This window comes from Colletotrichum scovillei, assembly GCF_011075155.1.
Source record: "Colletotrichum scovillei strain TJNH1 chromosome Unknown Contig00010, whole genome shotgun sequence".
NCBI lineage: Eukaryota > Fungi > Ascomycota > Sordariomycetes > Glomerellales > Glomerellaceae > Colletotrichum > Colletotrichum scovillei.
In genome coordinates this window covers 2,859,462-3,098,820 of record NW_023336268.1, presented here as the reverse complement: position 1 = coordinate 3,098,820, position 239,359 = coordinate 2,859,462, and the positions used below count along the sequence as shown (strand labels likewise).

Below are 239,359 nucleotides of genomic sequence, written 5' to 3'. Positions count from 1 at the left end.
ATCCTGATCCCAGAGCTGCAAGATGGAAACGACTGTTTTTGGAGAGCGAGCCGAGTTGTCAGACTTTAGAAAGCTGCTCTAGTCTCACGAAACCACGCGCTATTCTCGGCCTGTGGCCATCGTGTAACCCCAATTGGCTTGACGAGATTGGCTGATTGAGAGAAATCTTCGTCCCTTGACGCGAAGGGTTGACACGCCAAGAAAGAGGCACCCACGCACCGTCGCAATGCCGATTCGCGGCGAAGGGGCAAAAGCTGGAGACGTTTAAGCGATCCGCCGAAGAATGTTCGTCATGCAGGCAGGCCATGGAGTTGCGGAGTACGAACAGGTTGCGCTTTGACACGTTGACTTGACGTCGGAGGTGAAGAAGGGTCGTGAGGGTCTTCTTGACGAACGCCGACTGGCACGACGGCAAGGAAACTGATGACATGGAAGCGTCTGTCGGTGTGTTTTAGGTTTTGTCAGTTTAGCGCGAACATCAATCAGGACGGGGGCCGCCAGTGTTGGAGATTGAGTCGCTAGAAGGCGGGCTTGGATGCGAGTGGGAATGGGGCCGAGCCCGCTTACTCGAAGGGGGAACTGTTGGTCAGTGAAGCAGGGAGATGGTCGTGTACCGCAAATGTACAGATTGTAAGCAAAGCCGTTGGAATGTCATTGGAAGTGACTGGCGATCACGCGGGGAGATGCAGCTTGCGGTGGTGTGGTGGACTGGTCATGGTGGTGGCCGGGACACCTTCTCCCGTCGAACTCCTTGCCTGCTTATACACTAAGCCATCGACGCCCGTACGAAGGCGGTGTGTTGCAGCCTCTGTTGTAGTGCAAAGTTTCTGGAAATCCAATGGTTCTTGGGCGAAGCGATTGGTAGAGCGCGAGACCTCCATTACTGAGCCAGGTCGTCAGCAACGCGTCGGTGTCGACTCCGCCGTCAAAAGGGGTGGTGTCACAGACCTGCAGGTCCAAACACGGACAATTAATGACCATCGCTAATAAGACGTCGGCATTTGGGGGCCAAGCATATCTCTAAGATGAGAGAGTGCCTCACTGCCTGGTCTCACATTCGAGTCTCTAGAGAGAAATGGCAATGAGTGCCACTGTCGCGGTGATCTGTCGCATTGCTCGAGTGGAATATGAGGGTCCTGGGTGCCCGGGGCTCCTGGAATCATGATTTTGACATGAACATCTTTTCCAAAGAAGGGCGCAAACACCGTAGATGACTTGGTAGCGAAGGGGGGATGGGCTGTCAATATCATAGGCCTCATGGTGCTCAACGGTCCCTCGCATAGCAGGCCCGCGAGACCTAGACACACAGACTATGTTCCATCCCGCCGTCCTGTAATCCCACGATGAACACTGGCTCCGCTCGCAGGCCGTCAGGTGTGGGAGCCTGGGACTCGGGAGGGGAGAGGCTTTAGTGGTATGAACCACTGGCAGGAGGGTGTTGAGGCAGGCGAATAAACGATGGGCACGAGGTGGCGGAAAAGGTGGCGCAATCCAGCGTATGGCACGGGCCTCTGGATGCTAAAAGTTGGTGTCTGCATCGATTCAGGGGAAGTCCATGGGTATCTGCATGTGCTTTCAAGTGGGCGCAAATGAGTGGGCGTATTCGCAGCGTGAGAATGGATACGATTGGATCGAGGGCGGCCGAGGTAGCGGATGTGTGGGCGGGAAGAAAGGCAAAAGTCGAGCTCGCGACAATAATAGCCACGATAAGACGATTCGGCGAATGGGATATGCCATGTTCGTTGTGGAAGGGAAGCTGACGGATTACCGGATAATCGTCTTTGAGATGGTGAAAGTTGCAATCGCGTTCGGTTCTGACGTTGAGATGTGTGTGAGTGTGCTCGTGTTGTTGGTCTAGTTGATCCACCATCCAGCTTTTGCTGGTCACTGCTTTTCCTTTTTCTAGGATGGACAGCTTTCCTTCTCGGAACGCGGAGGTGTCAAAGTATCCGCATCGTGAGGTGGGATTGTCGTCAAGGAACGGCCCCGAGAAAGACGAATTGGTAGAGACCCAGGCGGCATCCGTGGATGTTCGTTTTGATAGACAAACATTGTCGGGTCCGCAGTGCGTTGAAGTCGTATCGGTAATGAGCATCCGGCATGAGCAATGCCAGCCAGCCAGCGATTTGGATGATGGCGGACGCTGTGCCGCGTCTTGTTCCCCATTGACGGTTGACCAAGCCATTAGCCAACAGCCCCTGGCGATGGCTTCACAAAGGCCGACGGTGGTGTCTGGGATCCCCTTGGGATTGGCTTCTCCTTTGGGACAAGAGCAGTGGTGGGATGGATGCATCTTGCATTACCCCTGCAGCCCTGTCTCCTCTTGTCCCTTTTTTCTGGACACTTCTGGTCTATGTGGTGGAAGAATGTAAGGAAGGATTGGAGGGGACAATGCAGGGTGGTGCCCGTCAGAACAGGAGACTAGTCAAAGGCGGCAAGCCTGCCGTCGGTCGCGGTGTCAAGGTGTCTGGCGCTTGTGATGTCTCGTGTCTCGCAGGCCGGCTGCGTTTTGGGGTGCCACGACGGCGTCCAGATCCTACACTGCCGTGGCGTAGATAGGTTCTCCCAGTCTATTGTGTAAGGATCAACGGCAGCAGGTTCATATCGATGATGATTGTGGCAGATTGTTTCTTTTGCATTGCTCATCTGGCTCGGTTTCCATCATCCATGGCGCGAAAGCGAAGCGAAGCGGTTGTCTTTCAAAGGACCCAATGGCGTTTAGGAAATGAGGATGGCAACGATTGGTGGGTTTGAGGGCGGCTGGAGAGAACAGGACGTGCTCTGCAGAGAGAGATTGAGATGAAGCGGTTATTTCTTTGTTCTTTGCGGGCGGTCAAGATGACGAAGGCGAGTGAGCATACTTGATCAAAAGTATCGGTAAGCCGGGAAAGTGATAGACTACTCCGTAGATAGTAAAGAAAGAGTGACGGAATATGGAGAAAAAAGGCGATAAAACAATACTACCAAAAACAAAAGAAGAAAGGAGGGGTTCACTGCTAAATGGGGGTACTCCGTAGAGGAAAATGGGAAAAGCAGTGAAAAGGGGAAACCTTGCAGTTGCAGCAGACGTGGAGTGGACTCTCTCTCTTTGCCCATTCGGGCCAGTTTGGTTGTGTGCTTTCCTCATGTTCCCCAGCAGCAGCCAAGGGCAACGGCGAGAAATGACATGGAAGGTGCGTCCTGACGAGTCCGGGACCACATCAAGCACATGTCGCAAGGCCCGTGACATCTCTCAACTTTCCATTTTTCTGTGGGTTTCTACCAAACCTAGGTAAGGCACTTTGGGTACCTCGTCTTGCGAGGGAGTCTCCGTTCGTTGGCTCTTTCCTCCCGTCGTTTCTCACGGTTGCGGATACGTACATACTTGTAATGTGGTGGATGAGGCAAGTGCAGCTCGAAATTTAAGATACCTTAGTGGAGGAGAGAAGGCACTGGTGGGCGTGGCAGGTGCGGAGGGACATGGGATGCCATAAAAAAACATGGAAGGAAACTCCATTCGTCTGGTGTTTCTCCCGGTATTTCTGCATCTGTTGGATGTTTCTTCAACCTGCTTCGTCAACCATACGGGGCACGACTGCCTAGGTACCTAGTAAGCAATACTTGCCCGTACATATATCGACTAATAAGGCAAAGTCAGACGAATATATGGTTGTCGTCGTCGTCGTCGTCGTCCTTATTCAGCATCGGATATGATGATGTGGAATATTGATGTCCGTGCTTCCTATTGCTCTTTCCCTTGCATATTGATATTAATGTTGTTATCGTCTCGTCTGGTGTTTCTCTTGCCTGGGCCCCGACTTTTTGACAGGGACAGGGACGCTCCGCAACACCGACCGAGAAGAGACGCCAGCATGAACGTCGATGGACCAGCGCATTCAAACCCCCGTATCACTTGTATCCTCTTACAGAAAACTCCGTACTCCGTACTCTGCATCCATCCGGAGGAAGGAATAGGGAGTACATACAAAAGCATCTTGGTTCATGTCGTGTCGCATGCGCCGTGTAATTACAATGCCCTGCCAATATGCAGGTCCGCACAGAGATACACAAGAGAGAGTCAAGACATGCAGCATCATCAGCAGCAACACAGACGCTACGTCTAATTACCTGACAGACTATGGATCCGTTCTTGACTTTGTTACGGATACCATGATCCGAAATTCTGCAGACCTTCAACGTAGATACCAGCCGAAAAAGACAAAAGGTCTCAGGTTCCATCCATGTCCCGTCGGGAGGACCACAGTAATACTTGCCTGAGATATTGTCCGTTGTTCATTTTCTAGCTTGATTGACCAGGTTCCTATTCGTAGCAGTCCCGGATCTCATCCCCATCTGTGTTCCGTGACTGTCAAGTATGGATATCCTAACCCCTGCCCGGTCTTTCTTCTAGTGTAGGCTGCCCATCAACGAAATTCCTTGTCATGCCTTGCTTGACCCTAATTACGCCGTACCTTCCTGGTGGTACCTTAATTACCTCGACTCGGAGCTGGTGTTTGCAGGTACCTATCCGTACCTTACCACGTATCCAAGGTAGTGAATTGCTTGTCGCCATTCCTCCTCTGCCCTTCTGCTTCTTTTCCTTCTTTGCACTTTTCCCACGTGTGTTTCGTGGCTAGTTGTTCATCAATAATACCTTATTACCAAACCGACAAATCGGACCTCCCAGATACCTTGCAAAACTTTCTTCCGCACTTTAGGTAAGTAAGCCAAAAGTCAACAAACCCATCCATCATCCATCATCCATCCACCCGTCTCGCCGTCTCCCTTCTCTAACTGCTTGTGCTTCAAGCAACCAAGCAACCGACCACCCACCACCCCCTAGTGCCCTGGCACCGCAAAACATCCGAACTGTGACGAATGCACACCTGCATCTACCGTCCCTTACCGCACCCCATCCAACCTTGCCAGACGCATACCTACTCCGTACGGATACACCACGCTTCGCCTACCTCTTCCACTTGGACTTGGTACACTCCAGTCTCCGCATACAGAATACTTCCAGCTATATCCATGTCTACCACGCAGTCCATACTCTGACGATCCAATTCGAACTAATAATACTTCTTAACCCTGCGCTCGCCCACTGCCAACACAACCTCGACCTGTGTTGCGCGCATCTGCGGATACCTCCTAAGCTAGCAGTCGCACCGTCGCCGTTTTCTCGTCGCTAGCACAAGACACAAGTGAACCACTTCACACACCACCACACCCTCACCCTCGTCCACGTCCTCGCTCTCGTCCTCCACCCCTCGCCCGTCGACGGCCGATCACCGCCATCCATCCGGGGCCTAGCAAGTCCTAGGTCAGGGGAAGATTGAGGGTAGCATCCATCGCCTCTTTCGGAGCATCGTACCAACTTTCAAGGCCCGTCACTCTACCCCCCCAACATTCGCCTACTCTATACCCGGTCTCAATACTACCACTACTAGTACGAATACACGCTACCGACGACGGATACTAATACATAATCAAACCTTCCCGCGCACATTTTCCCGTTCCTCGTGGCACTCTTGGCCCTTGAATGCCCACCCGCCCATGCCAAACGGGGGAAAACGGCAAAAGCACCACCAGAGAAAAAAGCAACCTGAACAGCTGCCCACTTCAGAAAAGAAACATTGCTGCAACGTCGTCCGCTAACACCTGACACCACCCCCCAAAAGACCCAAAGAAAGGGTCCAAAAGGGGACTCGCTCGAGTCTTCATTTCGGCCACTCATTACTCGGTTGGGACTCGTTCACCCCCGGGAGACAAAGCCGACCCGCGACACCGAAGTTCGAACCCGGCCTTGTGGACATTGCGACGCCTGAGAAGCCCACTTTGACCGTCAGTCTGCCTGTTCAAGCCTGCCCGCCGCCTGCTGTTCAAACTTCAAGGCCCTCCCTCCAGGCTTTGAATCCTGTGAGCCCGCCGGCGGACATCGACTGATTCTTACGGCGCTGCCATCGCCGTCGGATTGGATCGCTTGACCTACTGGCGTCGCATTGGATCAACCGCGTTGGACAATATTGGGGCGCGTCCCGACTCTTGTTCAGCGGCCGCACCTTGGCATCTATTTGGCGCCGGCCTGCTTGCTGCTACTACTGGCGACTACTACGGCACCTTACTGCATATGCGCCTTGCGCTTGCGCTTGATCGGATTGGATCTGGAAATGACTTGAAAACCCTTTTCGACCCCCACGATACCCTTCCGCCCCCCTCTCCTTCATCATGTACGCCGACACCCCGAGACGTTCCAGTCGTCGCCGTCCCGACCTCAACATCAACACCTCTCCTCCGCCCGCCGCCTACTCGAACAGGCCTGCCGCCGTTGTCGCGTCACGGGGAGAACCTACAACTGCGCCGCCAGTCCCTCAAACACCACCACCAAGTAATAGGAACAGGCCGCCGCCGCCGCCGCCTACTTCGTCCTCGTCCGTCGCCAAGGGCAAATCCAACAGTTCTCGGGCACTACGAGGCCCTGCCCTCTCTCGCCATGCCGACGACTCTTTCTTGGTAGACACTCCCGATTCGCCTGACAGCTTCGACATGTCCTCGAATAAAGAAAACGATAATCCCGACCAATCTCGCCCCCGCGACTCCCACGATCTTTCATTGTCCCCGCGAAACGTTACGCGCGACTCCCTCATGGCCAACATGCTCATGTCTCTCGACCAATTCTCCATGGGTGGCCCAGTCGGTGGCCCCTTTGGCAGTAGCCCGCCAAACATGCATGACGAGCCTTCCCAGCAGTACCAATACGATACCGACGGAGACGGTTTCTCTAGATCAGTGCGAGGTGGCCGCGCCGGACACACATACTCCTACAGCTCCGACTTTGACGCCGACGATGCGAGCAGAATATCCTCACGGGGTAGGAGGAGCAACAGTAGTTCCAACTTCCAACCTGGTCTGCACCGCATCAGCAGTATGCGGGAACCGCTGCGAAGCACTGCCAATTCCCAACGCCACATGCACTCTCGAGGTGGGAAGGGAAGCACAAAGAGTAGCAGCTCCAACAGCATTGATGCCGGCTATGCTCAAGTTCTCAGTAGCACAAGGTGGGCTTCCGGCTTCGGTGGCAGATCCTCGAGCTTCGACTATGGTCACCGCCCGCCAGCCCTGCAGGCCACACAACATCAAGCTCAAGCGAACGGAGCTCCATGGCACATTGAATTCTCCAACACCTTTTTCACCGACGATTACGATGCCGCGCCGACGCCCACGGTGCCTGGCGGGCCCCGACGCATGATGCCGCCCGTGACCCCCCCTGCTGCGACCATTCCACAACAGCCCATGGCCGCATCCACGTCCGCAGCCGCACATGCACCATCGACTGTGGCTGTGGAGCCAGCCGAACCGCCGCCCATTGTCCTCGAACGCAAACGGTCGAGTCGGTCCGCTAAAAGCACGTCGACATCCCGCCGAGCGGACAACAACAACAAGTCCAGCACTCCACGAGAAGAAGTGCCCCCAATGCCTTCATCTGTTCCGGTATCTTCAGCTGCGCCAATATCGTCGCCAGCAACCGCACCCGTCACGGCATTCGAGTCTGAGTCGGCACCCGCGCCACACGTGGGCTACGGCAAGACAAAAGAGCCCGTGCACGCAGCTACAATTCCGACACAAGCACCGTCGCAGCAAACAAAAGAAAAACCGGGGTTTTTCAGGCGAGTCTTCGGCTCGTCTAGAAGCAATGCCTCCAACAACCCGCCCGAGACGCAAAATTCCACAGGCATAACGTCGTCAACATCTGTGGATTCTGTTGATCAGAGGTCCGGGAACCGATCTCTACACGTTGCCAACCAGATGAAGCCATCCGCCCCCGCCCCGCCCTCGAGGGATACATCTTCGTCCCATTCTCATCATCACGTGCTGCAAAAGAAACCGAGCTCCTTCTTTCGTCGCAGAAAGAAGTCTGTGTCCGCCGATGAGGTCCCTCCTGTGCCCGTTGCTGCAACTCTCGAACCGCCAATGCCCCCTCTAGTGGCCCCGATCCAGTTGCCCATCACCAAAGACAAGCTTTCTGCGAAACCAGAGCCCAGCCCAATCAGCAGTCTGCGCAGGGTTATGAACCCGTACCTTAAAGGCAGCCCGGTGACGCCAAATACGCCCTTGACACCCCAACCTGCCCCCGTGCAACCTGCCTACTCCGAAATGACCTCCGATCCCGCTCCTGCTTCAAACGGCGAGAGGGCCGAAGAACAACCACGATCCTTCTCCCCCGAGTACGACCCGAGTCCTAATGCACGGATAAGAGAGGTCCGCTCAGGATCTCGTGATGATGACGATGACTATCATCCAGAGCATGAGCGCCGGACCGATACGCCCACTAGACCGCCCCCGGAGCCTCCCATATCGTCCGAAAAGCGAAACAATTCCTTCCTCGATATCGATGGCAGTGACAATGAGGCAGACACCGAGTCGAAGCGAGGCAAGACAAAGAGGGATAGGAGCCACAAATCTGGCAAGACGAGCAAAGAGCCGTCCCCGTCCCGCAAGGGGACCTCAGACCGAAAGGATGATACCATTAGAGGCAGGAAGAACAACAGACTCGCGGTCGCCCCAGCAGACTCGGATGATGAAGGCAATAAATCAACACTAATTTTGCCAATGGAGGGTACTAGGTCTGCCAGCCGAGCTTCAGGGTCCACCACCACCGAGTACAAGTCTGCCATGAGCGGCACCCCTAGCGTCCGAGTCGAAACCACAGAGAATAGCCCCAAGGTCCTTGGCACATTTGAGGCTATGAGCACCAAGCCTCTGGATGAGCCCGACTTCGTCGTTGGAGACCCAACAGAAGACGACCGCCAAAAGGCCCAAAAGATCTATGATGGTAACGAGGACTTCATTCAGAAGGAGAAGGCCGCTGCATGGATGGGTGAAGAAGGCCCCGTCCGGCAGAGGACTTTGCAAGCGTACATGGATCTGTATGACTTTGCCGACAAGAGCATTCTCCAGAGTCTCCGCTTGATCTGCGAGCGCCTCGTCTTTAGAGCAGAGACACAGCAGGTTGATCGTATCTTGGTTGCCTTTTCCAAGCGTTGGTGTGATTGCAACACCAACCACGGATTCAAGGCATCCGGTATGTTGCTACTTTCGCCTCCAAATCATCAAGAACACAAACTAACGTTATATAGACGTCATTCACACAATCTGCTACTCAATCATGCTGCTCAACACTGATTTGCACCTGGCTGACATCGAGCACAAGATGACGCGGAGTCAGTTCGTCAAGAATACCATGACTACAATCACTCAGGCGGTGATTGAGGCGGCCCCTGATGCGTTTGAGCGGCCGACCATTTTACCGGGTAAATCCAACAGCGCTCTTGGAGGCGACGATTCCAGACCGTCGATCGAAGAGCGGTTCGTTTCGCGCCGACTGTCGTTCCGACCGCCGCCGAGAAACGAGGGAGACGGGTCCGGAGACCACTGCCACGACGAATGCGGGCCCTTGGTCAAGTCACCATTCGACGGTTCGATGCGAGCCTGGGAAAGCCAGGTCGAAGTGGTCCTCAAGGACATTTACGCCTCGATCCGCGACGAACGATTGCCTCTCTTCGGTGCCGATCCGTCCAAGAATCTGGCGCCCAACACCCAGAGCGGTCTCTCTGTTATTGGTATGCTGAAGCGAACGCCTAGCGTTCTGAGTAAGGCCCCGTCTGAGAGTCAGGCATCTATGCGTGGGCGCATAGCTGAAAATGGCCGTGCCAATTCTTCCAGATGGAATTCGAAGAGCAGGTCACGACCTCGTATGGGCAATCCGGGCTTCTCTTCGTCGCGAACGAGCTTCGAGGACGGAAATTCCATTTGGAGCCCTACAATATCATCGGCAACGTGGAGTAAGCTCTCGCTGGGCCGAACGCAAACATCGATGTCTGTGGATTCGCTCAGCTCGTCATTCCGTGGAGGCGACTATCAACAGTCCATCGGATTTGCCAACGCCCTTAGCCAGGCCGTCATCCGTGACGATGAATCCTGTCTCGGGAAGGAGCCGTCCATCATGAGTGACGAACTCAAACCCGCGCAACTCCTCGACGACGAATCGCTCGAGCTCGCCGGTCCTCCGTGGGTAAAGGAAGGCATGGTCATCCATAAGCACCATCTTGACGGCATTGAGAAAAAGGCCAAGGACCGTCACTGGAACGAGGTCTTTGCCGTCATCCAAAGAGGCCAAATGAGTATCTTTTCCTTTGGCACTAACAAGACAGGACGCAAGGGCCGCAGTCGCAATGCAACAAAGGGCCCGGCCATTGTGGGAGGCGGCAACTGGCAGGAAAATGCCACTAACCTGGGCACCTTCAGCCTCCGACAGACTCTAGCATCTACTCTGCCACCGCCTGGTTACTCGAGAGCTCGCCCTCACGTTTGGGCCCTCAGCTTGCCCACGGGCGCTGTTCACCTATTCCAAGTCGGAACCCCCGAGATTAGCAAAGAATTCGTCACTACAGCCAACTACTGGAGCGCGCGCTTGAGCACACACCCTCTAGTCGGCGGCATCAGCAACATCGAGTATGGCTGGAGCGACGCCATCATTAACAACGCACTGGTGACGGCTATCAACGAACAAACCGTGGGACCGGCGACTGGGCGCCAGCGCTCTAACTCAAGGCCCGGAAGCAGCGCCGCCGGAAACCCTCGACCTAGTATGTCGAGCTTCCGCTCAGCTGCTTCACTCGACCACGGCTCCGGAGGCCCTTATAGCTCAGCCAGCCGCGGTAATAAGCTGCCTGGTGACAGGATCCATGTCGCCGAGTGGGCGCCACCAACACAGAGCATGCGGCCCAGCAACCTACCAGAAGAGGAGCAGCTCGAAAGTCTCCTTGCCTACGTCAAGGGCATCGAAGATGAACTTCAGACGCACAATCAGCTTCGCAGCCCGATGCTGCTCGCCTTCACACCCCGTGGCAACAACGCCGTTCGCGCCATGACAAACTGGGAGCGCAAGAGTGCCTACCTCCTACGGGAGATTGTCAAGTTCAGGACATATGTCGACTGCTTGCAACAGGCTGAAACGCGCAAGACTGAAATCTACGGAGAGAGAGATTTGGCTCGCAGAGCCGCGAGGGGAGAGTTGGATGAGGGAGAGATTGAATTCGACGTCGAACGAGACACGCCAATCAGGACTTAGATGGACTTGGTGCATACACTATGCTACGGAGAACGAGGACGGGGGTGTTTGGCAGGGAAAACATGAGCGGTTCACGCGCGCGCAGAGAGCCGAGCCCACGACGATATGACCACATTGGACTCTAGGAGTTTGAGTTTGGGTGGGCGTGTTTTGGGTGTTGGTTTTGGCACACACATCATCTTTTGTTTTGTCTTGTCTTTTTTGTTCACTTCTTTTTATTTGTACAAACACAGTTTGATACCCAGACTTTTGTCAACGAGCCCGCTCCCACGAGGTTGTCTACCGTTCGACGGCAGGGAGCCGCGGGGAGAGGGGTCATTTTTTCTACTTCACAGTGGCTTCGGGTGTTTCTCTCATTCCGTCTGGTGGGAGATGTGCCTTGCCTTTATAATAGATAGGGAGGGGTTTCATCATGACACGGAGGTCCGGCGGTCTCGCTGAGCGAGGGAGTTTTGCAAACACAACACGGCACAACACGGCCTTGCTCGCATTGGGAGGAATTGGCTCGTCTCTGATTAATGAGGTGTAAATAGTAATACGGAGCAGAAGGATAAGAAAAAAAGATACAATGGGGAAACAACTTTGGTTCAACATGCTCTTCTTCGCCTTGGTCTGATGTATGTGTCCGTGAAGTTGGGAGCCGGGAGTTTCTGGTCGAAGGGACGTGGATGGTCTACGACGGCTTCTGACTTCGGCTCTTTGGCAACCGTTAACGCATTGAAAGTGTTTACGGAGTGATGCTATCTCATTGTCTGTTCCTCTCATCATCTTTGCGACGACGATTAGATCAGCGTTCACCTCCTGGAGTTCATCCTATGTCAAATGAGTTACGTCCAATTGGTTGGGGTGTTCCTCCGCTATCCCCCGCTGGGGGTGTGTGCGTGGGGCTCCCGGGGATGAGTGAACTGCTTGCTTGCTATTCTTTCACGTCATCCATCCACTCGGCATTCGGTATTTTTTACCCCACCATTTTGTCAACCTCCAGCTCACAGCTCTCTGATCTTCGACTACCCTACCTACAGTAGGTTTCCATCTGAATTGCCAACCCAATTGATTACTCGAAATATTCACCGCGGTTTTGAAGACACTCTATTAAATCTGTATTGATTCCTTTCACAAGGTAAGCTGGGTCATTGTTCAAGCAAACGGACACCCCCCCCCCCCCCGGCAGCGAAGACTCGCGGTCCTTTCACGTGTCAACACACACAGCGAAACTGACAAACTTCCTCTCCAGGCAACACGCACATTTATCCTCTAGGACTCGGTAATTTCAAAACCCATGGATCCTTCACCAAGCGCCAACTCCCTCCCGCCGGAAGCAATCGCTCTCGCGGGACGAATGTACGACGCCGCGCGGAAAGGGGACCTCGCCATCTTCCAGCAGGCGTTGCCGGCTGGGTTGCCGGCGAATATGACGAATGAGAAGGGTGATACATTGGTATGTACTTTATACTTAGCCTGGATTCCGAACCACGAAAGAAGAAGAAAAGAAGATGGAGAAGAATGCCTTTCTTTGATCATGTTTAAAAACAAAAGACTCGTGCTAATGTATCTTCTTCTTAACGTTGTGTGTAGCTCATGCTCGCCGCATACCACGGGCACGCGGACCTGGTGAAGTTGCTCATCCAGCACGGGGCCGATGCGAATCGGTTGAATGATCGGGGGCAGAGTCCGCTTGCTGGGGCGGTGTTTAAGCAAGAAGACAAAGTTATCGAGGTTCGTTCCATATCATCTTGCCGCTTTGCCCTACTGAAAGTCCGCCGATAACGAGATGCCCGGGGCGGACGGCGTTCTTATTTCCCGGTTCTCGCCTAAGTCATGGTGTTCTGACACGTTCGCAAATAGGTTCTACTCGAGGGCGGCGCGGACCCTGATTTTGGTGCTCCGAGCGCACTGCAGTGTGTTGCTATGTTTAAGCAGGAGGAGAAGTGGCAGGCTGAATTTGAATCTGCGCCAGGTCGGGGAAAGGCTGTTCCGGAATCATGAAATGAGACGTCACGCAGGAAACAGAAAAGTTGGCGGTATTATGTCCTCTGCCAGACACGTTCCATAAAGCCGCAGGAACCCCATTTGTAGTCGAATCTCGGTAGAGATGGGCTCACCTAACATAATTTACTAACGAAGATGATAACTACCCATCTTTATGGAGAAACCGTGCACTCGATTGATGCAGTAGGCTATTTGGCACTTTAAATAGAATTGGATGACTTGGCAGGTCTTGAATATGGATTGCGGAAGTCTGTAATCCTTTGGTTGCAACTGCGTCTACCTTCCATCAACCAAAGCTTTGCCATAGTTTCTGTCATACTGGCGGCGGCACTCCTCCATTGTTTCCCTCCTCTTCGAAGGGCTTCTGAGCGTAAACAACGTGGCTATCAGACATGTCAGCCTCAACATCGGTTTGAGCTCACGAAAAGAAAAGAGGGGGGAAAAGCAATCAACGTACTGATCAAAAATGGCATGGCAAGCGCCCTCCTTCAACTCCTTGCGAACTCTTGCGAGCAACACCATGACTTCCTCTTTGGTCTGTCCTAAGAACCCGCAAAAGATTTTCAGCGTGAAGCCCTCCAAACCTTCGAGCAGCTGGACCAGGTTCAACATGCCGACGTCGGCGTAGTACTCGTCCTTTGCCCAGGGTCCGATGGGGACCTTGAACCGCTGGTGCGTGATGTTTTGGAATCCGGCGTCCCGGACCCAGCCTTCGAGTTGGGGGCCTGGGCGGGCGGTGCGGCCCATGGCCTCGCAGGCGTCAATGTACTGCCTGTTCCACTGGCGCGTGGCGTGGTCTTCCGTGTAGGTGCCGTCGTCTGAGTAGTAGAGCCCATCCATATCCTGGAATTCGACCCATCCGCCTGGGTTGACGTTGCTAAAGCAGCTCATGATTAGTAGGTGTAAATCTACCAAGAAGAATTGTAGACACTGCACCACATCTCGGGCTACTTACTCATACATGTTTCTGATAAGCCTAGGCCAGTCTTGAATTGAGATGAGCATGTATCGACAAAAGATGTAGTCGTATTTATGCTCGTTGATCCAAGGGCTCTCGACATCGTCAATTTCGAACCTTACGTTCGCCGGGACCCTTGCCAAGTCAATAAGTAAGTTTCTTCCACGCAAATTCGGACATTTCCTACCATCCAGGCTGAATGGGACTCAAGTCGTTTCCGGTAATCTGTTCGCTCACTTAGCATCACTTCGCGGCTCGACCCGCTTGAAGACACTAACCTCCGCGTTTTCGAAAATATCGCCCATTTCCACCGACCCTACATTGAGTCCAAGTCAGCATCATCTTTCATCAAAGAGCGACGGATTACGTCGTTGTTTGCTTCTTCTCACAAATTCCAGTGCCTGTCCCAATGTCCAAGACTCGATGAAGAGTCTCCGCCCTAAGGGGCGCCAGGAACAGCCTGTTGCCAATTGATCTGACCATGAGTGCGTGGGCAATGTCCAAGCGTTCCATTTCGCGCTGCATGGCTTTTAGAGTCTTTCAGGTTTCAAAAATTGGTTTCTGGATTTCTAACAGACCTCATCGTTTGGGAAGGAGTAGGCTAAAGGCGCCATGTGAATTAGACCAAGCAGTAAAGAGTGATGCACCGAAAATACACTCACATCCTGGCCGGAAAGCGTGATATCTTCGTCCATATTCGACCGGATAGTCGACAACACTCGAAGTTAGGGACGCGGAGTAGTTAGTTCTGTGTGAATCTTTATCAGCTTTAAACAGCACAAAGGATGGGAAGTGGCACATACATCCTTTCATCAATGGTAGACCCGTCAGTCTAGGAGAGCCATTAGTTCACTGTAGTTTTGTCCCGATGAAAGGTAAATGAACAAACGCTAGCTCCATCATCACTCGCTTCGATAAGGCCAGGAGTATTGGGTGTTGGCGTTGCTGCTGTCTCTGGTGGCGAGTTTTGGACTGCCAAGGGACTTGTTGGCGTGGGTGTTGCAACCGGCTCGGACGTTGCGGTTGGTTCAGACGTCGCTATCAGTTCAGACGTTGCGGTCGGTTCAGACGTCTCGGCTGGTTCTGATGAGACGGCCACTCTAGGCGTCGCGGCCGGTTCAGATGTGACTGCTGGTGAAGAGGCCGCGGCTGGGGGAGATGCAACAGTTTGAACAGGTGCATCGACACCAGCCACATTGGCCAGAGGAGTCGTGGGTCGAGGTGAAGGTGAACCCGCCATCTCTTGTGTCTCAGTCACACAAACTGGGCCTGTGTCGCGGCTGAGATAGATGTCACCCGTTGTATAGAGACAAAGTAAGTGAACAAAAGAAACCAGTCAGTCGACCCAAGTGGTTTGCTTCCTCTTTTGAAGGAAGATTGAACTGGTTGGGAGCATCTGACGGACAGGGATCTCGTTTCGATGTCCCACTTGTTGGTGCAAGCAGGATGATGCCCAGCCGTACGGATGCAGGAAAAGTGTCTCCATTCGGTCTAGAGTATCCCCGGGCTTGCATCACCTCAAGGATCTAGATAGACTTCCTCACCAATCGATCGCTACCGCTTCTACTATCCCCATAGCCCGGCCACTCGGAAGTTGGAACTGCATACGCAACCCACGTCCGCCGCATCATCGACCAAGCGATGCCTTTTACCCCTCTCCGCCAAAGTGGGCGGGCAAACGCGTCTTGCGGTAAAAGATGATACAAGAAGAAAGGCAGAAGGGCAGAAGATGGACCGATGGTTGAGCATTCGCTTTATTTCCAACGAACTCGCGAGGAGAGAATTTCAAAAAGAATGATGTGACCTCAATCACCGTAGATATTGCAACCGAGTTTTCTCATCTTGTAATACAAGGAGAGGTGGAGAGAACTTCTCTTCCGTCGTATCACTGTTCCGCAGACTTCTCCAGCCGTCATGTCTACTTGTTTCCAGTTCTTGCAAAGAAGAGCGGGGTTACTACTTCATCGGAGGAAGCTGCCGCCTCCGCGAAACGGGGGTGTCGCAGGTCAAATCACGCCTTGGCCTCTCATTTGTTCTGTTGTCTCGAAACGATCGAGTCAAAAGGTTTACCAAAGACACAGCATCATAATATCAAATTTCAACATCTCCCAAAGGCAAGATGCCTGTTAAGGACTTTCTGAGCCGTAGCCCGCGCAATAATCGACCACATTCCATGAACGGGGCCTCGATCTGTCAATGCTCTTTTTGTTCGGTACGTTTTATTGACAGCTGTCAGAGTTGGATTGAAATTGTCGCTCGGAACCGAATGTCTTGCAACTTCCGTACGTTTCTGGTTCAGATGAAAGTATATGAATCATTTGGTTGGGGAGTATCTTGAATTTGTTTCCACAGACTGAGTTACAGGTAAGATAGTAACCTAGTTCCTCGTGTCTTGGCGCAAAATTTCCAATCTTGGATCGTATTGTTTTATATCCCATTCATGGCTTGAGATTGTATATTACTAGAAAGACCATATCACCAGTTTTATCACCTTACAGCTGAACATATTGTAGACGGAAGGAAATCATAGGCAATGCGTCTGGGCTCTCTATGTTTTCTCATTTCTGACTCAATGGGTCTATTTGTGTTCTAATAAAAATAGAAGGAATCATCGAGGCCTCTGGATAAATCATATCTACGATAAGCAGCTGGTCGTGGGGTGGTTTCTAGTGATGAGCCTTGCGTCTCAAATCGCCATCTTCCGCAAACAAATCTATCCATATATTTCAAGCGCAGCTGGCGAGGGAAATGACGATCTAGGGAAATCAACGTTGTCACCCAAGACTCACCAAGCCACCTTCATAATATCTCCTTGACATCTACTATGGAATCAATCAGCTCTCAATTCGCACCCACCTTGGTATTTTGATCAAAATCACCTCTAAAGTCAAGATATGAAAGAGTCGCAAGCCGCGATGATCGACACGGGGCGCTGCACTGCCTGTCAAAAGAAATGCCCTAGCTAATCAGAAGAGCCACAAGCATCCGTAGTATTGCGGTGCAAAGTCAAATGGGTAGATCCAGCGGCGTACGCGTGACGTTGGGCTTGGCTTTCCACGAATCAAACATCTTGGCATGGTGGCTTAAAAGGTTATTTTCCTAACGTCACCTAGAACTTCACTGCCCTCTTCGAACGTAATCTTGTTTTATCACTCTGAAAGAGTCACTAGGAATAGTGAGACATGCATTCAAGTTGTTTCTACTCATGGATGTAATGTGGCACAGCTCTGTGCGGATGCCCTGAAGACTCCTCAGTCGATGCTCATAATTAGGTTTCTATTTTGATCAAATCGTCTGAAAGTCGTCTGGAGATCAGTATACAGTTCTTAGGTATCTCTCTAGCACCCAAGAGGTCGGCGACTCAACCCTCACTCTAGCTTCCACGTCATCCCTGTATTATCAAACCATTCTTCAATGGCTGTTATTGCTTCTTTGTACTCAACCATGACTGTTTCCTTGGGCGCGAATGGCGGAGGTTTATCCCAGGCGTGCTTCTCAGCCTCGACAACACGTGTGCTGACCCGGCGACCGCGAGATCTTACTCTTTCCGCAAAGGCCTTTCCCTCCAATAGCAACATGTCATGCTCGCACATGCACAGGTGTACAGGTGGCAGGCGATCTATCATCTCATCTGTCATGAGACCGGGCGAGAGACGCGGATCGCCACGTTCGGACCTTGGTCTCGGGGGATATATGTACGACGCATCGAAAAGGTCAGTCATGCCCTTGGGAAGAGTCATTTCTGGCTTTCCACATGTCTTGCGCTTCTGGGGCCTAGTCATGGTCCAATCCAAGAGCGGGTAGAACAGGACTATGCCGGAGATGTCGGGAACAGGTAGTTTAAATTTGTATCCCCACCGATCAGGGTCCTGGAGAATGTTCCAACTGGCAAGGGCCAGTGTGCCTCCAGCCGAGAAACCCGACAGCACGACCTTGTTTATGTCGATGCGGAATTCTTCGGCACGTGCGACGATCTGAAGAATAGAGTCGGCGGAGTCCTCCACCGGTGTGGGGAAAGGGTACCCCGGGGCCAGACGGTAGCTCACGGAGAAGACGACGGCATTAAGGGCCGTGGCTACGGCGCCAGCCCAGCGGGCATCGTCAGTGCCCTGTCCGAGGATGAAGCCCCCGCCGTGAAAGTTGATTACCGCAGGGATCTTGCCGGTGGGTTTGCTGGAGGAGGTGGTGGGAGGAAGATAAACATCGACCCTGATCTTTTCTTTGCCGGCCCACTCTGAGAGGGTAGAGTCTAGCCAGATGACTCTATTCGCAGCCGGTGGGACGGGAGCGGACAGGTTCTGCAGGCCGAAGGCAAAAGCGGCCCCCGAGCGCAGGGCAACGGCATTGGCCGTCAAGCGCCATCGCGCGATATTCTCGAGTGGGTTGTCGTACTCATCGTCGGAAGCGCCGGCTATGCTACTGGCGACGCTATTGGCCTTGCTCGCGGCCTTACTCTCAGCCTTTCGTTCTTTCCTACTGGCTCTACTCTCTTTGGAGACGTTGGAGATGTTGGAAATGGTGCGAGTAAGCTTGCTCTGTAGCATCGGGAACGCGGACTGCGCGGAGCGCGTGCGGGAGTCAGGAGGATTAAGCTAGTGGGTATTGGTAAGGCTGGCAGGCAGCGAGGGGCGATCGGACATTCAAACGGACAATGAATCAAATGTCTCAAAGGTTGCGAGCGGTGAGAGGGTCAGGTAAACAGTGGTGTACCGGGTGTGTCGGAACGGGTTCGATTGATAATAGGTCGAGGGGACGAGAGAGAGGGACGGGAGAGATGGGAGGATGGGAGAGAATGTGACAAATCAAGGGTGCGCAAGGAATCTTCGGGATGTGTCGTTGGGCAAAAAGGCTGTAGTCTGTACGCAGTAGAGGGCTAGAGGCTGCAAAGGAACGGCAAAGGTGTTCCGCTGGCGGGAAGCTAAGGATCCCGGGCGGGTTGGAGGAAAAGCATCAGGTGTCGTTGACGTTGAGGGAGGGTTTTCTTGGCAGCGGTGCCTTGCCTTGCCTGGCTTGGCTTGGTGTGACTGATGCAATGTACGGATACGTAGTAAGGTATGTACTGTGTAGATGTGGCCGGTGTGGCTCAGGTAAAGATCAATAGGTAGCTGTGGCTGAGTTTGACGTCGTGGTGATGAAGCATGTTGGTCGGACAAGGCGAATAACAAGGCAGTGTAGTGTCTCTGTACGCGTGTTTAGGGGGTTTGGAAGACATGCAAACCTGAGACGAAAGCAAATAATCACAAAGCAATAACATCAGCCGAGGCGGCAGGCTTGGTGTGCAATTCCAAGGCAGGGAAGGAGGGCATCGAAATGGGATGTCATAATGAGAATGACACCACCAAAAACGAGTAAATGGCAGCTGCGCTTGCGGCACAAGTGTGTGTGAGGTGAGGTCAAGGTGAGGTTGAATGAAGGACGGGAGGGACTGCCACGGTGGCTAGTGAGGCGGCGACGTTCACCAGGGAGGTGTGCCGAGGTACCTTGACGTCATTTTTGGGCCGTTTTTAGGCCATTTTGGTGCGGGTGTGGGGCCGTCGTTTCCGGGATGCCGGAGCCAACACACCCATACTCTACACAGTACACTACACTTGAATCCCTATCACCTTTTGTCTTGCTGTCTTGTTTCCAGATGGTGCTAGAAGCCTGACCAATAGGACCATCTTTTACGCAGTAGACAATGTTTTACATCCTGGTCCGGCACTGCTTCCATGAGTCGATATTGCGATGGTGACCCCGACAAGCAGCCAAGCACCCTTGTAGGCGGGAAGGAGCGGACCTGCTTCTGGGACGATCCCCGGAGCAAACGGTCCACGAGTGACCATAATATCTTTGAGGGTAAGGTACATGAGTACCTCCTACCTTACCTTAAGGTGAGAAATGAAAGGAGTGTGTCAGCCGCGCAGAATTTCGGAGCCGATGTCCGTGACCTTGCCGGCTTCCATTCCATTTCCAACCAGACGTTCTTTCCTTTTCCCCAAGCTCCCTTCCTCAACATGCCTTAAATTCATGAGGTATCCGGTACCTTACTCTGCACCTTCCATGCCTCGAAAGACCAACAATACGTACCTTGGGTATCCTGTGGCCCCACAGCCAATGACGTCCCGCTGACACCACACGGCCGGAGCTTCCTCGAGGAAAGAGAGGAAACTTTGACGGGGATTGGAGCTCTAAAGAATGGAAAGAGACGGGACGATTCCACTCAGTCTCGACCCACGGCCGCTCTTGGGCCGCTCTTGTCCGATGCGATGCGATGCGATGCGATCGATGGCCTTGTATCTCCACCTTACCTGCACTTGCACTTGCACTCGCACCTGCACTTACAGCGTCAGGCGTCATGGTTTCGGCAAACTTTTCTTTCTCTCTCTTTCTGTTCGTGGACCCTCGTGCTCACTCGTAGTCTACTTTCTTGCTCGACCTCCTATGTTCTCCAAGTGGAGGCTAGCATCAGAGGCAAGCACACAAGGTACCAAGCGGTACTCGAGACAATGGCCTCTCACCCAGTACAGAATACAGGGTGAAGCCTTTCTTGTCGTGGTATTTCCCCCCCTGCCTGACAGCCCAGACGCAATGTCACTTGGTCTGCATCATCCACGCCCTGCCACGATGCCGTGTAAGCGTCTTGGGTCACCTATTGCGCGGTCGGTCGGTACCCTACCTCACCTTATAGGAGCCAAGCCAAGTCGTAGGGCAGCTCCGTGCATCTCCCGTGGCTCGGCCTCCCTCCCTGCTCATTGCCTCTGCCAAGTACCGGGTACACGTCGCCCAAAGTCTATCAAGTACACACGAGAACCAACCTCGTGCCCATGCGGAGCTTGAACGCTCGACGGCCGCGATGAACCATGACGGAGTCCGACTGTTGTGTCATTATCAATCTTTTTGCCCTTTCTTCTTTTCGTTCGGTCCCGTAGGCTAGTCCCGGTCACGTTCACACCCTCGCAAACCTCCGCCCTTCCGCTTCCCGTCTGCATTGTCTTATACCTTGCCTCCCGCGCTCTAGCTACCCTGACATCTCTTTCCTGTCTCCAGTATAAGCTATCTAGGCCATTCGACTCACTCTGTCTGCCGTGACTGAAACAGAAAGCCTTGTTGTTACTCACACCTGCAAGTAAATCTACTCGCACATAGACGCCACCTCATCCAAACTTCGTCTCGAGGACGACAGAGCAAACACCATGACGGAACACGAAGTTCCACGGCGGTCGTCGAGCACGCTCTCCCGCATAGCTCAGAGGTTCTCATTCTCTACCAAGACATCGCCCTCCCCGACACCGACCCAGACCAAAACAACTTTATTCGAGAAGACTCGGGCATCGAGTTCTACTAGTCAATCAAGCAACTCTAGCAAATCGAGCACCGGACGGAGCCCAGCACGAAGCGGTGAGCTGAGGCGTCAACAAAGGGGCGAAAAGCTTCTTCGTCAAGAGGAAGAGAAGCGCGAATTGGAAGAGCGCCGTAGGATCGAATACGAACAAGCCCGCAGTGCCGAGGATGAAGAAACTCGAGCACGGTACGGCGAAGGCGACGAGGGAGACTACCCGACCGAGCTCACGACCATCGGCGAGGCAGTCAAGCTGGATATCAACACCAAGGTGACCTTTCGAGCGAGGATCCACACCCAGCGGAACATCTCGAAACATCTAGACTTCATTCTCTTCCGCGATCAAACCGACACGATCCAAGGCGTATTGGCACACACGACGCCAAACATGGTAAAATGGGTTCAGAGGTTGCATCCCGAATCCATCGTTCAGGTATCTGGCACTTTGAAGAAGCCCGTCCAGGAAGTAAAGTCCGCACACCACCACCACGTTGAAGTAGACGTCTACTCCATCCATCTTCTCAACCCAGCCAAGGCACCTCCTTTCACAAACTACCAACCACCAGAGAGCATGAACTTCAGGTTGAACAACCGCATTCTCGACTTGAGACACCCCAGCAACCAAGCACTCTTCCGCGTGAGGGCCATGATCACACGCAAGTTTCGTGAAACACTGGACAACGGCGGCTTCATCGAGATTCAAACTCCTAAACTACAGCCAGCAGCCACCGAGAGCGGCGCCGAGGTGTTCAAACTGAACTACTTTGGACGGCGCGCATTCTTGGCGCAGAGCCCTCAGTTGGCAAAGCAGATGGCCATCTCTGCAGACTTTGGCAAGGTGTACGAAGTAAGTGATTCGACCCTGGCCACACTTTTGACATGTACTTACACATCTAGGTCGGTCCCGTCTTCCGAGCCGAAAACTCCAACACGCATCGCCATCTGACCGAATATACCGGACTCGACATCGAGATGAAGATCCACAAGCATTATCACGAGCTCATCAGAGTCATTGACCAAGTGCTCAAGAACATCTTCACAGCCGTGCAGGCGATGCCTGAACTAAAGATCATTCGTGAGCGGTTCCCCAGCGAAGACCTCGTATGGTTGGACAAAACCCCCATCATTCCGTTCCCCGAAGGATTGCAGATGCTTCGTGATGATGGACGTGATGTGGCCGAAGAAGATCTGTCTACGCCGGATGAGATTCGGCTGGGTGAACTGGTCAAGCAGAAGTACGGAACCGACTACTACATCCTTGACAAGTTCCCCGCCAATGCCCGCCCATTCTACACACACAAGGCAGGCGACCCATTCTGGACTAATTCCTTTGATATCTTCATCCGCGGGCAAGAGATTTGTACTGGAGGCCAACGCATCAACGATCCCACGGAGCTGCGCAAAAATATGGCCGACAAGGGTATTTCGGAGGACGAGATGGCCGAATATTTGGAAGCGTTCGACCTTGGCGCTCCCCCGCATGGTGGTGCCGGCCTCGGTTTGGATCGTGTTGTGTTCCTCCTCCTGAACCTAGGAGATGTACGATATGGCACTCTCTTTTATCGCGACCCAAAGTCGTTGCCCCAGCGGGCGTTCGCTCTGCCGCACCCGAATGCCGACACCACCAAGGCTTGGGCAGGCAAGGAGATGCCACCACTGGAAGACCTCATTGCCAACTACGGCGATGCCAGCAATACTTCATGGCTTGACGAACGATTCGAACTCTGGCGACACAGCAGCGGTGCCGCGGTCGGTTACGTCAAGCGCGGCAAGTTTGCGATGATTACTGGAGACCCTCTCTGCGACCGTGGTCAATACGAAGAGGTTATTCCAGCTTTCATTGACTTTGTCAAAAACGAGCTCAAGTTGACGCCCGTGTGGATGTTGGTTTCCAACAAAGTTCAGGAAATTCTGGGGCGCCGCATCGGCTGGCGAACCATGAGCTGCACCGTAGAGCAGCGGGCCGACGCTGATCAGCACACCACACCCGACGGTCGCGCCGCTCGCCGCGTCAAGAAAGAAGGTATCAAGGTCCATGAGCTCAAGCCTGACGAAGATTTCATGAGGCGTGCCGATCAGTCCATCGAGGCATGGAAGGAGAAGCGCAAGGGGAAGACCCAAGTCCATCTCACTGAGATCCGTCCCTGGATTGACCAAGCTCATCGCCGCTACTTCGCCGCCGAAAAGGACGGCAAGGTTCTATGCATGGTCGTTCTCGCGCAGCTGTCGCCCCGGTACGGATGGCAGGTCAAGTGGGCGCTCGATTTCCCCGACGCTCCCAATGGAACGATCGAAGTCCTTGTCGAGCACGCGCTCTCGTCCATCTCCGGCCCCGTCACCTTTGGTGCCGGTGTAAGCGAGAAATTCATTCCCGGCGAGCACCTGCACGGTGTCAGGGCTAAGTTCCTCAGTAAGACCTATGCCGGCATCGTCAAGAGTCTGGGTCTCGGCAAGAAGGCCGAGTTCAGAGACAAGTTTGGAGTATTGGGCGAGCAAGTGTACCTCTGCTACCCGCGCCGCGGCGTCAGCCTTTTCGATCTCAAGCAGGTTGTCAAGTTTTTCATGGATGAAGACGAGGCCAAGGTTTGAGCCAGTTGGCACCATTGACGACAGTGGGAGCGAGAAGCATGGAGTTGAATTCGCGACATTGCAAGCACGGCGTTTGGCTTTTCTCTTTTCTTTTGCTGCATAACCATTACGATACCTTTTGCGTCTGCGCCGTTTTTGGATTATCTTCTCTCTCTTTCTGTTCAGAGTCCTTCCTTTCGATACCAGCATAGACTCGCATTCAGTGTTTCTCGCATGTCATAGCACCCCCATTGGAGACGTTCAAGGCCAGGAAAACGGTTTCACAGCACTATGTCCAGATAGCATTATCCCGTAGTACCATTAGAGAAACCCACAGACGTATTTATACCTCTAAAACGATCTTTTCTGTTGTGAGAGTTGCATAAAAAAGTCAAAGTCCGACGTCGGAGGAGCCGGAAGCGTTGGGAAGTTGGCACTCGACTATGGACATGCGCACGTTTGAAGCGATGGTCACTGTGGCGTCCCTTTTGAATCCGTCTCACATGCTGCGTTTGCATCGCATGGTATCCCACCGGCAGGCAAAGTGTGGTACAGTCTTGTTAAGCAATTGTGGCAGGCGACAACGGTGGAAAACTTTTACCTCAATTGACTACTTTGGTAATGTAGCAATCTGTCAAAACGCCTCGACTGCCGAGGGACGCGGGATGTACCTATCTCGGGAGGCTATGATGTCACATCTCTGGTGGTTAATGCCTGCCATCATGGTCTCTCAGATCAAGGGGGGAATTGCGGACGCAAAAGTGAGTGACAGAATCAAGATGAGCATTGATACACGACGACGATAATAGTTCATGAGTTCGTGTTTAGTTGTTTATAGCAGTACAATTGGGATATCGTACAATACATCTACATCCACTCGCCATTCATCATCATCGAAAGAGCAACATCGGAACAAGCAGAACCCTCTCAAAGGAAGGATTGCAGACCAAAATTCCAGACGTGACCGGCATAAGAAAAAAACGTGACTAGCTAGCCAGATGCCCCGAAAACTCCTGGGAATCAGTTTATCCTGGGCCCATTACTCTCTCATTCTCATTCTCTCCACCTGCGAAGCTGCGGGCTAAGGATTGGCGAAATTGCTTAAACAATAGATTCTGACAAGAGGGGGCTGGGAATCTCAATGAGTGACTGATTCATGCTGTGATTCCCGTCTGGAAAGACAAGGCCCGCGTGTCATGGAAATTGGCACGTGAATGATGGGTGTCTAGTTCGCAGACGGGGGGTTGAGGTTTCTCAGCGCGTCCATGGACGACATGGACACCTCCTTCTCGAGCTTGTCCCAGCATTCAGGATGTCCAAGGGCCGAGATCCAGTAGTTGCCCTGGAGATCCTTACCGAGGATGGTAAACACATTGCGAGAAAGGATGCTGCGCGTCCTGGCCAGAGAGTGGTGATAAGCAATCTTTCCGGGAGGAGGGCGGTTGAGCACTTCCGTGACGGTGGCATTGGCGGCGGTCTTCTCTGGGTCGCTGCCAGTAGTGTGTCCATTGGTTTGAATATCACCGTTGACCGTGACTGGTTCAGAAATGCGCGGTATCACGGCAGGAGAAAAGTCGATGCAGTCAAAGAACTTGCAACGCGCCCAGTTGGTAAAAATGATGAGCATACTGTTTGGATCTCCATAGATCGGCTGTGAACTGCACCGGCCTCCAGCACGGAGACGGCGCATGAAAGCCATGATCTGAGAAGGCGTGGTTTGAGTCTGAATGTCGTGGCGGAAGCAGCGAGCAACGTATCCGAGAGGGGCTTTGAGGACTTCGGCAGAGCTAAGGAGGGTCCAGGTTCCGAGGGCAAAGTTCTGAACGTACAGCTTTCCGGGGGCGAAGACAGACTTGAGACGGCCAGTGATATCCACAGCGTTGAGAACAGTAACAGGTCGGTTAGATCCACGAGCGAGGCAGACAAGGCGGGTCCACCATGCCGTGAGTACGTCGCCTTCACTGACGAAAGGCGCCTCTTCAGTTCCTAACCCCTTCTCGTCCATGGCGTGCAGGTCTGCCATAGCGCGAGCGCGAAGGCCGGCGACAAAGTCGGCCGGCAGGCAGAGGACTTTGGACTCGATTTCCGGACGACGATACATATCCCAGAGGAACCGCAAGCTGAACCTGAAGTGGCGGAAACCCTTGAGTTGTCGCTGGTCAAGCAAGTACGCCTCCTTTTCAGGATCAGTATCCACGCCGACGTCGTCGAGAATGTCCTTATGAGCACCGTGTATAACAGGGACTTCTGCCTCACGGCCGGCAAGGACTTGCGACCAGGCCTGCACCAAGGCTTGCATGCCCGCGGCGCCAAACATGACGTGTGAAAAGAGGAGACCGACGAGGGTTGCATCGTTGAAAGAGACGACATGGAGAGCGATCTGAGGTTCATCGGAGCACATGAGGTCTTCGAGAGTCTTGGGAGCGTCTTGACGGGCGCCGAGGTTGTAGAAGTTGATGACACCAGGCTGGATAGACGGTGTAGAGGTGGTAGTGGGGAGGTGCTTGGCAACATTGTGTTCTTTGATGCTGAAGTCGTGCACATCGTGGGAAAAGCGAATGGCAGGGCGAGCAGGTGTGAACTGCTTCGGGACATGAAGCTCAAGTTGGTTGTCGGGCTTGATGGTTTCCCGGGTTAGCAAGACCCCTTTCCAGAGCGTTGTTTAGGCGACTTCTCCACACAAGGGGATACTTACTGTCATCCTCATGCGACCGCCAAGCTTCCTCCAGTCGCCAATCTCGATCAAACGAGAAAGAGAAAGATTGAGCTTCTCTGCGTCGAGGACATCGTCGAAGCGAAGCGTCCAATTCAGAAGCATCTCCCGAAAAGGCTTCGTATCGTCAAAGAAGTGAACCGGGTAGACGTCGTCCGTAGCTACCGTTGGCAGCTGGGTACGCTTGGGCTTACGGCCGACGAAAGAACGCATGTAATCCATGATGATTAGAGAAAGAAGAAGATGAGCGGTGTCGTTGTTGGCTGCCGAGAGCTCTGACAAGACTTCCAGCCGCAGACCAAGACAAGACCAGGCAAAGGCGAATCAATCCAAACGTTGAACAGAAATCCAAATGACTGGCGTCACAGGCCTGCGAGCCAAGTTGTAGGACGCCGGGTTATATGGCATAAGAGATGCCATCCGTCTTGGCCGGAAATTTTGGGCCCAAGTCCATGGCAGCTTCCAAGGCGTCTCTGCATGTGTACGGAGGTTTCCCGTAGGTTTGAAGCAGGGTCTGAGCAGACCGTTGGTCAAATGGTTCATTGCGTTGTGCAGATGCTGCAGCACCGAGAAACAGGCTTTGTCGAGAGAGTGTGTGCGTTTCGTACAGAAGCCGAGCGAGATCGTGCCCCCTTGAAGTATAACACTTGCAGCCGTTCCACCTTCAAGGCTGGGCTATGTCAACTATTACCCCATCCGTTCTCTGCTTGGCGGGGGAGACCAAAGCTAGCGAAACTGTTGGCCCTAGCCTCTAAGCTTGTTGTGATCTTGCATTTTGATGGGGATCCCTGTCTGTGGTTTGCATCGCGTGTTACGAAATAGGTTGACAAAGTGAACCAACCCCGGAAAGTAAGGTGAATAGAAAGACTCTGTTATCGCGGCCGAGGATGGATGCCCAGAGTGGAGCATAGTAGCACGGAGCCGGCCGGAGTTGGCTATCGATGCATCCCGCATAGTTCCCCGCAGTTGGATTTAAAGGCAGATGGATTGCTTACCACCCCAATAAAAGGTAAATGGCACGCCGCGGGCGTCCTTTCCTTGCGAGGTGGCTTTTTGAACCGACGAAACTCTGAGTGACAGCCGCACAAGAGACAAGATGACAGGACAGCCATACAACCTCTGGGTGGGAGGCCAGGAGAAGCCTGGTCATGCAGATCAGTTCGTGACCTTTTCTTCCCTTTCTTCACCTTTCGAAGCTTCGCAGTACCCCGCGCGAGGGGCTGCAGGGCGCTTATCGGTGCTCGAGCTCATGCTCATGCTCATGCTCATACTCACACTTGTGCTGATGCTCGACTCTCACACGCCAACAGGATCCCGGTCGAAGACCCCGCGACAGGTGAGATCTTTGCCAAGTAAGTTCTCAGCCCTCAGCCTCAACTTCGATGCCCCGTCCGCAATTATTTCCCACACGGGTGAGACTGACTGGCATCCGAATGCGTGCAGCTGTCACGCAGCGTCCCTGGAAGACGTTGAAGAAACGATTCGTCTGGCGCACGAAACCTTCAAGGCCGGAACGTGGTCTAGAGCGCCCCGTCATGTTCGCGCCGATGTTCTCGACAAGACGGCTGAGCTGCTCACCGCAGACCTGCCCTCGCTGATTCCTCTCGAGGTGCGCCAAACCGGACGCGCGATACGCGAGATGCGCGCTCAGGTGCCCACGTTGGTCAAGTGGTTTAAATACTATGCCGCCCTACTACGCACTGAAGAGCGTGCGGTACTGCCAACTGTGGGCAAGCTGCACAACTGGATTGACCGTGTGCCGCTGGGTGTTGTGGTACAGATCACGCCTTTTAACCACCCACTCCTGATTGCTGTCAAGAAGATAGCGCCCGCCCTTGCAGCGGGAAATAGCGTTGTGGTGAAGCCGAGTGAACTGACACCGCTCACGACGCTGCTGTTGGGCAAGATCTTGCAGAAAGCTGGTGTGCCCGACGGAGTGTTCCACGTGCTTCCTGGATACGGCGCAACAACTGGCAAGGCCCTCGTCGAACATCGGCTTGTTCGCAAAGTCGACGTCACTGGCGGAACTGTGGCTGGGAGAGCCATTGGCTCGATTGTCGGCGGCAATCTGGCGCGGTACACGGCGGAACTGGGAGGTAAAGCGCCGCTGATCGTCTTCGAACAGGCCGATGTGGATGTTGCAGTCAATGGCATCGCATTCGGGTCCTTCATTGCTAGCGGACAAACATGCGTCGCCAGTACCAGAATTCTTGTCCAGGAAGGGATCATGCAGTCAGTGTTGGAGAAGCTGAAAGCCAAGGCCGAATCTATTGTCCGGCGGATGGGCTCACCGAGCAATCAGGAATCCATGATGGGCCCGCTGGTGTCGGCGAAGCAATTGTCAAACGTAGAGGCGCTTGTGAATGAAGCGCTTGCTGCAGAAGGCGCAGCCTTCACTGGCGGTCGTCGCATGTCTGGAACCAGTAGCCTGGATGGAATCGACTTTGCCAAGGGATACTACTTTGAACCGACAGTGCTGGTGTCTCGTGCCGAGGGCGACATCCTCAAGTCACGCATCTGGCGGGAGGAAGCGTTTGGGCCGGTGGTTGTGGTGGCGCCGTTCAAGACGGAATCAGAGGCCATCGCACTCGCCAATGACAGTGAATTCGGGTTAGGAGCGGGCATCTGGACGCGGGACGTGGCGCAAGCGTTTCGAGTGTCTGAAGAAATCGACGCAGGCATCGTGTGGGTGAATACGCACCATCGAAACGACCCCAGCAGTCCGTGGGGTGGCGCAACGAGCGCGAGCGGTGTTGGCAGTGAGAACGGTATCGATGCATACCAGGCCTACACGACGACCAAGAGCACAATCATCAGCTATGCAAGCCCAGAGGAGGCGCTGGCGGCAGACGACTGGTTCCGTGAGGGCGCTGGTGACGTGCGATACGGATAGACGGACCCTCGATAAGCAGACCCTCAATAGACGAAGTATCGCCCATGGTTCAATTGACCAATGTCAGCTCTTGAGTTGCGAATAAGAGAGGGAGAGAGAGAAAGAACGAGAGAGAGAATGATGTTCCTCTCATGTTCGGGGATGAAGTGCTCGTTTCAAAAGTCGAGAACCCGTCAGTGCGTGGTCGCTTGTCATGATCCCGCGGCATGCAGGCCGAAAAGCCGTCATTTGCGTCTCGGACCGCAGGCGCAAGCGAATTGTTTGAACCGAGTCAACGAAGCAGACTGTCCCGCTCGGATGGAATCCAGCGTGAGGTGATTGGAAGCATATGATGTAAAAAGAGGATTCTATCGTCGATTGGGATATTTCTGAGGATCGGCAAAAGAGATGAGGTCCATCCAGGATTCGAACCTGGGCCTACGGAAGGTTCTGAAAGTCAGAATCCGACGTCCTAACCAACTAGACTAATAGACCTGTTGCTGGGAATTTCTCGCTGCTGTCTCGTATGTACAGGCTACGATTTGCTTGTAGTCAGTGCCGTCTGGTGGCGGCTGGCGGTGGCTGGCGCTTCGCGAGCCCTGCGTCGACGTCGCTGTGTCGCTTCTCCAAGAAGCCATCCATTGTGCGGCTCAAAGTCGCGAAAGAGACGGATGAGCCCCGAGATAAGGTGATTGTTGATTGGGTGTCTTGGATTGGATCGACTTTGACGCAAGGTATCCAAAGTCTCGTCACAAAAGTCTGATGATTGATGGGATCTTCCATGCCGTTACCCGTGCCGCTACCCACGGCTAGGAGCATCGCACCGAAACGGGGCGGTCGTAAAGAGTGATTGGCTCTTCTTCTTGACTTCGACATTGGCAAGCTTCGTCAACGGCCGTCCAAGTGTTGGTTCTGTGGCCGTTTCTGTCTCGTCGTGGGTAGTCATGTCGTTCTGGAATGTTTGATACTTGTTCGGCTGGTCCTGTAGATGGGAGAAGAGGAGAGGAAGGCTTCGTCCCAGTCTTTTGGTAGTTACCTCGTCCTGCTCCTTCTCCCTGGCTTAGCTTAGGTAAGGCAATTGCTCTGCACTTATCCTGTGCCTTCCTACCCGACCTTACTTAGATGCTTCGTACTTGCCTCGATAGGTAATTAGATTTCGCATGACATCATCCGAACGCCATCCACTCCATTGTCTTTTGTACCACCACTAAGCGCAGGAAAAGTGTGGACCAGAGCTTATTCACAAAAAGGAAAGCACCCATATCAGACCATTCGGAAAGGAAGGAACCTTACATTCTCACCTTCCCTGCTTCAATTGGACGAGAACAGCTTGCTTCCTGTCGCGAACTCTCTTTCCCCGACGTTTACCCCATTGAGACATCCACTTGTAGCCGCATTGGCTTCAGCATCGACGTCTAACGCTTCTACCATCCGCTTTACACATCTCACCTTGCCTCAGCTTGTGTCTTGCTCAAAGCAAGGAGCACCTTGGAGTCAGCCCTGTTTTCAGCATTGAAAACCATTGCTCCAAGCTCCAGTTTACGTCGTCGGTCGCCGGCCGAGTCTCCCAGACATTCCAATCTTAGCGGCATTGAATCAGTCCCACGTTAAAACATGTCGCGACCGAAACAGCACATCGTCTTTCTGACGGGGCCTACGGGCACTGGCAAGACGACGATAGCAAAGTATCTGACAGATTCGCTACGCATGACCTTTATCGAAGGCGACGACGTCTGTGCCCCTTCTCCCTCCATCCTCCCCCAGATGAACCGCCAACTCTATGTCTGCCAATAACCGCACTGACACTGACACATATTTCCGGCCTGGCCAACAGTACCACCCAAAGGAGAACGTAGAAAAGATGCACAGAGGTGAAGCTCTCACCGACGACGATCGCTGGGGCTGGCTCGACGCTCTGCGTGACGAGGCCCTCAAGGAACTGGAGCGGGACCACCAGGGTGTCATCGTCACCTGTTCCGCTCTCAAGCGCACCTATCGTGACGTCCTACGCGGTGCATCGCACCCGGAGAAGGACATATTTGTCCATTTCGTCACACTGCACGCGCCCGAAGAGGTGCTCTTCGAGCGTGTCAAGAACAGGCACGGCCATTTTGCTGGATCCAACCTGGTGCACAGCCAATTCCAGAGCTTGGACCCGCCGCAGGCGGACGAGCCGGACATCGTTGGCGTTGATGTGCAGCCGCCTGTGGACGAGGTGAAGAGGGATGCGCTAGAGAAGTTGAAGGGTCTGCTGAGTAGATGAGGATGGTTGTCACTACATGGCGAGCACAACGCAGGAAATCGAGCAGTCACTGTGAAGTACTGATTTGTATATATATAGTACTTGGAAAGTCGACCGCCTCAGAAGCTGGCTGATCTCGTCTAGATAACATAGCTCAGGAATGAATGTCCAAAAGACTCGCGAATAGCCTGGATCCACATTACTCCGTTTCCATGCAGCAAATCCTCCGACTTAGCCCAACAAACATGCGGCTAATAATCCGAAGCAGAAGCGCTCCCATCGGTTGCAAGTTCGATCAAGAGAGAGGCCGTTATAACCCCAACATGACCTTCAAGCGGGTCAGATGGGAGTGTTCAAGAGCCCGGTATAAGTCTGCTGGAATTGCTCTTGAACCTCCTGTAGCTCCCCAGTCTCTCCAGGTTGACGCTCAGAAACGGGTGGCAAGCGATAGGACTGCATCGCAGGCCGAATCGCAAGGTTATCTAAGTTCAAACGAGGCTGAAGCACAGGCCGAGGAGCCGGCAACCCTCCATAGTCCTGCTCCCCCGCCGGAACGAGAGGACCGTGATACGCCAGCCCCGGCCGCAAAGATGCCTTCCCGCCGTGGCGGTGCTGGTCCTGGACGAGGTTGGGGATAGCGTCGTCGGCACTACGTTTGGGCAATGGTATTAAGGGGCATCGAGCCTCTTGCTCGCGAATGTATTCCCGAGCTTGCGCATACCGCAGGTTGACGTCGTGCGCGAACGGGGTGTGCTCGTCGATCCGGCGGCGTGCCCAGGGAGGGCCAAAGTTGTAGTCGACTAGGTGGAGGAGATCACGGGCTCGCAACGGAGCTCGCTCTGGCGAGTGGGGGGATTCCCATTCCAAGACAGGGGCTGGGCCGGGACGGAGGCGGGGGAGATGGATTCCGTCGCTGGCGAGGGCGTTCTCGTGTCTGTGGTGCGAGGCTGATGTCGCTTCTGGAAAGAAGAAGGTCCTGGGACCTGTTGCCTCGTTGATATGGACTGGCGGTGGGGATCGAGCTACGAGGACGACATCTTCCTCCTCGGGTGTGTCTTCCTCATATTGGCCATCCTCGTGATGGCCTGGTTGCTGGTATTCCCAGCCGCCGGCGACATATGGTCGTGGCTGTGGATATGTGATTTCGCCCTCGGCGGCGGGACGTGTAGTGCGGTTCTCCATTGTCTTGGAAGAAACAGGTGATTCTTGTGGTATTCGCCGATAAATAAGAAAGATCAAGGCAAGGGAACGAGATGAGGAAGGAGGAATAATCGCTGTGATATCTAACTTGCTATCGATCCAACTGGGTTGACGATATGTTCAAGTAGCAAATCTTTCCACTATCGCCAAAGGTGAAAATAAATCCAGAGCAACTGCTTAACCAAGGTACATAAACACTTTGAATCTTTTTCACAAAAAAAAAGAGTGGGTTTAGGGAGCGGTCCAAACAACCTGAACGGTTCTTCCAAACCCGTTTCCTCCCGCAGGATCGTGAACCCACATCTATCATACAGCAAAGCCAGGTTTGCAAAGTTTCCCAAGACGAAGCTTAGCCCAGCCCAGCCATCCATACGTCGGCCGGCCATGATCCAAAAGAGTCCTAGAACTTTAACGGCTTAAACACGGCACATTCATGGATTGAAACCTCCCATTCCAAGTACCTTGTTATCGAAAGGACTAGATGCTTTGGTAAACCTCCCATCCGGGTTGGGTACTCGCCTACCACGACCCACTCCGCGATAGCCTCACACAACCCACTTTTGGTTCCGGCAAGGTGCTCTAGCCGAGCGTCTATCTAGGTTTGAACTGGCAAGGTATAAGAAGACCCCATCGATCTCCATCTCTACCATCCCGTCTCCAAAGGGTTGAACGTAAGAGTCCTAGACATATAAACGAGTCCAAAGGGGTTCGAAGCCCGAGACGTGTAGGTATAAGCTTCCCCCATGGCCCGAATTTGATTCTCCGGGTTCCAAGATACGTGGAGTAGTTATCGTGACAGCTTTAGAGTATGTACACGTGATTCCCGTTAGTTCACAAGAGATTTTGCTTGATGCTGTCCGACCTTGGGCATAGGTGAAAAAGGTCGTGTAAGTGGCGGGCAGCTGTGCCACGTTGTCCGACATAGAAACATGTAAGTAGCCGACGTCCGCCAAGGTTTTTTCTCCATACATCAGCACGGAGTATAGAAACTGAACGAGAAAGAGTGTAGTCAAAGTGGTATTATTAGTAGAGCAATCTATAAGCAAGCCTGGCTTCCGATGCCAATACGCCCCTGTCCCTTTTCATTATACATAATTACATACATACACGCCCGCCTTCCGAAACATATGCACAGATGGAAGACGCAGGCAAAGCTGACCGATCGTGATTGCGATCCGATTACAGCATCATGGCAGCGAACAAGGCCGCGATACCAGCAACGAAGAAGCTGCTCTTCAGAGTGGACGCAGCAGCGGGCGCCGGTGCGCTTGTTCGAGCGGGAGTGCCGCTAGTTGTGGAGGGAAGAGTTGTCTGGGCGTTGACAGATCCGGTGGGAGATCCAGAGGTAGAGACCAGTCTCGTCAGGGTCGATGACGTGCCGTTAGCATGAGTGGTCGTGGTGTTGGCGGCGACAGTCAAGGACGCGACCGGGGCGCTGGTGGTGGGAGTCTGGACGACGGTGGTGGTGTTCTTAGCACTCTGTGTCGGGGCATCGGACTGCTGGGCCTTGTTCTTGTCGTCCTTGTCGCTGGACTTTTCCGGCTTGGGGCTGGCGACATTGCCGACACTGCCAGGGCTGCCGCTCTTCTCGCCGGCGCCGATGATCTGGATGCTCTGCCACTTGCCGTCGGAGCCCTTGGAATACTCGTACTGCTTGGCACCAGCCTTGTCACCACCAGCGTAGTCCCAGACCTTGAGGGAGCGGTAGTGACCGGCAAAGGGAGCCTGATCCCATTGGGCGAGACCACCAGCCCAGTCGATGGTGCCCTGAGCAGTGCCCTTTCCACCCACCCAGGTTCCGAGCTTCAGCTGCATAGGAGTTTGCGGGTAGTTGCCCTCGGCGGGGGTGGCGGTGCGGTAGACCTTTCCGTCAATGGAGAAGACGATGGACTCCTTGGTCCACTCAATGGTGTAGGTGTGGAAGCTGGTCATTGGGTTGAAGGGGACCTCGTAGTAGCGAGCGCGGGTGTAGTCGTTGACGCCGAGGGCGTAGAAGTTGGTCTGGACGTGGGTCTGGTCGGCGCCAACAAACTCCCAATCGATCTCGTCCAGGGCGTCAGACTGCAGGACAATGCTAGTGACAATGCCGCGACCGGGAGCGGCCTGCAGTTCGACCTCGACCTTGCCGAAGAAGAGGTAGTTCTTTGAGGTGAGGGTCGGGGCGTTGCTCTCCTCGAAGATGGTCATCTCGCAGCCCGTGTCGGCGGAGAATGACAGGACTTTGGGGTTGTACTTGATGCCGCCGTCGACGATGAAGAAGGACTCGAGGTCATTCATGTTCTTGGAGGTGCGGAAGTCATAGCTGGCTTCGCCGCCAAAAGCGGTGTTGGCAGGGCATGCTGAAGGTTATGTTAGCATCGTCATTCACGATTTGGTGTAAGTGAGTGAAGGGAACATACTGTCGCCCTTGACGGGGTTGCAAGCGGAAAAGGTCTGGGCAGAAGCCAGGCCAGCAGCGGCCAGGGTCAGAGCTGCGTAGCGCATCATCTTGAGTTGCGATTATGGAAGAGATGTGAGAAGGAGGAGGAGGGCGATGGCGAGGGTGAGGCTGTGAGTGATTGTCGTTGAAGTCAAACTTGCTGCAGAAAAAGAGCGGGAGCAAGGGTAGATATCGACGTTGAGAAGTAAGGTAAGGTTGAGGTAACACAAGACGAGTAAACAACCACGGACGGTGATCCGAGGAAGATGTCCCAAATATAGAAATTAGGGAAAGGCTAGAGGGATGGAAGAAAGAAACTAGCGCACTGGGCAAGTGGGAGGCCAAGGAAGCAGAAAATGGTGAAAGGACGGCACCGGACGCTGTGTCTCTAAGTTTAGGTCGAAGCCGCCGCTTGGGAAACAGTAAACGGGAGGCTGGCGGATTCTAGGCGACCGAAAGTGAAGAAAGTGAATCACGAATGTACAAAGTACCCTGATGTGGGGTGTAAGTGTAAGTGGAAGTGGGTGAGGATGAACACGAGCAGAGATGAAAGCAGGCGGGCAACGGTGAAGCCGGGCACCGAGGAGAGAGACATTTCCCACCTCACCTCAGTCATTGGGAGAAGTAAGACCACTGGGCCATAGAGTTACAGTCAGGTACTTCCAGGTTTACAACCAAGACAGAGACGAGAGAGGCTGTGTTTCTTTCCTGCTGCATTAGGGCCAGTAAGCGTGGGATGACACGAAGAATCGCTGCTTAGTCTGCTTCCATTTCTGGGCGCCTTCCTTTTCGTTTGAACGAATCCGCGCTTGCCAGGCGCACCGCCTTCCTCACCTATTGGTCATTTAGCGGGAAAGAGTGCAACAGATGGGAGGCTGGGGACCTTCCTAGTGATGAGCTAATGCAGGGTCCAAGTACCTTGACTGCGAAAGATGCGTGGAGAGATACATGCAGTGGTGTGCACCCTCGTCTTCTCCCCAGCCAGCTGGTTTGGCTTCCATGAGGGACCCTCAGTGGCTGCCGCAAGCGGGGACTTTAACATCGATTACCTCAGCTTCCTCCCTCTTTCCCATCTTTGCACCTCCCTTCAGTCAGTGAACCTGCCCAGAGTCGAGACGGACACGGAGTACGTACCGCGTTCTTGCCGTTCAGCTCGTGTCCGGTCGCGCCGTTGCTGCCATGCCAAACCCTCTGCATCCAGCTGGGTTCCTGCCCATCTCGTGTTTGAATCATCAGATGGGCGCCGTTTCCGTCCCAAATCACCCTCGTCATGTTGTTTCCTCTCCAGCACAACTCTAAAATCTCCCAACCTCTTCATTCCTCGCAAACCACATCACCGGTTCATCTCCTGACAGCTTCGATCTGCCAGTGGTGCGCCCATGACGCCGTCGCCACTCGACTGCAGACGTCCATCACCCCTACAACATCCACAATGTCCCATTCCCAGCCCTCGCTCAATATCTTTCCCCCGTCAACAATGTCTTACGCTTAAACCGACATGGAAGTCTGAAGATGATCTTTACCCACGCACACAGACCCTCTCGGCAATCTTGAGCGCAAGCAAGCGAGGTCACTTCAATTTCCAGTCGAGTAGCCACATTTGCAAGCAGCCACACAGCCCTGGATCTCAGGGGATTGTGGCCATCTACGCCAGCCGAGGCGCCAAGATGTTTGGTCGTCTCGTATCTTGGGAATAGGATGCGTCCGTTCGAGTTGCAACATCAAAATTGCCTCGCGCATATGCTACAGGCGTCAAGTCAGTAGAACAACGACCGATTGCATCAAAGTCCCCAAAGGTGATTCACTTGGCTTCTCCGGCTCATCCTTGTTCATTGTGTTTAATCTGCTTTTTGCATTTCTTTTGGATGTTCCGTCCTAGCGGGACTAAAGACCAACTAACATAGAGCAGCCTGCATCTTTTGTCCCCCTTTGCACGGCCTGAGAAAACACATTCTGCAACAATGGACTTGTCCCGTCGCCCCTTGCATCAATCTGGTCAATCCATCATAAGTCGTCTCGTAATTGGCGCCAAGCGAACCTGTCCCTCGACCATCCACCAGCACATCCTCTGCGTCTTTGTGTGTCCATGCCCTCCCGACGGTCTCGAATCAATGCGGTCCCCTTGGGAAGAAAATTTGGAATGGTGAGAAGTGAAAATTGTATAGACAAAACACCCAATCGTGTCCTAGTTGCTGACGATCATCAGATCCGAAACAGAAACACTTGGACACGACACGCTAAAGAAATCCAATCGCTCTCGTCAACATCATCCGAACCTTGCTCCGCTTAGCAGGTGTTGAGCATGGAGGTGAGGGCGGTCTTCTCGGCAGAGGTGACGGTGAGGGCCCAGTAGCTCTTGACCGCGACCCAGGAGCGGGCGTAGGTGCAGTAGAAGCTGGTCAGAGGGGGCTTCCAGGAGTCGGGGCTCTTGTCGCTCTTGGACTGGTTGACCTCATCCGTGACAGCCCACAGCTGGGGGCGGGTGAGATCGTTGGCAAACGACTCACGCTTGGCAGTGGTCCATGATGCGGCACCAGACTGTCGTCCCATGTTAGCATGCACCTTTAATTCCAGTATTGCGCACAGAGCAGACTTACGATCCAAGCGTTCTTCAAGGGGACCATGTGGTCAATGTCAACATCGCTAGCGGCGGTCCAGGTGGCACCGTCGTAAGGGCTCTTCCAGGTACCGCTGGTCGCGGAGCAGGCAGAGTTGACAACAACGTTGGTGCCATCACGCTGAAGCACAGTCTCGCGGGTGTTGCAGGTGCCGGAGATGGTGTCCCAGGTGGGGAACAGGTCACGGTCGTAGGTGCCGGTGTTGGTCCAGGCGGCAACGGTCAGAGCAGCGAGCTGGGTCTTGGCCGAAGCGGCAGTGGGGATGCCAGGCTGTATGCAACATGTCAGAAACGGCTTCGGCAACGGCCAGCCACGAAGAACTCGGACTTACGGGAGTGGGCATCGGCAGAGGCTCGGCGACGGGGTTCGGGGCCGGGACGGGAGAGGCGACGGCCGCGCCGGCGATCATGAACAAAGCAGCAGTGACCTTCATGGTGACGGTGGCGAAAGGGCGGATAGATGAGACCGGGTGAGAAGACAAGACTGGGATGGAGGCTGGAGTGATGTGGTGAACGGGTGGCTTGGCACTGACGATGAAGCAGAAACAACAAACTGAGAGCGGGAGATCTGCCGTGATTTATATCCTCCGTCGACGTCCTTGCGGTTTATCTCGTTTGTCGTCAAAAGGACTCCCTCCTCGGCGGGTCGCGAGAGTTCCCAAGTCTGCGTTTCCCTCGCTTGTACAACGTCGAACCCCACCTTCATGTCGTTTGCAGCTCCGTCGAGCCAGTCACCACGCCGTCCGACCCCACGATTGTCTACCTGATGTCTTAATCTCCAGCCTGACCCTCCAGGAACCCGCCGACGATGCGGCATTGAGTCGATGAAACGGCGCGCTGTTCTGAAAAGGGGCACTCTGTCCGGCCACAGTACGACCCAAAGCGACCGTCTCATAGGGCTTTCGCAGGGGGGACCACAGGGTTCTGTGGGCGAGCTGACAGCTCCGTGTGCCTTTATCTCTCGTGTTATTGGCGGGGTAATCTAAACCTTTGGTCAACTTCCCAGTCTCTGAGTGCCGATGCACGGCGCGCTACGGCTCCCGCTCTCTCGTCAACCTTAAGCCTGGTCCGTCCCAAGTTTCCCAACCTTAACGCCAAGCTCACGAGAGTCGAGGACCAGCCACTCACGTCTCCCGGCACCGGCACGTTATCTTATCGGTCCCTGTCAATCACCTGCGAAAAGCGACATGGCTTGGCTGCGAAATCCTGGTCGTTCTGTCAATCTGTCTTCCATCTTGGTCCTGTCCGCTGCACGTCAACCCCTCCATGTCCCGGCTCCTTCAACAATAGCGCACGGGGTCTTTCACGAACCTTCCTGATTGGGGGCCAGCTGCCGATGATGCGTGGTCAAGACTTCATGAGGAAGCCTGCCCTTGGAGGTGACGCTCGTGATAGCAACCTCTCAGGGTCTCGAGAATCGAAACGAGGCAACCCACGGGCTGCAGGCTCACAGACGTGCAGCACACAAACAACGAAGCCTAATGTCTCACGCCAGACGAATAGAGGCAGGTCGACGGGAGGGTAGATCCGGATCACCACTCGACACCGCAACGCCGCAAACCTGGAGAAGCCATCTCGACCGCTGGTTGGATTACATTTACGACAGCCAAGCAGGCCTGCGCAAGCGCTGATAGCGATCGTCATCCCAAAGCGGTGTACAACATGGGCTCGGATTCGCTGCTTGGCCATTAAACATAGTTTCCCGCCATACCTCGAAGTAGCGTTGCCCGTCCCCATAGGCTGGCGTTCTCAAAATCCCATTACTCGTGCGAGGCGGACCTCCCCAGGATGGCAAGACGCAGAAGAGCCCACATCCCGACCTCCGATCGGACCTTGCATCTGAATAAGCTTAAGCGGCCCCGAGTTGCAACTTCACACACACGCCACTCATTATCATGGAGAATATCTCGGCCGACTACTATCCACCGCCTAGCCTCTGTGTCTTATCGACAACCAGACTGTTTGATTGTCTCTCAGAAGTCAAATCCGTCTTCGCCCATACCTGTACATCCGGCCTTTCCGCCAAACCAGGCACTCTGTCGCCGCCACTCGGATATCAGTCAAGATTCTGGGCAACTTCAAGCCTCGGCAGCGATAAGAAGATTGCAGGGGAGGGAGATATCCCGCGGAACGTAATAAGCTTGACCAAACGAAGAAGGACCACTCACCCCGACACACCCTGCCGAGCACATGCCCAGCAGCTCGGAGCCGCAACCAGTAGCTCCTCCACACGTTCCCGTTGCGCAGCTGCCTACAGCTCCGGGGCCCATGTTCGCGAGGCCTGGCCCAGCGGGATACATGGCGCTCGTCGTCACGGCGGCCAAGACCGATGCCCAAGGTCCGTCCACGGCGATATCTTTCCCCCAGAATGACATCTTATCTTCACCGCGAGGTCCCATGCGCTTGCCAGAGTCCACCTTGAAAGTCTCGCTTGCCCTCTTGCGCGCCTTGGAATGCGTTTCTTCCAGTCTATTCCTGAACTCAGAACGCAACGGACGTGTCGCTGTCCGCTGCGCTGTCGTCTCGTTGGTGTGCACCGCCGGATGCGACGAGACATGCGCAGACTCGGCGGCTGGCGGCATGGGCACATTGTTGGCCTTGGAGGCTGCATGCCATGTTTCGAGAACTAAGGTACATGTACGCTCAGCAGGGGGTTGGTAAGTAAGTGTGGCTGATTCTAAAAGTAACACAGGCACACATGGGGGCGCGGGGAAGTGTAGTGGTTGCAAGATGCCTTACGCTTTTCCTCCTTGCCTATTCCGAACATCTTGGTCGTGGGCAAGGCCATCACCCTGACGGCTATAGATAACACATCTGCAGTCAGTAATCACGACCAATTTCATTGTAGCTATCACCATCGGAGTGCGCCGAGCAGCGAGACCATGCGATATCACGACATCCGGCTCGGGCTGGAGAGATCAAGATGACAGTGCTCTGGGGTGGTGGTACTGATAGGGACACTCACTTTCGCAGTACCAGCATTTGCACTGCGAGTAGATCTCGCCGTACTTTTCCTGGTACGTCTTACTTGTCCACTCAAAAGCTGTGCTTAGTCGATCCTCGTCAACTTTGTCATTGTGATCTACAAAGGCCCCCGTCTTTGCGAGTGTGAAGACGAAATAGGACTGAGGAGAGAGCTGGTGCGTGTGCCACGCGAGGTCGACGTCGAGTGTCGGGACGGCAACTTTGTCCTCTGTAGACGAGGCAATAGCGATGATCTCGACGAATCGGTCGTACTTTTCTAAAAGTCCTGTCATGATGTCTCGCGCTGTAGGAAAGTGCAACCAGTTGAGCTGCCAAGATCAGTCACCTGGCCAGCACAGTATGTGAAGAGAGGAAACCCTCACCTTGCACATCTTTTCAGTAAAGGTTGCTTGGCGCATCACACATCCTGGGAGGTCAATGGAGAAAGGCGACGAGTTCTCCCAGTAACGCGACATCATCTTTCTCGTCTGCCGTTTAGCGTCTAGACTTAGACGGAAGGCCGTCACATTTTCTTGGCCCGGCCGGCTCATCACCTCACGTAAGTTCTTGGGGTCTGCAAATTTGCCGGTGAAGCTCTCTTCCATGATATCTCGCACGGCCATCATGCTTGGAGCAGTTTTGCTTCCCGGCTTGAACATCTCGAGGATGTGTCTCGAGAGCCCACGACGGGCCAGGCGGGTGGGGAAGAGCCGGTCTGGGCATTCGCCTGATGTATCGTCTGAGCCGTATTGTAAAGGTTTCGGCAGACCTGTGCCGAGGTCGAGGATTGTTCCCGGCATGGCGTGGTTGGATCGTATCGAAGCCTGAATGTCGTCGCGAAATTTTGCTGCCCGGAGAGATTCGTGGGTCATCAGGAGTCCGCACGAGGGGCATGCGTGCGCTAAGCGACCGTCGGCGAGGCCTTGGCCTACGATGTCGAGTTGTCTTTGGAAGTATTGTCAGATCTCTGGAACCCATGATAGCGGGATGCTAATGCTACAAGGTAGACAAGTCTGGAGTGGATTGTTGAGAGGGATGAACTCACTTTGCACCCGAATAATCTCGCGACAGTCCACATGTCGTCCATGGAACGGAGAACAGGGTAGAACACGCCGGGCATGGAACATCTTTGGCGTCAGGATCGTCTTCGTTGTACCAGGCGAGGTTCGTGTTCGCTTCCCAATGTGCTTTACACACGTCCGAGACGACGTATTCAAAACTTGCACTGGTGATGGCGGCGTTGATGATGGACCAAGGGATTCCTGCTGCCCAGAGGGAGCTGTGACCGTAGCGGAGGCAGTCCTTTGAGAGTGTCAGTATTTGGACGATGATTGCGATAGCGACAAGGGGTCTATAGACCTCGAGGTAGAGTCTCGGGTTGAGCATATGTGCGTGCCATACGAGCAGCACATCTAGAGGCGGCAACATCTCCTCGCGCCAGACCATCGGCTTCGAGTCGGGGAACCCTTCATACCGGGCCCGGCTCCGATGCCGTCTACTTTTCCCAGTCTCAGGCTCGGCTTCGTATTGGCCCTTGCCTTGACGCTCGGCTAGATCTCCTCCATTAGACGAGGATGACGACTGACTAGGTTCGGACCCGATGACGAGCATGTCGCTCTCGAGGAGCATGTCTGGGCCGAAACTCCGCCACCATGCTGCGTAGCGGTCTACCGCTCGGCCGAGGTAGATTGCCCACCTCTTTTCGCGGAGTCTGATTAAGATGTCTAGTTCGAGGTCATGTCCGACCTCGGTGTCCGGACCTATTGGTGCTTTCTTGCCGGTCTTGTGATTGTGATTGTCGCTGTTCTTGCCGCTGCCATCAACATTGGGTGTTTCTCTGTGCTTCATGGGAGTGGTGGTATCGGCCCGCGCATCCCAAATATCCCACAGACCATCACGGTACCCCGTTTCCGTCTTGAGGCGGTTGAAGGCTGTTAAGAGGCGAAGGTGCGCTAGACATGCGTCTTGGGTCGGGAAGGATGATGGAGGCGGGGTTTCAGGTGGGAGGACGAGGTTGAGGCCCGCGGCGATGCCGGCTGGGGCGGAGGGGTCCGGGTCGGAGGGATCGGTACCGTGGGACAAGGGAGGGGCCGAGGCGGCAGGTAAAGCGGATCCCGGGCTTGCGGTGACTTCGGATGCGGAAACGGGTGTGGAGCCTAGGCCGTCTTCCGGAGGCGGCGGAGGAGCCGGTTTGCTCTTTCCCTTTCTCTTCCACATTCCGCAATGATAGTACTTCCCCTTGCCTTACGCGGGTTTATTGATTCGAGTCAGATGAGTCGGTCCGGTAGACGTGAGCCTGCTGATTGCTGCGATGTGAAAACTTTCATACGTGGCTGTGATTGACCGTGTCGATGAGAGGTATCGAGGGACGGGAAAGCGGTGTGCGTTTCTTAACCCGCGGATCGTCGGTCCCCTGCCCGGGCGCTAAAGTCTTGCTTTCCTTGCGAATAGGCAGTTGCGAATGTCAAAGTAGATGTTGCGACGCGTCGCTCGTTGTGGTCAGGCGTGCCTTGCGTACCTCCAGGTAGGTTTTGCGAAAGTGGTGAGTGAGATTCAGTGAGGGTAGAAGCGATCGAGATTCTCCCGCTGCGAGATCCAATTGACGTCGAAGTCTCACCGAGATGTCCCAGACGCTGTGTACGCAGTACGAGGAGAATCGGATTGCGATGATGAATTGGAGTAGTTTATGAAATATCCATGATTCATCTCCAGAGCGTACATGCATGTTCTATGGTCGATCAATGATAAAGCGCCGTTCGGTCGAACCTCGATAGGTGTGTGTGGTGTGTCGTTTGGTGTGTTGGCTCCAATGACGAGCAGTGGTTGGCTGTGCATCGGACCCCGCAGGTGGGATTTGTCGCGGGGGAGGATGCCAGTCCGGAAGGATTCGAAAGTTTGCAGCATGGTGACGTTGGAAGCGGATTCTATTTGCCGTGTGTATGTATGAGCTAGAGCGAGTGGTGAACGGTCGGAATGCTTGGCGACGAGGCGTTGTCTTTAACCTATGAAGGTCACGTTAGAGGATGGAACATGCAATTAAGATATTCTTGGTTGTATTGAATTGATTTTGGTATATTGCAGTAAACGTCATAATGTGAGCGGTATACTCCGCTTCCAATGCCTCAACGCCGTGCCATGCAAATTCATTAGATGTAAAGATTAGATCCACCGGCCCTTCATCTTCGCCAACCGTGTTATAGTCGTATCGTGATCGACCTGGTTGGGAATCATAGTCCTCCTCGCATTAGACTCTCTCCTGGTGAGAGGTCCCATCGACGGCGCTCTTGGGCTGCAGGCCTTCTCCCTTCTCACTCTGCACGCCACCGTCGCTGACGCTGGCATCAAGGTCTGTTCCAGCCTTCTGGCGGATGCGGTGCATCTCCTCAGCAGAGGGAGGTACCCATTGGGTGCTCTTCCACGGCTTGACGCCCTCCAAGTACATGGTGTCAATTTCCTCCAAAGTGCGTCCCTGACCCTCGATAACGAAGAAGTAGACAACGAAGCCAGCAACGAGGTTGCATCCGGCAAAGACGTAACCATATCGGAAGTCAATGGCGCCAGTGATGAAGGGAGAGAAGAAGCCGATGAAGAAGTTCCAGATCCAGTTGCTGGCGGTGGAGAGCGACATGGCCTTGGCGCGGTATCTCGAGGGGAAGAGTTCGGCTTGGATGGTCCAGATCTTGAAGAAGTTAGTACACGATTGAGGAGAGAATGGTGCGGACGCTTGACGACTTACCATAGGTCCCCAGGTGGTAGCAAAGCCCAAAATGAAGAGGGAAGCGAAAACGATGAGCACGATGCCGGGGCCGACAGTGTTTTGAGGGTTCTCGCGATCCAAGCTGAAGTGACCGACGGAGGCAAAGATCAAGAAGCAGATAAACATCCAGCCGGAGCCGACCATCAGAGACTTGCGTCTACCGTAGTGTTCAACAATGTAGAGACCAATGAAGGTGGTTCCAAAGTTGATGGCGTTCAGAATAATCTGCGTGATGAACGAGTTGATGTTGACAGACGAGAAGATGGTGGTTCCTGGAGGCGAATTAGAACCCAGTACTCTGGAAATGGTGTGAGCTAAGAGGGCTTACCGTAGTAAAAGAAGTAATTGGCACCGGTTAGTTGCTGGAGCATTTGCAGTCCACAACCCAAGGCAATACGCTGAGCCATCTTTGGAGCTTTGAACATGCCAGAGAACTCCTGGACAGCATTGCCCTTGATCTGCGATTCGGCTCGAAGCTTGCTCTCAATCTCCTCGAGTTGGATGTGGATGCTGTAGTGGTTCTCTGGAGCGCCGTAAACTCGGCAAAGGGTGTTCTTGGCACGCTCAATGTTGCCCATGCGGTAGTCATAACGGGGAGTTTCGGGGAAGGCAAGAATGCCAACGCCGAGGATGATGGTCCAGAGCCAACCAAGACCAATGACAATGCGCCAGGAGCCTGAACTAGTTTCGAGATGCGTGACAGTTCCGTAGTTGCTATATCTCTGTTAGTTGTCTCTATTAAGAATACTACGGTGGATGAGCAGTTACAAGCATGCGGCGAGGAAAATGCCGAGGGTGATGAAAAGCTGGTAGGCGCAAACGAGGGCACCGCGAATCCATGGCGGCGCGGTCTCGGCCTGGAACATGGGAACAATGAGACTGAGAGCACCGACACCGAAACCAGCGACCAAGCGGCCAACCATGATTTGCTCCCATGCTCTTTCAGCGGCAATTTGGATGACGAAACCGATGGAAGTGATGAGGCACCAGAAGGAGATGGAGTACCGGCGACCAAACTTGTCGGCGATGGGGGCAGCGCATAAGGCACCGATCAGGGTGCCGATGGAGAGGAGACCGACGATCAGACCGGAGCGGACGTTGCTGAACTTAATGGAGCCGTCGGCCTTGTGCTCGCCGAAGCGGTCGAGGAAGTCGGGCATCTCCAGAAATCCGGAGATCTGACCCGTGTCATAGCCGAAGACCATGCCACCCATGGAGATGAGGATACCCATGGCCCATGACCGCCCCGAGATGCGCTTCAGCGGGGAGTAGTCGAGGTGGGCGAGGTCCTGACGGGCATCGCTTGCCTTCTCAGAGGCAGGATTGTATTTGTCGAACTCAATCGTCGAGAACCCCATGTTGGGCGACGATTTGTGTATTGTTGTTGGTAGTGATGTTTGGTGAAGTTGATGGAGAGATGTGCCAATGATGGTGTTCGTCCGAGACAGAAAGAGGTGTGTGTGAGGAGGACATGGCGGGCAGCATTATATGAATGTTTCGTCGATCGACAGACGAGACGAGGATTGAGAGCCGCTCGCAAGCGCAGTACGCTTATGCTGCTGAATGGGTGGGCAGAGTTGGGGGCGTCCAGTCTCAGTGGGCTAGGGGCGTGACGTCAAGAGAGGACCGAGGCCTTGGAGTCAGTCAATGTGCGAGAGAGACCACACTCCAAAGACTGCAGAGAGCGTGCCCGATGACTTGGGATGGACGGCGGTGCCACCGTATGCCACCGAGGTGTTGCCGTCCGGGGCCCGGGGTCTCCAGGTTGAAGGAATCGGCCCGTTCCCCATCTTTTCTGGTGTCAGGCAGAGAGAAGAGACTTCAGAGACGAGAAGGAAGCCGAGAGGACGAAGATGGAGATTCGGCGGATGTCATTGGGTGTGTGTGGGCGAACTATGGAGGCCTGGTCCAGTACTTCTGCGTAGTGTCAGTGTACACCAGATTACCAATGCGGCTCTGGGGATGATCATTATTGGATTCTTGGGAATTGTGGAAACAGGCCAGGAAAACCAGTGACAGTGTTGGTCGGGGATAACATGGTCTGTCGATTGTTCCCTGGCACAGCGTGGAAGAAAATCGTGAGATTGAGCAACGGCTGGATGACGTTGGTGGACGAAGTGCGTTTTGTGGGAAAACCAGGGGGGCGTGAGATGATGTAAAGATGCCGGATCCGCCCAAGGCCGTTTTACCATGCAAAGTATCTTTAGCGCATAAACTTGGTGTACGGTACCAAAGAAAGCCGTTTTTGTACAAGTATCGGTACCGGTACACTAAGGTAAGAGAAGGTAAGTAAGGTGCAGGGTGTGCCGGAGGAACCGGGGCCGGGGTACACTACACGAGCGGGTGGTCAAATTCTCTGGCGATTCTTTCACGGCACATTCGGATTGCAGACTTGGGATTTGAGAAGTGAGCAACTTTGTATTTGATAAACTGCGGATGAACATATGGTTAACGACAGACTTCTTCTAGATGGGGCTTAGTGGAATGTCGTGGTGAGGTGAGCAACTCACAACACGCAATACACGTGACTGTTCTCTTCTACCCGAAAGTTCCTTCTCATCCAATTGAAGTACCCAGTACACAAGTAGAAAGAGGGGCGATGAAATGAGGCCATCGTGATATGACACGGAACGTATCGGGCCAGCGAATCTTGTGTGGAAAGATACATAAGGTGAGTCCCTGGACAGGCGACGGAATGGTGCCGCGGCAGAGGGACGGCAGGCGCTGCCGGAATTGCTGCCCACGTCACTGCCAACTGCGCACCAGTGAGAAGGCACGATGACAAGCGGGACGACACGAAATGCAGTCGCGTTGCCAATCATCGCCAAGCTGCTTCCCGACCGGGTGGATCGGATCTCGTGCCAAGGGGCCAGTCATCCCAGGCAGGTTCTCAAGGCAGGTCCCGATCGCTACCTTCTTGCCGAATGCACATGGTCCCTTTGGCCCTTCTTTCCCTGGCAACTCGAACCCGAAATGGTTTACTGCGTATTAATTACAGCTCGCCAAGTGAAGGCACAAATGGAAGCCATGGAAGGGCAGGAGAGCCGCTTCCTCGAGTCTCGGCAAAAGTCTTGGATGATGAGAGACACAGCCAAACAAGCTCTGCCAAACGGGGGCCCAAGAAATCTTGATTGAACCACAGCACTTGCCCGAAGCCACAACCCCTGCCTCACATCCTCCCAACTTCCTTCCTCACACAAATTAGTACGTATTCAATTCAATTCAGCCCCGCCAACACCAAACATCAGATGACGTCGTTATCAATGATACATGGCAAGAAGAAGAAAAAGAAGACGGAAAGAACCATAGACGTTGGAAAAAGATATCGCCGCGACACCTTCACGGCCCACCTCCGGCTTTCCGTTCTTCAGAGCCGTCGTTGCTCTCTTTCGGCCCTTTTCTCCCCTCAACCTCCAGACGTCTCCAAAGTCTCCAGCAAAGCCCCAAATATTCTCCAGAAATCTCCAGTCTTTTGCCCTTTCTGCTGCGTGCGCAGCGTGTCACGGTCTCTCTTTTCTTTCCCCAGCTCCAGAAAACTCAGAGTCTCTTGCCTTATTCTACAGGTCTAACCGGTCTGTCGGTCGCCGTCCGAGGGAGAACCGACGCCAATTCTCCCCATCCTCCATCCCACCCACCCGAACCACGCAACCCACGCCATCTTCCCCTCGGGGCTCCCAGATCTGTGGTGTTCTTTTCTCTCTTCAATGGATCATTCGGGGCCCCTTCCGGGGAACGAGATGCGAATCAAAGGGGCCTCGCACCGTCCCCATTGTTTCGGCCTCCGCCACGACGCCGTCGCCCCCAATGGCCAATCATATCACCATCGAGCCCCGTCTCCCCCCCGTACACCTTTCCGAGTCTCGACTTTACTTTGGTTTCTCTGGTCTCGTAGGAGGAGTCGTAAGAGGAGGTCATGAGGCTCTCATGGGGTTCGGCGATTCCTCAGAAGAAAAGCATCGTGCCTCGGCTTATTCGTCTCCACAGTGATTTTCGTCAGTCACGCACTCACCAGAACCACCACGGACCATACTTCCCAGTACTGTTAACTTCGCGACACATCGACGATACCCAATCTCCACTGTTATCACGCGTCACTTCTTTCCAGAGAACAAACAGCTTTCCAGCCTGTACGAGAAAAAAAATTGGATCTCGATTGGGAATCAAAACTCGACAATCAGGCGACGATCCCTCCGCCCTAAGTGACTGATTGTCGGATCAGCCACGTGCCTAGCCCCAACATTCGCCATTCAGTTGCACCAGTTCATCTCCATTACGATCCATCCGACTGTTACAGCCATACACACATTTCTTGATAATCGCCGCCGTCCACTTTTCTCGGTCGCACTGCGGTATCTCTCTGCATTGCTATGCGCACCTATTATACGGATCTATTATTGCACCTCACGATGGTGCGCACGGTTCCGGCTTCTCCGTAAACCCCCCAGGCGTTACTCTGTCACTGAACTGCCAGGGCGTCCTTGGTTGTGGTCGCGTGAACGCTGGGCCCGCCGTGCTTCCTCCCGCAATAATCATTCTTCCCGTTTCAACTTCCGAGCTCCCATGGCTCTCCCTGCGGTCCCGACCAGTCCCGACGATCCCCGATAAAATTTCAATATCGCCGACATAGCACATCGGCACCTTCAGACGCATCCAAATTGCCGACCCCAAGCGTTACGTGATCTGTGTTCAACGGACCGAATGCTGTTATGCGACCTACCACGTGGACTCTAAGCCATTGACTCCCGTCGGCTTATCAGCCAAAGTGGTGATCCGGAAACCGTGTCGCAGCCCTTCCTGTGGGTTGTGGACGTTGTAGTCCGAGATGGCAGTGTGCGCCGTCACTCTGTTATCCCAGAGAGCGACGGTTCCCTCTTCCCACTTGACGCGGACTTGGAAGTCTTGGCCGTTATTGATATGCTGTTTCTTTTTGTCAGTAGGGATCTGAATCCCGAATGCTGGTATCACAAACCTTGAACAGGAGTTTCAGCAGCGCATCTGACTCCTCATCTCGAAGGCCGACAATCCTCTTTGTGAAGCCTGGGTTGATGAACAGCGCTTTCTGGCCAGTGGCCTGCGACACGAAAGATGTTAGCAGAACGGACTTCATCGCGAGCTACAAGTTATGGCGACATTACATACCGGATGAATCCGAACAATGGGATGCTCCGACTTGACCGGCTCCCTCCGCACAAATTTGCCGTCTCGACGACCATTGTCGGCTTGGGGAAAGCCGCTATGCTCTGCCCTCAACCCTTCGAGAAGGGCTTGTATGGGCCTCGACAATCGCGCATACGCCGCCGTCTGAGAAACCCACGCCGTGTCGCCGCCCGTCTCAGGTACAGAGAGAAGTGCAAGGATCGTAACGCCCGGTGATTGGTGCTCATACGACACGTCTGAGTGGTACCCGATGGTCGAGAGTTTGTTGCTTTTGCTCCGGTTGCGATACTCATTGTCCGGACCCAGGTAGATGTTGTGCAGCTCGAGATGGTCCTTGACATGCGCGCCGACGGGCTGGAAACTTGTCAGCAAACTCTTTGCCGAAATGGCAAAGTGAGATGGCCACGAACGTGGATGTGGAGAGGACCAAAGTATTTCCCGAATTCCTTCTGCTTCTCGATGCTGATGTCCTTGAAGTCTTGGTCTCGGAACACGACGACGCCGCGCTCCGCGATGAGAAGTGCAAGCTCGTCTCTCTGTCTGTCGTTCAGCTGAGATAGTTGCAAGCCTCGAATCTCGGTACCAATGACTGGCGTCAGCTTCGTGGCCTTGATCTCTTTGTTGTCCCTCGGAAGGAGATTTAGCTTCTCCTTGTTCGCTACGAGACCGCGGTCGTTGAACTCGAATGGCTGTAGCGGGGGGAAGGAAGTCTTTTCATCGTACACCGGCAAGTATTGGGCGTACTTGTACTAATGTCATTGTCAATCTTGTTACATTGATATACATCAAGTGATGTATTAATGGCATACCTGATCATGGATCTTGTCGTCGTATGCCAAGGTCAGCTTGACGGGTGCCGTCTCAGCGTGAGTTTCGGTTGTAGTGGTTGTAGACATTGTAAGTGATGGTTCTTTTATTCTTGCTTCTGAGTGATCAAATCGACAATTTCCATCAAATGTTTACTCCGTCGCGTATCATGGCTGGCTCATTGAGCCTGCTTTAATATGGTATGAACCGAGTCTGCCATTCTAACAGTCAATCGCGTCAATCGACGTGATATGGCGATTACTGAAGCCATTCATCCTTTGGCTCGCGCCATTGCGACTTGCATGCGGGGAAGGCAAGATAACAGCATCACTGTGCAGTATCACCATTTTGACTGGACGCGAGATCCGGAGGGGGTTCGGATGTGAAGCTTGCATTCACCGGCATATTCCAACACCACAGTCACTGGGACCTGCACTGCCCAACGAGAACGAGTCGAATGGTCTCGCCCTAGCTGTACCGCTGCTATGTATTGCTGGCAGTGACACTGGCTTCGTCCTGTTGATCCATCGGCATTAGTCGACGTGGTTTACGTGATTTGTGAAGAGGATGGCATCAAGTCCGATAGTGTCCCGATGCCGAAGACGACGCGGGACCGCTTCGGCGAGGGTGGGGTGCCCCGCACCGGCTCCGGATAACGTATCACTATACCGGGAGAGAATCTTAGGCTTTGTATGTCGTCCCAGACAGGGGAACAGTCCTTGACATTGGCATTGAAATCCGGCACTCTGAGGAATTGCATTTCTGGGTCGATCCTATTTTTGAGTTATTGAAGTGCTTAGTTCTTCGGCACCAACACCATGGCACATTTAGAGTATCGAAAAGCCAGCAATTTAGTTTCCAATCAATTTCTTTCTTATGCTCTTGTAACGGTATATAGTAATGTTTTCCTAGAAACGACCTACAATGTCGCAATATTTTAGAACCATCACATCCTCGGATGGGAATGGGTAAATCTACGCCGACAATCCCAATTCTTTATAAAATGGCTCCATACGGACCTCACGACCAAGAAACTCCAACAAGGTCGTCATTTCGGGCTGGCCGCCCCCCTTCTCCAAGACGCCGTATCTATACTTGCGCCCTGCTTCCCCGCTCATGGGGTCCGACTCGAAAATGGTGGAGAAGATATCTTGGGCGTAGACTTTCGAGCTGTTCATCGCAAACACAAGTTCGGTTAGTGAAGACTTTCTTTCATGGTCACCTAAGCCGACGGGAGGACGTCCCCGAAAACCGGGAAAAGAGGGAGAATAGAAAGTGTAGACTCACAAAAAGTACCCATAGAACCCGGCATCGTACTCATCCATCAGGTGTCCGATATTAGTATACCCGTGTCCCCAGTTGGCATCGTCGCCTGGCAGGAAAGGCGGATCGTCCGTCGGGACGATTTCTCGTCGGAGGCTGTTCCAGAGCGTCGTAAAGTCTGCGGCGGCTTCCCCCTCGACGGCACTGGCGGCAGCGTTGGCAGTTGGATCCTCCTGCGTGATGGTGGACGCAGGCAACTGATGCACAGCCATATCGAAAACGCTAATAAAAAGCTGCTGCAGCGTTCCCAGCCCTTGACCGACGTGCTTCGCGGCAACGAGGCCTTCGACGACGGACTCTGGGATTCGTTCCGGGGGCTGGGTCACTCCCTCCCCTGCTTCTCCTTGCACTCCCCTGATAACTTGCTTCTCCCGCCAATCCCGCAGACACTCTTCAGATAGAAACGAGTAATGACGCCCAAGTCCCCTAAGCTGCTCTGCGCTCCAGCACCAGTTCTCGAGCATTTGGGACGGCGCCTCGCCGAAGTCGACGACGGTGCCCATGGGACCGTGGAAGCGCGCGAAGGAGGTGCGGGAGACGAGGTCGTGGATTGCGTGGCCTAGTTCGTGGAAGAGGGTTACCACGTCGGCGTGGCGGAGGAGGGTTGGTGAAGACGCGGAAGAGGGGGTGGGAAAGGAGCAGAGGAGGGCTGTGGAGGGGTATGTGCGGGTTTGATCTGGGTTTGTGAAGCCCTGGGCGATTGTCAGCCATGGTCCTATGGAGTAGAGCTGGAGAACATTGTGAGGATGTCTCTGTGGCGAGGTAGATGAGAGGACTTACGGGTACGAGACTGAAGTTCGCGGGGTTCCCGTATTTCCCATCCCGATGATAGAGATCGAGGTAGAGATATCCCAGGAATCCGCCCCCTTCGTTAGCAGAATCCCACGCGGAGAATAGCCGCACGTCTTCATGCCAGACGATATCTTCCCCCTTTCCCGTACTCGATAATGCATCCCTTGCCTCTCTGCCAGCAATCTCACAAAACTCCATGCCAAACAACCGCTCAAAGATACTCAGCATACCCTCCACAGTCTGCTCGAGCGGGAAATACTCTGCGATCCGCTCCTGATCAACAGCATATCCTTCCTTCAGCAACTGATTCGTGTAGTACGCAGTGTCCCACGTATACAACTTTCCATCATAAATCTCACCCCTCTCCTCCTCGACATCACGCCTCTTGAGCTTCAGGAGGCGTTCCTTCTCCACTTGTCCGCCCTGGACTAGCTTCTCGCGTAGAGAGGAGAGAAAGGACGTGACGTGAGCCGGGGACCCAGCCATTTTCTCCTCCGTGCTGAGGGTCGCGTGGTCCGGATACCCGAGAAGCCGGGCAGCTTCGTGGCGGAGGAGGACGACGCGCCGGAAGATGGCGATGTTTTCGCTGCACCGGATGTCGTACGCCAACCGGGCGCGGCGGCGTGTATTGGGCCGGTGGGCGGTGCGGAGGAGGTGAGAGAGATGGAGCGGGATTTTAATCCGGAATTTTCCTGCCGTCTCGGGGTTGTCGTCGTCCCCTTCTTCGAGACACGCGAGGGCGTCGGGAGGGAAGCCGTCTAGTTCCCGCGGGGTGAACCATACCGAGACATCTGCCTCTGCGAGGTTCTTTGCGAATTCTGCTGTGAGGGAGACGATTTCGGCGCGGATTGCGCGGAAGCGGTCCAGGTCCGGCCCAATGGGAATCCGCAGGCCGTTTTTGACGAATTCTCGATGTTTCTTGTGGAGATAGTTCCTGGCTTCCGGGTTGAGGTAGCGCGTTTCGGCAGAATCATTATAGACTGCGTCGACGAGCTTGAAGAGCGCTTCGTTGTTGGCCCCTTGGAGTTCTGCGTCGCGGAGGAGGGACCGGGCTTGGGAGGAGGCTGTGCGGGTTTCTTGGTCTGGGGAGACTGCGTTGTGGAAGAGGAGGAGGGAAGATTTGGAGTAGAGTGCGTTTTCGGCGTGGGCTAGGGGGAGGAGGGTGTTTGCGTAGGTTGCGTCCTGGGGCGAGATTGTTGATGGGATGGAGGATTGGGCTGCGCGGTGGGTTGAGATGAGGGTGGTGATTGTGGTTAGGATTTGGGAGGGGGAGGTTGTGAAGATGGGGGGTGGTTGTGGGGGGTTGCGAGGAGGGGAGGGGGCCATTGTGGTGATGAGTGAGATTTAGGGAAGGTCTGAATTGAGGATTGAGGTCGGGGAAGCGGTGTGAGGCTTGAGCTGTGGGAAGTTGATGCCAAGAGCGGGATATCGTGATCTTTTGAGTCTGTGGTGTTTAGGCAGCGGTTTTGCTAGTTTGGCGGGGTATCACCCACTTGTTGGTTTCAACTTTTTTTGCGATTTTGTTGGTACAGGGATGATATGAGAGGGGCAGGCGGGTCGCCGGCTGGTCAGCTATCTTCGGCGACGGGACTGTTGGACTCGAGAGGGATCTGACAGAGGAAGTGTTCGTGGATGCCTTCGGCAGAAAACCGATGCCGTTGTGATGTTCACCAGAGATTGGACGAATCTGCGATGGAATGCAGTTTCAAAACACCACCAATCGCTAGGCATCCAGTATTATCGAGGTAGTGACACAATCAGAAACTCGTAGGCAGCACTTTGAAGATAGCGCCCGAGTTAACCGGTGCCTTTGCATGCAGGACTAAGGCGCCTCATGTTGGACTAATCTGCAAGCAGTCAGATCCGGGAAAGGCCCGGATGGAGCCCCCGCCCATTTTCGGCTTGATTGGCCGATGGGCTGTGCCGAGACCCGGCCGGCCGGAGCGGGGGAAAACCGGAGCTTTAGGGGTCGGGCGACGGAGACCGTTTCGGCTATTTGCTTTGAGGACAATGGCTGTCTTCGAAGGATCAATTGATTATTCCACTAGAAACGAGTTTTCCTCCGTGAGGCAATCCGGAATTGAGGGTCCACGCCGTTGTCTGAGTTGTCCAGCTTGTAGTTTGCAAATGACCTTGGCTATAATGGCATATTGAGATTGTACTAAGATTCAGTCCATGGCCTCCATTTAGAAGTGTCAAGGCACTGACGATGTGAATACCTATCATCCAGAAGTGAATTTCGCTCTGCCTCTTGGAAGATTAGGCAGACACTAGAGGGCCGAGTGCAATCCCCAACCAAAGCGCGCCAGCTTTCATGTTCCCCAACAATGTCAGCATCCTCCGCCAAGGATTACAGTGTCTTGGGCCGTCCTACTCGCTTTTGTTCATTACTTGAAGCCTCTCAGTTGGATTCTTACTGACTAATTGCGCCGGTCGGGCTGATGTTCCGGCCACCGACTTTATCTGACATCCTCACGCCACTCCTTCCAACCTACAAACGCAATCGTTGATTCATCTCGTAGAACATAGCATCCACACAAGATTGACTGTATTTTTACTCTCTCATAACACCAGTCCTCAAATTATAGCGGCGTTAAAATGGCCAGCATATCTTCGGGCCTCGCAGTTGTCTACCCAGTGGATGAGGGAAGCGGCAAGCTCGGAATCGCAACACCCTCGCGACGAGGCCCTCTCGACGAGACTCGCCATCAAATCATCTCACCACCGCAAGTCCAGGAGCTCCCCATCTCTACCGGTCGCAGTCCATCAATTCAAAATGAGCATCTCAGCAACGCCCCCGATCCCGACCCGCCTCTCCCCTCCAACCCCGCCACCGCCATCCCAAAACTCTCAGGCACAAGCATAACCCTCACAATGACATCCCTCTGCCTCTCAGCAACCCTCTCCGCCCTCGACATGACAATCGTCACCACCGCCGTCCCCAACATCGTCGCCTCCCTCGACTCCGTCGCCGGCTACATCTGGGTCGGCTCTGCCTTCATCCTCGGCTTCACGGCCGTCACTCCCGTCTGGGGATCCGTCGCCGACCTCTGGGGCCGGAAACCAATTATACTGCTCGCACTGACCATCTTCCTGGCGGGAAGCCTGCTATGCGCGCTGGCGCCGCACATGGATGCGCTGATTGCGGGGCGCGCGGTGCAGGGTGTTGGGGCGTCGGGGATGGGGGTGATGGTGAATACCATCATCTGCGACTTGTTCTCGTTGAGGGATCGGGGGTTGTATCTTGCTATTACGTCCGTTATTTGGGCTGTTGGAAGTGCGGTTGGGCCGGTGCTTGGGGGTGTGTTTACTACGAGATTGAAGTAAGTTCTCCCTGGGTAAGATCCAAGTGTTGACTTCGACTGACTCTTCCACGCCTCTTGTTAGCTGGCGATGGTGTTTCTGGATCAATCGTAAGGACCCCACACAGAAGCTAGAATATCCAACGGAAAACTGACCATGTTCAAGTGCCAATTGGTGGACTAGTCTTCATCGTCCTCATCTTCTTCCTCGACCTCCCATCACCCAACACACCCGTATTAGCAGGCCTCAAAGCCATAGACTGGACAGGAAGCGCCCTCTGCATGGGCGGAGCCCTCATGGTCCTTCTCGCCCTTGACTTCGGCGACGTCGTACACCCCTGGTCCTCCGCGACCGTAATCTGCCTCATCGTCTTCGGCGCTGTCGTCATTGGCATATTCCTCGTAAACGAGTGGAAGTTCGCCGCCAACCCCGTTCTCCCCCTCCGACTGCTCTCGAGCTGGTCGAAAGCGGCAGCGTATAGTGTCTTCGCCTTCAACGCCTACGTCTTTATCGGCATCACGTACTACCTGCCGCTTTACTCCCAGGCCGTGCTGGGCGCGAATGCGTTGACGTCGGGGTTGTATATGCTGCCGCTGATCGTCTCTTGCTCACTCTCTGCAGCGTGTGCCGGGGTGTTCATTCAACGGACGGGACGGTACCGGGTTCTCATGTACGCGGCGCAGGTGCTGCTGATCCTCGGTACGGGTTTACTTATCAACCTCGAGTTCGACAAGAACCTGGCGAAGCTGTTCACGTTCCAGATTCTCACCGGCGTCGGCGTGGGGTTGAACATTGAGGCGCCCGTGCTGGCGGCGCAGGCTGCGACTACGGTGCGTGATACTGCTGCCGTGGTGGCTACCATGGGCTTCCTCAGGTCTATTGCGACGGCCATCTCTGTCGTTGTTGGTGGGGTCGTTTTTCAGAATCAGATGAAGGCTGAGAATCCAGGTTTGGCTGATGTAATTGGCGGTGAGCTGGCTGGTCAGTTTGACGGGGAGAATGCTTCGGCCCATGTTGAGGATATTAGTTTGCTCTCGGCTGGTCAGCAGGTGCCTGTGAGACAGGCCTACTTCAGAGCGCTCAAGACTGTTTGGATCATGGTAAGTGAGAGCTCTCCAAGTCAAAGGATTGCGGCGTGTCGTATACTCGACACCCTCGAGGAGTCGCTCCTCAAGTCTGCGGTTCCTTTGCTAATCATAGCCCGCAGTATGTCGCATTTTCGGGCCTGGCTTTGGTGCTGAACCTCTTCGTGTCAGAACATCATTTGAGTGACGAGAGAAAGGCAGCTGTCCTCGGGGTCGATCGAGGGGACCCGGGCTTATTAGATCAGCGGGTCCAAGGAGAGGAAATACCGCTCGAGACGACTGGCAGGCAGGAAGACAATGTCCATCAACTCAGAAATCGGGCCACATGAGAAAGGAATACAATTCGAGCTCCTCGAGGGGAGTCATCAAAGCAATTAGATTGACAGGTGCCAGCCCTGAAAACACCTTATAGCGTGTGGACTTTATGCCCTGCACTGTCCTCGAATCCGGGACATGATTTTGATACAAAGAAAAGTATTCGAGCTGTGATCAGAACCCCGTTCTACCTTCCCATTCCCCCGCTTCCCGCACGCTGACGGCCGTTATGGTATACAAACTAGAATATGAATAAAGTAATGGCCAGAAGTTTCTTACTGACACGAAAGCCGTGAACACACGTTCTAGAGAGCTCCAACTGTAAGAGCGCAGGTGTCAAGACTTCCCTGCCAACGACGACTCTATAAGCTGCCTCTCCGCCAATCCCCTCTCCCAGAACTCAGAACCTTCGGTCAAATTCCGCCGCAGGGTCTTGGCGCTGAGATGCTTCGTGAAGCGGTCCACAGCCAGGATCACCAAGAGGAGAGCCGCTACGGTAGGCAACGTCGCGCCGCTTTTGAGGTAGGCAAAGATAAACTTCTCGGACCCAGCGCCCGCGGCGATGCCAACGGCGAAGAGAGCGGCTACACCGCGCGTCGCGACGGCGGCCTTGTCAAAGATGTTAAGCGGGCGGTCCTTATGGCGCGTGATGAGGATGAAGACGGCAAAGAAGGCGACGACGAAGAGGAACGAGGACCAGTAGTAAATGTAGACGGTCGAATAGGCCGGGTGCGCGATTTCACCTGGGTCCTCGTCACCATCCGATGTGACGCCGTTGTAGGACTCGAACAAGACGCCGAGGACGCTTTTGGTGAGGCGTTCGAAGCCGGGGGGCACGAAGAGTGAGTCGGTGCCGGTGATGTTGGCCGGCGCGCAGATATTCGTCGTGTTGCCGATTTTGTAGATTTCTTGGTAGACAAAGGGGATGAGGTTGCGGATCTCGGCGCTGTTTGGCATGTTGAGCTTCTCAAAGGCCGTGGAAATCGAAGTTGTCAGGGCCCGGCCGTCTTGGTGCTCGTTCACGCAGGCGTTGCGGACGGAGGAGAAGAAGTCGCTGAAGTAGCTGAGGACCTGCCAGGCGAGGGCGATTTGTTGAGAGCCTTCGACGACGCCGATCATGCCGAGGTGGAAGGGGAAGTGGAGGACGGCCCAGATTTGTTGGCGGACGGTGCCGAATTTGCATTCGGGTGGGTTATCGAAGTAGAGCATCCAATTGAACATCTAGAAATGATTGAGTCAGTTGGTCTATGGGTGGACCATGGTATGGGGGAGTGACATACCAGAATAAAAACGATGCAACCGACGACGAGGCATGCATCGAGCCGGAGGCCGGTGTCACCCATCAGGACGCCGACGACCTTTGTGGCACCAATGGCACCCTCGCCGATGATGACTAGGGTGAAGAGGCCCATTCTCTCCGTCAAGTGGGTGTGCTTAAAGCTGAGGTTCCTCCAGATGGACGACAAGCCGAGAGTGATGGCGACCTCGATCACGAGGATGATGTACCAAACGTAGTAGATGCCCAGGCCGTTGCCGGACTCGGGAGAGAAGGCCGGCGTCATCGAGTAGAAGGCCCCACCGGAGAAGATGAAGAGGACAATGGTGAGAGACAGCGGCCAGTTCAAGGCCTTTGTCTTCTTGCGGACAAAGTGGAGGGCGACGGAGTACTGAGCTACGAGCAGCAGGCGGGTAGCGAAGAGGATGTTACACAGGAGTTGGAAGTTCTACATTGCATCGCTGTCAGTTAAGATACTGTATCAAGATTTCCGAGGCTTCCGTCTCCGTTGTCAAGATCGAGATACCGCAAAGTTGAGAATAGACATACCGCATTGTTGTGCTCTTTCGTACCAGGACTAAAAGACGACCCCACGAGAGCGAATCCGACAAATAGGCAGAATTGCAGGATCTTGCACATTCGCTCGTACCCCGAGTCGATGGAGAAGCGAACATCGTGTAGTGTGATCTGGAACCAGGTGAACCAGATGATGGCGAAGAAACCGAGATAGGCGGCTAAACTGGACAAGTCGGTGATGCTGTGCGTCTGTGTAAACGTCTCGAGGTTGGCGACAAAGAAGAGGTCGGAGAAGAGTTCAATGGTATTTGCATTGTGCCGGACAAAGAGGCGGATCTCGCCCGTGTCTTCATCGGCCGAGGAGACGGGCGACTCGATCCAGGTGAGAGGCGCGATTTTCTCTTCTTGGAGGTAGTCCAGGCCCCTGGACACAGGAAGGATTTTCGTTAGTTTGCTGCATGATGCGGGATGGGGGTTATCGAGATTTGGGCTGTTGGTTTTGGCCGCCCTGTCACTCTCGCTTCCCGCTTTCTTTTCGGCAGAAAGCAATAGGTGAGAGGGCGCGTATTGGATACGACGTATATCGACTTACCAACTTATTGATGAGCTGTCAGAGTCGACCCGACGGACCTGACTGCTCGGGAGCTTCGCCATTGCGTGGGCGGCGAACAATGATGGCGCAGAACGCCTTGTGAAGGTGTGTTTGGATCGCCTTGGTCGCCTTCTTTCTCTCTCTTGCGAGTCCGAGGGGTGGGATAGATGTTGAATTGATGTGTAAGAATGCGAAAGGGAGGGGAGGGGAACAAAGAGTGGTTAACATGGTCTGGAATCACCGGAGAAGAAGGGGCTCCAGGGAGGGGAGGTGGTCTGCCAACGGCCAACCGGCATTGGGAGCACGTCAATCAAGCCTTCAGCCCTGTGGACTTTGTGGTTCCGTTTGTCGTTCCCCGAAGATCCGATCCATATTTTTTGCAACTGTTTAATCATGAATGGTTCTGTCCGTGGTGGAGATCTTGCACCGATACGTGTATCACAGCCCCAGGTCATACACGTATTGGGGATGACCAAACCGCACTAGCGAGTCATCTTCAGTGACAATTGCCGTTTCTCGAAGGGAAACGATGAGATATTGGCTGTGTTTGGTATTTTAAGGTTCTGTCCTTACTTAGCGGTATCCACAAGTGCTGCAAGCTTCGCTCTCGGTCTCGGTCTCGCCCCATTCAGGGGTCGTTGGAGCAAGCTTTGAGTGCCACAGAGGGAAAGGCTTGGTATAATACTAGGTGCTCCCTCTCAATTTCTCAACGTCGGAGCGTATAGACTTTGGCCCCCAGATTGTCGACAACGCCTAGGGACGGATACGAAATCGACGACCCAACTTAGGGACGACATCACGGCGAATGATTACCAAAAACGGATTCTTGCACGCATCGGCAGCAATATGCCAAGTCTCGGGGATTTGAACGTTAAGAGGGAATTGCATTTGCGGAAAAACCATTCACAACAAAAAATTGCCCAGAGCCTCTTGTAGCCAACCCGTGATTGACCTCTCCTACAGGCCGCGCAATTACAAAGCGCAAAAGAATACAGAGCTATTAAGCCGCCATTAATACTATCAGTAACTAAGACCACCAGATTCGGCATGAGCCACTTCGACTCAACTTGCTACACACTGATACAAGACGCCTTCTGCTATGGGGTCAAATATGTATCACAAGTACTCTACCATACCTCCATGCTCGGATTTGTTTTCTCATATCATTCTCGTGAATGAAGTTTCTCAGGTAAGACAGGAATAAATAAGCCCACTTGTGTGTCAACAAAGAAGCAAACCGTCAATCTGATCAATGTATAACGTAACGGGCTGGCTGTCGTAGGAGACTTTAACCGTATCAGTGCGTACCACCAAGCTGCAGGTTAGAAACTGGTGACTATTTCCCAAGGCGACATCCAGTGTTTCTCATGCCATTTGATAAAACGAATTGGCCACGACGGTGCTCTAGGCACGTGAGCTATCACCTTGGTTTTCTTTCCAACGAGCACGTAGAAGCCCTCTCTGCTTCTGCGCTGAAAGTCGGGCGCTAATTGGCTCACATAGTAGTTCTCAATGCACACTCAGCTTACCGAGAGGTCCAATATTGCTAAGCTGTGTAACTCTCGGTGTCTCGAAGTCGAGACCAACATAATGTGGCCGCCGCCTCGTTTTTGCTGATAGTATGCATGTGCTCTATACTCTCACCAGTCAAACGAGGCTTCTCTGCGTCGCCACGTCACATTGCGTGCATGAGATGTAATAAAGGACCTGCAAAAGCCCAACACGATAATTTGGGCAGCTGTGGCTGCATGCTAGAAAGCCGAGGCGGAAAACATCTTACGCAAACCTACCAAATGAACTCCGCCTTGCTGGCGAAATCGCTTCGACCATGAAGATGTTGTTATTTGGAACGGGAGTTCCCATTCCTACTTCTTTCGCTTCGTCCTCCTACTGTCTTTCGGCGAATTGGCTCTCCAACGTCGTTTTCCTCAGCCGCTGGCATAAACTCATGGGAAAGGCAGGAAAGGCTAGGCCAAAAAGTGGAACAGTAAAACATTCCTGAAAAAAGGGAAAACGACAACCACATACTCAGCGCGAGTATACATGGCAGACAGAGACATTGACGAGGAGGGCGAGCCTCCTCGAGCTCTGGTTTCGTGTGCCAAGTCACAATCTCCAACGGAACCTTCATCGAAACCGACCGATCTAGTACATGCACGAAGCGATGAGCCAGCAGCTGAAGCTGCCAGTGAAGAACCTCCCGTTCTGTCACAGCCTATGTCATCGCCCGATGCTACGGTGATGGCTCATGAGTCACAGGAGGATATGACGCAGAGAATACATGAGGCCTACTCAAGCAGCATTTTATACGAGGAGCGCAATCATCTCATTCTCAACATAGCGACATTACAACAAATGCACCTGGAGTATCTAAGACAAGACATTGGAAAGCGCGGATTCAATATCTTCACATCATCCCCAAACAATACTGAGAAATCATGCCGAGCGTTGGGACCCGCGATCAAAGGATACGGTGAGAATACTCAGTCAACGTTTGTGAGCGGCTTCCAGAATGAATAGCTAACATCTAGATAGACATGTAGTCAATGCTCTACGAGATTTTGACTACATGATCAAATCCGGATTGACATCAAATGCTAGCGATCCTTTCATTATTACCACCGAAGTCACCTTAGAACGAAAACTTCTGAAGGAGCTTGCGACCCAATCTCTCCAAAGCCCTTGTCACCTTTCTGGTGCCGCCGAGCGATTGTGCAAACGGCTATCGGATGCAGCAATGTTGCTAGACCCGGACGCAGAGGACTCTACAGAACCGGGGTGCCATTTTCGCCTTTCTGATACCGCCAAGCGTTTGCGTGAACGGTTGTCGGATGCAGGAATATTGGCAGACCCGGACGTAGAGGGTTGTCCAGAAGCGGTGCCGAAAGAGTTGTCCTACCCGATTGATTTGCAAAAGCCGAAGATGCTTGGCGGTAGTCCCAGACTCACCGCCCAAAAACAGGCTTACCTGGCATATGCTCAAAGGATTCTAGCGGGAGCAGTAGGCGGTGGACTCCTTCTTTTTCCAAGTTCGATCATGGCGTTTTATCCGGGGCTCACGACCTCGATGTGGGTGACATCAACTTTTGTAATGCTCTTTGCCAGCTTGGCACCTATCCTTCTCGCGACCCCGAACGAGGTAGTCTCTGCAACTGCTGCATATACAGCAGTTCTCGTAGTTTTCGTTGGCACAAGTTTAGCGAGTGATGGTGGTTTGAGTGTTTGAGAACGAGACAAAGACTTAGCATGCGAGTAGAATACCTTCGGGCCTCAAATTGAACCCCGGCTTCAAGACTTACGGCATTAGATGATACGCTTGACCGCCATATCGCACTGAATGCTTCGGTCGATGTATCTTAATGTTTCCTGGGTGAGGTAATACCATTAGATTTCGACAGCTAATCCTTTTTGTACCACTATCTTTTCCGACAGGGAGATATCAAGTCCGGTCTATCGTTTACGTACACTTTCAGATGTGGTCATTCTCCACCAATGCGATTACTCTGACACCCTGGCTCAATTTTCGCAAGCCGCAGAGAGTAGCTTTGTCTATTTGTTCAGGAGCAGGGGTTGGGCACTTGGTTACGCAGCTCAGTTGGGGTGGCGGGCTCACAATAGCAGCTTGAACTGAACATGCCGTGCCCAATTCCTTTGTTGGGCATTTCTTCAAATAAAATCAATCAGATCCTCAATTTTTGTTTCAATTCTCGATCCGAGCAAAATCGCAGTCTCGACAGACGGACTGTTCGAATTCCAGGTTAGTGTGCCTTACAGCCAGAGCGTTTCATGACGACAACTTATGATTGAACTAGCATGAAAACGTCCACAGCGCTTGCTACCGGATCTCAAACAGACATTAAGGGAGATCCAATTGGATCCTATGACAGCAGTTTTCCTAATGTCGATGTCAATATTGATGCATCTCTTGTCCCTATTGAACAACAAACCGATGACCTCGAGCTCCATTTAACGAACCAGGAGCTGCGAGCTGGCCAAGACTGCAAGTTTCCCATAGATGAAGCGATTGATGGTGGTACGTCATATTCTCGACTGACAACGCGTGTCTCGGATCTCGATTGCTCATTTGGAAATTGTGTCCATTCCAGCTGTACCAGAGGGATTCTCGATCTACTCAGCCGAGCCGTTTGGTAACAGTATGTGGACTGTCACGGGCAAGCTTTCTGCCCGTTCCTCGAACTCTGAGAAAGTATTTTTCGTCAAGACCGCCTATGGAGAAACTGGCAGAGTTATGCTTCACGGGGAATTCGAGTCATCCAAAACCATCTACGAACTGATGCCAGACTTTATCCCGAAGCCTTTTGGGTATGGAAAGTACAAGAAGACAGACACGCCCACGTACTTCTATATGTCCGAGTTTGTTGACTTCGATACCACAACTGCACAAGATCCTTCTTTGTTCTGCGAGCGCCTGGCCGACATGCACCGGAAGAGTCAGATTCTGTCGGAGGAGTTTGGTTTCGGCATCACGACATGTGATGGCGACCGTCCGCATGCTGTAGAATGGGAGTCAGATTGGGCCGTGTTTTTTCGGAAATTGTTCCTTCACACGCTTAGCTTGGACATCAAGGAGAATGACACTTGGCTCGAGTATGAGCGTGCGGCGCACCAGGTAGCCAAGTATGTGATCCCGCGACTACTGGAAAAACTCACATGGAACGGACAACCGATCAAGCCCAGTCTAATTCATGGCGACCTGTGGGAGGGTAACACGGGTATCAACAAAGAGACGAACCTACCGATGTTGTTCGATGCTGGGTCGTACTTTGCCCATAGCGAGATGGAGCTGGGGCACTGGGCTTGCGAGTTCTCGGCAACCTTTGGAAAGAAAGACTACATGAACCGCTACCTTGAATTCTATCCGAAGGCGGAGCCCGCCAGCGAGTTTGAGGACCGAATTCGGCTTTACAGCCTAAAAGGGGGCATGAATTACTCCGCTGGTCATCCGGGCAGCCGACTGAGGAAGTCGTAAGTACTGTCGCCAGTATCAATCGTATAAGGGGTCTTAGAAAATTTGCTGACGGATTGCAGGGCCTACAATAGCATGCTTTACCTTTGCGAGAAATATGCCCCAATCGACGGCATTGGTAACTACAATAAGTCCATTGATCCGATAGAGACAGGAGCTAGGATTGTATCCCATGAAGAGATTAGATGAGTTGACACATGGCTTTTCAAGAGGAGACCCCCCCACCCCCCAAATTATCGCGCATTAAGAATTGCAAAAGACGCTTTTCACGATTCGAATTCAGTACTAGATATAGTTTACGGAAATCAATCCAATGAATGCACTTGATCGTGATTGAGAGATTCTCAAGTATCACGTTCTTGATTCTATTCAAATTCCTTGCGTATATGTGCTCAAAATACTTTCCCAGTCCTTATCACTCCAGATCTGTTGGTCGGCATTTCCATCAGAGAACATGAAATCCGAGAAAGTCAGATCAGTCTCCATTTCCACATTGCCATCAGCCTCCTCGACACTAAATTGCCGCGGTGTTGTCTTTTCCTCTCGTGAGATTCTCTTCACCATTGCCTCAACATCTGAGAGCAAGACATCGTGATCTTTGGCCGCGGGGTTGCCGACGCGAGCCATTTCTCTGAGCAGTGCTCGTGTCCGCGTGTAGAGTGCTACGTCGTCTTCGCTGTTTGGGTTGAAATCTTTACCTTCCTCGATGGAGACTCGGGCGAGGGCGAGGATTGCAAGACCGGAGAATAGGTGGAGAGATTCCCAGTATCCGAATTTGGCTGGGCAGACAACCGTTAGCTCCTCCCTTCTAATAATTTAGGGGCATCACAATGACGCAAATACTTACCAATCTTGTCGTAATTCCAGAGCCCGAGGAGGATCTTGCAATTGTTCCGTGCGGCTTGAAGACACTGTATCTTGACGGCTCTCATCGGATCATCGGTGTCTAGTGGTGTGTCGGACCCGGTGAAATTCGGTGTGTTGTTCAATCGTCGCTTTTGAACGATTGAGGAAAGCTTTTGAAGGTAGAGTGGTCTCAACAATAAGATGAAGCACTGGACTATTGTTAGGGAAGAAGTCGGCGATTGATCCGGGAAGGAACGAAACACGAGCTCACCTGGTGATATCGCATGTAGGTGGATGCAAGGATTCTACCGTGAGGTGCTTCCATCAATCTCGTAGGCAGGCTCTCCTCGAACGTGAAAGCTACTTGTTGCGGCAGACTTGATCTCCACTCCTGCAAAGTGTCGAGACATGGCTTAATAATCTCTAGTCGACGTTCGTCATCAACATCAACGTGTTGAGCCGCCGTTCTTACAACATTGCGCTTGATCTCGCAGAGCTGGGTTTGCATGGTCAAAAGCCCCGGATCAGAAAACTCCTCGAGGTCTTCAGCGTCTAGTCCGGCCGATGACGGGAGTTGCATGCCTTCTGGCACACAAGCCACGGCGGCAGCGACGCCAAGCTCCGTTGATATCATTCTGTCCATGCAGTAGGATGTCCACCAGAGCCTCTTCCTGTGCTCGTTCATAACGCGCACTTGGCGTTGCTGGTCTGGGGCCTTGGGCAGAGGATGTGGCTTGTGAAGATGCAAGAGCTTGGCCAGCGCAACACTTTGGCTGGCGTATGAGTAAGCCGTTTTACGGCGGTTGAGTGAGTAGCAGTAAAACGCCTAGACATGTTGTCAGTGGTTTGGCATTGGTTGATAGGCATAGGTACTCACAATCAAGCAAAGTGCCTCTACATCTTCTGGCACAGGCTCTTCCGCAGACATCTTGAGAAGCATCAACCCTTGTTCGAAGAATTCTGACCCGGGAGGTGGCGGCAGTGTTTGCGACGTTGAGTGAGAATGTGGAGGCAAAGTCAAGGGAACAGCAGCTCCTTTTTGCGGTGGACTGGTCGGATGCTTCCCTGCAATTTCCATGTGGACAGCTGAGGACATTCGAGATCGATTCCAGCTCTCAGCGAGCGCCAAGACAACTGAGACCCTGCACAACCAGTTGCGATCGTGAGATTGCGACTGCGGGTCCGAGTAGGTCAAGAGGATCCTTTCTCGGAACCTCTTGCGGAGGAACCAGTGATATTCACTGAAGCCTTCATCAAAGGCCTGGAGTAGGTGGAACGCATATGGTCGGGGCGGGAGTCGAAATGAGACTTCAGATTCTGTGCATCGCATCAGCAAACGTCTTGTTGGTTGTTGTGAGCAATCGACTTACGTAGAAAATCGAACTTCAGCCGAGAATATGTGTAGCTCTCGGCATTTGTGCCGGTAGACTCCCTAGTCTGTTTGCTGGTCGGATCACCGGATGCTGCTGTCCACGAAAGTTGTCGGAGCCTCTTCACGAAAAACTCTGCACTACAATCTTCCAATTCCTCTTCCTTGATAATCTGACTAGACTTGGGCGAGAGCGGCGTCGCAAACTCGTTTGGATCCGTTCGTACCGACTCTGGCGATGAGATCGGATCTCCCGATCGTTGCGCCACTGCTGGCTGTCTCTCGAGTCTCCGCAAATAACTTTGAGGGACCGTGATGTATTTCTCTCTTACGGGGTAAACGCAGGGCCTCCCCCGGGTTTGACATCGCTCACATGGTGCTCCTTATGGGCATTTCAATTAGCACAAGAAAGAAGTTCGCAACTGGTTACAGCAACGTACCGCCATTGCACTTGAGCTTTTGTGTATGACAGGCCTTGCAGGCTACTGCGCTTCGACCTCTTGGCGTTCTAGTCATCATCACAACTAAGTTCACGATGTCTCAATTGGTCTAAAAATTACAACGGCAAAGGGACATTTGTGCTCCATAAAGAACTGGATTCAACTCAAAAGACTCGTCGGATCGACATGCTCCTTTGCCTAATGTCGTTTGCCGGCGGTATCGGAGGTGGGAAGGTCCAAGACGATGGGCAATACGGGGTAAAGAGGAGGGACCCACGTCGACCACGCGGACGATATCGACGGTGCGGAGGTCTTTACTGATAACGAAAATCCTCCAACCCGTTTAAGTAGTTGGAAGTACTGCGGTATGTTTGCTGGGTCGTACAGAATGATAGCGGCGGGGCGGCATGCATCGGCCCCTGCTAGTTGTCATGTGTAATGGTGCAGAACTGGGATGTGTCAACTGGCGAATTGCTATTGGTGTTGGCTGCCAGGACCAGGCTCTGTTGGATGTTGGTAAGTATGTGGTGGTTTTTTTCCGGCTTTACAGGCGCAAAAGATCGACCTTAACGGGATCACGCTTTCGAGGGAAATCACACGATACGGTACACTTTTTGATTATACAATACGCGCAATGTGCCCCAAGCACGCGCTCAACGCATTCCAAGCTGGACTACGAATCCTGCGTTGCGAATGGGAATAAGGAGGACTGCACCACGTTCAGATACTTTATTTCCGAGAAGACACAAGCAAGTGTCGAGGAGCTCCGCGTCGATAATCCATCCCCAATCTATCAAGTATGCATGTCTCATCAAAAATTGGCATTAAACCAGATATTAGTCTAGAGGCGACTCCATGTCCAAGGGAGTTTGCCATCACCAGCCGCATTCCGGCCTTTCCAGCCTGATAAGTCTGAGATATCGCGGAGCGGCCATGGGTGAGGATCTTGAAAATCATCAGGAACCTTTCCAAACTTCCAAGCCCACAGATCCTGCCATTCCTTACCCAATTTCCCCTCGAGCATGTCAGCGACGTACTTGCCAATGATTGGGAGGAACTTGAATCCGTGATTTGATCCAATCGTAGCGACGAACAAGTTCTGAGTTTCGGGGTAAGGGCAGATTCTGAAGTTGAGATCACCGGCTAGACCGTCCCTGAATTTCGAGTTAGCATGGAGGATTCGGAAGAAATGGAAAAGCCAACAAGATCTCAAGGATGATGTCTCAATACGCACCAGCACATTTTGGAAGAGATGAACGGCCGGTCAGCCAGCTCTGGGATCATCTCTCTAACAAACGTACGCATTTCATCTTCGACTTCCTTAGGGCATCCGTCGTCTGGATAATCGCCTAAAGAGTGGAGGATGGAAGCCCCTGGAACATATCTGTTGCGATAATTTGTGAGACATCTGCAACTGCATAGCTTGATTAAGCCATTCTCATCTGGTGGAAAGATGATGCCTAGATCCCTCGGTTAGTTTGAGTGCGCCATGTCACTCTTCCAAGATCAACTGCCTACGTACCTTGCTCGAAGTCATCGATGATTGGCATATCCTTGTACTTTTCGATCTCGTGCGGCTCCAGCTTCATCACACAGATGACTGATGTTTGTGCCACCACTTCTTTCTTCGCATCAACTAGGGTCGCGGTATTGGCACCTGTGGACAACACAACTATGTCCGCCACGTGCAGTGTCCCGTCTGCGGCTAAGACACCCTCGCACTTCCCGTTGCCGTCTAACACGAGCTTCTTGGCATAACCGGATTCTCCACAGACGTATTTGACCCCCTGTGACTTGGCGGCGTTTGCCATTCTTAACAGCGCTTGTCCGGACGGCACCTATTTTCCCGATCGTGGTCAGTTTGTCATCACTTTACTACGTTGTCGTCCTGTAAGTGATATCGTTTGGCACAATGGAACTTACCCAGCCAGCCGCAGGACTCCACAAGTTGGTCCAGTCCGGGAACTCCCCCGTCAGAGCGGGCCACCTCGTTTTCATCTCCCCGGCCGTCATGAACCGCACCCCCTCGCGACCCGCCTTCTTGGCTGTCTCCATGGCGCTATTGAGCCATCCCCGCGTCAGGCCGTGGCCCGCCATGACCCAGCCGCTCTCGCGATACATCCCTGCGAAGATGGATTTGGGGTTCTTCCACTCCTGCATGCTCTCCATGCCTAGCTTCGCGTATAACGGGTTAGGGTAGTCAGCGCGTACGACCTTGTTCAGGTCGGTGGCCGCAGAGTCTTTGGAGGGTGCGTCGAAGCGATCAAGCACCGTGACGTTTTCATATCCTCTTTGTGAGAGGTGGTAGGCTGTGGAGGTACCAAAGACACCTCCGCCTACAATGAGGATGGATGGCTTGGCCATATTGAAGATGAGGGTATTTTGTGAGTTTGCGGAACGGACGACGTCGAGTATGCGATAATCTGGTCTTTACAGTTTAGTCTACCCTCGATCTGCTACCTTTTCTACCTCGAAACCACCTTTCGGACTCTTATAACCAAGGAGGAGAGTCAAGTTCGGCCGGTGATGCAAAGACCACCGACCAAGATGCCGAAGACGTTTCCTACGGCCGCACGCATGCGGCGCAGCCTTGGGCAGAACATCCGTGCTTCCCCGGGAACCATATCGGTGGGACGGGGCCAACTGAATATTCCCAATCAAATCGCCACAGTGACCGCGCAGCAACCTAGATCCCTTGCCAACTGATGCCTGCCAATTCGTGCCAAGTGCGCCACCCCTCGATTCTACTACAGATTCAACGGACGATAATGCCGTGAGCCATCGGCCTCGAGATCCGCCTCCGCGACGAAATGACGAGAATGTTGGTTTGTGCGTGTGCGCCTATCAGTCGGGTTCGTGGGGCCGAGTCCATCGCCGAGCCAAGCAGGGAATCAATGGTTAACAAGGCTGGGGAGGACTCAGGAGACACAAAGGGGAAGATAAAGAGGGGACGATTGGCACCGCGTCACACTTGGAGTCTTGTGCGACAACCACATCACAATACGCCTTCGGCTTCTCAGCTCTAGTGGCCGAATGATAAAGTGACAGTTTTCTTGTCCCAATTGCTTCTTCATCTCTCCCCCGCAATCTGCGACTCTTAAACTTCCGTCCATGGTCCTTAGCTTCAAAACTACGGCATCCTTGCACTAACAGCCGTTACAAGGTCGATGCTGTTCAGACGACTGACAGCTTGACATTGAGCGGAGACGGTCGCATTTAGCCTGTTTTTCTGAAGGCACCCTCGTCCTTGTCAAAACGGGCACTTATCTTGACAAGAAGATACCGATAACCCGTTATCACGATTAGAGGGGTGACCCGGGCTGAACCTGCCAGAGATCCGATTATTCGACTACCTTAGTCAATAGGTCAATTGTGTACCAATACAGACCTCCTTCTTCAGAAACCGACGGCTTCCTGAGACCGAGGAGCGCAGGTATATATCCGTTCCACTTGTGTCTGTTCTCTATGACGGGAGCTTGAAGAAACGCTACTTCTGTACCCATTTATTTTCATCATACCCCTGGAGTTTCCACTGAGGGGCAGCGACAAAGATGTCGACCGAAACCAAGGAAGTGAAACCTTCTGACTTGCAGAAAGCAGCGATGGACTTGACATCGGACAGCAAGTCCAGTTCCGAGGGGCAGACGACGATATGGCCTGAAAGAGAGTTGCCGGAGCTTCTCAGAGACTTGTCAGAAGAAGAATTGAAGAGTCTTGAGAAGAAGTTGATAAGGAAGGTTGACTTGCGAATGCTGCCTACAATGATTCTGATCTATATCATGAATTACCTCGACAGGTCAGTAAGCTGCGTGCGCTGGATATGTCGACTTTTAGACTAATGATTTCACAGAAATGCCATCGGCTCGGCAAGGCTGGGCGGTTTGGAAAAAGCCTTGGGTCTGACTGGCAATGAATTTCAGGTAAGCCGAAACTCAAACAACTGGTGAACTTCAAACCCAGAGGCTTGTAGCTAATTCGGTAATCACTCTAGACTTGTGTTTCGATTCTTTTTGTGGGGTACATCCTGATGCAGGTACCTTCAAACATGTTCCTGAACAAGATCGGACGCCCTGCGATCTATCTAACGGGATGCATGTGCGTTTGGGTTAGTTTGATTCGAAGTTTCTTCTCTCTTTGTCGCGTTCGGGATCGACCGGTTAGATCTCACTGCCGCGTTGGTTCGCGAACCCATGGCCGCATAGCGTGGGTGTAACGTGACGCATCACTTACAGCACCGCTTGCTGGTATTTCTTCGTTCGGATCTCGGTTTGTGTAACCATCCTTCAACAGAGCATCATGCTGATGATCATACAAACTACCAGGGTGTATTATGTGCCTGCAGCGGCGCAACACACAGCTTTGGCGGCCTGTTGGCAACTCGGTTCTTTCTTGGGTTCGTTGAAGCAGCCTTTTATCCAGGTAAGTCAAGATTGATGACTTGTCCGCATGAAAATACCGCGGAGAGAGAAGATGCTGAGGAACCCGTGACAATAGGCTGCATCGCAACTCTCAGCTCATGGTACGTCCGTAAAGAACTGGGCGTCCGTACCGGACTATTCTACAGCGGCTCCATGCTTTCGGGAGCTTTCTCAGGTCTTATCGCAGCTGGCATCACGAACGGCATGGACGGCGCCCGCGGTCTGCTAGCCTGGCGTTGGCTCTTCATCATCGAGGGATCTCTCACTGTCGCCATTGCCCTCGGCGCGTTCTTCGTGCTGCCAGACTTCCCTGCCAATACCAAGTGGCTGACAGAGCAGGAGCGGCAGTTGGCAATGTGGCGCATGGAAGTTGATGCTGCGGGTGAAGAGGACTGGACGAGTTCTTCGTCCCAACCCATATTTGACGGCTTCAAGATGATTCTGGTCGACCCGATCAACTGGATTCTTGTTGTACTTGTCTATGGTGCCGCATCGTCGATTTCGATCAACAGCTTCTTCCCCACTGTCGTCGCGAGTCTCGGAAAGGATCGCATCACTACGCTGCTCCTTACTTCGCCGCCCTATCTTCTGGCATGTATCGTATGTGCGGCAGTGTCGTGGAACGCCGATCGCATGAACGAGAGGTACTGGCACACCGTCGCCCCGCTGGCTTGCTCGCTCGTCGGATTCATCATCTCCAGCGCCGCGACTGGCATTGGACCCCGATACTTTGGCGCCATGATCATGCTTCCTGGCATCTACACTGGCTTCAATATGTCCATGGTTTGGACCGCTAACACGATCTATCGACCCACGGCGAAGCGTGCCGCTGCGGTGGCATTCAACAATGCGTTTTCCACACTTTCGGGTATCTATGGATCTTACCTGTACCCCAACAACGCGACGCCGAGGTTCGTCTTGGCTTTCAGTGTGAATGCCGCGATGGCGTTGATGGCGATTGTTGCTGCCACTGTGTTGCACTTTATTCTAAAGAGAGAGAACAAGAAGTTGGAGATGAGGGAGCAGGAAGCTGAGGCTGCTGGACAGGCGCAACTGATTGGAAAGGGTTTCAGATACGTCATCTGAAGGCAGAATGCTGGAATGGATCTACCACGGATATTTCTCTGATTCAATACACTCGTACATCTTTGGCCAGCCATTAAATCTTCTCTTTCCTCTTGGTATCCAGCCCGTAGTCTCGCGCAATCTTCTCTGCAGCAAGTTGCCCAATAACATAGGCGACGATCTGAGGATCTAGAAGCACTAGTCAGCAATGAAATACACAAAGCCATTGAACGCGACGTAAAAGGTAAGCTCTTAGTTAACTTACGACCACTGTCGAACTTTTGTTAGCAATTGTCCTGTATCTCTGTAGAGAAGATAAGAAAAGTACCTGGGTAGTATGGTTGTCACACTCAAATCGGCAATCCGCAAGCCGTTCAACCCATGAACTCGAAGGTCGCCGTTGACACAGCTGCCATCTTGCTCATTCTTACCCATCTTCACGCTGCAAGATGGGTGCCATAGTCCAGCCACATTCTCTCGGATGAAGTCCTGGACATGCAATCAGCGTAAGGTCTAGAACGGCGGAACTACATTTAGTTGACGAGATAAGCTTTAAACTCACGTCAATGTCTTTGTCGCTGTCTGACTTTGGGGCAAATAACGGTCTGACAAAGTGGTCCTTCATCGTACTAGTCTTCAAGAGATTCATCCCTTCTCTCAGGGCTTCTCGCAGGTTTACCAAGTCGAATGGGTTGCTGAGATACTTCGGGTCAATCAAAGGGGCGTCCTTGGGGTCCGCTGAAGCCAATTTGATTGTCCCTCGAGAGACGGAGTTCATGTTTGCAACGAAAACCGAAAAGAACCCGTCACTAGACTTTTCGAAGACATGGTCAGGAGGAATCAAGGGTCCAATCTGTAGGTCGACGTTAGTTGAGAGTCATGCTTCTCAGTCCTAGTCAAACTTACGACAAGCTCATAGCTAGGGACACCTTCCTCAAGCAGATAACCTTTCACATCAGCGGGAAGTTTCTTGAATTCAGGCGACTCATAAGCCCGATCATTCTTCAGGAAAGCATGCGGAACAGATGAGAAGTGTCCCAAAAGTGGGCCGTTCCCACTTTCTGCGAGTTGCTTCACGGCCTCCTGGTACTTGCTTGGGTCAGAGAGCCCCATCCTATCAGTGAAGCCTGACTTCATCTGAAAGCAAGTCACAATCATGGGGTGGTCTGTGAAGGACTTCCCTACTCCATCGAGGTTCTTAACCACGGGGATTCCAAGAGCACCCAGGTCTGCTTGAGGTCCGACGCCTGAAAGTAGCAGTAGACGGGGACTGTCAAGGGCGCCGGCCGATAGAATGACTTCGTTCTTCGCTCGAACTGAAGTTCCAAGGGTCAGTGACCCGCCAGATATCAACTGGGCTCTTATGCAAACTTACCCTGCGAACCATCTTCCTTGAGAACACCCACTGCACGATCCTTCTCAAAGATGATTTTGACCACACGACTCTCGGTCAGAACGGTCAAATTTGCGGGCACGTTCTTTTCGAGGAAGGCAGATGCACCAGTTACTCGGACACCGTTGAGGCTGGTTGTCGAGTTCAATGAAAAACCAATTAGGTCACCATCGTTGGGGTCAAGGTTGCGCTTGTGCTGTCATAGGGTCAGCATCACTGTCTACTGCTTTATCCATCCTTGTCTGGTATGCCCAAGAACTCACTCCGAGGTCAACTCCAGCATCGATAAAAGCCTTTGTTTCCCGTTCCACGTGTCCGATAGAGACGTCGATAGGCCTGTTCCGTGTCAGAAAGTTGGGTCACTACAACAAGGTGTGCCATATTACCCAGAGAAACCGTGGTACTTCGGGTCGGGCTTTACATATTCAGCCCATTCCTTAGAAAGATCGTTGAGGTGTAGGTTTTCCAGCTTTGAAATGTCAGTTCAAGAGAAAAATAGGGTGCACTCTTTGTGCAAGTGTAAATTGTCTTGCCTTCTTAACCCTCTCGATAACGGACTCGAATCCCCAAGCATCATCGCCTGCAGCCGCAGCCCAGGCATCAAACTCCGCGCGCGCGCCAAGTGACCAGACCTGGAAGTTGGTAGCACTCGACCCTCCTAGGCCCTTGCCACGAGCTTGCGGCACCTCGCGATTTTTGGCATGCTCCTGCGGCGTCGAGGCATAGCCGTAGTCGAGACCTGGCTGTGCAATTGTGCTGAATCTTTCAGCCGTACGTCTGTACTCGGGTTTGCTGATATCGCCGCCGCCTTCTAACAACGCAACACTGGGCTTCGATGCCGTGTTTGCGAGGCGGGAGGCGAGGAGACACCCCGCTGTGCCGCCTGATCGTCGTTTGTTGTTGTTAGTGCGGTTTCTCCTCTCGTGAGGGGTTCGTTGCGATATCCGAGGATGAATAGGCGTGACCCCTCACGGCAACCTTGTCTCCAGGAACATTGAACTTACCACCTACGACTATGAAGTCGAATTCTTGCGTCATGATTGAGATTTGACGATGAATGAGAAAAGGGTTGATACGAAGTTGGGTTGCGTCGGGCGCTCTTTGAGTCAAGGTTCACATCTGCCAGCTTGCTTTTTTATACTCCAGCGAGCTGAGAAAAGTGTCTCTCGTTTATACACACAAGCCACCTGACCTCCGCACCTAAGACTCTAGGCTGAGAGATCATCTCTCTAGCGGCGAAACTATCGGCAAATGTGCGCGGCATCGCATTGTTTTCCCCTGACTGTCATATAGCCTTACGTGGGGTAGCGGGGCGGTCTGCTGCGCCGTGGGCAGCCCGCGAAGGAAGCTTGAGTTGAATTGGTGATCCTCGCACGTCCAACGCCGTGTTGGCATTTCGCCCGATGCGATGCAACTCTGACACTACGACTGAGAGGTGTGCTGATGTAACTCAAGTTCGCAATATCTAAGAGCTCGTTGGCTAAGGTGAAGGGGTCTACTTTTCCGACATCATTTGGGACTTGTGAGGACGGCGTTCTCCAAATCATCTGTCACTATTTCTTAGGTACCTATGTGGGTTGCATTGCACAATCTCGACCGAACGAAGCGGCTCGACAACCGAGCAGCTTGTCTCATATCGAGCCGCATGGTTTAGCAGGGTGAAATTGAAAAGGACGAATGAGTAGAAGAGTGTATTGACAGTGTCTAAAGCAAAATATTTGATACCCAAAATCTAAACGCCAGTGAGCCAATGTCCTTGGCTATGCAACCCACGCTATGCCCCACCAAATGACTTTCAATGCCCACGCTCAAATGCTAGCTATCAAGCTCCATACAACAATGCATATTTACAATTGCCATCCCAATCACGGCCCATCAATCGTCACGAGTCTAGTTCTGGGGCGCGCCAAAGATCTCGTTGAGGTCGCGCTTCGCGTTGCGCTTGATGCCGCACTTGTTCAAGCAGGCATCGATGCCGAGAGCAATGTTGGCAGGGATGTGCTTGCGGAAGCTCTCAAGGTCGGCACCGTCAATGGTCTGCACGCCGCCAAGGGTAGCAGAGACGACATCCGGGCGGAGGTTGAAGAAGGCCTGAGCAACCTGCTCGACACCGGGGTCGACGTTGTTGAAGCCGGCGACGAAGACGGCATCCTCGCAGTCGGGGTTGAACTCCTGGTGGATCGCGCCCTGGGGGAAGACGGACATTTGATACGTCTCCATGGTGTTGGCGATGGGGTCGAGGCCGTTCTCGACGACGAAGTTGGTGACGAGGCGGCCCTTGACAATCACGTTGAGCTCGGTGGCGCGGTTGTGGACGTGGGCCGTGTTCATGCCGCAGGGGCCGAGGAAGCCGAGGGTCATGGCGGCGCCGTTGCCGATGAGGGCCGGGAAGGTCTTTGCCGTGGCGGAGGTGGAGAAGCCGCCCTTGCCGCGGGACTCGGAGCCCTCGGGGGCGCCGGAGTCGTTGAAGTCGAAGACGAAGTCGCCGGGCTGGTTGAGGAGGCGGACGCGCTCTTGTTGGGTTGGTGCGGTCATGAGCTTTGTGATGAGGTCTGCGTTGCCGGCGCGGGTGTTGACGGGGACGATGGGGGGAAGGACATTGTCGATGGAGCTGGTGTCGGTTTGGGTGGAGATGGTGGCGGAGGAGGAGGGGTGGTTCGGGTTGGTGGTCGGCGCGGCCAGAGCGGCGGCGGAGAAGAGGATGGAAGAGAGAATGGTGGAGGTGTACATCTTGACTACTTTATGTATTTTTTTTGCTGTAGGAATGACAGACAGGATATCCGAGCTGACAAAGGAGACAAGGAAAAGAGAAATAGGAAAGATGAAAACCGGAAAGCGAACTCGTTGCTTGTTGATGCAGTGGTGTGTGTGATGAGGAGAGGAAAGAGAAATGAAGAGGCGTTCGATAAGGCTATTATATAACTTCATCGCGACACAAAAGGATTGCAGTATTGTGGACTTCGTCAAGTGGCCGCAGATGAGCGTCAGCCTCATTCAATCCAACAAGCATACATCTTAGCTCTAGGTTGGTAATTCCCACGATATGGGGCACATCATCCTTCTGCTGATGGCTTTGGAATCATACCGACATAGGCTACAACACGACATCACTCATTGTCCCGATGGGTGCAAAATGTCAGCTAAGGTGTTACCTCATTACTGAATCCGGCCTCATGCTGCTGACCAGCAATCTCAACACCCTAGCCACGAGTCCGGAATATTGCAGTCTTGAGACGGCAGCTGCATGTTTGTGCTGACGGTCATCAGGGCTGACGTCGGCGGTGCACGGTAGGCGTGCCAGTCTCTTGGGTCCCTTCTGGGAAATAAACAGCGAAACATGGTGGGGAGGGACGGGAGTCTGTTCGTCTGGAGGAGTGTTGTCAGCATTTAGTAGTTGGTTGGAGCTGCCAAGTAGGGCTGTGTGATTCGGTCGGTCTATGTTTAACTGTTTGCTTTTTTATCCTCCCGTCCCACGTGGTACTTTTTAGTCAATCTCTTTCTAGTCTTGCAGACTGATCGGTGTTTCTCAGCCATGTTTGGTGGTCACGATAGGTCAAGTACTTGAGAAGTTCCCGATAGTCCATCCCCAAACCAAGTCAGCAAATATTCGCCAGTGCACTTTTACACTGAAATTGCAGTAACGTCCTTTGCCAGCACTACCCGTGGAAATTCGCCTGGCAAGATGCCCAACACAACACGAACGCGAACCGTAGCGCATCGTGGAACCTCGTAGTTCATGGCGAGAATTTTAATCAGTTGCCCGCTACTTTCAGTCATTCAAGAGAAAGTTGAGTCCATCCTGGAGACTGTAAACTGCATGTTGGCGGAGAGAGAATCCTTCCAGGGCTGATGGGCCAATGATCCCAACTCCGAGCCCGCCCACCGCTCGTGGTAGCGCTTACATGATTAGAACAGGCTGCAGAATTTAGCTGTCTGGCGGGGAGGCGAAGCAGCTATCCTAAGCTTAATAACAAGCTGCGCATTCTAATTTCGTCCCAATTTTAACCCTTTGTTTATTCACCGGCTGCGCATGCAGGTCGCGAACTCTTCGCCTAAGACAGCTCCTTAGGCAGCCCTAAACGTGCAGCTCATTTCTAGATGCATGGAGATCCTTATTCATGTGTGCTTGATAAGATATGTCCGAACATGTTGTCATTTATTGCAAGACTAGGGTATCCGGCGCTGGTAATGACACGGGAGGCTTAACGAGGGAGAATATTTTCTGTCTTAGGTTCTTCCGTAGTGGAACATTACTAGAGGGCACAGTTGAATCCTTCCACGGCAATGCACCTAAGAATTTTCCGTAAGATGTGATATTGCAGCTAAGAGTGATACAGGCTTCAGCATGAATAAATGCATCCCTTTCTGTTTCGACTCCTCAGCATAGACACAGTTAATATAGAAAATGTCGTCTCCATACTTACGATCACTCAGCAAAGCATCAATAATGGCTCAGAGATCCTTTATAGGTGCATCCCCTTCAGTCTTGCCAGTGCCATACTTCTTCACCTTGTTTTTGCTGGCATCCTTATCCGCAGCGAAAGCTTCAACCTCTTTGCTATCCATCACCTTGATGACGTTGTCCGCTTGCCACTTCTTGAACGAGAACCCAACGCCCCTAGGATATGTGGTTAGCTTGATAATGGGTTTTACTCATGTTCGTGGTGCGCTTACTCATGGCTGTAGTCCTTGTCATTGGCCTGGTCCTTGTGGTACTTGACCTGAATGAAGTCGCTGTCGACGGTGCCGGGATCCAGGCTCAGGCTGACGAGCGCATTAATTGTCGCAGTCTTTGGGATGAGCTTGAAAGTCCAGCTTTGCTCATTCCTGAACTGGATTAGGTCTCGGTCGTTCTTCACAATCTCGTACCCCTCGTTTACGCTCGCCTTGAAGAGCTTAGGCAAGGCAAACCACTGCCCTGCCATCTTGTACCTATCGTTGGCGTAGACGAATTGGTCGTCGTACACGCAGTCGGCCGTGTATCGCTTCACGCGTTCTACTGTGGGGTTCATTGAGTACAGCGCAATGATGTCGTCGATCAAGCGCTGACGCGCTGGTGAGAGGGGAATTGACTTGGATGGGTTGGGGTGGTAATCCTCAGTGGTTGAGGTCTGGCGGACTTCGAACTCTTCTCCTGGGGTGGCAGAGGTTTTGCCGGGAAAGTTGATGTGTCCGGAGTCTGAAGACATCTTAGTGGTAGTATGCAATGTACGATGAAAGCTTCTGGGGGATTGTGAACAGGGTGTTGCGAAAAGCTGTGTTCTGATAGCAAATCTCGACATTGATGAAGCTCCGTATATGGGCTAAAGAGAACTCATCGCCTGTGCACATTCTCTTATAAACATCTCATAAAAGCTGACTTTCGGGACACACCCCATAGTCATGACGCGCTCAACTTGCCGACAAAGACAGTCTGGGCTCTCTCACTCGTTTTTTCTATGATCATAACCACGTGTAATTCGTAGTCTGACGTTCGGAAAATGTGGCGGTCATGTCGATTATGTAGCGCTGACGTCAACATCTTTGCGTCTTCAGATGGGTCTAACACGGACTGAGACCGCTCTGAAGGGATGATTTAGATCCAAAGAAATATGAAGAACGCTGATAAATGAAAATCATTGAGACTCCAAATATAGAATTCTCATCACAGATTGAAATAAGTATTTGTTTCTTTAATCGAAGGCTACTATACATCCTTCAGGTCCACCACCTCCCCCGCACGCCAGCTCACATTCTGACCAGCATCACTGCCTTCCTTCCACTTCCACCGAACGATATCTTGCTCTCCTTTCTCTACCAAGTCCTTGATCCATCGTCCTACCACCGGAAGCATCTTGAACCCGTGACCCGAGTCGCCTGTTGCCAGATACAGGCCCTTCTTCCCAGGCACAGCATCGATGACATAATCCGAGTCCGCCGTATCGGCGCACCAGCAGATGTGCTGGTCGACAAAAGGCCTACCAGCCAGGCCCGGAAGGGTCTCCTGGAGCAGCTTTCGAATTCGACGCACATCAGCCTCGGGCACGAAGTCATTCTTTTCTGGAGGCGTGGACAGGCCTGTCGTCGTCGAGTAATTGGTGTAGCCTCCACCACTTGGGGAAAGCTTGAGGATCCCCGTGCCAGGTTCTGGCTCAAAGAAGAAACCCAGATCTCGAGCGTATGTGACTGGTGTTCCCTTCAAGCGCGCTGCTTCCTCCGGCTGGAGTTGTATGTGCAGTAGACTCCATGCCTTTGCCGTGACTTGACGGCCGACGGACGGGAGCACGTTTCCGAGCGAAGCCCCGACTGTAAGAATCGTCGTCGCTGCCTTGAACTCTTTGCCGGAAGTCGTGCGGGCGCCTATGCATTTGTCCCCCTCATACGTAAGGCTCGCAACGCTCTCCCCAGTGTGGATCTCGACTCCCCGGGCTTTGACGTATTCATAGACTGCCTTGAGCGCATTCGCGGCATGCGCATAACCCGCGAACTGGTTGAAGTACCCTTCCCACCCTTCCATGGGTCCGTCCAGAGCCGGCGCGGCTTTGGTGATATCCTCCCTGCTCTTAATCGGGTCGATTCTGCCGGCCCAAGCTGGGTGCACCCGGATACTCTCAAGAGATTTAGCCAGGGTCTTTTTCGTCTTTTCAGGCGCCGCTGCTGAGTTGGCTAGGAGGTACCCCGTCTGGTGGTAGTGCGGCGCGAATAGCTCATTATCGGTCCATTCCGACATGGCCTGCAGGGCCAGCTCGGTGTAGAAGGGGTCTTCATACTCTGCACGGACAATCTTATTGACGTCGTTGCCTGCTGAGAGAGATGAGGGAACTGATGTTCCTTTTTCGAGAATCGTGATGGACTTGTATCCGGCCCGAGAGAAGTGGTAGGCTGCTGACAGGCCAAAGGTGCCAGCGCCAACGATCAGTATTGAGTCTTGCAGGTCAGGCATCTTGGCTGTTTCCCTTTGTGGTTTATGGCGAGCAAAGATTCATAGCCAGAGGACTATAGCGGAATGATGTCAATTTTGAGTCCCGCGGGCCAAGTCGAATCCAGCTCCGACAGTCGGATCGAGGGCCGTTCTACCGCGCTGATCGGAGTCAGGCCATCCCACGGCAAAGGTGTCCGAGATAAGAAGTCCACCGCGGGGAAGTGGAAACGGCGACCCCAGCCCGATGCCACGTTGTCGGCGCCCTCACACCGAAGCCGAACCGGAATCCCACCCATGCCTATCGTCGCCTATCTTCACCCACAGCTGGTGTATGTATCTGCGGGGTAGAGTGACTGAGTCGGGCCTCCTCCGCTGAGCCTTGTGAGCCCTTTTTGTAGTTGATATGCTTTCTATTTCGAGGCTCCGAGGCCTTATCTGCAGCACAATACTGAATATGCCATGAACATGCCATAGGTCCGTTGAGTGAGTCGTCACATTCTTGTTCACCCATCTAGAAGACATCTGAAGTATCTATTTGCCGCGCCGTGATACAAGAAATTTTCCGGTCATGGCCGACTCCAAAGCCCCGACGCGTCGGCAGACAAGCGGGGACTCTCGGGTTAGAAGTGGATGCCGCACATGCAGAGGTATGTAAACTTACGAGTAAGTGTAATCACGAAGGATCGGCCAGCTAAGAATGCATGCATCGCAGGACGTCGTGTGAAATGCCCTGGTCCGTCCCCACATCATAGTTCTACGGAGAGCCTAAAATCCGGTGGAATCCTGACCGAGTCTATAGAACAACGTCCGATATGCGATCACTGTCGGCGCTTAGGGCTAGTCTGCCGGTATGAGCTGAAACTTACTTGGCAAGCAGCTCATGGATGCGAGGTGCAGCATCAGAGCTTCTCCAAGAGACGATCACAGACATCAAATTTTGATGAAGACACTGAAGAATGGATGTTTCTGAACAGCCATGTACATGACTTCCAACATGTGCCTCACAGAATTAACATCAACATACCGATGCATCGAACGTCAACCAACAGTGCACGCAAGCTTCTCGGAGACGGTTCCACCGGACTTTCTCTATCACCATCACACTTCGGCTTGTCTTCACTTGGTCTGAGCCAAGACGAGGCTTACTTGTTGCATTACTTTGACAACTTCATAGCTCCGCGATGCGTTGTGAGTTGTGATCAGAATCCGTATCGTCACATCATCCTCCGGATTGCATCATCATCGCCAGATGGCCCGGTCTTGCAAGGTATCTTGGCCGTGTCGGCCCAACAAATGCAGGCACTGGGACATGCGAAAGGTACTTTCCGAATCTGGGATCACAGAAATCGAGCTCTCGAGTTGTTGCGCGGCTACTTGTTTGCTTATGCGGAAGTGGAGGGGAATACGCTTACGAGAAGTATGCTCGCCCAAGAAATCATGGCTTCGACCATGATGATTTGTTTCTTTGAGGTAAGCTTTTTGGGCCTCGCTGTCCGTGACTAATCCATGTGCACACACTAACTGGAATCAGATCTTACATGACTGCTCTGATTCCTGGAAAGTCCATGCCAGTTTTGGTAAATCATTCTTGAGGCATGAGCTGGCATCAAGTCACACCGTGTCATCGGACTGCAAAGAACTCTATGGTTTCGCGGCTGCCTACTTCACGTATCACGACGCGCTTGCATCAACTGCTGGAACTAATTTGGAAATGCAAGACCACAACAGCAGCCTTTGCCATTTCCTTGTTGGCGAGGAACCCGTGCTTGAAAGCCTTTCCGGCTGTTCGAAGCTTCAAATAGCTTTGTTATCCGAAATCTCAGACCTCGCCAGCGAGGCATCTAGCCCAGAAAACATCCTCGAAAGAACAAACTCCTGGGGTCGAAAACGAAATGCCATCGAGAGAAAGCTATACCTAATGAAGGACGCATCAGTTCCAACATCAAGCGAGCTGCCATCTAGGTCTGTAAAGGAGGAGACCCCCTGGCTAGTCTCAGAGTTGAAGAGACTCACATGCCTATTATACTTCTACGCGCGAGTTGACGGATCAAACCCCTCGGATCCACACATAATGAGACTCACAGAAAAGATCTTGGAACTTCTGCCTCATATTTCCCTCCAAACAAACACTGTTCTTTGGCCACTCTTTATAGTTGCAACACTTGGAGTCCGCCCAGGATCTGATGGGGACAGGAAGTTGATACTAGAGCGACTGCACTTACTACAACAAACACGGCAGCTGGGGAACGTCAGGAAGGCGAGGCAAATAATTGAGAATGTCTGGAACGCGCGTGACATAGGCTCTTGTGGTGGGGATCAGGGTTGGGCTGTTCTTGAAGGGCGTCACGACGCCATGAGTCTGGCTTGAATTCAATTGGGATGCTCTTCCTCATGAGTCTTGCTCGATTCTGTTTACTCCACGAACCGCCTTTGCAGATACCGCCGTTTAGCTGGACTATTCAGGTCGTATATCGGAAGTCTTTCTGCTCGTTGTCCGTGATATCGACAAATCCGTCAGCGGTTCCTTCCTGCAGCTCTTGAGGCTTGCCGTACTTCTTATCTCGCCCCTTGTTCTCCCAAGCAGCGACAAGCCAATATGAAAGCATCAGCAACACAGAGACAGCATAGCTCGTGAGCATCGCGATGATGGCTCCTGAATATTTGGGTGCCTGCTCAGCTCGAAACGTTTGCGGTCCGATCAAATTGCCGGCGGCATAGCCGACTTGAACCAGGCTAAAGCATACTGCCTTTTTCGTCTGACCTGCTGTGTTTGCTTGGGGAAGTGAGATCCCGACGACGTAAGGAGCTAGTGTGAGTCCTGTTAGAGGCTGTTCATCCAGATGCTCAGTGATAACTTACGCCAGTAGAAGTACATGAAGTACAGTCCGACCATTTGTGCTGGAATATTCGACCTGGGAAAGCCATGTACGAGTCCAGTTCCCAAGATTGGCAGCATGAGAGCGATACACGCTACCAATGTCCTCCGATTATGCCACCTTGCGGCAAGATAGCTAAAGGCCCAGGCACTAGACGTAGCGAGAACACCGAACGGCATGGTAAGCAAACTCGCCTCGAGCGAAGTGAAGCCAAGGTTGTTGATAATAATGCTTCCAAAATTGACAAGACCGCCATTTGGAATGTTGATGAAGATGTTGAAGACGAAAATGATCCAGATTTTGATGTCCAACAGGGCCTCCCATACTTGGTCCCACTTCCAGACCTTGTTGGAGATGCCGGTGCGATTGGCTGCAAGACGTTTCGTCGCATGGTACTTCTCCTCGTCTGTCAGGAAGCGGGCGTTCATCGGGCTATCTGGCAGCGTGAACCAGATGAAGATTGAGTACAGGACGTTGATTGTTCCGGTGATGAGGTACAGATACTGCCACTTCAGGAGAGGGGCTGAGTCCGGGATTTTGCCCACGAGCCAGGCGAAGAAGCCATTGAAGACCGACGAGAAGTAGGCGAAGATGACTAAAAGAAAACCATTAGTTCATGCTAGAGAATCATTGGATGATGAATCAAGAACCTACTCGCATTCCTCGGAGGCTGCTCCTGTTTCGTGTAGAAGCTGGATACGAGAATAGTAAGAGACGGCGAGATGGCAGCTTCAATGAAGCCCATGAGAAAGCGCAATGCCATGAATCCTGACCAGCTCCTACATGGAGCATGGAGCAAGGTCAAAATAGACCAAAGCAACGATGATCCACAAAGAAACTTTGCGGGTGGAAACTTGAGAACAAGATACGAAGCGACAACATATCCGATCAATTGCTGTTCCGGTCAGCTTAAACACCTTACCTCGAGTCAGTAGAATTTGGTGGCCGATTCACTCACGCCTAAAGGGAGAACGCTTCCAAGCCAGCTGTATTGTTGGCCAACAAAATTGTTGTCTGTCTGGAACCCGTAGAGAGACGCCGTTCCCATTTGGACTTTGTCGACTGCGCCGAGAGTTGCGGTGAAGAGGAGCTGTGAGTTCTCATCATCAGATTGATGTTCTATAGTTGGATAGAGACCTTCAAACCCCTTACTAAGGGAATCATCCAAGCATCGATCTTCTTGACAATCCTTCTTTCCATCTCAGGCGTCATGGGTGGGAATGCATCGGCATTAGCCAGGAATGTGGCTGCCTCGTCGAGGACTCCATCTTGGGGTGACTTGAGGATCTCAGACTGGCCCTGCGTAGTAGAAACGCTGGGTTGGATGCCATTTTCATTGGCATGACCACATGGGTCTTCCTTCTTTTCGACCATGTCGCTGGGGAAAGTAATGCAGGCTACTCAGTGTCTAATAGCTGTGAAGAAAGAAATCTGCCAATGATGGGGGGTTCGGCGGTAGAGCATGAGTCTACATACGACGGATGGTCTTGTGCTCAGGACGTAGCAAATATTATAGATGTCGGAGGACCTATTGAGACTTATCATATGTATCCAGAGTGTAAATGCTGCTTTATCTCGCGTTTGATACACGAAGCCAGCGTCTATGAGCATCCTTAGCCACGGCTATCGCTTCTTGACAAGGCAGTCCTACACCTAACTTGGCCAATCTTGCAGTCAACTCAGGCGTATTGTAGGCATATCAAAAGAAACATCGGAAAATGTTATCATTTAGGTCACCCATGCCCGTACTGCGGCCGCATGCGCGTCTCCACTCTTCGGCCAGCCGTTGATAACATTCGTACACGAGGAAGGCCGAGGCGACGTGCTTGGGGTAGCATTGGAGGATGACTTATCACACCCTTCCAATCTCTCTAACCTCCGAGATGACGTACCCCACTTGTGCCGCTCGGTATGCACAAGCTGCAGATCACCGGCATGCATGCAACGATGTCCGTCAGTGATAGGAGCAAAGCTGCATGACAAGCCGAAACGACGGCCTCAAGTTGGGCGTCGTATCACGCATTATCGGGTATGTAAGTCCGATGGCGATAACGGAAGGGAAGTGTTACATTTGTTAGCAACAGTGAGGCTCTAGTCGAACACGAGAATGGCTTAAAACCAAACTTGAATCTGGCACTTATCGCTCACCTTAGAAAGACTCTCTAGATCATTTGACCTCGACTTGACGACGCAAGCATGGAGAAAGAATCGACGTCAAGTACTATTCAGCCTAGAAGTGTCAAATTCGCGATCGGTATGTTGAGTAGTGAAAGGTAGATGCACTGTTAGAACCGCTTAGCTTACGTTATAAGATCGCGGCGGAACATTCACAGATGTTTGGGCATCGATACCGGGCCAGAGCGATATGGTTCTGAAACTGCTGTCAGTCGACCCGGGCAACTATGGCGACGCACCGGCAGAGGGCATTCGACGTGTCTTGGAAATGGTGTCTGGCACAGCCATCCCTCGGCGGTCTCCTATTCCCAAGGACCTGGTTCGTTCTATTCGAATGGGCACTACTGTGGCTACTAATGGTAAGTGATCTACTCTGAAAGCTCTAGAGACATGTTCCAACACCCCACAAAGCTCTACTTGAGCGGAAAGGAACTCGACATGCATTTGTCGTCAATCAAGGTTTTCGCGATCTCCTCGATATCGGCTATCAGTCCAGGCCGAAACTCTTTGACCTCGGGATCCGCAAGCCAGAACTTCTATACGATGAAGTTGTCGAGATTTCGGAACGCCTGACTGTAGAGGCATACGATGAGGATGCCTTCAAGAGCAGTCGCACTCAGCCCAAAGAGTCCCCCGGCCTTTTTGTCAGGGGTATGACCGGAGACTTGCTCCGCGTAGTCCGACCCCTCGACGAAGACGAAGTTCGTCAGAAACTAATGAACATCAAGTCTAAGGGCATCGAGACATTAGCAATCTGTCTTGCGCATTCCTACATGTACCCAGATCATGAAAACAGAGTTGCCGAGATTGCAAGTGAGCTTGGCTTCAGCCATATCTCAACATCTTCGAGCGTCGGTGCAAACATGATCAAGATGATCTCTCGCGGCAGCTCAGCTTCGGCGGATGCATACCTGACGCCTGAAATCGTACGCTATGTTGAGGGGTTTGCGAAGCAGTTTCAAGATGGTAATCTCGATAACATTTCGTGCGAATTCATGCAGAGTGACGGTGGCCTCGTCAGCCACAAAGCGTTCAGTGGACTTCGCGGTATCCTGAGTGGCCCCGCCGGTGTGTTACCTTGAACCTAATAAGTGCTGATTGATGCTGATCATATGATGCGTTAGGTGGTGTTGTCGGCCATGCTAGAACATCATATGACGGAAAGTCCCCAATTGTGGGCTTCGACATGGGTGGAACATCAACAGATGTCAGTCGGTATGGCGGCTCTTTGGAACATGTCTTTGAGTCTACTACGGCTGGCGTTTCCATCCAAAGTCCACAATTAGACATCAACACTGTAGCCGCCGGTGGTGGAAGCATGCTCTTCTGGCGAGATGGTCTTTTCAAGGTTGGGCCAGAGGTACGTTTGCCCGTTCCTCACGTCGATGAAATTCTTTGTAGACACTAAAATTCGTTGGTAGAGTGCGGGCGCTCACCCCGGCCCTGCTTCATACAGGAAGGGGGGTCTTTTGACAGTGACTGATGCGAACCTATTGTCAGTCTCCCAACAAACTATCTTGGAAATATGTATGCTAACAATGTTCATCACAGTCTCGGTCGGCTCATTCCTAGTTACTTCCCCGCTATCTTCGGCCCGGATGAGAACCTCCCTCTTGATTCGGATATCGTGGCAATGAAACTTGAGGAGCTCACGAAGACGATCAACGCTGACACGGGACGCTCCATGACACCGCACGAAGTCGCGATAGGCTTCATTGAGGTTGCAAACGAGTCCATGTGTCGCCCGATCCGTGCCCTGACTGAAGCTCGCGGGTTCGTGACAGCCGACCACAACCTGGCCACTTTTGGTGGCGCTGGAGGTCAACATGCTTGTGAAATCGCCGAGAAGCTAGGTATCGGACGCATAGTGATCCATAAGTACTCAAGCATCCTGTCGGCGTATGGTATGGCACTTGCTGAGGTCGTGCAAGAGGCTCAAGAGCCCAGCTCTGAGATGCTGTCTGTTGACTCTTTGCCAAGGTTGAACGACAGATTGTCTTTCCTCAAAGAGAAGGCTACCAGTGGTCTTTTGGCACAGAACATCATTCAATCAGCAATCGAACACGAATACTATCTCAACTTGAGATACAATGGTACGGACACTAACTTCATGATTTCGAAGCCAGATGACGGAGACTGGTTGGCGGCACTTGAGCGAGAACACCTACGGGAACTTTCTTTCACATTTCCCAGAACAAAAAAAGTCCACGTTGACGATATCCGCGTCCGTGGAGTCGGAAAGACGGAGGAGTCCAGCAGTGACAATGCCCGTTTGGTTGAAGAGCTCAAGTCGCTCTCTTTCAAGAGTGCCCTGAAGACCGAGGATGGTGTTGTGAGTTCGGCAACCAACAGCAAAACATAGCTTCATTACCCTAGGATGTTCGCTAACGACTACTTAGACTAACGCCTTCTTCACTGCGGGAGGACTTCAATCCACCAAGATCATTCAGCTTAGCAGTCTGCAGCCAGGTGCTGTGATCATGGGGCCAGCGATTGTTATCGATAATACTCAGACCATTGTTGTTGTGCCAGGGGCTGAAGCCAAGATCCTTACTTCGCACGTGGTGATTGATCTCGTCGGAAAGGCTGGCAAGAGCGATGCATTGCAGACCACCGAGCTGGTTGTTGACCCTGTGAAATTGAGTATTTTTGGACATCGCTTCATGAGTATTGCGGAGCAGATGGGCCGCACGCTGCAGAAGACCAGTATCTCGCTCAACATCAAAGAGCGACTAGACTTCTCTTGTGCGATCTTCAGTCCAGTCGGTGACTTGGTCGCGAATGCACCGCATGTACCGGTACATCTGGGCAGCATGAGCTACGCGGTTAAGTATCAGCATGAGCTGCATCGCGGCAGTCTTCGTCCCGGTGATGTCCTGGTTTCAAATCATCCTGAAGCTGGAGGAACCCACCTTCCAGGTTGGTTCCCGAGATATGGCAAGAATGTAACGCTATGATACTGATCGGGACCAGATATCACCGTGATCACACCAGTATTCGACGAGGATGGCAAAACGATCTGTTTTTACACCGCATCCAGAGGTCATCACCTTGACATTGGTGGATCAAAAGGAAACTCAATGCCTCCGTAAGTCCGCTTTCAACCTTACTGAGGTATCGTGGTTGATAGCTAATTCAAGACACAGCGACTCTACAGAGCTTTGGCAAGAGGGTGCAGCCATCAAGTCTTTCTTCTTGATTCGTGACGGAAAGTTTGACGAAGAAGGCATTGTCAAGATCCTCCTCGACCCCGGACTCTTCCCTGGCTGCAGCGGCTCTCGACGACTGCCGGACAACCTTTCTGACCTCAAAGCCCAAGTAGCAGCAAACACAAAGGGTAGCGTTCTCATTAAGGCGCTCATGGACGAGTTCGGAAGGTCCGTTGTGCACTTCTACATGGCAAAAATCCAAGAAAACGCCGAAGTCTCCGTCAGAAGATACCTATCATCGGCATACAAGCGCTTCGGCTCAAAGCCACTGAAGGCTGTGGACTACCTCGACAATGGATCCCGGATGCAAGTCTCCATCACTATTGATGAAGCCGGCTTTGGCACCTTCGACTTCACCGGCACCTCTTGCGAGATGCTCTCTAACATGAATGCGCCGCCTGCAATCACCTACTCCGCCCTGATCTACACTCTTCGTTTGCTGATAGGGTCAGACATACCGTTGAATCAAGGTTGTCTCGCACCAACCAAAGTGATTCTCCCGAAGAACACGTTTCTGAACCCGGGACCTCAGTCCGCCGTCTGCTGCGGCAATACCCTCACTTCGCAACGGCTAGTTGATCTGCTTCTCAAAGCCTTCAGAGCCGCAGCCGGATCTCAAGGCTGCATGAATTGTTTTGGGTTCTTTGGAAACTCCGTTGATCCTGGGGCTTCTTCGGGAGAATCCAAAGATGTCAGCTCCGGAGGCTTTGGTTTCGGCTACGGCGAAACCATTTGTGGCGGTGAAGGCGCTGGTCCGACTTGGCACGGCGCCTCTGGCGTTCAGATCCATATGACCAACACCCGGACGACGGACATTGAGATCATTGAGAAGCGTTACCCGGTCCTCATTCGCGAGTTTTCTATCCGAAAGGGTAGCGGAGGCAATGGAAAGTTCCAAGGAGGCTGCGGGATTGTGCGCGACTTTGAGTGCCGGGCTCCTCTCACGTACGGCATCATCTCGGAGCGTCGCGTGCACCAGCCGTACGGAATGATGGGCGGAGAGAACGGGGAGTCCGGTGCTAATTACTGGGTGCAAAAGACTGATGATGGCGATGAAAGGTGGATCAGCATCGGGCCCAGAGGTCAAGTCGACATGAACACTGGCAATCGATGTGTGATTCATACTCCGGGAGGAGGAGGCTGGGGTATTTCGGATGAGCTGAGTCTCCAGGATGATGAGCGTAATGGGATGGATAGCCTTTGGACAGGTCAGATTGTGTATCCTAGGGCCACAGGCAGTCTTCATGCTTTTACTGCAGCACAAGAGGCTTCGTCTTAGATTTAGTACACGCGAGTATGTAAGGCAAGTCACCATTGTTGAAGATAACACGTTGTTTCATAACAATTATCGCCAAATTGTAAGCTACATACACAAAAAGGGAGGCACACCTATTGGAGAAACTGGTTAGAATCCACATATATCCAAGCGAGAGGCAATTCTAGTTGAGAATCAAATAAGTATTTGACTTTACTGCGTGAAGGATATGGCTGGCGAACAATGAAATGTTTCAAATCCGCGAGAGAAGAAATAAAGACATCAACGCTCGAGAAATCGAGAAGTCGACGTTTTTACCCCGATCAGTTTTGAGAGCTACCATCTGCCATGATTTCACTTTTTTGTGAGGATAAGAATATTCATATGCTAAAGAATACTGCAAGTCTTATACGAAACTTGACAGATCCGTTCATCTAAATAATAGGCACTACTTGGTCCCACAGATCCGTCATTGTATCACTGTCGACAGCCGTCTGAAATAGTAACGCTAATGTCAAACAACGATAAATGATTACATCATGTATATCGTTTTGTTCCCCTCCTTTCTTCCCACGCTCTACCATCTTGTACGTAGCCGCTTTCCTCCCATCTACATCAGTGAATTCCTCCCGTGCTAACGTAAGGTAGTGTATTGCGTCAAGTTCCTCCACTAGCTGGTATAAGTCTCCAATACAATTCTGACTCATGTCAAATCCTGAGATGGTGTATAAGTACGCGCGATACTTTCGGCAATGCGCGTAGAGCTCCACCAGATGAATGTCTTTCGGATCTTCGTCCTTTTCTGCGTCCTCTTGCTCTGTCTTGATTTCTATAGTCAGCATGGAGTACTGGTCGTACTTCTCAGCGATTTTGTGTTTTATGCTTTTGAGGTCTTGAACCACCAAATCCACGTAGTAGAATATGCTGCCGTGTATTGCAGACGCGGATTTGTCATTGCGAGATTCATGATCTTCTCTCGACCATCCATTCTCTTCCATTTCCTGCTGAACTTGTTCTACCCGCCAAAGGATGACAAATCTTCGGTATAGTGTGGCAATACGGGATTCAAGGAAGTCCGATTTGAGTTGTGTGGGGCTCCATTCGTCGGCCAGCTTGGTGTCTTTCCGCGGTTGTGAGGAAATGCCCAGCCATACGTCAATCTCATTCAACTGCTTCATGATGTTCTTCCGGATGTAAACCTGATCTATTTCTAGAAGGCCATCGAACCAAGCTTGGAGTTTCTTGGCATCGTATAGTAACACGGTGCACAGGTGCAATACGTCGAGATAGCCATGAATCCATGAGTTTCCCGGTACACCGTCTCCGTTGACTGCTTCCTCTTCGCATCCAGGCATGCTTCTAATTATTGGTTTGCGTTCTTGTTGCTTCTGATCGGTTTTCTCGTTTTCTTCTTCCGGGGCCACATCACGTGATGTTAACCATTTGAAATGTGGCCACTTCGGGGCGTCCCGTGGATCTATGGCTTGTAATCTGGCCCGTCCTTTGATCTTATTTATCTGTACTGCCGACCAATATTGTCCGAGCAGAGCAAGCATGGACATCGGAAATGTTGTCGTAAAAGCCGATCTAGGGAACAGCAAGGGACAAAGTGCAGGCGTGGCAGCCAAGAATAAGTGTGACATCGGAACAAAATCATTAAAGGCAGCCCCCAGCGTCGAGATAAATGCGTCTGAGAACTGATAGCTTCCTTGTACCTCAAACATCATGAGAGTTTTCGCTTGCTGAAGGTGCGTTGACGAGTCTAAGTCTTGGGTGTCGATGGTACTTAAGGAGCTACCGCAAATTTCCATCGCCTTGAAACTTCCACGGCCATATTTCATGACCATGGCAAGGTGTTCTGGCTTGAACTGAGAATGCTTTCTGCGAGCTGGTTCATAACGTGAGTACACGCCAACGATTCCAAGCAGCGGGTGCTCTCGAAAGTCTAATTGAAAGCCTCTGCCGACGATAAGAGGATATACTGAGTCTGTTGATTTCTTCACGCTCTGTACTTGAACACCTGCCAATGTTGTAGCTGCAACAATAAGGCCGACTTGAGCGTACGCAGGAGCAGCGGGGAGATCATCCGGCAAATAGTCGGCAACCACTCGCCGCAGCCCTTCCTTGTCTTCTTCCCCTGAAAGTTCAGCCTTTCTCAACCCGAGTTCTTCCAGAAAGCGCACCCATGTTGCTGCAGGTCTGTCTTCGATGTTGGGATCAGACTGTGGAGGCGTTACTCGTGGAAGGAACGAATCGGGGATAAGCTTGTATAGAAAAGTTCTTGTTTTTGCCCATAAAGAAAGCTTCTTATCCTCTGCTTGCGAGTTGTCTTTGCCCACGAATAAGTGTACTGTTTTCGCATTCAAGATTGGGGTCCAGGCCGTTGTTTTGTAACTCATTTCAGACCAGATCCACCTGCTTTCAGTCCGGGCAGCCCAGTCACCGATAGCATTGCGATTCGTCTTTCGCCAACCTTTTCCGGCAGCCGCAATAGCTTGCCAAATTGTGACCAGGGCGAATGTGGCTGCAGCAACGCCGAGGAGGGAGGAGAACGCGAAGGAAATAGGATCCCAATTGACTTCTGCATCATCAGCATTGCGCTGGTCGTTCAAGAGTTGAAGTAGATTCCGTAGAAGACAGTCGGTTGAATTATTGTTCTCGGGACAGTCAGAGCCATCAGTAGCCATGATGAACAGATGGTCGAAACAAGATTTTGCGTCAAAATTGGGCAGGAGGTTGTGCCTTGAGATGTGATGCATCGAGCGCAACTGTCTCAAGACTCAGAGGATTCCCATTCTTTTGAAGGTCCTGCTTGCGTCACTGCCAATCGCGGAAAACGCAATGCGGATGGATCTTTCAGCCGCTGCAGCTGGTCAATAGTCTTTTTTTCTTCTCTTCATTCTATCAAATCTCGCAAAGAACCCCCCTTCAAGCATAAGTACGTGCATGTCTCACTGCAAGGCGGGCCTACCCCCTGTCGCCTACCAGGTACCTCTGTGCCTCCTTCCTCGAAAGCAGAAGTAAGTCGTGCCACTTTAGGTAGCTATAAAGACCTGCCACTGCACCCACCGATCTTCCTGGAAAGAGGAAGGAGAGGGTTGGGTGGGGAGAGGGGGCACACAGTTAAGTAAAGCATACCTGCGTCTGAATATAAGCAACTTCCAGGCTTTGGGCAGGAGCGGCCTGGCTCAGAAACACACGTATCAACGCCATGCCTTCACCGCTTTTCCAAACTGAAATTTCCATTCGCTGATTTATATCACTTTTTGTTTTGTACACATATCTCAAAGGCGGACTTCCGCGTTGCATAAGTACCTAGAGTAATAGTAAGTTATTTCTTCCTCGCTCGGTAGACACGCTTCTCCCTTTCCTCAGTCATTCGCCTTATCCAGTTATTTCTCTCGGCAAGATGCACCACAGCAATATTTGCTATCCCAAGAAAGTTTGGGCTGCATTTCCCCGCTCCTTCTTCTCTTCGGTAGGTGCATCCTAGACTTCAATTGCTTTCAACAGATCATCGAAACGCAACTCCCTACCGCATCTCATTGATGCCAATCGCGCCATGTGCCTAGACTTGCATCACGCACACGGCAGAGAGTGAGCATATTGTATGCATATCCCATCGCATATCGACGGCACTACATGTCTGCCTATCCGGGGCAATAGCCAATTATGTGGTGATGTACTCCGACTTTTCGATTGTGCTCGAATTGCAAAAATGCATCAAGAGCAGAGATAGAGAAACCAGGAACAGACATGTGCATGTGCGGATACCAACGCCACCTAGCACCCGATGGAATACATCAATAGCCGCGAACAGGTTGCGACGTGGACCCATCTACGGCTCAAGTTGCGCCATAGGCTAAGGACCTTGCCCGTTATTCCAGGCCCTAGGAGGAGTGGGGGGTAAGAGTACAAGTCCAAAGAGCTGAATCACCAGAGTAGACATGATAATAGCATTGTGAATTGGCGGGTGACTATTCTTGCCTTGCCACATCAGGAGGCAGGACTTTTCGTGCTGTTCCTCAATTCTCATCTCGCCCCAGATCTCTTATTCTTGTTTCCAACTCTCTATGATGCTTAGGTCCGTTGTGTACCAAGTCGTACAAGATGTTCCGTCAACCCAAAAGATTCCCAACCATCTCTCTCTGCCTGATCTCGTAGCCATACGAGTCCTACCATGCCAGCACCATTCGCTCCCACTCCGTCTTTACCCACGAGCCGCCGCGGCACCGCGCATATCCATTCTTCAGCCATGATAACGTTGTAGTCACAACCCATCCCGCAAGCTGTCTGAGTATCTCTGGCTGCTGAGACAAGTCGCTCAAGACTGTGATAGGTCTGCTCAGTGGTCACTGCCTGGGGTAGCCGCAATACAAAGTGTAGATTGGGAACCCCGGGGATGGTTGAGTTGATTTCTGCGGTAAAGGTTTTGTCAGCGTCTGTTTCGATCTAAGAATTTAAGCTCAATTGGTCTCTTACCGTTTTCAGACGTCGCCTTTTGAGGATACAGCGGGAAGTGAGTTGGCTGAGGGAAAATCTGTACATGTTTATGGCCCTGGGATGATCCAGCGTCGACCCCACAGTTGTAAATCATCAGTTGAGGCCCCAGAGTTGGCTTGAGTGCAGCCATCACAGCACGCGCAGCCTCAACGTCAACCAAGTTGAGGTCTTGCGTCTGAGGCTCAAAGAGTCGGGTATATAGGACGAAAGCCGGCCGATACATGCAGCACAGATTGAGCTTGAGTGCATGATGGGATCCTACTTGGGCAACAACGAAGTCGGGATCTGGGTTGAGGAACGGGCCCTTGTCTGCTGTACGTTGGGGATCATCTCGCTCGAGATATGGCTTTCTTTTCAAAGCTAGACTAATTCGAAATTCGAACTGGTTAAGTCTAGTCAGAAGCCTCTTCGGAGACTGGTTACCTTCGTGGTAGAGTTACAGGCTGCCTCGTACCTCAAAGCCGTTGTGGGAGACAATCTCGCCTTTAGATTCGCTGTAGAATAGCTTTCCTCTAGAAACCAAGTCGTCGAACATAAGTAGAGACTTTGAACCCAGGTCTTCTGGCAACGTGATCTTTGCAGTTGCCATGTTGACGGCCCAGCAAAATCAGAAGAGGTTCGAGTTTATTTCCTCCAGTGCCTCGCCCTCGAATTATGGTGAGCTCCGGGTGATGAGTTGGATGAGCGGTCTGGAAGCAAGACATTCTCCCTTCGCTCGACTCGCGTGGGGTTCATCGGGATGTTAGTGTCTACGCTGTATTTTTGTAGGCTGCGCTATCAGAGGGTTCCCCGATGAGCAAGGCGTGTACTCGACATTATGTCACTGATTGTAACCTTATACCGAAGTAGTCTACTCAGTCAGAAATGCCCGGTTATGATCCAATTGAACAGAGTATTATGCAAACGATGATAATCGCTAGTTCCTGTATGCTGGAATGCTTTTCAAACTCCAGGCAAAGTTTTGCTGGTTGGATTCGTTATGCTAGAATCACTGAAGGTCCAATCATTCTGGGTGGGTGGCTTGGCTTAGCGAGAAACGTGCTGGAAAGTTGCGGTTATGTTCCGTGCACGCATTGTGAGACTGGTGAGTTGCGAACGCTAAACGGATTGGAGGTTGTGCGGCTTGATGAGTTCCAGTTCATCCTAGGGGCTTTTTGGTTTCGTGGACTTTACGATGTTCAATTCAAGGTGGAGAACCGATGGTCTGAAGAGGAAACCTTGAGCTCTGTCTTCGATCTCAGTGTCCTGTCACCAACGACTTGCCAGTTGTTATGAACATACCTGCAAATGTCAGAGAAGAATGGGAACAAGTTTCATTCACCTGCCCGTGTAATGATCCGCTAATTTGTGGCCTTTCTAATGGCTGAGGTGATACGTGCTGTCAAGTTTCATATCACCTTGAAGTTGTTAAGTCCGCACAGTTTGGTCGGGCAGTTCTTATTAGCGTCAAAGAAATGTTCGCCATGGTGATGTCGCGCATGCATCCCAGGGCCTGGGTGCGTGAGAAAGTCAGAGGGCCGCAAATTCAAAATTTCAGAGCCTCTGAATGGTGGCAACTCCCTGTATTTACACGTCAATCATCGCCTTCTCCCGGTAACCCTGCAAGATATCGCTGCCTAGTGGTCGTACGTTGGGGCTCGGCTACGTTGCTTAGTGGATATAAATAAGCACGCAGCCTCACTTTGAGTCCTTCACTGGAGATCTCCACATGGCTGGATGACCGAGCCTGATCCTGCAGAACATATTTCGTTTGTGTGGCGACGAGAGTAATCTTAAATCACGACATCGAGTTGAATATCCGATGTGAAAGAGGTTGTTGGCGATGAGACTGCTCGCAACTCAGTATAACAACTTGCGACTAGTATCCAGAGCCGACGATGTATCAACCACTGGATCGCGACACGGCAGACCAGTCACCACTCAACTCCAACAAGACCCAACAGCCCAGCCAAATTCGCCCCATTAGAACAGACAATGGAGGCGCAGGCCACAAACCAAAGAGGCTATCAAAGCCACCGCCGAAACGTCTCAGTCTATTTCTCAAGTCCAGTCTCATCGTCTCGTTGCTCTTTCTCGCGGGCGCCGTCGCCTTCATCTCATGGCTTTGGTGGGCACCCCACCAAGACGTCCGCTGGCGGAAATGGGTCCTCGCCCCGAACCGGCTCCAACTAAGCATAACTCTATCCGCCGTCGTCATCCGAACTGCCATAGGCATACTGGCCACCGCGGCCACGGCCATGATTGCGTCGGTCGCGGTCGAGCGGAGGGGTGTATACCTCCAAGACATCGCTCAAGTTTCCGTCGCGCGCTTCTCCAGCGACGGGCCGCTTTCGCTGAGTCTCCTCGCGCTCACGAGCTCATCGCTGCAGCCGTTGGTTCGTTTGGTGCTTACGCTCTTGGCTATCACGACGATTGCTGCGCAGTTCACGTCCACTCTTCTTGTAGCGGATCTCGAGCAGCGCCGGGTCGTTACGTTTCCTGATTCCGTGTCCAATGCGTATACCTTTATCCCGGGGAACCTCTCGAGCGGCAAGCCGCCGGAAGCTGTCTCCGGGTACGCGCACAACTACTGGATTCAACGACCGCGACTCACAGAGACGTTCGCAGAGTACACAGGTACGCCAGCAGAAGGAGAAGGACTAGATGACACCGGCCCAACAGTCAGAGCCTTTCTCCCCGTAGCATCGCAGCAGGAGCGCGAGTCGCTCCTCGAGTTCCAGGGCATGGCAAGAGTCCTAGACACGCGGTTCATCTGCATGAGGCCGCAGCTCAGCAATGTCCGCCCGTGCAACGGCACAGATGGCGTCGACATTTGCGGATCGATACGGCTCGATCCCACTGTAGACGCGGCGGCTGCGGCGGGGCTGACGTGGACGGATGAGATGAACTTCAACTTCAGCTGCCCTGTTACGGGGTACATGGGAAACCAGTACGACTGGCAGATTTGCGCGTACGAGACGCTGAACTGGACGTCCTTCGATTGGTCTCTTCGGAATACCACGAGGATGACGACGATGAGGATTGTGTGGGATGCGGGAAGAATCCAGGGAAACATGAGCTCTGATAGTTTGAAGTCGACTGTCAAGGTGCTGAGTTCGACTGGCTCGGGCCCGTGGACGAAAGAGTCTCTGCATATCAGACTTGTTGATTCTGACACCGTCGAAAAAGACCAGTACATCAACTTCAACATGACGATGTGTGCACAGTTCTATAAGTGAGTACTTGAATCTTCCAGCGCTTAAGCTGTTCCATCAGGTTCTTCTACGCTGTAATATCTAACAACAAGTTCTTCGTGACAGCTACCCGGACTCGATTCAGTATCTTAACGTCTCCGCAACCAGCTCAAGCAACAGAACAGAGCCAACCTACGAGTGGGATGTAGAGCGAGAGGTCTACGACACGAGCGCGGTCCGCAGACAACTGGGCGCCGTCAAGGACGCCTCATCCCTGTCCCACGAAGACCGCCAAGTCCTATCTATCAGCAAAGATAGCTTAGACTCGGCCGTGACCGACGCTCGCGATGGCTCTAAGTGGCAACAGTATGCCGCCGACCGCAGCCTGGAATGGTTTTTCGACCGCGTCACCTACGCCCGAATGCCCTCCATGCCCATCGCCTTCTGCCACAATTGCGCTCCGAATCTCGACTCCCAGGACGGCACCAGCGATGTGATCTACGAGCGGCTTTTTGGCGATACCATTGACGAGACGGGATCACCAGCTCGCGCGATGCAGGCAGTGTATTTTACCCTTGCGCGACTTGTCTACTATGACTTTCTCAGCGCCTTTTCTCCCAATACTGCCGTCCCTGGGATGGACACCGCGGACATTGTCACGTTTGAGCTGACATCGATACCGTGGCGCTTCAGGGGGTATCTAGCCGTTGTGGGGATACTGGTCGTCTTCTTGGCCTCGTTTGCTGCGGCGGCGGCCTTATTCAGGTCTACGCGATACAGCTTGCCTGAGAATGCATGGCATACTGTTGCGCAGATCTCGGAGAGCCCTGAGCTGGCAGACTTGCTTCACGACGCGAGAGTTGCTACTGATACCGATATTGGACGTCTGGCAAAAGCCTCTAAGTCTCAACGTTTTGTTGTTCGAGATGGTGTCTTCACTCAAGCTTCGGGAGCTGGCCTGGATATGGAGCTGGAGTCGAATCAGTCCCGCCGTCGATTGACAACGCACGAAGCGGTTTCGTAACACACGATGAGAAGTTTTCAGTAGATGGAGGTTCATCACCAGATAGCATAGGAGTAACACTATGAAATAACGAAAGAATGAGTTGAGATTTCTGCGTAGCTTCACAGAGTCTTTGTCGCCTCTGTGGCAGACTTCTTCTGGCTTTCATCTCCATCGTCACTCTGCACATCCACCTTCTCCAACGTAGCAACACTATCCCCAGCCTCCCTCAACGACTTCCAATTGAGCCCAAAGTCAAGAATGTCAGGATACCTCCGCACATACCACAACATCCCAAAAATCGAGGCGATACTCCCAACACTAAACGCCGCCGCCAGCGGGAACCCGATAGGATACCTCGGCGAGTCCGCCGTCCTCCACGCCCGCAGCGGGATAGTAGCATGCCCAACATACACAAGCGTCACCGCGAGTCCAACAATCACCGACCTCGCCTCGGGCTCCTTGCGCAAGATGATAGCAAGCCACGCGAGCAGCGCGTACCCCCACGCCGCAGTCGCAAACGTCAAGAAATAGAATGTCATAATCGTGCCCCTTCCGCCAGGCCAGGCCGCCAGAACAGAGGTTGCCACAAGCTGAAGCAGCGCCGCGCCGATGGCAACCTGCCACCGCCAGTCCTTCCAATCGCTCAGCGCGTTGAGAGAGATATTCGCCACGATGGAGATCGCGTAGCCGCCGAGGGGGATAAGGTTGACGGTGTAGACAGAGTACAGCGCCGTCGTGCCGTCCGCGGCCTTGAGGCCCTTGAGGTAGAGCAAGAAATACGAGTTCGCGCGCTGAGACCATGCGAATTGGAGGTACGCCGCGAGGAAGAGGTACGTAATAGGCGAGGTGAAGAGTTTCCGCACACGAGACCAGAGGGCCTTGCCCTTGATAACCTCCTGCGTCGTCGTCCCTGATTTCCTCATGCGCGAAGCAGCGAGGACGCGTTCGTCTGCGGTGAGCCACAAGGCGCGGGTCGTGGTCGGCGCGTCGGGGATGACGAGGAACCCGTAGAGACCCCAGACAATCGTCATGATGCCCGAGACGACGAAGAGCCACTGCCAGCCTTCGAGGCCGTGTGCGCCGTTGAGGTTCTTGTAGAGCGCGGCCTGGAGGATGCCGAGGAACATGCTCCCCGCCTGGCTGCTCACTCCAAAGATGGCGAGGCGTTTACCGAGTTCGGAGGGGGTGTACCAGTTAAAGATGAGGTTCACGATACCCGGCCACGACGTCGCCTCGAACACACCCAGAAAGAAGCGCAGGACAAACACGGTGCGCGCGTTCTTGGCGGCAAATGTCGCGAGGGTGATGGCGCCCCATACGACTTCGCAGAACGGAAGCCAGAGGGACGGGCGGACGCGGGTTTGGATGAGTTGGGAGGGGACGATGAAGAGGGCGTAGCCGATGGAGAAGTAGGTTGTGAACTCGACGAGTTCGTTGCCGTAGAGGGAGAGGGCTTCTTGCATGCCTGAGACGTAGGCTGCTGTTGTTGCGGACTGGTCCATGTCCTTCATGAGGCCGGCGATGAAGGCCCATGTTAGGAGGAGGATGTCGAGTTTGAGGACGAGGACGTGTTCTGCGTCTTCAAAGTAGGGGTGGACTTTGGCGAGCCATGGGATCGAGGGCTTTGTGAGGTTGGGACTGGCTTCCGCCGAGGCCGATTCGGACTCGGTCTTTGCCATTTTCGATGATGCCTCGTGATGTAAATCAGATAGATGAATATAAGATCCGGAATTTTCCCTCGGGCAGGCTTTCGATGGCCATGCAGCTGTTTAAACAGTGGTCTTGAGGGTCGTATTTGAACTCGATCATTCAACCAACATTCGCCATCACCGTATAGCAATATTTCTCCCTGAAGCGGACAGATGCCGACAAGACGTCGGGAGACACCGACGCTCAAGACAATGCTTCAATAACACTGGGCAAAGAGTCAGATGGCAACATCACCATCTTTCATGATGAAATGGGAAAAACGAAGAAACAGAATCGGGAAAATAACAAAAAGAGTTGGGACGGATCAGCTGCTTTTCTGGCAGAAATTCAGATGAACCGTTAGCCAAAACTCTGTTTCTCGTTGCCGAGTCGTAGCGTTCCATGGGCTATCCCAGCTCCGGGGAAGCGTCCGCCGGCGGCAGGGATACAACGTAAAATGTCGCCATTTCGCCGGCTTATGCCGTGACGCGTCGGTGCCTCGCCGAATGGTGACAGGAGAACCTGTTCTGCGTCTACGATTCGACCGTCCATCTCGCGGTGATTGACAACTGCAAGCACGTTTGTCGGGATGGCGCCGACCGAGTGAGACAGGACCTGACGCGATAATAACTAATTGAGTCTCATTGATATTTCTGAGAGCCGTGTACATATATCGACAGCAGGCGACCAGGAGATTCTACAGCAAAAGATTGCGTGCTTCGCCATTCCCATCATCATTCGCTACACGTACCCAAGTCCAGCCACCATGCCGACTGAACCGCTATACCCAGCCTACCTCCCCACCAGGCCCGACGGCTTCCAGTCGACAATCGACATACCGTTCTTCGAAGCCGAAGAACCCGGTGTCCGAGCCAAAGCGGCCCAATCCGCCTCGTCCCCCTCCTCCATCTTCCGGGACGGCGGCGGCGCTAGAGTGGAGAACATCACACCCCGCGTCGGCGCCGAAGTCCGGGGTATCCAGCTTAGCCAGCTCTCCAAGGCGGGTCTCGACGAGGTTGCGCTATTGGCGGCCGAGAGAGGTGTTTTAGTCTTTGTGAGTTCACATCGTGTAGAGCGGCGGTGCTCTTACTCTGGGTGACCTTTGGTTGGTATGCAGACACTCGGTGTTAATCGGGCACGTCGTTCTAGAGAGACCAAGACTTTGCAGACATTGGCTTTGAAAGGCAAAAGGAGATTGTGAGGCATTATGGTCCTCTGCATAAGGTACGATTGAGAAGGCCTCTATAGTCGGAACGCATTCGCTGATCCCACTGCCCCCTTCTTCCCAGCACCCCACGATGGGATACCCAGAAGGCACAGGTCCAGAATTCCACGTCGTCTACGCAGACGAGAAAGCGTAAGACCCCCCAAAGCCACGTCACATACGATGGATCTATAAGTAAGAAGTAGTCACTCACACTCACCGCAGAGGCAACCTCCGCACCCTCCTCGGTCCCCGCACAACCTACGACCTCTGGCACATAGACCAAACCTTCACCCCAAACACCCCCTCAACAACCTTCTTCTGGGTCCTCGAGACGCCCGCCTCAGGCGGCGGCGACACGGCCTTCACATCCCTAACAGCAGCCTACGCGGCCCTCTCCCCAGCCTACCGCGCCACCCTCCGCGGCCTGCGGTTATTCCACACATCCGCTTCCGTAGGTGAAGTCGCGCGTGTAGGTACAGAGCGCGCCCTCCGCGAGGCCGTATCGACGACGCATCCGCTGGTGATTCGGCACCCTGTGACGGGCGAGCCGAGTCTGTTTGTGAATCCGACGATTGCGAGGCGGGTGGAGGGGTTTTTACCCGAGGAATCGGATGCGCTGTTGGGATTTTTGCATAATCATGTCAAGAGTCTGGATTTTAGTTGCCGGGTGAGGTGGGAGGCTGGGTCGGTTGTTGTGTGGGATCAGAGGAGCGTTGCGCATAGCGCGGTGCCGGATTTCAGGGAGGGGGAGAGGAGGCATATGGTGAGAATCATACCGTATGGATCAAGGCCTGAGCCTGCGTTTCCTGAGGAGCACTGAGCCAGTGAAAAGGATGAGGAGATGTAGTGAATATTGGTCTACCTAGTAGTCTGCAGCTATACGGGAGAACTTGATAGTGACTTTACCATTTGATAGGTCACATAATTCGAGGTATGGGCAAAATGGTATTTCCATACTTCAGGATACGTACGCGCGTTGTCTACGTAGATAGTATACAATCACTTGGCTTGCGAGGGATAGCAAAACCTCAAATCACCGTACCGGGTTTCTTCATCAACCCCGCACTCTCGATTCTTGTGCCCAAAGTTGAGCCTCACAAAAGGCTGACAGGGATCCAGCATGTATGCGATGGGGTGAGCAGAGTGCGATGATCATACGCATCCAGACCGATTTGGAGTGCGACATAAGTGCGATAAGTGCGGTGAAAGTGCGACGGGAATGCCATTCGTCAACCCCACTACTGTCCCGCTCGCGTGCATGAAGGAGTGTGTCGCACTTACAAGTGCGATGGCCAACCCCGGTCTGCATGACAGCCTTACGAGTATCATCGTGAATAAGTGTAAGCCCAGTCCGTTGTCCGAAGCTACTTGGCCTTCAACTAGAACACACTTGTTTTCTAGCCTAACGGGTGGTCAAAGGTTGATCTTCACTAGAGTTTCAATGGCGGTCAACCCGGCTCCCAAAATCGGATCGCCGGTTGGACCATCTGCTGCGCCTTTGCCCTTCAGCTTGCAAACGTCGCAAGATGTAAGCAACATTCAAGAAGAGTCCAACAAACGGAAGAAACCACCAAGAAAACTGGACAGTGAAAAGTGCCAGCTTTGCAGACAACACAAGTTGAAGGTATCTCGGTCCTCTTCCAAGCGCTTACCTTGCCCCGCCTCTACGGCGGAGCGCTTATGGCTTCGGTCAGAAAATTGCTGACAATCGAGCTGCGAAGTGCCTTCCTCAACCTCGAACATGGCCGCAAAAGTGCGATCGCTGTTTGTCGAAAGGCCTAGAGTGTTCACCTGGCGAAGTCAAGAAAAGGACACGAAGACGGGCTCCAGGCGAAGAAGAGCCTGAAAGCATGATGAGTATCGCGAGCGACCGGCGATCCCACGGCCAAGATCATGATGGCTCTAGCACTTCTTGGAACTGCGAAGATCTGTAAGGCCCATGTCAGCTCCTTTATTGAGTAGAGGCTAATCATGTGAGACAGGATGGATATACTTACCGCAGTCCAGCTTCTGAACAGCGTATACGAAGTCCATCATCACCAGAGAACCTCCTTGCTAGATATTCTCGATTTCCAAAAGACTCCCTGCCAAAGCAATGGACCTGGTACTCAGGCACAGCTCGATGTGCCCTACGTCTCGGGCCTCCATCAGACCTTACCACTTCTCAAAGACAGGATATCGATCGCCCTCAAGACAAGACTCGGTCACGGCAAGACTACGTGTCTCGCGGAGAGGATGTTGTTTGAGAATACTCTCACTGAGCTACACAGCAATTTGCCGAAGCGTCCGATTATTGATGGCCCTGTCGAACCCCATAAACTACTCATACGCGAACAGATCTCAGACCTGATGTTTCGGTCCAGGTCAAGCATGTCGGAGATCATTACCTTGAAAGCGATAGTCTCACTATCCACCACACTTTCTTCGAGGCTTCCGATACTTTTGAAGAAGTTTGATCTCTACGACTGGTCTTACGTCGAACAGGGCTTCGGCCCAGAATGGGAGAAGCTGGTCCCGCACGCGGTTGTTGGGTGTCTCCTCTTCGCTCCGGGCGATCTCTACTCAGACTCGCAGCCGTATGCCAAGATCTGGGCCCACGACATTCTGGTAAAAGAGGGCGCGAAATATCCCATACTCGCACGGGACCTCGCACTCATCCCACCCAGGATCAGAAACTGGTCCTTGAAGGAGCTTGCCTTCCTCACCGACCACGTCGGACCGGATCTCAAGGACAATCAAGGGCTGACTCTCGTCCACGCCGCTATCTTGGACCGCAGGCCGGACATTGTGCATCAGCTTCTCGAGCCGGGAGGCGCCAAACCGTGGCATCGAATATTCAGGAGACGATTCTCCCTTTTTCATTTCGCAGCCTCGGTGGGATGCGAGTCGTGCTACGCTGAATTGCGCTGCCATCCAGAGATCCGGCCGGCGGAGGAGACGCGGGACCGGAACGGAATGCTGCCCTTACACGTCGCTGCCCTTCGCGGGCAAGTGAACGTGGTGGAAGCTATTCTCAAGGCGCATTTTGACGGAGCGGAGGGAAATGAGGAGTATGTGAATCGTGAGACGTCAGAAGCTGGGCATACCGCTTTGTATCTCGCGATAGCGCGGGCCGAAGATGATGCCACAGCCAGATTCTTGGCAATGTACCCCGGCGTCGACTTCCTCGTGGATCGTCAGGTACGGCAGACAGCGCTTCATGTTGCGGCGTCTCGCAAACGACACGGTCTATTGCGGTTTCTCCTTTGTCGAGCACCCGAGCATCAGCTTAATGTGCAGAACGAAGACGGTGAGACGGCATTGCATATTATCGCCCGGCATGGTGACCGAGAGACATTGAACGCTGTCTTGGACCTCCCCTCAATTGAGCTTGACGTGACGGCCAACGACGGATCAACACCACTGGTTGATGCTGTGACGAACGGGAACATGGTGGCGATGGAAGCCTTGATCGGCTGCCCGGGTGTGGATATCACGGCGTTACGGCGGCCTTTGGAGCCCTTTGGGTTTTCTGCACTGGAGCATATTTTGCAAGAGGCGAACGGCAACGATGGTTCTGGGGGGTACGTCGATATTTTGGAGTGCTTGCGAGTGCGTTGTCCCGAGCTAGAAGACGATCTTTATGAGGCCTCAATGGCTGAGATGGAGACGGATGACGGTGATATGGAGGTTGAGTAATTGTACGAGGCGGATACCATCCCGAGCAAGGCGGCTCTAGGCTAGCGAGGGATATGCTACGTAGCTTCGCATTGCAACAAGCCATACTTATGACTATTAGCGTACTATCCTCGAGAGAAGTTCGAATCCCGTGAAGTTCATGAGACGCAGCTCATGAGGCCTGTCTTGAAGTCATCGCCAAATTCCGTCATCCGGTCAGCTGGGATGGACAGAGGAGCTTGCTGAAGCCTGATAGGTTGCAGTGCACTGACGACACTGGTTGACCCGACGGCGCAGTTGCAATATCGCTAGAGGGCGAGGTTTTCGCCGGGATGATTGACTCGGAGGGCGGGGATCGAAGCGGACGAACCCCTGGGTGTTGGTCCCACCGATTGCTCATGGGGCGATGTAACGCCGAATGCGAAGGTTCAGGGGAACTGGGTGGCGGAGGGGAGGGGCGGGAGGGGCAGACACGAGAATGATGGTATCATGGTTGACGGTTTTCGGTGTCAAGTTGCTGATGGTTCGGTGCCTTATCTGGATTTGTCGTTCCTGGGACCCTGAGACGTGGTTGGGAGACTGAGATGGTGTGCAGTCTTGATTCTGGTTAAAGTCAGCGAGCACGCAAGCAAGGCGCGGGACACAGGACAAAATTACCCGGACGGAACATCTGGTGCATCACTAACGGCATCGTGGAGCATTCCAGGCCGGATCGACACAGCGGGTCACCGTTTGGGGGCAGCGTTCAATTGGTGAGGTCGAGCTTCGATGGCCCGTCTCGAGTCTCGACTCTGGAGTTTTTCGACGAGCGGTGGATTGTTCGACAACGGGCCGAGACGGACGAACCATCCCAAAGAAAGCAGACGGAGACCCGGAAGTTAATTGTCTAAGCCTCCACCGTCAACGCGTGGTTCAAGTCCTTAGTAAAGGACCGGTCGTGGGAGGCTGACGGTTGTGGCCGAGAGGAAGAAGGAAAAACGTGACACACAGGCGGATTGAAACGGCCTGGTCGACACGAGGCAAACGGCGAGAAAAATCACGACAAAGAAACGACGGCGGAGCTGAAGAAACCAACAAAGTGAAAGTTGCGCGAGCCAAAGTTGGGTAAGCTGGGAACAATGGCCGCAAGTGCAGGAAACTCCACCGGAAGAGGAACGAAACTCGGAGCAGACACCAAGAACGAGAAGCAACGTCCGGGGAGCCATGAAGCTTGGGAAAGAGCAAAGTGGGAAAGGGCAGGAGAGCACATGGCGGGACAGGGAAGGTGTCCCGGCTGGCGCCATATCGTTGGCTGCGATTGCGTGGAGAGTGGATCCTAGTAGAGATGAGGTGGGCCCAAGTGGTGTGGGAACCAATCCCACGCTATTGATGAAAAAGGAAACGATGGGCAGGAACTGGCAGGGAAGAAACGAGGCATGAACCGGTCTATCGGAGGACCCGTCTCTTTTCCATCTTTTCCCATCTTTCCAGCGCTTCTCAGTGGCTGAAAGAATTCTGGACAAGTTTGGGAGCGAGCGTTGGATGCATCCAGGCGCGACGCTGAGGGTGACATTCGATATGCATATCCCAGACCTGCACCTGTCTGCAGTGCACCATACCACCTAGTGCTGCACCTGCGGCTCCAATTGTCAATTGTGCAAACTTTCTTGGATTGGTCCAGAGTGCCCAGCCCAGTGCTTCAGGACAATACTCCCTCCCACGGAATCCACCCCGTCTGTGTTCGTACCGTCCAAGACTCCAAGGCAAGTTCCAGAAGCCCGAGCGCCGTGCCCCACTCCCTCCAGTCCCCATCGCTCCAGAGGAAAGAACTCCTCCTGTTAGCTCTCGTTACACCTGCCACCTGCAGCTTCCTGCGCCTGCTCCTTCCACTGCAAGTTGACACACACCACACCATTCCTTCACGTCGCCTCTCCTTCTTTCCCTCTCGTCTTCCGTGCCTTCCAACAGCCCGTAACAGCATTATCAAGGTTCTCTTCCTGCAGCTGCAACCGTATCTGTGCCTGCCTTTCCCATCTGCTGAATCTGTGATTCGTAGACGGCTCTTTCCCTGCACGAGTCGTTTCTTCCCCTCCTTTTGAAGTACCTCACGAAGTACCTTAGTGTCTCCCCCTTCCCTTCCACTCTGGCAGTTCCCTTCTCGGCCATCCAGTCCTTTCCCTTGCACCTTGTCATTCTCTTCCCTTTCCACCACCACCACACCACACGGCACACACCTCACGCACCTCACACCCGACCACACCTCACCCTCCGGCCCGACCTAAAGGTACCTCTCCTTCAACTCACTTTACCACCTTGGGCCAAGCCGCCGCCGCCGCCATTCTTCCAATCTTTTTCTATCCATCCCGACCAACCCAACCCAACCACTCCAGACCGGATACAACATCTCCCTCACTCGCACACACACACTCCCACCCAGTCCACTCGTTCCAACTCAACTTACCTTAATACACCAAAACCACCCAAGAGGTCTCGAAGCCCGGCGTTTTGACTACCTCTCCTTCCCTCGCTCCTGCACCGACTCCCAACAGAGGTCACAGACACCAAGCTACTATCAGCCACAGAGTGCTGAATTAGGAAAAAAAAAAAGAACAAATCCAACAGCCAAAGCACCCGATCGCGGCACCTCAATCAGACACTTGCTACCAAGCAGTCCTCAAAATACGACAGACATCTTACCGCAAACGCCAGTCGGCAGAAAGGGGGGATTACAACACATCCGAGCCACCAGAGACATCTGTGTCACAAGATTGCGACCTCCATTCCACCCATTCCTACCGCGACCGATAAGCTTTTCGTCTGATCTGTTGCGCCCCTACATTACGACGTGCGTCTGCCACCGTTCACAGACATTGTCTTCCCGTAATACATCTCGTCCCGTCATCTGTACTTGCACAACCATCTCATCCCAAGTCGAGTCAATTGAGTTTGCCTCGTCCCGCCATCAACTTTGAGCAAGATCAATCTCTCCAGCAACCTCAACACAACAAGCTTTCCAAACCTATACCGAACGTCTTCGCTCAAATAACCGTCACAATGGCTCCCGGTATCCTTGAACGTATCCAGCAGAAGATTGAGCTCTTCCGTCTGGAGCAGCGCTACACTCGTCGCCGTCATCGTCGCTCGACTTTCGTTTCCAACGCAGTTTACGTCGACGGCGAGTACGTCTACCAGACTCCCACCTCCACCGGTTCCTCGTCCGCCGGCACGACCACCAGCAAGGAGTCCTCATCTCCACGAGTGAATGCCCTTCACCACGCCGAGCCTGCTTCGCCTACCGTCGCTTCGACACAGACCGAGCCCAGCAAGAAGCGATTGAGCCGCTTCGCCTCCATGCCCGGCTTCGGATCCTCAAAGCAGACTCCCACGAATGACTGGAGGTCAAGCCGCGTCAGCGTCAGCGAGATCCAGCGGTAGAAGCGTCTGGCCTACGCTACTTGAATTGATCAAAGAAGAAAAGCAAAGAAAAAACAGTTCCGAAACGAACGATACATAGATCAGGGCGGCAATCTCACGACGGCAACATGATTACCCTCGGGGCGAGTCTTCGAGGTTCGACGACGACGAGGTTTTGCTCAAAAGCAATTGGCATATTGCACTTTACGACCATCTTCCGTCACGTCTCTTAGCGGCGCACTTGCATGAGCATTGGGGGGCCTGCTCTGGTTCTTTTTTTTTTTCTTTGTCTGCTGGGAGGTTTGCAATGGCCGACATGCCAACTGCACATTTGCACCTGTTGCCCCCAACATGACCAGACGCTGTGTGAGAATCGCACCGGCGCTGGTCCCTGCTTGTCTGGACACATTACACCGACTTGTAATCTTGACTGCTGCTTGGGACAGATACCCATCAGCTTACCGGCGTCGTGCACGCACCTTTTCTCCTGTACATATCCAATGGATTATATGACTACTTCAAACACTCCTGTCTCAGTGCCCCTATTTTGTGATTTTCGCGGATTGCTAAATCAGAGAGGTCATGTTTGATGAGCGCAGGAATTTGGTGAGAGATTGCAAACGCTGGATTCCGTTCCGTGTCTCAGATTCGTGGTGGTACCGGCAGTGATCGGCCGCGGCTCGAACGGCTGCAACTCGAAGGCATGCAGAGAATTCGGACGATCGTCCCGGACACATCGGCGACGCTTGGCTGTCTGACCCGGTATTGCTCGGAGGGGTTGGGCGAGACCCTGAAATCCCAAATCCCCTTTTTGCGGGGTGGATCAGTGGATGGTCCCCAAGCTCCCGACCGGATCCCGCGATTCGATTCTTGGGGTGACCCTTGGGTTTTTTCTTTGAGGAAGATGGTACGAAGTATAATCACATCAAGAACAAGGGTGCCTCCTCAAACAGCTCGTCCCATGACGAAAACTTGCGACCGTGCTTTGCTTCCCCCCGAAGCTTCTCGACAAGGCGAGCACCGTCTATCATGCTTACCGTGCCCAGTTCTTCACCGACCGCTTGCATACCCGAGCACATGAAGTTTGTGGTTTCTTGATCGTGGTAGATGAGGGCGGATTGGATTCCGCCGATGACCATTGGCCAGATGACGAATTTGTGTAACAGCCCCGCGCTGGTTGCGATGGAATTTGGTGGTGTTTTGTTGTTGGTGGCTTGTGAGGGACGTCGCTGGCTTCTTTGGGTGAACAGGACGCGGAGGCTTGAGATGAGTGTGCTATATGCTGTTGATTCTCTTCTTGCGAGATGGGATGAGGCTTCTTGTGACCAGACGGTGCTTGATCTTGGCGCGGCCCCGAGACCGGCGAGGCTGTTGATGGCGTATAAGGCGGCGGCGCTGTGATACGTCGTCATCAGTGCGATCCAGGCGTCTTTTGTCTCCTGGTCCTCGCTTAGTCTGCTCGGTGCCAGCGAGACTTGTGCAGTCGCCGAGATCTCTGCGGCCCATTTCTCGGGCGGCGAGGTATCGAGATGCTCCAGCACAGCAGATAGACCTTCCGGGAGATGCTTCGCCGTCTCTGGGTATAGTGCCCTCCGTGCCCGCAGCCCATTGATACGAATGAGAATCATGGCCAAGTCGTTGGGGACCAGCCTCCACGGATTACCGGCGTCGGTATCAGAGTCTTGGAAGATTGCTTCGTAGGATTCTTGTCTTGCGAGGATCGTGCCTGCTACGGACGATGCGTGGGTGGTGGTGACGTTGATGGCCCCGTGGGTGGACGCGCCGAAGATGTCAAAGATTGCGAATTGCTGGAGGAGGCGGCAGAGTTCTGGGTCTGATTTCGCGACGGCGGCGAAGGGGCCGTGGGTGAGGATTATGCTCCAGGCGCCGGTGATGTGGGATTGCCAGGGGGCATAGGCGGAGAATTGGATCTTGGGGGGATGTCAGTCTTTTGTTAGATGTTGGGTGGATGGTGGGAGGATGAGGATGAGAGAGAGATGGAGTGTACCTGAGATGTGAGCATCACCATGATGCCGAGGAGGATGCTGGGCCCTGGATCTTCGGCGGTGTTTGGTGAGCTGTTCCCTCGAGGGTGGTGATATGCGCAGAGTTCTTGACCTAAGGCCTGTAGGGCGGCTGCTTGGGATGCGAAGTGGACGCTTTTGAAGTCGCCTGCGGCCATGAGCCTTGATAGTTCGGATGTATCGCCTGATGGGGGGGCATGTTGCCTGATAGGAGGGCGGGATGTGGAGGTGGCGAGGGTCTTATTGTCGGTTGATAGTTTGAATAGGATACTTGATGATGAAGTTGAAGTCGATGATGATGATGTCGACGACGACGACGACGGCTGTCCGCTGATGTATCTGTGGAGGGCTGCGATAGAGATATATGTGTTGCGGAGGTAGGAGGCGAGTGATGCTATTTGGTGGGGGGAGATTTGATATGGTGATGTTGAGGTTAAGTAGGGGACTAGGTCGGGTGCTACGTGGTGATTATCTGTGAATAAGTAATTAGTTGGTTGATTGATTGAGCAATGAAGATGAGAATGAGGATGCGGGAGTGAGATTGAAGCACTGAAAAGAGGAATGAGTGAATGGGGTGGTGATGAGTGAGTGAGTGAGTGAGTGGAGATGTATGAGTGAGTGAGGTTTTCGGAGTGAGTGAAAGTGAGGTTCACAATTTGTGTGAACGTAAACCACACGGAAGGTGTTACCCACAATACTCCATGGCATCAGCCGCAATCCTCAACTCCATCACGGATCCGGCCGTTCTCGGCGATCGGCATACGATGCCAAGCACCGACGCCGGTGGGCTGGCGCTGCTGCTACTCCGTGTCTTCTCTCGGCTACGGTCACTGCCACTGTCGCGGCTTTGGCCCTCCGCGTCCGGTTCCCGATCCCGGACCCGGATAACGACGCCCTTTTGCGTTAGGACGAGGGGGTCCCGGAAGGCGATGGGTCGCTTGTCGCCGTAGCCTGGGCATTCTGTGCGTGCGATGATGCATTTACGGCAGGCGGGGACGGAGGAGTCGCATCGGAGGCGCTTTTTGCGGCAGCGCCAGCATTGAGGGCCCAGGGTCATTGTGTCTCTTGATGAGCAGCCTGGTAGTGTCTTCGTAGAGAGAGTGGCGTTGGATGATGGGAGCGGGGCGGAGAGAAAGGCCCTTGGCTGATCGTCTTCAGATTGTATGAGCAGTTGTGCGGAGCTTGGACAAGGCTGTGTTTGTCTTGTGAGATTATCCTATGGTGATGTCTAATAACTTGATATGGATGATAGAGGCGGCAGTGGTCGTGGGGGGGACAAGTTCCCCCACTTTGAATGATTAGTCTTCACGTTTTCGGCATATGGCGACGGTGAGTTTGCGCAGAGCGGCGATGTCGGCCCCCGATTTAGCCCAATCAACGGGCCATGGGTAGCCCGAATCGGAAGCGTGCACGGTATCGGCGCTTTGCCTGAGATGTTGCTGGCTGACACGGCGACACGGAGCTTGTAGCCTTTTCACACGACTTAACTATGATTCGGGCTGTTTCCAATTGACGAGGGCCGATGGCGATGTAATCATTCTGACATGGGGCGACAATGAGGGAGTTGAGGGCCCATTCTGAGTGAACGACGATGTTAGAAATCGACGCGGACGTGAGAAGCTGGCAAGCTGCTATACCAGAGGAACTTGATCCTGGCTCTCATTTGTTGGCATTCTGCGCTGTCATTGCATCTATCTTTCGGAGCCCTATGAAATGGTCGCTGCCGCTTGGATCGTAGCTGAGACAGCCAGCACAGCCTCGTAATCTTGGTTACAGGTCGATCGAGAGAGTTCCCGTCTAATTTGACCCACGGGGGAGATTCGAACTTGATCGACGAAACAATTGGGGACGGCGGCGGGTTTCTGTGGCTCTTGCGCATGCCGTGCTTTCCATGATGGAGTGACGCAATATCAAAGTAAATACAGACTTCGGGATTCCTCGATTCTCTCGTTACTACGTAGGCAGAAGTCCAGCCCTGAAATGTTGATGGAGTCGGATGCTGTGAGTTTCCCGGGGCATGGCGCGGTGGTATCCGCTGGGTGACAATCTTGAGAGCTGACGACCACCCCATTCTTGGCGATCAACTACCCCTGGTATTTGGACCTGGATTTGAAAGATCTCAACAACAAGTGACGGAGGCTGGGTGAGCAATGTGTGATGTGTATCATTTTAAACCGTACGTACTGTTCGAGGTTCTTGTCGCTCATTTACGGAATATCGATCTAAGGAGGCTCTATGACGTTCTTCATGCGACCTTAACTCGAAGACCATGCACGTACAGAATAGCGCTTGACTACATGCTGTTCTAGGCGATGCAAAAACTATGAGTCTGGGAAGATTCGGTTGTTTCGTTCCATCCTCAATTGGTGTAGTAGACGATTCTCACAATTGGGCGTGATTGGATGAGCGAGAGGGAAGGAAAAGTCGCCTGTTGCGGCAAATTTCTGGACCTTCGGAGGAGGCCTACAAAGTCACAGTATCGTGCTGCCAAAGTGTTGCCAAGCTGCCAATTGTCGTGGCACTTTACTCATCTCCAGAAAACCACTCTGGTCTTGGGGCTGTGAGCTTCACAGCCTCAACCCCTTGCGTGAGATTGCAGCATGTGAGATTCAGCGGTTCTCATGTTGTAATCTCATTCTCAGTACGAGTATCGCAGTCTCGTCGCGTCTGCGACTCCAAAGCTGTACCCATCACCGAGTTTCGGTTCCGGGCCTAAGCGGGTTTGGGAGACTGTATGGGTCTAGGATGCATCTTCCAATTATACAGATGTGATGTATGTACTGTATGTAGTATAATTTATGAATAGGAGGGAATAATGAAACTGCAAAATAGTCACCTCACTTCTGAGCACCTCCAAAATGGAGTTCCGTATCAATTGAGATGCAATAAGATTCTCGACCAACATCACAGCATTAGTGTTGGTCTGTTGGCTACGCTATTCTGCACTAACAGTGACCGGTTTTTGGGCCAGGCTCTAGAGACTGCCGCCGTGGCATTCATTGCCCACAACCCGGCCCTGTTCGTATGGACCCTGTTCGTCGGGTTGGTAAAAGACCGGAGCCAATCTCGGCTCGACATTGCCGTATGGTGGTAGTATTGAATCGCTAGATGGTGATTACTGTGCAGATAGCAGCCGTGCATTCTGCTTTTTTTCACGGGGCCACCGCTACCCCTGAGCTATGCATAGAGTTATGCTTGGGAGCGGGGTCGCACATTCTGCCCCGATTCAGACCCCTTGAGTTTTCTATGTATGTCTTTGAGAGGCTAGAGCATGCTGTATCTGTAAGAACATAAAGGAGGATAATAGGGCAGAGGAAGCATTGAGAATACTCGTATAGCCGCCGTGCGTGCCGCCCAACCCAAGACTGATTTGTCCAAGCCGGGCGCTCGCTGTGGGTTCAATTGGGTCTCGTCTCGTTTCAAAGGAGGGTCTTCCGTCTCTAGGCCGCAGGTTCGTCGCACAAAAAAGACGAAAGACAGAGGATCAGTCACCCAGTCCTGGCCTGTCATGCCAGTCTTTAGGCAACCGAATATCACCTTTGGGGGCAGTGCAAGGAAACGAAAACGACCCTTCATTGGAGCGCGGACGGCGCGGACCAACGCTGCTAGAGCTGCCAAAGAGCTGCCAAAGCTGTCAGGGCTGCCAGAGTTGTCACGGACTCACGGTTTGTTCCCCTCTCCCAGAGTGCCATCCCTCCTCAGCTTGACAAGGGGGAAGAGAGGTACCGGCATTGGCTGGTCAGGAACGGCCGGCTTGGGCCGTTCTTGGTGCCATGGCGGCCCATGAGCCCCGTATCCCATACGCAGGTACGGCGGCTGGAATGTGATGGGATTGGATGCGTGATCGCCGTGGGCATTCCCATCTCACATCATCTTCAGGTGGAAGAGCCGCCAAGCTGTCACTGGCCAGTGGTTCTGCAGTGTCGCCTCTTCTGAGTTTCCTCCAAGTGCGGTGCTAAAGTAGAAGCTAACCCCTGGGTTCTGACTGACTCCTATTCCAGTCGCCGTTGAAAGAGGCGTTGTAGGCGCTGGAACATGGACCAGAACCCTAGGGAAAGACATTCTGCTGCCGCTGCAGATTCTCGGGTCTGTCGATTGTTTCCGTACGAGCAAAAGCTCGAGCTTGGCTTGAACTGTTCAGGCCCACAACCAAGCTTGCTTCGCCTCCCCAACTATGCCGATTATGTACAAAGTGCAACGAGGGGGACACGAATAAGGGAGCGGCAATGTCACTGACGGATCGAGGATGTGCACAAACCGAACGGGAAATTGAAGCTTGGCAACAAACCACCCTTTTTTTCGTACCTCTCTGACTCTCGTCGCTAATCTATCGGGTCTCTCTCTCGTCTAATCTATCCGTAGAAGAGCGACCGTGTGCCCTGTCCCCCCCGTCCGAGTCTCTTTCGATCATGCAACGCTGTTTTCTGTCTTTCCTTTAAACAATTTGACGTCGAAGTTCCAGTATAGACAACGAGGAGCTATTCGACGTCGAAGGGGAAGAATCCTCTCACTCGCTTCGCCTCTTCTTCCCCCCTCCCCACCCTGCCCAGTTGCCCCCTTCCACTCTTTCAGGGGACAACCGTGGAACCTTAATTGGACCCTTTTGAGCTCATCGGATGATTCTGCACCGCGTCCAACTATCGTGAGTAGAGACACACTCTCGCATACGCACATACCGAGGGGACACACGAGGAAGAAAGAAAGCTTGAAGCTTCAAACGTCGCCATCGTAGTGTGCTTCCAATCGCAAGCTGACGATGCCTGCGACCAGACACCTTTGACGGGCAATAACATTACAAACACCACACATTCGTTACTACTAAACATAAAGCAATAATCATGAAGCTCACCCAAGTCGCTCCTTTTCTCATCTACACCCTCCTCGCCGCCCTCCTCCCCTCTTCCGCATACGCCGACCGCATCCTCCAGTCCTCGTCTCTCAACAACTGCCAGAAGAAATCCGACTTCTCCGCCAGCTTGTTCAACGTCGTCGTCTCCGCCAACAATGGCTCCGTCATGGCAAACATCGCCGCCGTCGTCTCGGTGGAAGGCAAGGCTGTCTTCGACGTCGCGCTGCGCATCTACGGCTACGACTACCTCAAGATGACGATAGACCCGTGCACCATGGACCTCCAGGGCCTCTGCCCGATGAAGCCCGGCAAGATCGACATGGAGTTCTCGTTCGAAATCGGCGACAAGCTCGACCAGGTGCCCGGTATCGCCTACACCATCCCCGACCTCGACGCCACCATCCGCGCCATCGTCAACCTCACCGAGACGAACACGACCGTCGCCTGCGTCGAAGCAGACTTCTCCAATGGCAAAACCGTCGATCTCGTGGGCGTCAAATGGGCCACCGCCGTCATCGCCGGCCTCGGTCTCGGGTCCGCCGGCATCATCTCCGCCATGGGCCACACTGATGCCGCCGCCCATCTCGCAGCCAACGCCCTGTCTCTGTTCGGATACTTCCAGGCGCAGGCCTTTGTCGGTCTCTCGGGCGTCGATATGCCGCCCATCGTACAGGCGTGGACGCAGAACTTCCAGTGGTCAATGGGTGTCGTCAGGCTGGGCTGGATGCAGACCCTCTGTACGTGGTATCAGCGCTCGACGGGTGGTGAGGCAGCGCGACTGTTCGATTCGTTGAGCGGTATCTCTGTGCAGGTCTCGAAACGCTCGCTCGACATCGTCAACAGCATCGGCCCCGTCAAGCGCGGCATCAACGCCATCGCGAAGCGTGGAAACATCCTCCAGGACAACGGCTCCTACGTCGTCTACGGCATCCAGCGCGTGGCTTTCAAGGCAAAAATCGAATCGACCAACCTGTTCCTCACCGGCCTCATCGTCTACTGCTTCTTCATTATTTTCACCGTCCTCATCATCGCCGCGTTCCGATACGGTACCGAAATCGCCGTGAAGCAGGGGTGGTCCAAGAAGGACCGCTTCGTCGAGTTCCGTCGCGACTGGAAGACTACCCTCAAGGGCGTCCTATTCCGTCTCAACCTCATCGGTTTCCCGCAGATCGCCGTTCTGTGCCTGTGGGAGTTCACCCAGATCGACTCGGCCGCCCTCGTCGTGCTGGCTGTCTTCTTCTTCCTCGGCACCCTCTTCACGCTCATCTGGGCCTCGTGGAAGGTCATTCTCATTGCGAAGCAGTCGATTCTCACCCACCAGAACCCCGCGCACGTTCTTTTCTCGAACCCCCAGATCATCAACAAATGGGGCTTTCTCTATGTCCAGTACCGCGCCTCTGCGTACTACTTCATCATCCCGTTCATCGCCTACATCTTCCTGAAGTCCGCCGTCATCGCGTTCGGTCAAAAGGCCGGCGTCGCCCAGGCCATCGCCCTCATCGTCATCGAGGCTGCCGCCCTGATCGCCGTCAGCGTCCTCAAGCCCTTCATGGACAAGAGCACAAACTCCTTCAACATCTCAATCTACGCCATCAACTTCATCAACTCCGTCTTCCTCCTCATCTTCACCAACGTATTCGACACCCCCGGAATCGTCGTCGGTGTCGTCGGCGTGATCCTCTTCATCGTCAACGTCATCTTCGCCTTTGTTCTCCTCCTCATGGTCCTCATCTCCAGCATCCTTGTCTTCTGGCGCGTGAAGGGCCAGCCGACCGGCACCGGCCCGACACAGCTCAACGACCCCTCCATCCTCGCAAAGGGCGACCGCACCGAGGGCAAGTCGCTCCTCGACCTCGATGAGGACGACAAGGTGAACCCGTACCGCCGCGAGTCGCTGCGCTACGGCGAGGAGAAGGCCACAGAGAGCGGCATGAGTCTGCACGTGTCCACGTCCACATCGAACCTCAACGGCCGAGGCGATACCCACGAGATGTCATATCTGCCCTCGCCGGGCCCCAGGCCCGCCGTGAGCCCGTCGGTGCCCATGTTCCCCGCCGACCGCTCATTACGATCTCAAAGTCCTGCCCCGCCGCGGTCACCAGCGAGCGACTTCCCCCCGCCGAGTCCGTTTGGGAACGGATCTGCACGCAGTATCCACGAGTTTCGATCCCAAAACAACAATAGGTGAGTTCATCCTTTGCTGGAATCAGTCTCTTGCCATCCTTGCTAACCGTCTATGCACAGTCCATGGCAGCGCGGTGCTGGATATGATCATTGAGGATTACAGATAATAAGGGCATATCCGCCAGACGTTCATCTTGTCTCTCTTTCCTTTTTCTTCTCGTTACCGTTTACATCACACTTTTCCGGGGGCGTTATATAGAGTCTCATCTGGAAACCTGCATCAGCAAGCGTGCATAGAAAAGAACACCATCTACTTTGTATAATCGGGCGTACTTGCCGAGGTTTCCCCTGGACAGCCACATCTGGGGAACTGCGCAGGATCCATTCGCCCTTATGCCTAGACTTGAGAAAGCTTATGCTAATCAATCGAAAAGGCCCATGAAACTGTAACATGAGCTTTAATCCCTACTTGTGCCGTGTTATCGTGTGTTCAAGGGCAGGATAGCTCCGACTCCTCATCCTATCTTCACGAGGCACCAACTACGACACCTACCAGTGACGTGAGTAGATGTTAATCGGAAATATCGCGAAGATCACCAGCAATAACGTGTAAGCTTTGGTTACAAACCTCCGTCGCAATTCGGCGCGGCGGAATACGCCCGGTTACAGCCCCAGGAAGCGTGTCATAATGGATTCGTACTACTCGGCTACGTGATGAAGTCGTGTATCATTTCCAATGCAGCTAATGCCCGCTTCAGTCGTGCTGGAGGTAAGGAGACTCTTCTCCGGCTCGATGGAGGTGTGACCCGCAATCTCATCAGTGAAACCCGCCCGAACTGTGATCATTGGCAACTTGAATGCTGTGGTGCAACAGGCGCTCCCGCAAATTTCCACATTTTGACCCAGTGCTTGACGTCACTGAAGACACATTATACACGCCGCGATCGTGACGCTCGATTTACGCAATGCATATAATGATAACATCATATTCGATGGTAGCCGTGGAAATCAAAAGACGAACAATGCATGTATTATCAATCTAATTTAAATACACGTACTATTATCAATACCTCATAATCAAGAGTCAACTTTGTCCTAGCTCTTGACTTCAAGCTCTCGAAATATTCTTTCCATACACATAACCGGAATCTTCCACACACATCTCAACTCGTCGACTTCATTCTTCAAATAGGACGTTCCTACTCCAACATGCCTCAATACCAGCCTCAAGCCGACACCTTTAGTATGTCAAATTTCTGCCATATCCTTCGCGGCCGAGGCCGAATACTGACGATGAACAGAGGACCCTTCCAGCAAGGCCGAGGCCAAGCAGCAGATTGCAGAGCAGCAATATGAGGAGAGGAAAGAGCACTCGAAGAGCGGTGCAAACACGCAGACAGGGCACCATGCAAACATCGTCAAGGAACCTAAGCAAGACTAAGCATCTTTACTTGAGACACATTGGGATAAGTAAAAGCGACAGCATATCTTCTGTTTGACCGTTTATCTTCACTCGGTTCTTGTGCTTCACATCGCTAGGATGTTACGAGGCATGTTTGTCATCATTTTTCATTCAAATCATTGATCAAGTACCGTTTTAAATTTACGATTCACTGATGTAAACGAAAAGTGACTCTCTTCCGAATTCCTCTCGTCTTCGAACCTTTCAAAAGTGCGGCTGTTAAGAGCGATCGGCATCGGATGGGTACCGCCCTCGGAAACTCTTACATCATTGCTTATAGCTTGAACTGAACCTTCATCCGCCTGGGAGCGAGCTTAGTCCGAGGTCCTTCCTGGAACAGCTACGACAATCCTATTCAGTCTTGGCCTTTTCTACCTAGAACTGATACGGCTTGCAGGATTCATCAATGACTGCGTCTTATACGTTGGAGACCAAGCTGTGGTTGTGCCAAGCATAATCCTGCAATCCTTCAAGCGCACCTTCCTGGATTAGACAAGCTTCGGGTAAGACCAAGACTCAGGCTCGGATTGCAACATGTTATAAGTATCTATGCACGAAGAGCTTTCACTCTATGGTTCTTTCATCAACAAAAGTATCGGTCCTCAACTCATCCCCCCGTATTTCACTCACTTCCACAAAATCTCTTGCGGAAATCTATTTAGCCTAGCCTTGGCTTTCGCTTGCCGCCCTTTCTCCAAATTCTGTACTATACACAATCTTGTAAGTGTGGCCTCGAGGTCATCATCAACTTTTCTCCCCGCCTATCACTAACAAATAAGAAAGCTCAACGGTCAATATGGTGAAGATCAGCCTTGCTATTCTTGTAGCTGTGGCATCGGCTGCTTTCGCCGCTCCTGAGGCTATCGGCGCTCGCCAAGCTGCGGGATGTCAGCCTTCCGAGACCGTTTGCCGTGATGGCTGGGCGTGGTGCTGCAGTGGCTCAACTTGCTATGAGTTCGCTCCTCCTACGGCCTGCTAGAAGAATGTGACTACTTTTTGAGATGAGATGGTAAAACCAGATAGGATCAAGCTGGTGTTATTGACTGAGATTTCATCTGTGGATGTCTTTGAGAATGGATGAATTGAGACTTCTACTAAGATCATTTGAGATCGAATATGACCTTCTCGATTACAGCGGTGCACGGGATGCCGAGAGTTCCGAATTTAACCATACGCAAGAGCGAAAAGGATAGCCAGTCAGTCTTCTCCACAACACGACATCTCATTTTCATAGATCATACTAGCTTGCGTCTCAAAACTACACATGACAGACGCTACAAAGCGTGTAAATAATGACATGAGACAAAGGCACATAGGTCGACCAACAAAATTTCCAAGAATTCCTTTTCATACATTTACAACTCACGCCACAGGCTTCTGAGCCATGAAGACGTTCGCTGGGAAAATGCCGCCCTGCTCAGTCATCTCCTTCGTGTATCTCTGCTCAAGGTTGGTATAGATTACAGGATCCATATCAGGAACCAACACTACATTTGGTTAGTGAGGTTCGGGCTTACGGCGGAGACAGCTTGGTACTAGTCAACTCACTCTGGGCGTTCCTGGCGACAAGCGGAATGGTGTGCATGAAGGGCTCGATGGAAGATTTAACAGCGGGCTCGTCGCCATGCACTTTACCAATCCCACACTCCACTCGCTCGACCTTGACGTTCTGGAGGCCGGCCCTCTTCATTGCCTCTGGAATTTTGGACGCGTATTTGCGATCCATTCCCTGCTTCTCAAACATGGTCCCAATGATGTGAATGAGATCCTTTAGTGACTGGGGTTGGTTCGGCTGGTCTGGACTGATGTCCAGCTCCATAATCTGCAGCCAGCCTCCCGGGGCCAACGTATCTTGCATCAGTTAGACTAGAACGCGCGCAATCCATCAAACAGCAGCCAAAACCAACAAATTCAACAACCGGACTTACCGGCGAGGTTTGCGATGGCCTGCTCGATGCCGGACCGGTGGGCGCTGTGGAGAACATTGCGAACGTGGGTCAGATCGAACTGGCCTTTTAGATCCCCGGCCGGTGGATCGCAAACGTCGTGGGTTACGTAGTGGATGTTGCCCTGAGCTGACGTGGGCAGGAAAATGGTTGAAACATCGGCGCCGACCATGTGCGCGGATGGTGGAACCTGTTTCTGCAGGTCCCGTAGTAGTGTTCCTGTGATATCGCGTGTTAGAAGGCCCATTTAACAGTGCAGTCAAAGATTGAGATACCGTCGGCGCAGCCCATGTCGAGAATCCTGAGCTCGTCCTTCGTGGTATCCACTGGCGCGAAAACGATCTTATCTTTGAGGCACATCTGGATCCAACGATGCTGGACTTGAAGGCGCGTCAGCTCGGCTTGGACATCGCCGACCATTGCTAGGCACTGGTTATCGGCTTGGCCATTCTGTTCAATTTGGCTACTCATATTGGAGTTCGTTCTGAACGTTGGTGTATTACAATGCAATGGAGAATTGATTGGGATGCTTTGCACCTTGAAGCCATTGAGAGTTATACGGAGGTCAAGATGCTTAAATGCAATCTCACCGTCCCATCTTCAACCGATCACAAGCTCTCTAGTGTCTACTCAACATACGTGATCGGCAAACACAACAAGCTGGCAAGCTCTTCGTGTAGGCTGAAGTCTAAAGGCTACTGCTATTCTAGAAGGCGTCTGTAAAGGTGGTATAAGATCTTGATTTCGTAGACTTCCGCATTTGGCTCACTCCGAGTTATGCATAATGTCTAGAAGACATGAGCATGAACTCGAGTCACTGGCTGACAGGTCGACTAAGCAACAACTGAACGTTAATTCTCTACTGGCAGGAGGGGAACATAGGAAAATCATAAAGGCCGAATAGGCGAGCCTCGCGTATTTATCGCGTGACGATTGCGATTGCGATAGCGACGTTAGACACGTAAAGTTACGGATATCACGAACACGATGAGCTCCGATAATATCAGTAATACTCAGTCTCCAATGACGAGCGCGGCTGGACGAACTCGTGTGGTTCAAATGTGGCGGCTGATATGTGCATGCAGGGCGGGTGACGGCGTCGATATGTTCTGGAACTTGACGTGAGGGAGGGTAGGGACGGAGTTGCGGGTTCTGGGTGCGGGCCATCGCTCATGTTTGCTTCTCCGAGACAGCACAATTAAACATGTGTCTGCCAGATTGAGCCACGCATCAGACTACAACCAGTCGCAAGTTGTACAGAGGCAAAACGTGGAGAACTGCCGAGGTTTGTTTCTTCTGGTACGAATACGGAGCTGATGCCAGGTGGATGGATCGATGGATGATGGAAGTTTTGTATCCGTAATTGACTTCGGGAATAAAGGCCCGCCCGGCGTGCTCCCACTCGGGATCCCGTCGACCGTCCGGTGTCTCCCGGCGAAGATCAGGAACGAGAACGACTGAAGATTCGGACATATCGATGTCATTCTTCGGGCGATCCAAGTAAAGTAGTTTCTTCAAGGGCCTCTCATGCAACTGAACTCGATGCCGTGCTTTTGGCGGGGGGAAACAGATGGGTTACAACACTGTGTCACATCGGCCGAGCCAAGCGGGCGATCCATGCTCCTGCGCCGTGCGTATCTGCGTATACTTGAAACAGTTAGGCCCAATCTTGAGTTAAATAAGCAAAGTCACGCCATCCCTGGGCAGCGTGCAAAGAGCCCAGGGTTGCAACACCGTAGGCTCCAGTGGGAGATAGGCACATCATTGATGATAGGAAGGGAGGCAGAGCCAAAGAGGCACAGCTGGAGGCCAAGCAAACATTTACTGTAGGGCTGTTTCCATGTCTCTTTTGCAAATCTCTCTGTGCATGGCGAGCTTCCTTAAGCGAGTCAGTCTAGCTGATCCCGCTCACACCTTCCTGCAATGACCGTCCGAAGATCCGAATCTCTCATGCTCATTGGCTCCACTTCAAGACAGTCAAGGTTTGATGATTGATTAAGACTGTCACAATCTTACAGAGTACAGACACAGAACACTCACACAGTCACGTCAGTCCGTGGCTGTTGGTGTGCCGTGCCGTGCCGGGTCTTTTTAATAGGCCTCGGGGACCCCTCATCCGACCATCATCAAAGTGTTTCGAGTTCCTGTGTTCGTGTCCTTCAGTCCCTACGACATCGACGAGAGTGTTCGGTTGAGCTGTCCCGCCTCGCCTTCGAGTTGACCTCGACAAACATACACATTCATTCCTTTTGAAAAGACCGCGAGAACGAGAAGAACTCGTCGCAATATTCCACAGACAAGATGAAGACATCTATCGCTTACATCATCGCCGCGGCCCTCTTCGGAGCTACGCAGGCTGCCATCACCCCGATGAACAACATCATTCGCCACGAGTACAACCTCAACGCCAGAGCCGGTGTACACGGCAACGTTGAGAGAGACGAGCCCGCCGTGGCCCCCGAGGGCGATGTTTTACAGCCCATTGTCTAAAGAATCGGCGCTTCCATTTACACGACGCACCCAAAGACGAACAATTAACGTCGCCCCGTCCTCAATTGTCGGATACGGGTCCGAGACGGTTCACTTTCTACCCCGCGGCTGTGGCCCCCAATCTTTGAGGGCCTTACACCACGATCGACTTTCAACTTCAATTCTACGCATGCTTTCAGACATGCGACCTAGGGTACAGCGATGAGGAGTTTAGGCGGAGACTGAGATAGGAAGTGGGCGTTTGAAGGATTCTTTTTGACGGGTATGGAAAACATTTCGAGGACGAGAGCAAGACCAAGGGATCGGAAGGACTTTCGGTTGGCAAGGATAGTCCAAGGCAAAGCAAGGAGCGCCGGCTTAACGGATTGAAGCCACGATGAATGCAAACTTTTCAAGCCAAACTCCTACTTCTCTGCGCGTGCACATTTTGATGATCCTTTGACTCCACGGGCTCGGTAATGAGGCAGTCGATCACCTGGTGAACTCCCACGTGTAGTTCCACACTTGACGCCCGTCAACGATAAGCTCACAGTCTACCGTCCATCGGCCCTCCTCCGACGTGTCAAACGACACCCGACCAAACTTTGAATTTCCCCACGGGTGCGAATACACAGAGACGTCCGTGTCCTCAATCTGTCTATGGAACCGATCGAAGGGTTCATAGAACTGGTTCAAGGGCGAGGTGGAAAATTCAATCACGGACTTACCACCCTTGTCGCTAGTGGGCGGAAAGATCGTCGTCGCGTGCTCATGCTTGTCCTAGTCAAAGAAGAAGCAAAAAATTAGCTCAAGCAAACTATTGAAATTTTTGGCAGGGTCGATCAAACAGAGACCAACTTACCCCACTCAAGATGATAACTCCGTCCGTTTGTCTCATCATCTCCAAGATCATGTCTCTCTCCCACAGATATCCCGACCAGCTATCGGCCGAATCGGGACCCCTCCAATTTCGCGTGAACGGGACGCTGCTGACCACGACTTTCCACGATTTTTCTGTTTCAAGCCACTCTCGCAGGTCCGCTAGCTGCGCCGCGCCAAGCATCGTCTTTTCAGGCCCGTCCGCCATGTTTTCAGCCGATCGATAGCGCCGCGTGTCTAGGACGAAAAACGAAACGTCGCCACGGCGGAAGGTGTAGTGCGTTTTGCCGATGCCATACTGCGAGGGAGGGTTTGCGTGTCCTTGATAAGACCAATATGGCCTCATGGCGGACTGGTAGAGACCTGTCTCGTTCGCCGCCCAGTCGTTGATGATCTCATGGTCGTCGTAGACGTGCAGCCACGGCACGGAGCGCAGCGCGGGTGACCAGCTGGGCGAGGCATAGACTTGGCGGTATGCCGTGGTGTAGTGATCTGGCGTCCAGCCGAGGGCCACCGGAAGGTCGATGTAGATGAAGTCGCCCAGGAAGAGCATCATGTCTGGCTGGTTCGCCGAGACATGCTGGTCCAAGTATTCCAGTCCTTTGATGCGCAAGCCATGATCCAAGGGGCTGTAGGGGTAGAAAGGCTTGATGCAGCTTGTGGAGATGAGACTCCATCGCTTCGGTAAGACGGCTGCAGTCCTGAAAGATCCGGCATGACTGGCATTCGTGATGTAGGTGTACGGCGTGTCCGGCTCCAGCCCTTCAAGCAAAAACGTCCCCGTATGATCATTGGCATCAGCGATGACGATTGTCTGCGATTTCGCCACCTGGCCATCCTCCTCGGAAGGCGCCCAACTGATCTTGACGTAGTTTGTAGGGAGAGCTGGCGCTCTTACAACGATCCGAGCCGTACTTTCATTCACGTAGCCCATCCGAGAGAAGGATAGATCGTAACTCTGGTGAAGCACACTTCCTCTGTAGATGAAGTCCCATACGGATCCAAGTGAGAGGATGTTCAGTAGAACTGTGGCCAGGGATGTAAATGGCGATGATCGGTCAACCCAACCCAAGAGCAGAAGCAGCCATGGGTGATGTTGCCTAGAGGCCTGCCTCGAATTGGGCAGCAGGAGCCTAGCAACTAGAGAAATTGCATACAACGCGCAACCCCCATAGATTCGATTGAGATATCTCTTTCCGAGGGGATGCTATTTGGTTATGAAAATAAGATTCATCGATTCCTAAGGAGGAAGGGAAAATATGGCGCATGTTAAGACTCACGTATTTTGTAAAAAGGATTGACATCGACCTAAGGCTGAGAGTTGCTACTGCCGTAATGGCGTCCAAGACACGAGTGAGAACCATGTTGAAGTCTTCGCTCTAAGAGAATTGTGAGTTTGCTGGGTTGACGAGACTTGAGATGAGGTGTGTTCCAAGCCTGTCAAAGTCACGAGACCATACACCGAGTTTGAATTGACAATCGACCCCGAATGATGATACAAACGAACGTCCAAGAAATGGCGCTCAAAGATTAAACTTTCCGCATATTCAACCCATGGACTCGGAACCACGGCCACGGTGCTCGAGGTGGATTTGAAGGATGAACACTTTCCCCATCACCACGTCGCGTACTTCCAATTATCAACACACGTGCATTGCCATTGCCATCACTCATGGTCGGAAACAATACACCTAGTCATGGATCCTTTCAGGCCGTTATTCCGAGCCAAGTGCATATTTTCAACCGGGTAATATTCCTTATCACTTCCCGGATGAGCAGAGTCGCCTCCGGGAGCACACCGGTGGGCCGCGGCGTCGGGACCCCACTCCGATGGACGTCTAAGACGATCGCATTCCACCACGTGGGCGTCCGAGGCCCGTGGGATGACAAGTTTTCTCCCCCGAAGGCGGGGATCCACCGAGAGGAAAGCATGACGGCCAAGCTCCGAGCACAAACTTTACAGGCTACTCAAAGCTTGCTCCTACGGCGTTAGGAACGTAGGTAGAGAAATCATCTTGACTAAGGTGAGGAAACTACAACTCGTTCCTTCAGTGAACACCCGGCGGCTCCCGTATCTCGGACATCTTCCGGGTCACTTAGCCTTCGGCCGCGATCTCAACTGCGGTGTTCATGCCGGGGCACGTGGTTGAGATAGCGTATTGAATGGTTGAGGCAACTGCTGCTTTTCTTCTTAATGCCGATAGTTCGGCAAAATACTCTTGGACGAAGGAGAGCCTAGACGAAGGAATGCAATAGCTTGATTCTTCGAGTGGATGGCTTCTTGACCCATACGCGTCCCAAGAATTTGGTTCGAAACAAGGATTCCACGTGGTAGCCTGCGAGACACTCAGAATCGGCGTACATCATGCATTCGCGGTATTTATAACCAGGCAAATCGCACTCAGTGCTTTTGTTGCAGCATACTTCTAAGTCATCGTCGACCACAAAGTCATCCAACATGGAGTCCACGCCAGCCTCGGTATTCGACACAATTGATGATGCAACCAAGAAGGATGTCGGAGTAATGGTATCGTCCGAGAGTGACATGGCGTCATCTCAAGAGCCTACTCCTGCCAGAACCGCCGGGAAGCTCGACGTGCTGGTCCAAGGTGTCGCCTTGTTTTCCGATGGCTACAACATTCAGATCATCGGATACATGAACACCGTTCTGGCTAAGCTGTGAGTCTGCCATATGAACAACAGATTTCTTTCTAAAGACAACGGTGACTGACAAATGTCAACAGTTATCCGAAACAGATGACGAATGCCGTGAAGACAAGGCTTTCTAATTCCATTCTTATTGGCGATATCTTTGGCATGCTCATCTTTGGTCTTTGCATTGACAAGTTTGGTCGGCGAGTTGGAATCATTTTGACTACACTCTTCTTGGTTTTGGTACGTTGACACCTTCGATATGATCGATCAAAGGAGATTTGTCTTATCGAGAGCTGTTACTGACAGCCAGCCAGGGCATCGTCATTGCGACTGCTGCTCATGGAGCCTCCATTGAGGGGATGTTCTGGATGATGGTAATCGGCCGCGGTGTTGCGGGTGTCGGTGCTGGTAAGCAACCTTCGCTGGCCGTAACGGGAGCTTGAAGACTGACAGCAATGCAGGAGGAGAGTACACAGTCTGCACCTCGCAGGCTCTGGAGTGTGCCGACAGCACAGAGGCTATGCGCAGGAGACGCGGAATGCTCGTCGCAGTTTCCACAAACGCCGCAATCATCTCTGGTTTCGTGGGCTCTAGTATCGTCTCTTTGATCGTCATTGCGGCGTATAATGGTCAAGCAAGTGACGGAATTTGGCGCATTTGCTTTGGAATCGGGATATTCGTCCGTCAACCCCTATCGATGAGATATGATGAACGTGGGCTGACAATTATTCTAGCTTCCTTTGGCCATCTTCTTCTTCCGCCTACGGCTCGTCGATTCACAGCAGTACCAGAAGCACGCCATTCAGCGCAACATTCCGTATCGTCTCGCCATCAAGTTCTACTGGAAACCACTCCTTGGATGCTGCAGCGCATGGTTTCTCTACGACGCCGTTGTATACCCCTTCAACCTTCTTGCACCAACTCTTGTCTCCGGCTTCTCCTCCCAGCAGACAATGATCCAGTCAATCGGCTGGTCCGCCCTAATTAATGCATTTGCCCTTCCCGGTGCCTTCATCGGCGCGCTACTGATGGACCGCATTGGTCGCCGTCAGACTTACGCCTTGGGTTGGGCCATCGTCTGCGTCTTCGGATTCGCCATTGGCGGCAGCATGATTCAGCTCAATAACGTATTCCCGCTCTTCGTCACCTTGTACGGCCTCTTCCAGACCTTCTTGTCTGTTGGCCCTGGAGACTGCAACTTTTTGGTCTCGAGCGAGTCCTTCCCTACACCGCTTAGAGGTCACTTCCTCGGATTTGCTGCCGCCGTAGGCAAGGCAGGGGCTGCTATTGGCACGACTGCGTTGAGTGCGGCGCTTGCGAGCTTTGATGAGGAGTTGAAGGGACAGCAAGCGATCTTCCTCATCGGGAGTGGCATTTCGGTCGTGGGTACTCTTTGTGTGTGGTTCCTGATTCCCGACGTAAGTTGCCCTTGGTCTTTAATTTATCTCTTCTGCTGGATCAATCTAATCGTTCGCTAGGCTCCGAAGCATTTGGAAGACGAAGACGTTCGTTTCAAGAAGTATCTTGAAGCCAACGGCTATGACACGAGCCAGATGGGTCTCAAGGCGTAGTATTGGGTTTTGGGTCCGGTGCTTGAGGTATTTTGGAACATAAGAGGTGTCCGTCTTATACCGGAAATGAACTTCTATCTCTCAATTCAGTTTTCTGCGATTGATCTTGCATGTTGGCATTGCGCATTGGTTGACTTGAAGAGAAATACTTAGTGCAAGGCTGGTACTTTGTCGCTACATGTGGGGTCTAAGTTTACATGGCTGATAAACTCCAATTCTATGGCAATGGCGATGAAGCCTCAATTTCAATTGCATTTCGAGCCGTGGGAATCTTCTCATGACATGTCTTTCCTGACATTCACTTGCTGAATTTCCATACATTTCCAACGACAGACTCACTCGGAGGCCTAGAGACGTTGGCAAGCGTCTCTCATGAGTACTTTAGGCATCGAACCCTTGATCTTGGCCACTGCAACTCAGCCAATGACACCACAAGTTTGTGCATATTGGTGGGTAACACCGTTCGATACGATCGGCGCAATGAGGCTAGCCACGGGAATGGCTTCCGTGGTAAGATTAGCGGCGTGGACAAGCGGCATGGGGAAGCTGCATTAGCCTGCGGAGGACCGCCAGCGGCCGCCATCATCTATGGAAGATACAGGGGCAGAGGACCTCAGTAAGCGAGATGGAGATCCGTCAGCATAAAGACCAGAAAACGATGATGCCTCGATTCATCGCGCTCTTGGTTCGCTTCTTCCTTTAGCATTCCACAAAGATGCGTGCTCTGTTGGCGGTAACGAGCTTGGCCATCCTGGCATTGAGCGACAGTTATGCAACTGCATCGTCAACAGTCAGGTGCAATGCCACAGACTTGCACATAGTGTCCACCTCGAACGGACTGATTACCGGTCACCCGGCGTCGAACAGCTCCGATGTTCTCGAGTTTCTCGGGATTCCCTATGCGAAACCTCCAGTCGGCGACCTGCGGTTTGCTCCACCGCAGAGGCTCAGAGGCAATGAGTCGTTTGAAGCATCTCACTTCGGCTTCGACTGCCCACTTTCGCCCTCTCGCCAAGTTGACTACCCGAACATGACAGCCCAAGCGCAGCGCATCATTGGATATTTCGCATCTGCTGCTGGAACGCCTCAAAGCGAGGACTGCTTGACGTTGAACATCTGGACAAAGCCAACAGCCAAAGCTCTCACCGCTACCAAACCAGTCATTGTCTTCTTCTACGGTGGACGTAAGTGACCGAGATCTGTAATGCTTCGAGTCTTGCGTGTCACTAACAGGATGCTCTAGGTTTTGCCATTGGCAACACCAACAGTCCTTTCTACAATGGCAAGTACTTTGCAGATGCCCAAGATGTTGTCGCAGTCACAGTCAACTACCGCATCAACATCTTCGGGTTCCCAGGTGCCCCGGGTCAGCCTCAGAATCTCGGGTTGAGGGACCAACGCGCAGCCGTAGAATGGGTCCGCGACAACATTGCCGGCTTCGGCGGTGATCCAGAAAAAATCACTATCGCGGGCCAGTCCTCAGGCGGTGTCGCCGTTGACTACTGGTCATATGCCTACGTCAAGGACCCCATCGTTAATGGCTTCATCGCACCGTCTGGTAATGCCTTCAGCTTCCCGCTCAACAGCCCAAATGTGACTGTGCGAAACTGGAACACCGTGGTGGCGGCTGTGAATTGCACTCACACCACTGATGCTATGGCATGCATGCGAAGTCGGCGATGGGAGGATATCAAAGCTGCGGCCGCTGCTATCAGGCCGGCATCATCCAGCAGTGTTCTTCGAGGTATTCCGCCATTCTACCCTTCGGTGGACAACAAGACTGTCTTTCCAGACTACGTGTCCTTGACAAAGTCTGGCAAATTTGCGAGGCTGGTGAGTACTCATCCTCTAGCATCTTGCCATTTCATGCGAACCCGGAAGTCAATAACTAATACTCAAGCTACAGCCGATTCTTCTCGGGAACAACCACAACGAAGATGGATACTACAGGATTCCGGCGTACGGCAACGGCGTTATCCCGACTCAGGCGCAAGTCGAATCGTTTCTACTAGAATCCTTCACGTGTCCGAACTCTCATCAGGGCCAGGCCCGTTCAGAGAACGATGTCCCGGCGTGGGTCTACCGCTACTTCGGAGATTGGGATAACACAAGACTCTTCCCGACAAGTGGCGCGTACCATGGCGTCGACTTGCACATGATCTTCGGCGCCTCAGGGGACGTGAGTGGAATTCCGCCGTCCGATCCGCAGAAGGAAACAACTGCACTCATGCAGAGCGCATGGGCGGCCTTTGCCAATGATCCGGCGGATGGGTTGAGTTCGGTCCTCGGGTGGCCGAAGTTTGATCAGAAGGAGGAGTCGCTGATACTACTGGCACTTGAGAACAATCCTGAGCCACAGTTTGTCAAGCCCAGCACGTACGATGCGCCGTGTTCTACAGTTACGTTGGGAGCGCTGGGAACTGCGGCACCCTCTTCATGAGTTTTGGTCACTTGATCTGTAACTCGCTGAGCTGTATTAATGGCACTGGCCGTCGCATGCATATTTCGGCAGCAGTTGCATGCCAGCCTGATGAGATATTGAGATTATGAAAATTGCTACATCTCTAGGTCGATAGGCTTGGGTGTTCCCCGTAGTAATAGTAATTACTTCTGACTTCACGTCTTTCCAAAAAGTTTGTCTCCATCTCTCCAGGTCCGCTTTATCTTGTCTCTCTACTCAGTAGACGTAGAAGTTAGAGGCGTTGGGATCAGCCTCTCTCTTCTTGCGGTTGGTGCGCATCAAAGCCAACTTCATTCCCCAAGCGCAAATGACAACTCCGATAGAGAACCCGATGCTAGCAATCATTGCAGTCAAGAACCGAGGCTTATCAGTGTCTGGCCAGAGATAGGGAGTGTAGATGCTAGCTGCGTTGCCGAGGGTATTGGCCATGGCGATGGCAACCGCCTTCTTTTCGTCGGTTTGACCAAGAGTGGATGAGGTCCACCCGAGAATCAAATTGTTCACCTGTGTCTCGTTTAGTTCCATGTGCAGGAAGGACTGAGCCAATATCAACTTACACCATATGTGGCTCCAACAAACAGCATGATACCTATCGAATAGCATTAGCATCGACAGTGGAGTATTGGTGTCAGGGGAAGAGTCCAGGGCTTCTTACCTGTGTAACGAACTCCCACGTTGAGAGATGAAACGCCCATGACAAAACCAATGCAAACGATGAGCTTGCTGATAGTAATGTGCCACGTGCGCTCGTTGTACTTTCCAGATGACCAAGGGACCAGAACGGAGAAGAAGGCGGAGAAGACGTAGGGCGGGCAGGTCAGCACGAGACTGACGGTGGTGCTGTAACCAAGCGTCTTGACAACCGTCTGCGTGTCAAATATCAGTCTGAGGTTCGGGAAAGTACTAGGCATTTTGGAGAAATGAGGCACATACAGGCAAAAAGTTCTTGAATCCGTTCGCTGAGAGATGGAGGTTGTCCATAAGACAGAAGACCCACGTCCGCCAATCAGTGCAGGCCTCTCGAAGACCCGTCCAGACGCTGGTACCCTCGCGGCGGTCTGTGGTATCGTTGTAGATTCGGGTGTATGCGAGCTGCCGCTCCTCCTCGGTGAGCCAGCGGGTCTTAAGGGGGCTGTCGGGCAAGAGGAAGAAGGCGAAAAAGGCGACGAGGATGGAGACGGCTCCTTGGATGATGAAGAGCCTACATTAGAAAAGGTCAGCCTACTATTCTCCTAAAAACGACTTCCGTTGTTATGAAAAGGAATTGAATGATCAAAAAGAGGCTCACCACTGCCATCCAGCGAGACCCCTTACGCCTTGCATTCCCTTGAAAATGGGAGCTGCAATGAGCCCAGAGAATGCACTTGCGGCCATGTTGCCGGTGTAGAAGATAGCCATGCGGGCTGAGATCTCCTTCCTGGTATAGAACATGCTAAGCATGTAAAGAGCGCCAGGGTAGAACTGTCCTTTGATGTTAGGAAGCAGCTTCATATCGAGGATTTAAGTGGTCTCTTACCGGTGCTTCGGTAATTCCGAGCAGAAAGCGGCAACCCAGCATCGTCCCGAAGTCATGGCACTTGTAGGTCAATAGACTCACAACAGACCAAGCCATCATGAAACCTTGAGGTTGCTCCAGTAAGTAACTGGTCCGCTCGTTGTAAATTGAGCGACTTACCAGCCATGTAATACGAGGGACGAACCCGGTTGAGAACCATGTTGGAAGGGACTTGGCCGACAAGGTATCCGACGAAAAGGATGGAAACGCAGGTATTGTACTGGTTGCCTTTGAGGCCTAGGTGTTTGTCCAAATCATCGAGTTTGCCGTTAATCATCGCATTCCTGTCGAGGAAGTTGAGGAAGTACATCAACCATAGAATAGGCTGTTGATCTTCAGTTAGACTTGTGCCGTCTTAGAGAGGAACGGGTGATGTTCGTGGCATACCAGAATGTACCAGTCAATCTTCTTCACTAGGGCGATCTCTTTCGGGTCTGTCTTTGTGTGGGCACCGAACTCGTCTACCTTCTCAATCACGGGCTGCTTCATAAGAGCAGGGTCGTCGGTAGTCAAGACGTGTTCCATCTGATTGACGGCAACCTTCTCCTGCGGAGAGATAGGCCTCTCGCCATGTGCGTTGTGCGCCATTGTTGTCTTGTTCGTTGAAAATGTACCCGCTCTCGAAGAGGGAAGAGAAAAGTTGCTAAAGAAGCAGTGCGGAGCAGTTGGGGAAAGAATTCGAGGTTGGACAAATTTCCGGCCGGCGATCCTGCTTCAAGGGTTGGATGTGAAGGCTGGCAGTCCTCTGAGTCCACGAGTTGAAAACACAACGATGGATCAAGGTTCGAAGAAGCACAGATATATACTTTCAAACCCCAGCTCTTAATTACGACCTTCGTACGACCGGCGAGCCGTTCGCAGCCATCTCCTCGGGTCAACAAGCGCGGAGCCAGATGAGCATAATCGGTGGAGAAACCATTTGCGTCCCCCATGGGGTAAATGGGGTACGACGGCTTTTCCGCGAAGTGCGAAGTGCGGAGTGCGGGGAAAGGAAAGCAGGCCAAGACTCTGGAAGAGTTGTTCACATCCCGAACCAGGGCTCGCATATTTAGTCTGGAGGCGCCCCTTTCAAGTCTCGGCGGACGGGGACTAAAGTTGATTAGCACCTTGGCCTGCCTCTCAGGCTTCTGGGCTCCCGTAGAGCCAAGGTCAAAAGCCAATGTTGATTCACACGGCCCCGGATGCCTCTCTACGCTTCACGACCATGTGGCTCTCCCTAGATTCTGAATCATTGTACACAGATGTCGTTCAACGCTGTCAGAGAAATGTTTATCTACCAGGAAGTCGAAAACGATCAAGGCTCACCTTCCAGTCAACACGACTACCAGGGTTCTATGGCTGAAGGTCGGTTTCCACTACAAACTGCGCGCGATAACGCGCCCGCCATCGTGGTCCCCTGTTGGGCCCTGCCACCCAACTCACAAAAGCTTGGCGTTGATGGCGTCGAAAGACATGTTTTCCATAGCACCCCCATGCGCCTCTGCCAACAAGCCAAGGCCACCACGGAAAAGCCATGGACGGAAAAGCCACAGGAAGCACGGAAATGGTTCACAAACATCAACTTCGTCGTATGAGGATGTTGGTCGTCAACTATCAGCTTCACGACGCTGGCCAGGCAATCAGCAGATGGAGTTATTCCAATGTTTTTGGTTCCATCGGAAAACCCCACAACGCCGCAGCAGTTGGGATCCGGGAACGAATGGGAACGCACCCATCCGTGGCCCTGACCATGGTGTTCATCCAGAGTCTCAGTCATCTGAGCCCCCGCAGCTCGCCGTGCGGTCGGAATATCTTTACTTGGAGTTGCCATGCAGACGGCTGACCCATGAGCATTGACCCCTCAATGTTCTGCATTCAACAGAGTGATCCTGATTGAGTGCTGAAGTGACAATAGCCGCCCCAGCATACTGCAGCTCTCGTAATCTCATACATCCGTGTCTATTTCCGCACTGCTCCGGATCTTTAAACCTGAAGGCATGCTTTGGATATCGGCCCCGTATTCATGCTATTGGGAGCAGTGTTACATAGACCATGTTTCCAGGGTGTATCGTATGACCCCTGTTCACCGACCACTGAGATTGGGTTACAGCAGGAAGAGACCCAGCATACCAACCCGCATGATCACAGATCCGTAAGAGCTCTGCGTCCCTGTAGCAGATGCTTTTGCCCCTCAGCAAACTTCACATATTTCGCAATAGCTTATATTCGAGAAGAAGAGACCGCTAGTATGCCACTGCTGAGGAGGCATCAAAAAACCGAGGGCATCAGTGTCAGCCAGATACTGGTTGTGGTCGTTCGAGAATTAGCATCACGAAGTCGTAGGCAGGAGGAGGCATGCTCAAACTAATCTGCCACCGTCTATTCTTCACAAAGTCCTGAGACCTACTCGGCAAAGAGCGAACATCAGTTGGCAAATGCCTGGTCAATATGCTTTCTTGTCCATCGGGCTGGCTTGAGGTAGCCTCGATGTCAGGCTCGTGTAGGTAGGTGCAGGATTGGCGCCCGCTAAGCTCCAGACATTCCGGCGGAACATTTTCATACTGACTAACGGTGTGCGTCAAGTACACAAAAATTAGAAGGTGTATGTCGGTTACCGAGCATTTGGAACCGCTAATGTACTGACTTGGCCTTGGAGCCGGGCCACACCATCTCATCCGACGATGTTTCGGAAAAGCACATCACAAGTCTAGCCACCGACAGTAATACTAGTTGCCACGTCCTGAACTTTTCGAAGCTGCCGCAAGCACTCACAAATATTTGGACTGGGTTGCATCAGACTCAAAAGTAATTTGAGCAATACCACAGCCTGATAGAACTGGAGACTGGGATGAAATGTCGATTCCATGAGGGAAAAAGAAATTTGCTGCCCTCAGACTTGTTCACCGAGATACAAGACGAGGGGGGGCTCAACCCCTGGCACCTCTAGGCCATGGTCACAAGACAGCCTTGAAGGCTTCGTGACAAAGTGTCGTCTTTATGGAGGTAATGTTTGCGAAACGAAACATTCACGTTTAGACATTGACACCTTGGCTTCTTTCATCGTCAAGGACAAGAAGAGGTGACGATTCTTTGTTCATTTCTAGCATACTAGTAACAATCTTCTAAGTATTGCTGATCCCCAAAAGATCTCACCCAGACATACTGCCCAGGACTTGTAACCAAGACCGAATTTCTTGGTTAACCCTATCAGGCTGTTCCCGGAACACCCAATGGCCGGCACCTGGAAACGTGACGAGACGGACGCTATTAACGAAAAACTTTGGAATCCCATCCAAAAACTTCGTCGAAAAGTAGGTGTCTGCGAAGCCCCAGATGATGAGCGTGGGCACCTGATACATCATACTAGAAGTATCCACATGCTGGCCGTATGGTGGGCCCGGGTAGTTGAATTTGTAGTAGGCGTACATGCCTTCCATTGGTGACTCGGAGAGATAATCATGCATCTCGCGACGCTGCTCGTCATCTTCGATACCCTCAAGCGCGGCGCCTAAGTTCTTGTCGTCCCCTTTCTGGTACTGAATGTGATGAATAGTATAGGCAGACTGGGCTTGCTGGTCTTTATCAAACTGAATGAGCTCGTGAAAGCGAGGAAGGATGGGAGAATTCATAATTATGAGCCCGGAGACGCGCTCGGGGTGGTGAAGTGCCAGCAATTGAATGGCTCCGCCGCCAAAGTCGTGGCCGCCGACTATTGCCTGAGCGGCGTTGAAGTGGTCAAGAATGGACAAGATGTCTCCAACCACAGTTTGCAAAGAGTAGGCGTCTTGCTCGACGGTGGGAATGTCGCTAGGAGGGTACCCGCGAAGAGTGGGGCACACGACTGTATGTGTCTTCGAGAATTCAGCCACCTGATGGGCCCAAGTCTTTGAGTTGTCGGGAACGCCGTGGAGAAGGACCATTAGGGGGCCTTGTCCAGTCACGTAGAAGTGAATCCGTACGCCTTCATTCATAATGAAGCCCGATCGGGTTGATGCTGAGGCCGCCGAGACCGACATTTTCGCTGACCCTGGATGATCGTCTGATGATGAATTGCAGCTCAGGGGCAGAAGATGATATAGTAGAGATTATTAAAGCAACAATATGAGAGGAGTGGTCAATTGCTCTACTAGGTAAAAGTTGAAGCTTAACACTAGGGGATGATTAAGTAGCTGAGCGAATCTAGTGGTCGACGTTCGCTGACTATTGAGTCTCGGGAAAATTACGTGATCTCGGACAATGAAACCATCATCTTCGTACGCATTGATCAGCGCACAACGCGCTGATCTGTAATCCTGAATATTGTTTTGTCTTGGCGACCAATTCTAGGTCTAAGAAAAAGCTTTGCTTGAGAATACCGGAGGACTTCGTCGAATGTCTACATATTTGTCAGGACATAGGCTTCGTCGACTGTCTCGAGTCGTCCTATCGTTCTGTCATATGCAGTGTGTATCTCTCCTTTGCTCCTCCAAAGACTTTGATGCTTGTCGGCACTGCTTACTTTCTCAGGAGAATCTGATGCTCAATAATTGATCTAACTGTCTAACTTGTTCGAGCCTGCCGAAACGGCCTGTATGACTGACGATGCAGATTTACGTAAGGAGCCTTTGTTTTTGCTGGTGGCCGAGCAAGATCTACTTTGGACCATGAAAGACACTCTTGTACGCAGGAGCGTAGTGAGTGCTATGAAACATCATCAATGGCCTCATGCGAATGTTCGTCGGCCGTGCAATCGCACGCGACCTTGTCGGAGTGGGGGACGCATGGGCTGGTGCTTTCGGCTTCATCTGGAAGTAGGTAAATTGGATGAGCCTTAACAGCACTCAATTCTTATTACTTCAATAACTTGATTGCCTTCGTATCATGCGAGCGAATCTGTGCCAAATACCTGACCTTGCCATTAAATATACTGTATGGAAGGCGCCGTCCTTCGTAAGACTAATCACTGCGTTGCTTCTCTTCCTCACGCCACCCGGAGTTTTGTTGTGGTACAGGCTCGTGTGGCTACTCACCGTTCGGAACTGGACGCCCCTCTTCTCATCAGCTGCACTCATACCATTCACAGTTCTAGGCGCCCTGACGGACATTTTTCCAGCTTGGCTGAGTTCTAGCGCATACTAGCTCGGGACATCTTGGATATCGACGCGTTATGCGTCATTGTCTGGACAGAATTGGCGACGGTGTCAGAAACGCAGTCCTACTGGCCTTAGCTACCCCTTGGCAACAATCTTGATGACATCTTGCTCACTTCATCTTCCTCACTGGCTTTGAAGCCGTTTGGGTAGAGCTGATGAGAAGAACGATCGGGAACGGAGCCGGAGGTTAAGAGCAACAACGCCGAAGAGCAGAAGCCAACATTCTGTTGGTACTATTTTTGGGCAGAAAATTACTCCTGGATTCTCGTAAACTCCGTCTTTCTTGACATACGCTTCGGGCCATGTCCAGTTAAGGGGGTCGATTATGACTGAACATTTATGTGTCTTCTTTCTCGTGTACGTTTCCAATCAGGGTTGAATTAAGTCCCTAAACATTTAGATTCTCCATTATATCATGTAATGAGACCACATAAGCTATGTCTTTGGTGTGGCGGAAAATAATGCCATTAGTTACTAGACAGCGGTTTTCGATTCAGAATTGAAACCTCGTATTGAGGCTTATGGCGCTCCTATCCCATCGGGTGCTGAATGGCGTCAGTATAATACCACTTAGGCAAGTGGGTGAAAAAATCGATGTCCTGCTCTTCATCTTGATAAGCACCCCTTTCACTACTCATATCATAGTTGCTACCTATCTGTGTCAAAGTCCTTCTCACGTATATACGCAGAGAAATACACTCTATTTAATAGATATCAAGGCTAGTAATAATAGCAGTATTAGTAACAATAGCGTCATTAGTGATCATAGCGATGGAACTGCATGTCGAATGTGTCGAGTGGAAATCGATTTTGTCACCCGCTTGTTAGGGTAGTACTGAACCCCGTTTTATTTCTCTATTTTCCGTGTTTATTATCTGAGATCCGAATTATGCATCCAATAACAAGAATCAGAACGGAGTGTGTATTGGAGAAAACCGGGTACCAACGTATTGACGTCGTTCGGCACCCGGTGGGATATGAATCCTCTGATACTCTACTAACTCAACCGCGTAGTGCCTCACATAATGCATGCAACGCGAAAGTCCCACTGAGATGTTCTTGGCATTCAGAACAGCCAATACAGTGCGTTTAAGACCATCAATTCCGTTTGTCACGAGTAGCACCTCGCCGATTGGCACCAGACAAGGTATAAGTATGCAGCATGTGTTTGTGATAGCTTTGATGCATACAATTCTGCCATTTTCAGGTTTGATGTTACACTGGGGCGCACATTGCTGCAATGCAGAGGCGATTGGAGAGGCTATTGATGCAGGCGTTGTGTGGCCTCGCCTAGGAATACGAAGCGATCCATCGGCTGAAAAAGCAACGTGTAACATCGTATTATTATTGATAGGTTCCGGGGAACCATTCGCGCTGACTAGGTATTCTAGGGTATGTATAAAAATCGTCTCGTTTCCGGATCGCGAAATTATCATTTTAGGCACAACGGGAGTTCATTGAAATCGTCTTGCTGCTTGCAAATTGCAAGAACTCACATTCAATTGATACATCTACTGAAACCCAACTACAGTACTTGAAAATGGTCTCTTTCAAAAGTCTGTTGCTGTTGGTCCCCGTCATTCCCCAGCTGGTAGTTGCGACGTCATGCGACTACGGGTCCTGGTACATCGAAATCAACCTTGCAGCAGGCGCTCAAGGCAACCGACGCGGAGACCTTTATGCGGAGCATTCCAAGACCCCAGGCGTGATCAGTCACTCAGTATGGATCTATGACCCCCAGACAGAGTTGACTACCTATACCGCGGAAGATGCGACCTTAAACAACACCCTTATTTCGGTTCTTGGCTTGCAGAGTACGTCTATTACACCAAAAGGTGGCACGAGATGGATTAAAGCTAATGGTCATCACAGATTTTGAGATCGAGCAGACTGTCCTTGGGATCCCGTTGAAGGGATCTGGGCTGATCGACATGTACTTCAGCCCGGCTGCAAATGGCCGCGGCGGCAAGGGCAACACAACGATTATTTCGGAGTTGAACGATTGAATCAGTGTGGCGGTACCACAATTTCATATCGACCCTATGTAGCTTAGATTGCTTCTCAGGTTAGCTCACGATAATTCGGGACATGGGTATGCCAGTCATAGCCTCATAGGTATCCCGAATTCGTCTTTTTGGGCAGCAAGATGCCCTTGACACGCTACATGATGTGTACATATGAGACAAGAACATCCTTTTGGCAAATTTCGCAAGATTTACACTCAAAGAACAGACAGCTTTAGTTCAGAGATTACTCATCTTTTATGGGAAACCTTTCTGCTGTACTTAGTCTAGATTCACGCCCTACGATTGGTGGGGCGCGGCGCAGAACTTGTCTGATGGCAGTTCGAAATTGAGTGAATAGTAATCAGGCCCCCCAACACCCTCGGCAGCGAGAGAAATGACGCTTCCCCCACAAAGTCCCAACCCACGCGTGCAGTTCGTACAACATGTTATGTTGGAGGGTGGACCACGGAGAGTTCCTAAAAGAACGTCGATGGAGCACATGTGTCCCCGTCCGCGATCCTGAACAGTGACAGCATCCTTTCCGTACTTGGCTGGCAATTTCCAATAGTTATGGGCAACCAGAGAGCCAAAGTAGTTTCAAAGAGACGTGGGCGGAAATCGCCAACGTCTGACGACGCCAACGACGATGACGTGCGCAAGGTCAGTATAGCCACCGCCTGCTTTCTGCTCGTAAATTTTTACATTTACTGTCGCACCTCTCCATTGTATCTCAAGCATACTGCAATTGACTACTGACATGTTCAAGATCAGGAGAGAAAGGAATCGCGAGGCACAACAAGTATTTCGAAAACGGCGACAAGCTGCAGATGTAGCACAGAAGGAGCGAATCGAGAGGTTAGAGAACGTTGTAGAGAACATGACGCTCCTCTTCATTGACCTCTTCGACGAGGTCATCGGAAACAAGGGTGTACTGAAAAAGCAGGAGGATCTTCTCGCCCTCTTTCAAGACTCAGCGATGCAGTTGAAGACAATGGTGCAGCCCATCACTGATGACGACGACAACGATGATGGGAACCCGAAGTCTGGGACCACGCGGTCTACCGATGTCCATGAAAGATCTTTTTGTTCTCCGTCGGCCTCATCGAGTCAACAAAGCCCTTGGAGGCAGAACGCCGGCGAGCCCGACCGCTCGAGTCCTTCCAAAGGCAATAACAGCGGCGAAGTCCACGCTTCACCTGCGGAGACAATGCCGGCACCAGCTAATGTAGGACATCTTGAGGCTCTGGACATGCCACATATATTGATCACGAGATCAAATTCTCCTTCCCAAGCATTTTGCCTTCAACTACTAGAAGCGACTCTATCTCAAGCATGCTTGATACTAGCCGGCTGTCTTCCCGTATCACCAGTCGATTTTCAGACCATTTTTGGCATTACATTGCAGTACCGTTCAAGAGAAGAACAGCTAAGTCAAGTGCGCTGCCTGCTGGGCTCGTATACAGCAAAGCGCCTGGCAGCAGGGATGTCTCCAAGGGAGTCTGGCAGCGGCTGGCGGGATCAACATAGCCTACAGCTGGGATTCGGGCTGGTCGCAGAATACGAGGCAGATGTGGTACATGGCAATGACCTCCCACCAGGGTTTCTTACAGCACTTCAAGTTCAGAAGCAATTGCAAAGCCTTGGTGCACGAAAGCGGGGGAGTAACACTCTCGAAGTCAGCATCACTTCGCCGGTGGAGAGTCCTGATGTTACTGCACATGTTGTCGGGTCAACGCTCTACGAACGCACCCCTCAAACCACCGATTTTGGCATCGCCAAAGCCTTGACTTTTCAGCTGAACGTATCATTGCTCATCGCAAATCTTACAAGTTCGGCAAAGTGCTTTTTGACTGGGCCGGCTTACTCTCAACTGGGCTTTTTCAAGGCGGTGGAGGCGTCAATGATATCAGTCAGTGACCCACCAGCCGGCGAATCGATGTTGGATCATCAGCCACTTTGAAGCATTTCTTCTACAATTACTCTGATTTGTGTCTGATATCACTGCGGTAATAAGATTTAGAAATCTACTTGGTATGAAGAATCATTCACATGGCGAAGGACACATGTAGGCGACTTCTGGGGGACAATGTGCAACCCTAAGTCTTCTTCGCCGTAACCATTACTGCATTAATTTCTGTGAATTTGTGAAGATATCGTATGAATATTTAATCTGATCTCTCCAGAGATTAGGTTCCTTCGCGTACGTCTTTGAAGCGGTTCCCAGTCGTGGTTTCCTCCATGATTGGAGCGACAACGTTGTTTGGACCTCATGGCAGTTGTTTCCTGCAGCTGGCAGGACTCCGATGAATTCTCTTTTAGCCCTTCAAGACGGACATAAGAAGTTCTCATTTACCAGGCGTGATTGAGGCTTTCACAGTCACCCCCAGGGTAGGACAATGATTGGTCTAGGCTGCTGAAAAGGAAGGGGGCAGGCAGTGGACCAAAGGCGAACACAGATGAACAAGATGCTCATCGCAAGCAGTCTTTAACGGAACCGTTTGCTTCTATGTTTGTTTGGGCAGACTCACAGGTTTAAATGATGGGATGTTCATGGATAACGAGGAATACCAGAGAGATGGCGTAGAAGCAATGCAGGAGGCTGCAGTAATAACACTCCATAAGACAGGCAGTAAACTCTTTCAGACATCTCAAACAAATGGTCTCCACTGCTCCTCACACCAATCCCAAAACTTCGTAGTGTATCCTAGACCGCCGTCTGCGCTGGTCTTCATCGCATTGATAATGTCCTTCCGCGGGCAGTCCGAGTCTTGACGAATCCGTCCCCAAGGGATCACGTATGCGCCATTATTCTCGAGAGATATCTCTGGTGACAGACCAGCAAACAGCTCGGTATATCCGCCAAACTTGGCTTCGTAGAGCAACGGATTGATGAAGAACATGGCCAAGGCAGGCGTCCCGGCGTATGAGCCAGCCTTGAGGTTCCCAGGATTCTGCGTCACAGAAACGATATCGGGATACCGGGTGGCCATTTCGCGACCTAGCATCCAGTTACCGATCTTCGATACAGCGTAGTTCCGAGTGCGGTCTGAGGTGCCCTTTTCAAGAGTGCTAAAGTCGATGCCGTTGGTGGGCGAGGATGCATCACCCAGGAAGCTTGAGGTCCACACAACGCGCACCGAACCGCGCGGAGCGTTGGTACCAACAGCTGCACGTAGTTGAGGAACCAGGAGTTGCGTGAAGAGCTGCGCTGCGATACAATGCATGCCAACCATAGCTTCGAAGCCCTGTTTTGTTCGCGCGCCGACCTCGACTCCCAGTGCGCCGGTCCCAGCATTATTCCACAGGACGTCTAGTTTCGATTCTTGCTGGGCAAAGGATGCGGCGGCAGCCTTCACACTTTCGAGGTCGTTGAGGTCGAGAAGGAGGATTTTGATATTACCGGGGTTTTCGGGCGCGGCGCTGGTGATTGCTTCGATGGCCTTCTCTGCTCGTTCCTACGTATTCGGCGAACCGGATTGTCAGCGCCGAAGCTAGAAGCAAATGATGGCAATGCTTGTTATGCGGGCCGAGTGAAGATGGATGACCGTGCACCACTCTTGACATGTGGACTATTACAGGCTTAAACTGACTTTGGATCTCGACGCCATATAGATAGTGGCACCGGTAGCGTATAGGATCTTGACAAGCTCGTAGCCCACGCCCGCATTGCCACCCGTGACGATGAAAACGCGGCCAAGTTGTGACGGCAGTGTATGCTCGGTGAAGCTCGGTTTTGGGGGAAACCATTGTGAGCGCATGTTGCGCACAGAAGCAAGCGACATGATTGCGACCGGTGTATGAGAAGATGTGGCTGGCTAGTCGACGTCGCCGTGTGATTGGAATTACATGCCGCAGAAAAGCATAGGCTGGACAATCGAAGGGCTTTACACTCTTTATATCGGAGCGGAATGTCTGTGCCGCAAATGACGAATCTGAACAAACAGGCGTCTCCGTTCTCTGTTGGTTTGCTTCATAACCTTACCTCTCACGAAGTCCGGGCAGTAGATTGGTTGGGAGCGGGAACGGAAAACAACGGATCATGTTTACCCTGCAATTCGTTGTCTCCTGCAGCCATACCACGCATAAGATGAGCTTGGTGTCACACCAACCCCTCCGCTCGGAGCGGACTTTGGGCGGACTTCTCACCAAGTACTGGGCGTCGTCTATCATTCAGGGTTTGTTTCCCGTTTGTTTCAACCTGTGCTTTTCTTCAGTCCTTTGAGATCCGCGCGGGCGAGGAAGGCTCTGTCGCGGCACAAAAATTGTAATCAATTCTTATGACTGTGCACAAGGCAGGTAAGTGATTCGTATGCCTACATTTTGCGCTTATTCTCTCCTATGCCTGTCTTCCCTTTGCATTTTCGATTATGCAAGACGGCACAACCTTTCTCGACTGTGACGACATTATCCAGACTTTCCCTGCAGACCTCAGCAGCTATTAGGAAATTCCTACGAGGGCATTCAAACGTCCCGTATTTTTCCAAAAACTAATCACCAGGTCGAGTTCCAGGGAAGCAACGTGCAAGCTTCACTCTGTCGAGGGAACAAGGGGCCAATGCCAAGAGAAGATTGGTTACAAGAGACGAAGCATGTCTATCATGAAAGAGACGCAGCATGGACGTCTTTGATTCAGATGCTGCCGCAAAAACGACGCCGTTGATTATTACAGGCAGTATCCAAGGCCATGTATACCCTACGACAATTGCAAACAACAATGTATATGTGATACGATATTCCGGATTTTCTACAGAATCCACCTCTTCTTCATTCAGAGCCAGTTGCAGTCTGTGTCGATTTTGTTGGTGCAGTTTCGGCGCTTTAGCTCTCTGCCCCAGTAAGTTGCCTTGCACTTGCAGTTCCAGCAGCTGTGGTAATAGCAGACGTCGTCGCCATAGTAACAACTCATTCCGTTTTCGACCCAACAAACTTTCTGGTCTATTATTAGAATTGCCTATTCCGATACTTGTGGGGAGACGCCTACTCTTGCAAAGATCTCGTTACGTGGCTTGAGGGACACATTTTCCTCGGATTGGAATGGGGCGGCCATGGTGAAGCTGGTCGCTCTAAGGGCAAGAAGGGCGACTGAAAATTTCATCCTGGCGTCGGTAGTATGTAGTACGCGAGAGAGAAGGTGAATCGATGTATTCAAACTGTTGTGAAGCAATCAAGGAGGAGTGCTGAACTCGCATCTGCTATAAGTACTTCCCAGAAAAGATCTCTTTGGCAACACTCTCTAGGAGAGTATCTCTGCGAGGGCGTGATCTTAAAGTTCTTTCCAGCGTAAATTTCCGCGGCGTTCTCCTCGAGTCAGTCGGATATGCGATCGCCATTCTGAGTCATGGCCTAGGGTGAGTACGAAAGCCAAATGAGATATCTACGGAAGACAGCCCAAGTCCACCCTGCCCTGCAGATAGATAGTGTAGGGCAGGATTCAAAGCCTCACAAAGAATGCCATTAGCTAAAATCATAAAAGATGTTGGGCAGAAAAAAGAAGGCAGAAAGTAAAATTTGTAAGAAGGCGCGAAGAATACGTGAAATGACATGTAAGTCAAACCCCCCACTTCCTGGCACCCCCCTGTTTCTGGCACCCACAAAAACGATGGGATCACAACCCAACCTCCTCATTACTATTAACTATTGATCCTCAACCACACCCACTACAATACAACTGCCAGCCTCACTAGGGCATTCAGAGTCGCTGGATTCAGCCGTAATAACCTCCTTTTCACCCGCTTCGATTTGAGCCCGATGGATATCCCTGATGTTCGCAAACTTCGTGTTGGGATCGATCTGAACAGTCTTCCTCTTCCTAACTGCAGCGTTGGTAACTTGAGCCCTCAGGTGAGCCAGCTGCTGCTGGGCAGCTGCCAGTTGCCAGGCCTGCTCTGTGAAGCCTTTTTTCACCTTCCTGAACAGCAGCCGTTGAGTGCTGGTATCATTGTCGAGTTGGGTGTATAAGTGCAGTTGACCGCTGAGCTCTGCCAGCTTCCTGGGTGTCGACCAGACCACTGCAGAGGAAGCAGAATCCCATGGCTCAACAGGGTAGTTTGTTGACCATTATGGCATCGCTTTTGCCCCGACTGGTTGGTTTGGGTGTGGTGGGCTTAGCAGAAGGCTCAGGTAATACCATAGGGTTCATCAGGGGCTTAACCATCGCTACAGGGTGTAGACCAGTCCACTTCCAACCACTTCTGATGTTCGAGACTGATAGACCAGCAAGTCGAGCCTTCTGGTAACAGTCCAGGAAGTTCCTTTTACCTATAATGGTAGAGTCGTTCCATTGAGACAAGTAACCGAGCTCCTTCCGATAGGCTGACTTAACAGGGCTGAAGACAGACTGGTCAAGTGGCTGGAGGACATGAGAGAGTGTGTGGTAAGAACAGTAAATGGATATTGTTAATATAGCAATTCCACATGAAGTCTGTCGTCGTATGACTCCCATGCCCATCCACAATCAACAGTCGAGCCTCGCCCTCAGCCTCGGGCATAGTCTGTGGGATAAACACCTTCTCTAACCATTCAATGGCAGTTAAGTCTGTAGTCCAGCCATTATCTGTTGCTGTAAACTCCCACCCATCGTATGGAACCAGATGTAATGGAAACCACTGTTGTTGGACCGTCTTCCCTTGAAAATGATAAGAGGACGAAGTGCCCTACCCAAGGCTGAGATACACTCAATGATAGAGACCCATGCCCTCGACCCAGGTTGTTTCTTGCGAACAGACGTCGTCTCAGCCATGCCCAGCACTAACCCATTAGCTCCTGACCCTCGAGGATGCCAGTCTCATCCATATTATATCTGTTGGCTGGTTTGATGTCCTTGATCTCAGGGATAGCAAGGAACTTAAACCAGTTCCTAATGACCTCAGTAGATGCCCCATTAACGCGTCTAGAATCGATGGAACGACTTCTCTGAACCTTAATGATAGGGTTCCTTCTCACGAAGGCATAGATCCAGCCTTTTCCTAATGGTTTGGTATCCCCAGCAGCAGCCAGAACTCGCTCTGCGAATTCCTTCACCTGTTGGTGCGTTGGTGCGAGGCCCAGCGAAGCCTGAATGCGAACCCATTGTGCCAGCTTACTCTCCTGGTCAGGAGACAGCCTCTGCCAGTCAGCAAAGCCACTTTCCTAGTCTGACCACCTTGGAGACGTAGTTGGAGGGTTGATCGTGGTATCCCATACTCCAATGAGGCTCTCTTTTGACTCTTGCCGTTTGAGATGTCCTCGAGAGCCTGACGAAGCTGATCTTCGGTATATTGAGGCATTAGATATAGAAGAAGGTATGTGCAAAAAATGAGCCCATTTGGACTCGAATTGAAAATGTTGTGATAAAAGGAGGTTGGGGGTGGGCATTGCGTTGTGGTGGATTTTCGCGTTTTTGTGGGTGCCAGAAACAGGGGGGTGCCGGGAAGTGGGGGGTTTGACTTATCACGCTGGCACAACTGGGGACTATGTTAAATCTCACGGGACCGCCGTGTTGGGGATGGAGGGTGGGGGTGGATAGACATAACCCGCACCTGATAGTCTCAGCCTTTCACAGGTCATCCATCTTCCGTCGACATTAATTGGCGGTCACTTCCTCGGAAGGACTGCTCTCCCACCGGCCTTGAGCAGGGGGCTGTCGGTAGCCCGACCCTGTCCGTCTCCAGTGACCCGGACCGGGACCCCACATCATTTTCCTCCGGCTGCTGGTTGAAATTTAGAGGTGAGGGGACGTGAAAACCGCCTTCCCTAAGTGCTAGCGTTGTATGCCCAACAATCTTAATTTGTTTTGTAGTGTCGATATCATTAGGAGCCTACAGCACCTCAAAGTGCTTTACATACGGTAAGCGCCGATACGTCGTGCCCGAATCAGCGAGATTCAAGGAGAATCAGGTTTCAGCATCCGAATCCTTGCTTTTACGTCTACTCAGATGTGGCCTTATTCCGTCGATTGGTTCCTAGACGTCTACGAGAAAATGTTCGAACATGTTCTTTTCTTATAGGGCTGACAGACACAATGAGTATGGCCGTCTACAAAGTTATCGTCACATGTCTAGACCTGCGAAGCCGTTCAAGCAGGCCGCTCTTGAGATTCCGTGCCCATAGCCCCGACCCTATGTAAGCGCCACCAACTCAAATCCAGTGATTTCGTTCCAGATTTGCGTTTTACCGGGCGAACAGATGATTATTCTCTGTGATTCTCCGAAGGACCCAGTTCCTTCGCCAGCCCTGTTATATGGCAAGAATAGGATTCTAAGACGGGAGTGCCAGATTCCCCACTACCATTAACTCCAAGATAGCTTGAAGATATACACAAATTCGTACTCTCATGGGTGATGAGAATGCATTACTTAGATGAACTATGTAATGCTATGGTCTTGAGTGTTGCCTCTGGGGAAAAGCCCATCCCATTAATGTTCACTGTGAACGCCATCAAGTAGTCCCTGATATCGAGTCACAATCCCTCGCCTATTAAGCTTCCCAACAGCTGTCGTCAAGCCCTGGATTCAATATCAGTCTCGAACTACTTGATGTCATGACGCAGTTCTGAGTGGGGCACTAACATTCTGAGGAGTCCACTCTGCATCGTCAACAAGCACAATTGCCTCGACTACCTCAATCGAGGCAAGCCCGGCTTCTTGAGCAATCTGTTGCAACTGAATGAGGGCATCATGCACGACAAGTGGATGTCGTGTGAGTGCTGATACTTTACAGTGGGTATCTAAACCATGTCTCTTGACCAGTTCCTTCAAGGCTGGCGGTGAAGGAATGACTATAGCTGTGGGCTTTGCGCGGTGAGGCGATGCATGTATGCAGATATTGGCCACCAGATTTGCAGAGCGGTAGATAGACTCTAGCTGGAATGAGTGAGTCGTGGTCAGTATACATAACATCCACAGGCAAGAAACTGACACTTCATGCCACCCGGCGTCATACCTTTTCAAGCGCGATGTACTCTCCGTTGAGTGTCTTGACGAGGTTCTTCTTCCGGTCAATGATTCTGAAATGAGTATCGTCGCCGCTGCATGTGGGTTCCCACTGCCCAATGTCGCCGGTGCGGAGCCAACCGCCGGGCGCGACTGCACTCTTGGACTCATCGTCGTTGTCATAGTACCCCACCATAACACTATCGCCCCGTATCCAGATCTCTCCTTGTGATGGAGTGTTACTGGTGAGGTAGCCTGCATCAGGGTAGTCAACCAGTTTCATTTCTATGCTGGCCGGGATGCTCAGAGACCCTGGTCGCCATTGCCCGGGATCCATCAGACCACCCATGCTGAAGGTTATCAAGACATTAGCTTTGGTCCAGCTTCGAACTCAGGCTATAGAGTGCTTGGACTTACGCCATTGTCTCGGTCAAGCCGTATCCGTTGACCAAAGGAGCCATCACCATGGTCAAGAAGTTCTGCGTGCTTTCCGCTACGGGCCCGCCGCCTGACATGGCGAATCGTAGGCGGGACCCTACCACCTTACTGGCGGCGGACGACAAAGTTCCATTGAAGCGGCCTGTCCCGGCCAAGCCGGTTGCGGCCCACACTTCTTTTGCTTTCAGCCACGACCAGAAAGCAAGTCTGTCAATCAAGCCTGAATTTGCGACGCTGGAGAAAATTGCCTTTTTAATCCTTTCCCAGATGGCAGGGACACCGATCATAAAGGTAGGCTGGAAAGCATGTAGGTCTCCCACTTCGAGAGTGCCGGATGGAGTGATATGGTCGAATAGCGTACGGGCACCACCATAGCCCATTTTTACACCCCAGAAGAAACAGCTGTTTTCGAAGGCGAATTCAAGAACATGAGCTAATGGCAAGTATGCGAGGAAAGAGTCGGCAGGCGATAGATAGTCACCGATCACAGAGTCAAGGCCTGTGACTGTTGGCTGGTCAGACAAGTGTTCATGATATTATGAGGGGAAGAAGATCAAGTATCGTGGCGAATCAGGGGGTGACTTACCTGCCGCTACAACGGCCTTGTGTTTCACTGGAACTCCTTTCGGTATTCCTGTAGACCCAGAAGTGTAGTAGATGGCGCAAAGATCCTCCCTATCAGGTTGAACAGGCTCACTCATCTTGCTCCGGCCTACCTGACATAGCTGGCTGAAGTTGAGTATCTCAAGCCCTGGTCGTGTCTTCTTGAGTTCGAACAAGCCTTTGATCCACTCAGCACCTGAATCACATGTACCACTTAGCTGTTCGTTATAGACTATAACCTCAACTCGAGGAAGAGCTTTGTTTGTCATCGCAGAAGTCACCTTTTGACAGAGATGGTGATCCACGAAAATGGCTTTGGCGCCTGTGGACTCTAGAGAATGCTCGAGGCCAGCAAGGCCCAGAGCTTCGTAGGCTGTCACGAAAACCATGGACTGTGAAGATGCTCCATGAGCGATTGATAGCCATTGCGGGCTTCGTGGTGTTCGTCAAATTCGGGATTTCCAGAAGAGTCTGCAGGGGAAACCTGCCTTGTTGCTGCGTAGACGAGAATCTTATCAGTTCTCTGGAGACCGACCGCCCGCAAACCAGATCCTACATCACGAATCACAGTAAGATGATCTCGGTATGATATGTAAGTGTACTTTTTATGCACTATTAGCCGTCCAGTCGTATGTGAATCTGGCAGGGCTTGTCACTCACCAGGGAATCTCCTGGCGATCTGATTTTTGCATTTGTGTTTTCGGTCCCACTTGCCCGTGTACTCAAAGCAGGCTTGTCTCCATATGTCTCTGCCGCCCAATTGACTATGTCATAAACTGTCTGTATCTTGTTGTTGGGCTGCGACAATAAGCCGGGTCTACCGGCAAGCTTGGCGTTTCTTTGTGGCCGGGTCTCGGCCGGAGTAAGTGGGGCTCTCGGTACTGCAGTGGAGAACGGGGCGGAACCAGATGCCCGGGCGCTGGATTCCGGGGACACCGTCATTGTGCTGGATGGAGTCTACTTGTGGGCAAAGTAAGACGATGCACATGACCAGTGAAACGGATTGTTCAAGCGTTGAGTTTTAATTGCCGCAACATTTGCTACAGGAGCCGTGTACATGATTTCTCGGGCGATTTTTGTTTGTCGGGTGTAAGCGCTACGCCCCATTTTTAGTCCCCGAATCCCGTCGCAATGCGTATAAGCTTCCATTCTAGAAAAAAATGACCCGCCACAGAAACAAATCCACCCGCTGGTCTTCTTAGAGAATCTCATAGGGGAGCAATTGCATCTACTGAGTCGAAAATATCACAGACGAAATCTCAAAATACCCGCGTGCAAGCTGTTGTGCTTCTCTCGACCGAGCTGATAGCGTGGCCCAAGCCTTTAGAATGGCGACCCGCACAAGGCCAGTCGACCTGAGTCCGTCTGCCCATCCTTTACATAGCCTGCCCTGTTCATCGATCGACCATGCATCGCTAGATACTCCAGTAGGCCCAAAGAGAAGACCCTCGGGGTCATATTTAGACTTGGTGGCCTGCAGCCTCGGGTAGTTTGCCCCATAGAAATCCTCCTTCCAGGTTTTGAGCTGGAAATCGCCCTCATTCGAATAAGTCCCGGAATCAAGCGTAAGTTCTCTCAGTCTCGGCACAACGACGTCGGTGATTTCGTCGGCACGGCGTTGTCCGTCTGCTCTAAGCGCACTAAAGTTCCACGTAGACTGTGCGAGTACAGTGATTAGGGTGTCTCGCCAGGCCGGCAGCACGGCATTGTCCGCAACGGGTTCCCGTCCAGGCTCCTGCTTCACATCTAGAGCAACAAATCCCAGAAAAGCATCCGTGTCTTCGAGAATGCTGCGAAAGGCCCCGACAAGAGCGGTGCTGTTCTCCTCGACAGTTGCGCGCGGAATCATCCTTCCGCCAAAGAGGTGGTGGATCGTGTAGGGACCTCGGGGCAGAGGTCCGCCGTGCTGACTGTAATGTTCCAAGAATGTGGGCTCCGATGTCACTTCGAGCATGTACTGTACGTCCAGCTCATCGAGTCGATCGACCAGCGGGCTTATCAACCCGGAGACCTGCTTCTTGGTCCACCCAGGGAGGGTAATAGGTGCGATGAAGAAGGCGTCCTTGGTGACGGCGTATCCAGCTGTCCCACCGGCTGTAGTGAGACTAGGAAGGAGGTCTTGCCAGCTTTTGAAAAAATCCCAGAAGTCATCTTTCGCCACCCCAGCGGTCGAGAATGCCAGAGTCGCACCTCCGATTAAACCGTCGGGGTATGCCCTCACTGTTACCGAGATCACGACGGCGTAGGTACCAGGTCCGCCTCCGCTCAAGGCCCAGTACAGATCTGAGTGCTGCAGAGGTGTCGCCACCAGATGTTCTCCGGAAGGCGTGATGACTTCCCACTCAAGGACTTGGTCGGCTCCGAGCCCATACTGTGAGCTCAACGGACCGTGGCCTCCGCCTTGGGTATAACCGCCAGCGACGCCTACCGTCGGGCAGAAGCCTCCAACCACACGAAGGCCTTTGTTGGCGGCAGCCGTGTAGGCTTCCAGGCCACGCACGCCAGCGCCCATACGGATGGCGGGACCGGTGTATGTTTCGCTTGCAAAATCCAGCACTTCTATCGAACGGAGGCTACTTGTCCATAGGGCGAGCCCTCCTTTTGCGGTGGACTTTCCCATGTAACTTGCAAACGAATGTTAGTAATTGTCTCAAGAACTTCAATCCGATGTGGCTTGTTACGCACTCATGTCCCGTGTTCTTGATGGCTAGCCGGAGGGAGTGCCTGCGTACGAATGAAAGACCTTGCACCACGTCTTCTGCATTTGTTACGTTGATAGCGTAGGAAACGCTATGGCCTAGCGTACAAGGGATGTCAACAGGACTGAATGGATCGCAGCTCGAGTTCTGCCAGTAGGGGCTCTGGATGCCGCCTGGCCAAGATTCGCTGCAAATACATGTCAGACTGTATGACCCGAGCAAGGAATCACTATGGTGTCAAAGCTCACTGAATCTCTGGCCAGACCCAGTCCTCGCGAATAGCCGCGCATTCGGCCTCGTCATAGTTTGGGTCGTGGCAGACGAACGCCGGAGGAACTGGAGCAATGAGACGACCGCCCACAGAGGCGTTAAGATCCTGCCATCGCAACTCGGATGGCCAACAGCTATCGCCGTCAGTACATGTGCAGAATGGGCGGTCCCAGCTGGAATAGTTTAGTCCCAGAATAAAGGCGGCTGTAATTGCCAGCCCCACGATTGAGAGTGGCCCGAAAAATTGCGATCGAAATCTCATTGCTAAAATAGATGAGCACTGGGAGCCAACTATGCGGATGTATAAGTCAAACCCCCCACTTCCTGGCACCCCCCTGTTTCTGGCACCCACAAAAACGATGGGATCACAACCCAACCTCCTCATTACTATTAACTATTGATCCTCAACCACACCCACTACAATACAACTGCCAGCCTCACTAGGGCATTCAGAGTCGCTGGATTCAGCCGTAATAACCTCCTTTTCACCCGCTTCGATTTGAGCCCGATGGATATCCCTGATGTTCGCAAACTTCGTGTTGGGATCGATCTGAACAGTCTTCCTCTTCCTAACTGCAGCGTTGGTAACTTGAGCCCTCAGGTGAGCCAGCTGCTGCTGGGCAGCTGCCAGTTGCCAGGCCTGCTCTGTGAAGCCTTTTTTCACCTTCCTGAACAGCAGCCGTTGAGTGCTGGTATCATTGTCGAGTTGTGTATAAGTGCAGTTGACCGCTGAGCTCTGCCAGCTTCCTGGGTGTCGACCAGACCACTGCAGAGGAAGCAGAATCCCATGGCTCAACAGGGGTAGTTTGTTGACCATTATGGCATCGCTTTTTGCCCCGACTGGTTGGTTTGGGTGTGGTGGGCTTAGCAGAAGGCTCAGGTAATACCATAGGGTTCATCAGGGCTTAACCATCGCTACAGGGTGTAGACCAGTCCACTTCCAACCACTTCTGATGTTCGAGACTGATAGACCAGCAAGTCGAGCCTTCTGGTAACAGTCCAGGAAGTTCCTTTTACCTATAATGGTAGAGTCGTTCCATTGAGACAAGTAACCGAGCTCCTTCCGATAGGCTGACTTAACAGGGCTGAAGACAGACTGGTCAAGTGGCTGGAGGACATGAGAGGAGTGTGGTGGTAAGAACAGTAAATGGATATTGTTAATATAGCAATTCCACATGAAGTCTGTCGTCGTATGACTCCCATGCCCATCCACAATCAACAGTCGAGCCTCGCCTCAGCCTCGGGCATAGTCTGTGGGATAAACACCTTCTCTAACCATTCAATGGCAGTTAAGTCTGTAGTCCAGCCATTATCTGTTGCTGTAAACTCCCACCCATCGTATGGAACCAGATGTAATGGAAACCACTGTTGTTGGACCGTCTTCCCTTGAAAATGATAAGAGGACGAAGTGCCCTACCCAAGGCTGAGATACACTCAATGATAGAGACCCATGCCCTCGACCCAGGTTGTTTCTTGCGAACAGACGTCGTCTCAGCCATGCCCAGCACTAACCCATTAGCCTCTGACCCTCGAGGATGCCAGTCTCATCCATATTATATCTGTTGGCTGGTTTGATGTCCTTGATCTCAGGGATAGCAAGGAACTTAAACCAGTTCCTAATGACCTCAGTAGATGCCCCATTAACGCGTCTAGAATCGATGGAACGACTTCTCTGAACCTTAATGATAGGGTTCCTTCTCACGAAGGCATAGATCCAGCCTTTCCTAATGGTTTGGTATCCCCAGCAGCAGCCAGAACTCGCTCTGCGAATTCCTTCACCTGTTGGTGCTGCGAGGCCCAGCGAAGCCTGAATGCGAACCCATTGTGCCATTACTCTCCTGGTCAGGAGACAGCCTCTGCCAGTCAGCAAAAGCCACTTTCCTAGTCTGACCACCTTGGAGACGTAGTTGGAGGGTTGATCGTGGTATCCCATACTCCAATGAGGCTCTCTTTTGACTCTTGCCGTTTGAGATGTCCTCGAGAGCCTGACGAAGCTGATCTTCGGTATATTGAGGCATTAGATATAGAAGAAGGTATGTGCAAAAAATGAGCCCATTTGGACTCGAATTGAAAATGTTGTGATAAAAGGAGGTTGGGGGTGGGCATTGCGTTGTGGTGGATTTTCGCGTTTTTGTGGGTGCCAGAAACAGGGGGGTGCCGGGAAGTGGGGGGTTTGACTTACTTCAGAATGCCTTTACTTCACTTGAAATAGAGCAGGTTTATCGCGAGATAGAATCAGGACGAGAAGCGCTCAACAAGATTCCGCAGTCGCTCAGGCTTGGCCAAGCCCATTATTCCCCGGTATTACTGACAAAAGAACACTATGGAGGATTCTTCTGAAACTTGGACTTAGCGAAAAAATGCCCCGACCGGTTTGGATGAATTCCGTGTGGCCCGATGCTGACATCCCTTCTGGCTACCTTGCCGGCAACAAAAAAGGACTTTTCACCGAAGACCGGTCAGAGTGAACCCAACCAAGATGTAAGTAACTTTTGAAAGGGAATCATCTCGAAAGAGCAAGGCTTTGACTTTGGTCTAGTCATAACTTGTTCGGTCGTCACTATCCTTTCCAGCCCTCTCGCTGATCCTGTCAACAGCCGACATTTGCCCCATCGAAACCGCACAATCATTCTCAAGCACCTCGGACATCAGTAAACATGATGAGTGCTATATCGACGCCCGACACTCGCTCTCCTGCCGCTATCTATGGCATTATAGGGCTCGTGTGTACCACCGTGTACCTGCTCTCTCTGGCTATATACCGTTTGTACTTCAGCCCGCTTGCCAAGTTTCCAGGGCCGAAGCTGGCCGCCTTAACTCAGTGGTACGAGGCCTACTATGAGCTCTTCACCGGCGATGGCGGCCAATTCATCTGGCATTACGCTAAGTTGCATGAGGAATATGGTGAGTGGACTTTGACTCAGCAACTCACCGGACACCTTTACGAGTTGCTAACTGGTTTACAAAGGCCCTATTATCCGGATAAACCCATGGGAGCTGCATATCCAAGACTCTAGCTTCTATGATGTGCTTTATTCGTCTTCTAGGCACTCGAGCAAGCTGACCACCCTCGCTCACCGTTTCAACAGTCCAGAGTCGGCCTTCTCGACTGTTAATCACTCCAGACATCGCCAGCGGCGAGCGGCTTTGAACCCCTTTTTCTCCCATCGCAGGATCGCTGAGCACCAGCCCAACATCCAGCGAATGATGCATCGCCTCACAGATCGCGTCACGCGGGAATACTTGGGCAAAGACAAAGTGTTACGTATCGATCAAATGTGGGGATGCTGGACGTCGGATATCATCAACGACTACGCTTTCGACAAGCCGCATAATTTCCTTGACGCTCCAGACTTCCACGCGAGTTACACAGATGCAATGGTTGATCTTCTGGAGCCTGTTCACTATATCACGCAGTTTCCCCTAATGACGAACCTATTCAAGATGCTCCCACTGTCGTGGGTCAAGGCAATGTCTCCTCAAATGGGAACTGTGCTAGACTTCAACAATGTTAGTAGTTGGCCAGGCCAGAGATACGGAATGAGCTGACTTTCGGTTCATATGCGACATTTTGCTAATGTTTTATACGCTTGAATAGGAAATGACAAACCAGATCCGCATCCTCTTAAACAAGCCGGCAGAAGAAAAGGGGCAATCCAAGACTATTTTTGGTGTTATCCTCGAGTCAGACCTCCCAGCCTCGGAGAAGACGGTTGGCCGTCTCCAGCAAGAGGCAATCAGCGTGACTGGCGCTGGTATCGAGACGACGATGCGGGCTCTCAGTCTGTGCACATTCCATGTCCTAGCAAACCCCCCAGTGCTAGAAAAACTCCAGGCCGAGCTCAAAGAAGCTATTGTGGACCCCAGAAACCCTCCCGACTGGGATGCGCTCTCTCAATTACCATATCTCTCAGCCTGCATTAACGAAGGTGAGTGCAGTTTCTCGACATAGCTGATTACAGGTGAAATCTGCTGACCAAAATCATCCTAAAGCCCTTCGATTCGCATATGGAACGTCTCAGCGACTCCCTCGCACGCTCGAGGACGAGCCTCTCCGTTACGGCGAGTGGCTCATCCCCGTAGGCGCCACCGTGAGCATGGACAACTACGCCGTGTCCCACGACGAGGCTATTTTCCCAGACAACATGACCTTCCGCCCGGAGCGCTGGCTGGGCGACCCAAAGGCTCCTGATGGGAAGAAACTCTCGCGATACATGGTCGCTTTTGGTCGCGGGACGCGCTCCTGCGTGGGCATGCAGCTCGCGTGGGCAGAGCTGTACACGGGCATTGCGACGCTGTTCCGTAGGTTCAAGATGGAACTCTACGAGACGGAGCGGGATGCGATGGATCTGCACATGGACCGATTTGTGCCGCGTCCTAAACCGCATACTCTTGGAGTGCGGGCTCTGGTTAAAGAAGATCTGTATCAGTGACTGATTGCCGTTGGAAAAGACTGAAGATGTTGGGAATGTTTTGGGCAAGATGCTGTCAATCTGTCGTTACCGAGCTCTATAAGTACCTATACTCTTTTCACAGAAACTTGCCAGCTTCAGTGGGGAAAGTCGGTGAAGACTTTTTGCCACGTAAAAGTCGTGTATCATCAATCTAGGACATGAATTAGAATCGCCTTGATGATTGATAGTGACGGCATCTAGATAAAATGCGTTGCGACTTAAGGTTTTAGACACGCAAGTGAGTATGTAGGACTAGGCTCTCTGAAGGCTTCTGAACCTTTATTTCCACCTCAATCCTATCTGTTAGAAACATTCTGAAACGTACTGTTATGTTCTAAGAGCCAATATTGTGAAGTGATCTTCGTTCTATTCCATTCGTAACATCACTGCAACTTGCGAGCGTAATATTTGTATGATATTCAAGCAAATCATTGTAGCGAGTTACTCAATTAAGACACGAAAGAAACCCTGAGAAAGATAATAACAGAGAGAAAAAAATGAACCAGAGAGCCTAAAAAGAACGAGTGTCTTTATTCCTTCTTCTTCATCTTGGAAACGATCTTCTCACACAGCGCTGTTAGTGACGTGGCGCTGGTGATCTCTAGCGTTGTCAACTCAACTCCGAGATCCAGCCTGACCCAATTTCGTAGCTCTACTGCAGACAAAGAGTCCAAACCATAACTACTAAGTGGCTTGGCAGGTTCCATTGGTTCCGACAAGCGAAGGGTGGCCTGGAACTGCGTGTTCACGACGTCCACAGCGGCCTTTAATACGACCGAGGAGTCTGCACTGGATTGCAGTAACAGCATTAGCGCTTGTACCGCGCGCGATTTATCGTCCTTGCCATCTCCCCCAGACGTGGCCTCGCCGGTGCCGAACGCCAGGCTGACGAAGCGAGCGTCGGCAAGAAGGTTCGAGGAGTCCGGCTGCGGCACAGCGATGGAGGTGATGAGTTGAGTGGAGTTGCCCGTCGAAGATTTTCTCTGCTGCTGCTGGATGGAAACGCGGACGATTTGTCGGAACAGGTTCTCATTGATGGGAGTCCAGGCGTCCCGATCCAGAGCCACGCGAAGATCATTGTGCTCATGCATGTAGCCAACGTCATCGATGGCACCCAAATCGACCGAAACAGCGGACAGCCCGAGGCCTTGGCGATATACGGCAAAGGCATCGAGGAAGGCATTAGCGGCTGCGTAATTCGCTTGACCCTTCTGGCCCACAACACCAGATACTGATGAGAGCATAGTGAAGAAGGAGAGATCGAGGCCCTCCTCCTGAGCGACGTTATGGAGGTTCCAGGTTCCGGGTAAGTCAAACCCCCCACTTCCTGGCACCCCCCTGTTTCTGGCACCCACAAAAACGATGGGATCACAACCCAACCTCCTCATTACTATTAACTATTGATCCTCAACCACACCACTAAATACAACTGCCAGCCTCACTAGGGCATTCAGAGTCGCTGGATTCAGCCGTAATATAATAACCTCCTTTTCACCCGCTTCGATTTGAGCCCGATGGATATCCCTGATGTTCGCAAACTTCGTGTTGGGATCGATCTGAACAGTCTTCCTCTTCCTAACTGCAGCGTTGGTAACAGGCCTCAGGTGAGCCAGCTGCTGCTGGGCAACTGCCAGTTGCCAGGCCTGCTCTGTGAAGCCTTTTTCACCTTCCTGAACAGCAGCCGTTGAGTGCTGGTATCATTGTCGAGTTGGGTGTATAAGTGCAGTTGACCGCTGAGCTCTGCCAGCTTCCTGGGTGTCGACCAGACCACTGCAGAGGAAGCAGAATCCATGGCTCAACAGGGGTAGTTTGTTGACCATTATGGCATCGCTTTTGCCCCGACTGGTTGGTTTGGGTGTGGTGGGCTTAGCAGAAGGCTCAGGTAATACCATAGGGTTCATCAGGGGCTTAACCATCGCTACAGGGTGTAGACCAGTCCACTTCCAACCACTTCTGATGTTCGAGACTGATAGACCAGCAAGTCGAGCCTTCTGGTAACAGTCCAGGAAGTTCCTTTTACCTATAATGGTAGAGTCGTTCCATTGAGACAAGTAACCGAGCTCCTTCCGATAGGCTGACTTAACAGGGCTGAAGACAGACTGGTCAAGTGGCTGGAGGACATGAGAGAGTGTGGTGGTAAGAACAGTAAATGGATATTGTTAATATAGCAATTCCACATGAAGTCTGTCGTCGTATGACTCCCATGCCCATCCACAATCAACAGTCGAGCCTCGCCCTCAGCCTCGGGCATAGTCTGTGGGATAAACACCTTCTCTAACCATTCAATGGCAGTTAAGTCTGTAGTCCAGCCATTATCTGTTGCTGTAAACTCCCACCCATCGTATGGAACCAGATGTAATGGAAACCACTGTTGTTGGACCGTCTTCCCTTGAAAATGATAAGAGGACGAAGTGCCCTACCCAAGGCTGAGATACACTCAATGATAGAGACCCATGCCCTCGACCCAGGTTGTTTCTTGCGAACAGACGTCGTCTCAGCCATGCCCAGCACTAACCCATTAGCTCCTGACCCTCGAGGATGCCAGTCTCATCCATATTATATCTGTTGGCTGGTTTGATGTCCTTGATCTCAGGGATAGCAAGGAACTTAAACCAGTTCCTAATGACCTCAGTAGATGCCCCATTAACGCGTCTAGAATCGATGGAACGACTTCTCTGAACCTTAATGATAGGGTTCCTTCTCACGAAGGCATAGATCCTTTTCCTAATGGTTTGGTATCCAGCAGCCCAGAACTCGCTCTGCGAATTCCTTCACCTGTTGGTGCGTTGGTGCGAGGCCCAGCGAAGCCTGAATGCGAACCCATTGTGCCAGCTTACTCTGGTCAGGAGACAGCCTCTGCCAGTCAGCAAAAGCCACTTTCCTAGTCTGACCACCTTGGAGACGTAGTTGGAGGGTTGATCGTGGTATCCCATACTCCAATGAGGCTCTCTTTTGACTCTTGCCGTTTGAGATGTCCTCGAGAGCCTGACGAAGCTGATCTTCGGTATATTGAGGCATTAGATATAGAAGAAGGTATGTGCAAAAAATGAGCCCATTTGGACTCGAATTGAAAATGTTGTGATAAAAGGAGGTTGGGGGTGGGCATTGCGTTGTGGTGGATTTTCGCGTTTTTGTGGGTGCCAGAAACAGGGGGGTGCCGGGAAGTGGGGGGTTTGACTTACTTTGCAGGCCACGGCGCCATGGTACTCCTCGGTCGTCATGGAGGTGAAGATCTTGTCTCTCAGGACCATGGCGCCCTGAATGACGCCACCGACGGGAACGCTGGAGGATTTGAAAGCTCTTCGAACGTCTTCTAAAACTGAAACATCGCCCCTAACCAGATCGACTTTGGCACCTTGGGCATGGATGTTCTTCAACACAGCCTGTGACCGCTCGTCATCGTAACCGCCACGGGCGAGGATGACGAGGTGCTTGGCTCCTTGTTGGGCCAAGTAGACGGCCAGAGATCCGCAAAGACCTTTCAGGCCACCCACGATGAGGATGGAGGTAGTCTGGGGCAGATCGAACCGGCGTATCGCGGGGCGGACCATCACAGTTGGCTTGTCCGCCTTGTCTTTGGCGGAGAGCACGATCTTGCCCATGTGCTTAGCCGCACGCATGTAACGGAAAGCACCAGCCACATCCTCGAAGGGGAAAGTAGTCATGGGAGCAATGGGCTTGATGGCGCGCTGGCTAATGAGGCTCATCATCTGGCGCATGAGCCTGGCAATGACGGTGTCCGATACGTGCTCGTGAGACATATCAAAGCAGCGGTATGAAGCGTTGCGGCCAAACGGCTCCCTAAGATTGGGTCAGTTGTCGGCCACACGTAAGGAGATAAAATGAATGAGACTTACATGGAGAGGTAATTGCGGTCAAGCATATCCCTCTTCCCCAGCTCGACCATGGTGCCGCCGTCAGCAATGCAGCGCCATGACTCGTCCAGAATATCGCCGGTGAGAGAGTTGAGAATGACGTCGACGCCGTGCCCTTTGGTGGCGGCCTTGAGCTGAGCAGCAAAGGTAGTGGTTCTTGAGTTGAAGATGTTCTCTCTGGGGATGCCAAAGCTGTCTACCAAGAAGCCCACCTTCTCATCAGTGCCGACAGTCGCGTAGATCTCTGCGCCGATAAATTTACAAATCTGGATCGAGGCGATTCCAAGACCACCGGATGCGGAATGGATAAGCACTTTGTGTCCGGCCTGTGTGTTGGCGAGATCGAAAATGCTGTAGAGCGCAGTGAGGTACACACTGGCCAGAGTCGAGGCCTCCTCGAAAGACATCCAGTCAGGAATGTGGTGCGTTCGCTCAACAGAGGCGATGACCCTATTTCCGAATGCTCCCTTCTTAAAGACGAGCACACGATCTCCTGGTTTGTATATGTTGGCAGCGTTCTTGCCAGCGCGACGGATCTCGCCCGCACCTTCGAGGCCGAGGAGGTGTTGATTCTCGGGAACAATGCCCATGGTGACGGCGACATCCTTGAAGTTGAGCCCAGCGGCGGACAGTTCAACTTCCACACTGCCGTCAGGAACAGGCAGCTCTGTAGCGGCGACCTCGGTGTACTGCAGCGAATCAATCGTGCCGACACGCTCGCACTGCAGACGAACGGTCGTGTTGAAGTCGTGTAGCTCACCCTCAACGAGTTCAGCACCGTGGGCCAAGGCTTTCTCAACAACGTTAACAGGCTCATTGGGCTGCACTCTGCTGATATGTATGACTCCCTGGCGCTCGACAAACTCGTTTTCAATACCCGTTGTTTGTCTCCGATGAGCAACCCGGCCGAGATGCTCAAGGATGTCATTTATCGCAGAGACGGTCTTCGGACCCGTGGCTGACTCAACATCCAACGTTGTGATACTGATGGAAGGATCCTCGTTGCGAACTGTACGACCCAGACCGTGGATCATGGCCCTGTCGGGGCTTGTGACGTTCAGCTGGGAGCCCGAGGTCACCCACAATACTTGGTTGCCTGATACCAACGTGTTCTTGAGAAGCTGCCACTGGGCTTCTGTAATAGTCGGCAGGACAGGGGCGGATAGATCACTTAGCACCAGAATAGTTCTGTGGTCGTCTTGGGTATGTTCGGTATCCGTGATCTGCCATCCGAACTTTGATAGATCTGAGACAACTTGTGCGGTCACGTCTGTTGGGTCAGAGAAGTGTATAAGCTCAATGCCTTGCTTTTTGGACACGGCCTCTGAAGCAGCGACGAGAATGTGAAGGGTGTTGCCATCTCCAGAAGGGATGTTAAAAGATGAACAGAAACCAGAGGATGACGAGATCTCCGGCACGTCAGCTCCGATGGACTGGATTACGACGTGGCCGCCGTCCGATACCAGCGTGCGTGCGTTCCGTACCACATTATCTTGCGACTCCGATGACCCATCAGCCGCTCTGATAATGACAAGATCAAAGGTTTTGCCAGGAGTCTGCAGTTTTTCCGGGTCAGCTGCAACGTCGAGGACGGTGTAGGCCACACCTGACCTGCTACCGTACGTCTCTTCGGCGTGCACGACAGCAGAAGCATCGTGAGAAGAGAACTGGAAGTTACGACAAGCAGACCTCACCACAGAGTCGGCTTTGCTGCCCTCAAGCCATACACTACCGGCCTCGGAGGGAATCGTGCTGGCCTCAAGCACACTGAGGTTTGGGAACTTGTGAGCAGCCAAGTCGATGAATTCGTTAAGGGGATCTTCTGCTGTCGCAATGGCCGCCACGGTGTCTTCAGTAAGAAACGTCACATCTGGCTTCCACGAGACGCGGCTGTATGTGTGTGACGAGTATGGATCTTTCTGTGTGTCCAGTTGGTGGTATCTTAGACCAGTGAGCTTGAAACGCAAATCTCCAGTCTCAGAGTCAAGAACGACTGCGTTGGACTTGTAACTCTTGGTACTTTCGGGTAGGCCAAGGCCTACGTACTCAGAGCTCGTCGTGGAGATGCCCTTTCCAGAAATGCTCTCCACTGGGAAAATGGCCAGCTCATCAATGATAGCGGGTACCAATACGGCACTGATCCCGGGCCGGTCACCGGCCCACAGAGAAGGGGCACAAGACTGGAATGATCCATCAATGGCAGCGGGGTGCATCGGATACCACGACTGGGGGTGCTCCGAGGCAGGAGGACTCAGATCCACGAGAGACCGAGACTCGCGAGAACCGACGATGGACTCGATCTCAAGATGTTTCTGGAAAACCGGACCAAAGTTGTAGCCCGTGTCGTGCATGGCCTTGTACCACAGAGCGCCGGGGACGGGGTCAACCAGCGGCTCGACAGTGCCTTCAGCTGCAGTCGAATTCTCGGGGGTGCTTTCTTGGATTTTGACTTGGCCACGGCAGTTCTCGAGCCAGGCGTCCCCTACCTGCGAGCTGATTTTGAACTCGTGCCAGGAATCCTTGGCTCCAGTGCGCGGGTGAAGTGCCAGCATGATCTTGGTAGCTTCGTCTGAGTCATCCAGCACGAGGGCGCGGATGAAGTTGATGTCCCGGAGCTTGTAATGGTATGCTGTGGGAAGAACCTTACTCTCCAAACTACGCAGCGCTTCTGTGTTCTGGCGGATGGCCTCCATAGCCATGGCGATGAACCCAGCCGCAGGGAAGACAATCTCCGGGCCCATCTTGTGGTCTCGAAGCCAAGGCAGGTCTGCCAGCTTGAGAGACTTCTTGAAAGACGGCGCCTGCCAGGATGTACCAAGGATCTTGCTGCCCAAGAGGTCATGGTGCGGGAAAAGGCGGTATCGCCAGTCCTTGCTAGCGTCGCTTTCGTACCAGTACTGTGTAGAGCGGTCCCATGAGTAGTTGGGCAGGTCGATAATGGTCCTCGGTTTCCAAGTCTCAGTTTTGTTCACGTTGGCCAAGTTGACCTCTCCGCCGCTGATGAAGAGCTTGCCGGCCACCTCGTAAAGCGACTTGAGCGCGGCAGGACCACGAGACCAGGCCGCAACATAATGGACTTCAGCGCCATCTCCAAGGACAGCCTTTTTCACCTGGGCCACAGGACCTGAGAGCGCACCGCTGGGGCCGATCTCGACGAGGAAGTCCGGACGGTCGTCATCCGCGAGCATGGTCTTGGTAGCTTGCTCAAATCGTACCGCAGAGCTCATATTGCTCTTCCAGTACGCCGCATCAGCAGCGTGGCGCATCTCTTTGCCAGACACGGATGAAAACATCCGGACGTTCTCATGTTTCCTGTCCTTCTTGCATGCGCCAAAGTCCTGGCGAAGCAGAGCCTCATACAGACTGCTCACTTCCAGCATGAAGGGCGAGTGGTATGCCAGGTTCACCTGCAGCAGTCGGGCAAAATGCGATTCTGCCACAAGTGCGGCCATCACCTCCTCGAGCTTGTCCACCTTGCCAGACAAGGTGACGCTGCTGGGGCTGTTGAAGCAGGCAACGTGCACTAGGCCAGCATAGGGTTCCAAGAAGGGCATTACGGCTTCAGCGCCCAGCCCGACCGCGAGCATACCTACGTTCTTGGTGCCATCTACGACGTTGGCGAGCTGCTTGGCAGCTAGGCCGCGGTAGTAGGCAACCTTAATCGCGTCTTCCTTGGACAGATAGCCCGCAGCATATGCAGCAGCGATTTCGCCCGATGAGTGACCGACCACGCTGTGCGGGGCGACGCCCCAGTCTTCCAGCACGCTCAGGATGGCGAGCTGAAGTGCTGTGCAGAGTGGCTGAGAAAACTCGGGCTGGCGAAGGAGACCAGGACTGCGCGGCTCTACCAGTTCATCTGCATTGGTGTGAGTAATTAGGATCAAGAATGCGTCAGGGACGAGGAGAAAATACCGAGCAAAGACCACGTTGGAGGGACAAGAGCGGTCTTGAGGGCAGTATCCAGATGCTTCAGCAAGTTCCTGGCGGTAGGGAAGGCATCGACAAGAGCCTTTCCCATTTGCGACCATTGAGCGCCCTGGCCGGTGAAAACAAAGCCGATCTTCGGAGCTTCCGGGCTCTTCTTCCCCAGAACGAGAGAGTCTTCGGCTATTACCGCCTTATCCGCCAGCAAGAATCCCCGATTGAAGTGCGCGCTGCGCTTGCTCGAGAGTGTGAAAGATAGGTCTCGCAAGTCAGCTTTGACGCTCGGGTTCAGAAGGTGCTTGCGCAGCAGCTTCACGTAGCCGCGGAGCGAAAACTCGTTATTAGCCGAGAAGACAAGCAGCTGGGGCTTCTTTGCGACTAATGCCGTGGATGAAGCATCATCCTCGTCACCGAAGAGGTCAGCCTCCTCGGCGAGGTGTGAAGAGACGTGGGAGGAGATTTGTCTATTCTGGAGATATTGATCCGCCGACTCGAGGACGACATGAGCGTTAGAACCGCCATATCCGAACGAGTTTACAGACGCCCGCTTGCGCGCTCCTGTTGGCCAGGGTATGCTAGTGCGAGTTGCAAAGACCTTCTGGCCCTTGAAGTCGATCTTGGGGTTGGGAGTCACGAAGGTAGGGTTGCCGAAAATGGTGCCAGTCTCGAGAGACAGGATGGTCTTGATAAGGCCTGAGATGCCTGCTGCCGGCTCGGAGTGACCAATGTTGCTCTTGATCTGGGTAGGTGTCAGTTGTGTTCAACTTGTGTCATTTCACCTGCAGTGGAAAGGATGGACTCACGGAGCCGATTATCAAAGGCTGATCGGGACTACGCGATGGCGCAAAAACTGAGGCGATACCACTAACCTCGGTCGGGTCGCCTGCCTGTGTCCCGGTGCCATGGCACTCGAGATACGTGGTTTCGTTAAAGTTTGTGATTCCAGCGTTAGCATAAGCCGAACGGATGGCCGCTGCTTGTGCCTCCGAGCTGGGGCTGGCGATGCCGGGAGTGTTGCCGTCACTATTGGTAGCGGTGCCGAGTATCACGGCGCGAATAGGATCACCGTCACGGAGGGCGTCCGAGAGGCGTTTCACCATTACGGCGTTGACGGCCTCACCCTTGATGTAACCGTCCGCCTTGACGTCAAAGGTGTGGCATTTTCCAGATAAACTCGAGGCTCCCTTCATTGGGCCGACATCCATGTTGTGTTCCGGGCTAGACTCACCCCTCCAGAGTCAGACAGTGTTTCCTGATTAAGAACACGACGGCCAAGAAGGGATACTCGTTCTAATGCTCACCTCAGGTACAAGTTGCAGCCGGCAACAATTGCTCCGTCCATCTCCCGGGTACGTAGGTAGCGACATGCCACATCGAGAGCTACCAGGCTGCCCGAACAGGCTGTATCTATTGTCATACTACCGAGACAGGTGTCAGATGTGGCTGCAGGATCCGTGGGGGCCCGCCGGGTAAGACGGATGGATGCGCTTACCTGGGACCCTTGATGTTCAGAAAATGACTGATCCTATTGCTTAGAATGGCCCGACCGACGCCAATTGTGACAGAAGGAGCGCGGTCTTCGGGATCGCGGGCCTGCATGTCGGCGTAGTCTGCAAATTTCGTATTGCTGTAAGCCAAGGTTCATCCCATAATAGCACCCAGGGCAAAGGTCTGTCCTGAACGAAGTCAGACGAGAAAGGAACGTACCGACGGCGTAGGATCCAACGAAGCATCCAACCTGAGCCCCTTGCAGCTCTTGCAACGTCACACCTGAATTCTCCAGGCACTCGTATACGACCTCGAGGAGCTGTCTCTGCTGCGGGTCCATTGCGATGGCATCGAGCCGGGGGACCTGGAAGAAGCCGGCGTCGAACTCACGTGGGTCAATCTTCTCTAGAAACATGCCGCCCGGAGACCTCATTGTTTTGGGTTTCTTGGATCCGTCATGGTGGCCGTCCAAGCTGAAGCGAGATTCGGGCGGCTCGTTACGGGCGACACCGCCGCGCTTCAGGAGCTGCGTCAGCGCATGCGGGTTGTCGACTTCGCCCGGCAGACGGCATCCCATTCCGATGACGGCGATCGGCTCATGGGCTTGAGGTGGGCCGGTGGTGGGGCCGTTTACGCTGCTGCCATTATAGCCGTTGGTATCGTTGATCACGTTGGTTCCATCGGTGTAAGTAGCGCCGTTGATACCGTTGGTCGGATGATTGTTGTTCTGAATCGTGTACGCACCGTTTCTCCCGTCGTTGATCGTCATCTTGACTGCAGTTGTGCAGGTCTAGGCTAGGCCTGGCTATTTGAAGAGGGAATAGGGTAGAGAAGCCTTTAAGTAAGGTAGATAACATCGACAGTCTATAGACGATGGTCGCGAGATCCTGGTTCCTTGGTAATCCAAAGCGGGCAATCAGTCAGTATACACTGAATCTCGAAGAAGCAGGAACGAGAAAGAAGGTAATAGAGCCACACAACGAACTTCTCTTCGAACAAGAGAGGGCCTTGAGAGTGTCCTGACCGTTCTAAAGTGATGCGAGTGCTTCCAATAATGGTTTGAGAAACATTCACCGACGACTTACATGTATTTTCACATTTTATGGAGTTCGGGAATGCCTCGGATGGTTTCCATTTTGGGTCATCGTGGCAAACCCTCACCATCAGTTGAATGGCTCTCCCATCCGCCCATAGCACGCCCCTAATCATCAGCCTTGCTATGGCATGCCCACGGCTCGGGGATATTCTTACAGGGAATAATCCGACATGCTGATTGGGTGAAACAATTCTTGACCTGGGTGTCAACACTATTAGTCTTGAAAGTGGCCGGTGCAAGTGGAAGACTTCGGGCAGTTTATCCTACGCCGTAGACCTTTCAGTTGTTGCATTGAACTCGCCCATTGCAAGGTCAACTGTCTGATAAGGAACGCCTAATGCGCTTGCAATGCGTAAAATTTGCCATCTCGGTGACTAGATAGCCCTACCAAACAAGTTCTCTTCTGTCAAATCCTGCGTCTCAACTGCAATAATGAGTACCTCCTTCCGCGACGTGGAGTTCCAGACCGTGGATGGGCTGACCCTCAGGGGCTGCTTCTATCCCGCACCTGGTCGTGGTCCTGCAGCCATCATTACTCCCGGGGTAAGAATCTCATATGAAACTCCCTACTCGTTTTTCAAAGGCGTTCCCCAGGTTGACACCCAGCTCCCGCCTAGTTCAACTGCGTAAAGGAGATGTTTGTGCCAGAGGTGGCCGAACAGTTCCAGCTTGCCGGAATCTCAGCACTCATTTACGACCCACGCAGCCTAGGCCTCAGCGATGGTCAGCCCCGGAACGAGATCGACCCGATGAAGCAGGTCTCAGATTACTCAGATGCGCTGACCTACCTTCGCGGCCTCCCCGAGGTCGATCCGGAGCAGATCTTCTTCTGGGGCCAGTCCTTTGCCGGCTGCGTCGCACTCTGTGCTGGCGCCCTCGACAAGCGCGCACGCATGGTCGTCTCCATCTGCCCACTGCTGGACTTTGAGCTCACGCCGCAAAAGTTCCCCCGCGTTCTCGCACGCAGCATGGCCGACCGCGAGTCCCGCGCCGCCGGCAACCCGCCAGTCTTTTTGCCTGTGCTGACCGAGGACGGCGTCAATCCCGCCGGCCTGGGTATCGGCGCCGACAAGGAGGAGTTTGATTACATGGTCAACGCCAAGAAGTACGGCGCCAGTCGCCACGAGAACAGAACGACGCTTCAGTCGTACTACAAGCTCATTATGTGGCAGCCCCATGGTATAATGAAGTACATGTACCAAACGCCCGTTCTCATGGTCATTCCCGAGCTGGACCAGATCTCGCCCCCAGACCAGCAATTTGATCTGTTCCACACGTTTCCAGGCCCGAAAAAGGCGCACGTGTCTATTGGCAAAGGACACCTTAATGTGCTCAGTGGTCCAGAGTTCCCCGAACTGATTAAGATGCAGGTGGACTTTATCAAGAATGTCTTGGCTGGAAAGGTAGATGAGTACGTGGGTGTTGGGCACGGAACGAGCAATGGCGAGACTAACGGTACTGGGTAAACGAGTACATACAAATTTTTTATCAAAGATCTGGTTTAAAACATGAATATAATGGTCGGTTTATTCGGTCGTTAAGATGAAGTACATTAAATAAGGTAAAGTAGTTACATATGTTTGCTCTGGAACTCAAGGATGAATTAAAAATCGTTGCAAAACTCGAGACTCTGAATCCGGAGTAGGTAGACTAGGAAATGGTTCAAATTTCTTCCACTAAACCTCAACCAAGGCGACCGCCGACTCAATCAAATCGCAAATCTCCTCACTCAGGTGTCGCGGGACTTCATGGCCATAACAATGCTCCAACACCGAAGCCCGTTCAGCACATGCCAGCTGTAGCACATCTTTACTATGAAGGTACCACGGATCACGCCGGCCAAATATGTGAACAGTAGGAATGTCCATTCTGACCTCATCTGATGTTGAATGGAACATTTGGTAGAATATTGCTGCGGTCGGCTGTTGACACGCCTCTTCGGTTTTGTCGAAGTCCTCATCGTCGTCGTCTTTGAGGTACCTGTCTGGGGTAATAAGATATGTAGGGACCTTGTTAGGACGATTGTACCGAGCAAGCACGCTACAGTCCATGTTGCAAGAGACGCCAAAGTAATCCCGCGTGTCAATCCCATACATCAGGCTGTGTGAGAAGGGCAAAGGGGAGCCGATGAGAATGGCAAATTTGAAGAGGGGTGGTGCTGACGGGTTTTCAAGCTGGTGGCGCAAGATCATCGACACCGCGACTGCGGCGCCCTTACGGCCAAGTTTGTTAGAATCAGAAACTCATATGAGACAGACGGAACGCTCCTAGTGAAACTCACCTGGCTGAACCCCATGATTCCTTCAAAAGGGCCCTTTTCGGCCATGATGGACTTGACGTGATGGTGGGCCGCGGTCACCGACTCAGTAGTCGGCGTTCTATACCAGCAAAGGTACGGGCCTGGATACACCTTGGCTATGGCCACCTCTGGCTTACAAGTGGTCGGGCCATCAACAAATGTGAAGTCGTAGTCCGATGGCAGCAAACTCCGAAAGGATTCTGTGAATTGAGTCAGTAGTGCTAATAGCGCGAGATAAGACAGCATGAAAATGACTCACCTGTCTGCGAGGCAAATATCTGGCTGTTGATGCCCATGCCATGGAGGCAAAGGATTCGGCACGGCATGTTGGATTATACAGATCACCTATTGGCTGCTGATTGCCACTGACCAACTATCCTGGGTGCTTGGGAATTTCGGATACTTAAATGCTTACCTCTTCGGGGGCTTTTTGGGTGTCTTTAAGGTTTGCACTTTGAGTGGTGGGATGGCAGCTATCTAGTCAGAAGGATGAACTAGAAGGATTCGGAGGCTTGAAACCACCACCGTACTTAGACGAATCCAGAAAGTCCCTGCCGCCATGAAGTCAAACGGGCTATCCCGACCGCACATTTCTTAGCCCTTTTTTTCGATTGGGCCCTTGACCCCAATTCAAGTGAGGGCTCTCTCATTCTTTCTTTCTTTCATCCATTTGTAGCTAAACGAGCACAGGCACGTATCCAAGACCGTGCGTTGCAAATGCGTTACTAGGACTCATCGCGACAGCAATTTAGAAAAATAGCAGGAGGTTTTGTCAAAATTAAGTAGAATCACAAATTGTATCTAATTTCATAGGGCAGTATTCTAGATCTTGAGGACAGCCTTTCCAATGTTCTTGCCGTAAAACATGCCCACAAATCCATCGGCTGCTTGATCCACGCCGTCCACGATAGTCGACTTGGAGGTGAAGCTACCATCATGAATCCACTTTGACACGTTCTGCATATGCTCCGCGCCATACTTGGGACCAATGTTTGGGTCAGTCACGATATAGCCAGCCATGGTGACTCGCTTCACGGTGATGTTGAAGATATTGGTAACTCCATAGCCCGTGTAAGGGCCTTGAACACGCGTGTACTGGCTGATGGCTCCGCAGGCGATGATTCGTCCATATGGGTTCATCTTTAATAGAGCCGCATCTAGCGTCTCACCGCCGACGTTGTCGTAAAAGATGTCGATTCCGTCGGGTGCAAGACGGGCGAGGCCCTCGTCGACCGTTTCCTTCTTGTAATTGAACACAGCGTCGAAGCCGAACTCACTCACAAGATAGTCGACCTTTTCGTCCGCGCCCACAGAGCCAATGACACGTAGACCCTCGCGCTTGGCGATCTGCCCGACTACATGGCCCACGGCGCCGGCTGCAGCGGAGACGTACAAGGTCTCGCCTTTTTTGGGCTTGCCTATCTCGTAGAGAGAGGCATAGGCGGCGAGCCCGGGCATCCCCAGGCCAGCAAGGAACGTGTCAAGTGGGAAATTGAACGGGTTCTCGATCAGGTGTGCCCATCCGGCCTGTAAGTCCTCGGCAGTGGCGACGGCGTACTGGCTGATTGGGAATTCCCCCCTGACTATGGCGCCTTCCGGGAATCCTTCATTTTTGGATCGAAGGATTTTGGCGAGGGCTGTGTTCGGGATGGGCTCATTGAGCTTGTAAGGGCCCATAACCGGCTTCTCAACCATGCGACCCTTCATGTACGGGTCGAATGAGACATATAGAACTTGTACCAAGATGGAACCTCCCAGCAATTCCTAAATCAACGTGTTAGCAAAACGCCAAAATTGTACTCGAATGGCCAAGCTGTCAATGACAGACGGCTGATATCCGTTGCGTGTGTGCATACCTGGTCAAGATTGAAGTCTCTGCTCTCCACAGCGATATCCTGCCCCGCCACCGTGGGTGTCTCGTGGACCTTCTTGAAGATCAATGACTTGTTTGCCACCATTTTGAAGATGTATGTTGTCTCTTTTGGATCTCTCTAGCCAACCGTGTAGTTCAGTCTTGACTCTGCTGACGAAACTCTGTTCACAAGAGGGCCTATTGATGTAGTCTTAGAAGGAAGAACTTGTGATCCGTCTATCCGTGATAGTGAAAAAAGACCCGATCAACCACCCGGGCCTGTCATGCTTGTTTGACAACTGCCTTTTTTGAGAAAGTGGCTGATGGACAAATCACTTGCATTCTATGCGATACCGCGGCGTAATGGGCCGATTGGACCAAAGTACTTATCAACTCGCCTGTGGCGGGCGCGGCCGAGCCGAATCATGTAGGCTAGATCTGACAGACGTAAAGCCACCCCCCACGCCCTATGTCATGTCAAAAGCATTCAGTCGTACCTTGCTTAGTGCTTCCATGGCTGCGCTTTTTTTGCGTCCAACATCTCGTTCATGGTTTTCAAATTCGGGTTGTATCACCATAGTTGTGAGTTGCATTGTGGGAATGTGCCTACATGTACATGAATTGACAGGGGTCTGGTGTCTTCATGCTGGATGTCAAAGGTTTCGGACAGGGGGTCGGACTGGAGCCGTCAACCTACTTGAGAGTTTCTTGACCATACGCGGGGTAATGCCGGTCAGATTATCTCCGTCAAGTCATTGTCGTCTTAGCTTGAGAATTGTAAAGTGCACATTCCTTAGGAAAATTATGAAGGAGACTTTTGTGAGTTTGAGAGACGGGAAGCCGGACTTGTATCTCGGTCAACGAGCAAATCCTTTAAGTGGAACAAGCTTGATCTCTTGCATCTAATTGGACTGACTACTCCGTAACGTGCGCGTCCGCGGCGTGATGTGCGCCTACGGAGGAACCACGCTATCAACAGACATAAGCCCAGAAGATGTACCTCCATCAAGTAAAGCGCTTACCCAGCGCCACATCTCTGCAGACGAAGGAGTCCGGCTGCCTAGTATTCTAGTGAATGCCTGTGGGATGATCAGCAGATATAAAAGTGAAGGTGCCAAATCTTGTCTGCCTCATAATCGGGTGACGAGTTTTAGCTCGCCTTCTTATGGTTGGGACGGATGCCGGACCATCCAGCAAAGGGTGGAAAAGGGCAACTTCAACCAGTCGAAGGTACATATTAAGTCAAACCCCCCACTTCCCGGCACCCCCCTGTTTCTGGCACCCACAAAAACGCGAAAATCCACCACAACGCAATGCCCACCCCCAACCTCCTTTTATCACAACATTTTCAATTCGAGTCCAAATGGGCTCATTTTTTGCACATACCTTCTTCTATATCTAATGCCTCAATATACCGAAGATCAGCTTCGTCAGGCTCTCGAGGACATCTCAAACGGCAGAGTCAAAGAGAGCCTCATTGGAGTATGGGATACCACGATCAACCCTCCAACTACGTCTCCAAGGTGGTCAGACTAGGAAAGTGGCTTTTGCTGACTGGCAGAGGCTGTCTCCTGACCAGGAGAAGCTGGCACAATGGGTTCGCATTCAGGCTTCGCTGGGCCTCGCACCAACGCACCAACAGGTGAAGGAATTCGCAGAGCGAGTTCTGGCTGCTGCTGGGGATACCAAACCATTAGGAAAAGGCTGGATCTATGCCTTCGTGAGAAGGAACCCTATCATTAAGGTTCAGAGAAGTCGTTCCATCGATTCTAGACGCGTTAATGGGGCATCTACTGAGGTCATTAGGAACTGGTTTAAGTTCCTTGCTATCCCTGAGATCAAGGACATCAAACCAGCCAACAGATATAATATGGATGAGACTGGCATCCTCGAGGGTCAGGGAGCTAATGGGTTAGTGCTGGGCATGGCTGAGACGACGTCTGTTCGCAAGAAACAACCTGGGTCGAGGGCATGGGTCTCTATCATTGAGTGTATCTCAGCCTTGGGTAGGGCACTTCGTCCTCTTATCATTTTCAAGGGAAGACGGTCCAACAACAGTGGTTTCCATTACATCTGGTTCCATACGATGGGTGGGAGTTTACAGCAACAGATAATGGCTGGACTACAGACTTAACTGCCATTGAATGGTTAGAGAAGGTGTTTATCCCACAGACTATGCCCGAGGCTGAGGGCGAGGCTCGACTGTTGATTGTGGATGGGCATGGGAGTCATACGACGACAGACTTCATGTGGAATTGCTATATTAACAATATCCATTTACTGTTCTTACCACCACACTCCTCTCATGTCCTCCAGCCACTTGACCAGTCTGTCTTCAGCCCTGTTAAGTCAGCCTATCGGAAGGAGCTCGGTTACTTGTCTCAATGGAACGACTCTACCATTATAGGTAAAAGGAACTTCCTGGACTGTTACCAGAAGGCTGACTTGCTGGTCTATCAGTCTCGAACATCAGAAGTGGTTGGAAGTGGACTGGTCTACACCCTGTAGCGATGGTTAAGCCCCTGATGAACCCTATGGTATTACCTGAGCCTTCTGCTAAGCCCACCACACCCAAACCAACCAGTCGGGGCAAAAGCGATGCCATAATGGTCAACAAACTACCCCTGTTGAGCCATGGGATTCTGCTTCCTCTGCAGTGGTCTGGTCGACACCCAGGAAGCTGGCAGAGCTCAGCGGTCAACTGCACTTATACACCCAACTCGACAATGATACCAGCACTCAACGGCTGCTGTTCAGGAAGGTGAAAAAAGGCTTCACAGAGCAGGCCTGGCAACTGGCAGCTGCCCAGCAGCAGCTGGCTCACCTGAGGGCTCAAGTTACCAACGCTGCAGTTAGGAAGAGGAAGACTGTTCAGATCGATCCCAACACGAAGTTTGCGAACATCAGGGATATCCATCGGGCTCAAATCGAAGCGGGTGAAAAGGAGGTTATTACGGCTGAATCCAGCGACTCTGAATGCCCTAGTGAGGCTGGCAGTTGTATTGTAGTGGGTGTGGTTGAGGATCAATAGTTAATAGTAATGAGGAGGTTGGGTTGTGATCCCATCGTTTTTGTGGGTGCCAGAAACAGGGGGGTGCCAGGAAGTGGGGGGTTTGACTTACCTTAAATAACCTCGTATACGACATGAGCAATACCGAGATACAGCCTGGGGAAGCTAGTCCAGCCCCTGTCACAGAGGGCCAGGGAAGCCGAGACCAGGCGGGGAACCACCCGAACAGGCAGTTCAGGCTCCGCAACTCTTGTGACCGCTGTCAGGATACGAAGCTCAAGTGCTCTCAGGAAAAGCCGGCGTGTCGACGGTGTGCCCGACTTGGTCTCCCGTGCGTATACTCTCCGATCCGCCGGCTCGGCCGGCCTCGCAAGCATTCTTCCCATCAGCTAGAAGACTCGACTCAACAACAGCAGCAGCAACCCCTACAGCAACGGCAACCGCCGCCGCCTCCGTCATCGTCAGCAGTAACATCTTCGGGTGTCGCAGGTGCGAGAGGAGGCGGCCAGGATGAGAACCACGAAGGCGAGGCTGCGAGTATGGGACAAAGCCATGGTGGACAAGCGACATCTATCCCTTTGCATAAAGTTACAACCCCAGCTTTCCACGAGACAATTTCGCCCTTCACAGATGCCTTCCTCGACGCCATGTCTGGCGTTAACGATGACGGGGCTAGCACGATAGTGATCCCTAGCGCTCTGCATCAGCCAGTGTCAGACAGCAATCATCAGTTTGGCGTGGTGATGGACACACTGTTTACGACTGACCCGGCATCTTCGGAGTCTCTCGCCGCCGTCAGTTTGACCGAGACGACGTTTGAGGATCTCCAGAACTGGGCTACCGAACCAAGTCATTACAATACCCCAGTGGACCAACTCGAGCAGTTTGGAAGTGAAGCTCTTACTGGCGCGACTAAACGCCCTTCGACTTCCACCATGAATATGTCTGAAAGTGGCGCGGCTGCGGCGGTGGCAGCAGTGTCCGACATGTTTGGCCCTGAAGAAACATCAATGCACTTTCACGCACAGCCTCTCCCCGTTTCCACATCGGCATTGACCTCATCCTCTCTTATGTGCAGCAACGACTGTTACCGCTGTCTCAGCCAACAGCTCGCTGGTCTAAATAGCCTCACCAACTCCTCGGTCACCCCAAATGTCGACACGATTCTGCAAATTGACCGGAATATGCAGGCGCTCACAAAGGGACTCCTTAATTGCCCACATTGCCTAGCAAATGACAGCAGCTTACTACTACTTTCCATCATCATGGACCAGGCGACCCGACTATTGGATTGCTTCATCGAGAAATTCAAGCCCAATGTGGCCGTCGTAGATCATCAAAGCTCCATCCGAGGCGGGTCAAGTGGTCCGAACAGGAATACCGCCGGGGATAGCAATATCGGCGCGGCGTATCAAAGCAACCACCGCAGCCAGCCCTCCGCGAGCGGAGTCGGACTGGGGAAGCTTTACATACCAGCGCCGGGGGGGACGATGGCGGCGCCCTCTCGCAAACAGTCATTGATACATACGACAGAGTTGCGGATAGGCGACTACGAGGTCTTAGACGAAGACTTGAAGTTGACGTTTCTAAAGCGGCTTGTTCGCCACCGCTTGAAGATACTGGTTGGGATGTTGACAGACCTCCAAAATACTACCGGAGGACATATGAAAGAGATGCAGTGCAGCGCGACTCTCGGGATGTTAAGAGGGGTCATGGAGCGGGTCGAGCGCCTGCGAGGGAAAATGTCGATCAAGTGGTGATTGTGATGATCATGGTAAAAGTCCAACATGTATTTTGTATTGTTGATCTTATAAAGCGAACATTGATAGAAGCGTCTTTCTTTTTGAAGCGGCCATCCAACGTATGCGTCCTCGCCCCTTGAAAGCTTATCGGCGAAAAGATTAGACATGAAAAAAGTCCACACAATTACAGACATATTTACATGTAACCGAAATGACATTCTGATTTTTTTAACATCACGCCGTGTTGTATCAGCCTAAACCTAGACACTAGTCACCTGACCGTACGCGATAATGTCATCGCAGTACCAAATTCTATCTACGTTATTTATCCAAGAGTATTTTTAAAAGGTCTCTTTGAACTAGGATCGCAGAGTAACTACAAGTTCAATCCTTTGGCTCTTTTCTGAAATACAAAGCAATCCACTATATTGTAACTCGATACCTACTTACTTGCCCTATGGCTGTGAAATATATCAGTGGATTCATCAGTTGAACAAAGACCTCAGTGACTATCAGAACCTTACTGAAACAAGAGACAGAGAGATCATGATCGCATTGCCCCATTCTTTTGACAGCCTCATCCCTACTAACATGGATTAGGCATCCGCTAACGCCTGACTTGCAATCTCGGGTGGCGTTAGCGCGCTCCTAGCCACGATCCTCGGCCCCAACTTAGCGAGCGGGCTTGGGCTCAGAATATCAAAAACAGACACGTCGCATCGTAGCTCCTTGAAGATCCAATTGCGCACCTCGACCGCCTTGAGCGAGTCGACACCAAAGCTGTAAAGCGGCCTCTCCTCATCGATATCGTCCGGACTGGCCGTCATGGCCGCCGCGAGGTTAGCCTTGAGAGCGCCGAGGACGACCATAACAGCCTCTTTCAATGTCTTCGCCCGGCCTAACTCGTCTCCGAGTCTCTCCGCGTTCGCGCCGTTGGGGTCTGCACTAGCGGCAGACGACCCAGTTCGCGCGATGCGGTGCTCAAACTTGCGGTCTTGTGGCCACGCTGCGCGACCGTCGCGCTTCACATCATCCGTGATGCCGACGAGGAGCTGCTCCGGCAGATCCCCGGCACTCTGGCGGAGGACGGCTTCGATGACGGCCTGCATCTCGTCGTCCGTCACCCTCGCCGACTCCCAGTGGCCGTATTTTCTGAGGTAATCGTCGGCCGTAGACGTCGCATTGAAATGGCTCGCGTCCGTCACCAGCCCAACGTTCAGCGTCGTCGCCGCTAGACCCAAGGACCGACGGTGAAGCGCGATGGCGTCCTCGTACGCGTTGCCCGCGCAGTAATTAGCCTGTCCGCTGTTCCCGATGATGCCGGACATGGAGGACAGAAGAATGAAGAAGTCGAGGTCTGTGGGCACCGTGGAGTGGAGATTCCACGTCCCCACAATCTTGGGACGCGTCGCGGTGTTCCATTTCTCGATGGTCATGTTCTGCAAGATGGAGTCTTGAAGGACCATGGCGCATTGGATCACGCCTCGAAGCCTTCGTCCGCTCGTTTCACATCTTCGTATCGCATCTTCAACTTCTGAGCGCATTGTGACGTCGCATTTGGGAGTGTCAACCTCGCAGCCGAGATCACGGATGTCCCGGATGGCGTCTTCTTGCCTAGCGTTCACGACGCCAGATCGCGATAGAAGGACCAAGTGCCGAGCGCCATGAAGAGCCATGTTCTTCGCGATAGTCAGGCCGAGAGCACCTAGGCCACCGGAGATAAGGTAACTTGCGTCGGCATCCAACTGGGGCGGAGCCGGCGGTCGCGGTAAAACCGGCACCACTGCTTTTTTCCCAAGCTCGATGACAATGTTACCCTGCTCGACTGTAGTCGAGGATAAGATGTCGCTCAGGTCTTTCACGGCGCGTACACTAGTCACAAGAGACCGTTCTTTCACAAGTCCGGACCGCAAGAATCCGAACGCCATGGCGAGTAGCCGGGAGCGCCTCTCACGGGGGAGCTGTCTGACATCGACAGACGAGATGGAGGCGTTGCGCTCGAACACAACGGCGCTGATGTCCTGGGGACGAGCCCTATCGGTGCCGATGCGTACGAACCGCCCCCAGGAAGCAATGGTCTTCGTGGCGGAGTACAAGGATGTGCCCGACGCAGCGCTGATGACAATGTCGACACCGTGCCCGGAAGTAAGCTTCATGGCGGTCTTCGAGACGATGTCACCGTCCTCTGCTCGGATGATATGGCTATGGGGAATGCTGTATTCGGCCACCAGCTCTGATGCCGTCTCATCGTCATTGGCCGTGATAAAGACCGCTGCCGCACCCAGTTGCGTCGCAATCTGAAGGGCAGCAAGTCCAACGGCATCATGCACGGCGTGGATTAGAACGGTCTCGCCTGCTGCAAGACGACCAACTTCCACGATGGCGTGGTAGGCCGTCATGAAGCTCAACGGTAGAGAAACGGCGAGCTCAGACTTGACATCATCCGGAACCTTCTGGACCAGGCTGAAGTGCTGTCTGATATGTGTCTTGAGTGCGCTTTCATCAACCAACACGACGACTTTATCACCAATTTTGAGGTTCGGGACCTCGGTACCAAGACGGACCACACGTCCCAGAGCCTCCGTCGCCATTGTTGTACCAAACTGGCCTGACGATCGAGTAAGTTCAGAGCCGTTGATGCATACGTGGCTGGTCTGGATCTCAATCTCCTCGTCGTTGAGAGGTTCGCTCTGGGTTGTGTCCGCGATCCAGACACCGGACCCAGCGACGTCAAACTTCAAAGGATTTAGGTCTCCAGGCTCGCCAGTCGCCCACAATCCGCCTGGAACCGACTTCAGCTGACCAGAACGCAACGCCAGTTCGTGGTCAGAGGGCAAGTCTGCCACGGCCCGGGGAATTAGAAGCCTGCCTCCGGACTCGAGAAACTCCATCTCGTTATTCTTCCCTTTGTATAGGTCTTTCCTGCTAAGGCTCAACACCTCCATTGCCAAGCTTGTCTGTTCTTCAGGGCCGAGTTCCGAAGTCATAGAGAGATCTAGATGTGGGAGCACGATTTGCGGCACCTCGGTTCGAATAGTGCGCAACAAGCCGGTGGTAGGGGAGAAGGCCAGCGACGCCTCACTTCTGTCGGCGATGCCGCCGTTCGTCAGCCATAGAAGGTACTTGGCGCCGAAAACCAAGGATCGGAGCTCGTCCAGGTCTTGGGCACTTAGGTTGATTGTCCAAGGCTCATCGAACTCGAGAAGGGAGATAAAGATCTCGGATCCCGAAGTGGCGGCCTCGGAGAGGAGACAGCTCTTGACCGTGACCCCTGAGCTCTCCAATTTCCGTTTCAAGACCTCTTGGACTTTCAAAGCTGCTATCGAAGGTGAGGGCCGGACAATCAAGTTGATCTCGGAGAGGACTAGCTTCTTCTGGACCTTCGTCGAGCAAACCACTGCGTTGTTGAAGTCGATATCAACCGGGGCGAAGCCGGCGCCACTGAGATAGTCGGCGGCAGACACCTTGTCTCCAACTAAAGCGACTCGACCACCGGGGTGTAGAAGGGACTTGATGTGAGACAGCCTAATGTTCCCACCACCATCGGGCAACTGTCGACTGTCCCCGATGACGATGTCGAACATACCCAGCTCCTCAACAAGCTGATCAGACGAATCCTCTACCAGCGCTTCAGGCGATGGCACGTATATAACGTCGGAACCATTGGGCAGCGGATATTGCGTCACTGCAAGCTGGGAAAGCAATTGATTTGCAAGCTCTTGAGACGGTGCAGCAAACTTGATCTCAGCGGCGCGGAGACCTCGCTCCTCTCGAGGTGCGAAGATGGTTGCCAAAGATTGCAGTTCATGGTTCTTCTCGGCATGAAGGACAAGAAGCCTCAAATCCGCCTCTTTATAGGTAAGAAGTTCCAAGTACGCAGCCAAGTCACGGTTGCTCAGACCAGTGAAACGGTCCTGACATCCACCTGCACGGAGGACTTGTGATGCTACCTTGCCCGCAAGCGCATCGATGTCTTCCTTCCACTCAAGCCGGCCGACCCTCTTTGGCGTTTGAGAGAAGGGCGATGAGGAGCTCTCAGACTTGTCGTCAGTGGATGATACCTGACGGACCACCATGTTCTGCATGACGATCTTGGGTCCCGACCAACTCTCATCCGAGATGACGATATCGCCACATGCCTCTCTGGAGTTGGTCTTCCTCGCCTTTGAGAACCCGACGTACTTGGATCCCGCACCAGAAGGCTGGTCCATCGCGATAAAGATGGTTTCGACCGTCACCGGAATGGATGCTTCATCCATGGGATTCCCTTCAAAAAGGGCGATAAAGATGAGATGGAAAATTGCGTCGAGCGTTGCCGGGTGAATATGGTGCGGGAATTCGACGCCCTGCGGCATCGTAGACTTGGTGTCTGGGATAGACACAGTCGCAAGACCTGTTTGCTCACCCGGCAGTATGGCGGCGTTAACAACGTTGGTGAACAAGGGCCCGTAGTCCATGCCGATAGACCTCAGCTGGTCGTAGAAGGCTGCGACGTCAAGCTTCCTGGAGGCACGCTTCTTCAAGTCCTCGAAGCTCTCTGCTCGGGCTTGCCATTCCTCAATGTCCAAACCTGTGTCCTCGTAGATAGTGACGACAGTACCGGATGAGTGTTTCTGCCAGGTCCCGCCAGGTGGGATGGAAAAGATGGTCCAGTGATACTTTTCAGGGAACATTTCGTCTGGTCGCATGCTCAAGTGAGTCTCGACGGCATCATCATTGGGGACCACCAAGCCTCTCTCGAAGCTGACCTGGCCCAACTCGACGCCCCTGATCTTCTTTGTTTCATTCGAGTTATTCTCCGCGATTTCCAGGGCGGCTTCGAGGACCATAATCAGCATGCCGGCAGCCGGGTATAGGACTGTGCCAGTGATAACATGGCCACCCATCCACGGCTGCTCCTCCAAGCGTAAGGGGGTTCGCCACCTGGGCTCGAAGGGGTTCTGGTTAGGAACTTCGATGCCTAGGAGATCTCTCCTGGACCTCTTTTGCTTTCTGACTGCGAGACTCTCGGGTGCCTCGTGCCAGAAGCGTTTGCTGTGTTGCCAAGGGTACGGCGGCAAGTTGGCCAAAGACCGGGCGCTCCGGTGGTCAGGGTCCTCGTTGACCTTCAGCAGGTCGACATTATGCCCAGTGGCCCATAGTAGACCCGCAGCCTCGAGCGAGGTAGACATAGCGTTCTTCTTTCTCTTGAGCATGGAAGTGTATGTCAGGTCCAATGAGAGCTTCGAATTGACGGCCTTCATGATCTGGTCCAGCGGTCCTTGAAGCGTTCCCGCAGGGCCAATCTCAACGAAACCGGTCCATCGCACCGGGACCTTCCTCTGTCTCCGTGCGGTGTTGGCTCCCTCCACAAGAGCGGAGTGAGTGAGCAATGCCTCCACGGCACCCTTGAAAAGTACGGGTGAGACCATGTTCTTGACCCAGTAGGCAGCACTCAGCTGTGACGGGCTCGCCAAGACCTCCTCCGTGACCGAAGAGAACATTGGCGCTGCGAACTGATCCTTCAGCTCCAGCTCACCCATGGATGCCAGAAAGTCGTCCGCGATGACCTCCATGTGTGCCGAGTGGTACGCCATCTTCACACGAAGCTTCCTCGCGAACTTACCCCTTTGCTGAAGCACAGCCTCAAGTTTGCCGATAGCGTCCTCATCGCCCGAGATGGTTACGCTCGAGGGACTGTTGATGCAGGCCACCGTAGCGATCTGTTCAGGGGAAGAGAACTCCTCCACGACTGACTGCGCCTCTTCGGCGGTCAGGCCTGCAGCTAACATGGTGCCCCGGCGACCTCCGAGACGGCGCTGGATCTCCTCAACGTAGAGACCGCGGAAGTAGGCAATTTTAATGGCGCTGGCATGGGATATTCCGCCTGCAGCATAAGCAGCCGCTGTTTGTACACACATGTCAGCATAAAGTCGTATTATCATCCAGCGTTGGATACTTCTTACCAATCTCACCACTTGAATGCCCAACAGTACCTTTCGCCGTCAAGCCCCAGTGACCAAGTAAGTCGACCAGGGCAACCTGCATCACGGTGCAGATGGGCTGGCAGAACTCAGGGATGTCCAATCTGGAGCCATCCTCATCACACAGTAGCTCGATCGCGTTCCACTTGCATCCGAGTGCGTCAAGATACCCCTGTGATCTGAGAACGCTCTCCTTGAATGTAAGAACATCAAGCAACTCCCTCCCCATGGTCGCCCATTGCGCACCTTGCCCAGTGAACACAAAAGCCAGCGTCCCGTTCTTTGCTGAGCGTTTCAGTATCGTCGGCGCCGCGGAAACACCGCTCGTGAGATCGTCTACAGTCGACGCGACCGCGAAGCTGCGGAATGGGTGTTTGGTGCGCCTGGCTGCCAGAGTGTAGGCCATGTCGTGAACGAAGCTGCCCTCCCGGTGCTGAGACTCCGCCGCGAACTGGGCGTATGCACTAGAGAGCCTCTTGATCCCGGCCTGGTCGTGCGCTGAGAGAGCGAGGACCTTGGGGCGTACGTGGATGCTTCCTAGCTGTTTACTTCCGTCCCGATGATTGCGCACGTCACTGATTCCGCTGTCTCCGCTCCCGGATGAAGTAGATGTCCCTCCGTCGACCGACACGGCCGTCTGGTGGTTACCAACCAAATTGCGCGACTCCAGATAGTGATGAGCGTCATCCAGGATGACGTGGGCATTGGCGCCCCCGAATCCGAACGAGTTGATGCTCGCCCGGCGGAGGCCCGAGACTGGCCATGGCATCGTCTCGAGTGGCAAGGCAAGACCCCATTCATCGAGTCGGAGCTTCGGGTTTAACGTCTCGAAACCGGCGTTGGCTGGTATATACCCCTTTTCCACAGCCAGGACCGCCTTGACAACGCCAGCTAGGCCGGCACTACCTTCGGTATGGCCGATATTGGTTTTGACGCTGCCTACGTGTAGGGGAGTTCGGGTTCCTCTTCTAGAGGGGCCAAATACGGCTCCAACGGCGCCCAATTCCAAAGGGTCCTGTGTGTCGAGGGAGGACTCGTTAGTAATTCTCCCAGGTTATGTGATGCGACCAAGAAAAATTGGAATGAACTAACTCCGAGGGGTGTTCCTGTGCCATGGGCCTCAAAATAGCCCGTGTCGTCATACGAGAGCCCCGCGGTAGCATACGTAGACCGTATCAGCGCAGCTTGCGCGTCGCTGCTGGGCATTGTGATTCCAGGTGTGTGACCGTCCTGGTTAACACCGGTGCCCCTGACCACAGCTCGAATAGTGTCGCCATCGACAAGAGCATCCTTTAGGCGCTTGACAACGATTGTGGTGATGGCTTCGCCTCGTGCATAGCCGTTCGCCTGGGCATCAAATGAGTGGCTGATACCGTCAGGGCTCAACATGTGCATTGAAGATAGCTGAGAGATGAAATTCGGATGGAGAATCATATTGGCACCACCAACCAACGCCTATCCAGATGGTCAACAAGTCATTCATCATCACAGAATACCGTACCTATTGATCGTTGATCGGTTCTGGGAAGTGAGTTGGGATACGGGGGTCTTGACCGTACCTGTCGCGACTCTCCCGTTCGGAGAGATTGGCAAGCCAGATGGAACGCGTATAAACTGGATGAACAAGCAGTGTCCAACGCGAGACTAGCGCCATGCAGATCGAAGAACCATGAAATGCGGTTTGCCAACATAGCCCGGCTAGTTCCGGAAGCAGCATTTTGTGGGAGGTTGTAGATATCGGTTTGTGAGACCAGTTCATAGTCGTTTGTCATCACACCGACGTAGACTGATGTGTCGCTACCGGCCAGTTTTTCCATGGGAATGCCGGCTAGATCGCGACTGTCAGCAACTGTATCCTTCTCTTCAATCGTCTCTAATGATAAATGCTTACCGTTTTCGAACCCTTCATAGGCTACTTCCAGCAGTTTCCTTTGCATTGGGTCCTAAGACACCTTGTCAGATGATCATTGAGTGAATGCATCAAGAGCAGGGCATTTACCATGCCGGCGGCCTCCTTGGCCGTAATAGAGAAGAATGGAGCATCAAGAACAGCTGGGTCCTCGTCGAGGAAGAAACCACTGTCAGGCTGGATCTACAGATGCATCATATCAGTGACCGCAATCTTTAAGAGGCGGAACGCCGAAGTGATCTGATCTTTCCACTTACAGCTCCCTTTCTTTCGTGACTAGGATGTCGCCATGCTTCAGCATTGAAACGGTCGTTGGGAACCTCTCCGTGGCCCTTTCTGGCGTTGTTGAGAAGTTCCCAAAAGCTTTCCGGGGTGGAGACGCTTCCTGGAAAACGACAGGCCATGCCTATGATGGCAATTGGCTCCAAGGCGTCCGCACCATCGACCCTGCCTACGACGTTGTTCTGCGCCATCTCCGGATCTCGTACACGGCCTGCGTTGAGGCTTCCACCTGCGATAGGATAAAATGCAGAGAGTGTATTTCTTCTATAGGACTATACAAGTCGCGTGAGCAAGATCGGGGGCTGCGGTCTATCCAGTCTGAAATCAACGATGGAAGTGTCTATGGCCAAGTTGCAGAGGAAGTGTCCTATTAGTGTAGCACTCCAAAGGCTTTTGGATCGCAGAAATTAACACTATATATCTGGATACCGTACTTTGGCAAAGGCAACATTCCCGAATCGTGTATGATAAGCTTACCAATCCCAAATGTGTCGGCGCGCATACGCGCTATGCTTACAGGCGGCTTTCTTGAAAGTGAAATGCCCCGAGACACTAAGAGAGAACCAAAGAAACCCCCGACCAGCAGAAAAGTCTGGTCCGAAATCCATCAGATTCGGAACTCTTAACCAGGTCGCTTTGACATGGAATCAATTTCAGGGTTACTTTCTGGGCGCGTACCTTTCACTGTTTGTCTACCTCGTTTTCACATGCATCGTTACGGCATTGAGTACTAAAGACTCACGTCGGTACTAACCCCTTCATGCCTTCAATATGGTTGTATGTTTTGTGGTTTCATAAGGATTGGGTACGAAACACGTGTAATTTTAGTCTGACGTACTTTTCTTTTATGAGGGTAATTACCTTTGCATAATTTTGAAATAGAATAGAATCATAGAGAGTCTAGAGTCGAACGAACTGACGTCAACTAGCAACTGTTGGAGTACTTTGACTGCTTTCTTCTTTCTCAATGACGTCCCCCATACGCTATATTAGATCTGTTTGTAGATATTCTCATAAGTTAGGCGGAAGTTTGCAAAGGGGGCATCGTTCGCTTAGCAAAACCTTCAAAAAAGTGAGATAGAATGAGCTTTTTATTGAATTTCCTCCCAGTTACTTGCCTTGAGGATTGAATGGGTTTCGTAGACTACCAGTAGTTCTTTCCTATGAAATGAGCTTAGTCGAGTGGTCTTCCGACCATCATTTGCCTTGTATCATCTTAATCAAGGTATCTCCAGATGCACATATTGGATCTTTTTGAACCAATCTCCTTCCATAATCGCAAAGATTTGCAAAGTCGTAAGAATGGCGTCATCGCTACATCCTCTCAACAAGCGGCGGCAACCAAGCTATAAAAGCTCAACCCATCGACTCCAAAAACTTGAGTACCTTCTTGATGTTTTTCTCATCTATAGGCCTTGGATCTATTGCTCTTGGCGTTACTTCTCAGTCGATTCATGGGCTTTTCCAGTACACATGACAATTTCGTCTCTATGACTCACCACTATGGACAAAATTCAATAAACACATTCGAGCCAATGCATCCTAAACCATGCCAGAAAATCGGCACCAACTCTGGATGTCTTGCCGATATCCTTCCCACGCCCCTAACAAAAACAACCTATGGTTGAGGGGCTCTGAAGATAATGCTTACATATCTTCGCATCCTTTCTTTGACACATGTCCCGCGTATCAAAGCTATTGACGGAAGCACTGTGTACCTTTGACACCAAGGCACCGTCTATTTGCCCAGGACAGCCTTCAGAATGCTGAAAGGAAGAATCGCGTCCTGCTCTCCCCGATTGTTTGCCGAGACAGGATATGCATAGAATGGCGTACACCAAAACATCCACGCAAAAACCCAGACGTAACCAAACACCTTGGTGTACCATGTGTCATGGGCTGAAGCCGGCGCCACCTGCCTCCAAACGTACTGGAAGACGTCCTCGAGGACGAAACCAAGTGCCTGTACGAGGAAGAACCAAGGAGACCCGGTGCGAGAGACTGGGATTCCCGAGGCTACATCGCCCGTAGCGTGCTGGAAGGTGGACATGGTGAAGGTGAGGACCACGACAGCGTAGCGTGCGAGGAGAGTTCCCCGGGGCAGGCGAAGGACGTCCTTGGCAATCCAGTTGGCTGGAGAGTTGATGCGCTTTCGAACGGACTGGTGCCAGAAGACACTAGGGCGAAGGTCAGTGATACTTCTTTCGAAATAGAGATGGTACCTTTTTAGAGGCGGAATAAATAACTTACCCCCAATAACGGCGCAGTGTGAAGGCCTCGAAGATGGAGTTGAACGGCGGTCGCCACCACTCGACGCCAGATAGGCCGGTCGCGACACAGATGATACCCGGGATGTCGAAGAAGAGGATAAGAACCAGGTAATTGACAAGCCAGAACGAAAACGAGGTGAACGTCCGCATGATAGCTTCCTCTAGTGTCAGCTGCGACAGCCGCCGCAGCAGCGGAATCTTCTCGTCAGCGAAGACGGATTGCATGGCTGCCGGATCATTGAACGAAGTCATGGCATCCAGGATCAGATAGACAACCACCACCCTGATGGCAGCGTTGCGGATGTACTTTGCCTTCGACGGCACGTATTTGGGATCCTTCTTGTCAAAAGGCCCAAGATTCGGCACCTCAAAGGGAGTTCCGCTACAGCGGTACGAAGAGGCGGCGTAAATTCCGAAGCCTAAGCGGTTCCAGAAAGTCGCGCGCTCACGCCACGGCTTCGTCTCCCTCTTTTCCATGGCCTTGGGCTGCGGGCCGCCATATTCAAAGTCCCAGTTGCTAAGAAGTGCAACATCCCAGTATTGAAGAAATGTCAGCCAGGCGTCTGAGGCACCAAAGCTCATGTGAAAGCGATTGTTTAAGACATGAGCTGTGGCGACAAAACGAAACACCGTAAACAAAGCGAGTGGCCACAGGGCCAGTCGAACCAACGATCCCGGACGTGTGAAGCCCACGGCAAAAACGATCAGACTGGTCTGGTAGACCAAGAGTGACCAGGGATGCAGGTACCACTGGATATTCGTCATTCTGACTGGAGGGCTGTTGATGGCAGCAAAAGAGGACTAGGGGTGTCGAAAAATTGGTCGAAATGTGCGATAACTCTGTATGCTCTGGCTGAATCCTCGACTGAAGGCGCCTTGTTCCCTTTTTCTTGCTCTTCGAATTCAACACGATCGCGAATTGGAGTGAACTTTGACAAAGCTTCCGATGTATCTAGCGTATGTCTGAGGATTCCCATCCCCGACTGGCCCGGTGTTGCATCTCGGAAATGCCCGACGTATCCGCTTCGCGGAAAGTCCCCGGCCCCCGACCACCAAAATGAACAACATCACCCGGGAACAATACGTAGCGCAACTGAACTCACATCATTGTCTCCAAATATTCGATGTCTTCAGCCGAGGCCCCTTCGAAAAGACTGCCGTATCGACCATTTCAGGGGGATACCCATTTGGCTTTACACAATGGATCTCGAAGACGTCAAAATCAAAAGTGTTCTCAGCCCCCAACCCATTATTTTGGCCCTGGGTCTAGGTTACTTGGTCTACATAATTGGCCTAATTACATACCGGCTCTATTTCAGCCCGATTGCGCATATCCCGGGGTCCAAGCTGACGGCGGCAACTGGTTGGTATGAGACGTACTTGGATGTGTTCAAGGGAGGGCAGTTCACCTTCCAGATCGAAGAATGGCACCGACAATACGGTAATGCGCCTTGCTCACGGTGTATTGGAAATTGAGACTCCAGACACTGACTCCCCGGGCAGGCCCAATTGTTCGCATCACGCCTTGGGAAGTTCACATCGCCGACCCAGACTTTTACGAGGTCCTCTTCAACAACAAAACCCGGTACAGCAAGATCGAGAAGCTACGATACCGGTTCGGGCTGCACTTGTCCTCTTTTGACACCATCGACCATGCCCACCACCACCTCCGCCGCTCCGCTATCTCGCCCTTCTTTGCGAAGCAAAAGGTGGCGGGGTTCAGCCCGCAGATGCAGCTCATGGCCGACAAGATGGTCGGCCGCTTAGCGACCGAGTATAGCGACCGAGTGGAGCCCGTCAATATGAATGAGGCATACGCGGCATTTGTGTCGGATGCAATCAATTATTACACATTTGCCATCTCGTACAATTTTATTGACTACCCTGATTTTGTCACGCCATTTACGACCTCAATCAGGAAGCTGGCCATGTCTCTCCACATGGCAGGCCATTTCCCCTGGCTTCTGACGCTACTTCAAACGCTTCCGGAGTCAGTCACCCAAATTCTAAACCCGTTAATGGCCCCCGTCTTTCGGTTTCACAATGTGAGTACAATGACACTAGGATGTAGTGTAGATCAATTTCTCTAACCAGGGGGCTACCAACAACAGGAGGTCAAAGACCAGATCATTAAGGTCATTTCAGGACAGAACACCTCGAATAAAGGTGTCCAACATCGTACTGTGTTCCACGAACTTCTGCAGTCGAATCTGCCGCCCGAGGAGCTGTCCGTCGAGCGCCTGAAGCACGAAGCGGCCAGTATTACAGGCGCGGGCATTGACACGACCAAGACCACATTGGCGCTTGCGACGTTTCATATACTCGACAATCCCAGTGTTCTCAGTAGATTACGCGAAGAGTTGAAGAATCGGATTCCTCGCGCCAATGAGCCTATGCCGCCTCTCCACGAACTGGAGAGCCTTCCTTTTCTCAATGCAGTCGTTCAGGAATGTGAGTGTCTTCCAATTTCTTGAAGCCTTGGCACCACTTCTTCAAGGGCATCAATAAAGAGATTGAAGTCTGAGTCTTTGTGTTTCCGTAGCTTTGAGACTGGCCTTCGGCATCACGCAGCGCCTCTCCCGCATCAGCCCGGACGGCCCAATCACCTACGAGTCGTACGTGATTCCACCCAACGTGCCTTTCAGCATGACCTCATACATACAACACCGCGATCCCAAAATATTTCCCGATCCCGACGTCTTTCGCCCCGAGAGGTGGTTGGAGAACCCGAAGACGGCGTCCGGTAAGCCATTGTCGCGGTATCTGGTTCCCTTCGGCAAGGGGCCGCGCATGTGTCTAGGGATGAACTTCGCCATGGCAGAGCTGTATATCGGGCTGGCAACGGTGTTTCGGAGGCTGGATATCGAGCTCTACGAGACTGGCAGGGATGCTGTTGACATGGCGGCCGATTATTTCGTGCCCATCCCAAAGGAGGGGACACAAGGCGTCAGGGTTATGGTGATTGGGACCAGTGCGTAGATTGAATTGTACATGGTTCAATTGTAGAAGGGTGAGCGACCTCAAAAGTCGCTGCACTTAGAGTAAGGTTTATCGTTGTGAATCAAGAAACCCAGGTCTCCGCCGATGGCTTGCTGTGTGTCTTGACCAATCTCGATCATATATCACCGCCTTTGCCTCATCTTACTCGAATTGTAGTTCTTTATGATGAAGTAGTTGCTCCAGATTTACTTACCCCATTATCAAGGCGTGCGAACTGGGGGATGCTGGCACTGCTCATGATCACTAGTCCAGATGATCGTGTAATAGAGGCTCGGTCGCACAGAAATGCTCAGACCCTGAGATGCCATCAAATTGACGAGAATGACAGGTCAAAATCTCTGATATAGTACACCGTTTTCCCCCGTCACTGCGGTATCACCAGAAAACCTCTACTAGGATGACGGCACCGACGTATCGTCCAAAGGCACATGCTCTCCCGCCTGCACCTTATAGGACCCAGCACCAGGAATTGGACCCAAAAACCCCGGACGCTTATCCGCAAAATACTCAAAGTCAGGCTTGAAGTAGTCCAGGCTATTACATTGACCAGTCAGTAAAAACCTCTCGGTGTCTAAAGCCAAAACGGAAAAGGTACACCGTTGTTGAGAATTAATTACCCATGATTCATTAGACCCGTCGGAACGAAGGCGAGCTTCCGCTCCAGCATGAGCGGCATCACGATGAGCGTGCACGCGCACTGGCTGCAAAAGTACTTTTCCTTGGGGAACAGCGTTACCGTATCTCCCGGGATGGTGTAGACAGTCTTGTAGCCTTTAGGGTCGTCAATCGTCATATTCTCCGCCTGATAGATGATGTACTGCGACCAGAAAAAGTTGTGTTAGCTACTAATCGTTCAGGTGTGGAGCTAAGGGAAAGGGGAGGCGAAGTCATATCCGCACCTGCTGGCCAGTGCCACCCGAATTCTTGCGGCAGTGATCGCAGTAGCAAAACACCTTCTTGAGGGGCTCGCCCGCGAGGTAGAACCGGACTCCGCCGCAGAGGCACGAGCCGGGGTACTGCGTCGACGTGTCTACCTCCGTGGGCAGGCTGCCGAGGAACGCATCCAAGTCCGCCTTGCCCCATCTCTTGATCTCTGTGGTGGCGGACATTTCTGGGATTGCCTCGAGTCGAAAACGTACGTCAATCCAATGACACATGGAGAGCGGGCTGCTGACGTCGGATAGGCATTGTACGTTTTTAATGTTGTGTCCGAGTTTTCAGCTCGGGCACTTTAGTGCATCGGCTTCGGGTGATTATCTTGGAGGTGTCTCACAGTTCCTGTGATACAGTCAGGTTGCTGGCCGCAAGTGCAAGTTCTGGTGTTTAAAGTAGAAGATCACCTCATTCTTCACTTTTGCTTGGCCATGTTTACATGATTGATTGCAATTTTTTCATCGGCGCAGACTAAGGGGGTTGAATCGAGATCTATTCCGCATGCGAAACTGTGCGCCTTTCCGTTGAAGCCACCTGATTGGTCAAGACAGCGCATTTTTGCCCGATTAGGTTATGGCGAAGCTCGCACAATAAAGGACGAGCACGCTTGAGCTCCGGGTGAAGTTATCATCCTATTCAATGCCACAACATCCATAGTTAAGCAAGGTAGCTTACAGAAGGGTGAGTTCAGGATCTCATATCTTCAATGGGTTGTCGATTCTACATGTTAATACCATTGCTATAGTCCCCCGCAGCACTTCGTGTCTACAGCGTGATGATAGGTTCTAGTTCATTGACTCTTGTGTTTTGAAATTGAGCCATTAAGACAAGCGATGAACTACATGCCCCAGCAAGACCTCCAGAACACAAAGTAAAGACCTCGTAGAGAATAGTACGAGGCAGTGCTTACCATCTCCAGCCATCAACTACCCTGCTCATTATTCCACGCGGGCAGGCGGCAAGTTGTGATAGTTAACACAAGACAAAAGCACCGGCCAAGTCAAAGCCGGAAGCCCTTCTTAGTCGCGGGGGACCTCCCCCGCATCGCAAGTCCGTATCTCTTGATGGCGTAAAACCCAGGTACCACAAACCCAGCCGTAAAGACAGCCAGCAGACCAAAAGCCCACTCCGGGCCGAGCTTCTGAAACATGGGGACACCAAAGTGCACAGCTGCAGCCTGTACAGGAAAACAGGGTATCAGCCACGCCGCCGTAGCGGATGCGGCTTCCTCAGGGTACAAATCTGTTCAGACTCTCGCATCAGCATTCCATCGTCTCGTAGAAAGTATGGGATGTGCGACATGATGCATTCGTGACTTACCCAGAATGTAGATCAAGAGGCACTGGTACAGGAACGAGTCTGTAAACGCAACGACGCCGCCCGTCAAGGCCTGGTGCCACTTACCCCACGCGGCGCCGCCTGTGAAAGCGGACCAGAATAAGGCTACGGGGAACATCCAGATCACGTCCTGAACGAGCAGGAGTCGCGATTCGGGAATGGCGCTGCCGTGGTGTCGTATTTTGTCTTCCCTGTAGAGGCGGGTCTGTGTGGGCATCACGAACCATACGAGGACCACGCCAATGGCCATGAAGATGATGGAGATGGCAGCTTCCATCAGGCTTTGTCGCGTGTCAGTCATTCGGTGTGTGCTGGACAAGTCTGCGGAGAACGTGGAGGAAAGAAAGGTCCCAGTTAAAGGTTACTTACGGAAGACCCTTGAAATCCGTCAGAGTCGTGATGGACCCCCCAACAGTGAGAACGAAGACACCGTTAGCGAGGCCGTTGTAGATACCCGTGATCCAGATGATGGGCTCTGTAGCGAGAAGGTACCAGACTCTCGTCAGGAAATACCACCCCCCACGGGGGGTTGGACCGGCGTCAAGCTTAGTCTGCGGAACCGGACCGGTGGCCTTGCTTCCATCACCGGCCCGGGCCGCATTGGAAGACTCGGGCACAAAAGACATGGGAATAGCGCACGCGGCACTAACAAAGACGGTGATCAAAAAGTACCATTTGAGATCAGCCCCGGCGTCCATGAGAGCTGTGGCGACGACACCGCCGAGGGTGGGCCCGACGCTGGCACCGATGACAAAGAGCGCAATGGGCTGGCCAATGTCGTCTCTGTCTAGGTACAGGTCGCTGAAGACGGCGGGGACGAGCGAGAGGGAGGTTGACCAGGCGGCGCCGCTCAGAAACATGAAGACAATGAGGGTGGGTAGGTTGGGTGCGTATGCTGTGCCCTGTACCCTCCTGGTTAGTCCCGAATATAGACGGTCCCCCTCCGCCTGTGACACGGTTCTACAGAGGGGGTTTGTGGGGATGTACTGACTAGATTGAGGATGGAGTAAGCCAGCATGGAGAATATTGTCACTCTCTTACGGCCAAAGACATCCCTAACGTCACGTCAGGTTAGCAAGGTGGAAGACGCGATCAAGGGGAACTGTCTTCCGAGTCATACGAGAGGGGGCTCAACAGCGATACACCTAGCATATTGCCCATGATCTGCATGGACTGGCCCAGCGTGACGATCTGGACGTTACCCACGCCATACCTCTCCTGCACGACTGGCTGCGCGAAGGAGTAGAGCGTCGACAGCGTCAGAGCGATGGTCTCCCAGGCGCAGTAGGCGCACACGAGGTACCACCCGCCCTTGGATGACCAGTTGTCCGAAGGACGAGTGGTACTCAGGGTCGTCCTGGCAGGCTTTTCCATTTTGGTGCTCGGAGATTGTGTAAAAAGATGGCTAGGACTAGAATAGAGATCAGGAATGGGAGAAAACTCTGTTCATGGTTGGATCTTCATCTATCTAGTCTTACTGAAAACTCGAATGCAAATCCAGGTATTTTCTACCGAGAATCGTGGTATCAATTCGCCAATTGAGTGTTGGGGGCTCCATGTCGTCAGCCACCACACCACAAGGACAACTTGAGAAAAGTAAAACCACCCGAAATCAACCACCCGACATACCTGGAATCCAGAATCATCAGCACTTCCGCTGCCACAACCCAGATTACCAGACCTGTTTCGCCGCCTCTCGTGTAGCCCATTCGACGGCGGACCATAGCGCCTGCACATCTCTCGGTTTCCTCGGCACATCATGGCCACCGTCGTGCACCAGCGATCGCGTCAGCGTTACCTCGCAGAGACCCTCCATCAGCTTCGACATGCTGACCAGTAGCGGGTCATCAAGGACGCCGACGACATGGACGGTAGGTACAGGGACCCTGCAGGCCGGCGAGGTGATGACGGGATGCATGATGCGCGGTAGATGGTCAATCTCATTGTTCGTGGCTACCGACGTGGGATGTAGCAGCGCTTCGAGACCAAGAGGCGTGTCTGGTGCGATGAAGCCGCCGACGATGGATGTCTCTAGGACCTTTCCGAGGGAGCTGAAGAAAATAGCGCGCTCAGGGGGCCCGGTGAGGGCGGCGTAGTCATTGTGGGTGGCGCCGCGGGGGAAGCCTGCGAGGACATTGCCGCGGTCGCTAGGGGTGAGGTCAGTGATGAGGTGAGAGCAGAAGTCCGGGTCCGGGGAGAAGGCAACGATAGTAGAGAGGAAGACTGCGAAGGAGAAGGTGGGCGGAGTTCCGGGGTTGGCCGCCATGGTTTCGGCCATCTGAAGCAGGTAGGCGAGAGCCAAGGAGCCGCCCTGACTGAAGCCTAAGAGACCATCAAAAGGACCCTCGTCGTCAATGAAGTCTTGGAGGTGGTCAAGGGACGACTGGATGGCATGGGGGCCAAAGGATTGATTGAAGCAACGAAAAGGAGGCTGTGCGAACTTGCCAATACCTAAGATCACATCAGCACCGCATAGGGTTACATGTAGAACAGACGAAATGACTTACCGTGGGCTCTTTGGCATTCGTATTCGCCATCGAGGAAGACAAACTCGTAGCTCGCGTCGGCCCTGTGGATGAAGGCGTCGAGCTGCGATCGAAGGATGGCTCCGGACGTGCCGTAGCCATGAAGACAGAGGATTCTCATCATTTCGGCTGCTCCATTGTGACTATAGGCGGACCATCTAGGGCTGTTGATACTGCAAGAGGCGGTGGGGGTATTATCTTGGGTCTTGAGCTGGTCCTGAACGGAGCGGAAAACTGACGAATCGGTTATTTTGTTTTTCGGTCTGTTTGTTCGAAGGAATTAGTTGCTGCAGTCCTTGAGAGAGATCATCCTCAAATGGGCAATTAGTTCGTAAGCAACCGCACCTCATCCATCCCGGGTTTCTGCCTGCTTGGCTTCCACGCGAGAAGATATGGTCGATGAATAAGAGATACGGAGGAGGAAGGGCTGAAAGGGAAGGGGGTGGGGCGTGTCTATCCAAATCAGATGGACCCCTCACGGCTGCTAAGGGGCGCTAAGGCAAGGTCCCTTTCTGGTCGTACTTTCCTTTTCGGAACCCGGCATGACTTCGGGTGGCGGCCGCCCGTTCGGTGACGGTCTCCACCCAGCACTGGGTGTGCTTGCGCCTAAGGCATGGACCAAACCTAACGGAAGTCTCGAAGTACACAGGCACAACGTCGCGACGCGCATTCGACTCCAGAATGAGTCCAAAATGCCTGGTAATCTCGCGATTTGTATGGCACACTATATCGAGTATGTAGGCGGCCGTCGGTGACAAGATAGGAGGCTAGCCAATGCCCAAGCATACGCTTCATGAGATCCTACACTGGTGAAACTCTTCCCGTCCTTATTATCTTCACATTCTATATAATCCTTATCTAGGCTGTTTAAGGTATATTCTTCACGGAATATAAAGGGAGTATCGGGGAAAAGAAATATCAACAACATCGATAAAGATAATAATAAAAAAGAAAATAAAGATAGTGACAACCTGGAAGCATCTGAACTGAGTGGAAGATAATTTCGTCGCCAACATTTAAGGTACGTACCTCCAGCCACGGGAACGGAACGGACCGACAGAAGCCGTCAACTAACGGGACCACGCTCAATTCCATTCGCTGGACAGAGCCATTCTCACATGTCAGAGCAAACTAACGGCTGAATGTGCCACCTCCCGAGTACCTTATGTGCGACTTTGTCAGATTATAGCTTTCGCCGTTCCATCATCAATGATTACGATCACAGCTTTGCCTCCCGTAATCCAGCCACCGATGCGCTAGCCACGTGTGGCGGGTAACTTTGACCTTGCGTCCATTTACGGGTAGTTCGGACGGACGATCATGTGGATAACCTCTTCAGGCCCACAACAACTCAATTTCGACGTAGGCAAGCAGTGCGTTTTTCATAGGATTCACTAGGCCGATATGGATGCTTGAGCTTGGGTTGCACGAGAGGTCGACACAAAAGTTCGGGATTGCGCACGCGTACAGGAAATGTGTCTATTTTCGTACGGTTTCTATGCCAGTGAATGTATTACACCGTAATCCTGAACCCTGTTACGATCCATCACGCCGTTTCTGTCTTCAAATTGCTACCGGAACTACGAAGGAAAGAGGACACCCGGAGAGATCATATCTTCACAGGAAAAGTTCCCGTCTCCCGCTGGTAGCTTCCCATGTGTAAGTCTTGGTTCTCAAGGAGGGCGTTTCTGCTACCAGGGGCCCGTTTCTGGACTTGAAAAGGTTAGTCACCAACCAGAAATTAAGGTCGTACGTCGGCCTTGTGGGCCGTCGGCTTCTCATCCCAGCTCTTGGGAGGCGTCTTGGGGAGCTTCATGTAGGCCCCCAGCAGAGGTAAGAACACGGCGACGGCGGCACCAGCGATGCTCATGGCCCAGGCATTGTGCAGACCGCGCATGTACGCTCTCAGCACGCCTGTCAGGGCATCGCCCGACAAGACGTTCTTCAAGTCATACGCGCCAATGCTGAGGACCTCGGCCGGAGAAACCATTGGTGCCAGCTCGGGCAAGCTGCTAATGAGGCCGTTGTTGAAGATGGCTTGCGCCATGCCGATGCCAAAGGTGCCTCCGATGAACTGGAAGAAGAGCACGTCCGACATGGCCATACTGTTGTCTTGCTTCGGGGTGATGGCGTTGGCGATGATGACGGGCGGCTGCATCGCCAGACCCGTACCGACGCCGGCCACGAACTGGAAGCCGATCCATTGCGCGCTGGTGGAGTCGATGTCTAGCATGTAAATGAGGCCGGCTCCGATGGCGGCGAGCGATGCGCCGGTCATTAGCCACGGCTGGTACCATCCGACCAGCACGATACCTGGGGCGGAGAAGAGACTGAATAGCGCTGTTGAAGACGATGTGGTCAGCTTCTTGTTATCGACGATAATGAGCACTTGAACTTACTCATGGGAAGAATAGTTGGCAGCAATCGGATACCACTCTGCAAGGGGGAAACCCCATTGACGGCCTGGAAGTAGATTGGAAGATTGTAGGCCAAGGGGAAGAAAGAGAAGTTGATCCTGACAGCAAGATTAACCAAATTCTACACGAGGTGGAGGAGTCTTACATGGAAACGAAGACCGCGCAGGCTGCGATAGTCCTCCGCTTCATGAGACGGCCAACAAGCAGGGCACGGTCACCCTGGTACCATTCGAGAACAATGAAGACTATGACGAGGACACCGAAGGCGACCAGCAGACCGATAACGGTGCCCGAGTTCCAGGCCTTGGTGACACCACCGTATTCAATGGCAAGGATGAAGCACGTCAGCCCGCCGAGAACAACAGCGACGCCCGGCAGGTCCAAAGTATAGATGAAGTCCTTCCAGCCAATGGGCTCAATTTTGTGGTGAGCAGGAGGCTTGTAGAAGAAAGCGAGGAAGAGAATGGAGGGCGCGCCGACAATGAGGTTGATGTAAAAGCTGAGGAAGAGTCAGATCAGTACAGGGGCGCCTCAATGTCAGGGTAATACGGAGCTGCAATGCTGTAGGCACTCACCACCAACGCCAAGTAAGACGGTCCGTAAATGCACCACCAAGAAGGGGGCCGACGACACTAGCAACACTGAAGATACCGCTAAGAAGGCCTAGGAAGGCAGGGACAAGCTTCTGGACGACAGAGACGGAGACAATGAGGTAGACTCCGCTAGTCATGCCGGCACCTCCAAACCCTTGGATGGCGCGACCGACGATGAGGGTAGTGCTATTCTGAGCCACACCTGTGATGTAAAGGCCGAATCAGCCACTGGACAAGGAACCGACTATTGGAGAATTGGTATGATGCTAGTCCACTCACCACAGATCAAGCTCCCAAGCTCGAAGACGACCACGGCGGATAAGAAGACCCATTTGATGCTGGCATGCTTGAAGGCCTTGCCCCACAGAGAGACGAAGCCGGCGAGGGTGAGGAGGAAACCGGAACCATACCATCCGACCTGGTCAAGACTTTGGAATTCGCGAGTGATTTTGGGAATGGCAGTGGCGATGATACTCTGTTGGCATGCGGTGTTAGTAAGGTAAAATGATTGCAAACCTCACGGAAGAGAGGAATAAGGGGAGGAAGCAAGTGGCAGACTCACCATGTCCAAGGCGACAAGAAATTGGCATAGCAAGAGGGAAGTCATGAGAATGAAGAGCTTCAAGCCGGTGGCGTAGTCGCCCTCTTCCGCCTTGTCGTCGTCGCCGTCGGCGCTCCCAGCTCCTTTCTCGCTATCGACTGGTGCTGTGGGCCCAGGGGCTGCATCGTGACTGTGACCGAGAGTTGCTTCGGTCTTGTTCTCGTAAGAGCGCGTCGGCTCGACGCTAGGTTGTGAGCGTGGCTGGTCCTCTGGAGTCGGGGTAGCCATTGTGACGGTGTTTTTTTGCTGTCCCTCCGTCAATTGGTGTGATCTTGTCTGTTGTAATGGTGGGAATGATGTCTTTTTATTCTAGGGCGACTAATAGAGAAAGTTGCGATGTTGTCTGCTTCGCCTCCTCGCAGAGCACCGAATGATTGTGCAACGGATGCCGTGAGATATTGAGTACGAAAGCACTAGAAAGGGAAATGAGAGATGATTCTCTTGGTTTTTTGAAGGACAAAAGAAGACATTTCGACGTGCCCGCAACTTGCACCATCTGGCCATGGTGAAATTGCTGAATATCCCAAAAGGTACGTACCTCGCGATAGAGTGAAGAGTGAATCGGATTGTTTGCTTGCCGACTTGCCCAGATTTGTAATGTGGACCAGGGCGGTGCAAAATTACGCCGGCTCTCAAATGGGTGGTACAGCGTGCCCTGCAGTCGAATGATGAGGGTGCGGCGCAAACGCATTCTTGTCATTGGATCATTCGGAAACACCATACCTCATCACACTTCACGCCCCCCCAGTCGGGAATAATTGTCCCACCCTTACCTAAGTCATTCCAGACTCGTTTGAGACTTTTGTGACTTTGGGATTGTACCCATTCCTCCGCCATCTGTAAGCCGTCAATGGCAATCGTCAAGCTGTCAAATGAAGAGTGCCGGTATGGCCAGCGACCAATCTGGGACGGGGCTTGCTATCGTTGGCCATTGCCCAATCCCAGCATCGCAATTGGACGCCATTCTAGCTGGTATTCTGCATACCTTACCTTGAACAGACTCTCAAGTACTTGATATCATGCGAACAATACTTCTCCTTCGTTTCTGTGGTTTTCTTTCGTGCCTCTTCTCAATCCGCATCTTCCCTGAATTTATGGTCTACCTAATTACCTAAGGAAGGTTCCAATTAGGTTCTATCTTACCAAAGTGGCATCATTTTGGAGGACAGGACGGAGTGGAAAAGAGGAAGGCACAGCTAAGTGGGTTCGGGTCAATACCTTCCAACCATACATGAGGATCCCGTTGCCACCACGTACTAACATCGGTAGGCACTCATCCTCTGTCACACGCATCAGGAGGTGCATCTCGGATGGAAAGGTCAATGTTGAAACTCCGTCTCCGCAGTGTAAAGAAGGAAGGACAAGCCTCTCGTTTACCCGTTTTCGGTCTGGATGCCTTCGGAGACTCCAAAGTAGGTAGGCACTACCTATGTTGTAGATACCCACCTTACCACGTGCTTGCATCTTCATTCATGGTCGTGAGGGCCGGTGGAGGTACCATTGTGTACGTACCCCAGAAACCCCCCGGGGACGGGAGGCAAGTGGGGTTAATGCGGTACCTATCTCAGCACGTGCTTATGTAAGGTGTGCAGCTAGCTAGGTACCGCGGTACCGTCCAATGGCAGTGTTGAGTGTGGACGTTGGTGGAAGTCCACTCGCGAAGCGGCCAATCATAGACCCACTTAGCCTGAGGGAGGAGCGGTGCGCTACCTTAGGTCAACGGCGGGCTGCTGCCTGCATCCATGCCGAGTTCCCCCTGGTTGCGCCTACCTTATCCGTTGACCGTTGTCTTGCGTGCTTGCCAGGATGGGGTACTTTGGAGACTTTTGTTGCCTTTGTGATGGAAGGTCTGAATCACAATGGTCCCATCGAGACTGCCATGCAAGTCTTGATACGTTACGTGACCGGGTGAGATGCCGCTCACTCGATAACACCCTCTGTCTAAACTTGGGCACTTCGCAAGCATTTATCTGGGTGTTTTCTTGATATTACCTGCCGGTTCTTTGGGATTGCCAATTGGCCGAGTCACCGTCTTCCGTTCGTCTTCCTCTTCTATGAATGCGACTCGATTCGACGATCTCATGATCATATGACACATCGTCCCCGATGGCACACAGCAGCATCTTCGACTACAGCTCCGAGGTGACTTTAACACTGATATATCATCTTTTATATCGGAGAGGTCTCATAGACTTCGTTGCTGACTTCTTGCTCCAAACCACCAGGGGTCCCCTGGGCCGCAATCTCACGCATCAATATCATCGTCGTACGAGTCTAGCGACTGGCATGAGTACGAACAAAACCAAGCACAAGCAATCGCTTCTGCATCGGTTTCGGCGTCGACCTTCAAGTGCAGTTGTGCCCGAAAATCATCCAGACTGCTCAAGAAAATCCCAAAGGAGGGTATCGTCTCTTTCGACGCCGTCATGCAGCTTCACCATTCCGTTGTCGAACAGTGGCGCCAGACCACACGCTGTCGCCATTGCAACAATGACAGTACCAACAATGCCAACGTCACCTATGCCTTGACCACAGCCTCAGAGAAGCTCCTATCTCTATTCGAGGCTACTACCCACGCCTACACAGATACCGACTACTTCTCACAGACATCGCCGGATCGTAAGTCCAACATCTATCGTCGGCGTTGCTATTATACTCTATCTATACTCTAGTCTTCATTTCCCCAGGGCCTTGGCCTCGGCCTGTATGGCAGACTGACTGACGAAGTGACAGGCCTCGGCAGCGCCCATCTATTTTCACCCAAGCTACCTCCTACCACTGTCACCTGTACCCGGACGCAGATGACCCTCGGAGGCTTTCTTCTACAGGACGACGAGGCAAATATTCTCGCCGCTCAGGTTATCTACAAGAGTCTAGTGACCCACCACAGTCTGCTCCAAGACTTCCAATCTACCCAGACTCTCAGCGACAGCGACCAGTCCTTCATCAACGATGGGGGAGGCCTACAGCGTATCATTGACAGGCTTTTGAGACTTTTGGGTCGCTTGCAATGGGAACAAGATACCATAGAACGCTGAGGTCAAGGAACGGCTGCCGCTGCCATGAGGTGCCTTTTGGACTTGTTCACCTTAGAATGGATACATCTATTCCCGGAAACCCGTGTGCCTGACATTTGTCAAAATTATCAGATAAGCCGTCTCAAGCTCCAGCAAGAAATGCAATGAGCCAATGTACATTACACAGCACATCCTAGTCAGCTCCATGACTGCGCAGAGCAATTGCTCTGTCCTGTTTTCAATTAGATCTCGGTAGATGTATACACCTTTTCCCCTGATCCATATTTTCTAGTCAGTCGCCATTGGATCTTTTAACACCCTCAGTATTCTAATCTAGGCCGGAATCTCAGGTTCAAAGGCTGTTTCTCCCAGACGCTCCACACGTGCTTATCAGTGTACCATTGCTCCTGGCCCTCGACCAACTCAAAGTCCAGCCGGTACAGGATTTTGCAGATCATCAGCCGCATCTCTGAGTACGCCAGATTCTTCCCGGCACAGTCTCGAGGTCCGTAACTGAAGGGCTTGAAAGCAGCCTTGTTATCGTTTTCGAACCTCGGATCGTACAGAGGATGCGTCTTGGAGAGCCAGCGCTGCGGACACCAGCTCTCTGCGTCAATGAAGTTACCCTTGTTTCGCATGGTCGCCACTTGGTTCACGTGAAGCAGCGTCTAGTGATGATTCATGTCAGTCTCATGATTGGTGTAGAGGCAATGGCATCGAGCGATTAGGAGGAACTCACACCGCGAGGGACCCATTTGCCTTCAAACATGGCCCCAGGAGACTGACGAGGTGGTGTCTCGACGACAGTGGGAAAACAACGCAGCGTCTCATCTATGCTTGCCCTTAGGTATGGTAGGTGCTGCGTGTTGACTAAGTTGATTTCCGATTCAGACTTGTACGCAGACCGAATCTCTTCAATCAACGGTTCCAATGCCGCTGGCGACATGCCGGCAAAGAAGAAAAAGCCGCTTACAGCCGACGCTGTCGTCTCGCTGCCGGCACCGATCAGCAACCCGCTGTTCATCATGATTTCCTGCTCCGAGAAGCCCGGCTTTCCGTCGCGCGTCTCCCGCATCATGTACGTCATGAAATCGCGCCGGCCGTCTTTGGGCTCGGCGCCCATAGCCATTCGCGCTTTCACCTTCGAGTCGCCCAGCTTCATGTTTTCCATCATGGTAGAGATGGCGGTCCAGATCTCACGCCACCCCACGAATACCAGGAAGAACGGTGTGAGGTGCGGCTTCGCCAGGATCATTCGGCTATACGCAAAGCCACGGATGGCCCTGAAGAAGCCCGAAACATATGGGTGAAAGCTGCTATCATCGAGGTTGTGGAATGACTCGGCGAAGGTCAGATCTCCAATTACATCAAACGTGGTGTAGTTGAGCCAGGTCACAATGTCCACGGCACCCGACGCTTGCTCAAGGTGATCGACTAGCTTCTCAACGTAGCGACTGATGATGCCCTCCTGCTCCTTAAGCGCAGCGTCACTGAAGGCATGGTTCAGCTGGCGCCGCATACGGCGATGCTCGTCCCGCGGCGCGGCAACAATTGTCTTGTAGTCGCCTGGAAACAGCTGGTTCGGCACTTTGGCGAACTCATCCATGCCGTGCACCGTGGCGTTGAGTGAGAAGACTTGCGTCCAGGCTATACTGCCGTCCACCATCAGGCGGTCCGGCCCGAGGCGCACAATGTTGCCGTACTCCCGTTGAAGACCCGGAGCCTCACGAGTGTAGGTGCCCCTGACGTTTGTGCGCCACAGCCAGAAGAGATCCGACGCTCCCCACCACTTGGGGCCTGGATATCTGGAAAGGGGATGGAACCATAGCCGGTAGATGGTCACAACAACCCGGTGAATGACGATCTACGTGAGCGAGGGTGTCAGCAAGGCCACACCACCGTAGATGCAATTGTGCCACACCAACGATAAGGCAAAAGAACTTTGGTACTCATCCACCCACCAGAAATGTCAGCACCCCCAACACAAGTTGAATCTGGCCTGTCGGCGTGTATTGCAGTGGCGCGAGAAGGCTCGCCCATGTCTTGGAAAGGATCATTGTTTACCGTCGATAAGGGATCACAATTACGGGAGGCTGTAAGCATGAGCACACCAACGGCAGAAACGGCACTGGCCGGCTGTTTGCCGCCCCTTGAACATTGGTCTCGGGGTTTTATATGGACTGTTCCCCTTTTGAACCCTTCTTTCGAAACAAGGTACGGCAGCGGCGCCACTCCCGTGCCGTGCATGATCCTCCCAGTCAAGTCATCAGATTCCCGTTCCCTTTTGGGGTATTTCAAAGGTGAGACACTGCATTTGTACAATTCATCCGAAGCCGACGGCTAAACCATTGTGATGTGCGTCTTACCGGTATCAAATGTCGCATGTACCTATCTGGCGAGCGTACATGCATGTCGTATCCGAGGCCAATGATAAAAGACCCGACACATGCTGACCGCAATGTAACATCGGCTGCTTTGGTTGGATTTGTAACTCGGCCTAATCCATCAAGACGCCAAGACTTTGGAAACAATGTTTCGATTTTCATTCTCTTGTCGTAAGCTCTTAAGCGGGCTCTGTTAGCCTCTGGGATGGATAGACGTAATACAGGCAAGAGAGGTGTTTTACTCTCGAATCACGTTACACCGAAGTCCGATTGCCCATGATGGAGATCGTGTTGGACCTACTTGCTCAAGCCCGCGGCAACACCTACGTGACTGTTACCGTCGCTGTATTGTCTCTGGTTATCTTCTTCTACTTCAACTACAGCACTCAGCCGTTCCGAGGTATTCCTTATGTCGGGGGTCCAAAATGGGACATTCTCAATATCAAGGCACAATATCGTTTCGTGACGGACTGTAAGAATCTCATCAAAGAGGGTCTCCAAAAGGTGAGGGATGGTTCATTTCACACCTACTTTAAGTACCTTACTTGAAAGGGGAACTTTCATGGCTAACAGCGTCGCGCTCATGTAGTACAATGGACCTTTCCAGGTCATTGGCTACGTACCAATCACCGTCTTGCCCCCGAGATATGTCCCACTTATCAAGGACCACCCGAACCTGGATTTCGGAAAGTCTGCCGAGAGAGTATGTCTCGAATCTCTCATGTTGTTTCAATTAGACTTTCCCTCTCTGGATCTACATGCCACAATGAGAATGATCATCTTCAAGGATCTAACCAACAAGCATAGAGGCTATTTGGGCAATACCCAGGCCTAGACTGGGCGCATAAGATCAATGAGGACCGTATCTTCCAGGAATCTCTGAGGATTAACATGACACAATATCTCAGTGAGTCTTTTCCATAATGCCGCTTTCCCTCTCTTACTCGTCATTAACATGTGACGCTTTCTCCAAATCCTAGGCGAGGCCACACCTCTTCTAGCAGAAGAAGCACGCGAAATTCTCAGCGAATTCTTCCCGCAGACGACCGGTAAGCTCGATCCGTTTCTCTCTATTCATTTGCTGTAGCTAAGCCCCTCACAAGAATGGACGTCATACACCTTTGGCAAAGACGCCGCAGAAATGGGCGTGCGCCTCTCAACCCTCGTCTTCCTCGGCAAGAGATTCACAAAGAACAAGGAGTGGCTCTACATCTGCACGCAATACCCGCAAGGCATCTTCGGTGCCATCGGCGGGCTACTCTCCACGCCCAAATTCCTCCGCCCCGTTCTCTACCACTTCCTGCCCCAGATCATCGCCCTCAAAAAATACGGCGAGGTCGCCAGGACGCTCATCCTCCCCGAGATTGAGGAGCGGCGGCGGCTGCGTGATGCCGGTGCTGATGTCAAGTTTAATGACGCGCTGGAGTGGTATTACAAGAACTCGTCTAAGCGCGGTAAGGAGGAGGACTTTGATGCCGTGAGCGCCATGATCTCGCTTGCGTTTGCGTCCACGCATACGACTGTTGATTTGCTGTGTAATGTTCTGTATGACCTGGCGGCTCACCCTGAGTGCATCGGTCCGATGAGGGAGGAGATTGACAAGGTTCTCGCCGAGGACGGGGGCTGGAAGAAGACGACGTTGTATAAGATGAGGTTGATGGACAGTTTCTTGAAGGAGACACAACGGATGAACCCCGTGCAGCTGAGTACGAACTACCCTAAACTGCAGCTCGATGATTTCGCCAGACAAAATCCTTGACTCACTAACACATTATCCCACGCAGCCGCGATGAACCGCTACGTCAAACAAACAACCATCCTCTCAGACGGCACCCGTCTACCGAAGGGCTCACTCCTCGCCGTCTCGCTCGAAGGTCTTCGTGATGCCGCGCAATTCGCGAAACCAGACGTCTTTGACGGCTTTCGCTTCGCGCGCAAGAGACAGGAGCCGGGGCAGGAGAACCAGTGGCAGTTCACGTCGACGCGCAACGAGTTCCCTTCGTTCGGGCATGGCCAGTGGTCCTGCCCCGGTAGGTTCCTCGTCGCCAACGAGCTCAAGATCTTTTTGGCGGAGCTGCTATTACGGTATGACATCGGCTATCCGGTGGGCGTGACGCGGCCGCCGTGTACGTGGTTTGCTACGGAGAGTCAGGTGAATATGGATACGCCGCTGGTGTTTAGGTTGAGAGAGAAGGCGTGATGGCTTTCTGGATGCAATCAGGATTCTGATGAGCTTCCACGAGCCCTCTTTATGCACGGCTGCGTATTAATGGATTCAGTGTTTGGTTTTTCTTTGGTCTTACTTGCGGAGGCTTATGTTGCTGAACCAAAGTTTAGGTAGGATGAAGCACTGAAATGACGATCAATAAAGTGAAGACTCATAATTCTGTACTTTCTTAAATATCATGATGGCTTCAACTATCCGTGGCCTTACCGCATGCCACGTAACCTTAGTTCCGTAATTATCAAGGTCTTTACTCCCTTACGCCTTCTATCTCGGGGCGAGATTCGCGCTCACTTCTTACTTTTGATAGATAACCCTTCTCTATATTCTACGTCGATCCCTGTATTACATATTATGCTAGGAGTCAGCGACTCAGCGTGGGGCGATGATTGCGATCCCTGTCCCAGATTGGCCGTTTCTTGGGCTATTCCAAGTGATGCGTCAGATATGAACAAAGTAGGTGTTCGTGAGCTCACTAAGTATATTCAACTTGTGCTATACTACCACTAAACCATGTCTCTACTAGACCTGTTCAAGCAGCGCAAAATTGCTGACTTCAATTCCTGTGATATGACCATCGCAGTTGAGCTGATAGGTCAATGACATACGCACGAGAGGGCCAGTGCCTCTTGAAACCGGACCGAGTCGCCCGTTGAAATTCTCCGTCCTGAAATCTCCAAGGCCTCTGAATTGGACGTGGTAATTCACGTGAACCTGCGTTCCTGATGGTTCGATAATGATGTCTTGGGGAATAAGCTCCTCCGAGACCATAGTGTGCATAGCCTTGAGCCAAGCGATATACCCAGTCAAAGACTTGTCCTCAAGCGCAGGAATGTTGAGCTGAGACAAAAAAGGCGGCAAGTGTCAGTGAAGGTACAAAGGAGGTCGGCTTCTGTACATGTGTAACGATATCGCATGTACTTACAATCGCATCTTTCGCATAGTAGCCACTGAAACGAGCAAAATCGTCAGCATTGAAGCCTGCGACGTAGTCCTCTACGGCGGCTCTAGTGGTAAGCTTTTTGGTAGCTGGCTGAATGTCATTCATCTTGAATCGACCGGAGTGAAAGGAGAGAAAAAGCTTTGTATAATAGATCGGAACCAGCTTATTTTCGAGATGAGGATGGATATCGAATAGGCTGTCACTTGTTCTGGATCTGGGAGCCCTCTTATCTTATGTTCAATTCTGTGTTCTGTGTGAGTTCAATGCTTAACTAAGCACGCTCTACTCCCTATACAATGTACTTTGTCTAGGCTGTCACTTGCAATCTGGATGGTTGAAGTCTATTCTCAGGGGCCATGTGATTTGCAACAAAATGGATGAGGTAACGTCACGGCCTAGACGGGCAGTGGACTTGGCGAAGATGCGGAAAAGATGATTTCTAAGTTGACAATTTAGATTTGGTGTTAGCTCCCACGTGTGCCGCGGGTTCCATGCCTCCCGTGGGTCCTGCCTGACTAGCTGGTCAAGTTCGAGGCAGCAAGCGTGCGTATTCCGCTGAATGGGCATTGACCACTCATGCCTTAGCGGACTACTCGGCGGACTATTTCGCTCGACGTTCCCAGAATGCCGAGCAAGCTGAAAAGTTGTTGATCTTGCCGAGTCTTACTTTCAATCATTATCTGGAAGCTTACAACCCAACCCATGGGCCCCGCACATGGAGAGCATGGGTTATTGGCCAAACTCCGCAGTCTAGGTAAAGCAGCGGACAAAACATACCGAGACCGAGCAGGAAGAGTTCAATACCTGCGATGTCATTTGGTCGCTAAACGCCTTTGAGAGGGATTTGGTTCTGCTGTGAAAATGGTCCACCGCTGCGGAGGGTGGAGATGAGAGCCGTGCATCCTCAGCGCGCCAATTTTATCTGTCCCACGATGTAGTTCTTGATTGATAATCTGCTTGAGAATATTGAAGTGATTGGAGAGACTTAAATTGTCATTCTTGCCGTGCTTCTTGAGATATTTCATCCAACACATTTTCACTTCGCAATACTTCTTTCACGAAGCCTCAGAAATACAAGCACGATACACAACAAGCTTATTATTCATCTCATCATGGTAGCCCAACGATTACTCATTACAGGCAGCGCAGGCTATATGTAAGTCCGCCACACACCCCCTGCCACTCATTCTGACATGCGTTCAAGTGGCGGCACTGTACTGGCCCAGCTCCTAAAGTCGACCTTCTCCAATGTCCAAGCTTTGTCGGTGAGTGCACTTGTTCGTCACCAAGACCAAGCCGACTTGCTGGCGCAAAAAGGCGTCATTCCAATTCTCTTCGAGAGTTTGGATGAGACCGATGTCCTCCGGAAGCTTGCAAGTGAGCATGACGCAGTCATCCATGTCGTAGATGGCCTGCATCATGGCTCAGCCGAGGCTTTCATTCAAGGTCTGAGCGAAAGGAAGAAGACAACAGGAAAGGCAGGCATATACATTCATGCAAGTCTCCGAGAACCATAAGGTTCCTGTCCTTTGAGGAACGAATTCTAGCTGACAAACTTAGACCTCTGGCGCTAGCAACGTCGCCGAGTTTCCCATCTCGAAGCAGTATCGTGGAACCCACGTTTTTTCCGACAAAGAAGATATATTGAGCTATGAGAAGTCTCGCGACATTGAAGAGCCTTATATCAACCGAACCATCGACTTGATGGTTGCTGAGCGTGGAAAAGGATTGGGAGTAGAGACATATTCCATTTCGCCACCCCTGGTATTCGGTCTCGGGACAGGATAAGTCAAACCCCCCACTTCCCGGCACCCCCCTGTTTCTGGCACCCACAAAAACGCGAAAATCCACCACAACGCAATGCCCACCCCCAACCTCCTTTTATCACAACATTTTCAATTCGAGTCCAAATGGGCTCATTTTTTGCACATACCTTCTTCTATATCTAATGCCTCAATATACCGAAGATCAGCTTCGTCAGGCTCTCGAGGACATCTCAAACGGCAAGAGTCAAAAGAGAGCCTCATTGGAGTATGGGATACCACGATCAACCCTCCAACTACGTCTCCAAGGTGGTCAGACTAGGAAAGTGGCTTTGCTGACTGGCAGAGGCTGTCTCCTGACCAGGAGAAAGCTGGCACAATGGGTTCGCATTCAGGCTTCGCTGGGCCTCGCACCAACGCACCAACAGGTGAAGGAATTCGCAGAGCGAGTTCTGGCTGCTGCTGGGGATACCAAACCATTAGGAAAAGGCTGGATCTATGCCTTCGTGAGAAGGAACCCTATCATTAAGGTTCAGAGAAGTCGTTCCATCGATTCTAGACGCGTTAATGGGGCATCTACTGAGGTCATTAGGAACTGGTTTAAGTTCCTTGCTATCCCTGAGATCAAGGACATCAAACCAGCCAACAGATATAATATGGATGAGACTGGCATCCTCGAGGGTCAGGAGCTAATGGGTTAGTGCTGGGCATGGCTGAGACGACGTCTGTTCGCAAGAAACAACCTGGGTCGAGGGCATGGGTCTCTATCATTGAGTGTATCTCAGCCTTGGGTAGGGCACTTCGTCCTCTTATCATTTTCAAGGAAGACGGTCCAACAACAGTGGTTTCCATTACATCTGGTTCCATACGATGGGTGGGAGTTTACAGCAACAGATAATGGCTGGACTACAGACTTAACTGCCATTGAATGGTTAGAGAAGGTGTTTATCCCACAGACTATGCCGAGGCTGAGGGCGAGGCTCGACTGTTGATTGTGGATGGGCATGGGAGTCATACGACGACAGACTTCATGTGGAATTGCTATATTAACAATATCCATTTACTGTTCTTACCACCACACTCCTCTCATGTCCTCCAGCCACTTGACCAGTCTGTCTTCAGCCCTGTTAAGTCAGCCTATCGGAAGGAGCTCGGTTACTTGTCTCAATGGAACGACTCTACCATTATAGGTAAAAGGAACTTCCTGGACTGTTACCAGAAGGCTCGACTTGCTGGTCTATCAGTCTCGAACATCAGAAGTGGTTGGAAGTGGACTGGTCTACACCCTGTAGCGATGGTTAAGCCCTGATGAACCCTATGGTATTACCTGAGCCTTCTGCTAAGCCCACCACACCCAAACCAACCAGTCGGGGCAAAAAGCGATGCCATAATGGTCAACAAACTACCCCTGTTGAGCCATGGGATTCTGCTTCCTCTGCAGTGGTCTGGTCGACACCCAGGAAGCTGGCAGAGCTCAGCGGTCAACTGCACTTATACACCCAACTCGACAATGATACCAGCACTCAACGGCTGCTGTTCAGGAAGGTGAAAAAAGGCTTCACAGAGCAGGCCTGGCAACTGGCAGCTGCCCAGCAGCAGCTGGCTCACCTGAGGGCTCAAGTTACCAACGCTGCAGTTAGGAAGAGAAGACTGTTCAGATCGATCCCAACACGAAGTTTGCGAACATCAGGGATATCCATCGGGCTCAAATCGAAGCGGGTGAAAAGGAGGTTATTACGGCTGAATCCAGCGACTCTGAATGCCCTAGTGAGGCTGGCAGTTGTATTGTAGTGGGTGTGGTTGAGGATCAATAGTTAATAGTAATGAGGAGGTTGGGTTGTGATCCCATCGTTTTTGTGGGTGCCAGAAACAGGGGGGTGCCAGGAAGTGGGGGGTTTGACTTATTTCAAGACGCTTTCTGGTGGCCAGCTGCCGATGCTAATGCGCTCGGCCCTTGCAAACGGCCACGCTCAGTATGTTGGCGAAGGAGCAGGAAGATGGAGTCATGTTCATGTCCAGGACTTGGCTGCGCTGTACGAGGTCATCCTCGCTAAGGCTCTATCGGGAGAGATTCCTTCGAACGACCGACGTATTTTCTTCGCTGAGACCGGAAGCAGTAGCTTCCTGCAAACGGCTAAGGCAATTGGCAAAGCTGGTTTTGCACTTGGCGCTTTGGCATCGGCCGAGCCAGTCTCCACCTCGCTGGAGAAAGTTGCGCAGGAAATTTTCCATGGACAAGCACAGTGGGCGGAAATCGTCATTGCGTCCGAGGCACTGGTCTCCGCCGAGCTCTCACGAGAATGCGGCTGGAAGCCCATCAAGTCAGAGAAAGATTGGGAGGCTACGTTTGAGGAGGAGTTTCGATTGGTCATTGACGTCGTTGCCCATCAGGGATGATGAGTCGTGGAAACTTTGTGAATAATAGAGCAAAGATTTCTATTCGAGTTATAACCCTTAATCTTTTCTTATTTAGTCATTTGAATAATTAGATTTCAAGTCGTTTCGATTTTAGAAGCAAACTATGTTATCAAGATTTTATTACAGATACTCCATTTTGTTGGAGGGGGAGTCGTATATTGAAGCGCCACATCTCAACTGTATTTCGAATTTCCGTCTTGAAATGTTTGAATTGTTTGTCAATCTGAATGCATAGACTCGAGTGTCTGCGCTCGGTGAACTTTCAATCATCGCTCCTGCTGATATTATTCCGATATTAACCTTATGTATGCTACCAAAGTACTTTATGTAACTTCCCGATAAGTGAACGCAGCACTCGTATACCTATTAGATCGACGAGATTACTGGCGAAAAACTATCATGAAGCAAGTGAAGTGAGAGGACGTTTCATTGTCAAATCAGGTCTTGTCACATCACCTTGTCAACATGATCTTGGCCGAGATATGGGTGATGCGAACTTGCAGTGGAGTGAGAAAACCACATGTACCCCCAGCCAATCTTATAGGTGTTTCTGAGCTCTAAAGAAGCCTTTTGAGCTTTTCATCGTGCCACCAACTTTGCTTTCCATACTAAGGTATCCACCAAACATAAGCTCTAGCCGTCGGCCCTCGTCACCCACCCCCAGACCTGAATCGCTTCAACTAAAATTCAACAAAAAACATACAACACCAGGTATTCGTTGATCGTCACCGACTCAACTACTAATCCGGCCCTCACTGGTATCTTCTAGATGGAGCGCATACCGCTTTTATCGTGATGGTTTTAATAACCTGAACTGGAGGTCGTTGCTCCTCGTTACGGATAAGACAGAAGATAGAACACCCGACTCCTTCCGTCTTAGACGGTGGGCGATTAACCACGAGCGCCAGGCTGACGTTGGATTCGCAAAACACACCACAGGGGTATCATTATACCGATACAAAGTTCCCCGCAGCTACAGGTCAGGTTCAGTCCCTCCGAATCAAAAACGTCTGGCGCAGCGCAGGCTTGATGCCCAAGCGCTCAGGCCTTCAAACATTGCAGCTGACCATATGGCAAGATTCTGCAAACCGCCTCTTGTCGGCTCTGCTTCCCCGATTGGAGAGGAGCTGGGCCGCAGGAAGGCCAGGGCTGTATGACCAATCGATGGCTGCTGCATGAATCTAGGGGCTAATAATTGGCTAAGGAAATCAGTGGTACATCCTTCATATAACAATTCCAACCGGCACCATATAGTAACCCTTCTTTGCGACCTGGATATAACCACTGGGATCCCGTTCTAAACTGGACTCCCGATAGGCGGTCATTCATGGCTAGTCCACAAGATCGAAAGAGGCGTCGCTCCGACGAGCACTCGCAATAAGATGGCTCGATCAACGGCCGAAAGAGGCCGTGTACCGACAAGCCTTTTCGAGACGGCCGTCAGGTCAAAAGACCCAGGCCGGCGTCCGAGGATCTCAAGTCTTGACAGTATCCGCCCGAGTTTTGGGATCAGATTGTCGAAGATCCCGGTCATCTGAAGCGCTCATAAGAACACCACAGGCGCACTCTCAGTCGCTGTTCCTACCTTCCCCCTAGACACGCTCACACAAGACGTCATGCCCACGATCGCTAGCGACTTAGCTCAGTTTGCACGGCACATTGGCCCCGATTTACAAGACCTTCAAGGATACACTGACACTATAACCACTCTCCCATCCGCCGCCGCCGCCATGAGCTGCCCCTCGTGAAGCCGAGCGACAGGGCCCTACCAATCCCACGACCCTGCAAGCACCCTCAAGCATGACTACAGGCAGAAAGTCGACAACCTCCTATTTCCGTGGCTTCGAACAGCATCTGACCGATCGTGCTGTCCATCCGATATGGAGATCACGGAAGTCAGAATTGAAAGACGCGAGAGCGGCCCCCGTAGTCCCGAAGCGGTCACTCTTGCCGCCCAACTTCTCCGACGGCGCGTTCGAGATTTCCAACAAAGCAGCCCTCAGCAGACAAAGGGCGAGGAAAATGTTGGACAAAACGTCCTCTCAATAACTTCAATCCCTCCACTCTTTACTACGCCTCGTTTGATCGGTCCTCACCCACAAGCCTTCACTGAGCTTGCACATTCCGTGCTCCACCACGTCACAGCGCCAACACAAGATGCGGACGCAGAAGAGTAGTCCCCAGTAGCTCTTAGATTGAGAATCAAGGCTGAAGATTAGATTTTAATACAGAACAACGTAGCCAAGCTCTAAGGCAAGTCGGTAGCCTAGGAATGTGTCTTATCCCATATATTAAACAATAATCTAGTCGCCTCGCTAAATAAGAAGCAGTCTTATAACTTCTTTACTATTTATCTAATTTCTTACTATAGCTTTTATAACCCTATTAATTATAGTAATCTAGTTACCTCGTTAGTTAAGAAATAATTTTATAATTTCTTTATTACTTTATTAGTTTTTATTATAGCTTTTATTATTTCTTTAATAATGAAAATCTTATTACTTTATTAATTAAGAAATAATATTATAACTTTTATTATTTTACTCGTTTTTATTATAATATTACGTAGCTAGTCGTAATAAGTATATTAATAAAAATTAAAACTATAAATACTAAGTAAATAATATCGTAATTATAAATAACTTCCCTAAAGCTATATTTATAAATTATAAAATAAGTAAAGTTTTAGTAATTAATTATAATTTTATTAAAAGGTTTTTAATAAAAATAATTAAAAGCGATTATAAAATCTAATACTAAGTTAATTATTAAAAAGCTATAAAAGTCTACTCTAAGCCCGGCTTAAGTCTACTATATATAAATCTTATTTTTTAACTAAATAAAATTAAAATAATCTTTTATTTAAATATATTAAATATTTAATATATTTTATATATCCTAATTTAGTTAAATATTTTATATATTTAAATTTAAAATATTTTTATTTTTATTACTATATAACTTATATTATAGTTCTTTTATTTTTAAGTTTTTTAATATTCTATTTTATTTTATATATATAATATATTATAGCCGCTAGGTATTAATAAAATATACCTTAGTTTTATATTAAGTTATAATATTAGCTTCTCTTTTAAAAAATCTTATTTTTAAAACTAATATAAGTAATAAGTTATTCTTAAATTAGGAATTTATAAGTTTTACTCCTAATTTATACTAATTTATAATATTAAATTATATTTTAAAAAAAACTAACTTATTATTTAAAGCTTATTTTTAAAAAAACTAAATAATAAATTTTTTTAAGTTTTATTTTAAATAATTAAGTCGTTATATTTACTTATTTTATTTATAAAATACGTAGTTTTTTATATAAGGCCTCGTTATTAAATTCTTTATAATATACTAAATACGTTCGTAGCAGAAAGTTTTATTATAATTTTTGGGTCTATTTATTTAATAACTTCGTTAAATTAATAATTAATATTAAAAACTAAAGGATACTTTAAAATAAGCTAAAGAGGAGTATCGTATTCTAAATATTAAAATGAAGCGTTTTTAAAAATAAAAAAATATAATTTAGAAAAATAATACGTATAGTATATTATAATATTAATAATATAAAAGAGCTAGAGCGTATTAAAAAGAAATAAAAATAGAGTAGTACTAATGGGGCCTACCCTTTTATTAATTCTAATTATTTTCTCAAAATTTTATTAAAAAGTAGAATATAATTTATTTTAATATTATTTTATTTTTATTTTTATTAGCTAACTTTAATTTATTAAATATAAGTATATTAATTAGGAATTATAATATAATTAGAGCGACCTAGGAATATTAAAGGTTTATAATTAGTTTTATATATTCTTTTCGTATTTATTATTTTTATTTTATAAAGTATTTATAACTACTATTCTTAATTTTATAATTAATAATTCGTTTAATTTTATATTTTAATTCGTTTAGTTTTATAATAATACGGCTTTTTATATAAACTTTTAAGTACTAATTCAAAAATAAAATATAAAAACTAAATAATATTTTATTATATTTAGGAGTCTTAACTTATAGTTAATATTTAAAACTTTTAAATAATTTTAAAAGTTTGAGTTTTTATAATTTAATTTATTATTTAGTCGTTTTATTTTAATTTTATTTTAATATTATAATAAAAGAAATAAGTACTATTTCCTTTTTTAAAATTAGTCCTCTAATCTTTAATCTATCCGCATTTTCTTTATATATTAATATATAAACTTAAAATTTAAAAATATTTTTTTAAAGTTTTTAAATTTTATTACGCTTATTATTACCTAATAGTTTATAATCCTTATTATACTTCTTTATATATTATTAATTAATATCCGTAATTTAAAAAAACAGGATTTTCTTATACTTTTACTAATTATATTATTATATATAAATTAGGCTATTAATAATAATATTACCTAGTTATTCTAATCATAATTTATATAATAATAAAGATAAATTTCGAAAATCTAATTAATTCTTTTTATTTAACTATTAGTTTATAAATAAAAAGAAATTAATAGTTTATAATTTATACTAAATTATAAAATTAAGGATTTTTAAAATTTTAAAATAAATAAAGAGCCTCTATTAAAAATAATCTTTTTAGTATATTATAATTAATAATAATAACTTTAAAAACGTATATACTAACTCCTCTATACTATTAACTTCTTTATAAAATATAAAATAAACGAACTTAATAAATTAGTTAACTATAACTAAGATATTATCGTACTATATATTTATAAATAATTCTTTAAACTTTAATAATTTAATAATAAAGTCCTATAAAATTGATTATTATACTTCTATAAATAATTATAATAATTATAACTCGCTATAAAGCTTATATAAACTATTCTTATTTTTTTATAAATCGCGTAATCCTTAATTACTTTTATAATTTTAATATATATAATAGATTTATTATAATATTAATAAATCCGTTTTTATATTTTAATAACTTTTTAATAACTATATACGAGTATATTATAAATTTTTATTATAAGCTTAGGATTATTTTTTAATCGGATTAGTATTAATCTTTTAACTATTATAAAAGTTTCGTAATTAATATAAAACTACTATCTTTTTTTAAAAAGAATTATTTATATTTTTAAAAACTATAACTTTATAATTAGGTTTTTATTAAGAGCGTCTATTTTATTATTTTTAAACCTTTTAATAAATAATTCAAATTATATTTAAATAAGAACTCGCTCTATTTAACTTATTATTTATTTAGATTTTTATTTATTATAAAGTTTATAAGATTTTTATAATTTATATAAATTATAATTTCGTATTTAATTCTAAATAAATATAGTTTTTATTTTTAAAATATTTTAATAATAACTATTAGTTCTTTATTGTAAATTTATTAATTTAATTTTGTTTTATAAAATACTTTAAAATAGAAATAATATAAATAAAGCTTTTTTATTTATTTTGTTATTTTAAGACCGCTTTTATAGTAAAATTTGAGGTATTAATTTTAATTTCGAAGGGTTTTAGGGTTTAGGATTATAATAACTAATTTAGAAATAATTATATTCTTAATTTTAATAAATATTTTTATACTTAAGGTCCTAAATAAATAAGGTATTTTTATATTAAGTTATTAAAAGTCTAATAATATTAATATAATCCTTAAGGAATTATTAATAAAAATTAATAAATCCTAAGAATCCTTATATATTTTTAACGTTTTATAATATAAGCTAGTCCTTAACTATTTTTATTTTTAATATTTATATATAAATTTATCTTAGTATAATAATATATTTAAAAAAGTTTATTTTTATATATAGAACTTATACTTAGAGAGTTCAGTATATAATTTAGTATCTTAAATTTTTAAAATATTATATAAATATACTTTTATAAGTTTTAAAATTAAGAAAGAAAATAAGAATATTATTAATATAAATAATAATAAAGATATTAATAAACTCTTAGAATATATAATTAATTATTATTTAAAAAGTTACTAAAATATTAATAAGTCTAAAAGGTATAATAAGATACTTAAAAATCCTCTACGAGTTTAAAATACCATTTTTATTTATCTCTTTTTAATTTAAATTTAGTTAAATATTTTTTAAAGTTTATTATAATAAACTAGTTAGCCCTATATAATAAATCTCTAAACTTAGTAATAAGTAATAAGGGTAGTAATTCTTTTTATAATTTTATTAAGTTTTTATAATTAATAATAAGTCTCGATTTTCCTTTTTTTAATATAAAAATAAAAAGAATTTTATAAGGGATTTTAAGGGTTAAATATATCCTTTTTGAGCTTTTATTAATATATTTATTAAAATAGTTTTATTTTTTTAATTTATAAAGTATATTAAATAGAACCAGGTTATATTCTTTTTTAAATTTAATTTTTATATCCTAGTTATTATATTTTAGTAATCTTATTTTTTAAATTTTATAAATAGTTTTATATATATTTAGTACTTTTTAAGTATAATTTAGAGTTATTACGATTTTTAATCGTTAATACTAAGTATAAATATCTTATTGTTTTTATTATCTTAATAAAAGCTATATATTATATTTATTTTTATTCTTTAAGTATTACTTAAAATCTATTTAAACCCTTTTTTAAGTTATTTAGTAACTAGACTTTTTATAAGACCTAGTTAGTAATCTAATTTATTTATAAATTATACTTTTATAATTATAAGATTTTTAAAATAATATTAAGGTCTCTAATCTCTATAATATTATATTATAATTATTTTTATTAATTATTAATATATATCGAAAGGTATATAGTCTTTTAATTAATATATTTATTATTATAACTAACTCTTTCTTTTTATTATTTATAGTTAGTATAAATTATCTTTTTATACTTATAATAAATCGAGTTTATTTATTATTTTTAATAATATAAAACTTCTTTATATACTACTATTAATTATAATATATAATCTTTATTTATATATATTAAGTCGGATTAATAAGTATATATCGTTATACTATTTAGTTATATATAAGAACTTATTTTCGATTTTTACTTTTTATTATTTTTTACAATTAGTTTTTTAGTTTTTATTATTCTATTTTTAATTAATCTTTTATTTAATCTATTCTTATCGTTCTTTTTAGTTTTGTATTTTTAAAATATAATAAATTTAATATCAATTATATATATATTCTATTCTATATAATAACTATTTTAATATTATATAAGGAAATATAGGTCTAATCTAAACGTTACTTTATTAAATTTATTAAAATATATAAATATTTAATTTAATAACTAATCGTTGATATAAACGTCCTTAATAAGTTAATTATTATATTTTTATAAATAAAAATAATTATCCTCTTTAAATAAGTATTAAAAATATTTATTATCGAAGTACTCTACTTAAAATAATTCTTTATAAAGGGGTTTCTAATATTAAGTAGAGGATAGTCCTTTTTATTTAGGGTATTATAAGTATTTTTTAAATTCCTAGTTTTATAAAGTTATATTATTTATTTATTTTTATATAAATTAATATTCTTATATTATAATTTATTAAAGTCCTTATTAAAGCTAATATTATTTATATTAGGGTAGGATTTATAATTAATCTCTATTTAAATACGTTATTAAGTAATTTTATAAGATTTATCTAAGTTATAAAATAATTTTTATTAAAAATATAATTATTGGAATTAATTTTAAATTTATCTTTTTAGATTAGAAGTTTATTTTTTATTTTTAATTTTAAAATTAAAGTTAGGCTTTTAATAACTTCGATCTTATTTTTATATTCTAAGTTTTTAAACTATTCTTTAACTTTATAAATAAATTTTTATTTTTATTATTTCGTTATATTATATAAATAGATTTAATTAGAATATTATTTAATTAGGGTCCTTTTTTTAAAGGATTATTTTTATTATCTTATTATACTATATAAATAAGATTATTTATAATATTTTTATATTAAAGCCTCTTTTTCGAATTTAAAAGTTATTCCCTTATACTTACTTAAAGTTTTTATATAATTTTTTTAAAAAATAAAGAATATCTTTTATAATAAGATCTATCTTAGTTTTCCTTTATATTTTAATAAATCTAAGAGAGTATAGTAATATATTTAATATTATTATTTTTAAAAGTAAGTAGTTAATAAGTAAGTATCTTTTTCTTTAGTTATTATTATTAGGGTTTTAATATATAGAATATCGTATCCTAATCGTCCGTTATTCTTAAGCTTTTAGGGTACTATCCTATTTATTATTATTTTAATAAATAGGGTAATTATTATTATAGTAAGCTATTTATAAAAGTTATTTATAAAAGGACTTTTTATTTATAATATTAGCTCGTTTTTAAAATAATTTAGTATTAAATACGCTTAGGTTATTAATAATTTTTAGCTATATATCCTAGCTTATTATAGTTATAGTACTTAAATTCTTTTTAGATAGTTCTTTTTTTAGTAATACTAAGGTTTATAAGGCTATTATATTATTTATAAGTAGTACTTTATTAGTTATTATTTTAGTTATTATAGGGTCTTTAGTTTATTTAAAAACTATATTAAGGTTACTATTAGTATTTACGTTTAGTATTAAGTTATTCTTTTCTTTTTTTATATATTTATAAAATTAGTTATTAATTTTAATAATAAGTTTATTATATTAAAAGAAGTTTTTAATTTATTAAACTTAACTAGCTCGTTCTTAACTTTATTTTTAGTTCTTAGTAAAATATAAATATTTTAGTATTATTAATAAAGTCTAGTTAGGTATTAAAATATCTAAATTTAATAAAGTATTCTTTTATTAATTTAGTTTATTATAGCTATATTAAGTTATATTTAGCTTATTATTTTTATTAAAGTTTTAAAATAAAAATCTAAGAGCTTTTTAAATTTATTAAAGCTATAATAAATATTATATATTTTAATAAAATACTTATTAAAAGTCTTTTTTAAAATATTTTTTTAAATAAGTTTAAACTCTTTAAAGGCTCGTCCCTTAAAAAGCTAATAGCATATATAACTTTTTAATTTTATTAATAAAGTTTTATAATAGAAATTTTAATAATTCTTAACTTAGATTAGGAATCCTTTAAAAATACCTGTATTATTATAAATAATAAGTACGTTAAGTTTAAGTAAGTTTAAGTTTTATTATCCTTTTAAATAAGGTACTAATAATATTAATAACGGTTCGAGAGTATTAACCTTTTTAAAAAGCCCGAATATTAATATTTATTTTTATTTTTAAATTAAATAACTTTATTTTTAAGTCTTAGATATACTAAGGGCTATTTTTAAATTATTAAATTATAATTTTAAAGTTTTAAAGCTTATTCGTAATTTTATTATATATAATTTATATTTTAATAATATTTATATTCCCTTTTTAACTCTTTTATAAAGTTATTTATAGATATCTTTTTAAAAGTAATTTTATTATTAAAATTAATATTTATCAGGGCTATTTTTATTTTTTAACTAAGCTTTAAATAAGTTATTTAAAAAAGCTAAAGAGCTCGAAATAAGAGATTTAGCTAAGGTATAAAAGATATTATTTATACTATTTAATTAGTTTTATAAAATAAACTTATTAAATAAGAGTAATTAAAGTATTATAACTAGCTAGTTATAATGAATATATTAATAAAAATTAAAATTATAATAATTAAATAAATAGTATTATAGTTATAAATAGCTTTTTAAAGCTATTTTTATAAATTATAAAATAAGTAAAGTTTTAGTAATTAATTATAGTTTTATTAAAAGGGTTCTTAATAAAGATAATTAAAAGCGATTATAAGATTTAATATTAAGTTAATTATTAAAAAATTATAAAAATCTATTCTTAAGCCTAGCTTAAATTTATATTATATATAAGTCTTATTTATAAATATATTTTTATACTGCTATTTACGATTACTTAATCGTTTATTAAATAATTATTTATCCTATTTATATACGATTATTTATTTTATTTTTTTATAAGCGTCCGTTCTTTATTTTATTATATAATTATAATTACGTAACTTATTTATAATTTTTTATTTTAAGAGGAGTTACTCTAAGTTCGTATTTTTATATATATAGTATAGTAGTTACCGTAGGTCTTATAAGGTAAGCCCTAGCCTTATTATGCGTTATATATTCTTTTTATTAAGAGTTAAAAACCCTTATATAGTCCTTTATATTTATAATATAGCCTATATTAAAAATTTTTAGTTTTATAAAGTATAATCTTTAAATTAACGTCGATATATTAAATCTTAATATCCATATTAGCCTAGTTATTTATAGTATTTATATTATTATTTAATCGGATTTTATATTATTAAAAGTAATACGTTATTCTTTAAGTATATTTATATTAATTATAATAATTAGGGTGTTAAAGAGGCTTAAAAATCTATTGAGCTTTAAAGGGGACCTATTAAAAGTATTTTTAAAAGTCCTAATCTACTAGTTATTAACTATATATTAAGAGGTTCTTATTAAAATAATATTTTAATTAGCTAACCTCTTAACTAGTTATTTAACTAGTTATCTAAGTAATAATTTATATATTAATAAGTTCGTTTAATAAGTTTATTTAATAAGTATTACGACCTAATATATATAACTAACTTAGAGGCTAGCCCGCTAGCTACAGTAGCTATAGTATACTATATATATAAATAAAATAAGAATATAACTACTCCTTAAAAATAAAAGAACTATAAAATAAGTTATGTATTAATAAAATAAGGTTTATTTTAAATTAAAATAATTTAATATAACTTAGGGACTAAACGATTATTTTAAATTAAATTAATCGTAAGTAACTTAAGAAATAAAAATATATTTAGGAACAGGACTTATATATAATATAAATTTAAACTAAGCTTAAAAATAAACTTTTATAACTTCCTTAATAATTAACTTAATATTAAATCTTATAATCGCTTTTAGTTATCTTTATTAAGAACCCTTTTAATAAAACTATAATTAATTACTAAAGCCTTACTTATTTTATAACTTATAAAATAGCTTTAAAAAGCTATTTATAATTATAATATTATTTATTTAATTATTATAGCTTTAATTTTTATTAATATACTTATTATAACTAACTAGTTATAATATTTTAATTTAATTACTCTTATTTAATAAGTTTATTTTATAAAAACTAATTAAATAGTACGAATAATATCTTTTATACTTTAGCTAAATTTCTTATTCCGGCTCTTTAGCTTTTTCTAAATAACCTATTTAAAACTTAGCTAAAAAAATAAAAAAGCTTTAATAAATATTAATTTTAATAATAAGGTTACTCTTAAAAAGATATTTATAATTAACTTTATAAAAAGTTAAAAAGAAATATAAATATTATTAAAATATAAATTATATAATATATATAATAAGAAGTGGGCTAAATAAGTAAGTAGGCTACTTAATTACGATTATATAATATAAAAATATAAATATTAATAACCGCCTTATATATTTAATCTAAACTATTTAAAGCCCTCTTATTTAAATATTTCCTTATTAAATTAATATATTCATATTATAATTAGTATTCTCATAAATATTATATTATTATTAATCCGTTTTAGTCCTTAGTAACTACTACTCTAATACGTTTCCTCTTTTATTTAAACTATAACCTCTCTTTATAATTAAAAATTCTCTTTTTAATTATAATAAAATTTTACTTTATTAAAGACGGTTTTTTGCTCTTTAATATTAGCTAAATGGTTATTCTTTTCTTAAAAGATCTAATTCTTAGATTTTAATAAAGTAATTTAATATATAAACTTACGAGCCTAAATAAATACTCTATAGCTTTGATAATTAAAATTAGGGAGCTATTTTAATAATAGGTAATTCTATTTTTAATAAGTTATAATTACGAAGACGCTTTGGTTAAGTTATTTAATATTTAAGAAGTTTATATTAGAAGTATTATTAAAGGATCTTAGAAACGTTAGAGTACGTAACTTTATATTAAATTTTAAAATATACTCTCTATATTTAAATGTATAAGCCTACCCTCTAAATCCTTTATAAATATTTTTTTATAATTACTTATATAAAAGCCTTATAAAATATTAAAAAGAAGTCCTTTTCAATAATATATATATTACTGATATATTCCTTAACTTTTCAACTATATACCGTTTTAGAAACTTAAAATATTTAATATTTAAGGGTTAAAATAAATAAAATAAATAAGTTAGTATATATAGGATTACGATATTATTCTTTTATAAAAAGTTTAAAATCTATAGAATAATAATTTTTATATTCGTTAATAATAAGGAGGTAATATTAACCCTTTATATATAGTCTTATATATTATTTAAAATACCGAGCTTAATCTAAGCCTCTTTTATTTATTATCTATTTATTTTTAATATTATAATTATCTAGTTACGTAAAAACCGGATTCCGTATACTAAGTAAAGAGGTAATATTAGCCTATAATAATAATATATTATAAAATACTATAGCCCGAGGAGTTAATAGCCTAAATAACTATAACTTATTTATAATTACTAAGCTATATTAATTTCGTATTTAAACGCTTTTTAATATTAATGATAACTATGCTAGTTAAGATTTAGCTTATTATAAAACTAGTTTTATTAAAGTTATAAATATTTAAGTTTATAATATTATACTTTATAATTATATTTATTATAAATAAGAACTACGCGTTTATTATATCTAGATTTTTATATTAAGCCCTTTTATAATTATACTTATAAAAACGACGCGTTTATAATTATAATTATTATTTTGTAAAGTTCGAAGTTTATTATTTTTAATATAGGGCGCGTTATAATTAATAAATAATTAATTTACTATTTTTAATATTATAAAAACGGAGAAGAAAAGATCTAGTGTTTAAGTTAAGAATATATTTAATTAGTTTTTTTTTTAGTAGCGTTAAATTTTATAAGTTAGGTATATTATTACGTTATAATAACGTTTTTTTAATTTATAGCTTAAAATAACGCGGCTAATATTATAGATTTCTATTATAGCCCGAATATTAAAGTTTTAGTCTTTTAGATAGCTTAAATTACTGAATTTAATTAAGTATTTTTGTTATATATTATTATCGTTTTTAATAGAGAAATGCGTAATTATAATAATATAAGTAGTATTATAATAGCTAGGTAGCCAACTCGCTTATCTAGCTTACTCGCTTATTATATATATTATAATAAAACTATAAATAAGCTTTAAAACTTTAAAATTATAATTTAATAATTAAAGAATAGCTCTTAATATATTTAAAACTTAGAAAACGAAGTTATTTAATTTAGAAAATAAAAACAAATACTAATATTTAAACTTTTAAAAAGAAGTTAATATTTTTAAGCCGTTATTAATATTATTAATATTCTTATTTAAAAGGACAATAAAAACTTAAACTTAATATACTTATTATTTATAATAATACTTAAGTATTTTAAAGGGTTTTAATTTAAGTTAAGAACTATTAGAATTTTTATTATAGAAGTTTTATTAATAAAATTAAGAAAGTTATATATATTATTAATTTTTTAGGAACGAGCGCTTAAATAGTTTAAATTTATTAAAAAGAGTACTTTAGTAAAAATTTTTAATAAGTACTTTATTAAAATATATAATATTTATTATAGTTTTAATAAATTTAAAAAACTTTTAGATTCCTATTTTAAAATCTTAATAAAAATAATAAGCTAAACGTAATTTAATATAATTATAATAAACTAAATTAATAAAAAATATTTTATTAAATTTAGATATTTTAATATTTAACTAAACCTTATTAATAATATTGAAATATTTATATTTTATTAAAGATTAAAAGTAAACTTAAGGACAAACTAGTTAAGTTTAATAAATTAAAAACTTTTTATAATATAATAAATTTATTATTAAAATTAATAATTAACTTTACGAACGTAAAAAAAAAAACGATTTAATACTAGATATAAATATTAATAATAACTTTAATATAGTTTTTAAATAAATTAAAGACCTCGTAATAACTAGAATAATAATTAATAAATTACTATTTATAAATAATATAGCCCTATAGACCTTAGTATTATTAAAAAAAGAGAACTAGTTAAAAAGAATTTAAGTATTATAAAGTATTATAATTATAATAAGTTAGGATATATAGTTAGAAATTATTAATAATTTAAGCATATTTAATATTAATTTATTTTAAAAAACGAGTTAATATTATAAATAAAGAAGTCTTTTATAAATAATTTTTATAAATAGCTTATTATAATAATAATTATTTTATATATTAAGATAATAAGAAATAAATAAAATAATACTTTAGAAAACTTAAGAATAATAAATAATTAAAATATAATACTACTTTACTATTTATTAAAACTTTAATAATAGTAATTAAAAAAAGTATTTACTTATTAACTTTTTATATTTAAGGATAATAATATTAATTATATTACTATACTTTTTAAATTTATTAAAATATAAAAAGAAGGTTAAAATAGATCTTATTATAAAAAAACTTTTATTTTTTAAAAAGAATTATATAAAGATTTTAAATAAGTATAAGAGAATAATTTTTAAATTTAAAAAAGCCCTAATATAAAAATTATAAATAATCTCGTTTATATAATACGACGAGATAATAAAAATAACTTTTTAAAAAGGACCCTAATTAAATAATATTTTAATTAAGTCTATTTATATAATATAATAAAATAATAGAAATAAAAATTTATTTATAAAATTAAAAAGTAGTTTAAGGACTTAGAATATAAAAATAAAATCGAAGTTATTAAAAGCCTGACTTTAATTTTAAAATTAAAAATAAAAATAAACTTTTAATTTAAAAAAACGAACTTAAAATTAGTTCTAATAATTATATTTTTAATAAAAATTACCCTATAATTTAAATAAACTTTATAACGTTACTTAATAACGTATTTAAATAAAAATTAATTATAAATCTTATTTTAATATAAATAATATTAATTTTAATAAGAACTTTAATAAATTATAAAATAAAAATATTAATTTATATAAAAACGAATAAATAATATAACTTTATAGAATTAAAGAACTTAAAAAGTATTTATAATACTTTAAATAAAAAGGATTATTCTTAATTTACTAAATTTACTAAAAACCCTTTTATAAAGAATTATTTTAAATAAAATACTTTAATAATTAATATTTTTAATACTTCTTATTTAAAAGAATAATTATTTCTATTTATAAAAATATAATAATTAACTTATTAAAAATATTTATATTAATAATTAACTATTAAACTAAATATTTATATATTTTAATAAATTTAATAAAATAACGTTCGGCCTAGACCTATATTTTTTATATAATATTGGAATAATTATTATATAGAATAGGATAAATATATATATAATAAATATTAGATTTATTATATTTTAAAAATATAAAGTTAAAGAGAATAATAAGAATAGATTAAATAAAAACTAATTAAAGAATAGAATAATAAAAACTAAAAACTAATTATAAAAAATAATAAAAATAAAAATTAAAAATAAGTCTTTATATATAACTAGATAGCGTAATAATATATATTTATAAATTAAACTTAAAACATATAAATATAAACTACGTATTATAATTAATAATAATATATAAAGGAGTTTTATATTATTAAAAATATTAAATAAACTCGATTTATTATAAATATAAAAGATAACCTATATTAATTATAAATAGTAAAAAAAGAATTAATTATAATAATAAATATATTAATTAAAAACTATATACTTTTAATATATATTAACGATTAATAAAAATAATTATAATACGATATTATAAAAATTAAAGACCTCGATATTATCCTAAGAATTTTATAATTACGAAAGCATAATTTATAAATAAATTAAATTACTAACTAAGTCTTATAAAAATCTAGTTACTAAATAGTTTAAAAAAAGGGTTTAAATAAATTTTATATAATACTTAAAAAATAAAAATAAATACGATATATAGTTTTTATTAAAACGATAGAAGATAATAAAATATTCGTAGTTAATACTAATAATTAAGGATTATAATAACTCTAAACTATACCTAGGAATATTAAATATATATAAAATTATTTATAAAACTTAAAGAAATAGGATTACTAAAATATAATAATTAAAATATAAAAATCGAACTTAAAAAGAATATAACCGGCTTCTATTTAATATACTTAATAAACTAAGAAAAATAAGAATATTGTAATAAATATATTAATAAAAACTTAAAAAGGATATATCTAATTATTAAATTCTTTTATAAAATTCCTTTATTTTTTATATTAAAAAAAGAAAATCGAGATTTATTATTAATTATATAAAAACTTAATAAAATTATAAAAGAATTATTATTTTTACTTTTTATTATTAAGCCAGATTTATTATATAGAGCTAATTAGTTTATTATAATAAATCTTAAGGGAATATTTAACTAGATTTAAATTAAAATAAAAAATAGCGTTTTAGATTCGTAGAGGACTTTTTAAGTATTTTATTATACTTTTCGAACTTATTAATATTTTAATAACTTTTAAATAATAATTAACTACGTATTCTAAGAGTTCGTTAATATTTTTATTATTTATATTAATAATATTTTATTTTTTTCTTAACTTTAATATATATAAGAAATATATTTATATAGTATTTTAAAAACTTTAAAATACTAAATTATATACTAAACCCTTTAAATACGAGTTTTATATATAAAAATAGACTTTTTAAATATATTATTATATTAAAATAAATTTATATATAAGTATTAAAAATAGAAATAGTTAAGAACTAGCTTATATTATAAAACGTTAAGGACGTATAAAGATTTTTAAAATTTATTAATTTTTATTAATAATTTTTCAAAATTATATTAATATTATTAAACTTTTAATAACTTAATATAAAAATATTTTATTTATTTAAGATTTTAAGTATAAAGAGGTATTTATTAAAATTAAGAATATAGTTATTTCTAAACTAGTTATTATAATTCTAAACTTTTAAAAACTTTTAAAGTTAAGATTAATACTTTAGACTTTATTATAAAAGTAGTTTTAAAATAATAAAATAAATAAAAGAAATTTTATTTATATTATTTTTATTTTGAAGTATTTTATAAAATAGAATTAAATTAGTAAATTTATAATAAGGAATTAATAGTTATTATTAAAGTATTTTAAAAATAGAGATTATAATTATTTAGAACTTATAAAGTTATAGTTTATATAAATTATAAGAATTTTATAAACTTTATAATAAATAAAAACTTAAATAAATAATAAATTAAATAGAGCGAATTCTTATTTAAATATAATTTCTAAATTATTTATAAAAAGGCTTAGAAAATATTAGAGTAGATGCTCTTAATAAAAGATCTAATTATAAAGTTATAATCCCTGAGGAATATTTTATAAAAAAAGGGATAATAGTTTTATATTAATTATAAAACTTTTATAATAATTAAAAAGATTAATATTAGTCTAATTAGAAGAATAGTTTTTAAGCTTATTAACATATAATATTATAATATACCGTATGCGGTTATTAAAGAGTTATTAAAATATAAAACGGATTTATTAATTTTACAATAGATTTACTATATATACTAAAATTATAAAAATAATTAAAGACTACGTAACTTATAAAAATAAAAATAATCTATATAAGCCTATAATAATTTATAGCTATTATAATTACTTATAAAAGTATAATAATTAATTTTATAGGATTTTATTATTAAATTATTAAAATTTAAGGAACTATTTATAAACGTATAATATAATAGTATTTTAGTTATAGTTAATTAATTTATTAAGTTTATTTATTTTATATTATATAAAAAGCTAGTAATATAAAAGAGTTAATATATACGTTTTTAAAGTCGTTATTATTAATTTATTATAACTTAGCGTATATAACTAAGACTAAGGCCTGCTCCTGCCTATAGTAGCTATTATATACTATATATATATAGAGACGTAAATATAGGAATTACTTAATAAAATAGAAAAAATATAAATAAGTTATATAATAATAAAAGGACTAATGGATAATAAATAGTTTATAAATAAAACTAATAAAATAAAAACAGTTTACCTATAAAACCGATATTATAATATCGGTCCTAATTATAAAAACTATTTAAATAATATATAGGACTTATATATAAAATAAACTCGAGCTAAGCTCAAAAATAAACTTTTAGCTTTTTCAATAATTAATTCAATATTAAATCTTATAATTACTTTTAACTATTTTTATTAAGAACTCTCTTAATAAAACTATAATTAATTACTTATAATTACTTTTAACTATTTTTATTAAGAACTCTTAATAAAACTATAATTAATTACTAAAGCCTTATTTATTTTACGACTTATAAATATAACTTTAAAAAGCTATTTATAATTATAATACTATTATATAGTTTCGTAGCCCTAACTTTTATTAATATATTTTATTACGACTAGCTAATTATAATATTTTAATTACTTTTATTTAATAAATTAACTTTATAAAGCTTATTAATAATAAAGAACGATAATATTTTTAATAATACTTTATTTATTTTTTTTTAAAAAAGCTTAAGAACTTAGTTAATAAACTAGCTACTATTAATAATAATATACTTAATATTTTATATAACTTTAATAAAGATGCCGTTTTTAATTATAAAACTTATATTTAAATAAGACGTATTATTAATAAAAGTACTTAATATAATAAAAATTACCTCCTAACGGAGTAATTTGCCGGGCTATATTATATATTACGTATTAAAGAAAACTAAGTATATTATGCTCTATACTTAATTATTAATTAAAATAATAGTTAACTGATTTAACTATTATCTTTTTATTAATAGCTCCTGACTTTTTGCTACATAAATTTCTTAAGTTCTAACTATCTATAAAACAAGCTATACTTACTTTATATATATAATACTTCTTAATACTAGCTTATATAAATAACTAGATCCTATATTATATACCTTTTTATTAAAGTAAAAGACCCCTTATACAATCCTTTATATTTATAATATAGCCCGTATTAAAAGGATTTTTAACTTTATAAAATATAATTTTAAGTTAGTATTAATATATTAGATTTTAGTATCCGTATTAGCTTAATTATTTATAGCGTTTATATTATTACTTAGTTAAATTTTATATTATTAAAAAGTATTACGTTACTTTTTGCGTGCTTATATTAATTATAATAGTTAGGTATTATGCCTAATTTATTAAGCCCTAGAGGGAGGACTTATTAAGGAGTATTTTTAGTAATAATTTATATATTAATAAGTTCGTTTAATAAGTTTATTTAGTAAGTTTATTTAATAAATTTATTTAGTTTAAATAGAGCTTTAGGTAATATTAAAAGTAATAAAAATAAAAGAATTTTTTAAGCTTTAGTACGAAGAGTAGTAAATATTAGCCCTCTTAGCCCTTTTTAGAAACTTTTACGTTATTATTAAAGTTTAGAACTTTTATAGCTAAGGGCTACTTTTAATTTTTATAGCTAACTTTTATAATTAATTATTATAACTAATTATTATAGCTAACCTTTATTATTAACCTTTTAGTTAGCGCCGCTACTAAAGTAGGTAACTTACTTATTTTAAATTAAATATGTTTTTATATTAAAATTATTATATTATGTTAAGTATATATTTAGGTATATTATATATATTATATAGTTAAAAGTATACCGTATTATATAATTTTTTTAAAAGTATAATCCTGTTAAGGTCGATCTTTTATACTTATAAAACTAAAAAAACTATTATATAATAAAAACTAATCGAGCTCTTTAATAATAATACTATATAACTATTAATTATTTAAAAAAATAATAAAAACGTTACTATACTATAAAATATAATAAATAAGGCTATAATAGCTTTAAATATTATTAAAAAGGTAAATGTATTTCCTTTATTATTTGCCTTATTCTTTATATTACGTAAGTATATAATATATTATATTAATCTATATTTATTATAGATTAATATATATATTGCTTACGTAATTAATATTGCTTATATGCTATAGAATATGCTGGAAGGTATTAGAATACGCTAGAATTTACTCGAAGTAGTATTACGTACTACGATTACGTATATATTTATATATATACTTATTAATTATATTATAATTAATAAGCAGTAGAATATTCTAATAGGAGGTTTTTATATCTATATGTAGGTGTCTTTTACCTACTTAGACCTTTTATTAAGTAAGTAACTTATATAGTAATTTAACTATATTACTCTCTTTACCACCTAAACCTCTTTATATATTTATTACCTCTATATTCATATTCTTACTTCTATATGAATATTTACTTATTATATTCTTTTATAAGAATATTCTTAATTACCTCTTTAAAGTTACTGTGCTAGAATATTGCTTATATAAGCTATAGAAAGTATTAAAAGTATTAGAATATACTAAAATTTACTCAAAGTAGTATTACGTACTACGATTACGTATATACTTATATATATACTTATTAATTATATTATAATTAATAACTAGTAGAATATTCTAATAGGAGGTTTTTATACTGATATATAGGTATCTTTTACCTATTTAAACCTTTTATTAAATAAGTAACTTCTTATATGGTAATTTAACTATATTATTCTTTTACTACCTAAACCTCTTTTATATACGCTTATTACCCTATATTTATATATTCATGCTTCTATATAAATATTTACTTATTATATTCTTTTATAAGAATATTTCTTATTACCTCTTTAAAGCTACCGTACTAGAGTGCTTAGTACTTATATAAGAGGTTTAATTTTATAAAAAGGGCTATAAATATAAGTTTTATTAATTTAATTAATAATAATATAATATAATTAGCTATAGAATCTTAAAAGTAAATAGGAGGCTATAAGGTATTAATTCTAAATAAGTGATTTACGTTTAGATTCAAAAATAAAAGCTTTTTTATTAAAAATAATAGCTTATTTATTTTACCCTTAATAATAGCTTATTTATTTTACCCTTAATATTATTACGTTTTTAATAATATAAATAATAGCTTTATTTTATTATAAATACTAATTAAGAAGATAACTAATAAAATAATCCTAAAACTAGTACGCTTTTATAATTTAATAAGCTATATATCTAAAGTACTTTAATTAAAGAATTATACTAAGACCGGTATACCTAAACTTACTTTCTTAATAAAATATTTTTATACTAAATAATTTAAAATATAACTATAGTATTTAAAAATCTTAATAACTATTTTTAGAAAGCTTAATATTTTAATTAAAAATACCGCTATATAGTTATTAATAACTAAATATATTATAGAATAATAGAAATTAATAAAGCTAATAATAAACTAGTAAAAGCTTTATAATACTTAGTTTTAGTTATACTAATTTATTATAAAATTTTAGTTTTTAGGGCTTAATAATACTCGCTTTAAATATCTTTACGTCTCTTAACTTATAAAGTAGCCTTATTTTTTTAATTATTAAAAAACTAAAATAATATATATCTAAGTATAATTTTAAATAATTATCGATCGTTCTTATATAACTAATTATAAATAACTTTTTTATTTACTATCTAATACTAGCTCTAGTATAATAGTTTTTATAATAATTTTAATTTTATTTTATTATACTAAATAACTATTAATAATAACGGGTATATTTTTTATATTTATTAAAAATAAATAAAATAAGCTTTAATATAATTATTTATAATCTCGTTTTTATTAAACTTAGCCTATATTAACTTATTTTTAATAGCGGTTCTGTTTTTAAAATTATTAATAATAATACGTTTAAAAACCTTAATATTAATTTTGCCTAGGTTTTTCTATTCTTTTTAAGTATAAATAAGATATTTTCTTAATAATGAGTAGTATATACCTCTTTTTTATTAATAATTTATAATAAATTATATTTATAAAAACTATTCGTTTTAAAACTAAAAGAATTCTTTTTAAATTTTTAGAAAATTACTATATTGTTACGACCCAACACGCATGACAAGGCCAGGGCCTGCCCCACAGGACCTACGGCGGCTACCACACCATATATGCGGGAACACGAACTCAGGGCGACTCCTCTCCGGGACGGAAGAACTATGGGACAAGTCACGTGACGATAAGAGATAAGGAACTCCGTACGTTCGAGATACGGGGTCCGTCACGATACGGAACCCGTATGTTCAGAACACGGGAACCGTTGGGTAAACATACGGACAAAGAATATGTTCAGGAACGAGACTTGTATATAGTGTGGACTTGAGGCGGGCACAAGGACAGACTTCCATAGCTTCTTCAGCAATCAACTTAGTATCAGATCTTACGATCGCTTTCAGCTATCTTCACTGAGAACCCCTTCTGACAAGACTACGATTGATCACCGAAGCCTTACCCACCTTACGATTTACAGACATAGCTTCAGGGAAGCTATCCACGACTACGACACTGTTTACTTAGTTATCGCAGCCTCAACTTCTGCTAACATACTCACTACGACTAGCTGGCCGTAACACTTTGATTGCTCCTGTTCAGTAAGTTCACTCTACGAAAAACTAACTAAACAGTACGAACGATGTCGTCCCGCGCCTCAGCCAAATCTCCTACCCCGGGCTCTTCAGCCTCTTCCAAGCAACCTGTTCGAAGCCTGGCCGAGGAAATGGAGACAGCTCCTATGAACGTCGACTCCGACGATGAGGTCACCCTCAAAAAAGAGACCTACGATCGACTCCGCGAGAGAGTCAAGAAAGGAGACGCAGACATCGCCAAGGTACAGACCATGTACAACGAAACCGCGAATGAGCTCCAAAACCTCAAGATCATGATCCAGCAGTTCGGGAATGGCCCTCAGCGCATTCAGGACCTGGAGAACGAAGTCATCCGACTCAGAGAACAAGAAGCAAGTGAATGTTCAGGCGGAGTCAAGCACTCTCCGAGCCGCTGCCAACATCATTGGTACCATCCAGGAGGACGACAGAAACTCAAACTCGCACATCACCTATGACGGCACCCCAGGTACTCTCAAGGGATTTCTGATTCAAGTCAAAAACTATCAGAACTTCCATCACGGAGACTTCACCAGCGAAACCGAGAAAGTTGTGCACGCCGCCAGCTTCCTCAGGGACGAGCCTCAAGTGGTTTGAACCTATCCAGGAAGAATATCTCAGCAAAGAAACTCTTGACGAGTGCTCTACTGAAGTACGCGACATCTACAGTAACTTCAATGGATTCGAAGAAGCTCTCAGGTCCCTATTCCAGGACCCTGACGAGAAACGACAAGCTGAACGCGACCTAGCGCAGCTACGACAAACCAAATCGGCAAAGGAATATTCCGCCGAATTCAGACGTCTCAGTGCCCAACTGGACCTCACTGACGACACCAAAATGTTCATGTTCTACCAAGGACTGAAGGACGAAGTCAAGGACGAGCTGGTCAAGCTCGACAGACCAGAAGACTTCCTTCAGTACGGAGAACTCGCCATCAGAATTGACAACCGACTCTATGAACGCAAGAAGGAAAGGAAGGAACGACCTAACACCGGACGCAAGTACCAATGGCAACCTCAACGCAGTTTCCAGGCGAACCAGCGACCTCGCAACAACTGGAACAACAACCGACAAAGCACTGCCTACGGACAACATGACGGTCCCATGGATCTCAGTGTCGCCAAGAGAGAAGACAACCGCCCCAGGAAGGACTTCAAATGCTACAACTGCGACAAGCCAGGACACATGGCTAGAGACTGCCGACAACCCAAACGCATCCAACACCAACGTTCCAGAAAAACGAGCCAATATCGCGAGCAAGGAAATTCCCCACGCACAACTCTCATGGACGGCTTGCTACGACGACAACTGCCTTATTCACCAAGACAGTAAGGAACAAACCGGATGGTACCCTAAAAACCAAGAACAACGAACGACCCGGATACGACACCACCCACCACCTGTCAAGACCTAGCGGTGGCAACCAAAGAAGAAGAGATACCCATCTACCGACCTCTCACCCTCGAGGATAACAACATCGAATGTGTCGCCATACTCTCTCAAATCTGCCAGAATATAGAAGAAGGCCAAGACAGACCCCATCATGAAGGATACCCTTCATCTCCTTGAAGAAAGAATCATGCAAAGACTTCAGGCAAGTACAAGGGCAACTCCTCAAATTCGAAGAAAGAGGAGACACAGAAGAAATCATGGGTAATCTCGCCCACATGGCACGACGAAACAACAAGAAACAATCCCTAGGAAGAAGGACCCCATCGGACGACATCCCGACCAAATCCATCTGTGTGATGCGACGAGACGACGGAAACAAAAATTCATTCGCAAGGTCAAAGAACAACTCAAGAACCTAGAACGCGAGACAAAATCGAAGTAATCAAGAGGCCCAATCTTGACTTCGAAATCAAGAATGGAAGGTAGACTTTCGACTCAAGAAGGACGAACTTGAGATCGGCTCCAGCAGCCACACCTTCGACGAAGAATCACCCTATGATTCGGACGAACCTCGCGACGTCGCTCGACGACGTGCTCAGACGGAGATCGACCATGGATTCTATCTAGTGTGGACGACACCAGCTCTGATGAGGAACCCGAAGAACCACGGTGTAGAACATTGATCCGTACGAAGACGACCAGACAGTACAGTTCCACGGAACTAGTCAACCTAAGGAAGTACCTATGACACCACTAGTCAGGAGATAGCTCCTTGCTCAACACCAAGGACGCATTCCACGAAGAATTATTTTGGGCAGAATGCCTCGACGATAAGTGTCTCTGGCATCTCTCACCCAAGAAAGAAAGTCGCTTCTACCCCCGAAGACGCGACGACCGACCTATCAAGGACGTCTACGTCGACGACCAACTACCGAACTGGACGCTCACATACTTCAATGGACTCGACAAGGCAACATTCGAACCAGACCCATGCTTTCCTATGCGATGCCAGAACAGCAACGACATGGAATGGGACGAATGTAGACACGACCATTGTCAGATCCACTACGTTCCCAAATCCCAAGCCTGGAGGGAACGAGAGGAACAAATTGAACAAGAAGCACGACTGAGAAACAGACTGTCAAAAAACTAGGAAGGCCAATCGCAAAGGAACGACGAAGGCGAAAATCGAAGACAAGTTCCTATGTGCAACCAGACAGTGCAACGACGCACACCTATGGGTCAAACTCGAAATACACGGACACAGACTGCGCGCTATAATCGACAGCGGCGCACAAGGAAGTTTCATATCACCAAGAGTAATGAACAAACTCGACCTACCATGGGTATGGAAGGACAATCCATACAAACTACAAACGGTAGAAGGAGAAAGAGTTGACTATGATGACGGATATGTCAATCGAGAGACCGTACACCTTTCGACATATATCAACGATCAACAAGAACAACTACAGTACGACATCACGGAGATTGGAGACATCGACGTCATCCTAGGAATCTCGTGGTTACGAAAACACAACCCACGGATAGATTGGACCACTGGCCAGGTCCTATGGAAAATCCAGTCACTGAACGACCTAAGAAAAAGGGTTCAAACGGATTTCAAGCAACACCTGAAGAACAAGAACAAACACGATACATAGCCTTCATCAGGACGATAGAAGACGACAGGATGTTCGCACGGTACCGACGATCGAGGATCGCAACGACTCCAGACTATACCCGAGGAGTACCGGATATACACGAAACTATTCATGGAACCTGAAGAAACAGGGTTACCAGAACACAGCAGCTGGGATATGGAAATCGAACTCAAAGAAGGAACGCAACCCGGGTTCTATCAATATACCCTATGAATCAAGAAGAACAAGACTATCTCGACGAGTACATCGACGAGAAGCTCGAAAGGGACATATTCGACCTTCGAAATCCCCGCAGGATTCCCTTATTCTTCGTACCAAAGAAAGGAGGAAAATCGAGACCAGTTATCGACTACAGGAAACTCAACGAAATCACGAAGAATTGCTATCCTTTACCCCTCATCACTGAGCTCAGAGACCTACTTCACGGAGCCAACTGGTTCACCGCGATAGATCTCAGAAGCATTCAACCAGATTCGAATCAAGGAAGGAGACGAGTGGAAGACGGCATTTCGGACTCGCAGAGGACTCTTCGAGTACCTCGTCATGCCCTTCGGACTTACCAATGCTCAACAACCTTTCAAACGATGGTCAACCACGTACTCCGGGAGTTCGTTGACATCTTTGTTGTTGTCTACATTGATGATGTTCTCATCTTCTCGACCTCGAAACACACAAGGAGCATGTCCACATGGTATTTCAGAAACTCCAGGATGCCAAACTGTACGCCGACCCTCCAAGTGCGAGTTTCACGTACAGAAGGTAGACTTCCTCGGATACACCATCACGCCAGGACAAATCCACATGCAAGCATCAAAGGTGGAAGCAGTCAGGGACTGCCTACACCGCAGAACGTCAAGGACGTACAAGTTCTTGGATTCGTCAACTTCTATCGACGATTTCTCAAGGACTATGCCAACATCGTCAGACCTCTCAACAACTTGACACGAAAGGATGCCCCATTCATTTGGGATCCCAAGTGCGAAGAAGCATTCACCAAGGTCAAAAATATGGTCGTCTCGGAACCAGTTACAAATTCCAGACCCCGGAAGCCCTTTGAAGTCGAGACTGACGCCTCAGACTTCGCCATGGGAGCGGTCTTGGGACAACGAGACGAACAAGGAAAGCTTCACCCATGTTGTTTCTACTCCAAAGCATTTCACGGAGCAGAATTGAATTGGCAAATCCACGACAAAGAACTGATGGCCATCATCGAAGCATTTCGAGAATGGAGACCACAGTTATCCGGAACCAAGCATGAAGTCACAGTCTACACAGACCACAAGAATCTCGCGAACTTCACGACAAACAAGAACCTGAACAAACGACAAGTCAGATGGAGCGAGTTCCTATCTGAATACAACTTCCGAATCATTTATCGGAAAGGTTCAGAAAACAGCAGAGCAGACGCTCTCAGCAGAAGACCGACCACGAAGTCACGGTCCCCGAGGAGACACAGGTTATCCTCAAACAAGAAGAAGACGTAGCCTTGTACCAACTACGAAGCTTCTTATGATAGCCAGAAGGATCAGTACCAGCCCGACTGGAAGGATGACCCTGAGCTCATCATGGAAATTCACAGTGCACCTGCACACGGTCACAAGGAGTTACCAAAACGTGGAAACGGATTCGCCAGCACTACGACAAATCCGCCACACGCGCAGAAATTGCGGAAGCAATTAAGACTGTGCGACCTGCAAGAAAAGCAAGAACAGCCCGCACAAGCCCTATGGCGAGCTGCAACCATTGCAACCACCAACGGAAGCATGGCAATCAATCTCATGGGACTTTATCGTCAAACTACCAAGTCCAAAGAACCACTCACGAACGTATGGTACGACAGCATCTTGGTTATAGTCGATCGACTCACCAAGTTCGCCCACTTTATACCTTACAAAGAGGCCAG

The 239,359-nt window shown here is 49.2% G+C and overlaps 65 protein-coding genes across 65 annotated transcripts; 26 read left to right on the top strand and 39 right to left on the bottom strand.

The window, feature by feature from the left end:
* Window positions 1-4,733: 4,733 nt before the first annotated feature.
* Window positions 4,734-11,687, top strand: HER10_EVM0008026 (Sec7 domain-containing protein). Its single transcript, XM_035477563.1, has 2 exons — window positions 4,734-9,061; window positions 9,117-11,687. Exons 1-2 carry the CDS (start codon window positions 6,208-6,210, stop codon window positions 11,108-11,110), a joined length of 4,848 nt encoding a protein of 1,615 aa, XP_035328224.1. The 5' UTR covers window positions 4,734-6,207; the 3' UTR covers window positions 11,111-11,687.
* A 443-nt stretch (window positions 11,688-12,130) lies between these two features.
* HER10_EVM0004731 (uncharacterized protein) lies at window positions 12,131-13,096 on the top strand (the record flags this gene model as incomplete). The annotated part of the gene is made up of 3 exons (XM_035474365.1): window positions 12,131-12,548; window positions 12,686-12,826; window positions 12,956-13,096. Exons 1-3 carry the CDS (start codon window positions 12,390-12,392, stop codon window positions 13,094-13,096), a joined length of 441 nt encoding a protein of 146 aa, XP_035327925.1. The 5' UTR covers window positions 12,131-12,389.
* A 316-nt stretch (window positions 13,097-13,412) lies between these two features.
* On the bottom strand, window positions 13,413-15,297 carry HER10_EVM0000804 (umta methyltransferase family protein; the record flags this gene model as incomplete). Its single annotated transcript, XM_035470572.1, has 9 exons — window positions 13,413-13,482; window positions 13,557-13,976; window positions 14,055-14,192; window positions 14,245-14,282; window positions 14,336-14,373; window positions 14,447-14,576; window positions 14,636-14,658; window positions 14,720-14,805; window positions 15,074-15,297. The coding sequence occupies 9 exons, from the start codon at window positions 15,295-15,297 to the stop codon at window positions 13,413-13,415; spliced, it is 1,167 nt and encodes a 388-aa protein (XP_035327548.1).
* A 2,016-nt stretch (window positions 15,298-17,313) lies between these two features.
* HER10_EVM0001907 (uncharacterized protein) lies at window positions 17,314-19,261 on the bottom strand. Its single transcript, XM_035471640.1, has one exon. It carries the CDS (start codon window positions 18,599-18,601, stop codon window positions 17,426-17,428), a length of 1,176 nt encoding a protein of 391 aa, XP_035327642.1. The 5' UTR covers window positions 18,602-19,261; the 3' UTR covers window positions 17,314-17,425.
* A 1,358-nt stretch (window positions 19,262-20,619) lies between these two features.
* On the top strand, window positions 20,620-24,742 carry HER10_EVM0009009 (aspartyl-tRNA synthetase). Its single transcript, XM_035478512.1, has 2 exons — window positions 20,620-22,222; window positions 22,273-24,742. The coding sequence occupies exons 1-2, from the start codon at window positions 21,230-21,232 to the stop codon at window positions 23,962-23,964; spliced, it is 2,685 nt and encodes an 894-aa protein (XP_035328305.1). The 5' UTR covers window positions 20,620-21,229; the 3' UTR covers window positions 23,965-24,742.
* A 33-nt stretch (window positions 24,743-24,775) lies between these two features.
* Window positions 24,776-30,543, bottom strand: HER10_EVM0005760 (uncharacterized protein). Its single transcript, XM_035475364.1, has 2 exons — window positions 26,639-30,543; window positions 24,776-26,560 (listed from the first exon to the last, which is right to left on the bottom strand). Exons 1-2 carry the CDS (start codon window positions 26,876-26,878, stop codon window positions 25,169-25,171), a joined length of 1,632 nt encoding a protein of 543 aa, XP_035328022.1. The 5' UTR covers window positions 26,879-30,543; the 3' UTR covers window positions 24,776-25,168.
* Window positions 27,753-29,549, top strand: HER10_EVM0010874 (aldehyde dehydrogenase; the record flags this gene model as incomplete). The annotated part of the gene is made up of 4 exons (XM_035480320.1): window positions 27,753-27,814; window positions 27,967-28,008; window positions 28,100-29,003; window positions 29,109-29,549. The coding sequence occupies 4 exons, from the start codon at window positions 27,753-27,755 to the stop codon at window positions 29,547-29,549; spliced, it is 1,449 nt and encodes a 482-aa protein (XP_035328473.1).
* A 261-nt stretch (window positions 30,544-30,804) lies between the features above and the next one.
* On the top strand, window positions 30,805-33,200 carry HER10_EVM0001594 (thermoresistant glucokinase family carbohydrate kinase). Its single transcript, XM_035471338.1, has 2 exons — window positions 30,805-31,259; window positions 31,363-33,200. Exons 1-2 carry the CDS (start codon window positions 31,143-31,145, stop codon window positions 31,789-31,791), a joined length of 546 nt encoding a protein of 181 aa, XP_035327617.1. The 5' UTR covers window positions 30,805-31,142; the 3' UTR covers window positions 31,792-33,200.
* On the bottom strand, window positions 32,110-32,952 carry HER10_EVM0012688 (uncharacterized protein; the record flags this gene model as incomplete). Its single annotated transcript, XM_035482077.1, has 1 exon — window positions 32,110-32,952. One exon carries the CDS (start codon window positions 32,950-32,952, stop codon window positions 32,110-32,112), a length of 843 nt encoding a protein of 280 aa, XP_035328631.1.
* A 774-nt stretch (window positions 33,201-33,974) lies between the features above and the next one.
* Window positions 33,975-36,063, bottom strand: HER10_EVM0001792 (glycosyl hydrolase family 16). Its single transcript, XM_035471527.1, has 2 exons — window positions 35,370-36,063; window positions 33,975-35,309 (listed from the first exon to the last, which is right to left on the bottom strand). Exons 1-2 carry the CDS (start codon window positions 35,455-35,457, stop codon window positions 34,150-34,152), a joined length of 1,248 nt encoding a protein of 415 aa, XP_035327633.1. The 5' UTR covers window positions 35,458-36,063; the 3' UTR covers window positions 33,975-34,149.
* Window positions 36,064-37,675: 1,612 nt separating this feature from the next.
* Window positions 37,676-38,440, bottom strand: HER10_EVM0005916 (uncharacterized protein; the record flags this gene model as incomplete). Its single annotated transcript, XM_035475518.1, has 3 exons — window positions 37,676-37,927; window positions 37,987-38,277; window positions 38,339-38,440. 3 exons carry the CDS (start codon window positions 38,438-38,440, stop codon window positions 37,676-37,678), a joined length of 645 nt encoding a protein of 214 aa, XP_035328039.1.
* Window positions 38,441-39,979: 1,539 nt separating this feature from the next.
* Window positions 39,980-42,356, bottom strand: HER10_EVM0006260 (uncharacterized protein; the record flags this gene model as incomplete). The annotated part of the gene is made up of 6 exons (XM_035475851.1): window positions 39,980-40,042; window positions 40,175-40,632; window positions 40,746-40,805; window positions 40,972-41,299; window positions 41,354-41,915; window positions 42,016-42,356. The coding sequence occupies 6 exons, from the start codon at window positions 42,354-42,356 to the stop codon at window positions 39,980-39,982; spliced, it is 1,812 nt and encodes a 603-aa protein (XP_035328066.1).
* Window positions 42,357-44,020: 1,664 nt separating this feature from the next.
* HER10_EVM0010086 (uncharacterized protein) lies at window positions 44,021-46,853 on the bottom strand. Its single transcript, XM_035479556.1, has 4 exons — window positions 45,496-46,853; window positions 45,056-45,441; window positions 44,707-44,999; window positions 44,021-44,649 (listed from the first exon to the last, which is right to left on the bottom strand). The coding sequence occupies exons 1-4, from the start codon at window positions 46,083-46,085 to the stop codon at window positions 44,215-44,217; spliced, it is 1,704 nt and encodes a 567-aa protein (XP_035328401.1). The 5' UTR covers window positions 46,086-46,853; the 3' UTR covers window positions 44,021-44,214.
* A 1,275-nt stretch (window positions 46,854-48,128) lies between these two features.
* On the bottom strand, window positions 48,129-51,539 carry HER10_EVM0007542 (TfdA family Taurine catabolism dioxygenase TauD). The gene is made up of 5 exons (XM_035477095.1): window positions 50,694-51,539; window positions 50,295-50,633; window positions 49,867-50,238; window positions 49,697-49,798; window positions 48,129-49,644 (listed from the first exon to the last, which is right to left on the bottom strand). The coding sequence occupies exons 1-5, from the start codon at window positions 50,778-50,780 to the stop codon at window positions 49,441-49,443; spliced, it is 1,104 nt and encodes a 367-aa protein (XP_035328186.1). The 5' UTR covers window positions 50,781-51,539; the 3' UTR covers window positions 48,129-49,440.
* A 126-nt stretch (window positions 51,540-51,665) lies between these two features.
* On the bottom strand, window positions 51,666-54,132 carry HER10_EVM0007492 (metallopeptidase MepB; the record flags this gene model as incomplete). Its single annotated transcript, XM_035477047.1, has 3 exons — window positions 51,666-51,861; window positions 51,979-52,706; window positions 52,795-54,132. 3 exons carry the CDS (start codon window positions 54,130-54,132, stop codon window positions 51,666-51,668), a joined length of 2,262 nt encoding a protein of 753 aa, XP_035328182.1.
* Window positions 54,133-55,321: 1,189 nt separating this feature from the next.
* HER10_EVM0012769 (plays a role in the entry into G0) lies at window positions 55,322-57,644 on the top strand. Its single transcript, XM_035482155.1, has 4 exons — window positions 55,322-56,129; window positions 56,194-56,219; window positions 56,275-57,209; window positions 57,317-57,644. Exons 1-4 carry the CDS (start codon window positions 55,405-55,407, stop codon window positions 57,521-57,523), a joined length of 1,893 nt encoding a protein of 630 aa, XP_035328642.1. The 5' UTR covers window positions 55,322-55,404; the 3' UTR covers window positions 57,524-57,644.
* A 201-nt stretch (window positions 57,645-57,845) lies between these two features.
* On the bottom strand, window positions 57,846-59,955 carry HER10_EVM0011204 (uncharacterized protein; the record flags this gene model as incomplete). The annotated part of the gene is made up of 4 exons (XM_035480641.1): window positions 57,846-58,730; window positions 58,790-59,233; window positions 59,335-59,725; window positions 59,894-59,955. The coding sequence occupies 4 exons, from the start codon at window positions 59,953-59,955 to the stop codon at window positions 57,846-57,848; spliced, it is 1,782 nt and encodes a 593-aa protein (XP_035328503.1).
* Window positions 59,956-62,134: 2,179 nt separating this feature from the next.
* Window positions 62,135-63,119, top strand: HER10_EVM0004997 (uncharacterized protein; the record flags this gene model as incomplete). The annotated part of the gene is made up of 2 exons (XM_035474623.1): window positions 62,135-62,366; window positions 62,437-63,119. 2 exons carry the CDS (start codon window positions 62,135-62,137, stop codon window positions 63,117-63,119), a joined length of 915 nt encoding a protein of 304 aa, XP_035327956.1.
* Window positions 63,120-63,706: 587 nt separating this feature from the next.
* Window positions 63,707-64,883, top strand: HER10_EVM0011565 (uncharacterized protein; the record flags this gene model as incomplete). The annotated part of the gene is made up of 2 exons (XM_035480993.1): window positions 63,707-63,926; window positions 64,000-64,883. 2 exons carry the CDS (start codon window positions 63,707-63,709, stop codon window positions 64,881-64,883), a joined length of 1,104 nt encoding a protein of 367 aa, XP_035328532.1.
* A 366-nt stretch (window positions 64,884-65,249) lies between these two features.
* On the bottom strand, window positions 65,250-67,611 carry HER10_EVM0002035 (C6 transcription factor; the record flags this gene model as incomplete). The annotated part of the gene is made up of 4 exons (XM_035471764.1): window positions 65,250-65,681; window positions 66,604-67,043; window positions 67,097-67,477; window positions 67,536-67,611. 4 exons carry the CDS (start codon window positions 67,609-67,611, stop codon window positions 65,250-65,252), a joined length of 1,329 nt encoding a protein of 442 aa, XP_035327654.1.
* Window positions 67,612-68,376: 765 nt separating this feature from the next.
* Window positions 68,377-69,899, bottom strand: HER10_EVM0003431 (uncharacterized protein; the record flags this gene model as incomplete). The annotated part of the gene is made up of 4 exons (XM_035473106.1): window positions 68,377-68,689; window positions 68,770-68,995; window positions 69,058-69,373; window positions 69,459-69,899. The coding sequence occupies 4 exons, from the start codon at window positions 69,897-69,899 to the stop codon at window positions 68,377-68,379; spliced, it is 1,296 nt and encodes a 431-aa protein (XP_035327795.1).
* A 1,238-nt stretch (window positions 69,900-71,137) lies between these two features.
* HER10_EVM0002813 (TNA1 is necessary for nicotinic acid import into the cell) lies at window positions 71,138-73,039 on the top strand (the record flags this gene model as incomplete). Its single annotated transcript, XM_035472507.1, has 5 exons — window positions 71,138-71,331; window positions 71,386-71,455; window positions 71,527-71,640; window positions 71,858-71,938; window positions 72,014-73,039. The coding sequence occupies 5 exons, from the start codon at window positions 71,138-71,140 to the stop codon at window positions 73,037-73,039; spliced, it is 1,485 nt and encodes a 494-aa protein (XP_035327727.1).
* A 73-nt stretch (window positions 73,040-73,112) lies between these two features.
* HER10_EVM0006611 (GMC oxidoreductase) lies at window positions 73,113-75,449 on the bottom strand (the record flags this gene model as incomplete). Its single annotated transcript, XM_035476192.1, has 10 exons — window positions 73,113-73,207; window positions 73,251-73,288; window positions 73,347-73,507; window positions 73,581-73,871; window positions 73,925-74,334; window positions 74,394-74,607; window positions 74,675-74,747; window positions 74,798-74,880; window positions 74,945-75,294; window positions 75,416-75,449. The coding sequence occupies 10 exons, from the start codon at window positions 75,447-75,449 to the stop codon at window positions 73,113-73,115; spliced, it is 1,749 nt and encodes a 582-aa protein (XP_035328116.1).
* An 831-nt stretch (window positions 75,450-76,280) lies between these two features.
* On the bottom strand, window positions 76,281-77,141 carry HER10_EVM0004709 (spherulin-1A; the record flags this gene model as incomplete). The annotated part of the gene is made up of 1 exon (XM_035474343.1): window positions 76,281-77,141. The coding sequence occupies one exon, from the start codon at window positions 77,139-77,141 to the stop codon at window positions 76,302-76,304; it is 840 nt and encodes a 279-aa protein (XP_035327922.1). The 3' UTR covers window positions 76,281-76,301.
* Window positions 77,142-78,606: 1,465 nt separating this feature from the next.
* Window positions 78,607-79,829, bottom strand: HER10_EVM0012895 (FAD dependent oxidoreductase). The gene is made up of 2 exons (XM_035482274.1): window positions 79,086-79,829; window positions 78,607-79,029 (listed from the first exon to the last, which is right to left on the bottom strand). Exons 1-2 carry the CDS (start codon window positions 79,691-79,693, stop codon window positions 78,864-78,866), a joined length of 774 nt encoding a protein of 257 aa, XP_035328651.1. The 5' UTR covers window positions 79,694-79,829; the 3' UTR covers window positions 78,607-78,863.
* A 268-nt stretch (window positions 79,830-80,097) lies between these two features.
* Window positions 80,098-81,412, bottom strand: HER10_EVM0002443 (FAD dependent oxidoreductase; the record flags this gene model as incomplete). Its single annotated transcript, XM_035472154.1, has 1 exon — window positions 80,098-81,412. The coding sequence occupies exon 1, from the start codon at window positions 81,331-81,333 to the stop codon at window positions 80,098-80,100; it is 1,236 nt and encodes a 411-aa protein (XP_035327688.1). The 5' UTR covers window positions 81,334-81,412.
* Window positions 81,413-83,771: 2,359 nt separating this feature from the next.
* HER10_EVM0001454 (uncharacterized protein) lies at window positions 83,772-85,562 on the bottom strand (the record flags this gene model as incomplete). The annotated part of the gene is made up of 5 exons (XM_035471199.1): window positions 83,772-84,118; window positions 84,172-84,783; window positions 84,843-85,083; window positions 85,147-85,278; window positions 85,341-85,562. 5 exons carry the CDS (start codon window positions 85,560-85,562, stop codon window positions 83,772-83,774), a joined length of 1,554 nt encoding a protein of 517 aa, XP_035327608.1.
* Window positions 85,563-86,384: 822 nt separating this feature from the next.
* Window positions 86,385-90,851, top strand: HER10_EVM0007437 (hydantoinase B/oxoprolinase; the record flags this gene model as incomplete). The annotated part of the gene is made up of 10 exons (XM_035476992.1): window positions 86,385-86,442; window positions 86,501-86,722; window positions 86,775-87,431; window positions 87,488-87,723; window positions 87,785-87,858; window positions 87,915-88,695; window positions 88,763-89,282; window positions 89,337-89,451; window positions 89,510-90,413; window positions 90,465-90,851. The coding sequence occupies 10 exons, from the start codon at window positions 86,385-86,387 to the stop codon at window positions 90,849-90,851; spliced, it is 3,954 nt and encodes a 1,317-aa protein (XP_035328177.1).
* Window positions 90,852-91,261: 410 nt separating this feature from the next.
* HER10_EVM0012152 (uncharacterized protein) lies at window positions 91,262-93,514 on the bottom strand (the record flags this gene model as incomplete). Its single annotated transcript, XM_035481553.1, has 1 exon — window positions 91,262-93,514. One exon carries the CDS (start codon window positions 93,512-93,514, stop codon window positions 91,262-91,264), a length of 2,253 nt encoding a protein of 750 aa, XP_035328581.1.
* Window positions 93,515-97,207: 3,693 nt separating this feature from the next.
* On the top strand, window positions 97,208-99,527 carry HER10_EVM0004987 (uncharacterized protein; the record flags this gene model as incomplete). The annotated part of the gene is made up of 2 exons (XM_035474613.1): window positions 97,208-98,544; window positions 98,630-99,527. 2 exons carry the CDS (start codon window positions 97,208-97,210, stop codon window positions 99,525-99,527), a joined length of 2,235 nt encoding a protein of 744 aa, XP_035327954.1.
* Window positions 99,528-99,628: 101 nt separating this feature from the next.
* Window positions 99,629-101,462, bottom strand: HER10_EVM0009812 (uncharacterized protein; the record flags this gene model as incomplete). The annotated part of the gene is made up of 1 exon (XM_035479285.1): window positions 99,629-101,462. The coding sequence occupies exon 1, from the start codon at window positions 101,186-101,188 to the stop codon at window positions 99,629-99,631; it is 1,560 nt and encodes a 519-aa protein (XP_035328379.1). The 5' UTR covers window positions 101,189-101,462.
* A 302-nt stretch (window positions 101,463-101,764) lies between these two features.
* Window positions 101,765-103,290, top strand: HER10_EVM0013068 (TfdA family Taurine catabolism dioxygenase TauD). Its single transcript, XM_035482438.1, has 4 exons — window positions 101,765-102,252; window positions 102,348-102,422; window positions 102,488-102,555; window positions 102,628-103,290. The coding sequence occupies exons 1-4, from the start codon at window positions 101,965-101,967 to the stop codon at window positions 103,223-103,225; spliced, it is 1,029 nt and encodes a 342-aa protein (XP_035328665.1). The 5' UTR covers window positions 101,765-101,964; the 3' UTR covers window positions 103,226-103,290.
* Window positions 103,291-103,311: 21 nt separating this feature from the next.
* HER10_EVM0009735 (ankyrin-2 ankyrin) lies at window positions 103,312-106,083 on the top strand (the record flags this gene model as incomplete). Its single annotated transcript, XM_035479211.1, has 3 exons — window positions 103,312-104,029; window positions 104,127-104,335; window positions 104,388-106,083. The coding sequence occupies exons 1-3, from the start codon at window positions 103,625-103,627 to the stop codon at window positions 106,081-106,083; spliced, it is 2,310 nt and encodes a 769-aa protein (XP_035328373.1). The 5' UTR covers window positions 103,312-103,624.
* Window positions 106,084-107,917: 1,834 nt separating this feature from the next.
* On the bottom strand, window positions 107,918-112,536 carry HER10_EVM0007032 (uncharacterized protein; the record flags this gene model as incomplete). The annotated part of the gene is made up of 3 exons (XM_035476599.1): window positions 107,918-111,386; window positions 111,464-111,951; window positions 112,173-112,536. The coding sequence occupies 3 exons, from the start codon at window positions 112,534-112,536 to the stop codon at window positions 110,376-110,378; spliced, it is 1,863 nt and encodes a 620-aa protein (XP_035328141.1). The 3' UTR covers window positions 107,918-110,375.
* HER10_EVM0013355 (uncharacterized protein) lies at window positions 109,096-109,476 on the top strand (the record flags this gene model as incomplete). The annotated part of the gene is made up of 1 exon (XM_035482717.1): window positions 109,096-109,476. One exon carries the CDS (start codon window positions 109,096-109,098, stop codon window positions 109,474-109,476), a length of 381 nt encoding a protein of 126 aa, XP_035328695.1.
* A 2,972-nt stretch (window positions 112,537-115,508) lies between the features above and the next one.
* Window positions 115,509-119,002, top strand: HER10_EVM0002630 (transient receptor potential ion channel). The gene is made up of 2 exons (XM_035482900.1): window positions 115,509-118,512; window positions 118,573-119,002. Exons 1-2 carry the CDS (start codon window positions 116,318-116,320, stop codon window positions 118,604-118,606), a joined length of 2,229 nt encoding a protein of 742 aa, XP_035327709.1. The 5' UTR covers window positions 115,509-116,317; the 3' UTR covers window positions 118,607-119,002.
* A 659-nt stretch (window positions 119,003-119,661) lies between these two features.
* On the top strand, window positions 119,662-119,893 carry HER10_EVM0001342 (uncharacterized protein; the record flags this gene model as incomplete). Its single annotated transcript, XM_035471093.1, has 2 exons — window positions 119,662-119,695; window positions 119,754-119,893. The coding sequence occupies 2 exons, from the start codon at window positions 119,662-119,664 to the stop codon at window positions 119,891-119,893; spliced, it is 174 nt and encodes a 57-aa protein (XP_035327595.1).
* Window positions 119,894-121,276: 1,383 nt separating this feature from the next.
* HER10_EVM0006991 (methyltransferase) lies at window positions 121,277-122,331 on the bottom strand (the record flags this gene model as incomplete). The annotated part of the gene is made up of 4 exons (XM_035476559.1): window positions 121,277-121,401; window positions 121,463-121,765; window positions 121,843-122,079; window positions 122,136-122,331. 4 exons carry the CDS (start codon window positions 122,329-122,331, stop codon window positions 121,277-121,279), a joined length of 861 nt encoding a protein of 286 aa, XP_035328136.1.
* Window positions 122,332-124,161: 1,830 nt separating this feature from the next.
* Window positions 124,162-124,350, top strand: HER10_EVM0011217 (uncharacterized protein; the record flags this gene model as incomplete). Its single annotated transcript, XM_035480654.1, has 1 exon — window positions 124,162-124,350. One exon carries the CDS (start codon window positions 124,162-124,164, stop codon window positions 124,348-124,350), a length of 189 nt encoding a protein of 62 aa, XP_035328507.1.
* A 471-nt stretch (window positions 124,351-124,821) lies between these two features.
* HER10_EVM0001095 (PhoD-like phosphatase) lies at window positions 124,822-127,292 on the bottom strand (the record flags this gene model as incomplete). Its single annotated transcript, XM_035470855.1, has 4 exons — window positions 124,822-125,109; window positions 125,192-126,037; window positions 126,973-127,172; window positions 127,268-127,292. The coding sequence occupies 4 exons, from the start codon at window positions 127,290-127,292 to the stop codon at window positions 124,822-124,824; spliced, it is 1,359 nt and encodes a 452-aa protein (XP_035327570.1).
* A 374-nt stretch (window positions 127,293-127,666) lies between these two features.
* HER10_EVM0002934 (uncharacterized protein) lies at window positions 127,667-129,434 on the top strand (the record flags this gene model as incomplete). Its single annotated transcript, XM_035472625.1, has 6 exons — window positions 127,667-127,887; window positions 127,953-128,103; window positions 128,178-128,271; window positions 128,325-128,542; window positions 128,598-129,281; window positions 129,342-129,434. 6 exons carry the CDS (start codon window positions 127,667-127,669, stop codon window positions 129,432-129,434), a joined length of 1,461 nt encoding a protein of 486 aa, XP_035327742.1.
* Window positions 129,435-130,149: 715 nt separating this feature from the next.
* On the top strand, window positions 130,150-131,874 carry HER10_EVM0006524 (carboxylesterase; the record flags this gene model as incomplete). Its single annotated transcript, XM_035476107.1, has 3 exons — window positions 130,150-130,618; window positions 130,678-131,267; window positions 131,341-131,874. 3 exons carry the CDS (start codon window positions 130,150-130,152, stop codon window positions 131,872-131,874), a joined length of 1,593 nt encoding a protein of 530 aa, XP_035328103.1.
* Window positions 131,875-132,111: 237 nt separating this feature from the next.
* Window positions 132,112-134,038, bottom strand: HER10_EVM0008699 (MFS transporter; the record flags this gene model as incomplete). Its single annotated transcript, XM_035478211.1, has 8 exons — window positions 132,112-132,399; window positions 132,453-132,484; window positions 132,551-132,761; window positions 132,829-133,096; window positions 133,184-133,356; window positions 133,412-133,546; window positions 133,632-133,775; window positions 133,838-134,038. 8 exons carry the CDS (start codon window positions 134,036-134,038, stop codon window positions 132,112-132,114), a joined length of 1,452 nt encoding a protein of 483 aa, XP_035328282.1.
* Window positions 134,039-136,461: 2,423 nt separating this feature from the next.
* HER10_EVM0007001 (uncharacterized protein) lies at window positions 136,462-137,445 on the bottom strand (the record flags this gene model as incomplete). The annotated part of the gene is made up of 2 exons (XM_035476568.1): window positions 136,462-136,480; window positions 136,583-137,445. 2 exons carry the CDS (start codon window positions 137,443-137,445, stop codon window positions 136,462-136,464), a joined length of 882 nt encoding a protein of 293 aa, XP_035328137.1.
* Window positions 137,446-140,013: 2,568 nt separating this feature from the next.
* Window positions 140,014-140,567, top strand: HER10_EVM0011622 (uncharacterized protein; the record flags this gene model as incomplete). Its single annotated transcript, XM_035481050.1, has 2 exons — window positions 140,014-140,375; window positions 140,434-140,567. Exons 1-2 carry the CDS (start codon window positions 140,102-140,104, stop codon window positions 140,565-140,567), a joined length of 408 nt encoding a protein of 135 aa, XP_035328535.1. The 5' UTR covers window positions 140,014-140,101.
* Window positions 140,568-143,215: 2,648 nt separating this feature from the next.
* HER10_EVM0010831 (uncharacterized protein) lies at window positions 143,216-144,349 on the bottom strand (the record flags this gene model as incomplete). The annotated part of the gene is made up of 2 exons (XM_035480279.1): window positions 143,216-144,022; window positions 144,158-144,349. 2 exons carry the CDS (start codon window positions 144,347-144,349, stop codon window positions 143,216-143,218), a joined length of 999 nt encoding a protein of 332 aa, XP_035328469.1.
* Window positions 144,350-149,083: 4,734 nt separating this feature from the next.
* HER10_EVM0007568 (long-chain-fatty-acid-CoA ligase) lies at window positions 149,084-150,906 on the bottom strand (the record flags this gene model as incomplete). The annotated part of the gene is made up of 4 exons (XM_035477121.1): window positions 149,084-149,407; window positions 149,487-149,826; window positions 149,894-150,419; window positions 150,501-150,906. The coding sequence occupies 4 exons, from the start codon at window positions 150,904-150,906 to the stop codon at window positions 149,084-149,086; spliced, it is 1,596 nt and encodes a 531-aa protein (XP_035328188.1).
* Window positions 150,907-151,745: 839 nt separating this feature from the next.
* Window positions 151,746-153,748, bottom strand: HER10_EVM0000180 (long-chain-fatty-acid-CoA ligase; the record flags this gene model as incomplete). The annotated part of the gene is made up of 3 exons (XM_035469974.1): window positions 151,746-153,141; window positions 153,203-153,403; window positions 153,465-153,748. The coding sequence occupies 3 exons, from the start codon at window positions 153,746-153,748 to the stop codon at window positions 151,746-151,748; spliced, it is 1,881 nt and encodes a 626-aa protein (XP_035327494.1).
* A 2,395-nt stretch (window positions 153,749-156,143) lies between these two features.
* Window positions 156,144-157,919, top strand: HER10_EVM0006921 (cytochrome P450; the record flags this gene model as incomplete). The annotated part of the gene is made up of 4 exons (XM_035476492.1): window positions 156,144-156,390; window positions 156,455-156,996; window positions 157,085-157,415; window positions 157,480-157,919. The coding sequence occupies 4 exons, from the start codon at window positions 156,144-156,146 to the stop codon at window positions 157,917-157,919; spliced, it is 1,560 nt and encodes a 519-aa protein (XP_035328132.1).
* Window positions 157,920-158,470: 551 nt separating this feature from the next.
* HER10_EVM0012096 (beta-ketoacyl synthase domain-containing protein) lies at window positions 158,471-167,996 on the bottom strand (the record flags this gene model as incomplete). Its single annotated transcript, XM_035481499.1, has 8 exons — window positions 158,471-159,284; window positions 161,148-161,741; window positions 161,798-165,671; window positions 165,728-166,478; window positions 166,543-166,957; window positions 167,041-167,157; window positions 167,232-167,349; window positions 167,447-167,996. 8 exons carry the CDS (start codon window positions 167,994-167,996, stop codon window positions 158,471-158,473), a joined length of 7,233 nt encoding a protein of 2,410 aa, XP_035328576.1.
* Window positions 167,997-168,755: 759 nt separating this feature from the next.
* On the top strand, window positions 168,756-169,789 carry HER10_EVM0001559 (DltD domain-containing protein; the record flags this gene model as incomplete). The annotated part of the gene is made up of 2 exons (XM_035471303.1): window positions 168,756-168,866; window positions 168,941-169,789. The coding sequence occupies 2 exons, from the start codon at window positions 168,756-168,758 to the stop codon at window positions 169,787-169,789; spliced, it is 960 nt and encodes a 319-aa protein (XP_035327614.1).
* A 54-nt stretch (window positions 169,790-169,843) lies between these two features.
* HER10_EVM0000089 (uncharacterized protein) lies at window positions 169,844-171,011 on the bottom strand. Its single transcript, XM_035469884.1, has 3 exons — window positions 170,882-171,011; window positions 170,605-170,822; window positions 169,844-170,536 (listed from the first exon to the last, which is right to left on the bottom strand). Exons 1-3 carry the CDS (start codon window positions 170,946-170,948, stop codon window positions 170,000-170,002), a joined length of 822 nt encoding a protein of 273 aa, XP_035327484.1. The 5' UTR covers window positions 170,949-171,011; the 3' UTR covers window positions 169,844-169,999.
* A 423-nt stretch (window positions 171,012-171,434) lies between these two features.
* HER10_EVM0004759 (menadione-induced protein-4) lies at window positions 171,435-172,626 on the bottom strand. The gene is made up of 2 exons (XM_035474392.1): window positions 172,479-172,626; window positions 171,435-172,386 (listed from the first exon to the last, which is right to left on the bottom strand). Exons 1-2 carry the CDS (start codon window positions 172,578-172,580, stop codon window positions 171,445-171,447), a joined length of 1,044 nt encoding a protein of 347 aa, XP_035327927.1. The 5' UTR covers window positions 172,581-172,626; the 3' UTR covers window positions 171,435-171,444.
* Window positions 172,627-175,618: 2,992 nt separating this feature from the next.
* On the top strand, window positions 175,619-177,244 carry HER10_EVM0013096 (uncharacterized protein; the record flags this gene model as incomplete). Its single annotated transcript, XM_035482464.1, has 1 exon — window positions 175,619-177,244. The coding sequence occupies one exon, from the start codon at window positions 175,619-175,621 to the stop codon at window positions 177,242-177,244; it is 1,626 nt and encodes a 541-aa protein (XP_035328669.1).
* Window positions 177,245-177,822: 578 nt separating this feature from the next.
* HER10_EVM0005077 (PKSN polyketide synthase for alternapyrone biosynthesis protein) lies at window positions 177,823-185,126 on the bottom strand (the record flags this gene model as incomplete). Its single annotated transcript, XM_035474702.1, has 6 exons — window positions 177,823-183,110; window positions 183,172-184,204; window positions 184,282-184,308; window positions 184,345-184,644; window positions 184,749-185,017; window positions 185,081-185,126. The coding sequence occupies 6 exons, from the start codon at window positions 185,124-185,126 to the stop codon at window positions 177,823-177,825; spliced, it is 6,963 nt and encodes a 2,320-aa protein (XP_035327958.1).
* Window positions 185,127-187,118: 1,992 nt separating this feature from the next.
* HER10_EVM0007667 (tat pathway signal sequence) lies at window positions 187,119-188,232 on the bottom strand (the record flags this gene model as incomplete). The annotated part of the gene is made up of 2 exons (XM_035477216.1): window positions 187,119-187,557; window positions 187,631-188,232. The coding sequence occupies 2 exons, from the start codon at window positions 188,230-188,232 to the stop codon at window positions 187,119-187,121; spliced, it is 1,041 nt and encodes a 346-aa protein (XP_035328196.1).
* Window positions 188,233-188,850: 618 nt separating this feature from the next.
* HER10_EVM0007360 (cytochrome P450) lies at window positions 188,851-190,629 on the top strand (the record flags this gene model as incomplete). The annotated part of the gene is made up of 4 exons (XM_035476919.1): window positions 188,851-189,091; window positions 189,154-189,695; window positions 189,762-190,101; window positions 190,193-190,629. 4 exons carry the CDS (start codon window positions 188,851-188,853, stop codon window positions 190,627-190,629), a joined length of 1,560 nt encoding a protein of 519 aa, XP_035328173.1.
* A 634-nt stretch (window positions 190,630-191,263) lies between these two features.
* HER10_EVM0009724 (uncharacterized protein) lies at window positions 191,264-191,759 on the bottom strand (the record flags this gene model as incomplete). The annotated part of the gene is made up of 2 exons (XM_035479201.1): window positions 191,264-191,467; window positions 191,550-191,759. 2 exons carry the CDS (start codon window positions 191,757-191,759, stop codon window positions 191,264-191,266), a joined length of 414 nt encoding a protein of 137 aa, XP_035328371.1.
* Window positions 191,760-192,583: 824 nt separating this feature from the next.
* Window positions 192,584-194,295, bottom strand: HER10_EVM0007893 (polyamine transporter 2; the record flags this gene model as incomplete). Its single annotated transcript, XM_035477433.1, has 5 exons — window positions 192,584-192,753; window positions 192,904-193,202; window positions 193,291-193,823; window positions 193,913-193,976; window positions 194,042-194,295. The coding sequence occupies 5 exons, from the start codon at window positions 194,293-194,295 to the stop codon at window positions 192,584-192,586; spliced, it is 1,320 nt and encodes a 439-aa protein (XP_035328218.1).
* A 298-nt stretch (window positions 194,296-194,593) lies between these two features.
* Window positions 194,594-195,630, bottom strand: HER10_EVM0003178 (uncharacterized protein; the record flags this gene model as incomplete). Its single annotated transcript, XM_035472862.1, has 2 exons — window positions 195,429-195,630; window positions 194,594-195,372 (listed from the first exon to the last, which is right to left on the bottom strand). The coding sequence occupies exons 1-2, from the start codon at window positions 195,568-195,570 to the stop codon at window positions 194,594-194,596; spliced, it is 921 nt and encodes a 306-aa protein (XP_035327771.1). The 5' UTR covers window positions 195,571-195,630.
* Window positions 195,631-197,187: 1,557 nt separating this feature from the next.
* HER10_EVM0005921 (major facilitator superfamily transporter) lies at window positions 197,188-199,592 on the bottom strand (the record flags this gene model as incomplete). Its single annotated transcript, XM_035475523.1, has 6 exons — window positions 199,019-199,592; window positions 198,736-198,931; window positions 198,439-198,658; window positions 198,009-198,362; window positions 197,846-197,961; window positions 197,188-197,786 (listed from the first exon to the last, which is right to left on the bottom strand). Exons 1-6 carry the CDS (start codon window positions 199,283-199,285, stop codon window positions 197,188-197,190), a joined length of 1,752 nt encoding a protein of 583 aa, XP_035328041.1. The 5' UTR covers window positions 199,286-199,592.
* A 2,802-nt stretch (window positions 199,593-202,394) lies between these two features.
* HER10_EVM0005502 (uncharacterized protein) lies at window positions 202,395-204,321 on the bottom strand (the record flags this gene model as incomplete). The annotated part of the gene is made up of 3 exons (XM_035475116.1): window positions 202,395-202,742; window positions 202,814-203,938; window positions 204,286-204,321. 3 exons carry the CDS (start codon window positions 204,319-204,321, stop codon window positions 202,395-202,397), a joined length of 1,509 nt encoding a protein of 502 aa, XP_035327991.1.
* Window positions 204,322-204,737: 416 nt separating this feature from the next.
* Window positions 204,738-206,658, top strand: HER10_EVM0010870 (cytochrome p450 monooxygenase; the record flags this gene model as incomplete). The annotated part of the gene is made up of 6 exons (XM_035480316.1): window positions 204,738-204,962; window positions 205,048-205,161; window positions 205,266-205,365; window positions 205,439-205,507; window positions 205,562-206,164; window positions 206,243-206,658. 6 exons carry the CDS (start codon window positions 204,738-204,740, stop codon window positions 206,656-206,658), a joined length of 1,527 nt encoding a protein of 508 aa, XP_035328472.1.
* A 546-nt stretch (window positions 206,659-207,204) lies between these two features.
* Window positions 207,205-207,730, bottom strand: HER10_EVM0009890 (uncharacterized protein; the record flags this gene model as incomplete). Its single annotated transcript, XM_035479362.1, has 2 exons — window positions 207,205-207,522; window positions 207,608-207,730. The coding sequence occupies 2 exons, from the start codon at window positions 207,728-207,730 to the stop codon at window positions 207,205-207,207; spliced, it is 441 nt and encodes a 146-aa protein (XP_035328387.1).
* Window positions 207,731-208,737: 1,007 nt separating this feature from the next.
* On the top strand, window positions 208,738-211,785 carry HER10_EVM0010320 (NAD dependent epimerase/dehydratase; the record flags this gene model as incomplete). The annotated part of the gene is made up of 4 exons (XM_035479783.1): window positions 208,738-208,781; window positions 208,830-209,121; window positions 209,186-209,396; window positions 211,277-211,785. The coding sequence occupies 4 exons, from the start codon at window positions 208,738-208,740 to the stop codon at window positions 211,783-211,785; spliced, it is 1,056 nt and encodes a 351-aa protein (XP_035328423.1).
* Between the last annotated feature and the right edge of the window lie 27,574 nt (window positions 211,786-239,359).

Bases quoted from the DNA above. Each gene is read 5' to 3' on its own strand.
- HER10_EVM0008026 (XM_035477563.1), top strand. From the start codon at position 6,208: ATGTACGCCGACACCCCGAGACGTTCCAGTCGTCGCCGTCCCGACCTC. The intron at 9,062-9,116 runs GTATGTTGCTAC...AACGTTATATAG, and splicing joins CCACGGATTCAAGGCATCCG to ACGTCATTCACACAATCTGC.
- HER10_EVM0001907 (XM_035471640.1), bottom strand. From the start codon at position 18,601: ATGCTACAGAGCAAGCTTACTCGCACCATTTCCAACATCTCCAACGTC.
- HER10_EVM0009009 (XM_035478512.1), top strand. From the start codon at position 21,230: ATGACGGAACACGAAGTTCCACGGCGGTCGTCGAGCACGCTCTCCCGC. The intron at 22,223-22,272 runs GTAAGTGATTCG...TTACACATCTAG, and splicing joins ACTTTGGCAAGGTGTACGAA to GTCGGTCCCGTCTTCCGAGC.
- HER10_EVM0005760 (XM_035475364.1), bottom strand. From the start codon at position 26,878: ATGGATTACATGCGTTCTTTCGTCGGCCGTAAGCCCAAGCGTACCCAG. The intron at 26,561-26,638 runs GTAAGTATCCCC...GAAACCATCAAG, and splicing joins GCGGTCGCATGAGGATGACA to CCCGACAACCAACTTGAGCT.
- HER10_EVM0001594 (XM_035471338.1), top strand. From the start codon at position 31,143: ATGTCGCGACCGAAACAGCACATCGTCTTTCTGACGGGGCCTACGGGC. The intron at 31,260-31,362 runs GTCTGTGCCCCT...CCTGGCCAACAG, and splicing joins CCTTTATCGAAGGCGACGAC to TACCACCCAAAGGAGAACGT.
- HER10_EVM0001792 (XM_035471527.1), bottom strand. From the start codon at position 35,457: ATGATGCGCTACGCAGCTCTGACCCTGGCCGCTGCTGGCCTGGCTTCT. The intron at 35,310-35,369 runs GTATGTTCCCTT...CATAACCTTCAG, and splicing joins CAACCCCGTCAAGGGCGACA to CATGCCCTGCCAACACCGCT.
- HER10_EVM0010086 (XM_035479556.1), bottom strand. From the start codon at position 46,085: ATGGGGTTCTCGACGATTGAGTTCGACAAATACAATCCTGCCTCTGAG. The intron at 45,442-45,495 runs GTAACTGCTCAT...ACAGAGATATAG, and splicing joins ATTTTCCTCGCCGCATGCTT to CAACTACGGAACTGTCACGC. The intron at 44,650-44,706 runs GTAAGTCGTCAA...AACTTCTTCAAG, and splicing joins CTACCACCTGGGGACCTATG to ATCTGGACCATCCAAGCCGA.
- HER10_EVM0007542 (XM_035477095.1), bottom strand. From the start codon at position 50,780: ATGTCTACAACCACTACAACCGAAACTCACGCTGAGACGGCACCCGTC. The intron at 50,634-50,693 runs GTATGCCATTAA...CAATGACATTAG, and splicing joins ACGACAAGATCCATGATCAG to TACAAGTACGCCCAATACTT. The intron at 50,239-50,294 runs GTTCGTGGCCAT...ACAAGTTTCCAG, and splicing joins TTGGTCCTCTCCACATCCAC to CCCGTCGGCGCGCATGTCAA.
- HER10_EVM0012769 (XM_035482155.1), top strand. From the start codon at position 55,405: ATGGCCAGCATATCTTCGGGCCTCGCAGTTGTCTACCCAGTGGATGAG. The intron at 56,130-56,193 runs GTAAGTTCTCCC...GCCTCTTGTTAG, and splicing joins GTGTTTACTACGAGATTGAA to CTGGCGATGGTGTTTCTGGA. The intron at 56,220-56,274 runs GTAAGGACCCCA...ACCATGTTCAAG, and splicing joins ATGGTGTTTCTGGATCAATC to TGCCAATTGGTGGACTAGTC.
- HER10_EVM0012895 (XM_035482274.1), bottom strand. From the start codon at position 79,693: ATGTCGAGATTTGCTATCAGAACACAGCTTTTCGCAACACCCTGTTCA. The intron at 79,030-79,085 runs GTAAGCGCACCA...CACATATCCTAG, and splicing joins GACAAGGACTACAGCCATGA to GGGCGTTGGGTTCTCGTTCA.
- HER10_EVM0013068 (XM_035482438.1), top strand. From the start codon at position 101,965: ATGCCGACTGAACCGCTATACCCAGCCTACCTCCCCACCAGGCCCGAC. The intron at 102,253-102,347 runs GTGAGTTCACAT...ACGTCGTTCTAG, and splicing joins AGAGAGGTGTTTTAGTCTTT to AGAGACCAAGACTTTGCAGA. The intron at 102,423-102,487 runs GTACGATTGAGA...CCTTCTTCCCAG, and splicing joins ATTATGGTCCTCTGCATAAG to CACCCCACGATGGGATACCC.
- HER10_EVM0002630 (XM_035482900.1), top strand. From the start codon at position 116,318: ATGAAGCTCACCCAAGTCGCTCCTTTTCTCATCTACACCCTCCTCGCC. The intron at 118,513-118,572 runs GTGAGTTCATCC...GTCTATGCACAG, and splicing joins CGATCCCAAAACAACAATAG to TCCATGGCAGCGCGGTGCTG.
- HER10_EVM0000089 (XM_035469884.1), bottom strand. From the start codon at position 170,948: ATGCCGTGCCGAATCCTTTGCCTCCATGGCATGGGCATCAACAGCCAG. The intron at 170,823-170,881 runs GTGAGTCATTTT...CTCAATTCACAG, and splicing joins GATATTTGCCTCGCAGACAG to AATCCTTTCGGAGTTTGCTG. The intron at 170,537-170,604 runs GTGAGTTTCACT...CTTGGCCGTAAG, and splicing joins GAATCATGGGGTTCAGCCAG to GGCGCCGCAGTCGCGGTGTC.
- HER10_EVM0004759 (XM_035474392.1), bottom strand. From the start codon at position 172,580: ATGGTGGCAAACAAGTCATTGATCTTCAAGAAGGTCCACGAGACACCC. The intron at 172,387-172,478 runs GTATGCACACAC...ACGTTGATTTAG, and splicing joins GAGACTTCAATCTTGACCAG to GAATTGCTGGGAGGTTCCAT.